The 285,841-nt window shown below is 44.2% G+C and overlaps 13 protein-coding genes and 2 long non-coding RNA genes across 20 annotated transcripts; 9 read left to right on the top strand and 6 right to left on the bottom strand.

The window, feature by feature from the left end:
• Window positions 1-19,906: 19,906 nt before the first annotated feature.
• On the bottom strand, window positions 19,907-24,661 carry LOC125742124 (uncharacterized). The gene is made up of 2 exons (XR_007398022.1): window positions 20,663-24,661; window positions 19,907-20,338 (listed from the first exon to the last, which is right to left on the bottom strand). It is a non-coding gene; the product is annotated as an uncharacterized LOC125742124 (long non-coding RNA).
• A 41,630-nt stretch (window positions 24,662-66,291) lies between these two features.
• On the top strand, window positions 66,292-113,657 carry LOC125742123 (voltage-dependent T-type calcium channel subunit alpha-1H-like). The gene is given in 34 exon segments (XM_049013803.1): window positions 66,292-66,399; window positions 67,354-67,487; window positions 68,126-68,223; window positions 75,694-75,853; window positions 78,623-78,938; window positions 81,191-81,283; window positions 82,164-82,938; window positions 83,785-84,185; window positions 91,308-91,459; window positions 91,895-91,922; window positions 91,924-92,081; window positions 92,539-92,656; window positions 93,555-93,710; window positions 93,824-93,902; window positions 94,399-94,601; window positions 94,682-95,080; window positions 95,821-95,921; window positions 96,017-96,140; window positions 96,289-96,357; window positions 96,921-97,105; window positions 97,199-97,325; window positions 98,393-98,518; window positions 98,634-98,723; window positions 99,269-99,461; window positions 103,819-103,970; window positions 104,649-104,758; window positions 106,385-106,518; window positions 106,761-106,831; window positions 107,454-107,532; window positions 108,383-108,504; window positions 108,584-108,883; window positions 110,828-110,996; window positions 111,202-111,374; window positions 111,461-113,657. Coding segments are annotated over 34 exon segments (6,837 nt in total). The 5' UTR covers window positions 66,292-66,306; the 3' UTR covers window positions 112,610-113,657.
• Window positions 113,658-121,080: 7,423 nt separating this feature from the next.
• znf598 (zinc finger protein 598) lies at window positions 121,081-129,403 on the top strand. Its single transcript, XM_049013801.1, has 12 exons — window positions 121,081-121,390; window positions 122,645-122,757; window positions 122,860-122,989; window positions 123,100-123,311; window positions 123,449-123,666; window positions 124,384-124,498; window positions 124,585-124,763; window positions 125,073-125,178; window positions 126,235-127,019; window positions 127,135-127,285; window positions 127,542-127,686; window positions 128,110-129,403. The coding sequence occupies exons 1-12, from the start codon at window positions 121,217-121,219 to the stop codon at window positions 128,464-128,466; spliced, it is 2,685 nt and encodes an 894-aa protein (XP_048869758.1). The 5' UTR covers window positions 121,081-121,216; the 3' UTR covers window positions 128,467-129,403.
• A 2,651-nt stretch (window positions 129,404-132,054) lies between these two features.
• On the bottom strand, window positions 132,055-140,951 carry LOC125742122 (synaptogyrin-3-like). Its single transcript, XM_049013802.1, has 4 exons — window positions 140,746-140,951; window positions 136,739-136,973; window positions 135,900-136,045; window positions 132,055-133,457 (listed from the first exon to the last, which is right to left on the bottom strand). Exons 1-4 carry the CDS (start codon window positions 140,845-140,847, stop codon window positions 133,254-133,256), a joined length of 687 nt encoding a protein of 228 aa, XP_048869759.1. The 5' UTR covers window positions 140,848-140,951; the 3' UTR covers window positions 132,055-133,253.
• A 2,792-nt stretch (window positions 140,952-143,743) lies between these two features.
• On the top strand, window positions 143,744-185,228 carry LOC125742120 (unconventional myosin-XV-like). The gene is made up of 65 exons (XM_049013800.1): window positions 143,744-144,870; window positions 157,046-157,128; window positions 157,742-157,805; window positions 158,400-158,509; window positions 158,778-158,852; window positions 159,121-159,211; window positions 159,611-159,714; window positions 160,123-160,186; window positions 160,623-160,736; window positions 160,939-161,100; window positions 161,498-161,611; window positions 163,970-164,028; window positions 164,129-164,252; window positions 164,377-164,472; window positions 164,660-164,791; window positions 164,876-165,001; window positions 165,324-165,401; window positions 165,489-165,643; window positions 165,810-165,855; window positions 165,964-166,088; window positions 167,226-167,343; window positions 168,280-168,455; window positions 168,556-168,640; window positions 168,790-168,843; window positions 168,933-169,014; window positions 169,327-169,457; window positions 170,105-170,200; window positions 170,306-170,541; window positions 170,648-170,826; window positions 171,360-171,432; window positions 171,757-171,948; window positions 172,205-172,311; window positions 172,393-172,487; window positions 173,317-173,440; window positions 174,622-174,714; window positions 175,164-175,228; window positions 175,711-175,923; window positions 176,053-176,113; window positions 176,240-176,360; window positions 176,449-176,539; window positions 176,875-177,031; window positions 177,119-177,234; window positions 177,368-177,427; window positions 177,512-177,587; window positions 177,842-177,957; window positions 178,059-178,177; window positions 178,771-178,912; window positions 178,995-179,106; window positions 179,452-179,526; window positions 180,053-180,258; window positions 180,398-180,540; window positions 180,652-180,724; window positions 180,888-180,960; window positions 181,155-181,228; window positions 181,511-181,593; window positions 181,687-181,817; window positions 181,990-182,084; window positions 182,176-182,253; window positions 182,361-182,457; window positions 182,769-182,929; window positions 183,006-183,139; window positions 183,439-183,572; window positions 183,835-183,968; window positions 184,347-184,487; window positions 185,101-185,228. The coding sequence occupies exons 2-65, from the start codon at window positions 157,046-157,048 to the stop codon at window positions 185,200-185,202; spliced, it is 7,146 nt and encodes a 2,381-aa protein (XP_048869757.1). The 5' UTR covers window positions 143,744-144,870; the 3' UTR covers window positions 185,203-185,228.
• On the bottom strand, window positions 183,586-185,290 carry LOC125742125 (uncharacterized). Its single transcript, XR_007398023.1, has 3 exons — window positions 185,193-185,290; window positions 184,253-184,597; window positions 183,586-183,900 (listed from the first exon to the last, which is right to left on the bottom strand). It is a non-coding gene; the product is annotated as an uncharacterized LOC125742125 (long non-coding RNA).
• Window positions 185,291-187,759: 2,469 nt separating this feature from the next.
• Window positions 187,760-193,606, top strand: LOC125742813 (RNA demethylase ALKBH5-like). The gene is made up of 4 exons (XM_049015181.1): window positions 187,760-189,032; window positions 189,693-189,773; window positions 190,075-190,206; window positions 191,391-193,606. Exons 1-4 carry the CDS (start codon window positions 188,347-188,349, stop codon window positions 191,572-191,574), a joined length of 1,083 nt encoding a protein of 360 aa, XP_048871138.1. The 5' UTR covers window positions 187,760-188,346; the 3' UTR covers window positions 191,575-193,606.
• A 1,580-nt stretch (window positions 193,607-195,186) lies between these two features.
• Window positions 195,187-230,810, top strand: LOC125741829 (lethal(2) giant larvae protein homolog 1-like). The gene is made up of 23 exons (XM_049013224.1): window positions 195,187-195,448; window positions 197,204-197,301; window positions 210,767-210,848; window positions 211,709-211,839; window positions 212,633-212,779; window positions 216,489-216,651; window positions 217,867-217,996; window positions 218,190-218,244; window positions 218,636-218,790; window positions 219,069-219,286; window positions 219,961-220,028; window positions 220,151-220,301; window positions 220,696-220,800; window positions 220,912-221,204; window positions 221,311-221,464; window positions 221,971-222,124; window positions 222,809-223,092; window positions 223,597-223,861; window positions 224,379-224,493; window positions 224,584-224,669; window positions 226,731-226,842; window positions 228,156-228,238; window positions 228,908-230,810. Exons 1-22 carry the CDS (start codon window positions 195,368-195,370, stop codon window positions 228,232-228,234), a joined length of 3,126 nt encoding a protein of 1,041 aa, XP_048869181.1. The 5' UTR covers window positions 195,187-195,367; the 3' UTR covers window positions 228,235-228,238; window positions 228,908-230,810.
• A 1,110-nt stretch (window positions 230,811-231,920) lies between these two features.
• Window positions 231,921-245,178, bottom strand: flii (FLII actin remodeling protein). The gene is made up of 30 exons (XM_049013223.1): window positions 245,015-245,178; window positions 244,207-244,317; window positions 243,993-244,064; window positions 243,358-243,438; window positions 242,367-242,452; window positions 242,096-242,257; window positions 241,896-241,999; window positions 241,442-241,617; window positions 241,198-241,355; window positions 241,037-241,121; window positions 240,758-240,905; window positions 240,516-240,649; window positions 240,145-240,357; window positions 239,858-240,037; window positions 239,652-239,734; window positions 239,483-239,557; window positions 239,271-239,354; window positions 238,986-239,157; window positions 238,655-238,759; window positions 238,311-238,502; window positions 238,030-238,218; window positions 237,792-237,931; window positions 236,758-236,962; window positions 236,293-236,447; window positions 235,401-235,461; window positions 234,094-234,222; window positions 233,878-233,984; window positions 233,653-233,758; window positions 233,385-233,450; window positions 231,921-233,306 (listed from the first exon to the last, which is right to left on the bottom strand). The coding sequence occupies exons 1-30, from the start codon at window positions 245,075-245,077 to the stop codon at window positions 233,172-233,174; spliced, it is 3,777 nt and encodes a 1,258-aa protein (XP_048869180.1). The 5' UTR covers window positions 245,078-245,178; the 3' UTR covers window positions 231,921-233,171.
• On the top strand, window positions 245,160-251,427 carry mief2 (mitochondrial elongation factor 2). Of its 3 annotated transcripts, none has more exons than XM_049013226.1 (4): window positions 245,160-245,284; window positions 248,768-248,914; window positions 249,049-249,214; window positions 249,392-251,427. In XM_049013226.1, the coding sequence occupies exons 1-4, from the start codon at window positions 245,216-245,218 to the stop codon at window positions 250,453-250,455; spliced, it is 1,446 nt and encodes a 481-aa protein (XP_048869183.1). In that variant the 5' UTR covers window positions 245,160-245,215; the 3' UTR covers window positions 250,456-251,427. The 3 variants fall into 3 exon arrangements, with proteins under 3 accessions (XP_048869183.1, XP_048869185.1, XP_048869184.1); XM_049013228.1 differs by lacking the exon at window positions 245,160-245,284 and adding an exon at window positions 245,301-245,644; XM_049013227.1 differs by lacking the exon at window positions 245,160-245,284 and adding an exon at window positions 245,700-245,906.
• Window positions 251,428-252,234: 807 nt separating this feature from the next.
• Window positions 252,235-259,126, top strand: LOC125742173 (guanine nucleotide exchange protein smcr8a-like). The gene is made up of 2 exons (XM_049013904.1): window positions 252,235-255,438; window positions 256,372-259,126. Exons 1-2 carry the CDS (start codon window positions 253,100-253,102, stop codon window positions 256,823-256,825), a joined length of 2,793 nt encoding a protein of 930 aa, XP_048869861.1. The 5' UTR covers window positions 252,235-253,099; the 3' UTR covers window positions 256,826-259,126.
• A 607-nt stretch (window positions 259,127-259,733) lies between these two features.
• Window positions 259,734-267,103, bottom strand: ptcd1 (pentatricopeptide repeat domain 1). Its single transcript, XM_049013905.1, has 8 exons — window positions 266,275-267,103; window positions 265,952-266,092; window positions 264,933-265,151; window positions 264,740-264,841; window positions 263,894-264,640; window positions 260,880-260,996; window positions 260,367-260,549; window positions 259,734-260,239 (listed from the first exon to the last, which is right to left on the bottom strand). Exons 1-8 carry the CDS (start codon window positions 266,722-266,724, stop codon window positions 260,069-260,071), a joined length of 2,130 nt encoding a protein of 709 aa, XP_048869862.1. The 5' UTR covers window positions 266,725-267,103; the 3' UTR covers window positions 259,734-260,068.
• A 186-nt stretch (window positions 267,104-267,289) lies between these two features.
• Window positions 267,290-271,165, top strand: cpsf4 (cleavage and polyadenylation specific factor 4). 2 transcript variants are annotated; one of them, XM_049013907.1, is made up of 8 exons: window positions 267,290-267,632; window positions 267,925-267,975; window positions 268,233-268,385; window positions 268,473-268,568; window positions 268,699-268,792; window positions 269,424-269,496; window positions 269,751-269,852; window positions 270,183-271,165. In XM_049013907.1, the coding sequence occupies exons 1-8, from the start codon at window positions 267,530-267,532 to the stop codon at window positions 270,249-270,251; spliced, it is 741 nt and encodes a 246-aa protein (XP_048869864.1). In that variant the 5' UTR covers window positions 267,290-267,529; the 3' UTR covers window positions 270,252-271,165. The 2 variants fall into 2 exon arrangements, with proteins under 2 accessions (XP_048869864.1, XP_048869863.1); XM_049013906.1 differs by having other exon boundaries at window positions 267,292-267,632; window positions 269,667-269,852.
• A 3,379-nt stretch (window positions 271,166-274,544) lies between these two features.
• Window positions 274,545-278,502, bottom strand: LOC125743095 (lipopolysaccharide-induced tumor necrosis factor-alpha factor homolog). Of its 3 annotated transcripts, none has more exons than XM_049015764.1 (4): window positions 278,344-278,502; window positions 276,022-276,217; window positions 275,569-275,719; window positions 274,545-275,129 (listed from the first exon to the last, which is right to left on the bottom strand). In XM_049015764.1, the coding sequence occupies exons 2-4, from the start codon at window positions 276,209-276,211 to the stop codon at window positions 275,021-275,023; spliced, it is 450 nt and encodes a 149-aa protein (XP_048871721.1). In that variant the 5' UTR covers window positions 276,212-276,217; window positions 278,344-278,502; the 3' UTR covers window positions 274,545-275,020. The 3 variants fall into 3 exon arrangements, with proteins under 3 accessions (XP_048871721.1, XP_048871720.1, XP_048871718.1); XM_049015763.1 differs by having other exon boundaries at window positions 278,227-278,490; XM_049015761.1 differs by lacking the exon at window positions 278,344-278,502 and having other exon boundaries at window positions 276,022-276,223.
• Window positions 278,503-282,798: 4,296 nt separating this feature from the next.
• On the top strand, window positions 282,799-285,529 carry LOC125742458 (stannin-like). The gene is made up of 2 exons (XM_049014471.1): window positions 282,799-283,042; window positions 284,289-285,529. Exon 2 carries the CDS (start codon window positions 284,400-284,402, stop codon window positions 284,664-284,666), a length of 267 nt encoding a protein of 88 aa, XP_048870428.1. The 5' UTR covers window positions 282,799-283,042; window positions 284,289-284,399; the 3' UTR covers window positions 284,667-285,529.
• The last annotated feature ends 312 nt before the right edge of the window (window positions 285,530-285,841 follow it).

Genomic DNA, 285,841 nt, shown 5'->3' with positions numbered 1-285,841 from the left:
GGCCTGTGAAAGCTTCTAACTAGCACAGGAAAACAAGTAAATGCCACAAGCGGAGTTATCCGTCAGGACATTTCATTGTGTCCTTGTCAGATTCTTACCCTTTTGCCACTTCTAGGCAGTCGTCTGTGTCCTCCTCACCTCCTGCCATATAGCCGTCCTTTAAACCTCAGGATCATTCTGTCATCGAGCCCCTGGGGTCAGGCGGACCCGTGTCACACCTCAGCGAACAGGCAGTCACCAGCCATCACGCCTCTCAATCAGGCCACAACTGTCAGTGCCCACTTAGCAGGGTATACAGTACGCATCCCAAACTACACTCGTGGGCGAATATACACTAACTCCTCACGTACGAATCCCAATAAACCACCTTGTCATTTGTCACGTTTTGTGCCCTTATGCTTATACCCTTATATAAATGGGTATAAGACCACAGAGGTGTCATCTTCCACGGCATGTTCATTATTATTAAGACTCTTAAAATAGGACTTGCCTTTCCTCCAGGTTTTAATAATAGTACACGCAGTGATTTTCGTAAATCTTAGTTGGAGGAGCCTGGCTGATTTAAATTGTGGATATCCTGAGACATTTCACCCTGGTGTCACCAAGGAGACGCCACAGTACTGAGGTTTACTGGAAATCTATGCGGGGTAAGAATCTGTCAGCATTGGTCTGATCCTCATGCCAGCGCCAGGTGAATGGATCCCTGCCTCTTATGCCCAGTGACATGTTCAGCTTTTCAAAACAACATTCTTACTGAGTGTTTGTACTTTCAAAAGAGTTTCCACCAACCTGTTCTCTGTCTCTGATCCTCAGTTCCACTTCTCTAATGAAGAAGTTCACTGCTCAAGTTCAACTTGGGAATGCTCCCTGGCATCAAATAAAGGATAAAAATACTCATTTCCAGTGAAAGCAAATTTATCATCATCCAGTGTACAGTTCTTCAATAGAAAACACGATAAATTCATTTTGAAATATTGGTGAAGAATTTGACCAGACTGGGTAAAACAGGAGAAGTAACATACCAGGTTAATATGCATAATTCCTAAGCCTTTCTGACTTTTAATCACCATACAAGTTTTGTCCAGTAAATATGTTCTACAGTTGATCTGTATTGTACAGAACACTGGAATCCTAAAATGTGCTGGAAATATAATTGCATGAACCAACACTTAAGCAAATGATCACTGGGACTCCACTTTGATTGGGGGCAGAGGAACATGACCGTATTGCAAGTAGTTAATGTTCTAGTTGTTCTCTTTCATCATTTACTTAATGAGTGTGACCCAGTGGAAAAGTGGCTCTGATTGGGGCAAATCACACAGTATACGGGGTTGGGATATTGCAGCAAATATCTTCTTTATCCCTGATTATCACCTGAATATTCCCCAAACTTTGCTATCTGACCTCCTCGATTTAACTAAAATGCAACCCTTCATGTCACATAGCAAAAGGCTAATTATATGGTCTTATTGCAATAATGGGTGATTGTGGTACTTAAAGTGAGTTTAAGTCTTTCTGTGTGAATTAGCAAGAAAGGCTTTTCTAAACTAAACAATTAAAAGTGAACATACCCCAATACTTTAATAGCTATTCTATGGCAAAATGCTTAGTGATGTTATTATCTGTCCTACTGTAACTATGATTCAATTAACTTCTCGGGCACAACAAAGACTTGGTGGCCTGACTCAGGCAGTCATAGGAAAAGTGTAAAGCCATTTATCTGGGCAGTAAGTGTATGTTTGCTCAGAACAAAAACACTATTTAACATTAAAACATAATCAAATTAAAAGTAACACAATAAAAACGAACAGGAAATTATTCTGTTCTCCCAACAGTCTTGTTGGATGGTTAGAACAACATCGTATCAGTTCCCAAACCACTCATCGGGGGCACCTCAGCCATTCCATGCATTTTGTTAAATTTCACCACCAGCTTGCTTAATAAATTTGTTTAATTAGTTAAAAAATCAGTGAGGTGCTAATTAGCTGAACATGGTATGCTAATGGTCAAGTCATAAGATACATTGATGCATTTGCATGATTCTTGCAAATACTAGGGTGATTTTAGCAGAGGTTTTGAAACTGACACACTTTGACAGACATAAAATCATAGTTTTGCACCAAAATGAATATAATTTAACATAATTTTCCTTGACTGCCTAAGACTTTTGCACAGTACTTAATATTACATAGACTGATGTAACACTATCCTGTCCAGTGCCAGATGCTGGGAGCGACACTGGGCTCCAGTGCAGCTTAACAGTTCCACTGCATTAATGTGATTCACTCAAGCAGCATGAAAATCTGATAATGAAAACTGATCACCTCTCACGAATATTAATATTGTTTCCATGTGTCATCTAAACATCCGGCTGTAGAGTGAATGATTGCATTTATCATCCTGACCACTCAATCAGCATCTCGTCACTGCCAGCCAGATGTTATCCTGACAGGCGCAGAACACAGGCCAAAACCCCACTGCAACAAAGTAGCAAACAACAAAGTATCCAAAGTGCAAATACACACTGAATATTCATATTCAGGAACACCAGCCAACCAGGACCTGATGCTTCTGAATGTTCGATAAACGCACCCTTACCTCACACACTCAGCCCTGATACAGCATCATATCATCTATGCCAGAACATCGACCTTCTCTGATTCTTGGTTGTGTTAGTAGGTCTATAAGACTTACAGCATCTAAGACCACCATTTATAGGTTAAGGGTATTCATTTTCATATACATAATAATAATAATATATATATATATATATATATATATATATATATATATATATATATATATATATATATATATATATTTAAATGCGGCCCTGGAAAAAATTAAGAGACCACTCCATATTATTTTAGAATTTGCATTGTTAAATCCTGGTTTAATGCTGGTTCTGCCGGCAGAAGGCTACACTGAGCAGCACGTTGGTTCCAGGCTCAAAGTTTCTAAGACAGCAGTACACAAGAATAAGGCAAAACAGAAAACATTGGGAATGACCAAAAACCAGCCAGGCAGAGGGCAGAAGCGACTTTCTAATGCCAGAGATGATCGTCATCTTATGGCATACGGTGCCTCGTAAGTTGGAGGATGACATCAAGTGACCTTAATTCACACCCATAAATTGATAGAATGAAACAAAAAATTGTGCTGTGTGTATATATTGCCATCAATCCAAATTCCAACCACTTATTCAGCAGAGGTTCTCAATGAGCCTGGAGCACACCCCAGGAAGCACAGGGCACAAAGTGGGGGTCACCCTGTATGGGATGCCAGCAGATTTCAGGCTGCGTTCTCATACTCTACAAGCAATTAACGGATGCCAATCCATTTAATGATGTCATTTTACTGCAGGAAGAAACTGGAGTACCCTGGGGAGCCCATTCCTGTCCTATATTTATATATATATTCTCACTTTTTGACTGTCTACTTGTATGTAAAATGTAATATAAGATGTAGGAATGACACTGTGCTTGGGTGCTGTATTGAGAGAATGTTTTATGAGTTCTGCATTCACGTGTGCTCCTTTTCACATACAAGCACACATGGTCATGTGCACGCGTTGTCACACGTCGTACAGTTCGGCAAGCCGACCCCATCTGGTTCCTGTCAGTCATTCGCGAGTTCCTGTTGACCTGAGCTCCTTAATACTGCCTTTCATAGCCCAGACTCCACGCTACAAGATTTCCCCAGGTAAAGGCCCAGTGAATGGAAAAATGACCTCTAAAACAGTGTTTCTCAAGCCAGTCTCTCGGGGAATTAGGAGAGAGCAAAAACATGGACTGTCTGGGGGCCCCCGAGGACTGGTTTGAGAAACACTGCTCTATAGTAGGTGAAGGCCCCACCTTGCACTTCAGTGAGGCACCCAGCACATGTGCACTGTGAGGCAGTGTTGGGACTACACTTGCACGTCAGCCTTAGCAGCAAACGTGAAGGCTTCTGTCATTAAACTCCAGCAGAACTTCACAAACAGCAGCTTGGAAGGAGCCACGAGAAATGCACTGCTGTTAGCAGCCCTCTATCCCCTCTCCATCCATCCATCCATCCATCTTCCAAACCGCTTATCCTACTGCGTCGGGGGGGTCCGGAGCCTATCCCGGAAGCAATGGGCATGAGGCAGGGAACAACCCAGGATGGGGGGCCAGCCCATCGCAGGGCGCACTCACACACGATTCACTCACACATGCACACCTACGGGCAATTTAGCAATTCCAATCAGCCTCAGCATGTCTTGTTGATAGGGGGCGGAGACTCAAACCTGGGTCCCAGAGGTGTGAGGCAACAGTGCTAACCACTGCATCCCCATGCCGCCCCCTATCCCCTCTCAAAGCTGCTAAATACCAACATCACAGCACATCACACAAACATAAAATCTGACAGCAGTGATTTTTCATTAAAAGCTTTCATTACCATGGGGACGACATATACATTGTTTGTTTTATCTTGCTGCAGTGATTATCATCTAATCAAACTTAATGATTTTAAAGAGTTTATTTTTTTGTATGGCAACCATTCACGGTAATGTCACAACATTGCCCGCTTACTACTCAACAGCCCAGATTAGGTTCTCTGATCAGATGCTTACAAAGATATGTGTGTTGCTCAGTCTGGTGCAGCGTGTCTGCTAACACAACTTGTGTGTGTGTGCACTGGCAGGTTCATGCTGACGCCAGGCACTCACCAGTCGCACATGCACCAATACCCCCTTGCTAAGGTGCCAGGTTTCTGGGTGGTGAACTGTCTGAGGGGCTCTTAGACCTCCACATGATTAGAACAGCTATCTGGCCTGTTGTTGCCGGACCCTGCCGTCTTACAATCAATCACTGTCCAAAGATTAAGTAGCAGCTTTTCACGTTGCTTCATATTGTACCTCCAGTCCTACCTTACTGAGGCTGACTTGGGTTTCGGGTTGAACATATGACGCGTACGAATCACTGTAGAAACCAGCACAGCAGGAACAGAGCCTGCAGCCACAGTCTAGTTTCACCATTTTGTCTATGTGACTGATTTCACAATAAGTGTCACATTTGATGCTACACCTCATTCTATTACAACGTGGTAAAAGCCTGCTGAGAATGCCACGGAAAACTGTAATTAAATTAGCTCAGGATCGCAAATGCTCTGTGAGACGTGAAATCAGCCCTTGATGCAAGATGCCAACTCTGCTTCAGAAAGCAAAGGTCAGCCCTGGGATGGAGATGAATGGCACATGATATGCTTCTGTAGCAGGTACAACAATCTACTTCATTTTGTGCTGTTACTAAAATAAGTAATGAAAATGTGTTTTTTTAAGGGGACTTAAGGGTTTCTTTTTCAGATTTAGGAAAAAATTATATTGATGGTAAATATGTCTAATTAATGTTTATGGATTTTACAAAATATTATGTGAGCAAATTCCTGGTTTGGCCAAGGGCCATACATTGAGGTGTGTTTACTGCACAGTGGGACAGGCATGAGTCTTTACAGCTGATGGTGTGACTGGACATGATGGCGTCATGGAGAGAGTCGCCACATGGGCGTCATGGGGAGAGTCAACACATGGGCGTTATGGGGAGAGTCACCACATAGGCGTCATGGGGAGAGTCGCCACGTGGGCGTCATGGAGAGAGTCGCCACGTGGGCATCATGGGAACAGTCACCACATGGGTGTCATGGAGAGAGTCACCTCGTGGGTGTCATGGAGAGAGTCACCACATGGGTGTTATGGGGAGAGTCAACACATGGGCGTCATGGGGAGAGTCAACACATAGGCATCATGGGGAGAGTCGCCACGTGGGCGTAATGGGGAGAGTCGCCACGTGGGCGTCATGGAGAGAGTCGCCACGTGGGCATCATGGGAAGAGTCACCACATGGGTGTCATGGAGAGAGTCACCTCGTGGGCATCATGGGGAGAGTCACCACGTGGGCGTCATGGGGAGAGTCACCACATGGGCATCATGGTTGAGAGTCGCCACATGGGCGTCATGGGGAGAATCACCACATGGGTGTCATGGAGAGAGTCACCTCGTGGGCGTCATGGGGAGAGTCGCCACGTGGGCATCATGGGGAGAGTCGCCACATGGGTGTCATGGAGAGAGTCACCTCGTGGGCATCATGGGGAGAGTCGCCACGTGGGTGTCATGGGGAGAGTCACCACATGGGTGTCATGGAGAGAGTCACCTCGTGGGCGTCATGGGGAGAGTCGCCACGTGGGTGTCATGGAGAGAGTCACCTCGTGGGCATCATGGGGAGAGTCACCACGTGGGTGTCATGGGGAGAGTCACCACATGGGTATCATGGGGAGAGTCGCCACATGGGCGTCATGGGGAGAGTCGCCACATGGGTGTCATGGAGAGAGTCACCTCGTGGGCGTCATGGGGAGAGTCGCCACGTGGGCGTCATGGGGAGAGTTGCCACGTGGGCATCATGGGGAGAGTCATGGTGTGTTTGAGTGACATGAAACTGAACAATAACTGCCGTTCATGACTGGGCTGATTAACGCCATCGCTATCAGGTCACAAACAATGCTGTTTGCGGGAAATCAGTTTACAGCCACGTGACTTCTTCAGGAGTAGGGGTAATTGAATTGCAGGTGATGTAAGAAATGACACACACCTTGCCGGAGCCAGCATTTCTGACACACGAAAGGCTCTCGTCACATTCCTTCTGCTACCAAGGTCGTACCACAATGTTGAAGGTCTTCCAGCATCTACATCATTATTCAGATTAGTTTGGCAAAGATTCCAAGAATCAGTTTGCTTGTTTTGGTCGAAGACCTCATAAAATGCCTTCTCAAAGATAATGTACTTTAATTGGTTGCTATGGCAACTTGCTCAGGGCGGCATATAGGGTTTAGAATAATGAGGATAGCCTACTTTTCAATACCCAGGATCCCATACCTTTGAGGTTTTATAGGATATTACTGGACAATGAAATAATTGAGTAAAACCAATCAGCACTGACTGTAAAGAACGGTTTTCATGATGACTTCTCTTTACTGGCTAAAGCCTAGAACAGAGGATGAACCTCTCTGTTCTACAGATCAGTTGTGAATCATATTTTTAAGGATATGTTTTAATTATACAGTATTCTTCGTTGCAAGCACAGGTCCAGATTTATGGTTGATATGTTGATCACTATCCGATGATGCTCTTTTGAATCACGCACCATATTAACATTCTTGGATTTCTCATTGTGTTTGGGTCTGTATATTTGCAAAATCTAATCTGGTCTGGCTGATTCTTGCAATGTAGGAGCCTAATTAAGATTTAACACTAATCTTCTATATTGGCGTACGCAGCAAAGGATCCACACCTGAAATCTGTTAGCTATTCACCTTCTAGAAAAGTTTTGCTTTACTCATTCTCAGCTGATCTCACAGCAGCCATAAAAACTCGTGCTTGTAGGAGAGACGTTTGTCTTTTGCGTAACATGTTTTCCGAAGCTGAGCAGCCTGTTGTTTTGCTACTCTGACTTGGCCTTTTGACGCTATGCAAACCATTCGAGTATAATGGGTATTACTTATTTACAGCTAAGGCTTTGATCATTTACAAGTCAAGCCTGTCCATACCTTTTGTGTGTTCATACATTCATGCTTTGATATTCTGTAGTAAAACAAGACCGCAGGTTTTTGTTTGGAAATGGGACTAGCATAGAGCACACTTAATGTAGTCTTTACTCTATAACTCCCTCTTCAGTGGGGTGACAAAGCTATTTAATTATGACAGTGAGCCCCTGTGTGGTCACACAAAGTGCCCATGCTTTATTTCCTATAGATGGCCTCTGATGTGTGAGGCTGTTTGATGTGTGTCCTCTGTGTTAGTGCCTACATAAACTGTATTCAATAAGATGTTAACATCAGGAGCAGCCCTGGCAATTCTGCCTTATATCAAGCCGCTGAAGATGTGGTGCCTCTTTCTGTCTGGGTGGATCCTCTGACACAGTGTATGTCCAAGGGTGCAGAGTGAAAAGCAGACTTGCAGAGTGGTCCGGGTGCCAGAGGCCAAAGCTGCATATTGATCCGTAATGACGAATCGCAGAAGCATGATCACCTCTTGCCTTTTATATCGGATGATTCTGAAGAAGACATTCGCATTGAAAAGCAGTAAGATAGGGAATAACGTGTTTACATCCTTGGTCCTCATAAACTTTTGGTGAACGGCACGTCACGTTCATTAGAATATGTCTGACTAATGAAGATTATTGGTCCATAGCTTTGGGGCGTGGTCTACTGGACTAATGCTCACGTGGTTAATCTTGGCTCAAAATCATATCATAAATATTCAGGATCAGGGAGAATGACCACTTTTCAAAAGTAAGGTGCAATTTAATACCAAGATATGTCTGTGTATGACTTATGTCATGTTACACGTCTAGTTGTGGAGTCAGAATCTAATTATTTTCAAGTAAAAATCCTTACTGATTACAATAACTCCTCACCTAAGATTGTGGGTTTCTTTATACTGTAATCCTTTTGGGGATCTTTGATCATACTGTATCTAGCTGGGCTGCGCTCCTCACACTGCCTATGATATGGGCCTTGTGTATGCATGAGTTGATGGGAAAAACACTTATGTGAAAGGCAGTTGTGCTACAACCATTTTTATGTGACAGTTCTATTTGCCAAAAACTGTAATCCCCGCCTAGGCAATGTCTGGCATCCCCACAGTTTGAGGAAACACTCAAATCCTTTCAGTTTGTAGCAAAAAGAACAGTAACTATCTTGACGTTTGTTCATTCTGCAGAACTGCCAATTTACAACAACTTTAACAATGCAGGGCTGATTTCCCCTTTCAAACAATGTCAATCTCTTTACATGAGAATTGCTATTAAAGGAGGTTTTGATTAATAATAACCTATAGTCATAAATGCTGGAAGTGTTCCAGAAATGAACAAAATCACTATACAGATATTCTAGTTCTGCAAACTGCATCACAAATATTAATCAATTATTGCATGAACTGCAAAAAACTGTTAAAATGTTATAACTGTCCAGGAAATATGCATCTCTGATTGCAACAGGCTGGGAAGAGGTTACCACATAATATTCATACTGATCTAGGTCATCTTCATGCGCAGAATTTTGATGCATGTTAAGTCAGTAATCATTTGATAAAAACTTATATAAGCAGTGGAAAATGGATGGATGGATGGATGGATGGATGGATGGATAATAAAACATTACAGCACCCTAGCACATTCTAATGAAGTGTATTTTGCGGATGACATATTATGCAATTGTATCACCATTGGAAGAATAAAAGACCTGCACAGAGGAGAGCACAGAGGAGAGATGGATATAGAATGTGAGAAAGACAAAGGTGAGATGCTAATTAGAATGGGATTTATGTCTGGCAAGCAGATTGAGATGCCTTCAGGAATTAGCGTTTTCCTGTTTGGCAAGTAAGTAGTACTTTTGAGAACATGTCACAAAGTGCTTCTCGGGAAATAAAACAAGATATTCAAACATCAATACAAGATTTCTCTGTACAAATAAATTTTCAGGTGTCGTTTAAAAGAGTCCACACTACTGACCAAACTAACATCCATGGGCAGATTGGGGCAAAAACAGAAAAATCTCCCTCTCCAGGTGATGATCAAGTCTGCTTGTGATGATCAAAAGACCTGCCGGTCCAGGGGGGTCCACAAAGAAGGATTTCTCCATTAGCCAGATAACTTGACAGATTTGAGGTAATCTGAGCTAAAAGTAAGTGAACAAAGAAAAAGTCAATTTAGCCCAAACTACCTTAAATCCAACAACTGGCTAAGTAAGAAATCCTGCTCTGTAGAACACCCCCCCCCCCACTTGCTGATTATGAGGTCAAAGATTGTGGATGTAAGTGGGTACATGTTTATTAGAGTCTTATAAATAAAAAACATGACTCCTATATTTTACTGGGAGCCAGTTTAGAGAATCCAACACTGGAGAAATACAGTATGTGCACTGCTAAATAGTCTAGCGGAATCATCTTGAACCAGCTAAAGTTTCTTTATAGTTGAGTTTCAGAGGCAGGTGAAGAAAGGATTGCAATACATTTAATGAGATTAAATGTAAACATGAATTATGGCCTCCGAAATATGGCCGTCACTTGTAAATGTCTCTTAGTTGGAAAAAACAGGAGCGGGAGAATAACATCACATATCCCTCAAGGTAGAAGTGTTTGTCAAGAAAGAGGATGACTTCATAACTGTTACAGTCCATCATATCAAATGCCATACCAAAGTGTAAGAGTATCAAAATAGGGCCCTGAGCAGAATCAGCACTCACAGGGATCTCATCAGCAACGTCTCTTATGGAACTTATCAAAAATGTCTTCATCCCCCCAAAACCGCTAAGAACTGTTCAGCTATAACTTTTTGTAATTTTTTGAATATAAATTGAAGTTTGGATATATGGGCGGGATCAAGTTTAAAGTTTTTAAGGAGACGTTTATACTATAGCTCTTTTGAAATAAGCCAGACGCAGCCCCAGGTAAGGGAACAATTAATAACGTTAAGTAAAAAATGACCAATGGCTCCCAGATTGTCAACAAAAGGTAGTGGAGTGATATGAAACGGGGGTGAAGATATAAGCATCCACAGAACGATAGTCATGAGATCATGGAGGGAAATGGGCGACTATTCATTTTGAGCAGTTTACCTACAAAGGCTATAGTCTGCATTCCATGGATGACAGCCTACATATCTGCTTTAACAATCGGTAAGTGGTCAGCAGCCATATTAACTGCCGTTAAAACTCGGTAATCCATCTGAAGCTAATCCGGATTGGGTCTGGCCATTACTTGGATGGGTAACCAACTAGGTTAGCTGTGTTGCTGCTGGAAGAGGTGCTGGTGTGGCCAACAGATTAACCCATCCTGTGGTCTGTGTGGACCCTGTGGTCTGTGTGGACCCCAGTGCAGTGAGAGAGACACTTTGAATGTGACATAAAACTGAGGTCCGGAAAGATCACTGGGCGTCTTTTGAAAGAGCAGGGTTGGTAGTCTGACGTTCTGGCTAAAAATTGCCCACTGTGGCCCTATCAAACTTGGCCTCCTAGTCATTCCCTATATCTGATTGGTGAATTCGCTCCTGCCCCTTCACCATAAGTTTTGAAAAGTGCTATACAAATGTGACATATGTGCAGTAGATGTCCACCTAAGAGAACCCTCCATTACACTGCAGCATGTTACCCTTGCACTTATTTTAGTTTTGTCAATGTTTCTTGAAAGACCTTCAGATAAACAATGGACAGACCTGGCGGCTACTTACTGTACTAGTGGGGCCCTCAGGTTACATTGTTTCTGGCAGAGTTTATCCTTAAGACATTTATAAGGGTTTCTGAATTTGGTATAAGTGTCTGAGTGTCTTAGAGGGACCAGATGCAGACCTAACACATGCTACCAGGATGTTTGGCTTCCATGTTTGTTGTAAAAGGCAACAAGGGAGGGAGGAGAGAGGGGGGATTTGATATCATACTTCAGCACAACATAGCAAGTGGCTGTAAGACAGCAGCCATGGATAAGGAGTGAATCCAATAAAATTAAAAAATATGTGCTTGGAGTAAGTGTTGGTTAGTTTGTATGGCACTGTGGCCAGGGTTAGAGGTTTGAACCCCTTCTCTCTTTATGTAGTTTGATGCTCTCTGTGTTGTGCGGGTTTCCATTGGATGCTCTGGTTTCCTGCAACAGCCCCAAGTTTTCTTGATTAGCACCACCGAATAGCCATAATATGTCAACTTTAAAACGTATTCCATTATACTGCACTACTCATGTAATTTAGGGTTTTCCTGCGTTTTATCCGTTTGACAATTCAGTGTGCTATGCTTGCGAGTCTTCAGCGTTCAAAGTCACATACAAAACAGACTTGAAAGTTCGTGAAGCCTGAAACTGGATGGTAGCTGATTAAAGGAGGGGGGGGCTCCCTCTTCGGGTCTGCCCATAGCGGGACAGCACGGGGTGGGGGGACGCGCAGCTCAAGCCCGGCGCACTCCAAGTATGCAGCTTGTATTAAATACATGTGACATTATAGGTGCGGCTTTTGAGTGCGGTGCGCTTTCGTCCAAATCACATGTATTTGCGTATTCAGTTCATAGTCGCTCGTCGCGTTATAATCGCATTGCGTTTTGCTGGCAACTTCAACCAAAGCGACCGCTGTTAAAAGAAACGTTTTGTTATGCACGAAAATGTACTGCGGTATCTTTCACAATCAAATTTCTATTATGTACAACTACTTGCAGTTTTATATAGAGCCGTTTACAAATGATCTGGCCATAAAAGTGACATTCATGCTATATGGAAATGGTTATATCACATGTGAATGAAATATATATGGTAAAATAATGTAGTCCTCTCCTGAGACGGTATAAGTGTGTTCTTTGCAAAACTGCCACATTTCATACGGCAATTAAATGGCTTTATAGGCAAAGAGGGAGTGATTATGCGCACTGGGGGGAATGCAGTAAATAAGATATTTCTGGAGCCTAAAAATAATGGATTGTCTTTTTCATGTAAGCGTGCCTAATTTGCTGTTGATGTCAGTGCTGTAAGTACTTTATGTGACTTGGCATTGTTATGAAAACCAGGGGCGTATTAAAAAACCCAGGAGAAAAATGTCCGGCGTGCCTGTAAGTCGCTGAACTCGATCGTATATTCGTGTACAAAACACCAAATGACTTAATATGACAAAATGTGGTGTTCTGATTCAGTTTTGATAAAAACTGACGTCTAGGCTATTATCTGCTTTCGACGTTTATAATTTTCCGCAAGAGAGCTCAGAAACGGAAGACAGTCGGTAATAGTACGGCAATGCAGGATTAAGGCTCAGGGAATTTACGTGAGCGTCCCGTTAATTTCCGCAGGATCGACTGAAACATGCACATTGAGTGACACAGAAACACCATTACAACACAGAAGCTGTAACGCCAAAGTATTATACCCCAACAGACTGTTATCGACTTACATTTTACACAAAAACAGTATTGCCCGTTTGTCTTTAAAACATCCTATAACCGTTTTACACTGCAATCGCATAAAAACCGGTCATACAACTCGTTCAGTCTGAATGCCCTTCTTGGCTGCAATTTGTTGAAAATCGTTTTGAAAACCAACACTATATCAAAAGAGGCGAAGAATCCCGTTTCCATATTGAAAAATGAAACGAATATAACTTAAGAGACAAACAGGGTCAAAAGTTGATCAAACAATAGACCTAATGGTGAGCTATTCAATGTAATAGGTTAGTATTCAATACTCTTCTTGAAAAACATTGGTTATATGCGTAAAGAGCCGTCACCCAGTCAGATCCGTTCTCACACTCCATGGCAGCAAGATTGTTAATAATAATAATAATAATAATAATAATAATAATAATAATAATAATAATAATAATGGTATTTGATCGATCTTAGTGTGAAACGAGGCGTCTTTGCGGGGATGCTGGCTTTTTGCGGAGTGTCGGTGCTGATGCTGGAAACTCCAGGCGCTTCTTCCCTGTCGGAGCGGCGGTCACGTGTCTCGACGCTCCCGGTAAAGCAGAAGTTTGGCGTCTCAGAGCAAGACGAAGCCCCGACGACCACGGACGCTCCGCTGTACCTCTTGGCATTTTTAAAATCTATATTAATCCGTTCCCTTTCTATAAAGACCAACGGTGCACGTACTCTGTCCACGTACTGTTAAGTTTTTTCAATATTTTTTCCCCATCTGATAATTCCTCTTGATTGCGAATGCAGTTGGATTTGACTGAAAGCCAAAAGCGACAATATTGGGAGTACGCAGATGGATTGCGAGAAAACGCTGTTTAATTTCTGGAAGGATTTCTAAACTGAACATTGGAAGTAAAGGAAATGCTTATGGGAACTCATCACACCTCGACTGTAAGGTAAATTAACAACTTATTTATCTGCTTTGCAGATTTTCGAATACTTATTTTAACCGTACACTACATCTTAATTAATTTTTCTGTTATATTACATATCCTGGTTATAAGAGTATGTATAATTTAATGGATATTACTGTAGTAATATTTATAACTTCTTCATATGGCTATAGTATTTTAAAACCACATTGTTATAATTTATTGCCGCAAACCCTCCTGGACACTTTCACCAGTAGGCCTATATATAAAGCAGTATGATTTATTTAATGAATGCGTTACTTGCGGGAGATGACCGTAAACTTAAATATCGATATCAAATAGACACAGTGCGCTGAATTTTAAGGTTGAATGTTGTTTTATTTAGTTGCTGGTGCAACCCAGTATTAATGTACCCCTCGGATATTTCCCGCAGGGTCCCGTTGTCAGCCGCGCTATCATGACTGATGGCGAGGGGAGAGAGCACTTTCATTTCCTGGAGAACGAAGAGGTTAGGGTGCCAATTTCGGGTCAGCGCGGCGACCTAAGAGATGAGGGGGACGGTGGCAGCGTTCCCAACCCGGCTCTGGAGAATGCCTCTTATCGGGAGCCGGGCGGCCGCGGTCCGGCTCCGGACTTGGTGTCCGAGGATGAGGAGGAAGCTCCATACCCAGCCCTGGCACCCGTAGTGTTCTTCTGCCTCAAGCAGACAACTCGTCCCCGCAGCTGGTGTCTAAAACTGGTCTGTAACCCATATCCTTCATGTTATCGCCTCACCTGACCGAACGCGTCCATCAAGAGTTCCACCCCAAGTCCGTGCCGAGACTTCATGTTGTAAAGTTGTTCCTTAAACTGAATGCGCATCCAGGCAATGATATCCCAGAGAACCAGGATTTAGTTCCCATATTAGCTTCTCTTATGCTCTGAAAAGTTTTATTTATAAAATATACAAGCCTTTTCGTCTCGCAAAACCCTTGAAGTTGATGAAAATGCCATATCTAAGTTATAAATAACACATATAGGCTGTGTGTTCGTACTTTTATTTTAGCCTTATCTATATTTACAGGTTTATCTGTGGGAGATAGATGATGAATAACAATATCACGGAGAAAACTGCACCTGAATACCTTATGTCCTAACTTATTAGGGCAGGTCCCTCTGCTTTACTGTTTTATATAATATATTTTGTAACTGGACATTGATTTAATTGAATTTATTTAGTCTACTAGATTAGCTGAATGTTGAACAATTTTCCACAGCATTTTCTTGGACAAGAAGCGATTAGAGTTTGAGATGTGTTTTGACATTTTGCTGCTCAGATTTCTCATGGCGAGCCACTTTTTACACAACTAAGGACGGCCTTGCTGAAATTACACAGTAGCAAGTAGCCGTTTGGGTGTTAATACGCAATTCCACCGTTTGAATGATGTAACCTGCGTTTCATTATTCAAGATATACGTTTGTGATATGCCTGTGAAGATGACACCAGCTGACAGATACGGTGTGCAGTTCTAATGAAATCAGGGAGGAAAAGATCAGGCTTCTGCTCAGCGAGTGCCCGCTCTTTGGACCCCCCCCAGCCAAAAGGCTATACCTAGGCATTTCAGTAATGCTTGGTGCTATTACAATACAACTCCATTGCTTTATAGATCTCCTGCAAGTGTTACTTAGTCCTCGGAGGTGGTCTGAATGCTGTTTGAGTAAATATTTTGATTTTGCATAAATTTAGTGCTGCTGAAAGTAGTTGAACCTTCCTGTATTTACACTTGCATGACGGGAGCAATATTTATGAATTACATACAGTATGTTTTCATAAGATCTCCGTGACAGAAAGAGCACAGCAGATACATTAATTCTTGAAGTGGCGTGCGTGTGCGTTTCGCCGCTCTGTCAAACTCATTGTCTGCCTGTATTTTATTGCGTTAGTGGAGCCATTTTCAAAGCAGCAGAGTTTACAGTTGCCGGCGTTTTTCTGTTCTCTCTCCCAAGATGGCTTTTCCTGTTAGCTGGGGAGACTGATGCTCCCGTAAAGGCACTTTTAGTGTTTTGTTTGTTATATTCTGACAAGTTTATGTATGAAAGAATATCCTGTTAAGAAGTGTATTGCGAGCCTCTGTCACGTACTGTAGGCTCTCACCGTTCGCTTTTGCTGAAGCTCCTGCAAAGTGGGGTTCTCGCTCGGGAATGAGAAAGTGGACCCAACTTTAACCGTCTTGCGTCCGAATGAGACAAACGGCTTAGTGTCTTAACGAGATTCTGGTTATTTAGCAAAGTGACTGGTTTGGGGTTGAGAGCAGATGGTGTCTGCATGGTCTGTGGTGGAAATTGAAGTAAGCAACTAGATGGATAAATAAGCAAAGAACAGATAAATGATTAAAGAACACAGCTTGGGAACTGACTGGGCCACACGGAGGAAGTGTTAAGCAGAGTAACTGCTCACAATGAAGATTATTGGGATTAAGGGGATTTGGTGCTATCTGGGAAGCATTGTTTTCCAGTTCGCTTTGCCTTGATGCTTAAAGCTCAGAACCACGTTTCTGCACTTGACTGAAGCAAAGGGTTCAATGATAAACAGCTGGTCTAAGATGGGAATGTGCCGGTATCCCTGAGAAACCCCTTAGATTTACACACTTTGGTCCACGAGCAAGACTGAGGTATATGTCAGTGTTTCCCAATCCGGTCCTTGGGGACTCACAGACATTCTAGGTTTTTGCTCCCTCCAAGCTCCCTACCGGAGCAAAAATGTGGACCGTCTGTGGGTTTCCAAGGCATTGGGAGACACTGGTCTATATGAACATTCAAGTCGGATTCAGAGTCAGCTGAGCTCAGCCCCTTTGGAGCAAGATGAGCGAAGTGTTATTTTAATGTCATATTTCAACTCGTTTTAAAATTTCTTTCCCAGCTATATCACCGGGGAGACCGGAATTCTCTGTTTCACGCCGTCGGAACATTTATGAGATCCCAATGATTGATAACGTAATCGCACAAATATAGTATTGTGTTTTTCTTTCGTTCTTTTTTTTATCATAAAGGCGCGTGCTGGGCGGCGCTAAAAGGAGCCCGTCAGCTTTGAGGCCCCCGCGTTAGAGGTTTAATTAACATCTTGGCTGCAAATCTTCAGTGAACCTGTACTGATGTTTCCACAGGATGTAATAACAGGACTGCTGAGGTGTCCAAGAGTCATACTTTGGACAGTAATCTTCTGTTCATATCGCTCTCGACAATTAAACGCACTCTCGTTCGTCGTGTTTTCCTTTTTGTCCGTGTACAGTGTACTGTCTGCCTCAGCAGTATGTCACTTTGGACTGAAGCAACTTCTAGATGAATAAACATGAGTTGGGTAAATCTGAATCTTTCGTATTCTCAGCTTCCAGCAGAAACTCCCAGAATCCACCAAGAAGCATCAGTAGGCTGTGTGTGGTCCACTGACACGCATTCCTGCAGATAGCAGCCATTTGTTGCATCGTAAGCTACACCATGCTGTCGATCAGAAGATGGACCAGGTCTCTCTGGGGGCATCCCCAAGAGGCATTGGTGCTGTGGTCAGTAGGGATCTCCATCCTGACCAGTTCCCTTTGCAGACTGACAGAATGAGACCATTATGCCCCCCCCACTATAGAGTTGTCATTATGGTTGTAAAGGACACTCTCTGTGGTTTCTGCCTGGGTTGCCAGCATTGCTATGAGCTTTTTGTTCTTCTCTAAATCGCAGTTGATTGTTACAGTACATTACATTGTGTTCCATGCTAGAATGTCGTGTCTTTTCATTCGTTTAAGAAACAAAGTAGTCGACTATTGATTGTGTATATGGGCAAACAGCAATTTCTGCTAAAGAACACTCATTGATTCAGAGCCTCTCTGATGGCAGTTAAATATATCCATTGAACTTGCTTTCCAGTCCATTACTGGCTGTATTCTGCAGATTCTCCGAAACCCCAACAAGAAAGTCAGAGGTTTGACACACACAAGTTTGATGATGCGTTCAGGTACAGCAGGCTGTGAGGAATGCAGAGTGACTTTGGCTTAGCACTTAGTGATTCTTTTAGTCTGTGTCTCTCATCCATCCAACCATCCATCCATCTTCCAGCTGCTGGTCCAGTACTGGGTCATGGTAAGTTTGTGGCTGCCCCCCCTGCTTTTGGAAATTATAAAGACCGAGTAACATAGCTTATAAAACAGCCACTAACTGTAAAATTATACCACCATTAATTTCATTATTAAAGTAAAATAAAATCAGTGATAAGTATCCACATCAAACTGGTTTGGTGATGGTGAAAAGTCAGCTATGGATGTTTTTCTTGAGAAAGTGTTTTTTTTTTCACTTTGTTATTAGTCATTATGCTTTGTCTCCCATGGACATGTGAACGCATCAAGTACGTTTTTCGTAAGCAAATCGGAAACCTATCAGTTTCAGCGCAGTGGTACAGTGTGCATCTGCCCAGGTAGAAATGGGCTTGAGGCCCGAACAGCTTGGACTAAATCCAAAATGTTTTCCTCGATGAACAAGAAATTGTTCCTCACAGAAGCTTAAGAGTTGTTATCTTTTTACTGAATTCTTCTGGAAAGCTCTTCAGGGGGACTGGATCAGGATTATTAAGAACACAAGGCTGAGAGGTGGGCTAAACTGGGATGAGGTCTAACAGAGAAGTAATTAGTGCTCCGCTGTAACTACCTAGCTAGCGGAATTACACAGTCACGACTACTATAGTTTATGTCCTGCTGGGCATCAGAATGATGCGTCTTTCTGATTCAGAAGCTTTTCGTCAAAAGAAAAATTGGCAGCGCCACAGAAACCATGGAAACTCCGATGTGAAAAGCTAACAGTGATTTTGTGCTGAAGTGTATTGGGATCGGGGGCAGAGAATAATGATGTGAAAGTGGCGAGGCGGCTTGTTTGTCCCTGCCCTCCCTCTGCTGTTTATAAAGTTGCCTGTTGCTGACCTGACGGGTGTAGACAGCATGTGCCTCATTGCCGCACAAATGGGAGCTGAAAGGAATTCAGTCTCTCTCAGATGGACTTGCTGGCGTGCTTGTCATTCCATTACCATATTGTGCAAAAAGAGGGCACCAATGACCATTTCTCTTTCAATTTGGGGTTACATAAGAGGCCTTTGGGGTGTCCTGGATCATCTGCAAGTCGGCAAAATCCATTGTTCGTGAGTGGCGTCTGGGAGAGTCAGCTGTTGTTCTGACACTTTGGGCTTGATTCATTTGAAAGGTCTGCACTGGCTCAGTATAGGGCATAGCAGCCCGTTAGCTAAACAAGCGCTGGGGTTGCGTGGCGACTCGGTGGAGATTAGGGGCGTTTACTGGAAGCTTGGTGTCCGGCTGTACACACGGCAGTCGTGAGATTTATCCAGGGCCTTAGTTTTACTGGAATCACTGTGTCTTAGACTGTAGGTAGGTGAGGAAACCTGACTGTTTGTGGACTTCCCGTTACCCAAAGTGAGTTTTGAACGTTTGCGAATGTTATGTTTTATGTAACTAAATAAATTCAGTCTTGCATTATTTCCACTTGTTTTTCAGCCTTTGCATAAGCCTAATTGAAAACAATTTCTTAAAAACATTAAATCTAGCTAGCCTTTAACAGCAGGACTCATATCACGCTAAAGTTAGAATTTCATCGCGTCTGGATGTCTGCCAGAGAGATAAACTACAAACAAACGTAACTGGATCCTCGCTGGAGTAAGGCTTCTTGGCAGCATTGTTTAAAATATACTCCCAGATTAATGTACAGTTCTTTTAACTGACTAGTAACAGTCAAGTAAAATACAATGGGGAAAATAAAACAGAACAGGACTTAAATATCCTGCTGGCCTTAATACCTTGAGCAGAGATGTACACAAAAATAATATAGTCTGCAGAACTACAAACATGCAATACATGGCCTTTCCTCTAGAGCTGCGTGTCCCTCCCTGGGGAAAGTCGCTTACCGTCCATCTGCAAAACAAAATACCAGAAACACCACGAGTTAAAATGGCTGTCTGGTTGGTTGAGCATATGATGCAGAAAGACTGCAATAAAAATCTCAGTGCTTGGTGCCTGAATCCAGGATTCACTGGCACAGATAACAAGTGAGACAGGGCAGTTAAACTTCAGGCATATTTATTGAAAACTCCTAATTGAAACATTGGCACGCTTAACGTCTTTTCATTCGGATCTTGCCAGAACAAACCATCTAGCTTGCTATGAAGCCCCTCCATGCTACAGCCTTGTGGTCTGAGAGCGTGAGCCTCACTTGCTTCTTAGGCAGCGTGACACGCAGGAATGGTGCTTGACCCGCCACACGTTAGTGAAAGATGGTGTTTGTGTGCGTTACGGTGTTGGGCAGCTTGCAGTGACCCCCGATGCCGCCGTCTTCATATCTCCAGGTTCTCCTTTACCTACATTTTCCAGAGTGTCTCCCTTGTTCTGCAGTTATTGCAGTTGGGGTCCTTCGTTCAGAGACGCTCACCGGGTTTTGATCAGGGATGTGAATACGTGCCCCATCTGTCTTTGCATTTCTGTGTTGTATCCCATACTGGAAAATAAAAATGAGATTAAAAGAGATAAACATTGCTAATCTGTATTTCAGAATATTTCAACATCTGTAATTTTTTCTTTTTGATGAAGTAAAGTGAGTTTTCCGGAAATTCCCGTAGATCAGCAGAAACTGACCTGGTGATGTATTACATGTAATATATAACAAAGTATGACCGTCTTTCTTAAATAAAACGTCTCCGTCAACACTGCTGCAAGCTACTAATAATAAACTAACATTTGCTCAAAAGTAAATCAAAATAAATATACTGCAAGTTAATAAAATAAATATCCATTAAGGTGCATATTTAAAATGTAAAAATACCTGTGCTGTACTTGTATTCCCATGAACGACGTCCCGCTTCACATTATATGGTACATATGGCGCGGCTTCATCCGCCCCTTTCCGAATGTCGCTCGGGGGAAACACACAAACACGCAAAGGTTCCACATTTGCTGCATTCGTTCAATATATATATGCGTACCGAACTGAAAGATCCTTACCGAAAATTTTCGATACGGATACGTGTACCGTTACACTCGTAATACATATGTGCGCACACACACACACACACACACACACACACACACACACACACACACACACACACACACACACGCGCGCGCATTCTTTTGTCATCTTCCTATGTAAACAGCACTTGAGCTAAATAACTCCTTTAATATGGCAACCTACCCTTATTTTCTTTGATAACATGGATCATGGTAGGTAGCAGATATAAATTGCTTTTCCTTAATATATATAGGCCTGGATCTGAAATATTATAGGCAATTTAATTCAAATGAGCTTATGTTGAGATTCAACAATGGTAGCCGCTCCTCCCCTTTAATAGTAGGGGCAGTGCAATGGGATTATTCAGTACGGCAAATTCGAAGGCTCTCTGTAGGGCGGCATGTGGAGCATTATGATCAGGGGGCAGAGTAAAAGGTAATGAGCAAGCAAACATACTGTGACATACCGCTGTCATTGTTATTATTATTATCATTATCAAGTGACCCTTTACATTAACTGCACTTTCATAATGCCTTTACAATGCATTCGTAGAGCATTCACTGCACCATCATAATTCATTCATAGAACATTCATAAGCAGCATGTGAGTATACTTCAGTATCCAAACATACCTGAACGGTTTTAATATATACAGTATTAATAACAAACATTAATAACTACCCCCACAACAAGGAAGAAAAGCACACAGTCTTTATGAAAATGATCATTTCCATAATCTAGATTACACAGAACCTTTCAGAAATTGCTTGTCAGTCACTTTTTCACAACCGTCCTCAGCTTCTAAATATGATTCCAGTCAGAACTTTGAATCGGGGAGCAGGAGAGCGGCTTTAGGCTGAAGGAGAAAATCAGCCAAGAAAAATGAGTAAAATTGCATCAGGCCTGTGCGCAGATTTAGTAAAGACCTCACCAAAAAGCTTCGCGGCTCTGATGACTGCCAAAGACGCTTCAAAGAAATATAGACTTAAGGCCTCGCAGTGTTTATGCAGGGAACATATTTCATTTTCTTGCTGTTTTACAATAAATGTCAACAGATTGCCTTTGAGCATTCAAGTTTCACATTAACTTTTTTGCAATGCGCATGCATTGTAATTATTGTGTACTTGCATAAAATGGAACCTTTTAATATGGATCCTAAAACTTTTTTTCCAGGTACCCTTTATGCATATGCTAGGATTCCAATGTAAATCTCAAAATGATGTTCTGAAGGGTTCTGCTGAAATGCTCAATTGGCACAGGTTCTCCCTGCCAGAATCTGCAGTCTGCGATTAATGGTGCCCACCAGCTCAAACATTACCCTTGTGCACACAGTAACTTTTTTGATTCCCTAATGGTTCCTCCCCTCCCTTAATTTAAAATGTTCCTCGCTGGTGAGGCTCAGTGACTTGTACTTATCTTTTGACTAATGCTAACGACCATATAAGGAAAGTTGTGTATGTTCTGTAAGTTGTGTATACTGTGCTGCTCGGTGGAAGCGATCTGTGTATTACGTTTCCGTGTCATGCAGCTAAGAGTCTGTTAGAGGTGTGTATTTAGAGAAGGATGTTATTTTTGTAAAAAGACAAAAATTGTTCTCTCACAAAACATTATTAGTCAGGCAGCTGTTGGTTAGTTGTGTTCGATCGACATGCTTAACCTGTTGTGATTCGTCAGCCTCAAAATTGACGAGGACCGTTAAAAAGTGGTGAATGTTATTTTTTAAACACTTTTCCTCATTAAGCTTTTGCTTAAATCGTTAAGGCGATGTTTTTTTTTGCAGTGCTGCTGGGTGATTTCTCGAACACACTCTCTTTGAGAACAGTAAGCGAGTTCTTCATTACATCCTTTGGCCTTTATTTGATCCTGTGTTAATTGGGCTAGACCGATCTTCTCCTTTTATGGATATGTTTAGAATCCTGTGCTTAACCTTGAAGTTGCACCTGGCGAACATGAGTTCTGCATCTAACATTTCTTGAAAACATACCCTATCTTCTGACGACCACTTTTATTGCAATATAACGGAGGGGAAAAAAAAAGAAAACAATGATTTTACTGTGGCTGTTTCCATAGATACTGTCTCTAATGAATCTCCAGGGTTATTATTGTTTTTCATCAGTGTTCCAGGCAATATCTCAGGGTACCAGCGGTAGTTTCCCTGGCAACAAGAGTCACTAATACTCAGGCTTCACTAGCTAACCCTTGGTGAAGAACCTCATTAGCTGCTCATCCTGGCTTATTGCAGGGAATGAGGCCCAGTGACTAAATAATACTCCCGTTTATCTCTTCCCATGTTTCCGCTGAGGGTCGTCATGTTTCGTCTTCAGGTTGCCCATAATTGCAATGTAATGTTATTCATTAGACATTAAAGTAAAGGTATCCTTTCTAAATAGCTAAACAAGGCACTTTTGGTCATTTTAAACTGTTATTGCTTTCTACCTGAACATGGCAAGACCAGGGCTGTTGTTTACATCTACTGAGTTTCTTTAACTGTTTTATTTGGTCAATGTGCTTCTTCCCTAGTTAGAGAGGCCTCAGTTTTTTCTGTTCGGTTTTGTTCATTTTTGATTCAGAATCGTTTGAGAGTGATGTCAGAACACTCGAGAGTGACTCCGTTTGTTTATTTCTATAGCAGGTCACAAATGCAGTAGGTACTATCAGCCCTTGGAAGGTGCTTATCAAGGATTTGCTTGGATCACCTGTTGCATTGGCCCCTTCCATTTTTCCCCGTCTCCGTTCGATGCCATACTCGGCCCTCCATCCCAGTTGGATGCTTTATACCTTGAATGGAGATTCTTGCTGTCTCCCCTGTGATGGTCCTGTGTGTTGTTTGGGTGTAGGGACCTTGGCAGCTCCTGTTTCAGGCCCCCCATGCTGAGTTTCTAGGACGAGCCCCAATGTGAACAAATCTCACATGAAGCTGAGCATCAACACGGGATAATATGGCGGCCTTGTGCCCGATACCTCATGTGTCTAAACGATGTGAAACAAACACAGACTCGGCTGATTTTAACATTGCAGGCCAAGAATTATTCATTGCCAGCAGTGATATCTTCCTGAGGCATCTCTCTCTGGGTGTCCCTGACTTATTCACGGTCTGCACATCTGGGCCGGCCTAATGAATTCCCACACTGGCTAAAGAGCGCACAGCGGGGATGTGAAGCATTCTCACTCGCAGCAAGGTTGCATCTTTGCGGTGTGTCCAGCCCTGAAACCTGTACACCGTCCGGAGTTTGTACTCTGATTTAATCCTGGCTTTGATACGAGAGCAGACCTGAGCCATCTTTGCTGTCCCCAGAGTCTATGAACCGCCCAGCTTTCGGATCACGTTTTGTCTCCCCGTGTGCCTGTGAAGTTTCGCAAAGGATGACATTTCCCCACTCAGCGGGAAGGCCTGGGATGGGCTGCCCCCATCTCCGGCAGGGCATCCCGGCATAACCGCAGACCCTGTCAGGAGGAAACATCATGGGAAAGATGTATGCTGAGAGTGCGGAGCTGTCAGGCCTTGCCGTTTGAGCTATGGATGTCACACATGGTTTGTAGCCGTTAAAAATATTGTTTTCAAGACCTGGCTTCAGAGGCGAGATTACGATATTTTACAGTAAACTCTCCTCTTTCTTGGTTGTGCTGTGCAATAAAAGTGCTCAAAGTCTTCATCAGCACCATTTTGCCCCAGTTTTGTGAAAATGGTGTAAACAGTAATCTGGTGCAAACAGTAATCCAGTTTAAACTGCAATCCAGTATAAACAGTAATCCAGTGTAAAAAGAAATCTGGTGTAAACAGTAATCCAGTTTAAACTGCAATCCAGTATACACAGTAATCCAGTGTAAACAGAAATCTGGTGTAAACAGAAATCTGGTATAAACAATAATCCAGTTTAAACTGCAATCCAGTATAAACAGTAATCCAGTGTAAACAGAAATCTGGTGTAAACAATAATCCAGTTTAAACTGCAATCCAGTATAAACAGTAATCCAGTGTAAACAGAAATCTGGTGTAAACAGTAATCTGGTGTAAACAGTAATTTCAATATCCCACCTGAATTACAATACTTATTAAAGAGCAGAAACCTTATCTGAAACAAGTGTCTTCAGAGAGAATGCAGGACTGCTTTTAAATCTGAGCAGATAGTGAGATTATAGCAAATCATTTTCTATTACATTATGATTCAGTTGCTGCCTTTGAGACAGGATGAATATTCTTAAACTTCGCAGTCATCTCATTAATTGTTCAGATAGCGCTGTGTTTGAACTTGGGTAACCTCGCCGGTGCTTTTGGAGGAATAAAGAGAAGGCTGACCTAAATGTATTGTGACACATTATTGTTATTCAAACAGACACATTTTATGTAGCTTCTAGAAGTATCTATGGAGCGGGACAGCCAGGGGGTTAGTGGTTAGCTAACATGTTGTTGGTTTAAGGTGTGGGAGTGACTGTATGTGTGACTATTAGCGGCTTGACATGCTTCAGTTTGTGCTTAAATTTGAGGTTCATTTTAGTGTCCAGAGCAAAAATATGCAATGATATGAGACTGAAACTAGAAACTGGATGGAGTTAAATAACAAAACTGTTGAGGCATAGGAATTTTTTAAAAGCACATCATTACATACCTGTTTCCAGCAACGCTAAATCTAGTAAACTGCCACCAAGATGGTTTACTATAGAAATTAAGAATTCAGGAGGAAAAGGGCTCTGTACCACAAATGCAAAATGACTAATGATGTCAGAATAAAGCGGGAATATCTAAGTCTACAGGAGCGGAATCTCCAAAGGAAGATTGCATTAGGGGCTAAGGATGACATTTTCTTCCAATATTTTAACTTAAAAAGAGCTCTGAAAGCTGAAATCACTAATCTGCAGGATAGTAAGGGTTTTATCATTGCAAAATAGATTAATATAGGTAATGAGTTTAATGATTGTTTTGCACAGGTGTACACTGTAGAGGACACGAATAACACACCGACTAATCCAGCATTGGCTTTGACCAATACAGTATATGTATGACTGCAGCAGGGAGGTGTTCCACGAAGCAGGATTAAGGGAAAGTCTGACTTATTTTGACAAGTCTGGCTCATTTAAGTAGGAGTCCAGTTCCAGGTCTTAAATGAATCTCCGCTGAGCTACCATGTTAACTTAGGTGAGTGAACAAGTCTCCTCCAGACCTGGGGCTGCGTTTCCCAAAACCATAGTTGCTAACTATGTTAGCAACTTGCGTGGTTTGCACTATGTAAGTACGACGCAGGTTTTTCCCAAAACCATAGTTTGAACTACGGAGGTAACGACACTACGAACTTATGCAGTACGATGCATCGTTAAACGATGCAGGTGTTTCCCAAAACCATAGTTCGAACGAACATTTGCAAACACTGTCGTTAAGTTGCGTAGTTCGAACTGTAGCTCTCGAGCTGTAGTTAGACGCTTAATTCCAGGTAAATACATCAGTGATGGTGGAAAATGCAGTCTGAGAAGGGTATAGTCACCATGTAAGTGAGAAATGTAATAATCTTTAATACCTAATAAGGAATAATTTAGCTCTACAATCACATATAATGTGAAGTGGCCTGAAAATGTAGTTTGAAATGTAATTGTCTGCGTCTCCGGTCATAAGTACGGTACTGTAACTGTCCGTAATGAGCAATAGAGACAGTTCTCAGACTTCAAAGTATTGTATTAGCACAGGGGTGGCTAATTTTATCTAAAAAGGGTCGTTAGGCATGCAGCTTTTCACTGCAAGCAACTCCGTACTTATATGGTAGTACGTAGAGGACTGATTGAATGAAGAGTTTGCACACCTGGGTTTGATCAACTGATCGAACGGTTATCCCAAAAAATCCTGCAAACACACCGGCCCTTTCTGGATGACATTGCCCACCCCTGTAGTAGCGTATGCAGTTACAGTAGTGTGTATTGCTCGGTAAAGGATGTTGTACCCAGTGGTCATTGAGCCATATGGTACACTTCGCCACATATAGTACAAAAATGAGAAATAATAAAAAAACATTAATAAAATAAAAAGAAAAAATAAAACCCAATAATAATAATAATAATAAATCATTATCCCTTGTATGTGTAAATGTGTGTATTTGTAGCCCTATGCAGACCATTGGGTGTTGTGCAGTTTCTTCATTACACACATAATTTCAGAGGGACAACAGTCGCCTTAGAAAAGAGTACAGCACTTTGGTGAGGTTCTCCCTCATCACTGACAGGTGTCAGTGCCATAATGGAAGAGCGGAATGACACTACAGCAGTCAGATACGAATCCATGCCTTTGTACTCGGGAAATGACGCCTGTGATGTTTGGATGTTACACGCACCTGTCTATTCCAGTCAGTCACTAACATTCTCTAAGCGACAACGTCGGACCAGGAATTTGTAAGTATTTCGTAGTGTGACTAAAACACAATTAACGGAAATCAGGCTAATTACAGATGGAGCGTCTTTCACAAAATGCAGTGTCATAGCTAAACGTTCTTCTGTTCACCACTCCAAGAAGCGTCGCATTATTTTGCCGATATTTCTGTTTCTGAGTTTTTCATATTATTGATTTTATGTGACTGACACAATAAATGACTTTGAATAAAGTTTGTTAGTTTTTGAGCACGACTCAAAAAAGAGTCAGACCAACCATCGCTGGAACCATTGTAGTTCGAACTACGGTGATCCCAATGAACTATCGTGGTTCAAACTACTGTGCTACGACGGTTTCGGGGAAGTCGTACTTTAAATGTTGGTTAGTTTGAACTACCATACCATGACGCATCATTAATGCTAACTTTCGTCGTTGTTTGGAAAACTCACCCCAGCTTAATTAAGCGTTGTCTCAAAGAACGTCCGACGTGTGGAAACAGATTCCCAAAAGATCGTTCGTTCCGTCAGACTAGATTGCGCGCTCTCACTACCGATGTCATGTAATAAATATAATAAAACCTTTAAAAATCACGTCTCAGCATTCCAATTAATTCCAAATTAATTAAAATAAAAGTGTACCCATATTACAAAGGGTACAAATTGACAGAAATTGAAAATAAAATCTGTTAAAATAATATGAACTAGAAGATATTTTTATATTTTGTTTAGTCACAGTCAACGTTGAAAGTTTATTACTAAAAAGCAAAGACAAGATATTTGTGCAGAACATGCGATTAAAAGTATTTTACGGAGATCAAATAATACAGAATAACATTATACAGTAAGAATGACACGTGAACTCAACCCAGAAGGTTCCACATTGGGTATAGAGATCGATCCAGGAACTTCCACAGTATATGGTGACAGCATAAACCAATGGACCACCGTATTAGGCACTTGTGACATTTACATAACTTATGCATTTAGTCAGTCTGCAATTGTTTGCCAAGCCAACACGCTGGCTTTATTTATGTCCACAGTATTGCCTTTTTTAGCGATTACATCTTTAATTGTATTCTTCATACAGCTCCATCAGAAGCGTTTGTTCTACAGTGGGAATAAAACACCGCTCTCGTTTTACACGCTTTCCAATTCATTTGATCGATCTACCGTTCATCCAGTCATCGGGCATCTTAAATATCTCGGGTGTGCGCACTAAGTGAGACTATGCAAGCCTGTCTTGCATGAGCCTTCATAAGTTAAAACTGAACTGCGTTAGTAGAACGACATGAGGCTTAGAGATGGTGCTAGTTTTAGTAGTTTGACATGAGCAGTCAGTTGACTTTTTTGGGAAAGTCTGGCTTTCTTTAGCTGCTTTTACAGTATGGAATACCCCCCAGATGTGCTACAAAGCCTGGCTAAGTTCAAAATAAACAAATCGCAGGACCCTGATGGCATCTTATAGTTTTAAAAGAGATGAGGGACATTATGTTCCGACCTTTAACTTGGAAGCATGCTAATATAATGCCCATATTCAAAAAAGGGGACAGAAGTAATCCAGCAAACTGTAGGCCAATTAGTTTAACTTACATAACTGGAAAAGTAATGAAAGCTATAATGGTAGATTACCTGGACTCTGAGGGATAGCCAACATGGATTTAGGAGAGATAAATGCTGTTTAACAAATCTATTTGAGTTCTTTGAGGAAGCTACAAGAGAAATTGATCACAAAAAAGCCTACGATATGATCTGCTTAGATTTCCAGAAGGCCTTTGATGTTGTCCCCCACAAACGGCTCTTGCTTAAGCTCAAAGCTGCAGGGATTTTAGGAACTGTAGCAGCTTGGATCGAAAACTGGTTAACAGACAGGAAGCAGCGAGTAGTTATTAGAGGCACAATGTCACAGTGGGCCTGCGTTCATAGTGGGGTACCGCAGGGTTCAATTTTAGGACCACTATTGTTCCTAATTTACATTAATGATAATTAATGTAACAAAACATACAGTAAACTGGTTAAATTTGCAGACGACACCAAGGTGAGTGTTGTTGCAGATACTAATCTAGCAGTAGAGAGGCTACAATGGGATCTGGATTTAATTAGCGACTGGGCTGATACCTGGCAGATGATATTTAACATAGATAAATATAAGGTAATCCAAGCAGGGAGCAGAAATATAAAATACAGATATTTTATGGGTTCCACTGAAATAAGGTACCTGATTATGAGAAAGACCTCGGTGTGTATGTTGATGCTTCTATGTCCCACTCTCACCATTGTGGGGAAGCAATAAAAAGGGCCAATAGGATGCTGGATTACATCTCTAGGTGTGTGGAATTTAAGTCTGTTGGCTGCATAGCTCACCTTGTTGTGCATGTGGTTGTCTGTGAACTCTTCTGTCCTGTGTTTGAATCCCCCCTCCTCTGTTTTGTATTCTTACCCAGCTCTTTTCCTTGTGTATGTGTGTGTGTGTGTACAAAAAAAAAAAATGGTTGCACTTTCTCAACAGAGGATTCAGATAGATGGTATTCATTGCCTGGGTCCTTATTGAGCTAGTATCGGAAAAATTCATTGCAGCGTCTTGAAGCACTTATGTAAGTCGCTCTGGCTAAGGGCGTCTGCCAAATACTGTAAATGTAAATGTAAGTCAAGGGAGGTGATGCTACGATTATACAATTCCTTGGTAAGACCCCACCTAGAATACTGTATGCAGGTTTGGTCACCATACCTTAAAAATGACATTGCTGCCTTGTTCAATGTAGGGCTACAAGAATGATTCCAGGTCTTAGAGGAATGTCTTATGAGGAGAGGTTAGCTGAGCTGAATCTGTTCAGCCTCGTGCAAAGAAGATTAAGGGAGGACTTGATCCAGGTATATAAGATTCTAACAGGTCTGGATGCTGTTCAGCCAACTAGCTACTTCAATATCAGTTTAAATACAAGAACTTGAAGCCATAGGTGGAAAGTAACAGGAGAAAACTGGATTTGAGAAAGCACTTCTTTATACAGCGTGTAGTTAGAGTATGGAATATATATTATAATAATTATATATTTTAATAACTTTAAGCTTTAAGCTTGGCCTCCTCTCATTAATAAATTTCTTATATTCTTAAGTTTAGTATGAAGTAGGCAATTGTATGGATGGGTGAAATGCTAAAATATATGGCTCAAATATAGGCATGTACTGTATATTTAAACTTCGCCTTTTCAGTGGGGGCTAGATTCAGTGACCTAAGGGTGCTAGGCCTATTGAGGAATTAATTTCAGTATCGTAATTGTGTCACCGTACCCTCTGTCCTTTTTAGTCTGTTTCCCTCCTATAATTAAGGTGAACGAGTACCCCCCGTGTAATAATGTATGTTGTTTGATGAGGTCGAAATGGGTCGCGTTCGCAAGTCTGCACTTTTAATGGACCAGATGGGGATTCTTCCATTTAAAGCAGCTCTGAAGAGCATTTCATCGCAGACTGCATGGGAGACTCAAAAAAGTGTCTTATCTTAATAGTCTTTCCCCCTGGAGGCCGTCCCACGACATCAAAAGGACATGAATCTCTATTCATATCATTTGTTGACTGTAAGGCAAATAAGAATACACAAAATTACTTGCGATATAAGTAAACATGATAATATCACTGGTACAAGTGTTTTTTCTCGTTTGCTAAAAAGGCTTTTACTGAAAAAGTAGGTAAGTTCTCCAGTAAAGAGTTCTAGTAAGCCTCAAGGCAGTTCATTTTCCCTGTGAAAAAGGTAGAGAGTGAAGGCCTTACCACAAATTACTCCTCTATGCTCAAACTGTGTCTCCAACGCAACCCAAGTTGTGATCTTGATGCCATATGTGTATGAACCAAGGTACCATTTTCCAGAACTGCAAAAGCTTCCATGTCCTAACTTGTACCATGCAGTATATCAACAGTCAGTCCATCCACATCTACCAACAGTCTGTACCACAAATACTAACAGATACTAACACAACAAGAGAAGGTAGCAAGCCTAAGTTCAGCTCTGAGGAACCAGGGAAAGCTTGTGGGAGTTTTGTTGTTTTGATGGTAGAACGAAAAATGACATCTGATTGGTTGGGCCCACCTGCTCTACAATCTAAATTGGTTATCTCTCTGAACCAATCATTTTTCATTCTTCCCTCAGAACATTTTTGTTTAAGTAAAATCCCCATGAGCCAGGGGAAACAGTAATTTTGACCAAATAAACTTAAATGTACCGCAGCTGGCAAAAGTACTCAAAACCATAAAGACAATTATAATGGTATCGAAGCATGCGTGCTGGTTCCGCCAGACTGCATAACAGCTTTGTACCACAAGCTATCAGAATGCTTAATGCACATTCATGTTAAAATCGCTGCCTCGCCAAATACCATTCTAGTATACTGCTTAGCTGTACGGTTCACAATAATTCCAATATAATCTCTATGGCATCTATAACACTAAACAAAAGCTGGTATAATTTCCATTTGTGCAGTGATTGATGTACAACATGCTGTTCATTATGTTGGTTATATTTAAAATTTGTCTACAGAAAGCCCTGTATCATGTATTGTTGAAATGCTTTGTGTTGTCTTTGACATGCACTCTGTGTTGTGTTTTGTTATATGTTGTATGTTGCATCACGGTCCATGGAGAAACATTGTCTCATCTCGCTATGTACGTGTACACAGCTGCTGATGACAATAATGTACCTTGAACCTTGAACATGGGGGGAGGGGGGCATTACAGAGTAGGTATTGTTCCAGTAACTACTGCTGAAGAGTTTGAAGGCATCTTACCAAAGATCCTTTATACCTGAACAAGATGCTCAGGACGTTCAGGCAGTCTCCCGGTTAAGAATGGCCGACTAACGGGCAACTCATACTGGCGTAAAGCTTATAAAATGAGATATTCTGGTTAATTACAATGGTCCGTAATAACGAATGCGCACACTACTTTGTGAAACATCACATGGCCATTGAGGGGGTCATTGGCTTGAGACACCGTACTGTGCCGTATATAGTTACTTTTATTATTACTGTGTCTGTTATCATTATTATTACTGTATTATATTACCTACAAATTCAACTTAAAGACAGACTAAGGGAATGGATCTCGTTTGTAACTGGGGAACGGGCTGTAATTGTAACTAAGTCCCATTTTATGGATTACAAAATTTATCATGTTTGACTTTTACTTGAGGGCACATTTAGCACCGGCGTGCTTAGAAAACATTCCCTAAAATGAATGTACTTTGTGTTGTGTAAATGCTTTATTCTTAAGTAAACATCACTGTGCTGTCACGTTATATCTCCTACCTTCACTGATAGCTAAAGTATTCCTTGGAGGTCTGGTTACCTCTCTCAAAACCAAACACTGAAGTGTGACGGTTGACAGTTTGAAGAACGTTAGACGGTAGACGCTGCTAAGCTACAAAGCCTCATTGTCGTTGGTACAGACAGATTGTCTGAGGGTATACTAGCATATCTAAGTACATTATACGCAGCAGAAATGACAGAGGGAAAGCATATTTTCTTGTCAACAGTAGGCTTTACAATTACATTTTTTACGGAATAGGAGTGTTTTTAAAAATGGCAGCATCTCATTAGCAAAATGATGTCTGTGAAAAGTGCTAACAGTGACCATACGTTTCTCGGCACATTAATGTGGAAGCTGAGGCCTCGTTATAAGGTGATGATTTCCATCAGAACCCATAACCGCTCAGCAGAATCCTGGCCTCATTGTGCTCATTATAGCCAATCGAAAGGGAGTCATATTCCGGAATTGTTAATGTGTTTTGGTTTTTTTTGATAATACTAGAATTTTCGCTCTGCTTCCTTCCTGGAGGTTAAATTCTAAATGTCAGGGGGAGGTACACCTGTCCCAGTGTTTGCTCAAATGTTTGCTTTAATTAAACAGCAGAGCGGTGCATCGTAGCTCCCATCCTGTTCTGTTGTGCCAGTGTGCAGATCCTTGTGGGTTGCCGTGACAATGCAGAGGACAGGGTAGAGGTGTCCCTCTCCTTCCCAGATCCTCTTCGCTATCCCCAATGGCTATGCATGGCATCACGGCAAGCTTCCGGAAACCTCAGTGAACAAGATGAGGGAGAACTGGATGGATGTTACCGCCAGGCCTGAGATGCTTTGTTTTTCTTTGCTCTTGACCTCCCGTAATGTCTGACCGTGGGGATATTAGGAGGCAATGCTTTAAGCACATGAAGCTTACATTTAGACGGTGTTGTTTAATGCCCCGTGACAGGTGGGGATTACCATTTCTGACGCAGCGCTGTGTGTAATGTAAGGTCAGCGCTACTGTGCGTCACCGACGTCCTCAGACGGCATGCAGATTTTCTGCAGTCTCTTTGTTTACCTGGGCAAGCTGATTCATCTCATGGGCACCCAGTAGATCCAGGCTGGTTCTGGAACTGAAACATGGTTTTGTTACAGAAAAACACTCCCTAACATTACAGAAACTAGATTCCACTCCCGTAATATTCCTTTTTACCAAAGGCATACCATTTATAAAACAATGCAAAGGAAAAATAATTTTTTTTCTAAAATATATCTCATTTATTTGAAAAAATATTGACCATGTTTATTTAACTCTGTTAATATTAGTTGTCTCAAAAAAAGATTTTTATTGGAGCATAAAAAGATTTGAAATTGTATCAGTGAGTCACAAGTGAATAATGCGAGATGGATGATCAATGGTGGTATGAAAAAGCCGTTATTATAATATCTTATTGCAGTAGTTATCTGAGATAACCGCATGAAGATGAAAAGGCTTCTCTAGAAGCCTATGTGGGCTTTTTAGGTCCAATTAATACTTCAGTATGGCCATCAAAGACAACTCGTTTGATTTTTACCTCTTAGAAACAGCATAGAAAAGTAGACGATCTGACTGAAATTTCTTCTGTCTTTTGGGGTTTTTTTTTATTTAAATAATATTAGTACAGCAAACGGGGCATACCTTGAAATTCTGGACCCCCCCCCCCCCCCCCCGACGAAATGTTACCTTGGGCCCCCCTGTCCATGTATTCAAGGGTCCCTGCAAAGTGGTGGGTGCCCTGAATCTCTCTCTTCGTCTACCGGGTGCCGACTTGCAACTTCAGTCGATCGCGGCAGAATGAACACAGGCTTTATTGTTTCGCTTCCGGTGACTGTGGCTCATGACAGAGTGTCGCTTTGAAGGAGGAGCACAGTTTTTGGGGATAGTGCCAATTCGCGGGTCAGAATCAGAGCCGGGCCTGTTTCTTGGTCCACTTTTTACATCGCAAACAAATGAAGAGTCAAGCGAAAAGACACACGGAGCTCACGCTGGAAGCTGGAGTAGTTCCCGGAAGCATTGGCAGGGACACTGCTGTTATACCCTAAGTCCAGATATACCCAGTAAACCGTAAAGAGAGCTGAGCCCTGCGGTTTGTTTTACCTGGTTATACTGTCATAAATCAAGGGCCCTTTAATGAGGAAAAAGGCCAGGCAGCAAACTGGGAGCGAAAAACAGTGGGAATGGAAGGCGTCATTAACGGGCTGAGTGGCACGCCAGCCACAGAGTCCGGCTCCGACTCTTGTACGCCAGGAATCGATGACCGACCCTCTCGGAGACGGCGGGTGAATCCGTCGTCGCGTTACAGTACCGGCACAGTGCCATGGTACGACGCACGGGGGGATTGGAGGTGCAGGAAGGAGCACACTCAGCAGTCTATTAAATATAAATACATAAACTGCTGAATAAATAAGAACCACCTCAGCCTACTACTGTACCGCCACCCAGTCGCGGAGGGGAGGGGGTTGCCATGGCAATACCATCATGGGTCTCCTTTGAAACTGGCAGTTTTATTCCTTGGCTGTCAGTGGTAAACTCTCACATGCTTCGAGACGGTAGCTTTCGGGGAGTACATAGCCCCGTAAGGGGGTGCGGCCGGCCCAAGATGGACGCACGTGGTCAGTGATGGTAGGAGGATGTATTTAGGCATTTTGGGAGGGCATGCAGTTGGAATTGATTGTATCTTCCAAAAAGATGCGGACACGGATAGGGGCTGAAATGGACAGTGCAATAATGAAATTGTAGGGCTGGGAGACGGGGCGTCTTTGGCTAAATTAGAGAATATGAGGGATTCTCCAAGGAAGAGAGGGCACTTACAGTGAACTACCTGGTTGCCAAGCAACTGCCAAGTGTGAACTCTGCAGTTTCCTTCCAGACAGTGCGGACCTGTCATCTCGTGCATCCTGCTACGGGGACCAGGGGGCGTATTATTCTTCAGGGAACCAGGAGAGGCACCACCGAATGGCTACCACAGAAGGTCCTTCACCCCCTCCCCCCCATACAGGGCGATGGCCGAAGTCGTGAGGGCAGGAAAATCCAAAGTAATCCAAAGGATCTGCGTTTCAGTTCATTCGCCGGTTCTGGTGTCTGGGATATGTGATATGGAGGGAAAACCTCGGTCTATGTGCAGGGAGGCCAGAAGCAAAAGAGCAGGTGTCCGATGGACATGGAGGGGCTGCGTGCCTCATATCATGAGGTAACATCTTAGCGACTCCCTGACCAGGGTAAGTTCTTAGAGGATAGTTTGGTCGGACGTCGAGTAGATTGGGTTCTGGACAACTTCAGGGGTTCTTGTGGTCCTGAAGGCAGCAGAGGCTGAGATTAATCATTGTCTGATTGTTATTTCCGGAAACATCTGGATGTGACCTTTAGGGTCACACTGGGAAAAAAATTAATTACCTATGTAAAAAATGGATCAGTTCAGTTATTTTTAGGGCATTTTAATATCGTCTTTCTGCTACACTTCATGATCATATACAGTATATGTATATCCCCAGAGAGAGATTCTAGTCCAGCTTGATGATCATCCCCATTCGCGGCCGTCCAAAGCACCGCTCACTGTCAGATTGTGTCTAATGAAGGCGATATTGACCAATCGAAAGGTGCACTCCAAGGACTCGCTGTTAAGCGTGGAGGTAAATGTCACAGGCTGCCGTTCTGGGCCGCTATCTCTGAGCTTATTTCGTCCGGGTCAGGGGGCTGCAATTACATCAGCGCTGCCCACTCAAAATCTCCACTCCAGAGGTTTGCAGCTAATCATAGTGATAAATGTCAGGGGCGCCCTGCCCTCCTGGGGTGGCGGCTGGCAGGGGAACCCCTTCTGACGTGTGTCCTGATGATCGCGTTATTTCAGACCAGGTCGGTTGGCGGAGCCTTCCGCTGTATTCTGACAGGGCCTGGGCAGCTGTGTGAAGGCATCTGATGATTCTAGGCAGAGGCAAGCGACGCGCTGCTCACAGCCAATCCCCTTCAAGGGAACGGACTCGTCGTCAGCTTCTGCATCATAATATTCTTCCAAAAATTATTAGACAACCGTATCCGTTAGCTGTGCGTTGCAGAAATGCGCAGGACCTGGAATGACCGAAAATAATGGATCTGAAATAGACCTCACGTTTCCTGCCTGACAGAGATACTCGATCCTGCTAATGTCCTTTAGGATCTGCAGAATGAGTAAAGCATATTGTACCATGAAAGGAAAATCATTTAAAGGGTTTGAAAAAACATGAGCAGTTGTAATAAAGGCTTTCTTGCTCTCTCACTCGCTCAGTCACTCTCCCACTCTGGGTTTTCGCAGGAATACACATTGTTCTCCTTTGTCATCCATCGTTTTTATTTTATATGCCCCACACCCCCTCCTCAGTCTCCCCAGACCTAAAAAAGTGCTTATTCTAAAACAAATGGGGGGCGCTATAATTTACGGTCTCTCTCTGCGCCGTGAAAGATCTGGTGTGACGTCTCAGCCCTGCTGTGACACGACTGAATGACAGATGGGGGGACAATAAAGGGGGAGTGATGAATTGTGGGTCTGAGCCCTCTATCTCCACAACACTGGGAGGGTGGGCAGCCTACCTGTACTTTAACCAGACTTCCTTTTGGCACCTGTGCCGAAGTAACAATGACCAATTTTAACAGATGTGCTGTATTTGGGGCGGGGAGCTTTATGATCGTCATGGCGATCATGGGTCTCCCTGAGACAGTCTGTTCCTGGTTCTGGGTTCTGGCCCATTGCTGTGTATCTGTGTTCCTCGGGGCCTTGTATGGTCCTTCTAGTATCCTGATCCAAACTGTGTATGAATAGCGGTCCAAAGGGACGCGGTTTGTGCCTCTGTAAATAGCGCTCAGTGTTAGATGGCCTGTCCAGGATGTTCCCCGCCTCACCATGACCCTGGATACACGCTTATGGATGACGGATGAGTTCAAAACCCACACATGTTCCCGGTGATGAATTCCCCAGACTACGGACGGAAATGGGAGTGTTTTTGTTGATGGTCTCTTCTACTTGAACCCTTCGCACTGCTCCTGGCAGCCTTGCCTCCCCATCGTGTCCCCCGCGGGGCTGCGTGCCACAGCAGGCCCGGTCACATCCTCCGCTTGGCCTCTCCGTCGTAACTCAATAAGTGCCTCTCAGTGCCTGGACGGCCGCCCATCGCCTTATGTCATGCTGTGCAGCTCTCCGCACGTCCTCCACCAACCCTCTCAGAGGAGGATGGTGAGGGCATCTCCGGGACCCGGGATCCCGCCGGAGGGGGCATGGGATGCTCCTGTCGGAGGTAGCATCATACATCTAACACCTCTCTTCTCCTCCTAGGAGGAGGCGACATGTCCGGCCTTCACACGCACTGTGAACAGTCACCACTGAGACACAGCTGTTACGGGGCCGTGAACTGACAGCGCAGCACATACGGACGTGTGGCGGGGTATCCCTGGGGGGGGGCATAAGGTAGAGAGAGGCGGGGGTCACGCCTTGGTCTCTGGGGAGTTTGCATCAGGCTCCCTGCTAATGAAATGCTGTACCTCGTTACACAGAGACATGAGTTATTTAAGAGCCCGGTTAAACATTGATGAGGCTGCGTATGCGGTGAGAGCATCAGACGAGGCCCTGTCTGATCGGGCTGGGAAGGTGCTGTGGGCATCACGCACATGAGAGTGGTGAGTCCCGTGCTTTGGCTGATTCGTCAAGCATCTGCCCAGTCGATAGTTGTACATGTGAGCCCAGCGTGAGCAAAGGGACACCGTTCATATAAATCCCACTCGTGCCTGTTTTATCAAACTGATAACTCACAATCCCATGAGGATCTGTGGAAACAACCAAAGCTAATATTTTGCTTTTATTAAAGAATGGAAATCCCCTCCTGACCACTTACGGCCAATGTGGAGTATTATTCATTTAAGTGATGTCTACGTACATGACATTTCAGTTTCTTTCAGGCTTGTCATGCTACTCCACACAGTTTGAACTACAGCACCGAGAAACAGGACTAGATCACCCTTATTGTCAGCTATCTGTTTAACCCTCAGATATTTATTGCTGCTGTTGATTATAATTCTGCTAAAGATAGCTGCCTTTTGTCAGGCAACATAGCCTGTGACCATTTTCCGGAATGTTCTGTTGCATACTTTACCCATCAGCACTTTTATTTCATCTCTTAAAACCCCAAAAACCGACTGTGCAGAATCCAAATGAGATCTGGACCCCTGCCCAGGGGGGGGGGGTTTAATTGTATGAATTATGAGGATTTCATCTCCAAAGGAATGTCAAACTTCAAAAAGGGAAAAAGGGTCTCGCGGACATCGGGGACGTGGCAAATGGCTGCATTCCTGCGTGTGTCTGCCAGGAGGCCAGGCGCTCCTACTGTATGGGTAACAGGAATGTGGAATCCAGCCTCCAGAATCAGAGACAGTAAGTTATGCCATGCCCTGATCTGTGTGGGGGGGGAGTAAGTCTGCTCTAGTGCCGGAGCCCTCTGCGGACACCCCCAGACTAAGCCGGCCTCCGCCAGGGGTGATGGCTCGCCCATCTCCAAGGAGCCCCCCTCCTCGTGCGGTCATTTATTTTCAGCCTAAGAGAGCTTCGATCAAGCTCGGGGGGATATTTTCACACTTCTGGAACGTATTGGCAGGCTCAGCGACTTAAATTAATCAGAAATTTAATTAGAACTTAAAGGAAATGATGTCAAATTAGAGGAAGCTCCAATCTGCTTTTTTCCCTTAATTGCTAATGGTCTCAAATTGGGCTGTGGATGATGAGCATTTTAATTGAACTCGCGATAGGAGTCACTCAGCATAGAGGCTGAGACCCCCCCCCCCCCTTCTCAGAAAAGCAGCGCTTAGTCGTGATGTCTGCCCGGCGTACATACCGGTGGCCCCCATGGCGGGCGAGAGCCACGCTGCATCACCGTTTTCCGTGCTCTTAATGGAGCCATCAGCGTCTGGTGCCAGGGCCTCACTCAGATGGCGACCTTGACGCGTGACACAGCCAGACCGCCACGCCTCTGACGCAGCTGGGAGACGCAGCTGGGAGCCGCGCCAAGCCGCTTGGCCGAGGACGTCACCGCCGCGGCTCTCTGTAAGGCGAATACGGAAATAATACAGAAAGGGAGACCTTTAAAAATATATTTAGATTTTTTACATAAAATGTGTGTGTGTGTGTGTGTGTGTGTGTGTGTGTGTGTGTGATACATAAAACATATGCGATATATGTATAACCTGCAGGGAATTCTGACTCCCAGTTTCTGCTAGGGGGGAGGGGGGGGGCAATTAACTGTGCAGGGGTGGACTAAAGTGGGTGACAACAGGGGCGGTTTATTATCCAGCAATGAGGTTAGGACGCTGGGGGGTGCGACTGCTTTCCGACATTTCAGATCATTTCCTCTTCTCGGGGAATTTGAGATACGACTTATTGAGGATCCGTCAGATTTCCCAGGGGTCCATGTGCCGCTTCTCCGTCAAACACAAACAGCAGAATGCTTTAAAGCCTTGCACTTATCGCTTTATTGAAAAGGAAAAAATAAAATGACGATTTTAGATCGGAGAAATGCTGGACAGGGTGATAAACGCTAGTCACGCACAAAATCCCGTCCACCTTTGGTACGGGGAGTTGCAGGTTCTGAAATGTCTCATGAACATTTGAACAAGTGAATCCGGATGAAAGTCTGAAAATGTGCTGTAGCAGAGTCACACTGTCTCCCAAGGTCCCGTAGGCAACAGGGTGGGAGTCAAAGGCACGGGGACGAAGGTGGCCTTTGTGGAGATGATGCTCGACCGAGGGCTCGGCTTTCAGGCAGGACGTGTTTGTGAGCGTCCCTGCTGGGGGGTGGGGCGGCTGGGGGGGTGCGCTCCTGTTTGCTCCCAGCCGTCAGCGACGTCAAACCCCAGATCTCTGCCGCTCATAATTGTGACGGGGGGAGTTCTCCACTCCCTGGAAATCCCAGAGGAAGCGATGCTAATTGGACCCCAGGCGGCCGCGATTCGAGTCACGTCACCAGGGCGTATCCACGGCAACGGCCGCGGCAGTGAAAACCCAAGGATAACATGAGGAGGCGCCCACTAGGCACGTGCAGGGGATGGAGATGAACACGGGTACAGGCAGAGTTTCACTTTTATGACCTGTACGTGTTTGGCCGTATGTGTTTGTTGTTTGCTGTCGATCCCGTGTGACTGTCCACTGAGGTTATACTGTACGAGCCAGGGGTCGGTCTAACTGGGAGGCAGTGGCCATCTTCTGAGAAACAAAATTAAGGTTTAATCCCTGATGTTTTTATCCATGATTTCCCTGGTCAGCACACTGCCCTTGTGAAGCACAAAGTGGTATTTTTCCCAAACAGGTTAAGAACTGAGGATGGTTGCAGGCCTGATTGGACAGCTCATGTTACACAAAAATGTTCTGATGGCAAAAGGAAAAATGATTGGTTCACATAGATAACCAATCAGATTGTAGAGGAGGTGGGAGATATTTTAGTCCCACCTCCTATAGTTGATTGGACCCCCCTCCTCTACAGTGTGATTGGCTATATCTTTGAACCAATCCTTCTGCCCACAGTGGACACCACCTGACAGACAAATTACTGATTTTTTGTAAAATGATTACTTATGTACAGACTATCCTGGGCTATAACCAAAGTATCGAGTTGTAGGGGATCCCAGTTTTTTTGTTGTTGTTACAGCATTTTATACTGTCGGTAGAGACAATAACTTTATTGCCCCCCCATAAATACCAGGACTGTCTTACTTCTGACTGAGTGTGTTGACTGGAGTCTTGTGCTTGATCCTTCCTGCTAATTTTAAAAACCATCTCTGAGTACAAGGCCAGTTCCGGTGCTGTAGTTATGTTTGCAGGCACTCGGCAAGGTGCTCCAGATGTTTGCAGATGTTGCTCACCTAAGGGCTTGACGCCAGTAATTTGAGGTTCCTGCCCCCAGCTGAAGTTAGCTGCTACTGCTTTTGCCTGTTCATTTACCTCGTATCGATCTCTGGTTCCGATCTGTGATGAGGTGTTTGGTCTTTGTCCTTGTGCCTTCGGAAATCAGTGCTGCGAGGAAACCGACCTGGAATTTTCCCCACATACGTTACATTGCACTTTAGTCCTTCGATGATGGATGTTTGAGTACCTAAGGGTTCATGCGATTTTCTGTGGACGTACCTTGACATAAATAAACTGTACACTGCAGCCATTTGCCAGTGCATGCAAATAGTAACAGTTTTGCCACCTCTGGGCATTTAGCAAGAACAAACGCTCCCGGAGGTTCATGTACACAGCAATTAATGTTGTTTCATTATTAAATCCAAATAGCAGAGCGGCGGGTGGGTGTGAGTCCCCCTGGGGGGGGGTTAGGTCAGCGGGATTTTGGCAAGTGTAAGGCTGCTTAGTGGTCAACGTGCACCGTTCTTCTTGTTGGGGCTGGTTGCATGGATTCTGGAATGTTCTATGTTCATGTGAATCATGCACAAGACGAGCTAAAGGAATTTCGTTATTCATTAGTCCATGTGTGGGCGGCATGGTGGCCTCACCCCTCCAGGGTCAGGGGTACGATTCCCTCCGTAGCTGCTTGTGCACACGTGTGCAGTTTGCATGTTCTGCTTGTGTTTCCCCCAGGCTCTCTGAAGGCACGCGGTCAGGTGAACTCCTGAGTGTTTGTGGGTGTGAGAGCTGGGTGGTCAGGCCGACTCGCCATGGGCCGGTACTGGGTGGGCCGTGTGGAAGATGCATGGAGTCAGCCATAACTGACAATGCCTGTTTCATTTGTAACAGGTTACGTCAGCTGACACACCTGTCATTACACCTACCCCCTGATACCTAAGTCCACACCCAGCTGGAGCCGATTATCCAATCCAGCCATGGGGGGGTTACAGCTTGGGCAGCCCGAGCTCTGGCCTATGGGCCGCGGGCCTTAGGGGGGGCTGAGCTCTGTCCCCCACCTTGTAAAGGCAGTCCAATGCCATTGATGTATTTTGGACAGCTGTGTATTTGGTGCTTCTTCAGTTACCATTGAGAGTTCAGCTGTCATGGTGTTTTCTTGCCGTTTTGGCTTAATCTGAACAGTCCACGCATGACAGGAGGTGCGATACCACCAGCGGCCGCTCTTCCACCTGAAGCTGAATCATCCTCCTCTTTTTGTCTCCCCCTCCCCAAATAAATCACCAATGCCACTCTCCCACCCCCCCCCCCCACCCCCCCGTCTTCTTCTTCTGTCTCTCCATCCCGACCACAGCGACTCGTAAATGCACACACGCACGTAAAGTTTTAATTGGCCATTAAAGCAGTGGGGTGACGGCTTAACAGTGTGCATTGTGCGGAGCTGCTTCAGTAACCCTTTAGAAGCTGATATAAGCGCTGCGATGGGCCTCCGTAAGCACCTCAGCATTCAGATTCCTCCCCGAATGCCATACAGCCACCAGCTTAAATTCACCGTGACGTCACCCCCGTCTGCCGGCTTTCTGGGGAGTCTGGAGTGTGTCGCTTTCGATTTGGGAGGGTCTTGCTGATTGGCTGCCGATGTTCCTCTCTTCCTTTCATGACATCACACCGGTATGAATCACAGAGCGAGTAAATGACAAGCAGTATAGAAGGACCGTTTCTCTGAAAGGAGTTTGCTTCATGCCTTTGTAATAAACAGCTGCTAAATTATTAATCTAGCAAGTTCCGAGTGTCATGTTTTCTGCTGCTTTCTGTTACAGATGTTGATAGAGTTGTAGGTTCACCGTGAACTGAAACGGCAGGCCACTTTATTTCTGCCCAGTCTGTGTGGTGTCATGGCTAAATTTACCAGCGTTCTGTGTTTTTTTTTTTGGGTCTTCTTGCTCTTATACGAGAATATTTGTTTACAAAATCGTAGGTCCCTGTGTAATGCCAAAGCCCGGGTAACATGGCACCAGGTCAGCCTGACATCAGCAGATCTCCTTAGATACCATAATAAGCTCAGACAATCCCCTACTGTGGAAAGAGTGGGTTGCTTTTGTCCTCGCTGTCATTTTACTTACACCCCAGCCCCCATCCCTCCCCCCCAGCACACGAGGCGATTTCACGTTAATGGAGGGGGGTGGGGGAGAGCGGGATGTAAATAAGATATGAATAACTTCTCTGGTCAAAGGCACAGACTTTTCCACAGAAAGTACCCTTGAGCGGGGTACTTAACCTAAATTGCCCTTGCAAAAAATTCTGCTGAATAAATGGGTAGATGGGAGCAGAGTGGCCCGTGTAGATGAAGCATCAGCTACGTAGCTAAACGTAAATGTTAATCGGAGCTCGCGGCTGGCAGAGAGCCATGCTTAACACCTGCAGGGCCCCCCCCCACCGATGAGGATGGGGTTTACCAGGTACACGATAGAAGCTTCAACTTTTACAACGTTATCTACAGCCACTATTGTGTTAACCCCTTCAGGTGGGGAGATGATAGGTGAGGGGAGATGAAGGAGATCAGTCATGTGGCACGGCCTCACAGCAGCCCTCCTCGTGGTTCATCCAGCAACCTGGATCGCGAGCTGGATCACGGTATTACTGCACGTCTATCCAGCACCTACACCCCTCTCGCGCTGGGAGCAGAATCATTTTGCCATACCATTTCCATCATGATGCCCTTTCCCCAAGTACTACACCTGGCTGTTTGTGGCATATCTGGACTCCAGGCTCCCTTCCTGGGCTATGTGCTGCATATTCCTCCAGGTGGCTACGTCACCAGCCTGGCTCTCAAAGCCCAAAACAATCCAAGCGAACCCCAGAACCTTCGCATCATAACCTCAGAGAGAAAGAATTCAATATAAGGACCCTCGGACAGATTGGATCCCCTGGACACGTATCTCATGATCCTAGCAACCCCTCACCTCTCTGGTATCATGCATTTCCTCCTGCAGTGAGAGCTTGTCCTTCATATGCTGGCTGCGAGTTAAAGTGCATCCTGACCTGGATTAAGCGATGGATGCATGTGCCTCTTTTTACCGCCATCCAAATATAAAAGCACTTTAAAGTGAGACCGCAGCTCCGCCCCCGTATTCTCGGTGTAGTGTTGTTGTTTTGCTGGAAGTATGTGATGATGTTCTGATTGCTGGTGGTAGCCTCTAGCTAGATGGGTATAAAGAAGATGCGACCCCATCATAATGAGACCCCATCGTGCACGTTTAAGGCATTAAATGCTCACAGCGCTCTGAAAAGCATTATGGCTTTGATGTTGAGAATCCCAGTCATAGCAGATATTATACACAGTGTTACATAGCTGTTTGTGCACTTCATCTTTAGCTACATTGTGTCTGTGTTAGTAAAAAATTTGTTAAATGCAAAAGCCTTTTAAAGGAACTTTGTTTTGTTTTATACATATTCTTTGGTTCCAGAACCAATTTTAAATGTGTTCCGCAGGTGTTACGATTTAAAACAAATGTAAAAATCTGCGGTATTTGTTTAGTCTTCAATTTATGTTTTTTTTTGTATTCAGATTCATAGTCTAGAATTGCACTAGTGTTTTTCTGGACTGTGCTACCCAGCTCCGGTAATGGACTCGTCTCGGACTCGCCCCTCTGTCGGACTCGGTCTCGTCTCGGACTCGCCCCTCTGTCGGACTCGGTCTCGTCTCGGACTCGCCCCTCTGTCGGACTCGGTCTCGTCTCGGACTCGCCCCCTTGTGGGACTCGGTCTCGTCTCGGACTCGCCCCCTTGTGGGACTCAGTCTCGTCTCGGACTCGCCCCTCTGTCGGACTCGGTCTCGTCTCGGACTCGCCCCTCTGTCGGACTCGGTCTCGTCTCGGACTCGCCCCCTTGTGGGACTCGGTCTCGTCTCGGACTCGCCCCTCTGTCGGACTCGGTCTCGTCTCGGACTCGCCCCCTTGTGGGACTCGGTCTCGTCTCGGACTCGCCCCTTTGTCGGACTCGGTCTCGTCTCAGACTCGCCCCTCTGTCGGACTCGGTCTCGTCTCGGACTCGCCCCCTTGTGGGACTCGGTCTCGTCTCGGACTCGCCCCCTTGTGGGACTCGGTCTCGTCTCGGACTCGCCCCTTTGTCAGACTCGGTCTCGTCTCAGACTCGCCCCTCTGTCGGACTCGGTCTCGTCTCGGACTCGCCCCTCTGTCGGACTCGGTCTCGTCTCAGACTCGCCCCCTTGTGGGACTCGGTCTCGTCTCGGACTCGCCCCTCTGTCGGACTCGGTCTCGTCTCGGACTCGCCCCCTTGTGGGACTCGGTCTCGTCTCGGACTCGCCCCTTTGTCGGACTCGGTCTCGTCTCAGACTCGCCCCTCTGTCGGACTCGGTCTCGTCTCGGACTCGCCCCCTTGTGGGACTCGGTCTCGTCTCGGACTCGCCCCCTTGTGGGACTCGGTCTCGTCTCGGACTCGCCCCTTTGTCAGACTCGGTCTCGTCTCAGACTCGCCCCTCTGTCGGACTCGGTCTCGTCTCAGACTCGCCCCCCTGTGGGACTCGGTCGCATCTCAGACTCGCCCTTCTGTCAGATTCGGTCTTCACTCGGACTCGGATTTGTTTAAAATATGGTCTCAGACTTGACTAAAGTGGACCCAAACAGATCTCTCTTTCTAAGTATTACTGAAGTGTACCAGGTACAACAGGGTGCAGTGAATGATGTGGCAATCCATCAGTACAGTTCAGGGGCCTGGAGTCTGTCCCAGGCAGCACACGGCCAAAGCCAGAGGGCACTCTGGGTGGGATGCGAGTTCCTAACAGGGCACACTCACCCATGCACAGCCATACACTATGGGCAAATCGAAAGATGCCAGTTAGCCTAAGGTGTGAGGCAGGGCAGTGATGCTCACTGGCACCCTGGCATTATACCTGATGTGGTAAAGTTTTCACCCTGGCATTATACCTGATGTGGTAAAGTTTTCCCATATAAAACTGTGAAAGATACGGTCTGGAGAGGAGGCTCACTTGGCCCACTAACTGTCTATGTGACAGGCTGCTTTAAAGTGGATATTAAAACTAAATTATGCTGTTAGAGGCTCAGTAATGGTTTGTAATAACACTGATGGGGGACTTTGGCTGCATTTTAATGAAACATTCAGTTTTATTGCCTTGAAAGCTTCAGTAGAGGTTAGCCTTGTTGGGTTAGCCTGGCTAACTTATCTTACAGCGGCTAGTTTAGCAACTAGATGAGAAATGTATACTCTATTGCATACCTTGCTCACTATACTCCTTAAAGCCCCATACTCCACTGCATACAACGCTCACTATATTCCTTAAAACCCCATACTCCACTGCATACAACGCTCACTATACTCCTTAAACCCCATACTCCACTGCATACAATGCTCACTATACTCCTCTCGGCCCACTATACTCTCACAAAAGCCCCATACTTCATTACATTCAACACTCACTATAGTCTTTAAGGTCTATACGCTATGTACATCCCTCACTATGTTCCTTGAATAGTTCCCTTGTCGCGCTGGGTGTGGCATCAATCTGTTCAGCCAGATTCCTCTTTCAGGCTTTCAAACCACTGATCTCCGCGTGTGTGTGATGGCCCCCGGGATTCCCCTGTGCGGAGCTGTCAGGATTCCCTGTGGCAGCTTTGCCCGGTGTCTTTCCGCTCCACAGCCTCTTCCAGATCCGGTGTCCGAGTAAACAACTTCCCGTGATGTTCCCATCAATACGGCCACAGACTTTCACATCCAGTAGCTCGTAACAGCTGGGATTTCCATTCGCGTTTTGGCGGCTGAGTGAAAAGCTCATGGTTGTTCCCGGTTCCAGAGGGCACACCATCGTCACAGCATCACCACACTGGGACCTCGAGGGAAAGCCAACCCACACCTGTCAGCGAATTAGACAGAAATATCTAACGAGAAGCTGTAACCAAACTGCCTAAAAGAGACGTGTGGGAATCGCCTGTCCTTGCAATGCGGACTTCAGCACCATGATGAAGAATTGGAGTGAACGGCTCCTGACCCCTCCCTCCCTGCATCCTGCTGCTGCGCCCATCCCAGAACATTTGTCTTTTGCATTGGAGTGTCCGGGTGGCCCCACATTTATCCCGCTCCTGCTTAATGTACGTCCAGCTCATTTGCTTTCATATTCCATGACATTTTGGCAGGTTTTAATTAACTTCTCGATTTCAAAAAGATTTCATAATTAGAATATATCTTCGTTCGCTCCCCCGCATGGATTAAACCATGAACAAAGCAGACGAAAGAAAAATCAAATAGGATTAAATAATAAAAGGTTACTGTATCACATAAGGATAATGGCCATGCTGCTCATTAGCTTAGAAACCGGTGCTCTGAGCTCGCAGATGGCGAGAAGTTCTCTGCGTACATGAGGTTTCAGTCAGGCTACCTGTAGGGGGCGCCTGCACTCCTACACCTAGCGGAAGAGGCTCAATGCTCCAGCTGATGTCTCAAAAGGATGTGGAGTACTTGGCTAGACGTGATGGCTCCGCATGGACAGGAAGCCCCATGGTGCCGGATTGTGACTCGGTAGGGGCGAAGGACCGCAATTGGCAGTTGGGTGGTGGGGGGGACACTTTATCATGCCCAGGTTGTACTCATCCTCCAGTCGCATTGGGGAGCATCTCCACCCTCAAGATCGCCGGTGCCTTCAATTGCCCATCATCCCATTCCTTGACTTTGGTTGCCTCGCTACGTCACATCATGCCTTTGGAAGCTCGACCCCCAGGCAGATGTAGGCCTGCATACCCACGGTGTTTCCCATCACCCTGGATCTGTCCCCTCACTGTGGATACTCATACTGCTTCTCGGTGAGTCATGGACGCCCACACGTCTTCCTCTCTCGGCGTCTCTGTGTTTGTGGGACGCATGGCCGCACGCTAAGCCATCTGCAGGAGTGCCGTGCGAGTGAGGACACGCTGGCAGCGGTAATGCCTTCCAGATGGTTCCGTGAGGAGCATTGGCGAGGGTGCGCGTTCTCGTCCAGCATCTCGTCACGGGGACACCCTGCATGACGTTGCATCTCTGACAGCGTTCCCACAAGGACAAGGGGACTCAGAGAACTTCTCAAAACTGCTGGGCCTCAGGCAAGGCCCTTAACCCCAGCTGCTCCAGGACACTGACTGACCTCTGACCCCAAGCTTTCCTCATCTGCTAAATAAATAAATGCAAGCATATTAGATGGAGATAAGGCTGGTATTTGTTTTGCATAATCTCTATATAGGAACCAGAGGCACCTTTTGATGAAGTTTTTTTTAAGCAAGCATCCTCTGCACAATGTCCAGGCTACGCTCAGGCTCACTTACAGCTGTTTCCGAACCCGATCCTCCAGAACCCCCGGCGCTCCACGTTTTTGCTCTCTCCCATCTGGGGGTCGCTGTGAACCAGGTTGAAAAACACTGATTTAGAGGATGTTCTCGGGGCAGGAGGGAGGATCTGTGCCTCAGCGTTGCAGTGGAGCGCGATCACCTTCCAGCGTGTCGAGCTCACAGGCTGTAGCAGGAAACACGGCTGATGCCGAGACAGCATACCGCATGTCGGGGTGTGATGGAGGACCCCCCTGGGGAGAGGGGGGAGCGGGTGGTGCATCTCCAGGAATCACTGGTGCACGAACATCAGACCTGGGTCGTATCCAGGCGCTGAAAGGGAGACAGTTTGTTTTTTTTTCTCTTGGCCCCTGGACACATGCCGGAAATCCCACACAGGCTCTCTTTACAGGACTTCTGACCTGCTCATCCTGACAGGAGGGTCACTGGCTGAGTCGCAGTCTAGATCCCAAACTGCTCATTTCATGTTGTGGGATTTAGGCGGCAAGATTTTTGATCTCCTCAGAATGACTTTTGCTAGTTAATATAAAGTTCAGCCATTTGCGGAGAAGATTCTTCTATATCTAAGTCTAATGCGGCTGGGTCAGGGGCCAGCACATTACCACGCATGCTTAGTAATAGATGTAACTTAAAGGATCTCGTCTTCCAAAGTGAGGCCAGGAGTTGCTGGAAGAAGTTATTGCCATTAAAGGCCCTAATCCATGTTTCCCAAAGACATTAGCGGCGAGTAATTCTGTTTTATTTCAGATCAGGCGAATGGTGACTCACTTTGTTTATGCCGTTCTGGTGGGATTTGTAAATGAGCCATTTTCAGCGTGGCCAGTAAGAAATCATGCATGGCTTTGGGAAGCCCCCGGGGGCCAAATAGAGTCTGACTGGCTGGGTTTTCCTTCGCTCTCTGTGGTGTGGGCGGGGGCATGCTTGGCTGTCACTCAGAGACGTACGGGTGTAAGCAGAAGCAGTGAGATCGATTATCATGTCAGCAAGTCAGTCAGAGACGATTTGTTTTAAGTGCGTGAACAGTCGTCGTAAGCAGACGGGGGAAGGTGTGGAGGGGCCAGTGAACTGGAGGCTCCCTGCATTTTCTGGAAGAAGGGAGAATCCTTTTTATTGTCCTGAACAGTGTACCACCAGAGTCACGCACTCAGAGCCCGAACCACATCGCCATGGCTACCAGGCACTGCATAACACAGCAGCACCCCTGTCCTCCCCCCAGTATTGATGATGCACCATAATGCTTACACTGCGTATTGTAGGGGCAGGAAGGCCAGGACACCAAGGTGTGACTGCTGATCTTCTGACCTCTTTCAGCCTTTGGCTATGAAATGCGCAGCATTCACTCGCTTCAATTATTATATTACTGTAGGTAACGTATCAATTAATCACACTAGAGTGAGGCTATTCAAATCACGGTCCTCAAGGGCTTTTGCCTGTGAGCCAATCAGTATCAATAATTGTTCAACTCACAACCTGGGAGAAGTGGAAACATGGCCTGGATTTGGAATCGAGGGCCAGATTTGAAGTGGCCTGCGTTAGAGGGAAGGGCTGGTTAGAGGGTGTCTGCTTATGTCTGGAGTGTTTCGGGTGGGGTTCCTATAGCCAAGGTTGGGTCATATGACCCGTTCCTTACTCCTATGGTTATATGGCCCCTCGATGGCTGACCCACACCTAGCTGTAGCCTTACAGCTGCTAGTTGTTTTCTGTCCCTAAAGCAGCTGCTTTCGTATTTTTGTTCCCCATCCCCCCACCCCCACTGCTTCTGCTAAACCTATTGCTGCTCCTGTCCCAGATAAAATTAGCTGCTGACTTCCATCCCCATGCCACTCGGCTCTGTTCCCTCCAGACCTGTAATCCTTCTCCAGCACATCCCACAGCGTTCGCGTACTATTGTCTAATGCATATTCCTCATGCAGTTTGAAAATCCATGGCAACCAAAAACGAAAAAACAATGGACAGCCATAGATGCAGTGACTTGGTGTTTGATCTGTAGAATCAATCCCCCCCCCCTCCAACTCTGCTACATGGTTTCTCCCTCCCTTCACCGCCCCTTGGGGGTCCTTTGCGGAGACCTTGGGCCCTTTAAGATCCGTTGAGTCTGATTGCCGTCATTATTGCATTGTTTTGCTTTCCTGTGTTGCTGGCCTTAAGGCTGTATGTGCCTTCATGTTGATAATGACTACGATCGCCGGTTTAGCTGGAATCTTCCTCCAGTATGATACGACTTTTCATAACATTCCCAGGAACCACCCATGATATGACTGACTGTTCAGACTGATGACTAACTATTCAGAGATGTACAGAAAGATCTTCAGTGATATGGGGAATACTTCTCTGATGTGACCATATATTTCCTTCTGGAGGTTTCCACCAGCCTGAAGTTGGTGTCTCTCCACCGGATTAGTTTGCCGATGGTTTGACGTTGCGCTTGAAGGCACCCTGTCTCCACAGCAGCGGTTTCCCCGGTAATGTGCACTGTGGTCGTGGACTCCCTTTGTTTCCGCACCTCCGTGGTCCCGCCAGTGCCAGGGCGCAGTGCCCGCTTTCACAGAGGCACATCAGACAGCGGAGGATGGAGGAGGGAAGCAAACACGACCCACAGCCCCGTTACTGGAAATGACAGCCTGCGGGGAACACAGCCCAGTTGCCTGCATACGATATAATTTGTGTGTTTAATCTTGTTCTGCATTCAGCTTCATTCTGTCGGAATAATAAACGAGGATTATGGGTATGAAATACCAGCGGGAGTAGATGGTACTTTCCAACCATCAGAGCACGAGGCCTCTTTACACTAATCACACAGACACAAAGTGATGTTTTAGCAATCGAGAGGAATGTAACCGTATCCCTTAATTCGGGTAGATTGACTTAGATTACCTTTAATCAGCTGCCATTCGGCTGCGATGTGCAGTGTTAAGGGCTGTGTGGCTGGGATTGGCCAAGATGGGCAGAAAGGCGGGGTTTTAACCTGAAGTCAGGGGTCAGGGCCCTTTAAAAAAAAACAACACAAAAGAACGCAAAGGCTAAGTCTAAGAATCCTCGAAAGGAGGCTAAATTACTGCCCTAACCAGTCAATTTAAGCAACACCACACTCTGCATCTACCACTGCTGTGCAACCGTTACGAAGTAATTAGTCCAGACAGGGGCGGCTGGATTTGATTACCACGGAGCGATCGATGGCTGTGGAGAGTGAGAGAGCTCACTTGCCACTGTTCTGTGTGCCATTATCTCCAGTTTTTTTAAGGCCAGCTCGCCAGTTTCTCTTATGGATGATGAAAGTTTGATTAATCCTGAAAATGTATGGGGTTTGCATACAGAAAGAAGGTTTTACTTTAGGGACTGTAGTGAGGGTTTGCAACTGATGCCTTAATACTACCGGTGAGTATGACATCATGCTCTCAGTGGCCACTTTGTTGGGTTACCTCTGTGTAGCACTGAGCAGGACCCATTTTTGTCTGCAGAGTCACTAAAAGGGCACATGAGTTGCGCGTTCAGGGAAGCCTTTCTGCATTCAGCTGTTGTACTGAGGTGTCATTTCTGCACTTGCGACCTTCCTGGTAGTTTTAACAAGGTGTTTCCAGCCGCAGAAATGCCCCAGACGTTTTCCTTTTCATCGCGCAATTCTCTGTAAACTCTAGACATTGTAGTGTGTGAAAATCTCAGGAAGGTGGCGCTTTCTAAGATGCGTGGGGCCACCACATCTAGCACTAGCAGTAAGGTCACGTGACAACGTCGTCGCATGGATTGGAGGCCGTAGCCGTTTGAATGCGGAGTCAAACAGGACCTGTTTCCCGCGACCCAGCTTGTGTGCTGGATGTATTGATCTGTACCTATTGGTGTGGCCTCTGAGCATATGTATGCAGTACATCACATGAACCTTAGCACACGCTCTGGATAAACAGCTCACTTTGCTGCACATTTTAGGCTGCCTAATCCTCAAGCTTATCGGGCTTGAGAAGGCTCTCTGCTGAGGTAAATCAGCCTTCCTGAGTCACGTAAATCAATTCCCCTTCTTCCTGCAGTTATGAAGATGGCTTTACAAGGGAACTCATCCCCGCACACAACAGCTGACCGGTTTGTACCATTTCTGTTTTTTTTTGGGGGGGGAGAGTGTAGGCATTGGGGTAAGGAGGCGATCTGAGCAGCGGCCACCCTGACTAGGTGGATCATGCCTAAGGGGATGAAGGACAGAGAAACATGCTTAACTCATACACAAGAATGTTCTTAGGGCAAAATGAAAAATGTCTGGATCAGAGAGATAACCAATCAGATTGTAGAGAAGGTGGGTCCAAACAGCTTGAGGAGGCGGGACTAACCAATCAGATATCTTGGTCCCGCCTTCTCTAGTTGTTTGCACCCACTGCCTCTACAATGTCATTGGTTATCTCTCTGAACCAATCATTTTTCATTCTGCCCTCACTACAATTTTGTGTATGCAAATCTGAGCTCACACTGGCTTTATTGGTCCTTTAGTGGTCGGCTCTTAATGGCACACATGCAGGACTTTAAAGACAGGGCTAAGGCACCAGGGGGCTGCCAACACAATGACACCATTATACCTTTGTGACTTACTCACTCCCATTGTCATCTGCACCCTGAATCAATTCAAGTAAACCCACACAATTAGTAAGAGTGAATTCTCACGCTGAAGCAAACTCAGCCATTACTATAGGAAATCAGTGAGATCTTAAGGCAAATAATGATGATCTCCTTTCGACATTATCTGGGATGAAAATTATGGCTTTGATTGAAACGAAGGGCATGTCAAAATGAGAGGGTCAATCACCAGACTGCATCTTTGATATCTAAGATCATTAATGCTACTATTCCCCAAAAATGGAGATCCATACAAACTTGAAGGTTGTCCTATGAGTTTGGCCACTTTAAGCTGATGGACTTTATTTGACATAAACCAAATTTCTAATAATTCAATATTTGGCTCCAATCATTTTTAACTACTAAATGCCAGAACAACATCATCAATATTTTTGTTGGAATTGGCCTCAACTATCATCATGACATCAAAATGGTATATATTTCATAGATAAATCTTCTTTTAAGCCTTTTTTAATCATCGTTTTTAGAATAAGAGAACTTGGTTATGATTACCTACATTTCTGTCGAATTACATTTCCCTGATCTCTGTATTAGATATCTGAATATGATGTCACATTTCAGCATCATTAATATAATATCTAGCTTACAATACATAAGGGACCTTCTCTGGCAGCAGCTCTGGTGCTGACATTGGACACGCTGGAGGGTCTCCCAGCGTCTCCCAGGGGATTGACCACATCTGGGGATCCCCCAGAACAAGCTACAGTCTGTGGTCTCGCTAAGATGGGTCTGGTCTGGTCTGACCTGCTGCCATTCAACTCTCATCAGAAGCAGTGCGAAGATCACGATGGGCTCTGTATTCCTCAGCAGGTTAGGATATTGTGGTTATCAAAAGGTTGCTGGTTCAAATCCCAGGATTGGCAGAATGGCTTTCCAGTTGAACCCTTGAGCAAGGTTCCTAAACCCCAATTGCTATAGGGACTGACCCTTGTTAAAAAAATGTGCATCACCTTGCGTAAAAAAAATGAGCTAAATAAGTCAAATGAAATGATGATTAAATACTCAGATAGGCTCAATTCTCAATTTTCATGAATTCAAGTCCGTGACGTGGGTATCCTCTTTATTAATTTGATTTACTTTATTAATTTAATTACAAGGCAGCTTGTTCTCAGCCACTTAGCGCACTTCCCGTGTGTGACGCAGTCTGTGGAATCGTTTCGGAGGCCGTAACCCGCCTCAAGCAGCACCGTGAGAGGCGTGGTGCCGTGATGGTCGGCCACGGGTCCTTATCTCCCTCAGCCACATTGCAGGTAGTTATTCAAAGAGCCGATAATTGAGTGTCACTCTGTGTTTTGCCACACTTTAGTCCGCATTAATCATCTTGCTTGCCTGTATCTGAAGACGCTCTATTGGATGCCGCAGTCAGGCTGTCCAGCTGTTACTAAGCGACCAGAAAACTGCGTCGTGATGTCACAGAAGAGTATCATTGCATTTTTTTTGGAGTAAATTTAATGGGAATAAAATGTCAGTTTTGTTTGTTTCCAAAGCAATAGTTAAAATTTAATACATTGTTCAATTAAATTATTTAGACTTTGACTATCCCTTAGTCATTACTGTTATTAAAATTTTAATGAAAATGTAAGGTTTATAAGCACATGGCCTCGGGTTTTGGAGGAATGCCATACCAGTGGATCTGAATAGTTTTCTTTTTGCCAGTGTTTGTAAAGTTGCAGAGTCACTGCCCCATTAATGAAGACATGCCGCTCTTTGGTGTGAAGGCCGGCCTTCTATATTTGCTTGCAGATGTTCCTTCTGTGTTGTCAGTCAGCTCTCGGTGCCGTAATAAGATGGAATGGAAGTGTGTGGCTGCTCCATGGTGTCCAGCGGGCCCATTCTGGCTGTGCCTCCGCTCTGAGGTAAATTCATTAGTCAGGTAGCATGATTTAGTGGCCACTTGTCACCTTTTAATTTATCAGTCACTATTTGATACAGAATGATTGTCAGAGCTCATAAATTAGTTTTTCTGTTATAATTGACAGGGTTATTACCAAAATATTAAGCGTTTCAAATCTTTTCAAGATAGCCTTCTGTTATTTCTCAGCTGTGGTTTTGGAGAAATTCCTGCAGAAGTTTGATGATATTGGGAGAGTATTTTAGTACTTCATTACCACAGTAAGTTTTTTTTTTCTTGCTTGCTATCTCTCCAGCCATCTCCCACAAGCACTTATGCAGTACAGGGTCTCAAAGCCCCTGAAGCCAGTTCCAGGAAGCCCAGGGGATTGATGCAGGGGAATTCCCAGATGGGACGCCAGTCCAGTGCAGGAGCTGCTCTTGGTTATTAATCATTGTGAATGTTTTTCAAGATGGCAAGCTAAAGTAAAAAGAAAATCAAATTACCCTATTTTTTTGTGTTTGGCACACAAGGCTTTCTGTTTAAGAGTCAGGTATGAGTAGATTTTCATATCTGGTCCGCAAATGTAGAGAGGGCCGCTTTGAAGGTCACAGAGGTCGCAGTGAGTCATGTGCTGGAAATGTCAGCTTAAAAACAGCTGTAACAGGACATATTAAATTGGTTTCATGTTATTTGATGTGTAGGTCAATGAAGAAGTGTGTGAATACTGGTCACCTTGGCAGTTTTTTTTAATCCGAAAGCTCAGTATCAGTGAAAAATCCAGACACACATTCTTTTAATGCATTTGTCTGTTTTAGCTGTGTTCTTCCCCTTATAGTAGAAGGGCTTGAGGAAGTGAAGTAATACTGCAATGACCAAGCGAGGTGTTCAACATCTCAAATGACAGCATTGCAGACTCCTGGCATTCCTTCAACCAGCTTCCAGATGTAGCCACCTGGGATGCTTCCCCAACAGGCCTGAAGGAGTATCCACAGGTTCTGGGCACACATTGGCTACCTTACTCTTACTCTTCCATCCAACTCATCCCAAACCAACTCTATAGGGTTTAGGTCGGGGGATTGTGGGGGCCAGGTCATCTGTCACAGCACTCCATCTCCTTCCATAATCACTAGATACATAACTTCAAGGTTTAGAGTCATTGACTTGGAAATGCAAATGATTTTCAGTAGGTGTGTCCAGACTTTTGAGTATTACTATCACATATTGTAGTGGCATAACAATCTGAAAATGTGCTTTGGCACAGTGAGCAAATTCATCATCTGCGTCCCCTTTCTGGTGATGCCATATTATTTAAGATTGTAATGAAGTCACTTTGACTCATCCCTGCAGATCAAGAGGTCAGTTTAATATGTTTCACTGCAATATAAACTTCTCTGTTTGATATTTAGAGTATATGCAGTTTCAGCCCCATCTACTGCTTAAATTTGTTGTCATTACAGCACGTGGCAACACCCACCACTGCAGGGATGAGAACCTGAGTGCAGCCGTGCAGTGTGTGATACTTCAGCACCACACTGGCCCAAATGGACCAGTGTGAGTATTTTTCCAGTGGCTGGAGTGTCAATCCTGCCGCCAAGCCCCATATTTCCCTATAAGTTGGAGGACCTCCTTATAGGGCTGGATGTAGAGTTATGTCATACACCGGAGGAAGCAATCATTGGTTAAAGGCCTATTGGAGTAGGATCACTGTTGGCATTCATAGGATACGAACCAGCAACCTTCCGATTGCTAGCGCAGATCCCTAGCCACCACGGCACTCCTGTATGTTGGCCTCTGGATTGGTTATTGGATAAACCTCATAAGGATGTAGGGGAAAAGGGGGGGCTGGATTTGCTTTAGCAGGTCCTCTGCAAAGAGAGGTTGGTCCCATCAGCCCTATTTAGTGCTAAAATCAACAGCATGCTAATAGCAGTTCTGTATTAAAAACTGAAGCCCATTTGTTACTTTAGATACTGGAGTGATCTGGCACGTCATGAACCAGGTTTGCAGGCAGGGGGTGGCAGGTTTGAGTTTGTGCTCACAAAGCCCATGTAGCCTTCAGCAGGGCAATAAACCTGGAATGTGCATCCAGCTGTGTAAGTGGATACGGTTTAGATTTGGGAAAGAGATAAAATATTTTAGAAATCACCTTAATATAAACATCTACTAAAGCTTGTGTTGCTGTAGTATATAATGCAGTGTGTGTGGCCCTAATGGTTCGGAGGCTGCGGAGGTGATGATGTTCTGTCTTGGTCTTCGCTGGACTCTCATTGTGCTTTTTGCCTTGCCTGAGTTTGACAGAGTTTGTAGGAGTTTAATGAGCCAAATGCAGATTTTCTGACTCTGAGACTCACGACTGTATCTAGTTCATATTCGCCGCTCAGCAGGCCTGTTCTTTTAAACCTTTCCGGAGTAGACTGTTTAAATCCAGCGTTTCCATTTCTAGCATTTAGCAAGTTTTCCTTTTTTTTTTTTACCAGTTGTTGATAACGTGACTATCAATCCAAAAACATTTTCACCTGTTTTGAATATTTCCTTTCCCTGTTGGGGTGGAATATTTTTGTCACAGGTTCTGTCTTATGTCAGTAGCATTAATTTAATAATAACCGATTAACGGTATTGATCCTCATGGGGAAATTCTCTTTATACTTCCCCCAGGTGAGAGTAACCGGCCATGAAGGGCAACCACCCATTCTGGGGCTTAAGGGGCTTGGGGCCTGTGCCCCCCCCCCCCCCCAAAAAAAAAATAAAAAATAAAAAATAAAAAAAATAATAATAATATATATATATACACACACACCCAAATAGGCTAAGGTTAGCCTTTTAACTGACTCAAATGACCAGCTAAGATTAGCTTATTAACCTGGGACATGGCTAAAAGTGGGCAGGATGATCAAAATTGCCCACCTGGGCACCTCCCAAGACCTCTGACATAATTCAGACACTGGTGTACTGCTTGGCTACGGAGATTCAGAAAGGCTGGGAGGTGAAAAAGGTTTTCAGATCTGAAAATGGGGGAATTTCCAGGGAGGAACTTTGAGGAAGATGGAGTAGAGTGGAGCCCTTCAGGGCTGTGCCCTCAATGCCCAGTTTACAGAGTCTCCAGAGGAGGAGAAGGTTGGGCTCCGTGTCACAGGCTGCACTCAGGTTGAGAAGAATGAGGATGGTGAAGGCTCAGGAGTCAGCAGATGTCAGAAGGTCTTTCGTGATTTTCGTTAAGGCAGTTTCAGTGCTGAGGAGAGCACAAGAGGCTGGGTATTGATCTGGAGATGGCTAGGAGATGACTGGCAACGTGTTCAAGGACAGAACAGCAGATGGTAGCTCTAAAAGTTAGTGGAGTCAAGACTGGCTTTTTTAAATGGGTGTGACAGCACCAGTCTTGCGGATGCGGAGGGAACCAGTCCAAGGGAGTGCGGGCAGGAGCCGGAGAGCTGTTAATAGTGAAGATTTTGTCTTCAAAAATCGAAGAAAGGATTTGCAGAGATCAGCAGAGGCGGGAGAGTCAGAAGGTCTTAGCCGTTTATTAGTCCTACAAAAGAGAAGATTTCTGTTTGTTCCATTGACAAGTTGGGCGGTTTTGGCAGCATGAATATTAATCACGATTGTTTGCATTGAATATGAATGTAAGTGTCAGTCTGTGATGATGCAAGTTAAGATGAATTTCCTGTCTATTTATTAAGTCACCCAATGGCCCCTGAATGCCGGCCAAGACTATCCTTGCTGGTGCCAGGCCAGGTCTTTTGTGGTATTATATCCGTCGTGTCTTGCATTGCTTTGGTCAGAGAACTCAGCGGCACAAATGTAATGAGGCATGTCCTGTCTGAAGAAGCTATTAAAGCCACCATGTTGATTTCCCAATAACGAAACAGGCTTTCGGCTCTTAAAGTGAGGAAAAAAGGGAATTGGGGTGATTATGGACCCCAGTCTGTGAGCTAAAAGTTGCTGATTCAGGTCTCCTTAGAATTGTACCTTTGCCAGTCATACTAGCCATAAAGCTCCAGTAATACATTTAGCTTTCTTTGCATAGGAGCATCAGCTATCCAATGAAACGATCATGATTTAGCAATGGCTTCGTTTCAACAATGGGATGGATACTTACAATAGATGCTGTGGTGTAGTTATCACAGCTCTAGCCACCGGAAGTACCTTGGATGCAAGTGTTTATTTTGTATAAGAGTTTTGCTGCAGAAGACACTTTTTAAACTCTCAAGTCTTTCCCCACCATTCTGGGGCTGCTCTCAGTTCAAATGTTAATTCAAAAGGGAGCATTACAAGTTTGAGTTGTGTTGATTTAACCAGATCCACGGTGCTGCTTTAACAAAATAACATACTGTGGTTTCCCTTAGCCTCGGTGCACGGTTAGCTTTGGGTGAGACCTGCTTAATCTACAGAGGAACTTGGGAAGGTAGCTGAGCCATGTTGTCATCAAAGGGGCCAAATGTTCAAGCGTGTTACCCCAGCTGCCGTCTGTACCACAAACCTCCTCCCTGCTGGTGAACCATCAAAACGTCTGATTTTCGGCTGAATTAAAATCTCCTTCACAAACAACTTTCGTCTAAGTGTGTATTATGAATAATTAAATTATATCAGTCCTATTTTTACATGTTTTGAATTAATATAGTGCATGCATACAATATTGTCAGCTTAGTTGCATTATAATAACTACAATAATGGCTGAATTCCTATGTTGCCATAGAAATCCATGCCCACAGGCACCTTGGGTAATGATACTGGGATGACCCTGATAGGATTAATTCCCTTTTCTAGGATGAATAGGGTCAGCTTAGTGAAATCACAGAGGCATGTTTCTGGGGTCCTCTGCTGGATGTGAGCATTTATCTCTCTGATGTAGGTTGGCTTGGTTCTTCTACCTTTTTAGCTTTTCTTAAAGGGGTCTTGACCCCATTTTATTTTTGCTAATTTTACAACTTTAAGCCCATACAACCTGTTCTGTTCTTCCTTCCCAAAAGCTTGTCTACTTGTGTATATGTGTAGAGTCTGAGGCGATTGTGGGGACACTGGGGGGCCCCTAGGGGCCTCCATGGGACCCTCCAACACACCCCACCAGACACAGTAATAACCCCCTGAGGTCCAGCAGTTAATCTCTGTCCCCTGTAGAGGACATTATGTTTTTGCTCATATCTCTCAAACTGCACATTCCGCTCTGTAAATTCCTGTTGTTTCTTAAAGAGGACAGTTAGGGCTTTAAGATGACGTTACGAGTTTGCAGGTGTGCCAACCTCCTCTTCCTGCCAAATCAAAATTTTTAAATCAGTATGATTTTTTTTCTCCGCTCCATCTCAAGAGGATACTTATGGCCAACAATGTGTGTGTGTGTGTGTGTGTGTGTGTATTTGGTGATGCTTTACATTCAGTGCACCTTCATAATGCATTCATAATGCATTCATAGAACATTCAGTGCACCTTCATAATGCATTCATAATGCATTCATAGAACATTCAGTGCACCTTCATAATGCATTCATAATGCATTCATAGAACATTCATACGCAGCATGTAAGTACATCTTAACATCCTAACATCCCTTAATACAGCCTTAATATACATTAATAACAACTGTTACATGATTATATAATTATAATGTTTGTTATTATCATATACTGTAATGTTTGTTATTAATGCATATTACAGCTGTTAAGGGATGTTAGGATGTTACGTTGTACATACATGATGTTTATGAATACTTAATGAATACATTATGAAGGTGTACTGAACGTTTTATGAATGTAATATAAAAGCATTAAGAAGGTGCAGTTAATGTAAAGTGTTACCGTATATTTATATGATATAACCCAGAATCTTTTATTTCTCTATAAGGCTATTATAAAGTCTAATATTCTGTGTCTGTGATCTGTCATTCTTCTTAGAAATACATATTTTGTTGAAGCATCATGCCGGTTTTCATTTTCTCTTAGACTAAATGAAGGTAGAGAAGCAAAACTTTGAGGCATCAAACTATGGTTGGGGGTGCGTGCAGAAAGCTAGAAAAGTTTATTAGCCGCAGGTCTGCAGACGGTCTCCTCATTGTCTCTGTTTACCTTGCCGACCATGCTTCACTCAGAGACATTTATGCTGGCTTGGCTCTTGCCTGTGATGCGTCATTAGATTCACCATATTATTTTTTTCAATGACTGGTGTACTGGGGTTTTCAGTCTCCATGTTTGTGTGTGTCTAGCCCCTCTCAGGGATGCCTGAGCGATTCGGTTGGATAGATTAGGTCAGTGTACACAAACGTGAATATGAGACCAGTCCAGGTAGAAGAATGTGATAGACTTTCTAATGTAATCAATAAGATAGCTTCATTAATCCATTTCTTTGTGGCAAGAACTGCACAATTAATCAATGACGTTGAGATGAGAGGTTGTTCAGGGGAGGGACAAAACAAACATCTCCATTTCCGTTGCTAAAGCAATACTGTTTTTGATTCGACAAAGATAACGTCAGTGGTTTCTCATATGTCAGAATATTGTGATGGCAGTGTGGTATTTGTAGTTAGCCAAATATTTATTTTTCTATTTAAACACAGCTGAGCTACATGTGGATGATGGTGGATGCAGAGGCAGGCAGTGGCAGGCTCCACTGCCCATTGACTCGTTCCTTGACAATCACCGGAGCTCTAGCCCAGCGCAAACAGAGCAGGCAGAGGGCTTCTCAATAAAATGGGCGGAGTCAATGGCTTCCAGCCACTCAGTTGGTATTTTTCAATGTCCAGAAATGTGTCCACGTGCGCTTCTTTACTGAGCGAGCAACATCCTGAATGCTCTGCCAGATAAACGTCGTCTGTTTGATCTAAGCTCATGTTGAAGTTCCCAAATGTTCCTTGAGGCCACGAAAACCATGGTTCAATGGATCATTGTTATGTAAATGTTTTTGCCATTTGGTCTCTGTGAATTTTGACATATTAAGTTTACATCTTTGTAAATGCAAAGCTGTCAATGCTATATAAAGGAAAGAAATGGCTACCTGGAATACCTGCAGTCACGGCCAACCATACCACATGTCATCTGGATTATACACAAACCCATTTCTCATTCCCTGATTAAACTATGATATATTCTCTGTATGAGGCCCTTTTGTGAATTACTGAGCTGTGATCCTTACTGAACTTGCTGTGGTTTCTGATTGTCGTCCATTGTGTTCTCAGCTCCTTCCTGTTTTGCTAACCCTTTCGATTTGCATTTGGTATTTATACATCCATAAACCTTTGTCTTGAGCCTGATTCCTGGCTTACGTTTTGGTGCTGGCTGTTTCTCAGTGCCTACCGATATCACTGCTAGCCCTGCACTTGGATCTCAGATCTTTCATTCCGAATATTTGTGGCTGAAACATGTAAATTGCTGCACTGGAATCTGTATTTTCTTCTTCTTTCATTTCAAAGCTCCATCTGGTGCTGCCATATCAGAATAACCATGTAGGATATTGTATTCTTACCTAGCTGAATTATTTTCCACCTTCCTACTTGTACAGAAATGTGTCCATGCTTCAATTTTGGATTGATTACTTGAGGTCAGCCGTCTCCCGTCTGTCAAGACTACAGGCTGATTCAAACAAACTCAAACTCAGTCGAAACTCAAACGTGACCATGTGATGGTTAAAATGAATCTATCTGACATGCACCTAAGTCTCACTTAGCCAGGTGTGCGTGATTTAATTTTTTTCCCCCGAATAGCACAAATGGTCTCCTCCCAGCAAACAAAACAGACCTTAATGTTTGGTGGTGAGTTCAGAAACACTGTAAGGAAAGCGGATCGTTCCAAGAGAACTGTCCCTGGGGTGAGGCCATGCAAGATTTTTATAGTTCATTCAGTGACCTCCACTTAGTGCCGAGATCCTCTGAATCCGTCGTTTTCCACATTTATCCCCAGCTTACTGTACCAGGTGACAGTTTTCTAAGATACAGCAAACAAAGGCAGCATTAAATAAAAACCACAGTTGTATCCCATAACAAAAAGAAACATAGGATAACCCTTGAATGCAAGGATACTTTGCTGTTTATCTGGGTAAATCCCTTTTCAGAGTGCGATGATGAGGGTCAGATATTAGCAGATGGGTTTTTTATTGTGTCCCGTTGGAACGGCGGGGAGCCACTGCCCAGACAGAGGCTGCCGCTGAGTATTGAACTTCTCTAAATGTCACTGATTGTCCAGCTACTGTTGTTGTGTTCACGAGTGGCAGAAAATGCCCACCATATTTGTTTGCATACTAAACAAAATAGCTACATGTCAGAAAGCAGGATGAATAAAAAAATCACAGAATTCCCTCTTGTTGTCTCTGTAATAATTGGTTTTCAAGTTCATGTGGCCTTAGAGAAAAGAAAGATCAATTTCAAAGATGCATAGTCTGTGCTGGCTACTCTTTTCCCCTTAAAGCTGGTGTATGACTGCGACGGGCCTTTGGGCGCTTGTTACCGCAAAGCTTCATTCCTCTGCAACTGAGAACATTTGAAGTGGTTCTTTCTGGATCTCTTACGGCGTGTCTCCACGCAAAACTAGCCGGCTTCTACCACCTGACTCCGGAATTATGGCAACCAGTCTTTGAACGCTGTGTTTGGAAACATTTTTTTTTTGGCCTTCTAACATTCCTTGATCCGTAACCCCAAAGTTTCCCAAGTTTGACCCACTGTCTTTAACCTTCTGTAGTTCTGAGGACTTGAGCCTTGGATATGTGCACTGATGCGATGTTTGTGAAAGACTGAGATTCCCTGGTTCCTCTATGACCTTAAAACCATATTTACCAAATCCCATAGGTTAGTCCTTATTTTAGACTTGATGAAACATATTTTGATGAGATGGGAGAGTTAAGCATTGTTAAGAAACTTGGAAGTTCAAATCCTGTTTTAAAATGGAGAATACTCTCATAACCTTGGTAAAATTCAATTAAATGGCTTCCATAAATATACTGCTGTGTGAAATTCTGATAAGCTATGAATAAATCATGTCTTTTTTTTCCGCGTGGCTCTTGCAGACGCCGCGTGACCTATAAAGCGTTCGCGATGATCATCTCGATAATCTAATATGGCTGGTAAAACAGGGGGTGAAATGTGAGATCGCTTCTCACCTCATCATCACGCATGAGTTACCGCTGGCTACCACATTCAGCTTTGTTTACGGAAACCGAACCTTCCGGTATCACGGAGCCCGGTTTCCTCTGTTCTTCATTACCAGCTTTTTTATTATGACCCCAAGGAGGTGTATTGCTCTGTTGTCTTTTTGAAGTTAATGTGATCTACTGTGCTCCCATGCTCTTCATTCAAAATAAAAGTCCGTTTCAAAATAAAAGTCTGGAAACTCCTGTTACATTAACTGGAAATTTTCGAGATGGTTGGATGATGTGTCGAATGTGACAGTGTGCTACACGTGTTGTCAACCCCCCCCCCCCCCCACTCTAGTTTAATCTAGAGTAAGGTGATGTCAGGCCCGCCGTGTCACTCTGCGGCCGGATCAAATACATAGCAATAGCGGCGGCCCAATGCTTGGCTTCTGCGTGACTCGGCCGACCACACCAGCTACTCAGGATTAGTGTAAAGCCCCAGTCAGTAACTGGGCTCTCAGTTTTTTCAAATAAGTCAGGTCAGCATCTCTATCACCCATCAGAACGCAGTCCCTCTCACCAGAAGAGTAACGGAGAGTGTAGTGTGTGGATTTCTCCCTCTGCACCTGGTCAGTCATTTCTGACAGCTTGGCTGCTCAGCTGAGATCCTCCTAGCTGCCACTGACATTGAAATCAGCTCCACGGAGGGGTCAGCGAATCTTCTGAGCGCAGGGCAGCCTTGGGACATATTCAGTGCCCCAGACAGTGACCTCGGTGGGATGGGAGGGTCCCCTGTGTTGCATCAAGGCACCAGAAAGCAGATCCGCAACCTATCAGACCTCAGCAGAGACCTACTCTTTATTGTACCATTGACCATTATCTTTAAATAGCACACAGTAAACAACTCCAAATCCTGCAGAATGTAGGAGAAGAAGTGCATTTAAATGTACCTGCGGTCCAGTTCCTTTTGTGATAGCTAGTTCTCTGTTTTTTATCTTTATTTCGTTAAGACGGTTCAATATCTTACTGCATTTTGGGTCTTTCCAATCAGTTTTCTTATAACTAGTTGTTAAGGGGTTAGTGCATAAGGACACTCATGACAAAAACACACACAAAAAGGGACCTTTTAAACACCCCAGGCTTGGCTTTTATTGGGCTAAATATGCACATATACAAAATGAATTTACTGTGCTTAAACTGGGACACTCCACTGCAGAAATGAACTAGCCTTAATCGCCCACAAAAACCATGAGCCTGTTGGAGACTGAGGTTTTGTTTTTCAAGCTCCTCGAAGGAGTATGTGAAGTTCACAGAGCCCCACAGCCGAAAAAGGCTCTCCGTGTCTGAGCTGTGTCATCCGCCAGTAGCTTCAAAGCGAGCAAACAGAATTGGCACTGTTCTGCCAGGGAAAGGTGGACTCCATACTCTGGGTATGAAGGACTATGAAGAAGCACTTCCTGCCGGCACTGTGTCATGTGACCTCCACTCTAACGGAAAACGCTGTGGATTGTGGAGTGCTCGGAAGGCACTGTGGATGTGAAATGTGTCAGCTTAACAAAAACGGGTGGAAAAACAAATGCGTGGTTAATACCAGGTTTCCTTCATACTTTGCTACATCTGAAGACTTCTTTTATTCAAACCCTGGTAATAAGCAAAAGCTGCCAATATCTGTTGACTTTCACGACAGGATTATGAAAAACAAGGTTGAAGCCTGACAGTTATTGGCTTACATTGTTAGAGAAGCCTGATTTATTATTGCTAAGCTTAGATTTTTCAAGTTTATGCTTTCATGTTTTATTTATGCTGGCTCATTTAATAAATTGCTTTTAAAAAATGTATTATTATTATTCTACCAAAATTCACTGTACTAGTTTATAAGCTTCCCAGCTTGTCCATTTTCGGTGACATTAGTCTTTTAGGAGAGGAAACTGTGGATGTAACAGTCTTGTAGACACTTCCCATCCCTCAGGAACAGAAATAGACTCAGCCTCTCTTTCTGAAGGATAGACCCCTTCCCCCAACCCCCCCTCCCCCCCCCCATATCAATATCCACCAGCATGTACTCACCTGTGTGCTATCCTTGACTCTTCTCGCACATGGTTCGAACATGTGAGCATGCTGGTCATCCTTCTGAACTGTGTAACCCTTGGAATGTTCCAGCCTTGTGAGGACGTCAAGTGCCAGTCAGATTGGTGCACCATCCTGCAGGTAAGCTGCTAGAGACGGTGGTTGCATGTGAGTGTGAAGCTTAGCTATCAAACGTTTTCTTAGAACGTTTCCTCGTCTGCTTCGTCATGCTAACCCCAGATACGTGCTGCTTCTTGTAAAGTTAATACCTGACATCATATATGCAGATGTCCTATACTGATGGTTGATATTTATTTCTCAGCTAACGGCCACTAGCAGTCGTTAACGGTGCTGTTCTGACATCACACATGGGACACAGAAGACACGAAGCTCCCAGATGTCTTACCCGGGGTCGGGCAGCCCTTTGTTCTGCCATTTAGGGTCCCTTGCCCCGCACAGCTGTTTCAGGGCTAGTGGCAAAGACTTTGGGAAAAGCTCTGGTTCCGGAAGGCAGTGCCAGTATGATTACGCACATTAAAGGGCAGGGTCGCGGGGGTCAGAGGCAGGAATAGCGGAAAAGGGAGGAATGTGGGCTGACCCCGGGCTGAGATTAGCTCTCATTTATGATCCCTGAGGGCTTATTTGCTCTTTGCTTTGTATGGATTTTGGATCAGCGCAGAGAAACACACGAGTGACTGGGAACGAGCTTTTTGCACATCCAACTCGTAACCAGCCTGGATGTTTTGAGAGCCATGACAGCCCTGAACCATTCCATTTATTGTTGTTTGATTAGGGTCATGGAAACTGAAACTCTTTGGTAAAACTGCATGTAAATTGGGACAATATGTAGCTCAGATAGTCACGGCCCAGAAGGTCATGGGTTCAAAACCTTGAACAGTAATCATATGTCCATTGGGCCCTGCGACATGGCCAGTAATCCCAACTGATGCAGGGTTTCTGAACGCTAGTTGGCCACGTGCTCTGACTGCAAGTTTTCCTTACTTTAGGCAAATGCGGCTAAATAAATAAATGTAAACTGCATGAGGTTAATTTGCCAGAACGCTGGTGACTGTGTATTTCTCTCCATGTCTACAGGCATTTGATGACTTCATTTTTGCCTTTTTTGCTGTGGAGATGGTCATCAAGATGCTGGCTCTTGGGATATTTGGCCAGAAATGTTACCTGGGTGACACTTGGAACCGTCTGGATTTCTTCATCGTCATGGCGGGGTCAGTGCCTCGGCACCCTCACGCTCATTTAGGGGGCTCTCCCACATCCTCAGCTCGAAATAAACACTTAAGCAGGGAAATTCCTGAGAAAAGGACCCCAGCTACCGGCCTTCCAGAAGCCTCCATTTGTAAGCCGTAAATAAACATGTGTAAACTGCGCCCTCGGTATAATCTATGCACACTGCCTCTAATAATGTTTATATAGCTGTCAGGGATGGGAAGAAAGGCATGCTGGGTGCTCGATGATACAAGAGAGTGGCTACAGCACAGGTCAGATTATTGTATGAACTTGTGACCCCTTCAGTGGCCTCCACTGAGCATTTATTTGAGTTCTGTATGGGTGCCGGTAATGGACAATTTAGGAAAGTTGTTTAATGTGCACCAAACTTCAAGTCAGCATCTAAACTCACAGTTAGGGAACATTGCAGCAGATTGGTCTCTTCCCTGGATTAGACATATGCTTTGTTTTCTAGCTTTCCGATTGACTGTAATACTGAGATTAAATCTGGATTTACCAGCTTAAATTCAGAGTTTTACTGGGAATTTCGGGGCTACTTATGAATGCATATGCTCCTCATCATATCCTGAGTATTCATGTGCAGGCCACGCCATGCTAACTGGGTGGCCCCTCTTCCTAGGATGCTGGAGTACTCGCTGGACGGACACAACGTCAGCCTGTCGGCCATCCGTACCGTGCGTGTGCTCAGACCCCTTCGGGCAATCAACAGAGTTCCCAGTAAGTGCCTCCTCCGCATCGATCTTCACATTCCTGCACTGCGGCCGACAGCAGATGTGTCAGATGCTGGATGCCTGCCATTGAAGAAAAGGGACTTTCGCTAATAAATGAGCTCTGGTTCAGCACGCTGGCAGTGATGGTGGCCGTCTTACAGAAAACCTATATTTATATTGCTGGAATGGAGGGACTGTGGGAACGGTGGACAGTTCCATTGTATACAGTGGTGTTTCAAATATAGTCTGTGATGTTTAAAGCTGCCATCACTGATGGATGCTTGTGTCCAGGTTAGGGTGGGCAGGAGTGGTGGGGCTGTTACCCGGTTAGAACAAAAAAAAACTGAAGATCATTTTTGGTTTCTCTGTCCTTGGTGAACAGTCAAAACAAAGTCGGCTTGACCGGGAGCCAAAGGAATTCCGAAGTTTGTGTGGGACGGTGTTCCTCGCTAAGTGCTTTGGGAGGACTGTTTTCACGCCGCAGATTTCTGACCCTAAGTGTTTGAGTAAACAGTGAGCGGCGTTGCCAGCGTAAGAAGAGCGGAGTATGTGAGACTGCCGAACACTCCCTTGTGCTTTAAACCACTTGGCATTTGAGAGTAATAAATGAAATTAATAATAGATTTATGTTTTTGGATACTAATGTGGTAATACAAGGATGGAGAACAGAAGAACTATCAAGTTATGCGGCTTGATACATTACCTCGGATAATTTATGATTTAAAGATTTTATGGCTTAAAGACGTTTCATGTATAGCTCCAGGCCACAATGCTGTGCATTTCCTGAATTGCAGGAGGAGATTCTTGGAGTTGACCTGGTGCTCGCTGTCAGAATACCGGACACTGAGTTTTTACAGAGCTGTAAATTACAGCTCTGGATTGTCACCAGTTTGAATTTTTCTAAGTGTCTCGGCTCAATAACTAGGCCCGAGGCCTTCAGGTTATTCACTGTGACATGTGGCAGTGATGCCTTGGCTGCTGAGAATCACGCTCTTACCGTCTGTTAGCCTACTTTCAGTCCAAACGGTCTCGCTTTGGGGGGGTGGGGCTCACTGAGGCTGGCCTCCGTTTAAGTTACATTTCAGCCATTCCTTTTGTCTCCCCCCCATGCTGCTTGGATGACCTCCGTTCCTCTTACAATTCAAAGCTACTAAAGCGAACTGGTGCCTTTTCTGCTTCAAAATTTCTCTTTGATATTGAGGAACATGCCAGGAGGTTAAGCTTCTGCCTTTATGAGTTGTGCCTAGATAATGGTAACGTTACCGCCACCTTATTATATTAAAGTCGCTCCTCGTATTTGAAATTAAAATACTGGGTCAGCTCATGGTAACTTTGTACGTTTTACTCCTTTCAAGGAGACACCATTTTTTAAGGCGATGATTTCATCATTCTCCCCCCCCCAGTGGCAAAAGTGACATGAACTTTACAGAGCCACCCATTTTACCAACACTTCTAAGTCCATGCTCACCAGTAAAGAAATAGCATTTTAGTGTTTAGCATTTAGCACGCTAAAATGCTACAAGTATTGTAATAAATGAAGTCAGTGTAAGAAATGGATATGTCAAGTTCTGATACCCATGTGCTGCAAAGATATAAGGAAAATGTAAGATAACAGTGACTTATTAGGCTGCTGACCCACAGGTGTAAGTAAACTAGCTGGTCGTCACAATCTTTCACTTAAAAAAAACATTTTTTCAGGCACATCTGAAAATCCAGGAACAGCTCTGATAATGAAGCAGCTTTAATTGAAGGTTTCTCAACAACAATATCTAACTTCTTAAACCACTGTAAACATTTTGGCTGTGGGGTGAGGTGAAAACCACTTTTTGAGACACAATACAGAGTCAATAGCTAAAAGTTTTTTCTCTTACTCGACAAAGAGTATGTGTCAAGTTGTCTTGATGTTGGATCAATACTAATCAACTCGGCAAGTTAAGGCTCCGATTCCTCACAAATTCAGCCACGACTATTTTGGCCTTACAGTTTTAAAGTTATAACATCAGGCTAGAAGGGAGAATTTGAAGTCAGATGGCGTAAAACTTCAGGGTTGTCCACAGGCCTCGCGCCACCAGCTCGCTACGCTAATATGGTTACCAGCTTTTCTTCTGCTTGACGGCCAACGTGTCGCTCTCTCAGTTTGCAGTTCTCTCAGGAAATTGGCTCACGGTTTAATCTCTTTGCCAATAATTTGCCAAGCTTGAGAGAAACTAATGATTTCTCCATTCACACTCTTCCATTTGTTCTCACTTTCTAATCCCATTATTTATCATGTTTATTTACATGCGCTGTGATGATTTAGCAGTATCACTGACAACTAACAATCTTTAATCTCAATTCCCACAACAAATTAAAATAATATTGTTTTAATAGCAGTGTTTAAGGTACAATTTGTTTAGTTTTCTAGCCTGGTATCTTGATGATATCTGGTAGACATGCATTGCCTGAGTGATACATGTAAAGTAGTATTGTATTTCTGATTCAAATTTTTGCACTATTCAGTTTGCTACTTCGAACTGAGGGTGCTGTTTGTGCAGCTAGGCTCCAAGGAAACAAAGAGGGATTTTGTAAGAGAGTCACGTCTACCTTTAAGAAGGCCCGGAAGCGCTAGCCCTTTCCGTAACGGTAATCCACACGCGCCATCTGTCCCATATACCATCAGAAAGAGACACTGTAGCCCATAACCCATCCACTAGCCCTTTCCGTAATGGTCATCCAAAGGGTCATCTTTTCCATATACCATCAGAAAGAGACACTGTAGCCCATAACCCATCCACTAGCCCTTTCCGTAACGGTCATCGAAAGGGTCATCTTTTCCATATACCATCAGAAAGAGACACTGTAGCCCATAACCCATCCACTAGCCCTTTCCGTAACTGTAATCCACATGGGCCATCTGTCCCATATACCATCAGAAAGAGACACTGTAGCCCATAACCCATCCACTAGCCCTTTCCGTAAAGGTCATCCACATGGGCCATCTGTCCCATGTACCATCAGAAAGGGACACTGTAGCCCATAACCCATCCACTAGCCCTTTCTGTAACGGTCATCCACATGGGCCATCTGTCCCATATACCATCAGAAAGAGACACTGTAGCCCATTGCCCATCCACCTCCAATACAGGTGCTCTCTGTGGGATCGGTGGGATGACATTCACTTTAATGTCCTATAGTAACGTACAAACTGTTGTTTCTGTTTACTCTTCATACTGCAGCTTTTTCATCGGTCCATCTTTTAACCAGTTATTCTGGTCATGGTCACCTGGAGCCTCAAGCAGCACAGAGCACAAAGCTGGCTTGTGGGAGTTTAACACAAAAATGTTCTGAGGGCAGAATGAAAAATGATTTCAGTTCAGAGAGATAATCAATCAAATTGTAGACGAGGTGGGTCCAAGCAACTAAAGGAGGTGGGACCAAAATATCTGATTGGTTGGTCCCGCCACCTCCTCTGCAATCTGATTATTTATCTCTCTGAACCAATCATATTCCATTCTGCCCTTAAAACTCCCATGACCAAAAGCTTGAGGTGCACCCTGGATGGGATGCCAGTCCATCAAAGAGCACTACACGCAATCATCCAGACTATAGGGGCCATTTAGAGACAATGCTTAGCCTAACCGTTGGAGGAAGCCCACACAATAGAGAGATCATGCAAACTGAACACACACAAAGCAGAAGTAAGATACAAGGCAGCAGTGCTACTTACTGAATCATTGTGGCACCAAAATTAGTTTTATAATTGAATTTAGCAGATGTAATGTAATAGTGTAACAGACTGGAATTGTTTGATACATGAACTTTCATGCTGGCAGTTTAATGGGGGATTTTATATCTGAATTTTATTAAACGCATAAGATGGAACATGTTTCTCAGATAATTTTATTGCAACTATTCATGACACTGGTAAAGATTATCAGACATTTGGGACACAATTAATGTCGTGTTTCTTTAGAGTCTGAAATTCAGTTTAGCAGTAATGCTTGACTGCACAGATTTTATATTCAACAATTCATGGATGTTCCCATAAAAATGAATAGATGTCTGTGCCTTTTTTTCTGAAGAAATTAAAACAATATCAAGTTTATTCAACACATCAGGAAAGTTACTGCTGCTCGCACATAAAAAAATTAAAGGCTCGAGTTAATTTGAAATGCAGTAATGTCTCAACATGAGCTTTTGCAGAGGACTAAGAGACTTCATGTCTAAACCGTTTGTTGCGTTCCTTACCTTACCGAAATTAATTTTAAGTTAGCTCAGTATTTAAAAACTTAAATACCTGCTCTATTAGGAGAGGCAATTTCTGTCACGTAGTATAAGTTGACATATATTTAAATAATCAGTGTTCAGACTTCTCTTAACAAGCTCTTCACGTTATGTTTTTAGAGACGTCGTTTTTTTAAAATATTACCCCGAATTCCCATGTCTAATGTCGATATTCCACTGGTTTTAAAATATGTCTCTTCGAAGGTGTATTAATCTGTGTATCTGTTTAATAAACACTCACAGCTGAATTTTTAGTTCATGTACACATAGCAGCTGATGTATACACATCGACATACCAAGCAGTACAATGAAATCCTTCAGTTGCACAATGCTTTTTAGCTAGAAGTGTATTGATGTGAACTTCAGAATGATGTATGCGGAGTTTATTTCTGGCTTTCTTCTGTCCATCCATTTTTAATAATAGCGGGTTCACGGTGGTCTAGGACTTCACATGTAATGCCAGTGTGTCGCTGGGCTTTCATGCGGATATGCTTTCGCCCGCAGCGTTACGGACTAAGGGCATTTCAGGGTTACTGGTTTTATGGGTGAGACCACACGGTTCAACAGCGATTAACAGCTTTCGAACATATGGCTTGGGATGGTAGTGCAATCTTGATTTAGTTCATATATCCAAAAACCTTCATGCAAAACTCATAGTAATTCTGAAGACATTATAAGACAGAAACAGTATCTAGAAATATCTAGATCTAGATTAGCAATGCACTACCACCATCCTCAGGAAAAACTAGTACAACAGTGGTCGCTATCCAGTTGGTCGTGATTAACAGGTTAATGGCCAAGACTTCCAGGAGAGAATCAAACCCCTCCTCCCCTTTGGTAAAATGCACCGACAGGGACCCAGCCCTTGTTCAGCAAAAGATAGCGTGGAAGCTCAGTAGCTCCCCAGAGTATCCTTCCATCCATCAATATTCTGAAATCACTTGTCTATCCAAGGTTGCGGGGGAGTTCCGGAGCCTATCCCGAAGATTACGGGCGCAAGGGAGGGAAAACCCAGGATGGGGCAGCAACTCATCACAGGATCAACGGAATATTTTCCTTGGGAAAGTAGTTCGCACTATACAAAAAGTTGGAGACCACTGTTCTACAGGGTCTGTAATGGAGGTGACACTGTCCGTTAGTGTACAGGGCTCAACTGGGTGGATATCCAGCATCTGCGTTGGTTCTGGAGTACAGCAATCGTCATTTTCATGCTCAGCACACCGTCCAGCACCCGCCTTTGGATGAGGGCTTTGTTATTTTGGGAGATTAACGCGTGAACGTGATCACTGTGGTGTCTATTAGTATTCATCTTCCCGTGCGAGGGATTGACTGGGTCTAAAAACGCCGGGGGAATTGCACGTCACACTAGAGCAAAGAGCCCAGAGCCGCTCACAGTGCTAAACAAACACTCCAGGCTGTAGGGTTCATTAGGCACATGCCACACATGTACTCCTGGGTGGCCAAGTGTTGCTCTTTTCGCAGATTTACTGGAAAATGTGCCATCTTTTATAACATTACGATATTTATGCACTCTAACCTGACCATAGTACGGATCTCTCTTTATTTCACAGTGGACTGCACAGTCTGAGTCCTTGCGTCTGACCTTCTCTTGTCTCTCGAACCAGAGCGCAGGCATCACGGCCAAGGAGAATTGGGTGCATTTTCTCCCGCAGCTGTCGATGTCTCACCCTCAGAACTCCATGCCAGCGTCACCTTAGCTGTTCTTCCAGAAACATCAGAAATCCATAATCTCTCAAAGACAAAGAGAGATCTTTTTCTGTAGCTGTGGTAACAAAAATCCTTGGCCTGCCCATCGTTTTGCCCTAAAGCGGGATGCCAGTTGCTTATTTAACTCTGTAACTACACCGTGAGAATATCACATGCTTTCAAAATACTCTTTATCTCTCATTTACAGAAAAATATCTTGTGATACTCATTATTACCTATCCTACGATCAATTAATTAATCACAATTAAATATGTGAAGAAACTAAATGGATTCTTGTATATAATTTGTATGTTTTGGCATTTGTTCGTTTTATCTGAGCCAGATTTTTCATTCAGTTGTTTTTTTTTTATGAACAATATGCTTATGAATAAGGGAAAAGAAATAATTGTTTCTAACGATGTTTACAAATTATATATATATATATATATATACAAGCGTGTTTTTACTGGGCATGTGTTTCAAATGTTAAAATGAATATGTTTGAAAATATGATGTGAAGACAACATTTTCTGGTGGGGGTGGCTGGAAATTGATTTCTTGTTTCGTGAAGATTTCAATAGCTATGCGCAGATTTGGGGACACTGGCATTCAGAGACAGCAAGCATGGTTAAAAACAAAAAAAGGGGGGGGGGGGGGGGGGGCTATATCTATCTGTGATAAGCATCTGCAGTAGCCCCTGATTGGCAAACATGTCAATCTGGTTTAACAGCTATATATATATATATATATATATATATATATATATATATATATATATATAGGTATACTTGTATTTGTTAGCTTGTTAAAGCTGTCAGTTGAGGTAACAATCCAGTGTACCCTCTGGCCTTAGCAAAGCATGATCAGCTTGTCAGAAAGCTCGCCTGGGTGCTATTTTAGGCACCGTAATACCTAGAAGTTTCCATCTCACCCTCTTTTGTGAGAGGTGTAGGACGTTAAATTTGAAAAGACCTTCATTTTGTTTAAATCTCTGCAGCATTTATCGTGTTTAGCATGTCCATTTTCCATTTTATTCATTTAGATGACGCTTTTATCCAAAACTACTTACAGTAGAGGGAAGGGTTACAATTTATCTTCACTCCCCAGTATTTGGACTCACAACATTTGTGTTGTTAGGGCAGTGCTTTGCTTAATGAGTTATAGGAAGTGCTCCTGTCTTGGTTGGTACTTGGCTTGCCTTGTGATTGCAGTGACACAAGTGTGCACCTTCCGCTCCTTGCTCGTGGGAGTTTTACTTACACGAAAATATTCTGAGGGCAGAAGAGAAAAATGAGTGGTTCAGTGTAATAACCAATCAGATTGTAGAGGGGGTGGGTCCAAGCAACTGGAGGAGACTAATTGGTTGACCTCGCCACTTCTAGTTCTTTGGTTCCATCTCCTCCACAATCTGATTGGTTATCTCTGTAAAAAAAAAATCATTTTTTTGTTCTGCCCTCAGAACACTTTTGTGTGTAAAACTCCAATGAACCCGTTCTTCTCTCTGCAGGTATGAGGATACTGGTCACTCTTCTGCTGGACACACTGCCTATGTTAGGCAATGTCCTTCTGCTCTGTTTCTTCGTCTTCTTTATCTTCGGTATCGTCGGAGTGCAGCTATGGGCTGGCCTGCTGAGGAACAGGTGCTTCCTGGAAGACGATTGGAAGATGTAAGTACCGGGTGCCTGGCTGATGCAGAGTGGCGGCCGGGCTCTGCTGACCACGGGGATGAATCTGGGGGCTGACAGCTTTGTCAGGGAAAACAGAGAATCAAGCTTCGCACATGCAGACTGTTGTAAACACCGCCTCCAAACTGCACACACACACACACACACACACACACACACACGGCAAGGTATAGAACTGCCATTATGACATACCCTTCTATGAGGGAGTCAGTAGCAACACCGGAGAAACCTTGAAGGCAATATAGATAGATGTTGATAGAATGATGCTGACGCAGGTGTCCTGCATCTGATTGGCAGTTGTGAATTGCTTGTTGATAAGCTGTGTAGTTCTCTTTGTACAGCGGAATCGTGTTCGGATCTTAAAGTTAGTCATACCGTATGGCTGCTTCAGCTGTTCTGTTAATACCTGGTTTATATAGAGCTACTTTTTCCAAACTGATGAATTTTCACGATTCAGGAAACCTCAGAGTGCTGACCAAAATCACATGTTCCCTTATTGAACTAGAATATATGGAGTGTGCCTCATTAACTTGCCTGATCAAAAATGACAAATGCCAGAGTATTTTATTATATTTATCTATATATACAGTAAATATATTTGTATATAAAAATATAAATTTGATCCATCTGCTAAAACATGAATTAATGGTATATTAAAAGCAACACAGACCTGACCATTAAATGTTTGTTTGTAAAGGCAATTAAATGCAATTAAAATTATTTACAGCATCCAGATCAGTGTCCATAAAAGGAGAGGCATGTTATGTTTAATTCTGAATTATCTAAAATGGGTACAAGGCTGATCTTTGTAGCACAGAACAGACGGTTACCTCAGAGAGCAGCAGTAATATTTAACGGGTCCTAAGCACCAGGTCAGTTTTGTCAGTGTTTTAGCAGGAAGCTTTCAGCCAAACTGTGGGAGACGGTCTGTCACTTTCATGCACCAAGAATGCTGCTAATGTTAAATGTCATACACATTTTATAATTGCTATGTGTTTTGTGGTTTTTAATAATGTTTTGGTGAAATTTATTTGGGAGGGGTATGATGGAAATTGAGCATAAAGATACGCTTTGGTACGGAGGTTCTGCCATGCGGTTTTGATGTTTCGCGTTATCTCTTTACATGAAATGTGACAGCAATCATGTATTTAATCAGCAGTGAAATGTGGCCGGCCCTCTGGCTCGCCGTTTCCGGAGAACATGACGTTCTTCGGTGCAACAAGCATTCATAGGAAATGTGAAAGATGTGCTAGAGGTTCCCCATCATACAATGGGAATGTAGATTTAACAAGCTGAGCACATTAGTGGATAAGGGACAGCTGCTACCGTCGGCAGCAGTGTGCAGTGGCACGGCGCCTCTCTGTGGAAACACGGACGTTCCCGGGCCTGGGTGCCTGATGTCATACGACACAGCTACACAGGAAATCACCCAAAGGTGGATCAAGGAGTTAGCTTCCATTGTTTGCTGCAATTCGGTAACAAATGTTTGAAATGTTTTAAATATCTTCTTTCAGAAAAGTTAACCCCACATTGAACATTTCTTGTGTTTTGGGGAGATAATTGTATTATTCAGTTAAAAAGAAAATGCACCCACCACCCCCCCCCACCCCCCAGTGGAAGGATTATCCCACAACTACATGCCTGGGGCTGAATCGTTCATTTCACTCACTTTTTAAAATGCTACAGTAATTGAACGACAGTGATAGAGACAATGTGCATCCAGGCTTATGCACTGGGTGAAGGGGATTTGACATACGGAAAAACAATAAAGAATTACATAACCATGCTTGAGGGCTGGGGGGGCACCCTGAAGGATATGAGTGCTGGGAGATGGGGGCCCCCTGGGCTGCTTCATATCTGTAAATATTTTAGGAGGTCAGCTGGAGATGCTGCCCAATCACTGACAACTACAGCCGAGTGGCTCTGAGTCACCTGAGGCTACACGACGGCCTGGTCACTGTGGCATTATGGGAAAGTGTGGCTGCGGTACAGGGCCACTGACAGGGACACCAGTCACATGGCAGCTGTGAGCAGACACTGAGTTAGGGCTGTGTAAGCACTCTGTACATGAATGGATTAAGACTCCGCTTACATGATATGACTCTAATTCCGTCCATCTTCCATAACTGCCAGGGAGTCAGAGGGAGTCTGTCCCTGGCAGCACCAAGTCAGGGTGTATAATATGGCAGTTTGGGGTAACCTATTTACCTAACCATGTTTTTGAAATCCTTCCATCCATCCATTTTCCAAACTGCTTATCCTACTGGGTCGCGGGGGGTCCGGAGCCTATCCCGGAAGCAATGGGCACGAGGCAGGGAACAACCCAGGATGGGGGGCCAGCCCATCGCAGGGCTGTTTTTGAAATGTAGGAGGAAATTTACACAGACACAGGGAAAACGAAAAACTCCACACACTCAGAAGTGGAATTTTGAACCCTGAAAGATGAAGAAGCTGTTATTTTATTGTTATGTACTGTAATAAACTAGCATCCTGAAAATGGCTGCTGCTTTCTCTGTCTTAATGGAGCAGATTGCCATACAGGCCAGCATTTCTAGCCAATCACCTTCGAGTTCTCCTCTGCTGGACGGGCCCTCTGGCTAACTGGCTAGCATTTGTAGCCAATCACCTTTGAGCTCTCCACTGCTGGGTGGGCTGTCTGGCGTACTGGCCAGCAATTCTAGCCAATCATTTTTCAGCTCTCTGCTGCCGGGCAGGCTGTCTATCTCACGGGTTTCCTTTCGCTCTTGACAGGATGCACAACTTTTCCTTCCTGAGCTCGTACTACAAGCACGAGGACGCCGAGGACATCCCCTTCATCTGCTCCTCCCACCGGGACAACGGCATGCTGCACTGTCACGACCTACCCCCGCTGAAGGAGGCGGGGCAACAGTGCCAGCTCAGCGCGGACTTCGCCAGCCCCTCCCATGGCACTCTGGAGGGTGCCAGTAAGAACGGCTGCATCAACTGGAACCTGTACTACAACATGTGCAGGGCTGGGGAGGTCAACCCCCACAAAGGGGCTATTAACTTTGATAACATTGGGTACGCCTGGATCGCTATCTTCCAGGTAGGTCTCCCGTAAGCCCGCTTGTGTGATTAAATGTTATTAAAAGAACAGCACTAACCCCATGATCATACGTTCTGGATTATTAGCCTCTTGTGTCCATAACATCCACATGCTGCATTCTGAAGGTGTCAGGGCTTTGGAAGAGGCGTCCTCGTCTAGGACTCCGGGCCACAGTGCGACCTTGATGGCTGGTTTCCATTAATAAATTAATTTCGGTGCCGTGTAAGACAGGGGCCTCGTATATACAGTTCTAATCCCCCGTCAATAAAGGCCTGTCTATTCCGTCAAGCATGTGAGCAGATCCCATCTGAACATGCGTCTTCCTCTACCCAGAGCCTGACAGTAGCGAGGGGAAGTTTGGGAGATTGAAACGAGATGTTCTCATAAGTAGGCATACCTGTACTCAATCCATCCCGCCGGGTCCTTGGGCGCAGCGCCGGCGATGAAGGTTCCGGCTGGAATGTCGCAGGGGGCCTTTAATATGTAGAGGCGCTCCTTGGGATCAGGCCCTGCGCAAAAGGGCAGCAGATTGAATAAGCGATGAGGCTGAATTAGCCTCGCCGTAAATTCCTCCTCGGAGCTCTGTGGAGGTCACCTGTGTCAATGGGGAGGACAGGGGGGGCTGGCCTGCTTTGCAGATCTCTGGCAGGATGGGGATCTCAGGGACGTGAGGGCTGGGGTTGGTTAGACCACAAGTGCCCATTAGCACAGACATGACCGGAGATAAGTACAGAGCCCCCCCTTGGGGTGGGGGCAGCCACTGTCATCACACACAGCTATGTGAGGTGACCCTGTGTTTTCTGTGACCCCCGACCCCCAGAAAGAAATCTCTGAGCGCCTTGCTGATGACCTCACACAACCTGTTTCTTAACCGTCTTAAAAATGAATCCTTAGATTTATTCTTCCACACGTCTGTTTCAAACTTCTCGTGCGTCTTTCCACGTGTGAGAAGGGCGGCCAGCCTCAGCAATGGCACAAACAAGCGATGGCTTTGGGATTTTCATCAAAAACCTGGGGATACAGAGTGGGGATTAATGTCGGTAATTGTGGTCTTCACAGTAATGGCTGTAATGGAGGCATTCTGCCAGTTACTGGGCAGATGACCTTTCGAATGTGAGCATTGGCGCGGGCAGAGCGTAGGCTGACATTGTCTAAAGCAGCACTTCGCTGCGCTGGACACCCTGGCCCGCTTTGGCCTCGAAACGCAGCGTGCGCCATTTAAACGAGAGCGGATTGAGCCATGGTGGAGGGCCCTCCTGGCTGCACGGAAGAGCTCACAGCAACACGATATTGAATTGATTTTGAAACAAAATGCAGGCAAAGTGTGACGCAGCACAGGAACAGGTGTTGAATATTTTCCTGTGAATGGCCCAGCTGAATTATGGGTACACTTTGAGGAAAGTGACCGTATTGGCTCAGAGGATAAATGGCAAGGTCATGCTGTCTGAACACTGTGACTTTATCACGCAAAAACGGACAAAACTCTATGATTGATTCATAATGGAGAGGTGCTCAAGCCCTCTATGGTACGAAAATGGTGTGGTGATATTAAGGGGCTCTTTTATGGTAAGTCAGGTGCTCAATAATGAAACAAGTGTTCGCATGAAGAAAATTGTGAGTCACCATTCATTTAAACTTCCTACTGCTTGGCCTGCTCTGATATGAATGAACCTCAGTGACAAATCACAGGCCTTTCTTTGGTCATGTGATGTTAGTGTCATGTTTCTATTTGACGCATTCAAAGTGCTGCCCATTGGACTTCCTTCAGAATGTTTCAGTGATGTAATTGTTTGCTTTTGAATGTATAAATTTGCTTTAGAATATCTGTTGGTACCATAGAACACTTTGGATGTCACGTACAGCCTGTTGCTATTAGTTGTGCTGTGTCATAATTCAGGGATGTCTAACCCACGGTCGTCGTCAACCTCTATGTTTCTCAAGGGTTTTCCCTGTTAGTCAGAGCGCAGCGGCGAGCTGCAACATGAAAGGCTAACAGGGCATTGTCTCTACACCAAAAAAGTTTCCACAGAGGATCGGAGCCGTGTTACTGTCGCCGGCTGTCTTTTTCTGAAGGATGAGTGTTTATGGAGGGAGAGACTTTGTGTCTGTTTCTGCGGCTCCTCGCCAGCAGAGGATGATAGGACTGCGGCCTGCTTTCGGATCAGTGCGGTTCTCCAAAACCAGGGAAGCCGCAGCAATTATTCTGTGCAGTTTAACATTTTTATTAATTTTTTTTAATTATTTTTTTGCAGGTGATCACTCTGGAAGGATGGGTGGACATCATGTATTATGTTATGGATGCACATTCCTTTTACAATTTTATATATTTTATATTTCTAATAATAGTAAGTATGTTCTATTTTCTGATGTATCACGGCACACTTGCGAGGCTTCGAGTTCATTATCAATAAATCATGAATGGATATTTTGAGGATGTACCACCTAGCACATACAGTTCATTTCTTCACCATTCCTACATTCTACACTGCGGTTCTGCTGAAATGTTCTTGCATGGTGCATTATATCAAACATCTCACACTGCATAACTTGTTACTGAAACCTGACTGAACTGAGGCACATGCACCGGTGTGGCTGTATAATTCTTATGGAAGTGAGAGACCACTGCAGGGGCGAAGAAAGTGAAACATAGAGGGTAAAAAAACATAGGATGTTCCAGAAGGATGTCACTAGGGTAAAAAAGTGAGATGGAATGTTCTAGAGGAGTGTCACTAGGGTAAAAAGGGAGATGGAATGTTTTAGAGGAGTATCACCAGGGTAAAAAAGTGAGTTGGAATGTCCTAGAGGGGTGTCACTAGGGTAATAAAGTGAGATGGAATGTTCTAGAGGGGTGTCACTAGGGTAAAAAAAAGTTAGATGGAATGTCCTTGAGGAGTATCACCAGGGTAATAAAGTGAGATGGAATGTTCTAGAGGGGTGTCACTAGGGTAAAAAAAAGTGAGATGGAATGTTCTAGAGGGGTGTCACTAGGGTAATAAAGTGAGATGGAATGTTCTAGAGGGGTGTCACTAGGGTAAAAAAAAAGTGAGATGGAATGTTCTACAGGAGTGTCACTAGGGTAAAAAAAAAGTGAGATGGAATGTCCTAGAGGAGTATCACCAGGGTAATAAAGTGAGATGGAATGTTCCAAAAGGGTGTCAGGGCAGGATATTTTGGAATTGCTGCAAGACTGTTGAGGTAACGTGATCTGGTTGCTCTGCTTCTCAGGTGGGCTCTTTCTTCATGATTAACCTTTGCCTGGTCGTGATCGCCACCCAGTTCTCAGAGACTAAGCAGCGGGAAAACCAGCTGATGCAGGAGCAGCGCGAACGCTTCCTGTCCAACGACAGCACGCTGGCCAGCTTCTCGGAGCCGGGCAGCTGCTATGAGGAGATGCTGAAGTATATCAGCCACCTGTACCGCAAGGTGAAGCGCAGGGTGTCGCGTGCATACAGGAGCTGGGAGAGCAAGCGCAGGAAGAAGGTGGACCCCAGCAGTGGGGGGACGGGTAGTGGCCCCGCCGGGGGTGCAAACGGCTGTGGCAGGAGACAGAGTGATGAGCGCCGCATGCGCTACATCCAGCACCTGGTCCACCATCACCATCACCACCACCATCACTACCACATCAGTAACGGCGGCCCAGCCGGGGGTGGGACTGAGATCGGCGATATGCTGGAGATGAAGGCCTTAAGGCCCCCGCCCCAGCTTGCGCTGCCCTCCCCCTCGGCCGAGTCGGTGCACAGTGTCTACCACAACGACTGTCACCACCAGAGGGCGCGTCTCCAACAGCCGTCCACCGGAATCATTGGGAACCTGCAGCTACTGAGTGAGCTCAATGGGGGCATGAACTACCCAACCATCATGCCGTCCATCTGCAGCCGGCCAAGCGCCACCACCAGGGCTAAGAAGGCGTCTGGCCACACCCTGACCCTGAGCAAGGCATCTGCACATCTGAACATCCCCGACCCCTACGGCAAGCTGAGCCAGCTGGTGGGGGATCGCGGTAATCTCTGCCGGTCTCTCTTCAGGTTCACCTCTCAAGGTCTGAAAAGCTAAGTCCTGTTCTAAGGCGGCGTGACGGAAGAGCTGCCCTCTGAGCGTGAGGGTCATTAGCATAATCCCTGCGGAAGCGCGGGAGCCTCGATCCCACGTTAATGCATGAAGGATTTCACAGAGACATTCGGAAGCAATAATGGTGCAATTCCCGCAATGAAGCCATCTCAGAAGAATCTGACTTCCACGCGCCTGTTAGCCTTACAAAGGTTAAAATTACAGCTCGTTATAGAGCTGAAATGTCACAGGATGTGTGGCCTTTCAAAGTCATTCCTGAAAGACAATATAATAAGACTTTTTTTTCCCTTGTACATTGAAAGTAAGACCTGATCATAACAGCTGCTCAGCTATTGAAGTGCAGCTGAATTGTGAAACTAGATCATGACGCGTCTCAAGCCAGAGAGATGAAAGATGTGTTCTTAATTTATTTAATTAGCACTTCTCAGCAAATTTATGGGTTCATGAAGTCAGTTTTCATAAGAGATGAGCTCATTTTTTTGCACATTTTATTTTAATAAGTGCAGAAGCGGGATCTTATGTAAAGACTAGCTTTCCTTGACATGCTGGTTAAATTTCTAATTATTCTGCTCATTTAGAGAGGAGCAGTGGCATTAATCTACTTAACAAGTCAAATTTAATAAAATGAGTCATTTAGTGGAGCGTGAGAACCCCATACATATGGCCGCAGGGGTGCTACAGCCAGCGTCCCTGTAGAGACGAGGATTACCGTAAGTTTTGTAAGAGTGATGCCTGAAAATCCTCTCCTTCCTGTGCTTGAAGTGCTGTTCTCCCCTAGCAGGCATGTGCCAGGCCAGAAGCTGCCTCTCAGGCCTCAATCTGCCCTTTCAAACATCGGGCGGCCTGCCGAGCCACCTGTCCTGCGAGTTGATGAGCTGCCCTCGCTGCGCCCGCATCCTGGAAAACCCCGACTTGGACCTGAGTGACTCGGACAGCGCCGGCTCCGACGGCGAGGTGGTGTATGAGTTCACTCGTGACGGCCGGCATGGGCAGGAGAGCAAGCCTGGCCGGCACCACCGCTCCCCACGGAAGCACAGGCAGAAGAATTGTCTGTCGCGGCGCTGCGACCACTTCCAGGAGAAGCTGAAGAGGATCGTGGAAAGCAAGTACTTCAATCGTGGGATAATGATCGCCATTCTCATCAACACCCTGAGCATGGGCATCGAGTATCACGAGCAGGTGAGCCAGATGGCTTCCCCAGGACCCCGTAGTCCATGGAGGATGGCTTTCTGTCATGAGTCCCCTTGGAGATCCGCTGATCTCCAATCAGATAATCCGCAGAAACACAACTAATGTGTTTAACCTGCTACGTTAGCAACCACGGGAGCGTTGAAACATTACTGAACGGCCAAAGTTTGTGTGATGCGCGCCGGGTGGACTTTATTTAAATCCTTGGCACCAGATCGCAGAGTTTTATTTACTTCTGAAAGGCATGTGGCGCACACCTGGACAGCGTCTCGCTAGTATCTGACCACCAAACGATTTGCCTGTCCTCTGATTGCCGTTGCCTGGGAATTCTGTGTGACCTCGGAAATGTCCGTGTGCCCAGGAGTTCCTTACATCTCATTACTCCGCGGCCAGCTCGCTTTGGGAGACATTGCCTTATTAGGGCTAACAGGCCAAGTTGTTATATAACTCCAGCCATGTGTCATTCCTCAGGACAGCACCCCCCCCTGGTGCTTGTGGGCATCGCAGGCTCTGTTTAGAGATCTCATGTTTGTGTCTCCTGCTGGAGAATTTCCCCATCTGATATCGGTGGCGATCTCACAGAAGCGGAGGGCTATTTGCACTTTGGGACATGTGTTATGAAGTTTGCCAGGTCTGGGGGGGGGGGGGGGGGGGGAGTTACAGAATCAAAATGCGGTGCTTTTTTTATTAACTGCTTTTTATAGTATGCAGTTTTGGGAGAACATGTTAGACTATGTGGAGAAAAGCATGATGTGAATGGATTGGTGAAGCACAGGCGCATCGTGGATGGATGAGTTGGGCGGAGGAGCGTCAACTGATAGACAGGGTGTAGGAGCATCACGAATAGATAGGCAGGGTGTAGGAGCATCATGAATAGATAGGTGTGGCGTAGGAGTGTGAAGGACAGATAGGCAGGGTGGAGGATCGACAAGGACAGATAGGCAAGGTGGAGGATCGACAAGGACAGATAGGCAAGGTGGAGGATCAACAAGGACATATAGGCAGGGTGGAGGATCAACAAGGACAGATAGGCAGGGTGTAGGAGCATCATGAATAGATAGGTGTGGTGTTGAAGCGTGAAGGACAGATAGGCGGGGTGGAGGATCGGCAAGGACAGATAGGCAGGGTGGAGGAGTGTCAAGGACAGATAGGCGGGGCATAGGAGCATCGTGGACAGATGGGTGGGCCGTAGGAACATCACGGATGGAGGGGAATGTCGTGAAAGGAAACGACTGAGCAGGTGACTGTGCACCTACAGTACATACGTTGTGCAAAAATTTCACGAACTGTAGGTTTGCCCACAATTGATAGGAAAATATCATCAGCTTCAAAGCTTATTTGCCAGCTGCTTACAAACCTTTTTGTTTCTGCTTACTATAGCTAGCTGACATTTCTTCATCCAAAACACCAGAGGTTGTATAAAAGGCACGCCCAGGAAATTATATAGTTTAGTTTTGGAAATTAAGCAAACCCCTCCCCCAAACTCCCAGCGTTCGCTGGGCCAGTGGAACCCTGCAGATGCTGCTCAGACAGGGCATCCCTGTTACAGACTGCTTTCTTTATGCATGGGAAACACACATGTGCACTGTGGCACTGCTGCATCCAGCCCCCACCACCTCCCTTACATCACCACGGTGATACTCAGCACATAAACACAGAGAGCATAATGTTATGCTAAACCACAGTGCCCTTAAAATAATACTTCCTTATGTACCATGAAAAAAAGTGCTATTTTGTAGGCCAAGTTTATGGATTCTTGTTTTTTTAATCTCCAAGTAAACTGCACATAATCCTGTTATAAAAAAGAAGTAATCCCACAGTGAAATAGCTTGCTCTAATTATATTTATTATTTTTTTGGGACATGTTTATAAAGCATTAGCCAGTCTATCAGTCTGCTTGTTAAGTATATTAAGTATATATAGCACAAATCTGCTGTGGTGCTCCGTCGTTCTGCAGGAAAAAGAATAGAAAACAGGCTCGGGCGAGTTTACAAACTATGGAACCAACAAACTTGTTCTCAGTGTTCTGTTTCTTTGCTAACACTGTGGCGAAGTCCAGCAGGCAGCGCTGTAGCACGGGCCGTGCATGTACACGGGTGCCCAGAACTGCCACTCTGTCCAGGTCACACCAACGCACTCATCTGCTGCTCTCGTTTGCTATTTCCACAGCACGGCCATCGCCTCAGAGTGTGGATACAGATTAATTAAAGTCGCCACTGCGGAGCCCTGGTTAAAGGCGAGGGCTACGCACCGCTGTCTTGCTCTCGGCAGTTTTTAATCAACACCCCGCCGGTAGGAGCAGACGTAATTGTGCCCCATACGGCGGCGTATGTCAGTGGGAGAAAAGAGGTGTCAATGGAAGCGTTTCTGCGCGAGGGACGCAGCCTTGCGAAGTGACGCCGCCAGATAAGCCATAACACTAAAGCCCAGTGCAGACTCCCTGAAGCTGCCGTAAAGATCTCCCTGAAGTTCTTCCTCAGGGAGAATCCCTGTCTGTTGGGTGGGGAAGTTGAAAACGACCAGATTTCTGTGTGGATTTTTTTCTGCTTGTAGCTTTCAGTGGCATCACAGTGCTATTGCAGTGTCTGGGAGCGAATGTGTAACTTCAGGCTGCTTCTCCTGGCTCTCTGTGAACGTGTGGATGAGGGCCAGACTCTTAGTCTTAGTAAGCGCTTCACTTGACGTTCTCCACCCTCACAGAAACACACTGTATCAGATCCTCAAACACCCTTATGCTGTGGGATTACACCATTGAGCCCAGCCTGGCCTGGGCCTCCTTTTTCAATTTCAGTTTCAATTTCAATTGCAAATATTTCAATTTCAATTGCAAATATTTCAATTTCAATTGCAAATATTTCAATTGCAATTGCAATTGAAACTGCAATGAGCATTTGCTGTAAGGAGCTGGATATGCCCCCAGAATTGCCAGATAGTTTAAGAAGACCATATGCCCTGAGCTCTTAAACTTCTTTATGAACCTTTATAATCTCTAAAATTGGTTGTTATTTCATGTCTTTTTGAATTGAGAATCATTAGTTGTTCGGTAAAAGAAGCAGACTGTAGTATCGATGATCACATACAGCAGGTTACCCTGACTGATGTCTTCTCTCTCTCAGACAAAGCCCGGCTTCCCCTTTGTTTTTCTCCGCAATAATTCAAAAGCTACTTTTGTTGTGTTTTCTTTTACCTCCACTGAAAGATTTATGGCCTTGCGTTCATTACAAATGGCCCCTTGTTTGCCTCCAGTTGTTAGCGTGGAGCTCCCAGTTGAATGTTCATTTATCCTGGCTGTGGGGATGGGTCCTTCAGATCGCATCACTCCCGTCTCGATCCGGAGTATCCGGGAAACGATGCTTCCTCTCAGCCAGATCCTTGGCCTGAGGCAGAGGGGGGAATCCTTCCCGGTAGACTTTGCAGTGATGTTGTCAGAAGCATTCTTGGAGAAAAGGTTGAGGAGCACCTACAAGCCTACCTACTTATCACTCCATTTGCTGCAACACTGGAATTAATAATGTACAGCGTGGTCTGTGTGTCGCCCCCTGGAGGTCAGTCCAGAGTAAGGGCACTTGCATCTTCGGTTGGCCGATTCAGTCTTTCGATTCAGGGAAGGGTCTTTAGATAAGCTGGCCCTTAGCTATTATACTATAAATAACATGCCATTGTGTGGACCTCAAACGTAATGTAAGCTACACTCTCTAAACAGCGTCCCTCACCATTGTTGTCTCAAACACGAGGAGCGTAATATCAATATAACTGTCCTTTCTTGGGGCTGGTTCTGTGATCATACTGATTCTGAAATTATTTCCATTAAGTGAGTGTGAGGACCCCTTCATCAAACTGTTGCCTGTTGTAATCTCTCCCAGTTGCTTATTATGTCACATGGGAGTCGATCCGGAGGGAGGGCAAGCCCAAACAGGCCCCACAGAGAGGGGAGGGCGATCTAAACCACCCAAGTCTCTCATGTGAATGTAGGGCTTGCTGAGCCAACAGGATATGGTGCCTGAATGACACGGTGTCTCACAGAGGACCACCCAATCAGATGTCTTGGTCGCACCTCCTCTAGTTGTTTGGACCCACCTCCGCTACAATCTGATTGGTTCTCTCTCTGAACAAATCATTTTTGCTCCTGCCCTCAGAACATTTTTTTGTACGTAAAACTCCCAACAGCCAGAGATTCGGGTAGTGATGCGTGTTATGTCACCGGATCCGTTCCTCATTGCACAGCCAGGTCACCACTGGGAAATATGTGTAGATGAGTGTCGAGGCTTTAAGAACTGCCGATGTTTTACAGCCCACATATGACAGAGAGAGGCAGTTCAAGGGCACGGCAGTCTTATGAAATATCGTCACTGGGAGTTCGTTTGAGCGGAAAACTACCCTAAAGCTGGATGCCACTGTGTTGTGGTGTCATTCAGGCGGGGCGGCTCAACCCATTAGGGGCTAGGTGGCCACCTAGGGGTGCAGCGTCTGACTGTGCCAGATTTCCACTGCATAGAGCGCACAACGGCCAACCACAGTGTCACTGGAGCCCCTAGAGGAACTCACACCCTCTGCAGTGCCGGCTCAGAACAGCGACGTGACACGGGTGTCCTGCTGTTATTTTACATGTATTTTTTATGATTATTCTCATCATTATTAGTATCATTATTATTATTAGTAGTAGTAGTATTTATTTACTTTTTATAATAGAATATTACATTTTTACATCATATATTATAATACAAGCCAGGGCTTATCCGTGGGCTCAAACCAGCCCCACATTCAAGCATAGGTACGAGAAGCACTATGAAATGAGGAGCAGACGAGCACGTCTGAGGCACCCGTCGTGTATCTGCTCTGTGATGCCGGGGTGGTATTATGGCCGTTTAAAATGCTGAGGCATAAACTTCCACGCTTTTGTTAATATTAAATGCAATTACCCAATTTAATAATGATTATTTGCCGAACCAGAACTGCACTTATGCTCTATTATGCCTGCCAGAGATTTCGATTAATTTGCCTTGAAACCCGTTAACAAATTATTTTTGGTCCACTTGGCTGTGTTCTGAATAATGAAGTTATTCTCACGTGTATTCAATTTTAACATGCTGCATATGATCTGAATGGCACAATGCTATATACTACATCTATTCTCACTATGGCAGAATTTTACCTCTAACCACTGCTCCCCCTTGTGGGTATACAGTGAAGCATAAAACTGAGGGTATTGGGTGCTTTTTTACAGCTTTGACTTGTGTGTTCTTTGAAAATGAGTTTCGGATTTGCAGGTTCAGCCGGTGATTGTGTTCGGCGATCCCTCAAAGCTCTCAATCTCTCGTCATGAAAATCGGAAAACAGACACACTTAGCTGGGACCCGGGGGGGGGGGGATCAGCTGGTGGCAAACAAAGGCCCGGCCCTCCAGTGGGGGGCGTGGTGATACCTCAGTGGGAAGCAAAGCACTTAACTGAGTGCACCTGGCGGCAGGATGGGGCCTGGATGGCGAAAGGCCGCGTTTGCTGTCGGCAGGTGATCCATCAAACCCCGGAGGTGCACGCGATTTTTTACGGTCGTTTCATACGGATAAAAAACGTCAGTCGCAGCTCCAGTGTTCTCCGCACGCAGCCTAGTGCCCCCCCCCCCCCCCCCCGCCCTCCCAAGAAGGCATTCCTGCTTCTCATCGTTTTGGACACGGTTCTTATCAGCTAATCTTGTGAGGAGTCCCCCCCCCCCGACCTGGTTAATCCGTGCCTTGGTAATATTGCTGCAGTTTTCCCACCCGCCTGTAACGTGGTTTAATCCCTGGGGGCTCGCAGGTGAGACCTTTTTTTACAGCCCCCGCTTCTGTACTCACTGGACGGGGGACACTAAACTGCCGTCACAATGGCATTTAAAAACAGGTCCTGGGTATCGGACGGAGGACCCCATCTGTCTGGCCCTCTCCATTACGGCACGTCGCCGATTGTTCTTGGGATAAGCCTGTATTCCCCAAAACTGATGTGGGTTTTTTTCTCTTGCTGAATGGTTTTGGAATTCCGGGACGAGTTTAGATCGAGCCCGGCTTTCTCATCCCGAGGAGCCCTGTACAGGTGGCAGGCTGGATTTCATCAGGAGACTGCATCTTTCGATGTTACTGTTCCCATGTCCCTCCACCACCCCGTTCCCACTAATGGCCTGCTAGGTGATGCAGGCTCCTGATCCACAGCAAGCCCCTTTTTCCCAGTTTGTCTGGGCTGGTGTTTATCTCCAGTGTGCGTCGGGATTTCTGGGTCTCTGGCCTCCGTTGTGATCCTGAAAGCATGAAAGTCTCACATTCGCACAGCTGACTGTTGCTCACATTATAGCCTCAACAAATACCAGATTTGTTTTTAAATCATGTCATAAAAACTCAAAACCTGTGTCATTTTCCACATTTTTTACGCTTAATTAAATACACCTTTTCATTAAATACACCTTTTAGGATTTACATTTTTTCTGGTCGTCTGAAAGAAATATATCTAAAAATGTATTATTTGATATTCATTTCCATTACATGATTTAGTTCATTTAAATTTTTAATGATAACCTGCTTGATAATGCATATATCTGTCATTAGAGTTTATATTCAGTTGTTTCCAGTAACCCAGCTGTAATTGAATGTATGTCTGTTATTCATTTACGTGTGTATTTTATTTGATTAGTTTTCTTTTTTTTTCATGAGTGCAGCTGTTCTGAGATGTAGTAATCCTGGATAAGCTTAGCAGTAGCAAGTGTGTGTGTGTGTGTAGTCCAGGTATACCTTACCTTGTGGGGACCAAATGTCCCCACAACGTGATGAATACCTTTTTTTTTTTACCTTATGGGGACCAGTTCCTGGGACATATGGGAAAACTCTATTTTATAAAAATCTGTGACTGCAATGAAAAGACTAAAAATGCAAAAACTTTTGCTTGGTTACTTATGGTTATGGTTAGGGCTGGGTAGGGGTTAAGGTTGTCATGGTTCCTGTAACATTAGCATTTTTCCCATAGAAATGAATGAGCGGTCCCCAAAAAGATATGATTACATGACAGTGTGTGCGTGTGTGTGTGTGCGTGTGTGTGTGTGTCAGGCCTGGGGTAGCTCTCACTCAGGTGTGCCCCCCTTCCCCCGGCAGCCCGACGAGCTCACGGACGTCCTAGAGATCAGCAACATCGTCTTCACCAGCATGTTTGCCCTGGAAATGCTCCTCAAGCTACTCGCCTTTGGGCTCTTCGGCTACATCCGCAATCCCTATAATATCTTCGATGGGATCATCGTCGTCATCAGGTTCGCCCATTCCCTCCTCTGTCCCCCCCCCCAAAATCTTTATGGGACACCAGTTTATGAGTTTCTACCAGAACAGCACAGTTAGATGTGGATATTTGGGGAAATGGTGAAACCCTCTGGTAACGGACACTGACCGTCTCCTCCCTGAATCACCTTCAGGGTGGTTTCACCTTACGGTATCGACTCATCCCGCGGCTTTGTTTCTCCAGCATAAAAACACAGTACACTGGGTCACGGTGACATTTTGTTCGTCTGTTTTTTTTCGTTATTCCCGGTGGTGTCACTGTTTTCAGTTAGTTAATCATTGTAATCGGCTGTAATGGATCCATTAGCTGCCATGCACGTCACGACCGGGAACAGGCTCGGTGAAATCCATTTGTGAGAAAGGGCGTGCGTGGAAGTGTGCAGGCAAACGACCACATCCTCCCCCCACAGCGTCTGGGAGATCATCGGCCAGTCGGACGGGGGGCCTGTCCGTGCTACGCACCTTCCGGCTGCTGCGGGTCCTTAAGCTGGTCCGTTTCCTACCGGCTCTCCGGAGGCAGCTGGTGGTACTGATGAAGACCATGGACAATGTGGCCACCTTCTGCATGTTGCTCATGCTCTTCATCTTCATCTTCAGGTAGCGCCTCCCAGGACAGGCTCACCAGTGGGGTGAAAATGGACCCTGTGGAAGTTTATGGTGGAAGCTTGGTGGCCCCGTGGCCCCAACCCTCGCTGGTCTGTGTGTATGGGGGGGGGGGGGGGGGGGACTCTGCATGTTCTCCCACATTGTGTGGGTCTCCTCCAAGTAATTTGGGTTCCTACTGCGGTGCAAAGACTGATGAACGTGTGTACCTTCAGATTGGCGTCCCATCCACAGTGCCCCGTCCCTCAGAGGGTTTGGCATGGATGTATGGATGGCTGAAATGTTGTTAGCACATTCACCAAGGAGAGAGTTCATCAAGAAATAGCAGAGTTCACTTTCTGTCTTGGAGGAAGTGCCACGACATTGCGAATTAGACACCAGGCTGTCTGGCTAATTACGCCGCGGTTGGGGTGAGCTCCGTCCGGTGACGGCTTCCCGGTGTCGTCCACAGCATTCTGGGGATGCATCTGTTCGGGTGCAAGTTCAGCCTGAAGATGGAAAATGGAGACACCATCCCAGACAGGAAGAACTTTGACTCCTTGCTGTGGGCCATCGTCACCGTCTTTCAGGTTTGACGCTTCCGAGAGGCTGGCTAACGGATAATGGCTCTGCCGGGGGTCCTCTGGGTGACCGCCTTGCTGTCTGCCGGCATGAGACTGTGATTACTGCTTCAGCCGCCCTCTCGGAGCTGATGGAGATGATTGCTTCACTCAGTGTCGTGCTGGTTATTTGACACAACCTATAGGAGCCCGGCTGGACGTCTCCATAGTAACAGTAGGAACTAGTCGTTCTGTGCAGATAAGCTTGTGTCATATAGGTGGCCCCTCGTCTGCCTGTTTCAAAATGAATTATAGCCCTCATTAGTACAGTGATATCAGCATTGAGGTTATATATTCTGTGGTTTAGTACAAGGAGCGATAATAAGATTAGATTAACACATACGGTGATACTAATGGTACAGTTTGGTATAATACAGTTTGATATATTTAGGGCCAATATTTTCACTTACAGTGAAAATATAATATGGCTGCGTAGAAGTTGGGATTTATTATGATTCATAGAATTATGATTTATTATGATTCGTAGAATAATGCATTATTTTAATCTGTCTTGCAAAAACTGATTAATATTTATATTTGTAATGAACTGCAGGCAATGGGCAAATAGTCCAAAAATTAAAAAGCATCAGTTTTACAACCATGTCCATCAAGTCACAGTCAAGTAAGGCCATGGATGTTTGTTCAGTGTACGGTAGAATGGTTTTGTTGAAGACTTTCATCATCATTAATAAATACCTCTGATGGTGCATCTATAACAGTGGTAGCACTACTAGTGATAGTAATAACAATGGCTTTCTGACACAGTCCTGTTAACGTGAAACCAAACACACCGCCTGTTCAGTGACCCGCACGCTATTCCTCACGTTGTCACTTCCTGTCTCTTCCCTGCCTGACCTCCCCGCTGCAGATCCTGACCCAGGAGGACTGGAACATGGTACTGTATAACGGCATGGCATCCACATCCCCCTGGGCGGCCCTCTACTTCGTGGCCCTGATGACGTTCGGCAACTACGTGCTCTTCAACCTGCTGGTGGCCATCCTGGTGGAGGGCTTCCAGGCCGAGGTACTTTCAGGAGACACCTCGGAGTGAGGTTAAGCCTCTCTGCCCAGTGCCCCGGCCCCTATTCCCGCTGCCCCCGGTCGCTCTATCTCACGTACGTCTATTACTCCTCACAGGGAGATGCCAACAGGTCAGAGATGGAGGACGACAAGATGTCGCTGCACTTGGAGGAGGAGGAGAAGCTGCACACTGCAGGTGATCACGCCGGTTGCTGTCCCCGCCCCCCCAGAGAGCCCTCCCGAGTGGCCCAGACCCTGACCTGTGTATATTCCCCGCAGACCATCTGCCGTCAGTTGATGTGCCTCTAATAGACGGCGGCGATGTTGCCTGGGGGAACAGCGGAGCCGGGCCTGGCCACTTTGTGATGATTTTATGACACATAAAAAAAACATTAATGGCTGCCACCCCCGGCTGCACCCTCTTCCTTTTATGTAGCTCTAAATTAGCGAGCGAAGGCTTGACGACCCGCATGCCTCCCTCCTCATAGACGCTGCCATCGCTTCGATCACTTTACACACTCCCATTCCAGAGAGCTAATCTCTTGGCAGCGTGTGCCTAAATATCCCAAGCTGGGCACAGGATTGGCGGGAACCCAAGCCGACTGGATATTGTGGGGGGGGGGGGCTCCCGGGCCGGCTGTGACATCGACAGGTCCTAGACTGACCTTTCTGTTCTTCCCCATGACTCACAGAGCTGAAAATCCACTCGCTGATGGTGACACAGAACGGGCACCTGGACCCGCGGGCCAGCATGCCCCCGCCCGTCATCATGCGCACGGCGGCCACCCCCATGCCCACGCCCAGGCCGTACGCCGACCCTGTCCACGCCTTCTGCGAGTCCCGCCGTGGCAGCAGCTGCTCCATGGAGCCTGGGGCTGCCGACCTGAAGTCGCCGGTAAGCCAAGGGCCAGTGTTTGGTATTAGTGGGCTAAGAAGGTCCACATCTCTAAAGTGAGCCTCTCTGGTTCCCCCCAGTCCAGTCACCGGAGCTCCCCCTGCCCCCCGTGGGGGGCAACAAGCAACTGGGGCAGCCGGCGTTCCAGTTGGGCCAGTCTGGGCCGGGGGCCTAGCCTCAAGCGGAGGGATCCGTCTGGGGAGCGGGAATCTCTACTGTCGGGTGATGGCCATGGCAGCCTGGAGGACGATGACTCAGACGGGGGCGACTCCAGCCGCACAGGCAGCGTGAGTGGGGGGTCGCCGCGCCCCCGCATCGACTCGCTGGACCTGCCCGAGCTGCTGCAGGTCTCTGTGGCCCGACACACAGTCGACCACCACGACTGCAACGGCAAGAGCCTGCGCTCTGCCCCCGACTTTCTGTGCCCTGCTCTGGGGAGGGACGAGCCTGACTATGAGGATGACGGCGATGTGGAGGAGGTGAGAGGAAGAGGACAGATGGGCAGAGAGCCTAGAGGGCGCCATTGCGTCACTGCATGCAAGGCTGGCTAACCCAGGCTATAGGTTTTTACTCTGGTTATTAGGTTGGGTCCCAACAATGAGTTCAGTCCAAGGGTCTCCACCCCCCTAAATTTGGCCCCGACTGTACAAATGACTTCCCAGTGTCACCAAGGTCACCCGTTACTGAGTGAATTATCACTCTGTCTTTATATTGCTCTCTATGTTCCTGTACTGCGGGCGGAGATAACGCTAATCGCCGACGCAGGAGCGATTAAGACCCCATAATCGTCCTCTTTGTGGATGGAAAGTGACCCCCGCACCAGGCAACCGTATCGGGGTGATAGTAGAGGGGGGGCGTGGGGGTTTGGAAGCTGCGGCAATGGATTTAATTTTCGCTGTGCGCAGATAAGACGGGGAGCGTTCTCTCAAAGAATCGACCCTACCCTCCCAGTCTCTGCATGCCTGTGAGCAGAATTGCTATTCTCTGTTTTGTTGGGTGGGGGTGATTAGGGGAACAATACGGACCCTGTCAGGGGTGGAAACTTCCTCTGTAAACGACCCTTTCTTTTAAAGACACGGCGCAGTAATTGCGGCGTCCTGCCAGCCAGAGGTGTTATAGATGCCAGCTAACGGCCTGTGTTTATAGAAGCTTTCCTGGCTGTGATGTGGCATGCGGCCGTGTTCCTATGGCTTCCAGCAGCCTCTGTCATCCCCAATAGAGTTTGTGTTACCGAATCAAGAAGATACTGGACCCCTACAAACCGCAGTGGTGCCGAGATCATGAGGACTGGGCCCTGTACCTGTTCTCCCCCCAGAATGAGTGAGTGACCCTCCTCCCCTCCCCCCCCCCCCACACACACAGAGTGCTCAGGCATTCAGCTGAGCCTAGGATGTCCTTGTCTGCCCCCCTTCCAGGTTTCGCATAACGTGTCAGAAGGTCATTGCCCATAAGATGTTCGACCATATTGTACTGGTGTTCATCTTCCTCAACTGCATCACCATTGCCTTGGAGAGGCCGGACATTCTCCCCAGCAGCACGGTAACCCACTGGGCCCCAGTAAGGACCCCCATGTCTCAGGGCCTGGTGTGGGATTCCCCTGGAGGTTCCAGTGGCTTTCATGCCCCGCCATTGTATGGCCATATCCCAGAACTGCGGCGTGAAACTCTCTGTTCTTTCCATCTTTCAGGAGCGAGTCTTTCTCAGTGTCTCCAATTACATCTTCACCGCCATCTTTGTGGCCGAAATGACCGTAAAGGTATTTAACTCCCTTCTTTTTAACATGGGAAACTGTAGGAGAGGCTTTGGGCCCTGAGTGAATAGCGTAGAGATCCTTTTCCCGAACATCACGTGTTGGCTGCCATGTTTGCATCCTGGTGTTTGTATGATTCGTGTACAGTAGGGTTCCCCAACAGGGAGTCTGCAGGTCCAAACCAACCAATGAGACGCAAATGTTTGTGCCACGTGGATGATCTACCAAATTTCATTAGGGGCAGTAGCCCTTGGCTTTGTGTTGCTGGTGGAATTTGGGCCTTGGGGAAAAATAATTGGGAAACCCTGATGCGCAGTTATATTAGTCATTCTGCCATTGGTGTTATTACAACAGTGTATTGCAATATCTAGGAGATGCAAGGTTGTATTAAGGTGTGACATTTTGTCAATAGATTAAACCTAATAAATTACATCAGGAAGCCTGAATTGCCAGAATTGAGAAGGTGTTGAATTCTTATGTCACACGTAGTAGCCTTCCACTGATAGAGTACAATTATCAGAGTCAGCTGACCATCCTCGTACATGATTGGCTTCTGCTCCCCGATATAGGTGGTGGCCCTGGGCTTCTACATAGGGCAGAACTGTTACCTACAGAGCAGCTGGAACGTGCTGGATGGGATGCTGGTCTTTGTCTCCATCGTGGATATCGTCGTGTCCCTGGCGTCTGCCGGTGGGAACAGGATCCTAGGAATCCTGAGGGTGCTGAGACTGCTAAGGACCCTGCGGCCCCTAAGGTCAGGATAGGTCACCTGGGCGATCCCGTCCCCTACGGAAACTTCTGGAAACTACTGTGACAATGCCGGCTGAACGGGTACGTATGTCCTCAGGGTGATCAGCCGGGCTCCGGGCCTGAAGCTGGTGGTGGAGACCCTCATCACATCCCTGAGACCCATCGGCAACATCGTGCTCATCTGCTGCGCATTCTTCATCGTCTTCGGGATCTTGGGGGTGCAGGTAGGACGCCCTGCTTCGCTGTGTGGGAGGAGGTGGACAAGAGGCACAGACCACCACCGTGGAGGCCGCCCGACTCTCACCGACATCAACAATAAATCTTCAACAGGAAAAATAAAGGACTAATAGACAAAACGCAGGTTATCCTAACGAGACGTTGGTGATGAAAGGGGGAATTTGTCAGGCTAAGAAAAACAGGCGACTATACAGCCGTGTGTAGTGTGTGAGAAAGCTGGCTAGGAAAAGCGATTAACACGATTAAATGTGAGAGGGACGAGGAATTGATTCTTCAGCTCTGGTGGCCTGATTTCTGCTCTGACAATAAGGCCATTTAAAAGTCCATATAAATCCACTCAGACCTTATTTATATTTTTCAATCTTGCCAGAGGCAAAAGAAGCCCAGCCTCCTCAACTCTAGAACATTGTGAGACTTTAACGAGTTGACAGTGTAGGTTCTTAATAGATAATGAGTGGTTAATTGAGGTCAATCTCATCCCTACATCTTCCCATGTTTACTTGCCTAAAAACTTTTCCTTCAAGACAGTGTTTCTCAAACCGGTCCTCAGGTACCTCAGTTTTTGGGACCAAAACCATGGACCGTCCGGGGGTTTGTCTTCCCTTTTTTCAAAGTAGCATCCGGCGCTGTCCACCACATTCACTGTGAATGTCACCCCCCCCCCCACATTAAGAATTATTCGCAACTCCCTGATAATTCTCAGAGCGGTGTCTTCTCATTTAGCCTGGGATGAGAACTTATCGTGTTCTGTTACAGCCGCCTCGAGATGGTGGGGAACAAGGCACGTATATGTTCTCGCATTCCTGTCTCTGTCATTAACGTTCCAGGCCATGAAAAGAGGATTACAATGGAACGATGTACCTTTCACTGTAGCCTTGGCTGGCCGGCAGGCATTCCGGGAATGACTATGTTTACTGTCGTAAAAATGTTGGACCCCAAAGTCTTGGTTTAAACACGGGGGCTGAGATCGATGTTTTCTATCACATAACTATGCAGTACGAAAGCCGTTTGCTTAGATGGTCACGGGGTGTTTCGACCGCTGTCTGAACTACAGCTTTTCAAAGGGAAGTTCTACCACTGCGAGGGATTCGACACCAGGAACATCACCAACAAGTCCGACTGTCTGCAGGCCAACTTCCGCTGGATACGGAGGAAGTACAACTTCGACAACCTGGGACAGGTGGGCAGGAAGTGAGGTCGCCTGCAGTGAGTCATGTGATCGGAAGCTAGCCATGACCGCCAATGTAAGGAGAGGATGATAATCTCTTTGCTTTCTGTCATCACCTGTCTTCCAGGCCCTCATGTCACTGTTTGTCCTGTCCTCCAAGGACGGCTGGGTCAACATCATGTACGATGGCTTGGATGCCGTGGGAGTTGACCAGCAGGTGACACAGAGTAACTGCCCGGCTGAATCATTTGGCCCCGGTAGCCGTAGACAGCTAATAAAAGTGTTGGGCTGTGCCCCGATGCGTGACGGAGGAGTCACACTCCCCAAACAAAAGTGCCCCATTGAGGGTGATCCATTGCACAGCCCCCAGGGGGCATCATTAGTAGGACCAGATTCACAAATTTTTTCAAGACATTCAGCACAGCAGAAATTGTTTTATTGCTGACAGAAAAAAATTATTTAGTCACTAATTTGCAGAAGGTAAAGGATAAGCCTAAGCACAGTGTAGATATAAAAGAGGAGCTCACCTACATTCCCCGGCATGACCGTGTCCTGTTTACCTCTGGAGAAACGCAGGAATTAGGCTGCATGGCACAGGAGGGGTGAACTGGGACACGGATCCTCTGGAGGCCTGCTCGGATGGTCCAATTCTGGGGGAAATGAAGCAGGACTTCACTGCTACAGCTTTAGAGCTTTACTTGGGCCCCAGCCCCCCCATCCTAACCCTGGCTGACTTGTTCTTGTCTTCCCGCCCCGCCCCAGCCGGTGAGGAATCACAACCCCTGGATGCTGCTCTACTTCATCTCCTTCCTGCTCATCGTCAGCTTCTTCGTGCTCAACATGTTCGTGGGCGTGGTGGTGGAGAACTTCCACAAGTGCCGGCAGCACCAGGAGGCGGAAGAGGCCCGGCTGCGCGAGGAGAAGCGGATGAAGCGGATGGAGAAAAGGCGCCGGAGTAAGGAGACACGCGGGTCCGGTCGGTAGCCCAGCCTCTCCGAGCCCTGCCTGAGGGGATACCCCCGGATGCTGCATGAGGGCATGGCAGCTCGGCTGGATTGCAGATCGGCAGCCGCGGTGATGGCGAACGGTCGAGGGAAACCTCAGAGTGCTCAAGGCGCCTTCCATGCTCAGATCAGCTCCCACTGTGCGGGTTGTGCATTTGTTACGTTCACCAGTCATGACCAGCAGCGAAAGGGGAAGGAGGGACTCTTGAAGTCCGACAGGGGCCCTACAGTCATACGTTGCCAGAGCATAGACCCTTCTGTGAGTGCTTAGCTTTTCCCAAGTGGTGCCAGCCGATTTGTGGCATGTAGAGTTGGCAAAATGTGCATTTTACGGCTCCCAGTGGACATTAGGCTGACTACTCAGAGCAAGGAGTTAGCTGGCCGCGACTAAACTGGCTGAAAATTCAGTAAAATAAAAATAGTGCAGCAGGATGATTTGATGGGCAAGCTGGGTGTTCAAAATGCACTTCTTGACTCTTTAATGCAGTTTTCCTCATTGCAGTGAGGCACACTGGCACAGGGAGGATATACAATATCTGCAGTGTAAATGGTTAATGCAAACACACCAAATTTCTGTTGTTCACTTAACTATATATCATCTACTGCTTCTAGTTCATAAATCACCCCAAGGTTAACATTTAAATCTGTCAGCAACACACTTTTTTTTCTTTTTTTTACTGAACCCTGGATGTGATGCTGTTGCATTTTCACAGAAAGACATTGCACCTTGAAAGGTCTCCGCTCTTGACGTATCATCTGTAACTCGTAACTTGACAGCTTTTCTACTGGCAGGATTTACAGTAATCCATTTTTTTTCCTTTTACTGTTCGGGAAGTGATTGAATCATATCAGCGAGTCGACGTTAAGGCTTTCATTGTTGGACAGAGAAGCGAGTTGGAATGTTTTCACATATCTGGGGGGGCTTTTTGGAGGAGAATTTGTGGCACGCTAAGGGTAGAGGGGTTCTGATTGTAGATTAAAAACCTTTGTTTATGAGTGGCGGTTGGGAGGGGGACCCATGGACTGAGGAACTTGGGTGGGGGGGGGGACACCAGGGTCTGTGCCTGGCCACCTTTTGAAAAATCATTAAGAATGCAGTGATAAACAATCACCAAATAATTACCTACAAATAACTGGTAACCCTGTATATGAATTGCACATTCATGATGCCTTTATGATGCATTCATAGAACATTCATAAGCAGCATGTAAGTATACCTTAACACCCTTACATACCTTAACAGCGTTAATATACAGTAATAACAAACATTATATGATTATACGATTATAATGTTTGTTATTAATGTATATTAAAACCGTTATGGTATGTTAGAATGGTAAAGTGTACTTACATGCTGCTTATGAATGAATGCGTTATGAATGCATTATGAAGGTGCAGTTAATGTAGTGTTAGTGCCATCAGGGAGTGAGTCCCAAAAGGGGGGGGGAACCTCACATCAGAGTTGCATTCCCATTACAGGGCTTGGACCCCATCACCTACCTGATTAACTGATGACAGGACAATTTCTTACTCTACATTCACACTGGATACGAGCCACATGGGATAAGACGTGGCCTTGTTTCTCTTAGCACAGATTGGATATAAATGAATGTATGTCCATAATACTCATTAAGAGGGTGGGGTACGTTCCCTAAAAGGTGAAACTACTGTACGCAGAAGCATGGACAGACTGACCTGAATCTTACAGCGATCGTGACCGAGATTTTGCCAGCGGGTAAACAGAAATAAAGTAAAGCAAAGCCAAAAAAAACAAATGGAATTTTGGCCCAAATTGCCTCATCGCCCCACTGTTGGTTCTTAAATATTTGACTGGCAAGTTTGTGGTACACTGGCTCACTTTAATGATGCATTTTTATTTATATATGAACAATACTCCGATGTCACAAAATGTATTACTGATTAGGACTCTTTGTCTTTCTCTGAACCAGTAAGTATTTTTGAAATGACAGACGTGGAAAGAAACTGATTGGAAGAGCTGTATGCGATCGTCTCAGCTCTAACATTTATGTTGACAAATATGGCTTATCATAATTTTCTTTAAAAAACAGTTTGTGGAGATTGTGGGTTCAAGTCCTCAGATGAATCATGCTGGAGTAATTTGGCTATTTAACCTGGATATATACATGTATATTCGGCAATGTACAGTATGTAGAGACTTCCACCCATCCACTTTCCAAACCATTTATCCTACTGGGTCAGGGGGGGTCTGGATCCTATCTTGGAAGCAATGGGCACAAGGCAGGGAACAACCCAGGACGGGGGGCCAGCCCATTGCAGGGCACACTCACACACCATTCACTCTCACATGCATACCTATGGGCAATTTAGCAAGTCAAATTAGCCTCAGTATGTTTTTGGACTGTGGGGGGAAGCTGGAGTACCCGGAGGAAACACCACGACGACATGGGGAGAACGTGCAAACTCCGCACACATGTGACCCGGGCCAAGACTCGAACCCTGGTCCCAGAGGTGTGAGGCAACAGTGCTAACCACTGCACCACCATGCCACCCCAGTAGAAGCTTCTAGGGAGTAAAATTTATTTGCCTTAAAAAATGCGATCTCCCAGCGCCAGTGTTCCCGAATGAATTTTGTCGGTGTACAGTTTCTCTTTAAAAGAGCCTTGTATTTGCGGTTAAACATGGGTTCTGGCTGAGTCTGCTCTCGTCTGAAAGCTCAGCACTATGGAAATCTAAAGGGTGCTTTAGATAATGACAAAGCACTCCCAGGGAATTGAATCAAAGTGCCAAAAGCCAGCTGCAGTCCACATTTCAGGGAACAAAGTCAGAATTCTGTACAAAAACCAAAGGCGTTGAATAATTTTATTATTATCATTAATGTTGTCAGCTTGTTGGGGAAAGGGAATGGATTATAGCAGAACTAGACTTCGGTCCAGGGGTCAGTACCATGGTGAATTCTGATGGATGTTTTGATCAAAATACCACAGACATGGTATATTAAAACTTGGCCTGCATAGTTTTTTTGTCTCAGGCAAAACATTTTGCCACATAGACAAGTGTTGCCATGGAAACATTTGTCCGTGCATGGACAGGTTACCAATCCCTGGTCCATATGCGTGTCCAACATCCACAAGGAGCCTTTAGAACAAGTTCAGTTGTAATGTTTTACCTTATATGTGAGTCTACTATAGTGTTACATTAACTATTTATCCTTAAAATGTTCCAAATGTAAGGTCAGCATGAACACAAGACAGGACACACAAAATCAATAGCAAGGCTAAAATTCGTTCAATTCGGGACTTAATTAAGGGTTTGCAGCAAAATTCTCAATTTCACATATTCATAAATAAAATACATCTCTCAGTCAGGAGGACAGTAGGTGAATTTAGGAGCTACTCTCATCCATTTACATGCAGATTAAATATTTATCCAGCAAACCTTGAAGACTGACCAGCTGCAACCCACACTGATCTGATGATTTTTAAAAACTTTTTTTAAAAAAGTGAACTTTTGCATCAACTTTCAAATTTAAGCCGTTCACCAGGTGCTAGAGACATTCTTCTGATTAAAATCCCACTGTTTACCAGTACATGAGCTTATCACCATTGCAGCTTGTTAACAAGTCTTTAATTTCAAAACGCGTGCCTTGTCTAACTGGATACCTTGCTGTGCTCGCATTGAAACAGCCTATGGGAAAGCTTCACCAGAGACCAGACGTGTGTACCGGTCTACAGGTTCGGTTTCCCAGACATGAAGTGGTCTGTGAACGGCCTGATTTGAAGCCGGTCGCATTTAGTGTCGCATGCTCAGCATGTCGAAGCATGAAACAGGCGCATGAAGAGACAGCTACCAAATGCCTATTTCAAACTAAAATTCTACAGAAATGTAGGACATCTAGTCTGCAGCAAATGTAAATGCCTTTTTGATTCCATTAGTAATTTCCACAAAAGCCTACCAGCCCTCACTCTGGTTAGCCGATTTCCTTTCATCTCCTTATTTACATATTCAGCACTCGAATTTCCTCAGTTCTTAAAGATTTTGAACCATTCCAGTCACTTTTTCTAACCATATTAATTCAGTCTTGACTCTCGGAAACGTCCCAAAAGTAAAATGAAGCCGCCTAAATTTGTCATTTTAACAACGATGGGTTCAGAGTTGATATCTTTTTAATTAAACAAAACATGTTCTAACGAACGTGATCGCTGCCGGATTTTGCTGACGTCAGGCCACGGTGGGGGGGGATGCAGAGGTCCGTGTGCTCGCTGGCAGGGGTTGGAACCAGAGACCCATCTGTCTGCCGCTCACGTGTCCTGTGACTGTGTCCCGCAGAGGCCCAGCAGCGGCCCTACTTCGCCGACTACTCCCCTGCCCGACTCTACATCCACACGCTGTGCACCAACCACTACCTGGACCTCTTCATAACCTGCATCATATGCATCAATGTGGTCACCATGTCCATGGAGCACTACAACCAGCCCAAGGTGATGGAGCCCGTCTGTGTTGCTCCGCTTCGTTTGCTCTCACAGGCTACCCCTAGCTTTCAGTCGGTTAATAAATCATATTAAACTACATCTGAGCAGGGCAGCTGTGTTCTGCTGAAGCTGAAGACGCTTTGGCTAAAGCTGCGGCTGGTGGAAACATCTCTACCAGCAACTTTCCTCCTGTTCCTCCTATTACCCAAATATGTGCCATGTACATAAATGAATGGCATGTGAATGGAGCTGTGTAGGCTGTTTTACTACAAGAGCGAAGATGAATTATTTAATGTTCGACAGGTGAATCTGTCAAGGAGTTGCGGATATTGCCAACTGTGCTTAATTCATGTACTTTTGGACCGGAGGTTGTATAAAGAGTTTGGCGAGATGTTTGAAGAGTGTAGATCCCTGTACACTTCAATCTCAGTTCAGAATTACAGGATGATGTCTGAAAAGTCCGCAGGTCAATGTGTCTGTGGTAGCTCTGTTACCGTCGATGCTTTTAAGCATGTGAAATATCAGCAGTATAAATGTAAATAGATCGGCCGCTCGGCCTGCCAGGCTAACAAGCGTTTTCATGGAACAGCCGTCTGCCTAACACTGTGACATACAGTAAAGTGGCCTGTTCTACACCAGACGTGCTCAGTCACTGAGCCTGCATGTGTGTATGTCTGTGCTCCGCAGTACCTGGAGGAGGTCCTGAAGTACTGCAACTACGTCTTCACCATCGTATTCGTCTTGGAGGCACTGCTCAAGCTCGTGGCCTTCGGCTTCCGCCGCTTCTTCAAAGAGAGGTACCTCGCTTGATGCCGTTCTTCTGGAGCTGTAGGACGATGAGAAACGGTGCCTGGAGTATTACTGCTACTGTCATTATTATTATTATCCATCCATCCATTTTCCGAACCGCTTATCCTACTGGGTCGCGGGGGGGTCCGGAGCCTATCCCGGAAGCAATGGGCGCGAGGCAGGGAACAACCCAGGATGGGGGGCCAGCCCATCACAGGGCACACTCACACACCATTCACACACACATGCACACCTATGGGCAATTTAGTAACTCCAATTAGCCTCAGCATGTTTTTGGACTGTGGGGGGAAACCGGAGTACCCGGAGGAAACCCCACGACGACATGGGGAGAACATGCAAACTCCACACACATGTAACCCAGGTGGAGACTCGAACCCGGGTCCCAGAGGTGTGAGGCAACAGTGCTAACCACTGCACCACCATGCCGCCCCCATTATTATTATTATTATTATTATTATTATTATTATTATTATTATTATTATTATTATTATTATTATTATTATTATAATAGATGTAGATTATCATAATCATAGGTAGCACTCCAGCATCTCCAGGGATGCATGTTCAAACCCCACCTGTGTGTGTCTTGTCCTTCTCAAGTTTGCAAATGTTTCATCCGGCACTTCAGTAGTGTATGTGCCCTGTTATGGGCTGGCATCCCTTCCAGGGATGTCCTGTGCTTCCTGGGATGGGCTCCAGGCTCACTGTGAACCTGTGCTTCCTATTTTTCCTTTTGAGTGGCTTTGCTCAGAGACTCAGATCCATTCAGCGTCCGTGTAAGAATCTGTGCAAATACTCCATAGCTTAACCTTGAGTTGAAATGCAAAAAAAAGCAGTGTATTCACTCCATTGTTCATGCAAATGAAAGAACATTGTATCTGTATGAAACGGCGTCCCTATTATGTAATGGATCCTTCTGGAAATCCTCATTTGATTAATTTATGCCTAAGGTGTTGATTACATTCCCTCTCACCGAATGCCGCAAACAAGTTCTTCAGCTGAGTGCATCATCTTTCCTGTTCAGAGCTGCAGGAATCGTCAGGGTTGTTATTATTAACCTCCCTCAGTTTCTCGCTCATTTCCGCCCGTGTGTGTGTGCAGACGCACGTGTGGGTGGCTGGGTATCCACTCGCCTGCGAACAGCTAATCCCTAGGTTTGTAGGCACTTTTCATCATAGAGGAGACCGATAGTTCTCCTTCAGAGTTCAGAAAGGTTGACGAAATACTTCATTGTTTCAAGTGAAGCTTTAGTCATGTGATGGATATCTGTGACATTTAAATATGACTCCTGTTGGTATAAACGTATGGATTGGAGCGTGCGGATGTTTTGGAGAAGGGACAAGGGCAGGAAACAAGGCCCTCTATTCACCCCTGATTGATTGACTTGAGTATCCATGGCTTTCTGAGTTTGCTTGTTTGAGTTAGTAGTTTTCCGAGCTGCTCATTTGTTCTGTCTGCATCTGGAGGGTGGCGATAAATGAGCCTCCAGTCCTCCAGTCCTCCAGTCTCTGTGGGTCTGCCCGACACTGCACAGAACCGCCTCCGGCACATGCACGTTGCATGGAGCTTGCTGGAAATAAGGACTGTCATCTGTATGAAACCTTGTTTTCCAGATGGAACCAGCTGGACCTGGCCATTGTCCTCCTGTCCATCATGGGAATCACACTGGAGGAGATCGAGATCAACGCGTCCCTCCCGATCAACCCAACCATCATCCGCATCATGCGGGTGCTCAGGATAGCCCGAGGTAGGTGTGGCATGTCTGAGACGCTTTGTCCTTCGTCGTTTAGTCAAAGAGCCTCACAGTACTTGTGAAGTGGTCGTTTTGGAAAAACAATCCGAGATGCTTCATTTCTTCATTTGAAACACGGAATCTTCCCCAGTTGGTGAGCTGGTAGGGCCCTCACCCTAAGTACGATAAACGTTGCACTCTTCCCACGCGTGTAATTGTGGGTAGCAAAGACATGCCATCTTCCTATGTACCTGCAGTGCTGAAGCTACTGAAGATGGCCACGGGGATGCGCGCGCTCCTGGACACAGTGGTACAGGCCTTGCCCCAGGTCGGTTCCAGATATCACTCTTCTGCCTGCAAACCTTCATACCCGCATGTCCTTGTCTTAATAAGTGAGTTGTTCCAAAGTCATACTGTTGTTATTCTGTATATTGAGCATAATCTCATTGTTCAGGGTTCCTGTCAAAGTGGTTTAATTTAGTGAAGTGCTGGCATTTGTTTTGCATCTGTGTCGCTTACGGTCAAATCCTTTAATCTCCCCACGATCGTCTTCCTGCGTGTGCCTCACACAAAGTCCTCTGCAGTGACACACCGAGTCAGGCAGGGACACTAACCCAAGTCTGACAGATGGAGATCTCTGGGCAGTGTGACTGGGGATAGGATCGTCCCAAGAGCTGTATTATCCCCGAGAGGATGGCTGCTACCCTCTGGTCTGTCATCCCTCACCCGTGAAGGGCAGTTCTCTAGCGGCTTGAGACGATTGGCATCATTCTACATATCAGGGGAGGCCTCTGTGTCCCGTGGTATGATGGATGCCCCCCATAGCCATGGCATCTGCCTTTGTGGGTCATCAGCATCCCCCGGTACCGACTTGCCACTCGCCTAGGTATCGGTGTGACATTATGACGTTGATGCTCGGGAATCAAACCTGTGGCTGTCTCCCCCTGCAGGTGGGGAACCTGGGGTTGCTCTTCATGCTTCTGTTCTTCATCTATGCGGCCCTTGGTGTTGAGCTCTTCGGCAAGTTGGGTCAGTGCCCCGCCAACCCTGTCGAACAGATTTTACACTCAAAGCGACTTCGAAAGATGTACTGCTCCGTCCAGAGAAAGATCTCGTCCATTACATTATACCTCTGCCGTGTCTGTGGTATATATTTGACATTCGAAATACTGTGAATCAGAACCATGCCATGCAAACAAGCAGCCAACGAAAGGCTGCATAGAGGCTCAGAAGGCAGGTTTAACTCAACTCTAATCCTAAGCTGTACACATCCAGGACAAGAGTGGGTTCCAACTCTAGTTATTGATGAGGAGTTCATGCATCCTCCTCATATTCCCATTGCTTCCTTTGAGCCTCCCCCTGACTTCAAAGGCGCATGGTGATGGTTACGCTAAATTGCATTCAGTATGTGAACGCCCTGCAATGCATTACTGCAATTCAATAACCTGCCACGGTTATTGGGAATGAACAAACAGACAGCCCAATTTTGAGGTTGCGAGTAAGAGCAGCAGAGTGAGTGCGTGTGTGTGTGCCTCATTTGTGGTTATTCTACTCAGAAATTGCAAGGGGAGACACAGGAAATTGCATCACGACTCGCTCCTGTGAAAACCGCTCTTGCTCCAAGATGCCCTTCAGCTATAAGTGGCATTTTAGGCCTCCCTGTTTCTACACTGGGAAGCTTTCCTCACATGTGACTCCACGGTGCGGAGGAAGGGGGTTGAAGAGGTTCAGGGTCATAGCTGGTCCTGCCAGTGTGGAATTTGCTTATGTGCAGTTGTCAGCAATAAATAACATTTAGAGTAATATAATAAATGCTTGTGATTCATACTTCATTAGGATGCTCACTGCTAGATCTGTGGCATGCATTTATATTACCCAGAATGCAATGATGACAACCCTTGTGAAGGCCTGAGCCGACATGCCACTTTCGAAAACTTCGGCATGGCCTTCTTGACCCTCTTCAGGGTCTCTACAGGTGACAACTGGAACGGCATCATGAAGGTGAGTGAATGGACAGTCCCTGCGATGGGCATCACCCAGCCACGCCCATGCTCTGCCCAACCCGGTGCTCCTCCTGCAGGACACTCTGCGGGAGTGCAGGAGCGAGGACAGGCACTGCCTGAGCTACCTGCCACTCATCTCGCCCCTGTACTTCGTCACCTTCGTGCTGATTGCACAGTTCGTGCTGGTCAACGTGGTGGTGGCCGTGCTAATGAAGCACCTAGAGGAGAGCAACAAGGAGGCCAAGGAGGACGCTGAGATGGATGCTGAGATCGAGCTGGAGATGACCCAGCGCCTCAATGCCAACGCAGCTGCTGCCACCCTGGGGCCTGACAGTCAGGATGGGTACTCTGTGCCGCACCCAGACTCACCGACACAGGTACGCCGGGGCTGCCGGCAGTCCATGGGGGTCAGGAGAGCCCCAGGAAGGGGTTTAAGCCTAGGAGATGTGCTGCAGAGCAGAGTCTCAGTATATTTCAAATGATTTTCTTAGTGTATAAAAATATACTGTTCATTTCCCAAGATCGCTGGAACATTAGAACAAAGCATATTGTCTGTGTGACCTTTTTATTTACCTTCAAAGTATTGGGCATGGGGCAATTTCTGAATAATAAGCCTGAATAGAACACAGCTGAAATAACTGGTCACACAGATACAGCTGCACGAAGCTACTGTACAAGCGTGATACATGTCAGCATTTGGGACAAATAAAATGGAACAGGGTCAGTGATTTGGCCAGAAGATTCAATTTGGGGGGCGGGCTAGGTGAGGGCCCAAGCTAAGCTAATAAACTAGCTTTGGGCTGAAGGTTCACGGCAGGTGGATGAGCGCTTCTGATCAATAAACCCCGAGCATTAAGAGATATGATCTTGAACTGATGAGGTCACCGGTCTGAGACCCACCCCTCCCAAGCAGAGCTAAAGCAAGCCGGCGAGCCATTGGCTGTGGGGAAGGGGAACAATTACTCTGGGGAAGGTACCGTGTCTGAACAGGAAGCGGAGCAGCGGGGAGGCAAGGGGCCATCGACCTGCAGCTAACTGGCAAAGTCACGTCACAGGACTCGGCTGGGAGGAGACCAGGCTCCTCACTTCACTACGACTGTTTTTTACCTTTTCAGGGCAGGAGACAAATTTTTGGGTCTTCCCTGAGACAGGATAATCTCATTAATTCTTTCGGTGCCCCATTAATCGTTACCCCCCCCCCCCCCCCCCCCCCCCCACCATCACACACCGAAAGCGAGAAAACTGTTTTGGGGAACTTAATTAAACCACTGTTGCAGAGAACTGGCCAAACCAAAATCCATTAGGGGATTTTCTTCTGTGATTCACTCGAAAGGTAGACGGTTTTATCTTAATTTCTGTTTGGGTGAGAAGTTCTGCAGAGAGAGCACTCTGTCACTCATGCTGAACCAAGGCGCCGGAGACCGGCACTCCGCTTCTTAATAGCTTATTTAGATAAATCTTTTTGACTGCATTCAATTGGGATGCCATCTATTAATTTACTAATGCATGAAGTCAGTGAATGAAATTTACATCTTAAAGTTTTTCCGTATGTTAGCAGTCTTTGTTGACTTTTTTTTAAGTGGGCTAATAGCAACTTGGCTAATAGCAACTTGGCTAATAGCAACGTTGACTGCCACATGGATGGCACAAATCACCAAACATCACCCAAAATGCCTCCAAGAGTGTTAACAAGCAGTGTCGAGCCTGGCACAGGGCACTCTGTCACTGGCAGACAGGTGCCTGCCTCACTCAACCATCAACACAACCCGCTAGGGACTGTATCACATGATCTTCCCGGAAAGCAGCACTTTCGCCTTAATAGCGACTTCTAAAGATCTTCACATCAACAGAGATATTTGGTGGGATGGCAGCTGGGTTTGTCTCATGCTTAGTCTGATTATATCCAATTATTATGCTCATTGAAAATGCATTAACGTTAGGCCTCCCAAAAGCATTGTGGGCTCTTTTACATTAAACGTTATGCACGCAGACGATTAGTATGCCACAAGACACGAGCCACGAGAGTGCAATCTTAAGGCTTTTGTTGACCCTCGTTTGTGATCGGTAAATATGGTCAATGAGTCTTCGAGTCGGTTAACAGCCTTTAAGTGGATAAGAGCACTTCATCCAAGCCCAACGCTCCCTCCCTTTAATGTGCATGAATAATCCACGCTCTTGTATGTGATGATCACACCCCATTTGAAGGGTACCAACCCTTTTAATGGACCTTTTGACACCAGGTTTGTTGCCAAGGTAACAGGCATGCTTGCAGGCTTGGGTCGGTCATGTGCAAAAGCGGTCTGGTGCCTGTGTGTGTCCAGGATGAGGCTCTGCAGTGTGCGGGGGAGAATCTGCTGTCCGTGCGGAAAGCATGTGTGTCCAGGATGCACTCGCTACCCAACGACAGCTACATGTTCCGTCCGGTGAGGCCGGCCAACGCCCCCTTCCCCCTGTCAGAGGTGGAGTCCTGTGATGGGAGTCTTCACCTAGGTACCGGTCAGCCCATGTTATTGCTTGGAGGACCCGTGCATGTGTCACATGACCTTTTCCTATCATCCGTAGTGATTTTCTCATACTCTGCCAGGGTGTCGCCTTCCTTGACATTTACTTGCTGGATGATGGCGCCTGTTTTCATCTCAGTTAATGGCCACTTTGTCTAAGATTTGTCACCTCAACCCAAAGCATTTCTGTCCAGGTTCTGTCACGTCCGTTAGTTCCCAGCCCTCCAGGGGGAGCTCCCAGCTGTGTGTCCCGGGATCGTCCCCTCACGCCAGCCCTACCTCCCTGTACGACAACAGCAGCCTTCCCAGAATTCCACCTCCACGGCTTACATCCTGCTCCGGCGCAAAGAGACCTCTACGCAGACAGGTACCACTGGCCCCTAAGCCTGCTTCCAACTCAAAATTCTTCCTTGGCATCGGGTACTGTTTTCTATTTACCTCTTTTGATTCTAGGAAGCAATCAATAGTGACTGCATTGAGGTACAGAGCTTCGACTCGAGAGACAACCTGGAGCGGCAGTCCTGCGAGAGCCTGCAGCAGATGGCCCCTATGCTACATGGCACCTCCTACTCGCGGGAGGGAGGCTCAGCCGCAGCGTCCCCTGAATGCTCACCGCCGCCAGCCTCTCGCACCCGTGCGGCAAGCGGGCAGACACGCTGGCAGGTGTACGGTCAGCACAGCGGTGCAGGCAGGCCGGGCAGTGGCCCTGCTGAAGGCGCTGGTCCTGAAGACTCCACGTTAGAGTTGGTTGACCCCGCAGACGAGGAGGTCCGGCACATCAACAGCTCAGCCGCGGGCTGGGCAGGTGGGCCGCTGGATGCCCGCAGTCAGTCCCTGTCTCCTTACAGCTCTCCCAGCAATGAGATTCCCGTCCCACTGAAGAACTGTAGCAGTGCCACAGACCTGCAGTCTGCCAGTGCCAGGGAAAAGGACCTAAAGAAGTTCTACAGTGTGGACACTGAGGGCTTCCTGGCCCGGCCCTCCTGGGCTGATGATGGCCGCCGGCACTCCATCGAGATCTGCCCTTCATTCGATGAGGGCCTGTTCTCTCAGTCAGAGAGGCGGTCCTCCCTGCAAAGCCAGTCGGGCTCCTCCGAGTGCCTCCCCATCCAGAGAAAGAAGAAGATGAGCCCACCCTGCATCTCCGTCGAGCCACCTGTGGAGACGGAGCTCCTCACTCCCGCGGCTTCCCGAAACACGAGCTCCGAAACAAGCATGCTGCTGCGAAGGAGGACGCCCTCCTTCGAGTCGCCCCTGCAACGTGACTCCCTGGACCTGCTGGAGCCCCAAATCGTTGTGGAAGCCCCGCCCAAAGTGGAGAGGCACCTGCCCATCCCACGGATCTCTTTCGACCAATCGGACTTGAGCTCCATGAGCAGCATGTCGGACATCCTGTCGGACAGCGACCAGTCCGTGCACTCGTTTGACGCCAGGCAGGAGGGAGGTGCTCATGTGAGGATGGAACACCTCCAGGTCCCAGGAAGCAGGGGCATGGACAACAGCAGGCAGACCCGGGGTCATATGTCCAAGACCCCCTCTAGTAGGAAGAGGGGGCTAGTCCGCATGGCAAGCACAAGGGACGAGGACGAGCCAGTGGCGTAGCCAAAGCCTTTCAGGGGTGACCTGTGCAACTCCAGTCACTGGGGCTCAAGAGCCGGGTTTACAACATGGGATATGCAATTTCAGTCTTTCTTATGGAACTTGGGATCAGGACTCAATCACATTGATTTGGGTTCAAGTGTCTACTGTGTTTAATACCATGGATTTCTTTGACGTCTACTTTCTAACTGGCACTGTATTGTGCGACCGCACAGTATGCTAAGGTGCATCATTAGATAAGGTATGTACATTTTGTGCTGTAAATAGAGGGAAATAATGTATCTGTGCAGAAAATATGTATTCATATGCACATATTTTTATAGAGCTGAGTAACGTTTTGCACACCTTAATTTGAATTCCAAGTTGGTTAGTGTTCCGTTGTCCTCTTGAATTCGTACAGTTTTCATTTTGACGACGGCTTGTTCAAATGTAGTATGCTTACACAACCTACTGACACTAAAGCTTATTTTTATTATTTTTTCTACTTGGGGTAGAAATATAAATTGTTTATATTAACTGAATCCAACAAGAACCAGACTACTATTGAGGTTTAGCCTTTGTGCAATAATCACGGTTCAAAGTTGGATTTGCTAGGATAAATTTATTGAGAGGATAGCTTAACATTATCGTCTGCTCTGATTTAATGGAATAATGACCAATTTTAAAAGGACTGCTATTGTTGTGATGATTTAAATAATGCATATACTGCGCATTTTTTTTTGTTTTAATTGTGCATTTGACAAGCAATTAGTTGCAGTGATATGAGCTGAACTCCTAACTCCCTGTACAAGCTGGTCGCACCCAATGAGAATCCACGTACTGTCAAATACCGCGGTACATACTGCAATCTGAGATGGAGATATAGGTTTGTGTAAGGACAAAATCTCAAGATTAAAGGGCTGTTTGATTTTAATTAGTATGTTTTAGCAGTAAGAAAAGAGTACAGAAAAATTTAGTATTTTAGCCAACAGCACTCTGTTTAAAATGAAACATGGTTTCTTGGACACCCAACCAAAAATCAATAAATAAATAAAATTGCTTTTACATTTCAGCTTTGACATGGTGCCTTTGCATTTAACTGAATTCCTGATTATGGCAGGATTTTATGGCTGATTTAATTCTGTTTTAATCTGGGTCAGAAACAATATGTCATTAAAGCAGGTTAATCTTTCATAGGAAATGTTTGTATACGTGGTACATGCATCAGATTATGCATCGGGTTGTGTGAAAGTACCCACAGAGCGATCTGTTAATTTAATTGGAAATATTTGCTATGTTTAATGAAGCTTCTGTGTGATTATGGGATGCAAGGTAATGGCCTGCTTTTCTGTATTTGTGTCTTATTGTCACTTTTTTCTCATATCCACTACAAAGAAACCCTTTTTCATTATGTAACTGGGGAAATTCTAAACAAAATGTGGAATTCTGTGATACAATTCGTCTTTCTCTTGGCGAAAAAAAAAAAAAAAACTTTATTGAGCACCTTCTTAAGATGTTTTAAAAGAAAGGCAAGAAAAAATTCTCTTGTAATTAGGCTATCTGCAATAGTCTAACGTTTTGCAGAATGGGAACTGAGTGGTGAAAATCTAAGTATTAAACAGTATTTTGACATTTAAATTATTATTACTGTCTGATGGTCTAAAATTTGCCCCAGGTGATACTCGCTTTGTTTCTAAGATAAAAGACATTATTTAATTTAATATAGAGCAACGGTATCCGTTTGTTCACATACTTCAGGATGAATCATCAAAGGCCCAGGGTACTGGGCAGAAAAAAAGCTGCATGTGAAAAATAAATGTGAAATCTGATTTTGAGTTTCGGATCAGAACGTATGCATGGACAGTATGTTGTACACTATCAGCTCTTATGTTAACACACTTTACGCACATTGTGGGAGAATTCATTATTATTCTTATTATTATTCTTATTATTATTATTCTTTTGGCAAAAGATTATTTGCCTCATATTCAGCTCTAAGGAAGATTTGCCGGTGGAGAGGACCATACATGCTGTGCTTCGCTGCATCCAGCCCACATGATCTGCTTCCTCGATGATTCTACCCTGAGGTCCCCCAGCCGGCTAAAAACCTCGCCTCCCTGCTCTAAACCTCCGTCCACCAACCACCAGAAAATCGGGTGATGCCAAACATATTTCTATTATAAATAAAATTATTTCAAATACTGCTTTCATGTGTACAGAGTCAACATAAATACATTAAAAATTTTAAAAATCTCTGAAACGTCTCACCCTTTCCTTATAGGTTAGCGCACACTGAGCTCAGCCAGTGGATTTTCAATTTGCAGTGGAGTAAGTTAGAATAAGATCTATAATGCCAATTGGAGTAAAGAAATATTTTGTTGTTTAATATAACTGTGTTTAAAGCATATTAAATAACATACTACTATTGCTATTTATAATTATATACTAATTACATACTATTGTATAAATAACATTATTATAAATATATACTGCTGCTAATAATAATAATGAGAATACTGTACCAGTCAAAAGTCTGGACACACCTGCTTCATTGCATTTCTCTTCATTTTAGCTCTGTTAAAATGGCCTCCAGTCAATGAAGTAATACATAAGAAATGCTACTAGGAGAAGTGTTCAACATCACAAAATTTTCTTGAATGTTAGACTCTTCAAATTATCCCTCTTTTGCTTCTATGGCAGCATTGCAGACTCCTGGCATTCCTTCAACCAGCTTCCAGATGTAGCCACCTGGGATGCTTCTCCAACAGTCCTGAAGGAGTTTCCATGAGTTCTGGGCACAAGTTAGCTACCTTGCTCTTACTGTTTAATCCGGTTCATCCCAAACCAGCTTCACAGGGTTTAGGTTGGGGGATTCTACATAGCCTGAAGGTGTGCTTAGGGTCATTATCTTTTCAGCTTTTCATTAGGTGTGTGCAGACTTTTGACTGGGACTGTATATCTTAAATAACAGGTGCTTGGAAGGAAATGCACAATTTAACACATCTTTCATACAACATAACCTAAGATAGATGTACTGTATGACTGTGCGAAAAAAATTAAAGAATTAGGGCTGTTAAAGTTACGGCATTAATGCATAAGGAATAATCTTAGAGTTATGACATGTTATTATTTCTTAATTTCATTAGTTTTACTTGTGTTAATTTTGACGGCCCAGGGGGGGTCTATTATGTCCAAAGATATTTAATAGAATTTAATTTCCATACTGAATATAAAGATTACAACATTTTTTGATGGTATTGCAATGAGTTTATGTGCAACTAATTGTGAAAGTTAGCAGTTAATCATGATTAAAAAATATATCATTTGATGGCCCTATTGACATTTTTTGCTGATGCAAACTGAAATCGCCTGGCTAGTTCCCCCTCAGTAGCTGACATCCTAGCTGACTGCCTGTGTTGCTTAATAGGGTTACTGACCCTGACTAGATATTTCTCAGGATTAGTGCACTGAGAAATAAATTAGTGCTACCCAGGTTTTAGATAGTTTGTAGATTAATGACTTTAGCCAGCGGGTCTAACACTCAGTCCCGAGGGACGGCTGTGTTCATTCTGATTCTGCACAAGCGTAACTCTTCGTTATTTAGATATGGGCTGTTTCTAGTGGACACTGATCTTGGCTTAACTTGAATTTTCTGATTTCTCTCTTTTAATTGATTTATAAAGAAAAATCTAATTCTGTTTATTTCCAGTGGTATTTGTGTAAAATGATTTGGATGGAGGGGGCGGCATGGTGGTGCAGTGGTTAGCACTGTTGCCTCACACTTCTGGGTCCCAGGTTCAAGTCTTCGCCTGGGTCACATGTGTGTGGAGTTTGCATGTTCTCCCCATGTCATCGTGGGGATTCCTCCGGGTACTCCGGTTTTCCCCCACAGTCCAAAAACATGCTGAGGCTAATTGGAGTTGCTAAATTGCCCGTAGGTGTGCATGCATGAGTGAATGGTGTGTGAGTGTGCCCTGTGATGGGCTGGCCCCCCCACCCAGGGTTGTTCCCTGCCTCATGCCCATTGCTTCCAGGATAGGCTCCAGACCCCCCACAACCCAATAGGATAAGCAGTTTGGAAAATGGATGGATGGATGGACATTAAGATAATAAAAGTTTTGTGATTATTCTAATTATATAGAAAGCAGATTTGTTCCACTAGTTCAATCATTGAACCAAATCAGGTTAAAGTAATACAGTATATCTCTTAGGTTGTTTTAATACTGATGTATAGGCCTATCTTATAAATGTCACAAAGAAAATAATTCAATTTTAATATTCAAATCGATCATAACGCAGTAAGTGATCGGTTTGAACAATAACAAGACAAACTGTGGTACCTCGGGACCAGAACTGTGAAACACTGTCAGAGAGAAATACAACATTCCTTAAAAAATTAAAATACATATACAGATTTACATCGCTTAATAATCAGGTTACATTTTGTCTGTTAGACAACCCTATACAACCTACTGGACTTACACTGTACCTGTGCTACTTAAATAGTCAAGAAACTGCACACTAATACAGTGCTGTACTACTGTATACTATATTAAAACACATGTACACCATCTTACCAACCCAAAACTGTAAAAGAGTACACATAAGAACAATTAAAATATAAAGAACAGTTAAGTTAATATACAAATGCTTAACATATACGTTAATAATTGCTATGATGTATTATGGGTATTTTATGTTAGATGAGTACTGTACCCCATTTTGTTTACCCCAGCTACAGGTTGTGCAGTACAGTGCTGCGTCCTGTTTGCTAATCGGGATTTTTCTGCTCTAGGGCTGCAGTCGTTGAAGGACGTGGCCTGTATAGTCTTTGCAGGCTGTGTCCTTCAATGGTTCAGACAATGAATATCTTGTGATCTCAGCAAAAGAATAATACATTTCCAGGCTGCATTTTAAGGAGCCATCAAAATGGAACAGTCTTGCGAATATATTTGGTCTTCAGATGTAGCCTTAGAAGGATACAGCACCTGAATTCGGACACCTAATTTAACGGTTTGGGACCTTCGACGGTCAGACGTTGCGTAGAAGGACGTTAAGTGACGAGTGACTTCCCACCCTAGGCATACTGATTTCAGGGAGGGGGCAATATCCGAGAGGGAGGAAGGGGTGGCTGCCGTGAAAGTTAAAAAAAAGAGAGAGAAGGCAAATTTTATCGGGAAATACCGGGATATCGCACGTACTGCCAAAATACTATATGCCGCGGTATAATGTGTGGATGGACGGAAACATTCATATTAGGATTCTAGGGTTGCACTTCAATATACCTTGTTAATCACTGGATACAAACAAAAACAATACGTTCTATATATTTTCCATTACAAAGCTGTAATGAACAAGCTCATAAAGTGGAATTTGTTCTCTACAGTATATTTCTATGATTTAAATATATTTCTTTGGTCATAATTTAAACGATTTAATATACTTAAAGTAATCTCTCTTCTGTAACCTCGGGTGATGACACTGGTGAATACAACCTAGAGATGTTTTTTCATTTAAATTGTGGCCCTATTAAATGGTACAGTGCAGCAATCATGGAGCCGTTTGCAATATTTATGCAGTAATAGCTGAGAAATGGTACCATTGTACAGTGCATTAATAGCGGCACCTAGTGGTCATTTGATACAACTAATTATACCAAAATTAACTTGGGAGATCTCTGTTGCAGTGGTTCTCAACCAACTTCTGCACCGCGACCCAATTTTTTCCATACCGGTTCAGTCGCTACCCCATATGAGGTATAGATTTAAATTAACGGTATGATCAAGCAGGCAGCGCACTCTGCGTTTTGCGCCAATCAATTCTTATTGCACAAATCTGATTGGATGTTCGAAAAAATATTAAATTAAGCATCTGTGGTTTGGCTTCTTGGATTAGATGAGTATTCACTAGTTTTGCGCTAAACAGTTGTAAACCCAAGACGCGTTTATATAGGTTAATTCTACGACTGGGACTCGGAAATCTGATCCAGACTAGAAGTTTGCTGGTTTTAAAATACTTACATTTCCAACTCTGCCTCGCGACCATTTCAGAACATGCCAAATTTGGGTCGCGACCCACGGGTTGAGGATCGCTGCTCTATTAAAACAAATTGGCGCATTTATTTTTGTGCCAGTTGTTTCTGAATATTAAGGTATTCTTATATTACATATATAATAAATATAATTATAAGTGATCTTATACCGGCAAATATAACGTGTGCTGCATTTTTCACATAAATATTTAGAAATATTTGTAAAATTGGCACATTCAGTTGATCAATAGCGATGACAAACTAGCTATAGTATACGTATTTGCAATTGCAGCACGGTAGTTAGGCATACGTCTTCGATGAATAACTGATAAAAATGCCTGTCACTGTAGCAAGGGAACGTGGCTGATAACAGCCGCCGTGTGGAAGCACCAAGTCCTATCAAACCGCAAGGGGAACCAATCCGCGAGAACCGTATTAACGTTGCTCTGATAATAGTTACAAGGTTCGTATCGCTAATCAGGGCAGTATGTGGTATTCTTCTGCACTGTTCACAGGTTCCCTCCTTCCCAAATTCGAACAAATTGGAACATAATTAGATTTGCCTAAGTTGGGGGGCCAGTAGGATATGCTTTCATCGGGCCAGAAATCTCTAGCTGTGCCCCTGATCCTACAAAGACATTATGTTAAATCTGTAGCATGTCATTCATATAATACTATGCGCGCGAGCTCCTGATCATGCACTTCACATGAAGAAGAAATATCACGTTATATGGTACCGTTCACGTTCAACTGGCATTACGATGATAGAATAATGTAACATTTTATATTATGACTGAAGCATACAAAATACAGCAATTTGCCTTTTTATTCGTTAAAGAGAATAACAATAAATTATACGTATACCATTCACCAACGTATCGCTGCAGTTCAATAAACAAAATGCATACATTTAAATTTTACCAAAGAAAAAATTGCATTCTACACAATAAAAGCCAAAACAATTTGGTACTTATGTATAATCTTATGCAGTTTTTTCTGAGTCCCCTGATACTTATTAAGCGGAAAGTGAAAAAGCAGCATTTAAATACATATTCAGCCTGAAGGTGGAAAGTCCATGATTATAAATCAATCATTAACACACATTTAACGAGTCTTTCTATTACATGCCCACAGAGCAGTGATAAGATTATAAATGTAATTCATGGCGTTTTATGGCCTACGGCTCTGCACGATACCAGTGGAGTTCGAAGCCCATATGCACTGCCGTGAACCCAGCCGTTGGCTAAGTCACTGCCCCATCAGGAGATGGCGCCCCAGGTGGCCACCTATGTCGCTGTAAGGTTGACCGGCTCTGCTCGGCACGATCTATGCAGTTTTGATAGCATTGGCATCAGAAACGGACATTTCAGGTCCAGAAAGTAAAAACCAACCAGGTGAGCATTAGAGAGTCACAGAGTACTCAACTGGTTGGTTAAAACAAAATCCCGGTTTGGATTTTTACTTTCTGGTTCTGAAACGTCCGTGTCTGGTTAACATCAAGCAGAAGAGATATTTGGCGGGCATATGTTCTGTATTAATTTGCATAGGATGCTATTTATTTATTTAATTATATTTAATGGGGGTGACATGGTGGCACAGTGGTCTGGATTCAAGTCTCTGGGAGGGTTCCATGCATATGATGATTGCATGCTCTCACCGTGTTGTCATGCAGTTTCCTTTAGATAATCTGGCTTCCCCCCACAGTACAAAAACATGCTGAGGCTTTTTGGAGTACCCATATTTCCTGTAAGCCTCAATATGTGAGTGAATGGTGTGTGAGTGTGCCCTGCAATGGGTGGTACCCCCTCCTGGGTTATTCCCAGTCTTGGACAGGCCCTGAACCCTGAACAGGACGAGTGGTTCAGAAGATGGATCAATGAATATTTTAATAACATAAAGCATCAAATTAATGATTATGTGCCATTAATTCCATGAAGATCACCTATGCATTATACCAAGGAAATTTTATGGAGTAAAGTTGCAATAGCGACGTATATCTTACCTGGAGCTTGAAAATGTTGCAGTGAGTGTGTAGCACTTCCGATTAGTATTATGAATATTACTGTTTGTTTAGAAAGATTAAATTAATCTTTATCATCACAAGCTACCCAAAATCTGCCTTTCCAGCGGGACTGTTAGCCAACGGAAGTCAAAATTTCACTCGACAGACTCAGTCAATGAATCATTGGCACACAGGATCAAAAACATGCACATTGCAGCCTAAGCATTGCACAGTTTCCGTAACTGCTACTTGCAACATAAATACTTGAATAAATATATTCATTGAAATTATTTACAGATACACACGGCGTCGCGCAAGGCGTGCTGGTCCAATGTGTAATCGGTCTTGCCTTTCCGACTAACACCAGTGCGTGAAGTATGACCGCTCAAGGCTCGGAAGCCGGGGAATTGTGTGAAGGTGTTTTAGCGCCTGAGCGCCGCAAGGGGCGCTGCAGGAGGGGGACTGGTACTCTTGGTGGCGGCTGTTGTTACGTAACGCGAGAGCTTAGCGGCGTGGTGGACTGTCGGCTCTCCTAGCAGCATTAGCCAGCTGCTCCTGCACATACGAACCCGATAGGAGCCTTTACTGCGGTACAGATATGGAAGCAAAGTCCCTCAAGGAGGCCGAAAGGACCTGTGTGCTCTGCTGCCAAGACGTCGACATTTACGCCTTGGGAAAATGTGACCACCCGGTGTGCTACCAGTGCTCCACCAAGATGAGGGTGCTCTGCGAGCAGAAGTACTGCGCCGTCTGCCGGGAGGAGCTTGACAAGGTGCCCTAACTTCCTGCAACTACAGCCCGGAGCTTGCGCGGCCGTGTAGGCCACTAGCCGCTTAGCCAACTAACTAAGTCAGATAGCTAGCTAACTAGCTAGTTTAGTATTGTACTACTTGTCATACATTGGTCACATACTGTTATTGTACTTTATACTTATTTATGTTATTGAAAAATAATGTGACTGGTAGTATTTTGTTTCACTGGTCGGTGTCCCTTTTTTTTTTTTTTTTAAAATAAAACGGTTTGTTTTTTTGTAGTGGCTTGACGTTGGCAAGATTGAAGTTTTCTTAGTTAATGTTCGTCATTAATGTGGTAAACGGTTATTTATAAATGCAGACGCGAGGCGAAGGGCGAGGCGGGCGGCCGGTTGCCGGCCGCTTCATTTTTCTGCGTACGTTTCTAATCACCGTCAGATTTATTGGTGTTCTGTAGTGATTGTAAATCACCATCTTAAACCGCATTTTGTTATTGTTGGTTTCATTATTAACTTTAATTTTAATGTTGGGTTCCTTCCGTAGCGGGAGTAGGTATGACAGATCTGTTGGTAGCCTGTCATCGCTGCCTGTCTTAACAGCTGATCTCGGATATAGGTCGCTGCATGCCTGCAATTCTTACACACATAAAAATTAGGAAGTACGTCTGCCCACTCCTGTCTTATGAGGCAAAGTATCTCCCGTGTGGGCTTTCCTTCATTTTGTGTGTGTGTGTGTGTGTGTGTGTGTGTGTGTGTGTGTGTGTGTGTGTGTGTGTGTGTGTGTGTGTGTGTGTGTGTGTGATTCTGATCGGCACTTTTCTGGCTTGGCCATGCGAGTTGCGTAGCCTTTGACAGGCGTGCAGGGTCGTGCAGTCGTCCTGTATTCAGGAGAAATGCCAAGAGTTAGCACGACCATATGGGGACGGTGCATCAGTGGGCTCGGAATTTGGGGCTAGATTAGGATATTAATCTATAGCTTGAGATGTAAATCTGTATAACTCATTAAACAATCTGACCTGATACACACTAGCAGGCTTTTTAATCAGTTTGTCTCTTTAATAATATATTTATTAGTATTGGCACCTTTAGTTGATATTTTCCAATTTGAAAATACCTCGAAGTAACTCAGGGGAAAGTAATAAATAAATATTGCTTTTCCAAATTGCCTGTTGAGTAGTTGATGAAAATATTTTACTGCTGGCATCACATGCCCATCCTCAAAAGCATCTCTGTTATCCGGTGCGCTGTTAAATGTTGAGACTTCTTTTTTTCTAGGTTGTTTTCATCAAGAAGCTTGAACCTTTTGCTGCCATTGACACCAGGCGATTTTCATGTGAGAGGAAATATGACATTTATTTCTGTGATGGCAAGACGTACTCACAGTTCAGGTAGGTCCAGCCATGTTTCTTTGCACGATTTTAGTGCTACGCAATTATAGCGTGTCCTGTATATTTCCATCATATTTCTCTTATGTAATCCATGACATCTAGGAGGATCTTGCAGTCTGAATGTCCCCAGTGTCCAGAACCGAGGGTGTTCGCTACTTTTGAGGAACTGGAATATCACATGAGGAAACAGCATGAGCTGTTTTGCTGCAAACTGTGTGCGAAACATTTAAAGGTAGCTCATCCCAGCATCTAAATGCTGCTTTTTAAGTCTGTCCTCTGTCATGTGAATGGCCGCTGGCATCCTTCTCAAATCTTACTCCTCTCACATCCTGCTCCTTGCAGATATTCTCCCACGAACGAAAGTGGTACAATCGGAAGGACCTGGCACGACACCGAACGCAGGGCGACCCCGATGACACCTCGCACCGGGGACACCCTCTGTGTAAATTCTGTGATGATCGGTACCTGGACAACGATGAGTTACTGAAGCACCTGCGCAGAGATCACTATTTCTGTCACTTCTGCGACTCTGACGGAGCTCAGGAGTATTACAGGTAATGTGAAATGAATGCCTTAATTGGAGAAGCCTGTTTGTGCGTGAGTTTATTTCAGGCTTTATATTTGGAGGAAAATGTACTGTGTTGTAAATGCCCCAGACAGTGTAAACAGCGTCTGATTGTTGCTCTTGCAGCGATTATCCATACTTGCGCGACCACTTCCGTGAGAGCCACTTCCTGTGCGAGGAGGGCCGCTGCAGCACTGAGCAGTTCACCCACGCCTTCCGCACTGAGATCGACTACAAGGCCCACAAGGCAGCCGCCCACAGCAAGAACCGGGCCGAGGCTCGGCAGAATCGGCAGATTGACCTGCAGTTCAACTACGCACCAAGGCATCCAAGAAGGAATGAAGGTGAAGGAGTTTACTTGTTTTTGGAGCGGATATTTTAGGAAGTTTGTGACTAATACTTAGAGATTGGGTGATGAGAACAGACACCACATATTGCAATTAATTGACCCATTTTTCCTTGTTAATGACATGGAGTAAGTTTTATTGAAATCGTAAGTTTTAAGTAAACAAATGTACAAATAATTACATAATAAAGCAAGAATTAATTTTGTTTGTTACATATTGTTGTGTGTAATGTTCATATTAGCTATGCAGGTAGTGTTTGTAGTTGTACATTTGCATACTGCATGTTCTTTCTGGAGACCTCTTATCTTTCTTAACGTAAAGAAACCGTGTAATCCTGAGATGACATCATTTTGGTCCAGGTTGTTTCCCTTCCTCCCTTTCTCTTTGTTATTTGTGTATCAGTGAGCTGCATTCCGGTTTAAAGGTCATTGTAATTGCGTGTCATACTTTCAAAATGCGGATGCAGATTGAGAATCTGTTGGCCATAGAGTCTGTGCTGGAGTGCTAGTACATGATGTGCATGAGTGTCCAAAAAGGACAAGTGAGGCAAATTTTACATGCTCTGCATCTGTAATATTTGGCTTAAATGTTCTGCCCTACTAGTGCTGAGTTAAAGGTGCTGCAAATATCACAGCAGAATGAGGACTTTGGGTTATACCATGGTGAGAAGCATTAAAACCGCTTGGCTCAGTGTTGTGATGTGTCTCACCTGAGGTATCGGAGGGGAAGATTACGAAGAAGTGGATCGCTTCAACCGGCAGGGGAGATCGGGGCGGGGTGGGGCTCGAGGGGCCCCACAGAACCGGAGAGTGAGCTGGAGATACGACAGGTATGGCTGCCGACAGGCCCCAACCCACGTGACCTTTCCCCTCGCCACCTGGTGACAGCGTGTCACCCCACACCCTGTCATTTCAGGGAAGAGGAAGACCGAGACATCGCTGCTGCCGTGAGAGCCTCCATCGCCGCACGTAAACAGGAGGAGAGGAGACAGGCCTCAGAACGAGAGGCGCCCAAGGCACGGAAAGAGGAGCTGATGGACGTGGAGGAGACCCGAAACAACAAGAGGGCAGCCAGGCCACCTGGGGAATCTCTAAGTAACCCTTTACGCCTGTTTGAAAATGTTTGTTTTCAGAGTGAAAGATAGCGTTTGACATTTTGCAGAAGTGAAGAGCAATTTTCCGAAACTCAGTCCATTTTTCATTATTTTTAGGATGAGACTGCCAATGACCTAAAGTCAGGCTTCCTCGTCAAATGTTTTTTAGCGAACATCTTGTGGACTGAATGAGTTTTAGAAATCTGCTGTTCAGTCAGCACACGTAGACAAATGTATGGTGTCTGTGGTGCAGCCAGTGGGCTTCTGGTATCGGAGGCAAAGTGATCACGCTACACTTTGGCTCATTCAGCCTCCAAGGATGTTGGTCAGCCTGCTGGCCCCAAGGATCTCCAGAAAGGAGAAGACTTCCCGCTTTTAGCAATTCCGGCTGCAAACACACCCCCAGCCGCTACAAGGTAACCCCTCTGCAAAGTGCCTGTCACAGCTCTGTCCTCATCGCAGTGTAGGCTGGGGCCTGTTAAATACAGCGCCTGTGAGTGACGGCTTAGAAATAATGCAATGCTGACTCATTTGCAACCTTCGCGACATTTCACACTGTATAATGTCCCAGTCAAAAATCTGGACACACCTACTGAAAATTGTCTGTTTTTCACAACAAGAAGATGACCCTGAACACACATTAAGGTTGTATAGTAAGTATTATCTTCTTAACATGGACAGAGATGGGGTGCTGTGATGGATGACCTGGCCCACAATCCCCTGACCTGATCCCTATAGAGCTGGTTTGGGATTATTTTGATCAAAGTAGGAAAGTTCTTCAGGACTGAACTATTTTGAAGAATCTAAAATTTGAGAAAAGTTTTGAGATGTCGATTACTTCATTGCCTCAATGCGTTTTACTATAAAGTGAATAACATGGCTAAAATAGAGTGAAAAGCACTCAAATCAGGTGTGTCCAGACTTTGTACTGTTAATAGGCTTGAATTTGCATTTGGTGTCATTCACCATCTTAGCTTACTGGCCGCGAGCACCAATGGTGTATCACTGGATGTCACTCTTTCTAACAACATTTTTATAACTTGGGCTTGTGTTAGTCTCATTTCTGGGAATACAAGGCTGTGTTTGAAATGTACTTGCTTATGTTATTGAAATATGCCATATTTGTACCTGGAAAATGGTATATTTTTTTACATTTTAGCATTAATAAATGATGAATTTGTCATGCGGCTTGTCACTTTTTATAATGGATATGTTCAGATTTCCTGTCCTGAGAATAAACGCCAAATACTTTATTTTTCTGATTGGACGCTGTACTGGACAATTTTTGTTTTAGAGAGAACTTTGTTCGTATATTGAGTTGTTAATGAAGAAGGGAGTTCTGCTGTAAAACCATTTGACACAGATTCTAAATCTGACTGCTGTCAGCCGCGATGGGGCTTTGTAACGAGATCATGTTCAAAGATGTTGAAAGATGTCCCCCGAAACAACCTCTTCTGTTTCTCTGCACCCAGCTTGACAAAGCCAGCCGGCATGAAGCTGCAGGATGCCGATTTCCCCCGTCTGTCTGGCTCATCCCCATCCCCCCTCATGACTCCAGCGTACACTGCGCAGGCCCGGAAACCTTCTGCCTTCCAGGAGGAGGACTTCCCGGCACTAGTCCCCAAAATCAGTCTCCAGAAGCCTGTGGGCAGCGCGACCTCGGCCTGGTCCCAGTGTGGCAACAAGAATGTCGTGCAGCCTTCAAAGCCGACCCCTGTGCTCGGGCCGGCATTCTCCTCCCCTGCCAGCCGCCCCCCACCCTCTTCTGCCACCTCTCAGCTTAGGAAGCCCCAAACAGGTGGGGGTAAAGCTCCAGCCAGAGTCAGGTCCCCATCATCTGAGGAGGATGATGAGCCCGGCAGAAGCGCTCAGGACATCCGCAGCGTGCCCACCATGTTGGACATCTCGTCGCTGCTGACAGGTACCTCTCAGCAGAGCTCCAAGGTGAACAAGAGGAAGAAGCAGCCTGTGCCCCCCCCACCTGGGAGCCGTCCCCCTGGGGACTCCGTTTCCAGCGCAGCCCAGAAGGAGAATGTTCCAGAGGCTAACCAGCCCCCGGCACTTATCCCTCCCAAACCAGCAACAGCCCCAAAAGCCAGCCCTTTCTTTAATGGGCACATAGACAAGCCTTCAGAGAAACCCAATTGTGTTCCGAAAGAACCTCCTGGACTGGAAAAGCATCCTGTATCCGATCCCTGTCTGCTTCCCGGAGAAGAAGACTTCCCTGCTTTGATACCAAAAAAGCTGCCACCTCCAGGTAACTAGTCCGAACCAATGCTCTGGGTCCTTTGGTGGGAAGGCACTTGTACTCGTGATTTTGCTAAATTATGATGGAGCATTCTGTGATAAAAGGTGCGTATTTGTCCTTACAGGGTTCAAAAGTACATTCCCATTGAGTGGCTCCCAGAATGGTGTGCCGCCCCCTCCCCCTGGATTAGCAGCCCCTCCCAGCAAGCCTCCTCCCGGATTCACCGGAATCCCTTTGAACGCCAATGTCGATCCTGCAGTCCCGGCAGCTAATGAGTCAGTGAACATACTTTCGATCTGCTTACAGATTTTTAAAATGACCTTTAGAGTACCCATTCCTACCAAGTTCCTGCCGCGCCCATCATCGAGTCCTAGTAACGAGTCATCTCTAAAGCTAAAGTGACGCATTTTCTTACAGCATGTACTTCTACAGTTCAGTACTACAGAACATTTGTTATACAGAGAACTTTTTGTTATATTGTTTTTGCTCAGGATCTATTGTCTTTTGATTTGTTTTTATCGTATTTTTTAGATCAGCGCAGTCACCAAGGACCTACCTCAGACCAGAGAATTTCCAGGAAAGAAACATGGACCTGATACAATCAATAAAAAATTTTCTCCTGAATGATGCATCTAAGTTCAATGAATTTAAAACGTATTCAATACAGTTCAGACAGGTAATTAACTCAGCGGAGTGTGGGAAACCTTAGCGATCAGCGGTTCTGAAGAGCAGATTGTTTGTGTGTGCAAGAACTATTGTACTTGTAGCTTCTAAAACTTGAAAGTGGATTGACAAAATGATATCCTGAAAAACTAAACTTTGGCTTTTAAAAATCTGGTTTTGAAGTGTTTGTTCATAATGTTTTTGTCATGCACACGATTCGTCTTTATGTATGTATATTCCCATGATACAATACTCCTTTTTTTATTAATTAATTCCTTGATTGTTTTGCTGTTATATGCAGTGTTGGGGAATCAAGGCTTTGTCATACACTAAAGCATCCTTCTTGCTTGCTGCCAGCATCACCTTGTCACATACCTCATTAGAGTGTATTCAAGTGGGTGGCCGGAGTGGGTGACCGCTGTTGTTGGTCTTGCAGGGCGTCATCTCTGCAGCACAGTACCACCAGAGCTGTCGGGATCTCCTGGGGGAGAACTTCAAGAGGATCTTCAATGAGCTCCTGGTGCTCCTCCCAGACACCGAGAAGCAGAGGGAGCTCCTTGCCGCTCACGGGGATTTCAAGGCCCTGGAGAAGCAGTCCAGTAGCAAACATAAGAAAAACAAGAAGAGCGCCTGGCAGACCGGTTCCGGCAACAGCAGTCTGGAGCTCGACTGCCAGGTCTGTCCCACCTGTAGGCAGGTCGTGGCCCAGAAGGACTTTACTGCCCATAAGACTCTGCACATGAACGATGATGACTTCCCATCTCTGCAGGCCATCAGCAAGATCATCAGTTAACCCATGGTAGATGGCTATAATCAGAAGCTAGCCAACATCCCAGAATCTCCGCATTGTAGGAAAACAAGCGGTGTTTTAGTGAATAACCTGGAGATGGTGCACATCCCTGAAATACAGCAGTAAGACATGCTGTCTGGTATGAGGTGATCTGGAAGGAGGAAGCTGATATAAATGAATGGATGCCAATTAAGAACGACTGCAAACCTGTCCGAAAAGGTCACTGCTGATTTTGGATCTACTGAATTGTTTCACAGCTAGGAGTTGTTTCCCAGAAGGCAATTAATATCTGCTTGGAATTGTTAAATTATTACTGGTGGTGTTCTTTGAAGCTTGAACTTTTGCTTATTTCTTATAGAAATGTAAAAATTTAAAATTATTATAATAATCTAATATTTCAAATTTTGGATGGTTTTTTTCTGGGAAGTAGTAATGTAGCAGGCAGTAATTTTTTTTCTCCTTTGTTTTGTAAACGTTTCTAAAGATTCAAAAACAGTGCGGCTGTAGTCTTACTATTTCAATAAAAAAGTACCGGGGGATTAAAAGACAGTCAAAAATGTTTAATAGACTTATTCTAGCACTGAAAAAGCAGGGTTATGTATTGGTTTAATGAATGCTATACAGAGTCATCTGTGTTAAATGACAGGTGAACATACTGCCGGTTAACCAAGAGCAGTGCACTTCAAGGCAGATGAGGCCATCTATTGCCTGTCTGCAGTTTGGGGATGTGTACTGAATTCCCAAGTCATGTGTGCAGGCCTGATCGAAGTCCAAGTTAGGCCTGAGCTGAATTTCACGAATCAGAAAAACTCCCATTCCATGTGTGCAAACTGTTATAGCACGTTCATTTGTTAGCAGATGAACACTAATTTGGTAGCTTTAAAGAGCTGTTTGGAGTAAAGTTTCTAGGAGTAAAAATTTCCTTAAAAATAATCAACAATGTGAATGGAGTCTTTTTTCATTTAAAAAAACACACACCTTCTAATTGCGCTTTCTCTGTTCCAACCTCATATCTTTATACTCTTCTGATCCGGAAGCCACATGGCTGCTGCTTACTTCATTATTATGGCAATATTTGTTATAGGATGATTTTTGGATTTCTGCACATTCTGTATCTTTCTCCTATTGTTTGTGGTTCTATCCTGGAATTGGACTCTTTGTCCTGCATCCTTTGTAATCTGTAAATGTAATGTGGACTGTTATTGTTGGTTGTCTTTGCTCTGTTAATTTAATTGTTCGTTTTTGCCAAACTGCAGAGCTGGCGAAGTGCTCTGTCGATCGCTGCTGGTTCTCCTTGAGGCGACGTTGGCCTCTGGCTGTCCTGCATGTCATGGCGGTTCCTTCATGCTTCTGTCAGTCCACTGACAGTCTGTCCGTTTAATTTAGCCAGACTGGCCTGACCTTGTACATGTGGAAGTTTCTCCGCTGAAACTTGGTTTTCTGTCAGATTCTTCATACTGACTCTTGACGCTGTGACCATCTTCAAACTCAAAGTATTTCACAGTTGATATGCGGGGGTTATTTTCATCCTTGACATCTGTGTTTCAGCTGTGTTCATACTGTCCAAATTTAGCATGAGGTGCTTCAGTAAAAGGAGAAAAAAGGTGGCTTCCAGATATCCTGGAAGGTGGCAATAATAAGTAGACTGTAGTATTAGGCTCAGCACTTTCTATATTCAAGTTCCTGTACTTTATATTTATTAATGCTGTCAATTATGCTGTCCCCTTTAGTAAATGTGGTTCTCTTTCACTGGGAAATGAGTTGCCTAAAACCTCAAGTGTATTTTGTAATTTTTAGGGTGCTTCGAGAATCATGTGATGTTTTTTTTTCCCCCCATTCTTAAAAATATTTATTCTTATCGCCTCAGAAGACAATTGCAGTTCAAACAAATGCAATAAGACGACCAACAATACTGCGTGACTTTTACAGGAAAAAACAAAAACCCAGGGAAAACAAACGAAAAAAGAAACAAAAACCATGCTGTAAAATATCTGTATATAACAATGGTTCATTATTGGTACAGGATACACAAGACCATGAACAGTTAGTTCATTAAGATATATTGAGTAACAATCAATATCACTTGTGTACATTATCCTATTTCACAGCATAGACACGTTAGCAATGTGCTACCATAGATTACACTAAGAACCGTTGATATGAATTTCAGCACCCCCTCACCTACTTGTTACAGGGATTATCTCGAAAGTTGCAAATGCGTTCCATTGTAAACATTTTACTTCATCCTTTGTGAAAAGATTCAGACTCGCGTTGGAAATTATATGTATCTAACCCACTCTGAAGAGATGCTCATTTTTCTAAACCCAATTACTAAGCATTTATTTTATATTATATTCCTCTTTATTCTCACCTAACTGAACAATATGGCCTAAACATTCTTGCATGACAGTTGGTCTTTACTCATGTAATGACCCCTGTCTTCAGATGTTCCTGGCCTTGAATGTTTTTGAACTAAGTCATCTTTTTACATTCTATCCACTATGCATGTATTATCTCGTAAGAATGCCCCAAATTTTGGTCTTGTTCTGCTTGTGGTTTATGTAATGCTGAAATGTGTAAGGCAAAGATCAAGCCCTCGTCAATATAAATGATCACTTCTTTCTTACCCTTTTAAGAAATATGTAACTGGCAGTGTCAGGTTGTTACATTCTTCAGTGCTTTGGTTCACTTAAATCTTTTCCTTTGTGTTAGACGACTAAGCTAATGTAAACTTTTGAGAAGATCCCTTTGAAGTAGTGAAACATGGTGATAGGGTGCAATGTAGGCATTGTGTGCTTACAATCACATTAGTACGGATTTTTTATTTGTAAAGTTACACTGAAATTGATGATCTTGAGCGTACCTGTTCCTCTCATGCGCCTATTTCTAAGTACAGTAAAACCTCGGATTGCGAGTAACTTGGTTTGCGAGTGTTTTGCAAGGCGAGCAAATTTTTTTAAAATAAATTTTAACTTGATAAGCGAGCAAGGTCTTGTAATACGAGTATTACGTATACGGTTTGCCTGCCAAGCGTCACGTGATAACTGAGCCGATGGTTCTTCTCTCTCTCTCTTGCTGTGGGAATGTGGGTAATGTGGGTAATGCTCGGTCCCAGTCGGCGTGCCTCACTCGTATAGTCAAAATTTAGTAGAAAAGCACCACCTGAATAACAGTGTAGCAGTGTTTGCGATGAATCTGTTTAACGGCAATGCAATGTCCACATTTCCGCGAAATCGAAAAGGAGGGAAAAGCAGCTGTCATTTGATAGGTTCCTTGTTAAAGTTGCACAAATAGAAAAAGATTCCAGTGAGCCAACAGATAGCAGAGATTCCATTAGTTGTAGTGAAAGTTGTCCTACAAAATAACCCTCCTCCTCTCTCTCATCTCCCTCACACCATCCACGATTCATTTCAAAGGTAAAGTGCAGGTTATTTTGTTTATGTATTTTAGCTTTATATTTTGTATGAATCATTTTTATATGAATATTTTTGGGTTGGGAACGAATCATCTGAGTTTCCATTATTTCTAATGAGAAAATTCACTTTGATATACAAGTGCTTTGGATTACAAGCACGTTTTCATAATGAATAAATGCTCGCAATCTGAGGTTTTACTGTACTATAGTAAGGGAAACTTTTTTTTTTTGCTTTTATACAGAACTAGAATACTGTAATTACATATACTTTTACACACTGGACATGTCATTGGCTTTGATCACGAGGAGTATATAAATTGTCATAAAACACACAACAGCTATATCTTCAAAGGAGTGTCTTGATGCAGTAGTTTGCTAGCGCCCCCCACTGGAGCGAGACGTGTACATGTGCAAAATGGCTCATTGAAAACGAGGCATTTCACGAATCATAAACAGTCACACGACGAAGGTTGATGACTTAATGACGATGCGAGTGAATATTTCACTGGAATGCTTCACAAGTACTGTTATTTTGGTAACAGACTTTTGTTATTGTTCCTAATGAACTCAGTTTCGTATTTGATATAACTGTGAAAGACTTGAATTTACAGAACACAGAAGTTTAGTACTTCAGTATCTTTATGTATGTCACTGTACTGATTTTAAATAGTCTTGGCTGTTAGCAGAGCCTTAAGTTATATACAGGCACCGTTTTTTACGACACAAGGGTTTCGTTCATTTTTGCTTGGTTTTTCAAAACTGTGACTTCATGTTTGATTGCCCTATTTGGAAAATTAAAGTGACGTGCTCATTGGCACTTGTCTAATCTGTTCATATGCAATGCAGTCAGGGTATAAAAAATAATCATATTTAGATCCCTCATCTTCAGATAGAAATGGGATTTAACTTAATCAGATTTAGCAATTTCCTGGTTTGGAAAAGGAAACATACTAGGGGGGGCGCCTAATTGAAGGAGCCCTCCATGTCTGACTTCCACAGAACAATGTCACCCTTTCTTTGACTTTTCTGATATCTAAATCACTGGTTATTAAACCTCCTGCTAATGGTAGTCAGAGGGAACCTGTAGTGTTACACTCATCTCTTGATCCAAGCTGTAGCAGTCTCTGGAATAGTAAGGTCCTATTTAGCATCCGTTCTACCGGGACGAAGATGAAGTTACAACCGACATACTGCTTCCTGTTCACAGAAGGTCACGGCACAACTACCTACGAACACCATCACGCTACCCAGCGTCAGCAGAAGGGCAGATACATAAAGAAACAAACCTTATGGATCACCAACACCGCAACACACACAGATAAGATGCATGTTTCCTCTGATGTTCTCCTAGCAGCTTGGACACGTTGGCGGCTGTCTAGTAAGTCGGCACCTGATAGCCCTTCGTGCTGGACTCGAGGTGCTCGGTGAACGGCGGACTCTGGTAGGTGTCGGTGGCATCCACGCCGGTCCCAGTGGGGTACGGCTGTATGGTCGGGTTGCCGTCAAAGTGATCCGTGGCGAAAAGGGTCATGTCTGTGCCTAGCATGTACTTCTGCACGGCCCTTACTGTCAGCCCGGCCTGCAACACATTTCGTAAAATTAGTGTCAAAGATGAGTTTTCCAAGTAGCCATAATAATAACCCGCATCGACTCAAGCCTGCCTCCAAAGACCGTAATCTCCTGTACAGAACAAACTTATTGATTAGAATTCTTAGCAGGGAGAAGGCTGCTATAAATATGAATTTCATGTTCTCATTGAGACCTCATCAGTTATGGCCTCATTGCATGTGTAAATTAAAATGACCCTCAAAGTGCATTGGGCACAAATACTTAGTAGTAACTCAGTTACTACTGAAGTACAAATCTTGAACAAATATAGTTGCTATAAATAAGATGCATCATGATTCATTAATGATGAACAAACATGAGATCAGTATTTCACTTGTATTACTCATCACTTGTTCCTTCAGTAGTTCATAAAGGTTTACAGAATTAAGAGATAAATGTAAAATGTGTGACAATTCATTAATGATAGTGAAACATGAGATTCGTATTTCACTTATGTTATTCGTTACCTCTTCCTTCAGTACTTCCTTCAGTATTTCACAAAGGTTTACAGAATTAACAGATATCGTAACAAATATAGTAACCTGAGATAAAAAATGTGTCAGGATTCATTAATGACAAACGAACATGAGATCAGTACATAACCAAGATTTAGTTTGTGGTTAATTAATACATAAGTAATAGCATAATATAATATATTATTTGTGCCCCCTCAAGTGAAGTGTTACCATGCATTTTTAAGATACATTAGGCTGAAGGGAAAACTAACACTACTGAATCGACTACAGCAGAGATTCCCAACCCTGTGGACTGGTACCAGTCTGTGACTAATATTCCACCAGGCCGCAGAACACTGAGGGTTTCATGGAGGGGTTTGTAAATTTCCAAGAATGAAATATACATTTTCAATTTTTTTCTGACCTCTCACGTGCACATTCTGTTCCTGTCTGAAATAAATTGATGCAGCACCTCTGCTGTTCAATTAAGGCTATAAACAGCATAGAAAACAGGACCAGCTAATTGATAGCACACTCTGGCAGTGTCATGATTAGGCTGCAGTCAGTAATGACACTGGAGGTTAACCGTAATACCCAAACCTGTTTTCCAAGACCTCCAAGACTTTGGATTATTAGATTATTATGGCTGGGAGTTTGAATCGCACCTAGGGCTCTGTGTGTGGAGATGGTATGTTCTCCACAAGTAGGTGGTGTTGGGGAAGCTACTTTTAAACCGTAGCTTTTCCAGCTAGAAGCTACTTATGATTAAAAGTAGCTAAGCTACAGCCAAGCTATTTTAATGTAGTAGTTAGCTATAGTATAAGTTATAGAGGACAAGTAGCTAGCTACATCGGAGCTATTTCATCCGGTAATACTATAATTTTTGCGCTGTACTCTCTTAAAGCAAATGAATAATAAACAATGTGAAATATGATGTTAAAAGTTGAAATGAAAATATTTTTTTAACAATGTAATGTCAAATCACAGTAAGGTTTCAAAAAAAGTTGCATATGGTGTAAACCAGGAGTACTTCACAATTCCTGTGTGAATATTACAAAGGTTACAACAAAAAAAGAGATTTTGATCATTTGTCCAGGAACTACAGTGCTCCTATGCATTTAAATGAGATTGTCTAAAATATTATTTGTCATGAAGTATTTTTCAACCCTTTAACATCCATTCCCAGGAGTATTCAAGCAAAAAACACCAATCAGAAACACCTGGTCGCTGAAAATACGCGTTTTTGTAAAGAGAGAAATAAAATACAGGTCGTCCACAACTTACTTACGACCGCGATCAGTTCCGGTCGTAAGTCAGCCCTTTATTTGATATCAAAAATTGTCATATGTATAGTATACTGTATAATAAAATGATATCATCAGTCATATTGTTTGGTGTTTTAACCTTTTCATCAGCGTTTTCTTAGTTTGTTATTATTATAACCTATTTATCACTATTTAAGCAGCTGAGACACAAACGGATATGAATGTATACTGTACTGTGGCAGTAGCCTGAGCATGAGATGAATGAATGGGCGTCTCGCAGGGAAGCTCATGTTGGTGGCAGTAGGGTGGAAACTGTCATACACTCACGTTTTACCAGGCTACAAAAATATAAAAAAATATATATAGTTACTGGAAAAGCTGCAGCATTTTAAAAATATCTGTGTTGCTGGTAAGCTACTGAAGAAAGTAAAGTCAGTAGCGTTGTTATTTTTAGTTAGCTACTCCCCAACCCTGCATGTAGGTATGGGCATCTCCCAGGGATGCCAGGTTCCTCCCATATTTTAAAGATGCCCGTTTCTCAGTTGCCCCATAGTGTACAATCTCCCCTCCCCAGTGTGCCCTGGACTGGGCTCCAGGCTTGCCCTCTACTGAGTGACCTAAAACCTCAAGCTTGACCACGTTTGATTCTATTGTTTCTCCAGCATCCCTTTTCTGAGTATCAGGATTACCAACCCAAGTGATGATGGAGAAGAAGGAGAAGGCGATGGCAGCCCGGGCCGCATCTGCCCCTTGGTTCAGGGGCAGTTCTTTGGGGGAGGTGCGCTGCCACTGATTGGCCAAGAAGCAGAACCCTACAAACCACATGAATGTCCAAAAACCTGCAATGGAAGGAAGGCAGGAAGCAGAAAGCAGCATTACTGGTAAATCTGATTAAACTGATAAATCATAGCAATGCAGAGCAATGACTATAACCTACCATCTCATTCCATCAGCAAATATTCCATGTAGCATTCACCTCAAATGCAAATAAGTAGCCCACAGAGTAATATATTCATCTATCTGCCATAAATTCTGTAAGGAAGTGCCGTTTTTCATGTGTATTACTTTCCAATTTGCCTTTCATTTTAAAAAAATGAATCTGCCCTTCTTTTCTGACTTGTCTTCTGATGAAAGTTGGATTTAAACCGCTAATTATTTCAGAAGTATGTCCTATATCTTCCCTGATGGAACCCAGTTGTGGTGGAGGTGATCTTCTCGTATCGCATCTATATCTTTCATATCTGTACTTCCTGGATGAGCTTCCTAGAAAACACTCCTGTTCATCTGTGCTCAGTTACAGGAATGTGCCTGATTCGTGGAAGCAACACACATTTACACCTTAAACCACATTTTCACTGTCTTAGGCTAAACACAGAAATATGTGACAAATGTGTCTTCATTGTCAGAGCGCGAATGAGAAATTTATCAGCTCTTATTTATTTCAGAACTATGGGAATCCACAATGAAAACCATTCTACAGAATCTGTCCACACATCCAAAGCATACAGTACAGCAATGTCTGTCGGCATTACCCGAGAAGACTATCTCCACGAGGACCGCCTTCTTCCTGTCTTTCACGCTGCTGATTTGTGGGAAGTGAATGTCCAAGATCAAGAACAACGAGCTCGCCAAAAATGCGACGACTCCAATGGTAATCCCATAGTTGCACGCGTCATTGTTCTTGTTGAAAATGCAGTGCAGCCTTTCGCTTCCGATGTTAATGTAGCCTTCGTTCACTATGGACCCAAACACTACAATGGAGAATATCTGCAGAGGACACAGGGGAAACTGCATTCAGCATTTATGCAGCCTCATACATAATTCGTTCGATTATTTGTACTATGCAAAATAATAAAGCAAATATTTGAAGTGTAGGAATACCCTCAAAATATGGAGCAATATTACTAATAATGCACTCAGGTAATTTTCAAACTTATCTTGCTGCTGATCTACGTATATTATTCCCACTGCATTATTTTCTGAAACTACTTGTCCTATTCAGGCTTACAGAACGTCCAAAGTCAATCCCAGAGACTATGGGGCAGGGAAAAAGGCAGGGAACAAACCAGGATGGGGCACCAACCCATCACAGGGCACTCACACACCTCTGTGTAATTTACTAACACCAATTAACTTCAGCATGTTTTTAGACTGGGGAGGGGGGGCACCCAAATACCTGGGGGGTATCCCACAACAACACAGGGAGAACATGAACCCTGTTCTCAGAAGTGAGAGGCAGCACTGGTAACCACTGCACCACTGCACCTCCCCACCACATTTTCAATAATATAAATTCTACAGTTATAGAGAGTTCTTCAGTGCTACTTGAAGTAATATTCTAATAACTGCTGTGAAGTGGGCTGCAAAGTGTGTTTGTATTTCATATAGTATTGAACAATTCTTGCGTCTGTAATACAAGCCATCTACAAAGACGACAAATAAGGTCAGCCCGTTATACCCGAACCGACCAGGCTATCTGAGCATGACATTTGTGAGGCGCTGTTTTTAGCCTTGGAACTCCGTTAAATGACGCAAGTGAGATTTCTCTGTAGCCATGGGAACAACAGCCATCACAATGATTTGCTGCCCAGAGGGGGGCTTGCGGGGTTCAGTGATGCTCCCAATCAGCAGAAACAGAGAATACTAAGCAAGTCCGCTTTATTTTCACATAACGCCTATTCATAAGCATTCGGTCCTACCGAAAAAAAAGTGAAACCACACTAGCAAAAATATGTCTGCCATTTACCCTAAAAAAATGGGGTTAATTACTGTAAGTGAGAGATGCTAAACTCCTTTATACTCTTCTACTCTACTAGGTAACATGACTTTGGCATTATGAATGAAATAATCATTCATATCGTATCTCTTATGTCAGGAACATGGGTGACAGAATTGCAGCTGAAGTTTCCAAAAACTTTACTTTGTTTTTACTTTACTTTATTACTCTGTACTTTGTAAAAGATCTTTGCCAGGTATTTAAATGCCTTTTGAGTTCTCGAAAATAGCAAAGCGAGTAGTATGTGTCAGTCAAATTTAGAAGTTTAGACCCCAAAAGCATTACATATTCCAGTCCTTTTCAGATTGTAAATGACAGGATCCACCAGACATCTTCCCATGGGAGACCTAGTTCCTATGGTGCTCTAAACCACATCAAGAATTTATAACACAGTGAATCACTATCTCTGACAAAGTTACACATCTAAAAATAATAATGTCCATATGCCACTTTTTCTTACTGCATTGTGGGGGAATTACATTTCTCTGGTGGCTAAAAAAGATTTTTGCACAATATGTCACAGTTGCTAATTACTTTCAGAGTTTAGGAAATATTTGTTGCTGAGGTCTTACTGTACTGAGATATTATTTTTATATAGCTACATATTCAGCTAATTGTATTCTACCAGCTTCAGTTCCATTTATATTTAAGATGATTTACACATCACTGTTATTTTACCCAAGGCAAAAGACCTCATATTGCCCTGAAAAGATAAGGTATATAATGCATCATTTCTGGATACACAGAGTGGAGGGGTGGCTTTGATTACATCACACTGCTTGTGACGTGTATAGGTTCAAGATTAATGGGCACACGTCATATCGTGTCATGTGACTTCTGTCAGTTTCCTCCTATCTGCACGTAAGAATTATATGGTCGAAATTCCCTTTGGACTTAAAAAATATGGGAAAGGCATATATAGTTAGTTTCATAGGCTCTCAGCAGTTCTGAGACTTAACAGTTTGAGCTCTGACCTCAGTATTAAGATTATTTGTTGTAATTTGTAGTTGCTTTTAATTTACAGATTCACGTAAAGGTATTTTAAACCCGATATCTGCTGCAGTCCAACATATGCAGTTCCTGATAGTAGAAGGAGGGATAAAAACAAAAATAATTTGATTTTCAGCAGTCATAATTTAGCACGTTCGTCGTTGGAGTCTTGTCCAGCGGGTCATGGCTGTATTTGTGATCCGCAAATCCATACAGTTCACGCGAGGCATTTCACCAGTATCTTAATTACTTAGTGCCTCTCAGCCTTGACACAGATTCATAGGAAATTGAGACGGCTTGCGTAATTTGGAGCATATTTTTTGCCGTAATCAGTCAAATGTGATAGATGCTGTAATATTACGTGTAAATTACTGTGAATTAGTGAGTGTCAGTGGACATTTAGCAGTAGCATGCTGAGCAAGAGCTTCCCTTAAAAATGTAGCATATGTAGTAAAGTACAATATCCGGCAGGAACAGGCCGGAAACACTGGGAAACTGCCCCTATAGTTTAGGGCTGTATACTAAAGGACAGCTTGTTAATGAATTAATGAATTTCTGAATGTCGTTTGCTATCATTTTCCTATATGTATATATATATATATATATATTTTAATAACCTATTAAATTTATTAGTCGTAACTATGAAAGCAAAATTGACTGTTTTATAACTGCTATTCTTATCAATACCTTAAATTTTAATAATTTATTAAATCTGTGTAATACACATCAAGGCTTGTTGTAAAATGCTAAAAACTGGCTTTTTTTCATGTCACAGCGGACGCCTCGGAAATCTCACCGGAAAATGCCGTCCTCAGTTGTAACGCCCACCACACTCACACGCTATTGATGGTCACACAGTAGCGATTGTTTCACTCAGACATATGCCGAAATATGTAATCTGATCAAGATTACAAGAGTTATTGGACTCCAAGATTATGGAGGCGAATTAAAATGTGAGAGAATTTACTATCGATAAGCAATATCACGAGACCACGTTAATAAACAGATATTCACCCGCCGATGATGACCGTAGGGAAGCCGGAAAGGTGATGTATAATAAGCTTTTGGTTTTCATATCCCCCTGACTTTTATACATGAACTGGTTTAACGACATGATATTATAACCATAAATGTGAACACTAACATGTACAAATTAATGGTGGCGATTTAAAAAAAATGAATAATCATAATATATTTTTTTCAGGAGAAATATTCGCATAAATCCTTTTTAAAAAAACCTGTAACTCGCAGCGTTCATTGAGAGGTAACTGCTGATGGAAAATGCAATACGCGAAAGAGCCAAATATCATAACAGATGATGCAAAAATAGGTAAAAATAAGACGGAGCACCACATGATCTATGCTTACTATATTTTCATATAGGAAAATTTGCCATTGAAGCGTAAACATGTTAGATTCGAGTTATAATAATAATAATAATAATAATAATAAACACTACAATAAATCATTAGTCAGATAATACATACTGTTGTAAAATTGATTTGTGGTATATAAAGACAAGATACATATGGCACGATTTTTACCTCTGATGATATACACAAAGGCGCAAATAAATAATTTACCTTTCATTAAACTTAAGTGGATATGTACATTCTCAATGTACGTAAAATATATAAATACGAAACCTATCGCAAATGTTGCTGCTAGCTATTTTAGTCACGGATGTGTTCCCCCATTATTACCCACTGTAATTAATTCGGCACGTTTGATAATTAAAATCGCGCATCCAGCAAAGAGTTAAAAAGCGCTTACCCAAGACAATATTCTAAGGATAGTCTGCGGCTGTTTGACAAAAGACACCGGGTCGAAAGCAGCCCCGGCTCTCCCAGCTCCGAAGGACCGCGCTCCTTCCATCTCTGTTGTCGCCGATCAGAGGAGATGCTGCTGAATCTCCGGGCTCCGGTAGGTATGGGCGGCCGTGTCCACACCCACCGCCTGGCAGCCGCCCGTAACATACCGTACGAGCGTGGCGTGCTGCTCCAGCGTGCGCGGACTCGCAGCACCTCGATTTCACCGACAAATGGAGCAATTGTATGTAGGAGGAAAAAATATTATTGATTATTATTATAATATATTACGAAAAATGAAGAAATAAACGAATCAAACTAGGAAATTGCCAATATACCCTCAATGGCCACTTTATTAGGTGTACTTAGCTAGTACCGGTAGCACCAACGTTCGCTTCCACAAGCCCTTCGGGGTTTAAGGAGAATCCATTCAGTACACCACTGTTAAAGCGAGGTGCTCTTTTTGCACTTATGTCCTTCCTGGTTTCTTTAGCCAGTCTGGCCACTCACCTCTGACCTCTTCACTCTATGTTTTCAGTTACATAAATGCCCCTAACAGGATGTTTTTAGTCTATCACGCTATTGTCTGTAAACTCTAGACACTGTAGTACATGAAAATCTCAGGACGGTGGCTGTTTCTGAGGTGCTGGAACCTCCATGCCTGACACCAGCAATTATATCATGTTTAATATCAGTTACAATGCGCGTCTTAGCCGTTCTCATGAATATCCAGAAGAAAAGGCTCAAGCTGGCGGATGAAGGCACTTCACACTCTGTGCTGCAGAATCTCCCATGCATAAAAATGCAATCGTTTTCCAAACTAGTCTTTGGGGAGACCATGGAAGGGGTTTGGCTGGATCCTGACGCTCACGAATACACTCCTGCTAGCAGTTAAGCAGTTTGTATTTTGTGCCACAAACTCTGTTATTCCAAATCTCATTTTTCAGCACTGTAATGTTTGTGCTGTCCCGAATGTTGCAGTGTGGGTCCATTGCAGTGTGTGCTGCACTGGGCTGAGATGACAGTAAAGCCTGACTTGACCTGTATCATGAGGAACTGTGTTTGCGCCACAGAGTGAACCTGGTCCTGTAAAATGGCCCCATATAATATCTATCGCAGGGGTTTCCAACTCCGGTCCTGGAGAACTACCGTCCAGTAGGTTTTCTATCCTACCCGGCTTCTGATGAGCCACACCTGCTCTCAGGGAAGTACCAGGAACAGGTTTGGCTCATCAGAAGCCAAGTGGCACAGAAAACCTACTGGATAGTAGCTCTCCAGGACCGGAGTTGGAGACCCCTGATCTATTGGTTGAATGACTATGAAGAGCAATCATTAGAGCCCATGACTCCCACCAAATGTCCTTCCATACCATAATAGATCCTGTTCCATGCTTCATAGGCACCAGGCATCCTGAAAGCAGCATTCTTCAAATATAAAGGGTAAAAGATGGACTCATCAGGCCATATTACCTTTTCCATTACTCAGGGCTCCAGGATTTGTCCTCAATTTAGCAGGGTATATATGTCTCTGCACATTGACCTTGGATACAAGTGATTTCTGAATAGCAGCCTGGCCATAAATTGCAGCGTTGAGAAGACACGTACAGTTTTTGTTAGGATTGGGTTATAGAGACGCAAGTTGAGTTTTGTGGTCATTTTTGGGGCTGTACTTGTGTGGTGTTTAGAGACCATCCTGTTAAGTGTCCCACTGTCCCTGTCTAGTAGCTATGACTTGTGATCTCTGTTCCTCCTTTCCAGCGCAGTCTGTCCGGTATTCGCCATGTGCTGACATGATGTTTAAGACCCTTTTCCCTTCACACTTCAAATTGTTTTGCAGCATTTGTAACTAACACACCTGCATTTTGGGAATTCTGGTGGTGTTTCCCTTATTTTGTCCACCCCTGTATGTGTGCATGGTTGAGCCCGCATGACTAGAAGAGGAGATCTTAGATCTGAGCATGTTCTTTGGGCACCTAGGCTGTGAATGTGTGGAAACTGACGTTTGTGCATGAAGGGGATTTTAGGCATAACAAAAGAGATGCAGCAGTCGCTTGATAATCTGAAAACATTATAGAGCAGTGTTTCTCAATCCGATCCTTAGGGACCCACGGTTGGACCAGGTATTTGCTCCCTCTGAGCTCTCTGCCAGACAGTCCTTCCAGATAGCTCCCTACTGGGAGCTGGGAGAGAGCAAAAACGCAGACTGCCTGTGGGTCCCCAAGGACCGGATTGAGAAACACTGTTCTAGAGAAATTCACAGACTGGATTATCTGTGGAACAGAAAAAAACCAAACTGGCAAAATTTTGTCAGCCAACAAGCTAATAGTGGCCTTCATCTTAAAGCCCATGATTGATGGTGCCTAAGTATCAAAGCATTTGCTGTGTGTCTTACTGTCTTTTTTTCTTTGTGATACAGACCACTGTCTCTTGCTCTTGCCCTCTTTATCTTTCTAAACTCTAATTTTGTTTAGTTTAGTTAATGATTTGGATTTGATTCGTTCTGACCTTTCGTTCATTCTCTTGTTTCTGCTCTGTATCTTGGTGACTGTTAGGTGACCTTCCAACCTTAGTTATGAAACCTCGTAATTTTCCCGATCTATTCCTGCTCGCCAGTCAGCAGTCCTAGTTCTATCAGTTCTTGGACCACGGAGGCTTACCTGCCAAAGAAGAAAGGACTGACAGGCAGAAGAGCTGGCGGCGCTGATGTGTGTGGTCTGGGCCATGCGCATTCGCCTGTGTACAGGGGGGAATTCCACAAAGCAGCGTTTCTTGCTTAGTTGGATAACTTGTTGGATTTAAGGTAGCCTGGACTACAGTAAATGGACTCTATCTTGGAATTAACTTAGACTACCTTAAATCTGACAACTAAGCAAGAAACGCTGTTTGGCGGGACACCCCCTGTTCTTCGGGCATTATTAATAAAGTCTAGTTTTAATTAAGTAGGTCTTGTGATGGGTCTTGTACCCCATGTTCAGGGCTGGACTGGCCATCCGACATGGAGGCCATTCTCCTGGTGGACTGACTGGTACAGTATGTTGCTCAGCAAAATCTATAGTGGAACAATCTTGCTGTTCAACAAACGTTATTGCAGGGGCCCCACATGGCAAACTCTTCCAGGAGATCCCAAAATTCAGAGCTGATTTTTAATCCCACTCCAGCCCTGCTCGTGTTTCACATTCTTATTTTGGATTACTTTAGCGTAATTTAATACCATAACCAGAAACTCAACCACTGAAGCTTTGATGTATAACCATGTCATTTGTTTGTTTTTACAGCTGCGAATTTCACTGATGCCACTGGCACAGGCAGAAGTGTGCCACCTGGTGGCAGTAGAGGGTCCTAACTGCTAACTGCGATCTTTTATATCTTGCGTTTACAGGAAGGAATATTATGCAACAGAATTCTATCAAAATTGGAGTCTGTTGAATAATTTTATTAGTATTCTTGCAGTCCAATAACTATGATCCCCAACTCATGTCTTGTATTAGATGGATAACTGCTAAAAAGTCAGGTATTTCAAATTTGAGCTTTGTGAGGAGTGCTTGTTGACTGACAAACTTGCTCACAAAATAAGCTGACAAAATAAGAAAAAGTGAAAAGTTTTAAAATAAGGCGTCCATAAGAAGCTATCCTACCCTGACATGCTCTCATTATGCATCAGCTGTATCCCACCAGTACAGTTTTCTGAGATCTTACTTCCCCAAAATCCTACAATTTCTCCATCCACGAGCCCCCAAACAGAGGCAGATGCCGTCCTTGTAACCAATAATATCAAACTCTCAACTGCCACTGGGAAGCTTGCAGTCTGTATCTCCGTTCAGGAGTGAACTCTCGCATAATAGGTATCATCAATTATGCATTTGCTGGCTCTGCCACCGCTGAGAGAGAAAGGACAGATGTGGATCCAGGACGGTTTTCCAGGTGCAGCTTTTTCTCGATATTCTATGGACTTTGGGAGCAGCGCTTTCACTGACCGATTCTAAGGTGAACCTGAGCTGGCAAACAGCATGGCGAGGCTGCACCTTCGGACACCGGTAACACGAGAGATCTTTCCAAGATGGTGGACTTCAGTGAGGGACGGTCAATGAAAGGTAAGAAAGGGAGGCTGGATCAGAGATGTACGATACCAGGAAGGGCACCCAGTCTAAATTATATTCTCTCCACATGGCTGAGGAAATGGGCTGTGTTTCGTGATGATATTCTTTCAGAAACATCGACAGCACTCCAGTCCTGAGGCATATAACCCTACAACAGTCATTATCTTTTGCTGTGTGTTCTCAGTACAGTCTTTTACAATGTCAAAGTCTGTACTTTTTTCTTTAAGTGAAATATAACCAGCATTTTGTATAATTGAAACTTAGGTTCAAATTCAAAAGTAAAATGGGTTAAGAGGTGTGTGAAATGTCCCAGTCTTTATGTCTTTCATTTGTTTAATTTGTTGTCATAATCATTTTTAACGTAATGAATACATTATTGTTTCTTTAGGCCTCATTCAGAGGCAGGTGCCACTCTAGTTTATTTTACAGTTTATTTTAGTTTATTTTACTCTAGTTTATTTCCTAGGTTATTGTACAGATGAGTAATTTTTAATATTTGGTTTGTTCTAGTATATTTGCATACTGGCTTCTGGTTTTGGTTACTGCTAACATTACAATTTGAAGATTTTGGTCATATAACTAGTTAATTCTAACATTTTATTCCTCTCATCTGCTATTGTGTTATGCTACTTTCATATTATGTTGAACAACACAGGATAGATGAATAGACATCAAATCATTGCTAACAGCTCAGTCGCTTCATAAAATATATTTAGTAATTCTATGAAATGCACGTCAGAGATAATGCTATGCGGTTTATGAACACTAGGTCAGGAGGTCTAAGAGGCAGTGAAGCCACATGCTGTCTTAAGGAAAATGCTATTTTCCAACCAGGAGATAACCTTGGGAAGTAGGAATCACCTACCATGCCCAAGTAAACCCCACACTGGTTACCTTTGTGTGAGTCCACGTCCCACTGGGTCATGTTTAATTAACACTGTGCTCTAACAGTCATATAAGAAAGCTGCTAAATGTGTGTTAGCCATCTGCTGTGTAAGGCTGGTATCCCCAGGCACGGTAATGGGGTTTCGGGGGGGGGGGGGGGGGGGGGTGTCAGGCCGATCCCAACTGCCCCCGAGTGACAGGGGGCTCTAAAAAATTTTAGAGCATGATTAGATTGGTCTGGTTTGGTGACCAAATGTTATATACTTTCATGGGGCTCGAAATCTCTAACTGGGCCCTTGGGTACCCACCACCCATTAATAAAAGGAGCTGAAAAGTATTTGCTTGGCTTTTCAGCAGATGCTTCTTTCGAAAGCAACATGCAAGTGGGGAAAGCTGTTTGTGGCATGAGAGATAGGGGGCACACTGCATCCATGGAGTATTTGTAGTTAAGGGCCTTGCTCAAGCTGTGACGTGATGTGATTACTCTGGTACCAGGGCAGGGTGAGCAGCTTAAGTCACACCAGGGTGCAAAAATATCACAGATTCCCCACCTCTGTTTCCATTCCTTTGCGTTGTGTCATCACAGTCATCACTTTTAATTACACGTTTACCCATCATCTAGGATACAGAGACCAAAATGACAGCGTGAAGTAATTAGTACGACAGACTGATCCGATAATGACATATTGTGCGTGTTTTATTCATGTCCTGACTTAAGCTGTTCGGTAGCAGTGTGAAGCTCGTGGGCCGACCTCAGCAATGCCGTTTATTAGCTGACTTTTTATGTTGCATAAATGTGTACGACATTTTATCTATAAAAATATTCCATTTTGACTCATTTACTGTACGATTTTTAGTGTCTGCTAGATGATTGCCTACAGCATTTGAAAGATGTGTGTGAAATGTCCTAGTCCTTTGGTTTGTTTAATGCGTTGCCATAGTATTTTTTAAATAACCGAATAAACATTTTTTTCTTTAGTCCAGTCCAATTCCTTATTAAAACTGTTCAAAGATCATCCAGCTTTGTACCAGAATTGTATTTATCCAAATAACCAACCACACCAAAGTTGGTCTCTGTCGGTTGGCAAGATATAGAGACATCCAGAAATGATTTTCTAAACTTCAGCAGAGGGTCCTGGTGGTTGTCAGCATTATCTGTGGAAAAACCTGCTGTCTCTGGATGAAAAAAAGATCATAAATGTTTTTGGCTTGTAACTTAAGAATTTATTCAAATATTTTTCAATATGCCATTACCGCAATGTGCAATTCTTAGGTTACCCATAAAGACTACCTGACATTTTACATTTACAAATATTTATGTAATAGATACTTTTCTTCAAAGTGACGTACAAGTGAATATAACAGGATTCATTTTCATGTATGACTTCCTTTTGGAAGTATTTGCATGACAATGAGCCTGCGAGAAGCTATTCACATTATAAATACACTGCTTGTTGAATGTTCCTTCAATCTAAAGGATAGATTGAATTACTCATTATTGGTATGCAATTAGAAAACAGTTTTAAGACTTAAATTGATGTACAAGATGATTTTGTTAAATTTTTTCACAACGTATAGCTGTATAATTCCTATCTTAGGCAATAACTCATTTGAGTCACTAGATGGCGTAGCAACAAAATAGTCCTTTTGTACTGACTGAATATATTAGTCACCACTCACGCAAGTGATTCTGCTCAATACCCAGACCAGATTCCCTTCCATGATATCACTGTAGATAAGGCCTGATCACAATTAGCCTGCGTGTAACATAAAACAGAAAGAGATATGGCCGATGCATATTTAGTGGACCTTACCAAACCCAATATGAGTTGGCTTTCACAATTATCTGTTATAACGAATGCAAGGTATCTATCTCCTGTCTGTCATTCTTAGATGTAGCAATAGCAAGTGCTGGTTAGCGCTATTCTGGTCATATATAGGACTTTAGTACTTAATATGTAACACAAGCAGGAAAGTGTAAATAAATCCTACCAGATTTAGGTATATGTTATTTGGCAAAGTTGTGCCAAGAAAATCATTTTAATTTCATGCAGGCCTGAACCTAGAGAAAAAAAATACTGGGTCAGTTCAATTTCAACATAATGGGGACACACACTTTCACGTGTGAAGAGTATATGTCCATGGAAGACACACTTCAAGTGTAAAGTCAGCATTAACACACAGCCATCTCTTGACGGTCTCACCTTCAACAGAATCCACTTACACGTCACTGAGATGCTTGGATATGTTCATTAAGTCGATGTCACCTTTCGGTGGCCTTCAGTGATCGGGAGAGCTGCTGTCAGTGTGGGGACGTGGTCTTCACATAATTATGAGCAGATGTAACTCCAGCCATTCATACAGTAAGAGCCCATATCTGCCATATCTTTGACTGGTGCTCATGCATTGTGAATAGGCTTACACGACAGTGTATTAAGACCTGCCCGGCAACTGGATACCACACCATTGGATTCAAACGTGTATCACTCACTCCATCGGGGGAATTAGGACGCCCCCATTTAGGGACACTAATTTAATTAAGAACAGGGAATTGTTCACTTACCAGGCCTGCTTTCTTGTTTTATGTAGACAAGCAGTTCAGATATAAATCGTGATTATTTCTGTTTTTATTTGATTCTGTGGTTATTACTCATTTCTTTATTTGAAAGTGGTCATAATAATAAAAGAGCAATGATTTTCTTTTATTCAAAGTAGTTCTTCCATCTATCCATCCACTTTCTGAAAGTACTTGTCCTGGTCAGGGTTGCAGGGGGTCCAGAGCCGACCCCGGAGGCTACAGGCACAAGGCTAAAGCAGCTCTAATTGGATCCAATGATAATGATAATGATAATGATAATGATAATGATAATAACTACAACAATAATAATAACAATAATGACAACAACAAAACTAATAATAATAACAATAATGACAACAAAAATAATAATGATAATAATAACAATTATAATAATAACAACAACAATAATAATAATAATAATAGCAGTAGTAGTAGTTGTGCAATGTATTGCATTATTCAAGAATTCAGAGCTTATTTTTAAACAGGATAAATACTATACATTTAACTATAAACAATACAAAATTTAAAAATTTGTTTAAAATACACATCTGGTACAGTTCATTTGTAGTCTACATTGTAATTTTATATGTAATCCTTTCAGACTAACAACAATAGCCAACAAATATAACGCCTTTCTCATTCTGCTGTCAGACAAAGTTAGACTACAGTATAACTCAGTAAATTATATATTGCAAAAAGCAATCATTATAAAAAAGAAAATGTTAGTTTTTCAGATTATTTTCCAAACCGTGAAACTTACAGCATCTTTGAGGTTGACAGAATACGGTTAGTTTTGCTTCTGAAGTTCACTCTCTGGGTAGGGTTTGATCTGCTTTGGAGATCTTTCTCAAACACTCTGTAGTAACAGCTCAGCCCACCTGCATAATTCATACAGGAATGAGCCGGGAAGGTAATGTTACACTAAAGCAATATATCTGACAAATTAAGACTCCTTCGACAACCACAAGAGAAAGCTCTCCTGTGCACCACACGAGCACAATCTAGACACGACTTGAGACACCTGGAACGTCTCCGACCGCAGTGAAAAACTGGGACAACTTTCTCGGTGGAATATTCAACAAAATTTCAACCAAAACTAATATACATCTAACGTTAAGAAAGAACTTTAAATGGACTTTATATGGACTTGGTGGGAAAAGTGTCTCTGGAAAAATGGGAATAAGGCAGACTGTGAGGTAAAGAACATAAGCTGTAGACGTGTTTTAATGCCATTGCTCAAGAAGTGATTCATCATGTACTGCCATTGAGAACTTTAGTTTTTATTTACATGTTTACATGCATATATTTTGTTTTCCAAAAGCCCAGATTGATTTTCTGGTCTAAGCATCACTTAAAGGTTTTTGGCCGTTCCGAGGTTCTCGTGCAGAGATGGTGGCGTGTCGGGTGTCCTAGGTTGCTCTTTGGTGAGTCTTGGAAAAATTAGTATGGTCGTCGGAGCAGAAAAATATGCCCACCAAGAAAACTGACTCCAAGGCTGCTGCCAAAAAGGGGGGGAAGGCGGAACCAGAGAAGAGCAAGGGAAAGGCAGAAGATGGAAAGAAACAAAAGGATGACAAGAAGGATGCAAAGGATGACAAGAAGACTGCAAAAGAAGACAAGAAGCAGGGGAAAGATGACAAGAAGGGAGGTAAAAAAGAAGCAGCCCCATCAGGGAAGGGCAAGGATGATGGGAAGAAGGGGAAAGACGATGGGAAGAAGGGGAAGGACGATGGGAAGAAGGGCAAGGATGATGGGAAGAAGGGCAAGGATGATGGGAAGAAGGGGAAGGACAAAGGAAAAGGTAAGAAAGCCATTGCAAGTGACGAGGACGAGGACTCTGAAGTAGAGCTACTGAAAAGCGAGGAGGATGAGGAGCTGAGTGAAGGCGAAGATGAGGAAAGAGACGACGGAAGTGGATCCGATGAAGAGGATGACCGAGGTAAGCGAGGGAAAGGCAAAGCGGCCGCCAAAGGAGCCGACAAAGGGAGGAAGGGCAAATCGAAATATGCTTCGGAGGATGAGGATGAATACGACGAGGAGAAATCAGAAGAAGATGAGGAGGACGAGCAAGATTCCGAAGATGAAGAGGATGACAGGAAAAGAAAGAAAAAAGGAAAGGAGCAGCAGAAAAAGGCTAAAGGAAAGACTGAAGCTGAAGGAAAGGGGAAAAAAGGAAAGAAGGATGGCAAAGCTTCCAAACGACCAACAGAGTCGATAAGAAGTAAAAGAGGCTTAAAGAGCACGTCCAGGCTCTTCATGAAGTTCTCGGGCTTCAGAAAGAAGAGGAATTCGAGGCACCTGAACAGCGCGTCTCGGCTGTTTTTGGGACTTGGAAAACGTAAGCAGCGTTTGGCCAGGAAAAAGAAGCAAAGGTCGATCCTGAAGAATACGTCCAAGTTCATGATGCGCTTTAAGGCCAGCAAAAAGAAAAAAAATGCAGAAAAGGCCAAGACAGCAGAAAACGAACCCGGGAGAAAAACATCCTATATGCTAATCCGACTGGGAGGTGGAAAGTCACAATCGTCGGGCAAAAAAGGTGGGTTTTTTAAAGGTCTTTTTGGTAAAAATCCACCTGGAACATTTTTTCAAAGCTACAGCCGAATTTTGGGAAAAATAGCTGGAGCAAGTAACTGGCTGACTAAAAGATTTCTTTCTACTAAGGGCAAACAAAGCTCTGCTAGAGGAAACAGCAACTGGACATCAAGGAGATCCAAGAAATATCCTCACCATTCTGATGAGGATTTTTACGAACACCAAGCAGATGTGAGGTCTCATGGATATTACAATGACGGATTTGAGCATGACGAGGATGAATATGACTATGATGAAGAATATTATGATCCAGAGAGGTACAGCGCACAATATTCCCAAAGACGGGCATTTAAAAATAATCATAGCATATATGAAGAAGATTACGATCCCTCCCAAAGAAGATCAGGGAGACAAGAACTACTGTATAGTCCTTATGGGGATAATACGGAATGTTATGAAGATCCATCATACGATGACGACTACTATGACCAAGAAGATTATGTTTATGAATATGATTATCCAATGCAATATGAAAATGGCTATGAAGACTATGGTGATGGTATGGATTATGATTATGAACAATTTGAGGCACAGGATCAATATGGCTATGTGGATGAAATGGATTATTACACTTATGGACAGCAGGCTCCTAATGCATATTCATACTATGATTATGATGTGGATGAAGCACAATACACAGAAGGAGATGGGTATGGATTCAGCGGGAATGAAATGGAATTTTATGAAGAGGGGTATCCCACCAATCCATATGATTATCCTGAAGTTCAACAAGCTTACATGACACCCTATGGAGACATAGATCCTTACATGAATTATACTGAAGATTTATATTACCAAGATCACCAATTTAATTACAGTGAAAATGAAAGCTCACCTTATCTAGAATCCGCATATGACATTTGTCAACCTTATCCTTACTTTCTGGAGGGTACAATGGAACAAGACGAGGCTCAGGGTGTATACAGTGATGAATTTGGAAACTACTCAATCGATGACATAAGAGTCCAGAATTCAATGCAGTTCAGACTCCCAAGACCACAGGTTAAATTGTTTGGAAAAGAAAAACTTGATGTTCCTCTTCCACCATTACCACTACAGGAACAGGAACAGTACGAAGAGGAACAGTACGAAGGTACGCCGATGTTTCCTCCACCTCATACTACAGACATAATTCCGAATGTTCACCAGTATGTGCAGAGACCACTCTCGCCCACACCAACAGCTAGGATTATCCAGCAAGCAAATTGTCCAACTCCAAGCAGAAGAAGCCCTGTTCCAAGCAGATCGCCTCAAGTAACTTCTTCACCCATACCACAAGTCAGGTCATTTTCCACACAACAGTCAGCTTCGCCATCTCCCAGCAGACGGTCTGTTAAAATCATGGGCTCACCACAGTTGTCAAGACCACTCTCTCCTCTAGCACCTACTATACAGTTTGGAAATCAAAGTGGTGTTATGTCAAGATTGGACCAGCCCGTTGAAATGCCTTTGCGAAATGCTTCCCCGTTACCTTTAAGACGAAGCCCCCTTGCATCTCCACAGCTTTCCATGAGGCAGACACCTATGTTTCCAAGAAAGACCTTATCAGCCCAGCCATCAGTAGATACATTACAGCCAATTGAAATGCCTTTCCGAAATGCCTCCCCGTTACCTTTAAGACAAAGTCCTCTTCCGTCTCCACAGTTTTCAATGAGGCAAGCAAACCTGCCTCCAAGAAGAAGAATCTTATCAGGCCAGCCAGCAATAGACACATTACAAGCCTATCCTGATGAAATGGAAGTCCAGTTCCCTCAAAGGCCAAATAGAGGAACGTTTAGTCAGCCATCTCTTAATAATAATGCTCAAATGCCAACATCTCCACTGTCAATGAGAAAATTTGGTCCTCCACCATCTCCACAGGTTTCAAGAAATGGTTTTATCAGTCAGCCTTCATTAGGACAAAGATCTCCATCTCCTCAACACCAAAGGCAAATGTTTGGATTTAATAGGCAGCAGACTAGTCAAATATCTAGAAAGCACATCGCTCTCTCCCAAAGTCCTCCACCCTCCCCACAGGGACTAATCAGAAGTCCTCTCTCTTCCCCTCAGCTTTCCATTAGACAAGACACTCACAGGGCCATTCCAAATAATGGTCCATTCAGCAAGGCTGGTGGAAGAATGCCAACGCACCACAGTTCTATCAGACAAAGTCCTTCCCCCCCCACACAGGCATCCATCAGAAGAAGGTCCCCCTCTTCTCCTCAGCCTTCCATTAGACAAGATGCTAGCCGAGGCATTCCACATAAAGGTCCTTTTGATAGGTTTGATGAAAGAAGACCTGTACACCACCCTTCAATGAGGCAAAATCCTCCACCTTCCCCACAAGCTTCGGTTAGGAGAAGTCCTCCACCTTCCCCACGAGCTTCAGTTAGGAGAAGTCCTCCACCTTCCCCACGAGCTTCAGTTAGGCGAAGTCCTCCACCTTCCCCTCAGCCTTCCATTAGACAAAATACAGTAAGAACCGTGACATATAATGGTCCTATTGGTCAGTTTAGTGAAAGAACATCATCACACCGTCCGTCAGTCAGACGAAGTCCACCACCTTCCCCACAGGGATTAGTCCAAAGAAGTCCTCTTCATTTTGAACAGCTTTCTGTTATCCAAAACATGCAAGGAACCCTTCCACACAATGGTCCCATCAGGCACTTTGGAGGAAGAACACCATCAGGCCGTCCTACTTCTCCACCACCATTAAACCAGATGTGCTCACCGCCATCTCCACAGCAGACCATGAGACGTACTGGCAGTTTTCGAACTACAGAAACTGAGAGAACACCATCCCCTATTACATTTCAGAGGGCGCCCCCATCTCCAACTCACCAGAGTAACAGGGCACCAATGTCACCTCATTTACCAGTAAAACAAAGACCTCCATCACCATCAGGAAGAAACTTAAGCGATGTTCAGAATGTGCCCACTAGCAAACCTGCCATGGGAATAAAAGGATCTAGACGCACCAAAATACCTATGGGAACTGTGAAGCCATCAACAGTATATCCTTATATGCAAAAAATGAATGCTCCTATTATACAAAATGTCCCTCCTTTTAGATCATTAGAAAGATCAACAATATCTGCTGGCCATGGTGCTATAGATTCACCATCATCTCCACGACCACTTTCAAGAAAAGGACCTTATCCAGCAGGAATTAAAGTTCTCCCTCAAGAAATCCCTGTTCCTCTAAAAAACATTCATGAACATCCTCTTGCTCGGAGTCCTCAAAACCTGTCTCCAAGACATTCAATAAGGAAAAGCTATTCAGAAGGCTGTAATAATCAAATGCCACCTTCACCACAACTACCCTTAAAACGGAAGGGACCACTCTCCCCCCAACCTTCAGTGAGGCATCTCTCAAGTAGGCCATCATCACCTCATCCCTCACTAAAGCACACTACACCATTGCCCGCAAGATCACCCTCACCAAAACGCATCCCTTCCCCAGTTTTGACAAATGCCCTTCAGAATCCTCACCTTCGTAATGCATCCTATACATCACCATTTCCTGGACGCAATGATGTCTACTCTCCAGTGATGACAGAGTTTCAACAGACAACGGAACAAGGACCCCCACCACTTCTGAAAAATGCTTTGCAAAATCCTCATGTCCGTAATGCTTCGTATGTAACACCTTTTCTGCCAGGCATGTCTTATCCTCCAGCAATACCCTTCAATCAGACACGAACCTCCCCTCTGCTATCAAATGCTTTGCAGAACCCTCATCTTCACAATGCAAATTACAGAATGCCTTTATGGAGAAATGCTTCTCCCTATGCTCCACAGGTGCAAGAGTATGTCCACCAGAGAGAGCAAATGCCTTCACCTCTGCTGTCAAGTGCTTTGCAGAATCCTCAGTTTCAAAATAATTCCTTCCAATCCTCGCTACAACACAATATGTGTCATTACTCTCCAGAAATTACAATGTACAGCCAGACACAACACTATCCTCCTTCTCTTCTAAACAATGCTCTACAAAATGCTCATCTTCACAATGTGTCTTATGCATCGGTTTTGCAGGGATTTCCCTCACCGTATTCCACAGCTGGAGCACCAGTTGAACACTTGTCTTCACCACTTTTGGCAAATGCTCTGCAGAACCCTCAAGTTCGCAGCGCATCTTATAAATCTCCTTTAATGAGAAGTCAGCATGGCACCCATACAGACCAAACTGCTTCCCCCCTTCTATCAGCGGCTTTGCAGAATCCTCACCTTCAGAAACTTTCCTATAGACTACCAGAGGACTCAGTCCTATCTCAACATTTCCAGAAATCAAGACAACAGGCACGATCCCCACTATTGTCAAGCGCATTGCAAAAGCCTGAACTCCGAGAGGCTTCCTACAAGCTACCCGAAAGATCAATTCTATCCAAAAATCTTAGAAAACGATACATTTCCTCTCCATGTTTGGCAGAGGCTCTTCAAAACCCTCATTTACGTAATGCATCTTATAGACTCCCTGATGGGTCAGTATTGAGCACTAAGCATAAAATTCCCACCCCACTCTTGTCAACTGCCTTAAGGAACTCAAACATTCAGGGTGCTACTTTTAAATTACCCCCATCAATCCAGAGCATGAAACGACCTCCCACGAGCAGTCAAGCCTCCCTTCCTTTTCTATCAGAAGCTTTGCAGAACCCTGGCCTGCGCAACGCATTTTCATCAGGAACAGTACAGTACCTCTCGCCTTTCGCGATGGTGATGCCTCAAAGACAAGGCGCAGAGTCATCATCATTTCAACATGAGCACTGGGCTCAGGGCCACACAAGAACGGTCCAGGAAGGAGAAGACGTGTGGTCATCGGAGAGAGTCCTTCCTCATCACACAGTACAGAACCTTCAAAAATGGTCAATGTACAGGGATGGATGTCTAATGGACAGTCTAATTCCTGTCACGACTGGTCAAAAGGTGTCGCCTGTTAAACCTGAATGGGCACCAGACAGGGAAGGTGAACCAAGAGGCCAATGGTATGATAAGGTAATGGTTTATTTATATCTAACGCAGAGGTCCACAGAGGTGTATGATGCATTGGCCAAATATATTGTACTCATTCCTGGAATGAATTGTAATTTTGTAGGAACCAGTTAGTATAGGTGTATTAGAGTTGCCTGCTTATTAAGAATTTAATCATCCAAAGCAAAGCTGAAGCACGTTGTAGGGCTGCTTATATGCGTTTGTGTTCTTTGGACGTGTTACTCTTAGTTATTACTTCTACCTACAATGGCCATTGTTCTTCCATTTCTGGTTTTAATATAAAATCTGCCTGCCTCACACCTCTGACACCAGAGTTCAAGTCTCCAGCATGGCTTCATGTGTGTGAAGTTTGCATGTTCTCCTCGTGTCATCGTGGGGTTTCCTCCAGGTACTTAGGAACCCCCCCACAGTTCAAAAACAGATAAGGTCTGGCTGCAGTACGCTGGGCGATCTCTACTGTGGGGTCTGAAATCACATGACCTTCACGTCAGGATCAAACATGATGATACTGGAGAAAACGTCATTTCCAGCATATTGTGGAGGTCATGTGATTTTAAAACTTCTAGTGGTGGTACCACCTCTGTTCCTGACATTAGCATAACATCATATCTGGGCGATGTGTGGAGGTCATGTGATTTCTGGCCACACAGTGCTGGTCCCCCTAGTGGAGTCGCTCAGTGTTGTGCAGTCAAATCCTCTTGCATAAAAAGGCTGGGTTTAATTGGAGTTACCAAATCTGCCCATAGGTGAGCATGTATAAGCCTTGTGATGGGTTGGTACCCCATCCTGGGTTGTTCCCTGCCTTGTACCCATAGCTTCTAGAATAGGGTCTGGACCCTACACAACCCTGAATAGGACAAGCAGGCATAGGAGGTGGATGGATTGAGGAAGATATGACAAAAAAACTACAAACGTTTTCCACAATAATTTATAGAGTTTAATTTATATTTAAAGGTGTTTAGATATATCCACATGATTTTTTTATATTTCAGAATATTGGGAATCTCACATATTAGTAACATCATGTACGAAAAGACCTATTTAATTAACAAAAACCCTAACACTAGGAGAAAGTTTCCTGAGACGTTTGTATTTCTATCATTTTCAAAAATGAATGCCTCAAAATGATGTTCTTTTTTCATACAGATGTTTACCATCAGAAGTTTGCCAACGATGAGATACAGAGAAGTGGGTGAGGAAGATGGTGTGGAGGACATGACCCAGCTGGAGTGAGTCACTCACGATATGGTGTCCCCATATATTCATATTAAAATACTAATGAATGCTACTGATTTTATAAGTGTAAACCTCAAATCTTTTAGATAATGCTTTAGAACTGGTGAAGAAACTGTTCCACCCAGTGCAAGTGATAAACTTAATTCCACACAAGAATATTATCTGGCAAAAGCTTAATAAAGATAATACCCCTGCTATATGTATTCCTCATAACCTGCACAGTGTCTTCAAGGAAGAGGAAGTCAGTAACCAGGAAGAGGAAGGTGTTATTGAGACCGGAACAAGCTTGGCGTTCTGCCACATTTTCAGCTCTGTCTAATCTAATCTAATCTAATCTATTCTAATCTAATCTAATCTAATCTAATCTAATCTAATCTAATCTAATACAGTGATTTTGGTGTTTAATTGGTTAGGAGAAGATAAATCCTGCTCAGATTCAGTTTGACCTACCAACTTCCACACTTTGCCAAGCCGATCCAGACACAGTAATTTTCCAGCCTTCACAAGTATTTATAATAACTATACTACATCATCGAGTCAGATAAAATAAATGTACAGTTCTTTTAATATTTTGCCTTGATAGATATAATACTTTTATCCTTTTAGGGATCTCAGTGAAGGTGCGGTCCTGATGAATTTAAAGAAGCGATTTGATCAGCAACTAATCTACGTAAGTGAGCCGATATGGATACAGAGTAGCAATGCATGCATGTGACGCAAAGGAGATGCAGAACGACTGCTCAAAACCACAGTCACTCATCTAGATCTTTAAGAGGGTTATTCAGGCACAAATCATGTGGAATTGTCCTGTAATATATCCATCCATTTTCCAAACCGCTTATCCTACTGGGTCGCGGGGGGTCCGGAGCCTATCCCAGAAGCAATAGGCACAAGGCAGGGAAGAACCCAGGATGGGGGGCCAGCCCATCACAGGGCACATTTACACACCATTCACACCTAGGGGCAATTTAGCATGTTTTTGAACTGTGGGGGGAAACCGGAGTACCCCGGAGGAAACCCCACGACGACATGGGGAGAACATGCAAACTCCACACACATGCGACCCAGGCGGAGACTCGAACCCGGGTCCCAGAGGTGTGAGGCAACAGTGCTAACCACTGCACCACCATGCTGCCTTTGTCTTGTAATATATGCAGTCTTTATATAAAGCTACAAAACACCCAAAATAGTGCAGCTTCAATGCTATAGGTTTTTATGCTTTATGAACTTTGCAAGATCTCAACATGCCTTTCTCCGTCTCTAGACCTATATTGGAAGCATCCTGGTGTCAGTAAATCCATACAAGATGTTGAATATCTACGGCACAGATCAGGCACTGCAATACGAGGGACATACACTGGGAGAGAATCCCCCGTGAGTAATTCTACTGCTCTGCAGAAAAGATAAACTGATTTCCTTTCTTTAGAAAATGGTAAAACCTGATACACGCTGTATTGGGCAGCAAGGTTTGTCAAATGCTGGTTGATATGATTTTTTTGGGACCGATTCCGCTATGACTACGGTCATTGACAGCCAGGTCGCATTTTTTCCACATACTGTCGTACCATGTGAAAATGTTGAACTTGTGCTTCAGGGTCTAAGTATAATCTGTCTTCTGAGTTTCACTGTTTTCCCCAAACAGCCATTTGTTTGCAATTGCAAATGTGTGTTACACGACGATGATGGATGCCAAACAGAACCAGTGCATTATTATCAGGTGAGAGAGCTATGGTCAAGTCCTTCACTTAAAGTCTAGATGTATGCTTTCAATATTTAATTCTAGGTTTATAAGAAAAATTAAATATCCATATAATACTGAACTGTTACAGTGCATACCTATTACACACTTAAAGCCCGGTTATATTTAACGTGATACCCGAAGCAAGTTAACCGTTAGTCAAGTTAACGATAAAGAATTGTTACAGTGCGTTAAATTAGAGCACTGGATTGCCGGCGGTTTAATAACTGGAGATTAATCCTATCAGTGGTGAAAGCGGCTCGGGCAAGACGGAAGCTACCAAGCTCGTGCTGCGATACTTGGCAGCGGTACATTACAAGCGAAACATCACGCAGCAGGTACGCTAAAAACCAAGCAAGAAAACACACGAAACTTAACTTACTGTTGGTACAAGCCACAGTAGCAGATTTACAAGATACTAATAAGACCCTCTCTTGTTTTCCTTCTGTCCACATGCGCTCTGATGTAGATTGAGGTACGGTAACCTGCCATATACGCCGCGCAACGCAACATCTCGTAACGTGACTCTTTCTAGTCGTGTCCTGTTGGATGCCTTGTTTTATTTTCGAGACATCATGAAGCAGGCTAAAATATTTCGCAACTGAAACAGGCTGGATCGATGTACGGATATTTCAGGCTGTTCGCTGGTTCTCTGGATGCTGTATTAAGGCATATTCTGCACAGCCTGCCTGTTTCTTCCTTTCATTCAAAGTGATCCCTTGTAACTTCTGTTTCAGATTCTTGAGGCCACTCCCTTGTTAGAGTCTTTTGGAAACGCCAAAACTGTCAAAAACGATAATTCAAGTCGGTTTGGAAAATATGTGGAAATCTTTATGGAGGAGTAAGCATCCCGTGTACATCATTTTGTATTCTAACCAAGTGATGCTATGTTATTCAAGGGCGTAGATTTGAGTATGGAGGGTAGGGACATGTTTTTACTAATATTGTGAGAGTACCATGCATGTTTGGGGGGGGGGGGTTGAAACCAAACCCATGCCCTTGAAGTTATGATATTAAGAGGTTTGATGGGAGGTGTTGGCATGATTGACATGGTGATATTAATTGATGGCACCGTTTTTGTCTAAAGCGAATATATATGTACATAGACTATAGCTGTAACCCTGACACTATGTGTGCGTTAATAAGAAGAGTCATTAGCTCTTACTTACCTCACTGTGATTGAACAGTAGCGATGTTGGGATACTTACGTGCTTGGTGTGAATACAGCAACCTGCATTATTTAACACAGGGGTGTGATCAGCGGTGCCATAACCTCGCAGTACCTCCTTGAGAAGTCCAGGATTGTGTTTCAGGTGAGCACATACAAAGGAGGCCCAGCCTTGATACCTAAATGTGCCTCAGTTTTGGAAGTGCTCTCTCATTAAACTGCATTTGTGCAGCTTTGAGATGTATCTGGTGCAATATTAATGGATTTGACTGAAATCCCGAATTGAGGCAACCATTGTAAATTGTAAAAACTGTTTTGTTGTAAACGATAATATGTCAAATATTCATGCGCTCAATGATATACAGCATGAAATCAAATAATAAAAAAATCCATAACACCTACTTCCAGTGAAAGTATTAATATTAATAAAAGCAACATTCTTTTCTTTTTTACCAAGACCACAGATAAAAAAAAAATCACATTCTAAATAAAACAATTTACAACCACGTCTATTCTGTAAAATTAGTATAGAAATTAATAATCATTAGTATAAGTGCATCGCGCATCCTTTTCTTCTCAAGGCCAAAAATGAAAGAAACTACCACATTTTCTACGAGATGTTGGCTGGCCTCCCTTCCCAGCAGAGGAGGTTGTTCTACCTTCAGGAGGCAGAGACTTACTATTACCTCAACCAGGTATGGAAACTTACTTGTGCTGGTTTATTGTTGGCTGTGATGTGATATTGTGTGTTTCAGGGACAATGGCTCTTGTAAACTAGCTAGCTGACTCATCATCTAGGCTTTCTCTTATTCTTTTTGTTTGTAGAAAACATCCAACTTTCAGAAGCCTGTCATTCAGCCTCCTTGACCATCCCCCGCTCTTTGTCTGGTTCTATAGGGAGGTAATTGTGAGATCCCTGGTAAAAGCGATGAAGACGATTTCCACAGGGTCCTTGGCGCCATGGAGATCCTCAGCTTCAGCGCTGAAGACCAGAACAGCATCTTTAGAGTCCTGTCTTCTATCCTCCACCTGGGAAATGTGTTCTTTGAGCGCTATGAGGTGTAGTGGAGATGAGTTTCTTGGTTATTCTTGCCGGTTATTGCCCCAATGCTAGGTCGATGTTTCTCATGTAATGTGAATGGAAAGTTTACAAAAAAGAATACTCAAGCGCTGGTTGGTGATAGTTTTCCTCCACAAATAACTATAAAGAAGTTTTTTAATGCTCTTTTTTTAATTCATTTAGTGTTTTATCAGTTCAGTCTTCTTTGCTAATTTCACCATTATAGACATCGTGGCAGGAGGAACTAATAGTTGTTAATCACGCCCACGATTTTCCTGGTTCATGTCCTGCTGTTTTACCAGCTTGTAACTGGTTTAATTACAATTTTTTTAATGTCTAGGCAAAAACTTTACAGAATGAAAATCACACATTGATGCATTTATTGACCTCCTGCAGGCCGATTCCCAGGAGATGGCATCAGTGGTGAGTGCGAAAGAGATCCGTGTGGTGGCTGAACTGCTGCAGATCTCACCAGAAGGGCTTCAGAAATCCATCACTTTCAAAGTGACGGTGAGGCTGTGGGCAGTGCGGGGGCGAAGGTGGCTTTGGGGCTCATTTGGTGAAAAGGCACCAAATGGAAATTACATTTGTTTATGAAGCTAAGGCCTTTATTGTCATTGTAGAGGTAGTTAGTATAAAGAAATTCAATATTCACATATCCCATCTTGCTCTCCTTGAGCATACAGGTGAGACGGACGCTTGAGGTCACAGCCCAGGGCTAACCAGTATTCTTGTGACTTAGAGGGGGTTAGGGTGTTGGTCAAGACCACCAGTAATATGATTATAGGGTTTGAACTCACTACCTTCTGGACAGATAGCAGATGCCTTTTGCAATATTGCATAATTTTATAGACCTTTTACATTTTGACAAAAAGTTAATGTTTATTGAACATGAATTGTGTTTGAGAGCCCTGATTGGTAATCTCCGGACCTCAGGCAAAATAGCAGAAAATGCCCTTAGCTTGGCCCAGACGTCAACCATTGGTGTTCCATCTCTGAACTGTAGCCCTGAAACATAAAACAGCCAATAAGTTTCAATTTGCGCGCCTAACAACTGGTACAATGAACCCAGACAAAACCTCAAATGATGCATATAAGGTCCAAGGCCCTTGGGCTGAATGGCAATCAAAGTTAATTATAGCGGGTGACACTGCTATGGAAACAGCGGGAACCCGATCGGGGGTTACCCTGAGCCCCAGCTAAATCAGCACTCGAATCGCATTGGCTGCCGCCACTCCTTAATGTTACATTTCACTGATACAATGAGTGGAGCCGGTACCGCACAGAGCCTGAGAAGCTCCATATCTGACGTGACTTTTGAGAAAGCAGGGTCCAGACAGCAGCAGGAGAACCCTTTGGCTGTAGAGAGTAGTGTTTTGGGGCACCATTCATTATCTTATATTTAGTGGTTCTTTGGTTGACGTTAGGATAGGTGATATCAATGGGAGATTCAAATGCATCCTTCATGCAACTGCAAAAAACCTTTTTTAACCTTTGAATATGTGTTTGACCCCTGTACCGGATAAGCTGTTGTGTAAGATTTATGAATTAGATGGATTTTATGGATTATATGGATGGATGGATGGAGGGCTGTCTTGACAATAGCTCTTTGTTCTTTTGTAAAGCACCTTGTTCATTTAATAAATAAACAAGCATGATCACTGGAGTTACAGGTTGCATTTACCCATACAAATGGAGGCGTTGTGTGTCAGCTGTCACGTGCAGTGTTGGCCATATCAGTTGTCCCTCTGTGACGATAACGTATGTCGACAATAGCTTAAGTATGATAGCTAGATTTTACTTTCAATATTGGGGCTTGCTGTGCATCACATGCATCAAACTCAAAGTCTTCGTGCCACATTCGGCCCGCAGCACAATTCTTTACAGCTCACAAAATTATTCATATACTCTGTTAAAAATGGCCCGGAAGTAGGGGTGTAACGGTACACAAAATTCACGGTTCCTGCAGACCTCAGTTTTGGGTTCACAAATTGGTGCAATTTTGGTTCAGCTGGGAAAACTGAATTAGTTTTGAAATTATTACTAAAATTACAAACACAATTAGGAACAAGTATAGACCAAAGGCAATGCTGATGAGTCTGAATAACAAAAGCTAATTCTTATTTGTGAAAAATAAATACGTAAAATAAAAATTCAAAAATAAGACTGCACCATGACAATCATAATGACCAAATTCCCATTTTCTCTACTGCCGAGTATCATTGCTTTGCAAATGTCTGTAGGGTTTGCAAACCACCCCAATCTTTTTGATATAAGTAATTTTACGTTTATAATGGAATAATATAGATTTGCTACAAGATGTCTTGCGTGAGGGTGAGTCTGAAAGAGCGAGTGCCACGGCAGATGCATGACAGATGGCAGCCCTGACATTTACTTGTGAATTTAGGTTCCATCCAGGTCATGAAAGGTGTTCCTGTGTTACATAGTGTCCCCCCCCCCTCCCCCCACCCACAATGACAAACTCTGCAGTAGCGAGTCAGCGTAAAATTCAGCAAGACGTTCTAGTTGTAATCTTTGCTTTCCTGGGTCTATTACTCAATCAAAAGGTGGACCCAGTGGATAATGTCTAATAAGAGCAGTTAGTTCATCAGCCCAGTGGATGCATTTTATTTAACTCTATATCTTCAGAGAGATTTTTCTATATCATTGTTGATTTAAAAACAGAATTTTCATGAGTAATGTTTAATTCAAAGTTCGCATTTGTAAATGTTATTTGCATATAGTAAAGATTGTGTCATGCAAACTAAATAAGCCTTGGTCATCCCACAAATTCATCGGTGGTTTTTAACATGGAACTTTCAGTCTGACACCCCTTTGTAGGCATTCATGCTTGTTCTTTGCTTACAGGAGACAATGAGAGAGAAGATATATACCCCTCTAACAGTGGAGAGTGCGGTTGATGCCAGGTCACTAAGTATTTATTTTAAATAATTAAGCTTTATTGCATTAATATTCAATTGTTTTTAAATTAATTAAGAAGTTCCCGTGTTGCTTTTTGAAATCCAGAGATGCAGTTGCCAAGATCCTGTACTCCCTTCTGTTCAACTGGCTCACAGACAGAATAAATGGTCTAGTTTATCCAAGAAATGAGTCCTTTTCCATCTCTATACTTGATATTTATGGATTTGAGGTAAGAGTCTCTTTCTAACTAATAACTATTTTTTTTGACATTGGCTTTTTTTCTGTAGACGATGCCATGTCTAGGTGTGAACCTGTATTAAAGCTCAGGCACTTTATTTTATCTCTGTTTACAGGATCTCGCATTTAACAGCTTTGAACAGCTGTGCATCAACTATGCAAATGAGTATCTACAATTCTTTTTCAATAAGATAATATTCAGGGAGGAGCAGGCAAGTCTTAAAGTCTGGTTTAGGTTCATTGAGTTCTCATTCCTGTGTGCAAAGAATCGTAAAAGGATGAATATGTAACGTTTTCAATAAGATAATACTCTGGGAGGAGTAAGTAAGTCTCTGATTTAGGTTCATTGAGTTCTCATTTGGTTGTGCACTGAATTGTGGGCATCAATTATTTTCGAAGGATGAATATATGAGAGAGCAGATCAGTTGGAATGAAGTGCCTTTCAGCAACAATCAGGACTGTATTGACCTCATTGCCTCAAAGCCTTATGGGATACTTCGAATTCTCGATGACCAGAGTTGCTTCCCTCAGGTAAGGATTTCAAGTGCCGAGAAATTGGTCATATGTCCAGCTTTTGATTTTCTCACTGTCTTAATGTAACGTCTCCGATCCCAGGCCACAGACCACACTTTCCTCCAGAAGTGTCACTACCACCATGGAAACAACCCACTTTATGCGAAGCCAAAGATGCCCCAGCCTGAATTCGCCATTAAACATTACGCTGGAAAAGTCACTTACCAGGCATGCTGCGTTACGTTGTGTCTGCAACCAGCTAACAGTTCAAACTTGCGTGTTCTGCAAATTAGAACAGTAATCAATACTTAAATTAAAGCCTGAGAGTAATTCAAGTCCTTGAGTGTAATGCAAGTGAAGCTCTGAGATGCGGAAGATGCACCAGAGGCTTAGCTTGCTGTTTAACGTTTCCAATCCATATATTATAGCTAAGAAAAGAAATCCTAGTTAAATAATCCTAGCTAGATTGTGGAAAAGTAGATTGCATTCACCTGGCATTAATGCTTAAGTAACACCAGACTGACTAAATACTTTAATGCCTCCATTTCAGGCACACAAGTTCCTGGATAAAAACTACGATAACGTGCGGCAGGATGTCCTGGATCTCTTCACTCAGAGCAAAAACCGGGTAAGAGTTTAGGCGTTTTCACGAAGTGAGCTCGCATGTCCTGCGGAAGCGGACCGGGTGTCACGAGCGGCCTGCCACTGTGTACAGATGGTGGCAAACCTCTTCCTGAAACACACCGGCATCCTGGCCAGACAGAGGTCCCTCTCGGGGAAGAGCAGCATCGTCTCACGCCGCATTCCGCCCTCCACGGTGGCGGCCAAGTTCCAGCAGTCCCTCCTGGAGCTCGTGGATAAGATGGAGAGGTACCGGGCGACCTGGAGCTCTTAGTGGATCTTCACTCAGTGGGCATTGCCCCACGTATCTGCTCCACTTATGGAGATTTTAGGCCATGTCATTTTTTAACCTGTAATACTTTTTGCAGAGTTTATTTTCTTATACGTGTCACTATTTGGTCTGTCGCACATGTAGGTGCAACCCTTTTTTTGTACGCTGCATAAAACCCAACAATAAAAAGGTATGTATAATTATTCCCCTTCATTTTGAGGCTAACTGCTTTATTTATAAAGTAAATCAACTCATCTTGGATTTAGTTGATACTCATTAATGATACCTGTTGCTGCAGGAACCTGGTGTATTTGACACCGAGCTGGTCAGCACCCAGCTTCGGTATTCTGGAATCCTGCAGACGATTAGGATCCGGAAGGAAGGGTACCCGATCAGAGTGCTTTTCCGTGATTTTCTCAATAGGTACGTCTGCATTCACTGTGATCTCTGACAGTACAAAAGGATAGATACCATCCATAGCAAATTTAGTAATTTAATTTTAAACCTAAAACTAATATCTCCAAAAAAGCCCCATCACTGACCAGAAACAAGCTGAATTTTCAGAAGTCCCACTTGCCTTTTTCAGTAAAATATTTTCACTCTTCTTTGAATGCTGGAATTTATAGAAAACTGGTGCAGTTGTCAGCACTGTTACCTCACACCTCTGGGACCGAGGTTCAGCACTAGTTCTGTGTGTGTTGAGTTTGGATGTTCCCCCCATGTCGTTATGGTTTCCACTGGGTACTCTGGTTTCCTCCCACAGTCCAAAGCAAATGCTGGTGTAGTGAAGTTACCAAATTGTCCATAGATGTGCCTGTGCGAGTGAATGGTGTGCAAGTGAATAGTGTGCGAGTGAATGGTGTGCGAGTGAATGATGTGCGAGTGAATGATGTGCGAGTGAATGGTGTGCAAGTGAATAGTGTGCGAGTGAATGGTGTGCGAGTGAATGGTGTGCAAGTGAATAGTGTGCGAGTGAATAGTGTGCGAGTGAATGGTGTGTGAGTGAATGGTGTGCAAGTGAATGGTGTGCGAGTGAATGGTGTGTGAGTGAATGGTATGCCAGTGAACGGTTTGTGAGCGATTGCTGTGCAAGTGAATGGTGTGTGAATGAAGGGTGTGCAAGTGAATGGTGTGCGAGTGAATGTTGTGCGATTGATTGCTGTGCGAGTTCTTGCTGTGTGAGTGAATGGTGTGCGAGTGAATGGTGTGTGAGTGAATGTGTGCGAGTGAATGGTGTGCGAGTGAACGGTGTGCGATTGAACGGTGTGCGATTGAATGGTGTGTGAGTGAATGGTGTGCAAGTGAATGGTGTGCGAGTGAATGTTGTTAGAGTGAATGTTGTGCGATTGATTGCTGTGCGTGTTCTTGCTGTGTGAGTGAATGGTGTGCGATTGAATGATGTGTGAGTGAATGATGTGCGAGTGACTGCGGCCAACCTTGAATATGTGACCCATCACCACGAAATGAGTCTTATGGGTGCAGTTCTACCAGTGCGACTTAAGAATCATTTCGTGGCGACGGGTCCCATATGACAAGCAGAGGTTCTGATGTATTTGTCAGGTACAAAGCCCTGCTGGGATTGCGATGTCCTCCACCCATGGACGGAGAGAATTGTGTCGCCATGTTGAAAAAGCTCTGCCTGGTCAAGAAAGCGGACTATCAAGTTGGGGTCACCAAGGTGAGAAAAAAGATACATCAATATTAACTCCTCCTAACTGGAGCATTTTATGTGTGACATAAATTTCATATGTGTAGCCACTGGAAAAAAATAAATGACATTTGAAGAGCAAATTTCGAAAATTCATTCAGCCTATACTTTGGATTTATTGAGTTGAGGCCCCCACGGACCCCCCACGGACCTAAAGCCAGTCCTCTTCATATGGTACAGTACTGAGAACCAAAAGTCACTCACTTTCATTAAATTTCCAAAACTCAGTAAGTTCACAGAAATTTTCTCATGAATGTATCCCATGGACTGAGTGAGTTTTGGAAATTTGCTCTTCATTTATTATTTAAAGTGTGAGAGAGCAGAGCCAACAAAAAGCATTCCAGACAAAACAGCGTTAGGCTAAGGTCAAATCGTTTACCTTAATTGTTACTATGATATGATATCATTTATTCAGTTAGCTTCCTATCAAGTTTCACCTGTTTAGTTTGTGTAGTTCTGTGTCTCTCAGCCCAGACCTCGAGGACCCCCAGACAATCCTGTCCCTCGTAGGGATCTAGGAGTGAGGAAAATTTGTGGACTATCTGGCAGGGAGCTGGGTGGGAGCAGAAATGTGGACCATCTGGGGGTGACCAGGTTGAGGAACACTGGTGTAGTTGATATCAAGCATCAAGCCATCCAGATAACGCTAACCAGTCCTTTCAGGCAAGAATAAAACAGCCTGTTGTATTGATTGATTATAAGCCGATCAATATTAAATGTGTAATTTTAGAGAGTATGAACATTGATAAGCTTGTTTATGCTTTATAATGGTAGCCGTAGGGACCTGGCAAACATTCCCGCAAGTAGGACCATTTTAGCCTGAACTATGCCTTGAATGCACCTCACTTCCTGTTTGTTTTAACATTGTGAATTTGTGTTTGGACGCCTGCCTGCCTTTCTCTCTAGATCTTCATGAAGGAGGACCTGTACCAGCTGCTGGAGAGCAAGCGGGACCGTGTGATGCACGTAGCGGCCCTCACGCTGCAGCGCTATTACCGCGTGTACCTCCTCCACAAACAGTTCACGTCTCTGCGCGTCACGGTCATCAGACTCCAGGCCCAGTGCCGCGGCTTTCTCGTCCGGTAGGGTCCCGTCGGCGCCGCTCTCAGAGCGCTCCCCGCTGCCCTCACCTCACTCGCCCACTGGCTCCCTCTTTTCTTTACTTTGTCTGAATGCGGTCAGGATGCGTATCGTGAAGATGAGACGAAGCCTGATCAGGTTCCGAGCTTTGGTCAACGTCTATGTGAACCAAAAGAGAAACATTGAGGTACAAATCAGCTCCCACATATACTGGAAACCTTAAAGACTGCAAATCTTGTAGAGTATTTTTGATAACATTATTATTAATCATTTCTTGTTGGTGTTGAACCTGAATTCTCCTGCTCATGGATTTTTAAAAATCTTCTGTTTCCTCAGGTAAAGCTGGCATCTGTGAGGCAAGCAGAGGCCGAAAGGATGCAAATCGAAATGGTAAACATCATCCCGTCAAGAATGTTTATGGCCTAAAAACTTGGAGCCCTTCCAGGCGGGCTCACGTTCCGACGCGTCCCATCATGCAGGAGCTGATGAGGCGGAGAGTGGTCGATGTCACCCACCTACCCATCCCAGCGGAGCTCGGCGGACTCCTACAGGCCTTGGCAGGTCTCTGACAGATTCAGCTCATCTATGCCGATTCGGCTTGACTCCCTCGATGTCTCCTGCTCGACTTACTAACGTGACCAATGCATATTAAAGATTTATTAGTTTCAGCTAGTCTTAGACGGACTGGCCGGTGATGAGGTTAGATATGAGCCTGGCTGTTGTATGTTTGCCCATTTGTGCGTGTGACATGGCCAACACGGTTATTATCTGACTCGCTGCAAAGGAGAGTTTAGCGATCTGACGTCATGCCCACTTTCAGCCCTGTTGCACGTTACTGTGATCCCTGATTGGCACCTTGTTTGTTGACCTCAGCTGGCAAAGAGCTGCATTCGGATTGCCTTGCTCTGGTCCAGGCCCCAAAGATACAGGTGGAGTCTCAGCTTACGCTACCACTTGACATTAACAACTACCTCATCTCCAGATATATCCAGACTCACTTTAGGGTAAGACTGAAATGAGACTGCAATGGCTCATTTGTTCTGTCTTCTGCTTCAGTTATCCATCCAATTCTTGTTCACCATGTCCATTTATCAGATTAGGGTTTCCCGGAATATAAAATGAAAATTAAAATTACAGACGGTCCCCGGGTTACAATGGTCCGTGTGATGATATTTAGACTTTACGATGGGTAAATGTTTTTTTTGCTTTCAGTCCATTATTCAATACATTAAATGGGATATTCAACATTTTATTATAAAATAGGCTTTGTGTTAATGATTTTGCCCGACTGTAGGCTAATGTAAGTGTCCTAAGCTTGTTTTTAAGGTAGGCTAGGCTATGATGTTTGTCAGGTTAGGTGTACTGTATTAAAATGCATTTTCACCTTACGATATTCGATTTATCAGAATGTGACTCCATTCTGTATATCAGAATTCCTTTATAGATCCCCAGTTCATTGGAACAGGGAATTTCCATTCACCTTTCCTTCTAACCACTTATCTAGAAGGTGAAAGGTTAAATTCAAAAGTTTGAATTTGATTTTTATTTATATTTCATGTACAAAGTTGTATGTCACTTAACAAGTAATATATTTAACAGGGACGATGGTAGTTGCCATTAAACGTCTTACAGATCCATTCCTGAAATATAGGAACCAAAGTTTGGAATGTTGACTGAACCACTTGAAGCCCCTTTGACGCATTTGGATGAGGAGTTGAAACAAGAAGCTCTGGACATCTTCTTAATGGTAGGATCCTGAATTCACTCAGTAGCGCTTACAGACAGCAGCCCTGCTCTGCTAGGTGCTTCGGCAAACATTACACTCCATGATTGTCTTTTTTCACTTGTTGAGATTTTAAGGTTTATGGGAGACCCACATCTCAATGGAGCTCAGGAGAACCTGTTTGGGAACTACATCATCCAGAGGGGCTTGTCTATCCAGGGGCTGAGGGATGAAATCCTATTTCAAATTGCCAACCAAGTCTGGAGAAACGACAACTCTGCCAACTCGGAGAGGGGCTGGCTGCTCCTCTCTGCCTGCTTGAGCGCATTTGCACCGTCTAAAAAAATGGACAAATATCTTCTAAAGTAAGATGCTGCTCCTTGTCGCTTTGGAAGTCCACTACTGCAAAAGTGTCTTTTCCCTAACCTTAACTGCCTAACCCATTATTTAAGATCCTGGTTTGATTTGCAGGTATGTTTCAGACTATGCCTACAATGGCTTCAAAGCTGTTTGCCAACACAGACTTATACAAGCTATGCAGAAGTCCAAGCATGACCCAGGGACTGCCAGAACCTACCCACCATCTCTGCTGGAGTGGACAGCCAATAGGAAAAGAGCAAACATGGTTTTGCAGGTTCATTGTTTTGATGGTGAGCCACACTGCATCGATACTTTATAAGGGTTTATACCTATATTTAAATTTACATAAGCATCGGCTCCAATTTCACAATCATTCTAAGGAGAATTGCGTATAGTTATATTTTACATATATTTAATTTGCTCCTGTCTTGAGTAAATCATGTGGCCATGATAGGAAAAGCGTAGGAAATTCCAAGGACAAAATCTTGATAATCTACTGCTATTTATTTTCATAAATTTGCATGTAAAAATACTGCTGTGAATATTGTAGTTGTTACTTCATCCATCCATCCTATCATTCATCATCTGCCCACTTATATGAAAGTTAAGCAGTGAGGCCAAGATATTACCTACTGCTGTTATGCCGTTATACGTTTTGTAGCCAGGAACGTTTCTCCTATTTTGTCCCAAGTCACCCATCTGCTTTTGTGCCTTCGAAGTCCATTAGAAAGCACCTAATCTACACCTCTATGTGTCATGTTCTAGATATGCCGGTGTTGCCTTTCGGCCTAATTATTTTACCAGTCTTCCATTTCTTCCTCAGGGGCCTCCTTCCTGTGTCCTCTTCATTCCTGGACCAATGGAGAGGAGTTGGCAGGAGACGTACTCCGGCACAGGTGAAACAACCACCGGACACTTTCCTAATTAAGTAAATTGCCCTGATTAGAGCTAGCTTAGGTAATGGCAAAGTTTCAGCTAATCTCAGGCTCAGTTTTCGCAAGTTTGATGACCTTCCTTTAAAAAGGGCGACAAAATGGTGGGTAAAGATTTACACTTCCTGAAAAGAAGGAGGTCTGTAATGTTACAGTGTTGGTCATGTTTCCAACAAATGTTACCTACATCACCAGTTGTCATCGATTAGCATTGCTAATGGATAGCGCTGTTTCTGTGGTGTCTGTGCTCCTGATTTGGGTACCTGCTATGTGTTCGTCTCCCTGCAGGGGAGTACTGGATGGCCGCAGAGGCTGGTCAGTCCTCCTGAAGGAGCACAGAAACCGTGTAGAACTACAGGGGCATGACTACGTCATGGACCTCATATGTGACCTAGAACTAATGGCCGACTTCCCAAGGCAGAAGTCCTACTTCATCTCCTCTTCAGAAGATCCATCCCAGACCAAGTTCGATGGCCGCATGTAAGTCGACCGTGTATTGGGACGAAATGTGCCAGTGGCTGTAAAACAATGACCTGTTGTGTTGTAAGATCAGCACCAAGTTTATCTGCTCACAGTCTTATTATGGTGGTATTCATCCAAATCACTAGACAACGATATTGTAAACCTCTTACTATACATGGTCTATTGCTAAAACATGTAACCTTATATAGTGTAGAGTAAAAATTTACAGACCCATAAACTACCTGTGTTACCCTATGCCTTCGGAACACCCCAGCAGCCTGTTTGGGAGTGGTTTTGAATCTGATGAAGAAGGACCACTCTCCCACACAAGATATCCAGCTATGCACAGCCTGCCTGACTCAGAGGGGTACCACAGCCATGGTAAGCCCCCGTCTGGGTGAGCTGAGAAGTCATTTCATTACGAAGATCTCTGAAACTACCCATGCCTTCCGCTCCTTTCAGCGGAAAATGACATGATGGCGGACGTCCCCACGCAGAGAGGTTTGGACCGGTACCTTGACAGCCTGTTTGACCCGGTCCTCTCGTATGGCAATGGGGTAAAGTGATACTTCCTCTATTCCACGATCAGTTTTAAAGTATGAAGTTACTCTCAGCACTGATAAGACAACTAGTTAACTAGTATTTAAATTAAATTTGACCATTTACTTGGAATGGGACATGGAAAGACATCTTCCGTTTTCTGATGAAAGTACATTTGTGTTTATTGTATGCATTTGAAACAAACATTACAGTTTTTCTGTGGATGTCTTTACCATGGTCATGGATGCCTCCTTTACATTCTGCTACATAAATAATACAATTTCTACCAGAGTAGAACTGGTAACGTGGTCAGGTAAATGAAGTGAGTGGTCACACCATGCATTGTGTGAAGGATATCTGATCTTGTGTGTGTATGAGAATTTGCATGTATCAGATGTGTACTGACAGAAACTGATCCTCTCCAACAAAATAGTGATTAAATTACCAAATTACCGTAATTCTCAGAGCACTGAGGCTCCCCCAGTTAATTTTTTTTTTTAAGGATCACTTACACTGCCTGAGGATATGACACTTAGGAAATGAATAGGTTATTTTTTAATGAACCCTGCCCTAGATTCTCAGAGAGCTCCTAGATTACAGGCATTACGTTAGCCCTGACGGCCAGTGGAGGATTTTTAAGAAATGCAAGTGGGGCATTTCTATGGAAAAGGATCTGTACTTTGCGTAAATCATGTGACTGTCGGGGACCATCATGCCTTTGACCTAGTCGAGTACAGCGTGGGGTCAGACATGCCCCATAATAGAGCGGACAGGGTATCTGTAACAGGCAGATGCAGTTTTCTGCTTGGGGGGTCTCACCGTCACACCTCCCTGTCTCCTCAAAAGGACCTGGACAAGCCGACCAGCATCTCCAGCCGGATGAAGGGTGGCGGTGGAGTCGGTGGGGGCGAGAGGGGGGGCGCGCCGTCTGCCGCAGGCACGTCTTACCGGCCCAACTGGCAGTCTGGCGGTGAGTCCAGTCCCAAGGCTGCCCCCCCCCCAATCCCCTCTTCCTGCCTAATGCAGAATTCCAGCAAATAGATTCACTGCTGGTTTCCTGTAGCTGGTTTGCATATCTCCCAGTACTGGGTAGAGGCAGTACAAGGGGTGAAGTACAGTCAATAGTCTGTTTACTCCAGTAAATATTCTCACTAGTAGAGGCTCATGCGAAGGCCTCCATTGTGACCAAGAAATATTATTGTAGCAAAGCATCAAACTAAGTCATCTGTCTAATATGACTCTGTGCTTTCCCTCCTCTTCCTTCTCCATTTAATTTTTAATTAGTCTGCGTAACTTCAACTGAGAACCTTTGTTTTAAAGCAATAGATTTAATCAGCACACCATTCCTGAGTTTACCATAAAAATATATTTATGCTCATTCAGTCTTCTAAATGGTTTAATTTGAAGGTGTTTTGTTGTGCTAAATATTTCATGACGGGTTTAATTGTTTTTTTCAGCAGGCTTGGCTTCACATGTTTTGCCAGTTTCCTATTAGTGCTGTATAAACAACCCTAAACAAGCCAGTGTCTCTGTCAGTAAAAATAAGCAAATAAATGAAAACAATTTTACCAAAATTGTCTTTGAGAAATGAATAACCCGGGGGCGGTATGGTGGTGCAGTGATTAGCACTGTTGCCTCACACCTCTGGGACCCGGGTTCGAGTCTCCACCTGGGTTACATGTGTGTGGAGTTTGCATGTTCTCCCCATGTCGTCGTGGGGTTTCCTCCGGGTACTCCGGTTTCCCCCCAGAATCCAAAAAACATGCTGAGGCTAACTGGAGTTGCTAAATTGCCCGTAGGTGTGCCTGTGTGTGTGAATGGTGTGTGAGTGTGCCCTGCGATGGGCTGGCCCCCCATCCTGGGTTGTTCCCTGCCTCATGCCCATTGCTTCCGGGATAGGCTCCGGACCCCCCACGACCCAGTAGGATAAGCGGTTTGGAAAATGGGTGGATGGATGGAAATTAATAACCCAAACAACTGATAATTCTACACACTACATTTTATTTTGATAGAAAAAAGAACAGCTTATTTTAACTTCAGTCTAATTAGGTCAGATGAAAATCTAGATTTTTGTTTTTGTATTGTGTTGGCTGGCATTCCTGAAAGCGTGCATGTGTGCCAACATCAGTGACACATGTCTCGTGTTTTTAGCCGTGCAAGTGCTGCCCAGGGTAGGCGGGGCTGTACCAGGCGTGCCAGGCATGTCCACTGTACCACCGACGCCCAATGTGCCAACACTGCCAGGTAAACATGATGGAGCAATACAACCAACTTCTGAATGTGATTCATAATATTCTAACTTAATTTAGTGTCACATCACCACAGCAAAACATTTATATACAGCGTTAGTCAAAAGTTTGGACACAGACCGGGGAAACAGGAGCAGGGAGACGGCGAATTGGGGAACGAGGGATTTATTATACAAAACATCAGGAACACGTGAGGCGAAGCACAAGACAGACGTCAGATGTAAATGACCGGACTGGGGAAAACATACCTAACGCAGACTTAAATACATTGGACTAATGACAGCAACAAGAAAAAGCTGATCGCACGGGGATTCCACGCGAGGTTAACAAAGGGGCGTGGCACACGGTAGGAGCGGACGATCGGGGCAGGACAACAATGCTGATATAATAATATGCTGTGCGTTTGTCCATTTTATTAATGCTGATATATTCCATCTGTTAAAGGTGCTGAACAGACTGTTCTGACCCCACAGCAGCAAGCCGTCATTAACCAGCAGGCCATCATCATTGTCAGTATCCTCATTACTGTTAAGCCATTTCCAGGTCAACGATAACTTACGTGATTCAAGATTTTCTATTGACATTTGAAATTTACTTCTGTCCTAGTTTTCTGATGCCTCACCCTTGTATGCTTGAATTATAACGTATAACGTAGCTTCTGGACAAGAGAAACTGTGTCGGGGGTGGGGGGGGGGGGGGGGACACTTCATTGTGCTCCAGTGTAATTGCATATTTCCCCAAACCAGTGTTTCCCAATCCAGTCCTTGGGGGCCCACTGACAGTCCACAAAGACATGGACTGTCTGGCAGGGAGCTCAGGGGGAGCAAAAAAGTAGATCTGTGGGTCCCCGTGGATTGTATTGGGAAACACTGGTTTAAATGGTTCCTGCACGCATTGTCAATGCAGAGATCCAGACCCAGGGCTCATGACAGACTGCCGCTGCTGGTTGTCCCACGTCCCAGTCTGAGTGCTGCGTCTCTGTCCACGGCAGGCCCAGCAGATGACCATGCAGGCCATGGCCATAGTCTCCAGCCCCATGACCAGCCCTCCAGGCAGCCCACCAACCAACCCCTACGCCAGGCCCCCCGTCAATCCCTACACTAACCTTACTAACCCCTATGCCAGCTGTCTCGCTGACTCGGCCGGCCGGGACCGCTCTGCCAAGAGTGTGTCCCCCCTCCCCCGCGCTGCCGTGGCCGCTCCGGTGAGTCTGTCCTGGCACTGACCTGCGGGAGGTTTGCCTTTCTACTATTGCAGTCCTCCATTCCATGTGTGATGTCTTGTGATCTCTACGATCAAAACGCTTAACGTTTATACGCCAAACATTCTGCAGGCAAAAGGGACGACACAAGCCCCCGGTCCCCCCAGTGACAAGGAAAAGCCTCAGCGCTCCGGTACGTCTCGTTGTTACTCCCCGAACATGAAGGTCAGGGTGCGGTCTGGTGCTGAGGTGCTGCACACCTGGAAAACAGGAAGTGATTTGTGTCTTAGTGTGTGGACATGTGTCTCACCTGGCCCAGGTCAGGATGTGGTGAGATCCTCCGCCACCAACTCGGAGCACACAGAGCCAACACACAGCATCAAGGACATCATCAAACAGTACCAGCCGACCCCAGCCACCAAACCCGCCGAGATTAAAAGGTATGTCACATGTACCGTTCTGGGTCCACCGTGCCGTATGTATCGACGGTGTTCGTGGTTACTGAGACAGGTGATTTTCATGTTGCAGGAAAGAAGGCAAAGTGTTTGTGAAGAAGATGAACCCCCATGATGAAGCCATGATGATCCTGAAAGGACAGATGAACACTCAGCCACCTGAGGTACAAACCAAATCTACTGTAAAATACGCTGTACAAATATATGTTTATTTAACTGCTGCTAATACTCCTCATAGTATTAATCTCAATATGTTTTAAAATGGAGGGCATACGGGGGACCATAATTCATACAGTGGGATCAGCCTTATTATTAGCCAATGAAATGTTTTGATTCAGTGAGTGACAGGGGTGGAGGCACTACAGGAGCCGATCATTTTTCAGTTTGGGCCAGTGCCCCACCCCTTTGTACAGCCCATGCAAACCATACAGCCACATACACATACTGTTCATGATTATGGCTTCACATTGCTGCCCTCTCTCTCCAACTTATCACACAGCTCAGAAAGCCAATAGCCTCCATTACTGCAGTATCTTCATTAAAGGAACAGAACATGGATGAGGAAAGAGTTCTGAGGCGTCCCAGAAGCATCAGGACGATACGGGCCCAGACGCTGGTTCCGCTGAGCTTTCAGGGAGCCTGTGCGCCTCCTACAGGTCATTGCAGCGTTGCAGAGAGATGCTCGGCGGACCTGCAGCATATGGAAAAGGGGGTGGTGACACTCTGTCCTATTTATGATCCAGTGTCCCGAGAGCTGCCAGTGGAGGGAGAGGACATCCAGACCCAGCTGCACAGGAGGATCAACGAGGACCACTACACCTACACCAACGTGCCCTGGAAGGTCTACCTCCGGAAGGAGGTCAGTCCTACAAATACAATTCCCACATAGCTAAACACACGATCATCCACAGATCCACACTAAATCTCCACACTATGTTCATTTGATTACCTATGGCATTCATTGGGTCTGATTTTCCTTCATTCTACTGCAGGTTTTCTACCCAAAGGAGAGCTTTAACAGTCCGCTAGTACTGGATCTTATATTCAGACAGGTAGGCTAAGTGCTTGACACACATTGTTAGCAATCACCATTGTGCTCCACCTGACTCACCGTTACTGCATACCCTCCCATCTAGATCATCAGTGATACCTTCTCAGAGGCCTGTATCCGCATCAGCAAGGAGGAGAGACTCAAAATGAAATCTCTCTTCGGTAAATCTAACATTATGCCTGTAATCGGAAGATCGCTGGTTCGAATCCCATGGTCAGCAAAGTGATTTCACCTTTGGGTTTTTGAGTGAGGCCTTTACCCCCTGTTGCTCTGTGGGCTGGCTCACCCAGCTTTCTCATTTGCACATCGCTTTGGATTCAATCGTCTGCTTTATAAATAAAAAACGTAAAGATGCAAATGAAGACCTGCTGCACCTGGCTCTAAACTATGACACTCTTGGCCGCTTGTGTTGCAGCCGAGCACCGGATCGATTCAGGGACTCTCAGCCAGGATGATGGTGTGAAGAAAAAGGTGGTCACGACCGCGCGCGATTCCTGGGACATTTACTTCTCACGCCTGTTCCCGGCCTCCGTGAGTGCCGTCGCAAGTGCCGTGACACTCAGTGCGTGACACAGGGTCTCACATGTATACGTGGCTGTGCATGAGTGTGTATACGTGTGCGTGCTCCTCAGGGCAGTGTGGGCACTGGCGTGCAGGTCCTCGCCGTCTCCCACAGTGGGATCAAACTCCTCAGGATGGTAAAGAGCAGCGCAGCCGATCTGGACTACTTCAGGGTCCTACGGCCCTACAGGTACATGAGGAAGGAGGTCACTGCGCCCCCCACTGGTCATACCAGTTATATTCATGGAAAAGTGTGCTACCTTTTTATTCTTTGTATGCTTAGTTTATTTGCATATTAACAGAATTTCATTTTATTCTATGACAGATAGCTATGAACATTCTCAAGTTATGAATTGCAAAATGTGTGTAATGCTAGTGTTTTATATATTTGATGTGAGTATTAAATCTACATTTAAAAGAGCTCATTGTCAGATTCTTTTAAAATCTGTATTTATGTACAATCTGTTCATTACGGCATGAATTCCTTTCTTGTGAGGCCAGTATTACTGTATTGGACACCCGTTTCTCCATCTTCCATACGCTGATCCGGTACTGGGTCACTATTGAATGGTATTCTTTAACCTCATATGATGAATTTTGTGTCTTTTCATACATTTTTTAATAAACAGAATATGACCTTAATATCTCTGGTCTTTTTACAAATGAACAAAAAGTCATTGTCAACTTGAAAACTAGCATCTTACTATCTATTACAGTCATTTCCAGTGGGTGTTTCTAGAAAATAAATAAATAAATAAATAAAATTCTTCTCTTAATTTTTAGCTATACGGACATCATGTTCCTCACCATCCCCTCAAGGAACATGCTGGAGATCAACCTGACCAATGAGAAGCTGATACTGTTCTCCCCTAAAGCCTCTCAGGTCAAAGCTATGGTGGACTTCTTCATCACCGAGCTCAAGAAAGTGAGCCTCCAATGGAAAGCCTTTTTGTCGCAGCACTGGCAACCAGTGTGCAGTTATAAAGCTCTTCCACACCTATCTGCAGGATTCAGACTGTGTGGTGGCCGTACAGAATTACATCACAGATGAGAGGACACTTCTGAGCTTCCATAAGGGGGACATCATCCGACTGCAGGCCCTGGATGGATTGCAGGAAGGTCAGATGCAGCGACAGGGAAATCCCTTCACCTGTGATTCAGAATGTGCCTGTCAGACATACTCGTGGGAGTTTTTCCTACATAAAAATGTTCTCAGGGCAGAAGGAAAAATGATTGGTTCAAACATATAACCAATCAGATTGTAGAGAAGGTGGGTCTAAACAACTAGAAGAGGCGGGACCATGACATCTTCCTCTAGATGCTTGGACCCACCTCATCTACAATCTGATTGGTTATCTGTTTGAACCAATCATTTTTTCCTTCTGCCCTCAGAACATTTTTGTGTAAGTAAAACTCCTATGAGCATCAAACACACATGTTCATCAGTTTTCGAACCCTGTGCAGGTCAGTACTACGGATGTGTCGTGAGGAAGAAGGTGATGTATTTAGAAGGATTGAAGAAAGACACCCCTGACTTTGGTGGGTTTGTATGGCCCGTTAAAATGCACTGCATCATTTCACCATCATCTTTGATAGCTATTCTGAAGCTTAATACGTCACAGACTTGGTGTGCCATGGAAACAGGAAACCATCAGTATAGCGAGATTCGTTATAGCGTTGTGACCTTAAACAGAGTGTATGTTATGTAGGTATGGTCACATGTACAGAATTAGCCATAACGGGTATTCAAACATAAACATATAGATATTGAGGCTAATTGTGTTTTCTTTTCATTTATTTTTATTCATTATTGTCAGTATCCATTCATTGATGAACTGAACGTGAAACAGTAACAGTAGTATATTTGACTCATGTTCTTGCAGTAAATAATTGTTTTTATGCTTATAATAATACTCACTGCCGTTAGACTTTTTCATTCACCAATTTGCGCATTATATTTGGGATGCTTTGCGGTGGCAGTCTTGCATCCAACTTATGTTGTATTGGGTCACATTATACCATAAACAATTTGTGACATTAAATCCTTCTCTCTGCCTTCATCAAGGCTGGAGGTTTGGCGCGATCCATGGCCGTTCAGGGATATTCCCTGCAGAACTCGTCCAGCCTGTGGCAGCACCGGACTTCATCAATCTGCCCGTGGACAGGAAGGAGAAGCCAAAGAACAGGCAAGGTCAGGTGGCGGCATCTGCTGCAGTTGTTGTGGCTGTGGCCTCATCTGTAGCTGCCCACGAACTGGATCATTCCATTGAGGTACACCTCCCTCCCCCCACACTTAGAACTGTCTGCCTTTTTCATTGGCTGTTCAGTAGAAGACACTTCCAATTGCTTTTGTCTAATTAAACAGATTTTCACTGGTAACCCATTGACATGATACAGTACCTTCCTCTAGGTGGCGCTCAATGTCAGTGATTACCACGAGGATTGCGGTGACAACAATAATTCCGATCTGGATGAGTCTGTGCTGCAGGACAGCCAATACAACCTAGTGGAGTTTGCCAAGAAGTACTTCAGAGGAGCCCAGGCGAGAAATAGGTCAGTCATTTCATTCCAAGCGTTACGTTTTGTTGAACGTTACTGTATATCTGTGAAATAGCGAAAAAGAAACCATACACAAAAACAGTAAAAAGTTCTGTTTATTGTCAGTGATTCATACAGAAAGAAGTCCAAGAAGAGCAAAGATTTGAGAGAACCTTCTGACATGGTGAAATACTCCAAGGTAACAGTTGTGCTCTATTCTAACAATCCCCCATAGCACATGTTTTTATCGGTACGATTTTTTACGCGTAGTGCTGTTCATTAAGTGTGTATTTCTTTTCTGTGTTTAATTGATGAATTCCGTTCTTTGGCTTGCGATGCATCCTGAGTCTTTCTTTCTGCAGTTCCCGATCCAGGAGTCTTTAATAGACTTCACAGATGTTAACATAAACAGAGTCGCTGTGGACATTTTCCTGGGTGAGTAGGGAGCCTGTATATAATTACTTACATAATGTGAACCATCCACAACATCTGCTATGTGGATTCATGTGTAGATAGTCAACACTATTCAATTCTTGCCCTTTGCTTGAAACGTAAGTGTAATCCTACTTTCTCTAGTGTGGGCTGCGTTTGTCATTTTCTAAGCAATTTTCATTCCGTATTATCAACAGCTATTATGAAGTTTATGGGCGACCAGCCCCCAAGAGGTCAGACAGAACAAGATGTGGTCTGTCAGTTTCTGAAGGTACAAGGTTTCCTGACTCACGTATCGATTCGTATAACAATAGGTCTGCAAACATAATTGTAATCAGTGTGCCCAGGGCTGAATTTAGGGGGGTGGGAGATAAAGTTACTGATCGAGCTCTGGCTACTGCTTAAAATGCTGCTGTAACAACCACACAAAAAATTTGGGGCCCGCTACAACTTGGGGCCCTTGGCTACAGCTCAGGTTAGCCCGTGTGTAAATCCGACCTTGAATGTATCCACGTTACATATCAACTAATGGGCACTTAAACATGATTTACAGCTAACTGGGGAGTATGGACCATTGAAGGATGAAGCTTACTGCCAGCTCCTCAAGCAGATCACTGCAAACACGAGTTCGAAACTGTGAGTGTGCTTCCACGCTATGTGTTGAACTCTTTGTTGACGTTCTGTGGGGCTGCAGTGACTTTTTTGGCTGGTCTTGCCGACACTGTACAGGGACAGCTCTCAGAAGGGTTGGAGGCTGCTCTACATCCTCTCAGCCTACTACCGCTGCTCAGAGGTGATGAAGCCCTACCTCCTGAGGTTTCTGCAGGACACCTCTAAAGGGCCCGGCGTTCTCTTCCAAGGTCTTTAATTTTCATATCAGCGCAAATGTACATAAAATAAGTATGCATTTACACTGTTATCACAATCGATTGTCGCAGGTATCATGTTTAAAGGTGAATGTGTACTTGCATACCAGTTATGTCCATCCCTGTATATATGTATACATAAGGCTACCTAATGTTTCCATGCTAGGAATCGCTAAAGCTTGTGAGCAAAATCTCAGAAAGACGTTCCAGTGTGGTGGACGCCGAGTGTTCCCCGGAAACATGGAACTGAAGGCCATGGTGGTCAGTACATCGAGACTCTGCCTTTTAGTTTGTGACCCTGTTTTGCTGGAACATCCCTTAGAGACGTTGCGCTGCCCATCTCCCTATTCAGGCGGGACGAAGCTCCAAGCGGCAGTTGATTCTCATTCCTGGAGGAATCGAGCGCCATCTCAAAATCAAAACGTGCACCGTAAGTTGCTCAAGGGTGAGCTTCATGCCTGCAAGATACCTCATGCAGATGTCTTGACATGTTTTGAATATTCGGCTAATATCCTGCGCGTTTCGTTTGCATCTCAGGTTGCATTGGATGTTATAGAAGAAATTTGTTATGAGATGGGACTACAAAAAGCAGAGGCAATGCAGGAGTATGCCATTTTTGTGGTCACCAACAAAGGTGAGGATATGGAGTCCATATTTCGTATTGTATGATTATGGATTCATGTATAGCTTTCGAAGCAAGTGAGCAAGAAAGAAATGAATACATAATTTTTGCCATCATCCATCTTCTATCCATTTACCCAATTCGGGCATCATAGAGCATTAGGCAAGAGAACACTCTGGATAGGATCTCAGATTACAAACACACATACAACTTAGAGATACCAATTCACGACAAGCCTTCGAACTGCAGGACAAAAACGGAGTGCCTGGAGGACACCGTTAACCATTTCCAAATCATGTTCCTGAATCAGAGTGTTCTTGTAGGCCAGCATGTACGCCCACTGAACAAGAAAGAGTACATTCTGGACATCGCTACGGAGGCTGAGCAGACTGACAGCAGCTACAGCTTCTGGTTTAGGAGGGTGATCTGGTCCCAACCACTGAAGTTTGACAACGAGCTTTGTGTCACTATGCACTTCAACCAGGTACACTCCATTCTGGTCACTTGTGTCTGTCTGCTGCTTGGGCAGGTGCTCTGAATGATGGCCCATGTTCCTCCAGGTGCTTCCTGACTACCTAAAGGGCCTGCTCAGCGTCCTGCCCCAGGGGAAGCTCAGCGAGCAGCAATGTCAGCAAATATGCAAGCTAGGTGCACTGCAACACCGTGCAAAGGACAGCATCTACCTGCCCACCATGTAGGTCTAAGGTGGCATATTACTCTTTGATGACATGTAAACCTTCTTAATCCACAGTCTACAAAGTGTCACCTAAAGTCATTTTACAAAATAACTTTTAAAAAAAACTACATTTCCCATAATTAACTACTTCCATGGCTCCATCCATATTTCATTTATTGGCCTTGATATCTTACATTACAAATTACATTATACCAACATACTATAAACTCTTATAAACTGGAGTAATTCTGGATAAAAGTCTGTCATGAGATCTAACTTTGGATCTGTATTTTTTCGACATTGTCCAACCTTCGCAGCCGTGAGGTTCAGGACTGCGTTCCAGCTAAGTTCTTTGGGTTACAGCGCCCTCAACAGTGGTTAAACATGGTGATTCAACACATGCAGCAGGTCCAAGCCCTGAGCCCTCACCAGGCCAGAGCACAATTCCTAGGTAGGAGCAATATTTATTTTTTTAAGTGCAATACGTTTAAATGCAGTTCCAGCAGCCCCCCCCCTGCCAGAAAGCTAAGTCGCTGAGAGTATAAATGTATATTCTTGGGAGTCCACTGATAAACTCTCTTCTCCTCCCATTTCTCTCTTTTTTGATCTCTTTTTTTAGACCCTGTTTTGCATATAGGACACTTCCAATGCTGGTAAACGTATTTCACATGTCTTCTCTTTTCTCCTCCGCTTGACTTTGCCTGTATGTCCAGGGCTGGTGAGCGCCTTCTCCATGTTCGGCTCATCCTTCTTCTTCATCCAGAGCAGCAGCGACAGTTCTATTGTAACACCATGCATACTGGCTGTCAATCAAAATGGCCTGAACTTCCTGAACAAGGACTCGCTGGTAAGACTGACCTCTGACCTCTGACCTCTCACTAGCCTGTGAAGCAATGTTAGTACATGGAAAACCATCACTATACGGGTCATTGCTAAGGCTTGGTGTCAGGTTACATGTTTGTCATTAACACATTAATGCTAGAGTCATGTTAAAAGTTAAAATAATCTTCAACTAATGCATAAAACTTTAAATGTGAGCAGCGATGACCTGATGCGTAATAACTACCTAGTTCAGATGTGTGGGACCCGCAGTATGCAAAAACACGAGCTGTCAGACCGCATTTATCTTACCTGAGTGTGGCGCAGTTGCCCAAGTCTAATGCGAAGTCTTACACGGCTTAAACCGGATTTAGAGGGAAAAAATTATTTGTCTCTCCCTTTGCAGGAGCTGATGGTGAAATTCCCCCTGAAGGAGGTGCAGTCCACACGCACGCAGAGACCCACAGCTGGCTCCAGCTTCCCCTACGTGGAGGTCATGCTGGGAGACCTGATTTCCCAGCACATCACGCAGCTTCAGCTGGAGCAGGTAGCCCTGGGAACACTGGCACGACTCCACCGTCCCATTTCTCTCCCATTATCCAGCTGCCCTGGCTCAGAGGTGCACAGCGCCTCTGCTTCGCAAGCAGTTCTTTTTACCTACAATGACACAAATGTGCCTAATTTCTACAATCTGAACCAGCATAAAGCAGTAATATAGTTATCCCTGCTGGTTATTCTAGTTTAGCTATATTGATAGTACATTTTCCATTGTGTGAATTTTTAAAAAAGCAAGTGTGCATTTCCGGCATTACCTGTGGATTCATTTTGTCTTATGCTAAAGACATTGTAATGATATTGGAACATGGAACACAGAAATTAAAATGAAAATAGAGGAGACCGAAGGCAAATCAATACAGGGAAAGTGGACCTTAAGAGTCAGGTGTGTTGGCTCAGTGGCTCAGGAGTCTGTCCTCCTGATCAGAAGGTCACTGGTTCAAATCCTGTAGTCAGTCGAGTGTTTTCACTTCTGGGCCCATAACCCTGTTACTCCACCAACCTGCACTCTAAATTGAACCTCACTTCGGACAAATATTTTTGCTAATAAATGTATATTAGTTTGCGACAGTGTCTGAGAGAAATGTGCCCGTGTGTGACGGCAGGGCCTGGAACTCTGTCGCGTCATTGCTGTGCACGTGGAGACGATGCTTTCCGCACGTGAGAGGCGGCTGACCCTCCCCCCCAGCGAAATCACCTTGCTCTGATGGGGCTTTATCCGCATAGGCTGCAGCATGACTGAGAAAACACTGCGACCTGCAAGGTACAGAGAAACACTCACATACAGATACTCACAGTTACTCTACCTACCTCTTTGGGAATAGATTTTACCTTAAACCTTCTTAATGGAGAGCTAAGGCAAGTTAAACGTAAATCTACTGAAATATGTGTACGTTATACATGGATGTAATTAAAATCATTCAGGCCTACTGTTTATTCTGTAAAATACTGATTAGGTCTTTGAAACGTATTTGTTGCTTCTACGCTTCTAGATAGATATGGAAATGTTTTTTGTTGATTTCAGAATATTTGTTGTATAAAAAGTGTACATATATTTTATGGCTGTATTTATAGTTTTTTTCTGCTCTGAAGATCTCCACAACCATTGAAATAAATGTTTTATATGACATTAAATATTTATACACAAAACTGCTTTGTCTAGTTAATCTATGTTGTGTATAGGATGCAGTTGGTCAATACTAATGAAAAACAATTCAACAAAATCACCAAGCACAGTGTCACGTACACGCTTATGAACTGAATAATATCAAAGCCGGAATTTAAATGTCCCCTGACCAAAATATCTCATGACCACCTTCTCCGTATCTCCTGTCTGCCAAAGAACTTGCACAACCTATATTTAATCTAGGATCTGCAAGTAGCCTGCAAATTACCCTCAATTATCTGCTAGATGTAATCTTGGAATTGTAAACACTCAATTACTTTAGCAGATGACCAGCAGAAACCTAGTTTGGGTGCAAATAAGGAGCTCAGACATGGAGAGTTGGAAGGGCTTGGTACTGTAGGTGAACCTTAGAAATCACATAGAGAGTGACTGAAAAGTGAGGAATTCTCCCCTGAAAACACTGTACCCTCATATAAGTTGATAAAACTGGTGCATGTGTCCTGAAGTGCTAAGCAGGGATATCTAGGTCACCATGAAGAGTGGCTCCCAATGACTCAGCAGAGTGAAGGTCTAAAACTGGAGCTTGGCGTTCATCTACGACAGCTGTGTTGATACTCACTCAGATCAATGAGGCTGCCATTGACAGGGGCTCGGAAGGATAAACAGCAAGAAAGGAAACTGCCTTCATCTGCCTTTCTAACATCATCAAGATAATAGTGCTTAAGCTTGTTTAAAATGCACCACGCTAAGGAAACTGCTAAGGTTTGCAGTTCAGTTTTCAAATGTGAATTCATAGAAAAAAGAAACCCCCCCCCAGGTCATTTTCATCATACGTGTAATGTTTCAGCAAGCACTCTCAGAAAAAAGTGTAAAAACGTGTACCTTTGCTTGTCACTGGGGCTGTACGCACAAGAGTCAGCCATTTGTACCTTTTAAGGTACAGAAATTGACTATGAGGAATATTTCTGCACCATTGATGGTACTCAAATGCTGTTTGAACCTTGGGCATGTTCCTCAGAGCCCATTTCTGTACCTTACAAGGGTACAGCCCCAGTGACAAGCCAAGGTACACATTTGTACCCTTTTTCTTAAGATTGTGTAAGTACTGTGGTTATCTATAAAATTATCAGTTCCTTTTCACTGGATGGGTACCCGGGTGATTCTTGTTAACTCATCAACTTCTCTGCCTCATTTGAATTGAATAGCTCTGATTTTTTTTTCATATGGGCAATTGCGCAGATATATGTCAAATAAAATACAATACACAAAGCACCACAAAAATGCCTTAAAGATACGGCGCTGTACGTGATCAAAGGACGTGTGCCATTTGGATATAATAAATGACAGATGAGGGTAATAATTGCACTAGAGAGCGGCTAATCGGGACCACCTTTAGCAGAAAATCATTATCTCGCACAAAGCAATTCACGTTAACCACGTGTCTTTGGACTGTGGGAGGAAACCCATGCAAACACAGGAAGAACATGCAAATCGGCGTACGAGTCCAACCCACATTCAGGTTTAACCGTCCGTGAATCATGGCGTCTGTAACCTCATATTCCAAGAAAACTAAATGATGACGGATATATTTTTATTACTATGAAAAGTGAGAATTAACCGTGCTTATCCTTACGAATGGCATGTTAATGTGACAACTTGTCGAAACAATTATTTTGCATCGGCAAGAAAAAGCAAATACAAAATGGTACGAAAATCAAATCGTAGCTCATAATATTTAATAACCTTCAACAAATATTTGTTCCTATGAAAAGGCAACAGGTACATTACGCGAGGGGATCAGCCGTTCCTAAATGGTAAAAATAAAAATGGTAGAGTTTGACGTAGGCACATCAGAAGACCCTGTAACTTTCGGAAAATGGAATAAATAAGGTTACTGAAATATCAAAGTTATATTTTCATGCCAGCGGTTTTTTTCTGTAGATTTTCCAATCGCAGTCATCTGCAGGTGGGCTGAAATTGCACGGTTAGTCTGCGCCGTCCTGTAAGGCTGCCGGGTCATTTATAAAGCAGATTACTGTTTCACGGATGGGTGGCAGGTGGACGTCACTTGTACGTGTGGCGCGTTTAGTTAACTAGGGCGCTTTATCAATGGGGGGAGGCGCGTGATGTTCTTTTCCTCTCCCTGGGATGTAGAGTACACGTTCAGCACGCGCGAAGGACGGCGCATGCGCTCTCCCCAGTCTGAGCGAGAGGGGGGAGTTATCAGTCAGATTCGGCCCCCAGTTGCCTCCTTCTTTGCTCCCGCTGAGGGGCAGCAACTCGCATTTCTGCCCCCCCCCCGGCGGATCCCGGAGCGCCTTTGTCTCTTTTTTTTCCGGAAAAAAAGTTAGGCCGAGTCGCCGCGCAGCCTCGCTGGGTCACCGAGCTTGCATACGAGGGGCACCCATGCGTTCGGTGCCGCTAGCATTAGCCACGTAGGCTGCCGGTCGCGGTTTGGCTCAGTACCGCCACCGAGTGACCGCCCCCTTCTCCGGGTCGGGGAGCTCGCAGGATTTGGGCTTCTTATCCACGCGAATCTCTCTTCTTTATGCATAAGCAGACTAGGTTAGCTCAGAGGCTAAGTGGCGGCTAATAGCTTTCCGGTGACGGACACTTTGACACCGCAGGCGGACGCGGCGGCGCGCTTCACTGGGTTTGAGACATGGGGGCAGTCCGTCATCTTGAGGGCAGCGCCTGACGAGTAAGCCGGTGGGCGGGAGGAGACATGGCGGCGAGCGGCTTCACTGACCTCAGGGAGAAGCTGAGGTCCATGACCCCGCACGGTGACAATCACAAGAAGCCGCAGCGCGGCGGCGCGCAAAAGCGCAGGTACCACGACTCGGAGGAGGATCTGAGCGACCCGGAGGAGCGCCGGGAGGCGGAGGCCCGCAGGGTGAAGAGCAGCATCGAGCAGCTGAGCATCTTCAGCCCAGAGGAGTGCGAGCTTATAGAGGCCAAGATAGACGAAGTGGTGTCCAGTGGTGAGAAGGGTCTCTACCGGGAGCACACGGTGGACAGGGCGCCTCTCCGGAATAAATATTTCTTCGGGGAGGGCTACACGTACGGCTCCCAGCTGGAGAAGCGGGGCCCGGGTCAGGAGCGTTTGTACTCCAAGGGGGAGGTGGACGAAATCCCCGACTGGGTCCATGAGCTGGTTATAAAGAAGCTGGTGGCCAGCGGTGTGATCCCGGCCGATTTCGTCAACAGCGCCGTGATCAACGACTACCAGCCGGGCGGCTGTATCGTGTCCCACGTGGACCCCATCCACATCTTCGAGCGGCCCATCGTGTCCGTGTCTTTCTTCAGCGACTCAGCCCTGTGCTTCGGTTGCAAGTTCCAGTTCAAGCCCATACGGGTGTCGGAGCCGGTGCTGTTTCTGCCCGTCAAGCGCGGCAGTGTCACCGTACTCAGGTGCGGGGCCGTGGGGCATGCTGGAGGGCGGACTATGACAGGGAGACGTTTTCTCAGGATCTGATTTTAAAAATGGAGGCATTTTGCGTTCATCTAATCCTCACCAGTTGCATTATAGCATTGTTAATGACTTCTTCGGAAATTGCGTACTTTTCTTACAAGTCACCAAGTTACTGCAGACTAAGATTATGATTCACACACGAAAGTTCGTTTTGAGTGAGTCCTGCTCCCCTATATTTGAGTGGGCGGTGATCGCTCCCCTCCTGTCTTGCATGCAAGGTTCAGTCCTTGCATGGCTAGAAATGTAAACTCGGTTTTCTAGTATACCTTTTTGCAAATCTGGCTTTCTAAGAGTATTCTTCATATCGGATTCAAACACAGATTTACTTAAGGCTGTACTATTTGAATGCCAGTAATATTGGAATGAGTGCATCCTTTATAATTTATAGGTAATCTTGTAATTGTCTGTATTTTTATGTTTTATTTTATTTGCAAATTTTTATACGTAGCCTAGGCTTCGGCATAAATGTACCCCTAACTCAATCAACATAACATCCGTGTCCGTCAATACGGCCCCAGCGACTGTGGCGCTTCTGTGAGTAACTTTCCTGATGCCAGTGTATGTGTGTGTTAAGACCCGGCTCTGGACTTTCCTTGCAGTGGTTATGCAGCTGATGAAATCACCCATTGTATACGACCACAAGATATCAAGGAGAGAAGAGCTGTAGTCATCCTCAGAAAGTGAGTGTAACTGAAGGCAAAGGCTGAACGCGATGCAGTTTGTCTGGGCTTGAAAAGCTGATGTTTTAGGTTGGCCCTGAGGTATTTTCTGTTTTTCTTGTTGGATTAAAAGGAAATCCGCGCAAAATGTAAATTGCCACACGGCTGTTGTTAATGGCACATCAACAATTGTGTTCTATTAGTTTTATCTGTTGAACGTTAGTTTTTCACCATATTTGCATGAAGAACTTTTATCAGAAGTGATAGGAAGATTGATAGACTCACATGTCTGAGTTTTTTTTAACGTTTTTTTTTTTTTAAGGACAAGGCCCGATGCCCCACGTCTGGAGACAAATCTGCGAAGTAATGCAGTCGCTCCCTTCTCTTTGGGAAGACCGCAGATCCTGAAACCAAAGAGGTCTCACCGGAAGGCTGATCCTGACGCAGCCCACAGGTAAGACCCCCTGAATGCTGCTTCACAGTCCTGCAGATGCCACATGCGGACCCTGCAGGCCATCGTGTGAAAGAGGGGCTTTGTCCGGATAGGCCGCTGTGCTGTCTGTGTGCTGGTGGTGCCCCCTGTGTGGAGCACGGACTACGGTCCTTGAGGGATTAATCCATTGTCAAAGTGCAGAGTAACTTTGCAGAGGTGTCTCAGTTGGTTCCACTTTACTCCCAGTCTTAATATTGACTTGCTTGCTTAATAACAGCTGACTTAGCCATCTGGTCACTCAGTGTTTGGAATGAGTAGTTGATGTAAAATGTGGATTTTCAAAATGGTTTAAATAAAAGTTGATGAACCAAACTTTGTCAAGTAATTGGATCTTTTTCCCCACTTTCACTTTCATTTCAGTTTACTCAGAATGATCCCTGAAGTTCTTATATTCTCAGGCTATAGATTTTTATTTTACCATTCAGCTCTACAGATATCAGTAAAATAATGCCCAGTGTCTTGGTCTTAATAATACAAGTTCTCATATAAAACGGGGAGGTGAATGGCTCAGTGGCTAAGTCTGCCCGTGATCAGAAGACCTGGCTTGAGCTGGTTCGAGCCCCAGCCTCAGCAGAATAGTCACATGTCCATGGGCCCTTCAGCAAGGCCCTTACCCCCCAGCTCCAGAGGTACTGCATGTTGGCTGACTCTGTGCTGTGACCCCCCCCCCCCCAAACTATGGAGAGCAAGATGGGGTAGACGAAGAGACAAATTCCAGTGTAACTGTACTCGTTAAAATGGCCCGTGAGGGACTTAACATTTACTGGTCGCACTGGTTCAGTGGGGTGGTTTCTTTGGAGCATATTTCAGATTGAATCTAGGGCCCGTCATTCTGTGACTGCGCAGAACGTGCCAGCAGTGGAATTAATTGGCTTAGTTCCCCTGAGGGACAGAATAGGATGAGCCAGGATGTACCCTGTGCATTCTGTGAGCCACTAGCCGCCATTGGGGGAGGGTGTGTCACTGCTATTGGCGTTTAGCCCTCCTGCACAGTGCCAGGTGATTTGATATCGGGAGGGGGGGGGGGGGGACTGTGTGTGGATGACAATGACAGGAGAATGAAAAGGGAGCTGAATGATTAGTAATCATGAGAAGAAATTAATGGCTGGTGACAATCTTGTTTTATTTTTTTTCCCTCCCTGCAGGCCGCGTATATTAGAAATGGACAAAGAAGAAAACCGAGGCTCTGTGATTCTTCCTAGGTGGAGGCAGAGGAGTAGCTCAAGCTCGGAGAACTTCCGGAGACGCTCCCACGAGTCTGCGGCTGGCAACAGCGGACCCGACGACAGCATGGATTCGCCCCGAAGGGTTAAAATGAGGCGACACTGACAGCTTTCGTGTCAGTGCGACGTTGCTGTCCTCCCGGAGACTCCTTAGACATCATTCATTTGCATGCAGGTTTAAAAATAGTCAGTGCAGACGTCACTTGCCAAGCAGAGCTCGTTTTTGGGTTTGCAACACCAGCAGGATTTGTGGGTGGGTTGGGATTGAGGCAGAGCCCGTTCTCAAAGTGACTTGGAGATTCAGTTGGCCTAGAATTATTTTTGTTTTGTTTGTTGTTATTTTGCCGCCCCTGTAGAGCAGCCTGTGAAACCCCTCTGGGTTTTCCCAACAGAAGGCATACATTTTATATACAGTTAGTTCCTGCATGTTTTTTTTTTTTGTTCTGAACTGTGCAAGTGGGAAAAATCTTGACCATGAGTAAGATTACAGATTGTTGAACGCTTTTGCTTTTTCGTTTTCTTCCCCCTTAGTTTACAGAGCTTTTGGTTAGTAAATGCAGTATTTTCAAATAAGAATGAAATATACTTTGGAAATTATTGGAAAATATCATCAGTGCTTAGGCTGTTTATTGTACATAGTAGCATCTTTTTGATGCACATGCTGTTAAATCTGTTGAAATACATCAGATAAGACTGCACAAAATGGAGCTTTATAGGTCACAGACATGCTGTTTTAGCGGATGCACCCCTGTCAAGGTTTTCTTTTGGTTTTTAGGTTAAAAATGTTTTCCGTTTCATTTTTGTTTAAGTCCCAGTTGTTCTGATACATGTCAGAATTCAATCATAAGGATGTTAATTCTCAAACGAGGATATTTTCCAGGTATGATGCTCTCTGGATCAGCTGCTTTCTTGTATTTACTAGGAATGGATTGTGGTTCTGTTTCACCGGTTCAAGGACCCGCGCGGTTCAGGCCATGCTGTATTGGGAGTAGTGCCTTGAAAGCCTCTCGGTTTCTTGTGTACGTTGAAGCCATCACTTTTAATCTCTTTTTGATATTGCTTGTTTTTGGAAGAGTATATTTAATGGTGATAATGAGGGAAGCTTGCGATCTTGTGTACAAAATCCTAAGAAATATTACTTGCAGTCATTTAAATGTGTGTGTGTATATATAGCGAGAGCTGTTTGCCTTAATGTTCATTATCCATTGGATTTTACGTCATCCCTAAGGCGTCCGTCTGATGCCACTGCTGAGTGAACGGCCCCCCTCTCACAAGGAACTCTTGTGAACAGATTTGTCATGGTCCTCGCGCACTGCCTTAAGTAGTTGTTTATAATTCAAGGCTTATAGTTCAGCACTTTCCCATGATTTGAAATTGAGATGGTTGCATAATGAGATATATGATTAGTTCTTTGCAGGTGGGATTCAAAACTGTGTTCTTAGGAAATATGCATGTAAGAAGTGCAGGCCTGAACAGAGTGCGAGGACTATTACAAGATGAAATGTTTTTTTTTTTTTCTCCATTCAAAACCTTGTTTGTAACCGAATTTTATTGTAAGGGCATGAGCCAGATTCGTTTAATCTGGATGATTGTTTTAAAAAGCCCACAGCTGTGTCAGTACTGAGCAGAAAGAAGTGGTATGTTTATGTGTTTTCAAAAGAAATTTAAAAGGGTTCGTTTCATTTTGTGTGAAGACCCCTGCCAAAACTTATCTTCCTCTCCTTATGTTTTTAGTAATGAAAATGCAACTTTATGAAATGCGTTTTTTAAATTATGCTAAAATATTTGTGGTAAACCCATATTCAATGTTGCCCTGAAGGTCTGTTTGATCATAATTTTTCATTTTGTAGCTGTTCGTGACAGCTCAGTCTGTAGCAATGAATACAGATTTACTTCCCTTTCATTTTAGTGTTTTTGACTAATTATAAATTGCCCATTTCTACAGCTTTTCCCCTGTTTATATTCTCAGATAGTAACCATTTTCATATTTTATTTTCCTTGTACTGTAATATGTTGCATTTGATTAAATAAAGCAAAAAAAAAGAGGTCACATATTTGTTTATAAAACATTTTGGAACCCAATGCCATGTTTCTGTTGCGAAAAATATTAAGGTAATAAATACTAATATTTAGTAAAATTCGAATAGAGCTTTATTTTTAAATGTGCATTGAATACTGTATTCTCAGGAGGAAGATGCGTGGTAATGCCTAGACAATATGCAGCTATTGACCACAAGGGGGCGTCAGATGCTTGTAAATTGCTGTCAACCACATTTCCTGGATAGCATTCTTCACACTCAGCTTTGTTTTCGTTTGCACCTGCAGCGGTCTCCTGTCACGACGTTGTAGTCGTGCATGTTTAAAAACCGGAACAGATGTCGCCGTTTATTTTAAAATACCGGATTATGAATAATTGAACTATTTGTTACTGTTTTTACATTTTAAAAGCCTAATGCAAATAGCCGGAAACAGCAGATGAATAAATTACATATCTAAGCTTTGCACGCATTGCTGCGAAAGTGTTTCCTCTGTTTACAATACAGCACTAGCAAGACTGTTGACTGCTCAACCTATAGAAAATGTAACACAATTTTTCTGAGTAATTTTACTTTTTGAAACTAGGTATTAAATTTACCGTCGCTGTTAGTGGTAAATCTCCACAAATGTATCCCTTATCGAAAGAGCTAGTGTGCCACCACTAGTACGTGCATCCAGTCATAATTAGCTTTCCATTTACGGCAAATACAATGGCATTTGGCTTGATTTGGAATTGCATGTATTAATTATATCTCTGTCTGCTCTCTTTATTACTAATTTACCATCAGTTTTTGGGTTTGACGCAATCTTAAACAATTAGCTATTACGTAAACGTACTCCTATCCCCAAACTCTTACCTGGTATATAATTTTGTGATGTTCTGATTTGAGTAAATTTGTTTCTAAATATTTGATTATTCCATGCATTATTCCAACTCCTTAAGAAGTACTGGCTTGCAGTGATTTGTTTGTGTATTTAAAAAAATCAAACGACAGTAATAAAAACGAAGACGTGTTAGCGATTTGAAAATACACCTTTCTGAATATTGGGACCAGAATTATATTTACCATGTCTGTTAAGATACCATTGAGATACCTACTAAAATAAGCAAAAATGATTTAGCCTGACATGTTTTTGTCTCAGGTTCCCGTAATTACGTAAATGCATCTCAACATTTTTCTTCGTGTTATGTTATTTGTATTATTATTTTTAGTACACTGAGTTAGGTGTGATGTAAAGACTAACGGGGTTGTGAGCAGGTATGGCATCAGCTCAGCCATATATTATGCAGCACCATTTATTACAGCATTGTGGAGTACTGGATCATAGCGCGTGTACGCGCCACAGCCAAACCGCATACTACAACTGCATTATAGGGCGAGATTTTTTATTTATTTATTTATTTAATCTTTGGTGCATTGCAAATCAACAGACTTTTGCACATGGTGTCTGGCTGCAATAGGCTAACTAAGATTTACGCATCGGCAACCATCAGTTGAAGATATACCAACCAAAACGCAAACTAATCAAAGGAAAACTACAATTCCCGCAAGTCAGATTTGGCTTGAAACACTTCTTTGACTGTAATCACATTTATGACCTGCCCAATTCCACGCTCCTATTTGATTGGATAAAGGAAATTGCTACCATAGCTTGATAGGCTGCGTAGCATGTCAATCACAGCCAAAACGTATTCAGCTTTCTGGCATGTAGTTGCAGCCTTTGAGAACTGGGTACAAAGAATCGAGAGCGTGTATGGGGAACTTATTGTTTACCATCAATATAAACCTAAAGGAATTTATAACTTTTGCAGTTTGCAGCAACTCTTTTTCTTTTGTCGATACTCTTTGACCGGCATCAGGATGATGAAGTTTAGGTTCAGGAGGCAGGGCAATGATCCCCAGAGAGAGAAAATCAAGCAGGACCTTTTTGCATTTAATAAGGTACGGTACATTGTGAGACAATTGTAGCAATGCCCGTTTATATCGGAATCTTGCGTTGTGTATCTTCAGTACAGTTGTTAACATAACCATGTGCATTTTCTGGCGGGTTTTTAAGAATATTTCTGTGTATTTCTCCCGTGCAACAAGATTTGCATCAATCTAACCGTGGGCTGCGATTAAATGCATCGGCTGGTCAGTAGCACAAGTGCAGCTGGGAACTTGCAAAATTAACTAATCGATTCTTTATCGCACATTACGAAAAGAAGGGAGGGGGGAGAGAAAGGGAAAATAGTTGCTTTGGCGAGGGGGATCTTTTTCTTCGCTTTCATTTTAGAATGTCTTGCAAAGAATGTACCATCAATCAATATTTAAACAATTTTTATATATTCGTATAACACGACAGTTTTATTTACTGTGTTAGTTGTGGGGATTTTTCTTTAAAGTGCCGGCGCTGAGATCCGGGCTCCGGGAAGCGGACAGAAGTTCAGTAAAACCCCCGGCATTAAACCCAAACACGGCAGTTCTCTCCCTCCCCAGCACCTTTCATTTCGCGATCACCATAACTAAGTTTAGCTATTTTTACCGTCGAAGGGGACTGGTCAGTGTGTCGTTTTTTTAAGTAACTGGGTTATTTATATTTACGTATTTCCTTCTGTTTGTATTTTTTAGTTTCCATCACCGTGCTTGATGCGGTGGTCACAGATCTGACCCCAATGAAATGGAGGGGGGGGGGATTAGTCATTAATCATCATTGCTGCCCCTTTATTTCGTAAGAAGCCTAGATAGTGACTTTTCAAGTGGAAATCCAATTTGTAATTTATAATGTGGCCTGTACTTTCATAGCAGCATGTAAGTCACTCGTGTTAAGGGTACATTTTCTATTGAGCGTATTTGTTTTCCACATCCATCACGTCTCCCTATAGCTGCACACAGCGTGGTGTTGTTCTGTGCTGTCGTAAATTGGGGGTTGGTCCTCATTCAAAGTATTACTGCTCCATTGTCTTTCTGTTTGAGATCTGTTGTGAAGGGATTCTTTTGGGAGAAATGACCCATTGTGAACCCCAGCGATGCCTCACTGGTCACACTATGGCATGGTCATGCATTTCTGACCAGTGCCCCTCGGCAGGTGTCCTCCTCCATAAGTGTTTGTGCACGTGTGTGTTGTTGGTGCATGTTTTTTTTTTTTTTTTTGGGGGGGGGGGGGGTTCAGGTATATATTGTTTTGTGGGGACCATATTTCCTCTATAAAACTTATAAAAATCTGTGACTGCAATCAAAAAACTAAAAATGCCAAAAGGCTTGTATTTTGTTTGGTTACTTATGGTTAAGGTTAGGGCTGGGTAGGGTTAAAGTTGTCATTATTGGGACTAGGGTTTTTTTTACATAGAAATGAATGGAGAGTCCCCACAAAGATATGTGTGTGTATGGGTAGCTGTAAGTGGTGTGGCCTTTTTCCCAATGCACTGTCATTTGTGGTACGGAGGGGTCTGTTGGCATCCCCGCATGCTCAACTTGCTAATGACTGATGACGTTAATATTTCATGGTGTCATTTGAGGATGTCCGACCTCTCTGCCTTTATGAGACGTGACAGAGTGTATGAATGGTTTCACCTCCTATTCCACATGAAGTGATGGGCTTTATCTACCAGCCCCAATATAGATTCTTAAATTTGTCATCTGAAAAAGAGCGAGCCTTTGATAGTTTGCTGTAATATAGCACTGATTGCAGAATGTACCACGTTTGTCCTGTTACAGACGGTCGAGCACGGGTTCCCCAATCAGCCCAGCGCCCTGGCCTACGACCCCAAGCTGCAACTCATGGCCATCGGGACGAAATCTGGAGCAGTGAAAGTGTATCCTTTCTCAGAGTGTACGCCTGATTCTGCCCTGTCCCACTGCCAGGAAGGTAAATCTTACCTAAACCCGTTCTTGGATTACCGCATCGGGATCGATTTCTCATCGGTGCCAGATTACCTGTATGATCATTTGTGTCCAGTGTTTGGGTTTTTTGTCAGCTACAGCCCACCTTCATATAATCAATTCCTAGCAATACGTCTCTGGATGTAGCCTGAAAGATATAATCAAATATCAACCTTGATATTTGTTATAGCGTTTAATGTCATGGTTTATCAATCATGCTCATGCTGTTGATGCACTTGTCAGTGACCCAGCTTGCAGGATTGGTGTTATCATGATACTGTCTAAACTGGATAAGTGCTCTGAGAATGCAATAAACTTCAATCTAAAGTTTTAAATTACCCTCTTACCCCTCGTTCCTAATGTAAAGTACCCCAGTGAGAGTTCAAGATCATTATGGGAATAATGTAAAACCCCATAGAAATGGGGGGGGGGGGGGGGGGGGGCAACAGCGATTGTATGTGTGTGTCCCTCTAGGCCAGACCCTTCTGCTGTAATGGACCAAATCTTCCACAGTTCCACTGAAGATATTGTGGCGTCACTTCAGATGAGTGTCTGAAAGAGCAGAGTTGCTGAAACCCCTGTACTCTGTTTGCTATTTTAGTGGTTGATGTTTTCCAGAATGTAGCATCTCTGGTAAAGGAGGTTCTTCTACAAAGCTAGTGTCTAACGTGTATGTAGGCTGCCACCTCCGTCGACATGAGGAAGGAGCACAGCTCTGTGTTTGTGAGTGCAGAAAGGCTGGATATCTCAATAGTGTGAACAGTTAGACTTGCCGTAAGGAGGCTGGTACAGTGAGGATCTTGGCTCCATGCCAAACTGAGTGGGCGTGCGTTGGCTGTTTTTAGGTTTGTCGTATGTAGCGGAGATGTTCTGTTAACTGTGTTCTGGCATATTATGCACTGATGTCTCTGATCTGCATGCATTCCTCTTCACATAGGTTGGAGGAATTGGTTCCTAGACTTTTATAGCTTATGGTGGACTTGCTGTTTTCCTTGGTTTATGTGAATGCTTGTTAGACATGTTGGGCTATGTGGAAAAGGCCTTGAGTTTTCATATTTTCTGTGTTGACTTCCTGCCAGCTTTGCCTCTGGCTGTCCTGCTGGGACGCAAGTTTGTCAGCCGGAGAGCTTACAGTGATGTAGTGCGTGGTGCCTCTCGTTTCCGTGCCCCGTGAGAAACACAAACTGTTAATTAGTACATGAAAAATGTAAACGGGGTCTACGTTCGAGTGTTTTTTGGAAAAAATTAGGACCGATGAAGCTTGTTTGAAAAACCTGAATTTGTTTTCTGCTTGCTGTCTTGTGTGGTTTACTTTCCAGTGAGGTTGTGGAGGAAGTCTGGGCAGGTGATCTTTTCTGGGTCAGTAAGTTAGACGGTAGGAAAAAAGCAAACACATTTTCTGCCGGTCTAAATAAGCTGTATCTTTAACTGTTTTACAGCTTTGTAAAAGTATGCAAACACCACCAAGTTTAAATAATGAGGGAAAGACAAATCAGTCAGTGTTTCAGTTCAGCTTTGCACTAATTCTCAGAAACTGCTTTTTGTTCAGTTTTGTTTGCTAACAAGTTGTTAATTTGGAAATGATCTAACTTGGGTTTCGTTGTGGTTAAAGTCAGGCAGGGTTGTTTCAGACGTCCCCAATATGAGGACAAGCTATGGTCCTGTAAACTGGAATTTTGATGAGCAATTTTCTGCTCTTGTCCATGATGAAAATTCAGGCTTGGACCTTGAGTACTGTCACTCCAGCAGTGATTGAATGAGCTGCTGTCCCATCATTGAATTTAACAGGTGCTGTTTCTTAACCGGTGATGATGGTCCGCCCCCTGTATGTCTGTTTTAAGGAATCGTAACCATTTGACATTTTTTCCCAAAAGCCAGTCATTTTATGTAGTTTTATAAGGGCTAACGAGATTTATGAGGGGAGCTGGTTGGGTGAACCCAGGATGTCATTGCTGGAGGTGTGATCTGTGTCTGCTAAAGCAGTTTGAAACGTTTCCCTGTCTTTTTTTCTGACTTGTTCCAGAATAAACCGGTAGGCTTGTAACAGAATATAGTGGGATGCTTGGGTTTGTGCAAGGCTTTGCATTCTCTAAAATGAGCAGTGGTTCCTTACATTGTTCCTTGTTGTCTGCACCTTTCATTCACCGTCTCGATGCCTTGTGTGGTCAGTCCGAGGTGAACCTGGTTCTGCAGCTGTTTTTAAGAATATCTCCTCTTCCCATCCAGCATTAAAACTGAGGAACGATTTTGATTTTTCTTTTCTCAAAACGGAGCATGTTGGCATGATGTGTGTTATAGCGACCACCATGTGCACTTCTATGTCATTGCTTGGTGTGTAGACCATGAGTCCTCCTCCTATTTCCCATCCCCCAAAGTTCTGGGATTAGGCAGGGTTGGGTATTACTTGCAATTGGCTGGACGTGAAGTGCACAAGCAAGTTTGAGCTTTGCATCACGAAGGCCAGGTCAAAAAAATGACCTTATGTATCAGGCTGTGTTTAAGTTAGGATGCTATGTAATAAATAAAATAATTTTTGAGATGGTGGTTGAGTTGAGCCAGACTTGCTGCTCGCCCCATGTCTAGGAATGTCCCCCTTCCACACATTCACTCAGGTTTAAAGTTGGGAATGTTGGCTTGATAAGGGCCTCAGTCTTGACGTTGCCCACTGACCTGTGGTATTTGGGAAATTTGGGCGAGGATAAGACCCAGGTGGTTTTAAGTTCAGTTTCAGCTGTGTACATTTATTTTGGTGGCTTTGTTGGATGCGTAGTATGATTTCTATATGCATTTCATCATATTTCTAATTGGGGATATTTGTAAGCTTGTTTGCGTCTGGGTGATCAGAAATCCATCTATCACAGGCGGTTGTAAAATTTCTCTCTAACTTGCGGTAGATGTGATGAGAGAATTTGTGGTGTCCAGTAAATCTGAATAATTCTGTCACGTGCCTGCTGTAAATATCATGGCTTGTTTAAAATGTCTATATTTTCTCACTTGATCCGGGAGGAAGAGTCTTTAGCTAGAAAGCACAATGGAAGCAGAAGATGAACAAGAGAAGCAACCATTATGAAACAGTGGAAGAGGCTATTGGGCTTAGCAGGGGGAGATGTAAAAGTACAATTGCAGTGGAGTGTTGTCATTGAGATGGTATGCCCCAAAAGCAGTGTGCTCCCCCAAGGAATGTATATTGTTGTTCTGTGAAGGGGCCCCCCCTCTCCTCCCTTTCGTAATGAGAGGAAATTCCTGGGAAGCTTTCTGGTTGCGTCTGTTCTCAGACATCTTTCAAATGGTTTCCAAGGCAACTGCAGTAGCAGCTAGATAACTAGGACATGCTTAGTTGAGGGAGACACTAAAATGCATGATGTTGTCAATTGGCTGCTAAATGTGCAGCTGGCATTGGATGCTGATATTTGTAATTTTGTGCAACTTTGTTCATGGGGATTTCACGGGTATGAAACGGGAGGGTTTTTTTTTTTTTTTTTTTTTCCTGTTTTTCGAATGGCTTTTCCAAAATGTTGTGAACCCATAGCCTTGCGCGAAATGTGTAGTGAGGCTAAGTTCTGCCATGTAGTACCAATTTTGGTGCAAGGTTGATCAGCTGAATCATGGAACAGTACTGTGTTTCGATTCTGTCCCTGGCACGTGTGTCTGCACTTAAAACACTCTGTGCGTAAACACACACATTTGTGGAAGAAATTTGTCACCAGTGCCTTTGTGCATTACAGTTCTGTGACGTTAGACCTACTGAGTATGAGAATGCAGACCTTTTTACTCCAGTTAAAAGTATGGTTTTCTGTCCATTTTGTCTTCCTTTATCTGACGTTTCCTTGCAGTTGTTTAAGCACCTCCAGCTCTGTGGTGTAGCCCACCAAACATCTAGAAAAATCCTGCTCTGTCAGCCAGCTCCACAAACCTGGTGTGCTCAGCCCTGGTTAGTAAGCCTGAGAATGTGACTCGATAGTTACCAGCATAAAATCGACAAAACTTAACACAGAGAGAGACTTTAGGTTTGGGGGAAACTTATTACGTAATATATAATTAACATTCTTCAGTTTGTTTGTGTTCCGGTTATTCACAATGTACGGGTTGTGCAAGACTATCCAAAAATTTTGGTATTATTGCATCAGAGTTCATGAACTATTTGCACGTTCGTCACCGATTGTGAATCTGGATATTCTTCTGTTTATCAGAAGCTTTTGTTTTGACGGTGATGTTGAAGTGGCTTAAGTGAAGTGCCTTTAGATTTTGACTGGGTTGTTGACTTCCGTGTTGAATGATGGTCTCGCTATGAAAGGTCTAACGGATTCGCTAATTTGACATTGGCGGATTTGGTTGTTTGGGAATTGGCTGTGAGCAGTTAAATGGGGAATATTTTGGCGCTTGCCGGAAAACTCGGCTGACGCACAAGCCAAAAATGAATAGACATTGCTGAAAACGATCTCGCAAAATTGTATAAAACCAAATATTAAATATTTAAGTGCATACTATACAATTTATTTTATTTTTTTTAAAAAAAGCAGGATCTATGCATCTTGACTTGGGTACGCTGGGTGTCTTTGTCTTGGCTACCAGCTTGGCTCTCACACTAGCCGCCCCTGCGTCTCCGCAGTGACTTCTAAACTTTTCAGTGGCAATTATTTAGCTTTTTAAATAATGGGTCCAAACCGTTGGGCTCCCAGTCCTCTGAAAGTCTTCCTAAGCAGAAGAAGCTAATTTTTTTTTAAGTTTGTTTAGAAACTGGTAATAAATAACACAAAAAGTCTATCAGTCAGCCTGGCAGTCTTATGGATTGAGGTTGGGGGGGGGGGGGGGGGCGCCAAGTATTATTTACAAACGTTAAGGGTGACTATATATGTGTAGGGTTTCATGGAAAAACGTTTGTTGGTATTTAATTTTGGCAAGAAGCTGATTATTTTAAGGCATTTGCAAGTGTATTTACTCTTGGCAGGTACCGTTTACAGACCAAGGGCAGCGTTTTTGCTTGGTCAGCATCGCACTGATCAGAGTTGCATGTTACGTGCTGCCAAGAATCAATGCTGGTATTTTTGATCACTTCACTGCATCTCAGTGTTTCAAATGCAGTGGGTTGAGTGAAGACATGGAGACGTGGTGCGTTCATTTCAAAAGACCCAGTGTTCTCAAGGGGAGATGTAAAATGCTTTAAGGGAATAATGTCTCTACAATTGATATCCAGCCTTAGTCATTTGTAGAAGATTATGAACAGTAGGGGAAATATTCATGTTCTGCAGTTGGTCTCTTACAGAAATTGAGGTTTAAAGAACAAAGAGCACCTTTTTAAACTGTGTGGCACTGAGGCAGTTATTCTGGGTGGGTGTTTTACATACAGTGGATTCACAACATGTTTGCAGCTTGTCCTGCTTGCAGCAGAGTTAGATCATGCCTCCACCCTAAGTGCAGGGTCCTGGGGAGTTGGGGGCGGATGCTCTGGCGGGGTCTTGAAGGCTCATGCAATGTTTGAACTGAGTAGGTGTTGGAAGCCTGGGGTTAAACCTGCACTGAGACGGGCTACAGCAGGGGTGGCCAGTCTTACCCAGAAAGGGCCGCTGTGCGTGCAGGTTTTCGCTGCGACTCCCTAATTAGATTACTAATTAGAGGACTGGTTGGCTGAAGAGTCCTCACACCTGGGTGTGAACAGCTGACCTACAGGTTATCCCAAAAACCTGCATACACACCAGCCCTTTGCGGATAAGGTTGCCCACCCCTGGGCTACAGGGACGCTATGGGCTCTCGGCCACCACCTGCACATATGAACTTTACGTAACTGTGTGTATGGCCTTCCCAGTGCCCGGGTTACAGCAAAGGGCAACTCGAATCTGGAAAATCAGTGCTTGTGTTCTCTGTGGGCCAACTGTGCTCCCCCCCCCCCCCCCCCCCCCCACCCCATCAGTCTCAGCCTGGTTTTTCTCCTCCTGGAAGATCTGTGTGGTCCCATTGCGGGGGTGGGGGGTGCCGCATGAACAGCTCTGTGCCGCTCGGTTTGGCAGCGGAGCGCTTAGCGGCAGGCTAAGTGGGGTCGCCCCAGACCTCTGGGGGTGTGAATGATGGCGCTGACACGCCGGGGCTCCCGATCCTGCGCCGGGTCGCTCACCGGGGGCACTGCCAGCATGAGGGGACCCCCAGCGTTTTGTTCAGTTTAATTTTGCTAGTGTTACAGTGTGTTTAATTGCTGGAATAGGAATGCAAATTCTGGAAGTTTTCAGACAAGGAAACCTTCTTTGGGGAATTTTGGGGAATTTATTTTGTATAATTGTCAAATATAAAAAAAATCGTATACTGATTAAAGAGAGAAATGTAACTAAAGAATACGAACACATTTTGCTAACATTGTAGATCAGAAACGCGTGACACGAGGCTTGATCAGAGTCTGCTCGGTCTGGGAACCTGCTGTACGTCACGATTGTGTGCATATTGTCAAAGAACGATACCAGTTGCGCAGCTGATGTTGGGACGATTTGTCAAATTATAGCTGCTGGGACTCTAACAGGGGAACTTTACTGACAGATTGCTAGCTAGCTAAATCATCTCGGCTCATCCGTTACTTCAGGGTTAGCTTATTTAGTTTTCTGAACGTTTTTTAAATTATAAGCTGAAAAGTGGATGTACACAACCAAAATAGATTCATGCAGATTCAAACACATGTAAGTGCTAAAAATTAGAAACTAAATACCTATCCACGAAATTCTGTTCTGCGAATGACCGGCTTTTGGCGTTGCATTGTAAATTCCTTTATTAAAATTTCCATGGAATATTTCTGGAAACTTTACAGAAATTTACTGGAAATTTTCCGCTCCTTTGCAACACTATGTTGAAATAATAAGAGAGAAACAAACTAGTTACTGGGGGGGGCACCAATGTTTTTTGTCTCAAATAACATTCACTTTTAGATCTTAATGCTTCTGGTGGCTTTATATGGTTAAAATAATCTGTTTTAATTTTGTATATTTTATGATTTTCATTAAAAAATGCTGTTAAGTTATTGGAATTTTGTTCCTAGGATATTAAGTGACCATCTGTAATTACTGCTTAGAAAGTCTTGTCTACAAAACAGACCTTGAAATGATTCTCTTATGAAAAATGTTCTGGTTGTTGCTATGGTTTGGGCCTCTTGTGGTCTAACTCTGGAATTTTATACATTTGGTTAATTGATTTTTTTCCGAGTAGGACAGAGATTCCCTCGTTAATTTTTGTTTACAGCGTACGTGATGTGAAGTGTGTGGAAAGTGAGCTAATTGTGGGCATTTCTCATTCTGACTGAATCCGTCTGCAGTTCTTCCCTTCTTAGATGTGTCCTCGGGGTCCAAAGTTTGAAGCTCACCCTGCGGGTTGCACACATGAACACCTCTGACCCGCTGACAGCGTGACCCGACACTGGGAGGCGATAACCTTGGGCCCTAACCGCCTTCCTATGAAGCCGAGCCGCCATGTTTAGCCCATCCCTGGTTTTCCGTTAAGCCCATGTCGTTTTCTTACATTCCTTGCCATCCTCAGAGGTCTTTGCTCGGATGGGGGGGGGAGAAGGTCCGATGAGGGCTCACTTTCTGTCCCGCGCATTCAGACGCCGTCTTGTTCAGAAATTGGTGCAAGTCTGTACACACCCCTCAGCGACCTGCCAGAAGAGGGTCTGTGTTTCCAACTCGAGCTGCTTGGAGAATCTCCCTCTCCCCCCAGTCTCAGATGTATACGGTTTGAGATTAATCACTAGCATTTTAAGCTAGCTCGAGATGTGCTTGTTGCTTTAGGAACAGATTTTATTATGAGCAGTGGTGTGAATGTGAATTCATCCGGATCGTACTTTTTCGTAGAACTTGGGCTTTGAGGCTGGGCTAAGGGGTAAGTTTTTTTTTTTTTTTTTTTTTTTTTTTTTTTTTTTTTTCTTCCTCAATAAGCTATAACTCCCACGCTGTTTGAAAGGAATCTGCCTCTCCCAGTGTCCGGAAGCAGGGGGCTTATATGGGAGTGCCGTTGTCCCTCCTGCTTGGATTTAAACTTTTTTTTTTTTTTTTTGCCTGTGTTTTATTGGTAGCTGGTACCCGCTGCTTGTTCCATGTTCCCCTCGAACCCGAGTCCTGCTCCTCTAGCCCGACGTGCAGCCAATCTCGGTGCAGCTGCTTTTATCGGCCGGTGTTTATACGCTCTCCTGTCGGTGCGCTGACCATCTGCTTTGTATCAGTGGTTCAGCCATTGGCCCCGCGCCCCCCTGCTCCGTGCGGACTCCACAGCGTTCCTCCCAGGACCAGCCCCATGTCCACAATGCACCCGGTGCAGTTTTTATTGCGGCTGAATGCAGAGCAGCTCTGAAATACAAGCATGCCTTTCGTTGAGTTGGCGTGCTGCCCGCTTCTGGTCACGCAGATCAGAGGGACTCGGGTGATACTGGGCGATTCCATGGCAAGTCTGAGACACAAATGTGGCAAAAGGCATCAGTCATGTTGCTGTGCAAAAACATTAAATGCTCTCCGTCTGGGATTTCCATGCTGCATCGTAGCTTTCGCTCCTAGAAACCTGTCAGGTCTTGGTGTGGCTGATATACGCTCAAACTTCTCTGGATAGATGATCAGATGTCGTATCCTGTCCTGGAGGACAGCAATAAGGAAGTTTCCTTGGTGCTCTATGGTGGAAAAGGGTTAGGTGTGTGTGTGTGTGTGTGTGTGTGTGAGTGAGAGAGAGAGAGAGAGCCTATTTTGGAATTGGGGGGGGGAGCAGGGATATTTTAACATGGCATTCCTCTTTCTCCCCCCCCCCCAGATGTGGCAGTCATGAGAATTGAATTTGGGCCAAAATGGAAAAAGTATTAAAGCCAGACAACAGAAGTAAAAGCTGACTGTCCAGAAGACCCCACCCCCCGACAGCTCCAGAGTGTTTTAATTTTTTTTTTTGCTCGTCCTACAAAATGTTTGGACAAGTGTTCAAACGATTTATGCCTCCTAAACTAATCACACTCATAACTTGTGGTTTTGCAGAGAAGTCTGTTATTGTTTTACATGCCATGTACATGTTCCTGTTGTTGCAGGAATGTGATTAATAATGTCAGGTATTTTATCCAGCATCAGGTGGACGTTCTGTTATCTTCCTACTTGAAGGTTTGCATTTACACACTGTGGGGCGTTACAGGAAGGCGATGGATGGATGGACTGGTGTGAAGATGTGTGTTATGATACTGGGTAGATGAGTGTATTGGAGGAGGGCCAGTCAGCGAGGGGTTAACAGACAGACCTTGTTTAGGTGTTAAATTCTGACATGTGGGTGGATGGCCTGGTCTGCTGTGATCAGAACTTCATATTCTCTCTCTTTGCTGCTCATTGCGTCTTTGTGCCTCTTTGCCTGTAATACAAGGGTCGAGGGTTCCTCTCCACAGCAGCCCTGCAAAGCGATCATTTCCTGGTGAACGTTCCTTAGCGTTCTAGAGGTATAATGCCATGGTACCGAACAGGTTAAATGGAGTTTCTCGGTCCGATCTTTATGCCTCCACTAGACAGCTGGAAATTCTTGCATGATGCCAAGACTTGTGGAGGAGATTTGACATCCCCCCCCCATGTATTGAGGGAGTGTTGGAGGGCTGCTTTCCAAATGGCAAACCCTATTGTTTCAATGTGTAATGACCTGTGGAAGAACCAGGGTGGCTGTGTGAGATGTTTGCATGATCTGGCTGCCTTCCACTGCACACTATAGCTAACGTAACCAGCACAATCCAGCAGAGAATATCTGGTTCTCTGCGTTTGTTATGGATTCAAGATGTGTGCCTGTTTTTCTCCCCTCCCCCTCTCCTTTGAGTAACCTTAACGTCGAGAGGACAGAAAGGGGTGGTGTTTCATATTAAGCATAACAAAATGTCATGCGGACCCTTAAGAATTTTAAACTGCATCTTGTTTAATGAATGCAGTGGTTCAGATTTCTGGTCTTTTGTATGCTCATGTCCGTCTGTTCTCTGGAGCTGTGATGTTTAAGTGGATGTGCGATGTTTGCTTTCACTTGCAGACTCACAGTGTGATCAGATGAGATGCATTTCCCTAACTTGCATTGCAGTTTGATTGTAGCATTTTTTTTTTCCCCCAAGGCTTTTGGGTTTTCTGCATCCCAATTGGCTATATTAATTTTAGTAATCCTGGCCGTGTTTAGTGGTTTGTGTACAATCTACTGCCATTTAATATGACCCTCCTGGTAAGTCAAACCCCATGCCATGAGGCTGATTCTTCGCCTCTAATAAATACCCTGGTCATATTGCTGAAAGCTTGGGCAGAAATGAGAATTTGTATGGTTTCCCGGCTGGGTATTTGTTTGGGTGACGTCTCGAGGGCAGAGTTTGCCGTGCTGGATGTGTGCCGCTGGTTAAAAGCTGTGCTTTTAATATTTGACTCTTAAAACACTAACTTGGCAGCATCTATGTCTTACTGCATTTTGCACATGTGAATTTTGAGCTTGGCCTGTTTAGTAATTTAGTGTCATTTAGTTAACTAGTAATGTTTCTTTTGACGAGTTACTACAGCTTGTCAGTTGAGGGCTGATTGTTTCCATTCGTACACTCTGCTTTTTAAAAGAATCTCTCGTTTTATTGGTGTAAGTGAAGTCGGGCTGCGTCAGCCGTGAGACTCTGAACCCCCTGCATACGTACCAGCGAGTGGTTTTGTGCCGAGCTCCTCCACCTGGACTCATCCAAACCCCATCTTAGTGGGGCAGCTTGGCCCCCAGATGGGTCAGGTGCTCCTGATCGGGGGGTAACGGCTGGCTCTCGGCCTCCACGTCTGCTTGCTGGGAAAAGCGTCCGCAGCTTAAGGGCCTGGTGTGATACTTGGCTTCCCTTTCGGTAAGAAAAACACACCGTGTCCCTTGGAAATCCCACAAACTGGCCTCTGAGCTGTTTTTGTGCGGTAGGGCCGATGCGGTAGGCTTGTTGGATTTCAGTGAATTGGGAGCGATGCAGAGGCACACGAACGCCGCCGCTGCCTTGGCCGAGCCGTACGGGCGGTAAAAGCATGTCGTAGCAGCCGAGAGCATGACGGGGACCTGAGGTTGGAAACGATGGGAGATGGAGAGCGGGATAAAGAATGTGAGAGGGAGCTTCAAAAGCCCCAGCAGCCCTCTTTTGACCCCCCTCACCCCCATTTCCAGCTGTGGCAGGATGGGATCCATGGGAAAGTTGGGGCTTTGGAACAGACACACACACACACGGCATAACTGCTGGCTGCCTTGTTTGTATCCCTAAGAGCTGAACCAGTCAGCATAAAAATCCATGGGCTAAGGGACTGTCCTCTGAAAAAGGCCCTGCTGCCCCCCCCACTCTAGTCACCATGCACCCACCATTCGACAGATTGTCTTGCTTTCTTCTGTCCATGGTTTACCCCCAAAAAATTCATAAAGAAAGCATGAGTGGTGTAGAAACTTCCAGTGGATGACTTCGCAGGCCTTGTCGGTTGTTTTAATACAGGCCAATTGAGAGTCTGTTTCATTCTCACTTGGCAGTAATGCTGAAGTGATTGCATTTATGAAACCCACATTATGGTTTGCAAGCACTTGGATGTCGCTCCTAGCCACGTCCGTGCCCTTGATCATACATAGATGACTCGGGAATGGGCTCATCGCAGGGGTGGTTCTGGGGGGGGGGCAGTGTATCCCCCATGACCTCCCTAAATACATATGCTACTTGTGTCTGAAATAGGAATAATATATAATTTTTTTGCATTTATATATGTGGGCTAAAATTTTGTGTGCTGGGAACAGGCACGACACAAATGTAAGCGCGTTTTCTTGATGGACTCTTAACGCGGGTGTGCAGGGTGGTCGAGTCACATTGCTGGTGAAAAACAAAGTTATTTTTTATTTGAAATCAAACTTGTGGAAGCAAGACAGTATAAACAAGAAATCAGTGGGTTACGTATTTGTGTGAAATGTAGCTGCAAAGCATCGCTTGACTAATTTATCAATAATTTTATTCTCAAACTTCGTTTGCTTTTTAATACATCCCCCCCCTCCATTTGATGGTTTAGAACCTCCCACTGCTCTTCCGAACCTTCCCTTGCCATGTTAAGATCCCAGTTCTGTCGTCTTCCCTGAGCATTCTGCTCTCTGTTTATATACCGAGTGCTTTGATTTTCTTCTCCTTTCTCTTGGGGAATTTCTCTGCAGACAAAAGGAAGCCTGTAGGAAACCTTGGCACTAGAGTAGTTATCAAGTGTTTTCGAAGTACCTTTTGTCTGTTTGTAGCAATAACGTTGAAGCATCACAGGAAATATAGTCTGCAATCCTGAGTCTAATTTGGTGCTGAAGAGAGGCCTGTGGGCTACATTTCAGTCTCTTTTGATGTTTATTGCTTTAAGTGCATTTATTGCCTTTTTTGGTAAGTGGATTTTATAAACCGTTTTTATGCAGATGAGTTTAGCGGCGTTTATATGGTTACTTTTTTTTTAATTAAATTTTTTTAAAAAGGAGTTTCAATGTCTGCAGTCCAGTCAAAGTGAATGACACGCCAGGATAACATCTTAATGTGCTTTGCTTTGCCAAACGGCTTAGCTAACAAACAGCCCTGTGGAGGGGGTGGAAATACTATATTCACCGTGGTTTTGCTCATTATGTCTCTCATCATCACTTTGAGATTTGCTTCAAATGAGAAGTGTGTTACAAATAATACATTTATATGATGATGACGATGATTAAAAACCTGCTTACTGCATGGACCTTAGTCTTGGAAATTCCCTTCTGTTGGATGTTGAGAGGGGCAGCATGGGGGTGCAGTGGTTAGCACTGTTGCCTCACACCTCTGGGACCTGGGTTCGAGTCTCCGCCTGGGTCACATGTGTGTGGAGTTTGCATGTTCTCCCCATGTCGTCGTGGGGTTTCCTCCGGGTACTCCGGTTTCCCCCCACAGTCCAAAAACATGCTGAGGCTAATTGGAGTTACCAAATTGCATGTGTGAGTTAATGGTGTGTGAGTGTGCCCTGCGATGGGTCGGTGCCCCATCCTGTGTTGTTCCCTGCCCTGCGCCTGTAGCCTCCGGGACAGGCTTTGGATCCCCCGTGACCCTGAATAGGACAGGCGCTTACAGAAGATGGGTGGGTGGGTGTTGAGAGGCCTTCTGTCGGTCATCTCGGCCACTGCAGACGTACTCTGTTCGGCAGAAGCCTCATTTACTCTTCTGAACAGCAGAGGGGAGGCTTTCTGTGCCACTGATTGTGGCTCCAGGCATCTTCCGGCCTGTTTTCTGGGAGACTGAAACACCCAAGAGCCAAACAAAATGGCTGCCACCACCTGCTGGGCAGTTGCTACCATAATGCACTCTCTCTCATTTCTCTTCTACAGTTTGGTCATAAACCCACAGGTGAAGAAGCTAGCATGTAGCATTTGCATGCCCTGCGTGTTTTGTGTCCTTGACCAACTGTTCCCCAGCTATGGAGCTCCTGGCGTGGAATTCACGAGTTTCCACAAGGAACCAGCCACAGTCATGCAGCTGCACTTCCTGCATGGACAGGTAGGGGGCGCCACCTGTAACTGGTGTGAGAGCTTGCAGCTCAGGAACCTGGCTTCTGTGTCGGAGTGTCTGTCTCGGCTGGGAATGTCGGCAAGTGAAACAGCCGATCTTGTCATGACATTCAGACATGTTTTAATGTTACTGTTAAGCGTGTTTGTGTGAATATTAAGCTGAAACCTTTACCTGAGACGAATTAGCATTAACTCTCCCTGCTTTTTGAACTCGAGGTTTGGCTGTACAGTAACCTTTGTTTTACTGGAAGACATGTTTGCCTATTAGAGACAGCTACATGAGGCTTAGATAATTGCTCAACCAATTAGAGCTGGTCTTCGAAGTAGCATGCCTAGCAGGACTAGGACTGAGGGAGGGGGAAAAAAATCATTACTCTTGAATTTATGTTGTGGTCTTATTGGTATCTGCCAAAAGCTGAGCATTGTCGTCAGTCGCCAGTGGTGATGTCCTGCATGTCCATCTGTTCAGTGTTCTCCACAGTCCAGGAACAGCTGCCGCAAATAAGCCAAACAAACTGAATGAGGCTTTCCCGTGTGTTTATTTCCTTTCTAATTCTTAGTTTCCAGTTTAACAGCCGAAACCAGCGTGGAATCGCATTCCTTGTCCTGCAGTGTTTTGGATGCCGCCAGTTAAGGACGGCGGGATAGAAATAGACTTGCCTTCGTTACCTTTTGAGTTACACAGAATAAGTTGATTTGCACTGCAGTTGGTGCTTGGTTGAGTCCGAGTCTGTTTCACTTTAGCCTTTTAGATGAGGGAGAAATCTAAGCAAGACGTTGCTAATTCTTGGGACCTTCCTGTTGGCTGAACCGCTGGAATATGGTGGACTGACTGTGTGTTGGTTGTAGGGCCGCCTCGTGTCTCTGCTGGATGACAACACTCTGCACCTCTGGGAGATAAGCCCACGCGAGAGCAGCTCGAGCCTGGAGGAATTCTGCAGCTTCACCCTGCCTGGGCGCCCAGGCTTGGAGAGCACAAGGTGAATGTGGAGTGTCAGGCCAGTCAGATTATGGGGGGGGGAGTGCTTTTATACATTTATTTACTTGTTTCATTTTATTTACTGAAATATGCTGCCTGGCCAAAGTAAAAGGTCGCTGTTTGAATTTAAATCAGCAAGTACTTAAAGGCCAATGACTATCATTATTACAGCTCAGTAATGTTATGCAGCAATAAAATTGTCCGCTGAGCACCAGAATCTCCTGAATTGCCAGGTTATCCGATCAATGGATTTCTCTTCCTGAATGCTATGGGCATATTCCAGGACGATAATGCCAAGATTCTTCGGGCTCGAATTGTCAGACTGGTTCAGGGAGCAGGAGGAATCATTTTCACACGTGAATTGGCCACCACTTGTCTTGACTGTAACCCCATGAAAAGTCTTTGAGATGTGCTGAAGAAGACTACGGAGTGGTTCAACTCGCCTGTCATCAATACAGAATGTCAATGAGAAATAATGCAAATCTAGATGGAAAAAAAAATGTATGTTGCATCGTTTGTTGCATAAGCACATGGAAACAATGCATTCATGAATGTAATCAAAGTTTAAAAGTGGTCCAGCGAAATGAAGTGTTTGGCCAGCCAGTGTATTTGTGATTTTGACTGGAGAGGTTGTGAATTTAATGACAGATATTCAAGCCATTATTACAGAAAATTCCACAGACACGAAAGTTGAGGCTGACATGTTGGTGCTGCGTAGAAGCTGAAGTCCCCCTGCTGGTGGGGGCTGGCCGGGCGCCTCAGCCCCCACCATGACCATCACCCCCTGCTTACAGTGCCACCCGTGTGACCGTGATCCTGCTGAAGCGAACCTGCCATCAGCTGTGCCTGGGCACCGAGGGAGGGGGCGTGCACTTCCTGGAGCTGCCAAGCCTCACCCTGCTAGACTCGCAGTCCCTGTTCCCAGATGAGATTTTCCGGAGGTGGGTGATAATGTTGACGGTACTTGGTGCAAGGGAGTCCCAGGGCTTATTCCCTCCCAACGCAGCCCACGTAAGCTTCTGCTAAACCTAAGCTTGCAACTTGGAATCTCCATATTAGGACTTTCCATCTGTTGGTCTCTCTGATGTACTTTAACCACTGACCTTTAAATGCGAAAGCAAAGAGGATGGGGATGAGAAGTAAAAACCAAGAACTAAACTGAGCACCTTCGATGAAAAGGTGAGCTTTGTTATCTGAAATGAAAATGTTTCCATTAAGGCTAAAGGACACTTTCCCCCTCCGTGCTGCATGACCTAGAGACTGAGATTTTGGAGGCTTTGAAGATGATCCTTTCCTGGGCGTTGGAGGGGTTAGGTTTGATTCTAAATTACAAATTCTTTGTGTGGGCAGACTGGTATGAGGGGTGTGTTTTCTGGAGTTTTTGCAAAACCACAGTTTCTCTGTCTGACTCATCAGACTGAGGGCGTTTGGGTCAGAAGTGATGTTCTGGCCTGGAAGCTGTCCTTAGTGTGCTAGTCCGAACCAAAAGGTTTTCTGTGATTTGACATGTTGGTCATTCCCAGTGTCCTGCGTGGGTTAGAGAGGGAGCCTTTGCTCCTCAAACAGTGACATTTTAATGTTGACCTGTATGATGCACGCCTACAAGCTTCTTCTCACTGTCTGGCTGAGCTCTGCACAGACCCTTAACAGCACAGCTTTCCAGTAGACTGAAGTCCACGCTCATTTCCTGCTAATACGCATCGCAGCTTTTGGCAAACATGTTTGGTCCTCTGTCACAGAGCCTCACCATGAAAGGCTCACTGAACTGTTTTGTCACTGAGAGCCAAATCAGGCCATCTCCAAACTGCCTATCCTGATCAGGGTCTGTGGAGGAGTGGGTCTGGAGCTTATCCAAGGCAGTACAAGGCTGGGGGAACCCTGGATGGAGTCCATAGGGCAGACAAACACTCCCACGCTATGGGCAATTTAGAGATGCCAGTTAGCCTAACTATACGTCGTTAAACCACGGGAGGTAACTGGAGCTTCTAGAGGTCATTTGTAGAGCCGAGTCGTACATATTCATATGTGGGTTGGTTGGACGGCTCATCTTGAGCAGAGTTCCTTGTTATAACAAGTGAAGATCATCGGCTTAAGTTGCTGGCATGCCAACTCTGATTTGAGCAGATGTACAACAGACTGACAAAGGTAGGTCTGCGCTAAGGGACGGCTAGTCTGTGGCTCAAATGGTTGAGGACCGTTCTTGCGTGAGGAATGCCACAGTGCTCACAGAATGAGGAAGTAAGACCTGAAGTCTAAATGTGGAAAGAGACTGTGTCTTGCCGTCGGGCAGAGCATCAGATACTGACCATGGGAGGATTCTGTAAAAGTTGTTTGGTTGGGGCAATGTACCATGTAAAATGATGCTAAATTATGGTGGTCTTTGCTAGACCTTCCCGGAGATGATGCTGATTTAAATGGGCAATCAGTCCACTGCGATTTTTTTTTTTTTTTTTTTTTTTTTTTTTTTTTTTTTTTTTTTTTCCCTTTCACCTCCCCCCTAATCTCCGTCAGAGAGCACAGCCGCCATGAAGCCTTCTCTCGTGTTCATTTGGGCTGATCCTGTGTAGGTGAGAATAGCCCATGTCTTGATAGCCCTCAGTGTGCTGCTGTGGCTTGTTTGTTTGTATGTCACACCTCTGGGCTTCCTAGCGGGCAGGACGGAGGAGTGCGATGCCAGCGTGAGAAAGACGGGCTCTACAGCCCAGCTTCCCTACAGGAGCTTGAGCTTCTCACTCTCATGCTAATGAATCCCCCTCCCCTCCGGTCCCCCCATACCATTTTCCCTGGCCTTGTTACGCTCCACAGTTAGTGGAGTCCATTTCATGCTGGCCATAGATACTTTGAACTCAGGGGAGCATTAGAAGTCGACACATGGTGGTCGTTGGGCCTCCTGCTGTGTTTGACCCCCCACCCCACGTCTTCCTGCCTCCAGAAGAGTCGGAGTTCACTTTGACTAAATGGAGGGGATACTGCTAAGTGATGTAGCTTTTTTGTTGTTGTTTTGGCCTGTTTTCATTTAAAGCAATTCTCATTGTTATCTCAACATAGTCATGGTGGCAATAAAATGAACCATTTAGCATTTAAGCTCTGGTCTGTGTGGTGGGGTGTTGCGCTCTACTACGCGGTGATTCCAGCATGACCGGGCTGGCTCCTCCAGGTTTATTCAGTGCTGAGCCGCTCCTTAACAGAGCAGTGGGCCTGTGTGTAACGGGGGCATGTTTCTGTGGTGGGGGGGGCTCCCATTGAACAAAAAGTCAGCAATCAAGCCCTGCACTTCTTTCATCGTGCTTTAAACTCGTGTTAAAATGTCTCATGACCTGGTCATTGAACATCATAGACCAGGGTGTTACCTAAATGTACTCTGTAGTGAGTGGAGCTTCTGGCTGGGGAGCATAACCATCCATGTAGTACCCCGTGGTGCCCTACTGGGGTTTTCAGGCCGGTTGATATTTTCTTTCGGCACATGTGAAGTGTCATGTTACTCCTCGTCTGTCCACGTCCTCGTGCCATATGACACGCACGGCTCCGAGCAGAACAAAATCTGTTTCTTGTTAAGCATCTTGACCGCCAGCGGATTTGACTTGGCTAACCCTAACCCTAACCCTGGAGGGTCAGTCTGCAAGACGGCTTTGCAGATTTCCTTGGTCAAACACGCCTTATTCAGCTCCCTAGCCAATTGCAAGGTTTAGTAGGTGTGTTTCGAGCAGGGGTATTGGCAAACTCCTGTAGACTGGCCCTCCAGGACCGAATTTGGACAACCCCGGTCTAATGGCTGTGCGACGGTTGCTGGGAAACGCACTGAAAGGCGTCTATGTGAAATGTCCTGCTTCATTTGAAGACTAGCCCCCAAAAACTTTGCTATATCCTAGGTCTTATTGAAACCACGGGCTACTCTCATGGGTGTTCTATATCCTAGATAGTGAATTCTACAATTCCCATTCCACTGCTCAAGACTGAAGTAGTACTCTGCTGGATTGTAGGCCCCCTGTGGTGGTTCCTGTCATGATGGTCTTAGTCATACGCACACACCCTCTTACTTTCCATATGCACATTTTCTCCATTTTCCAGTGCCACTAACAAGGTTACAGGGTCACGTTTCTCACTGTATTAATTTCGGATCATTTTCCATCGAATAGCCTGGAATCTGCCTGCTGACACAGACGTCAGGTTGGACCTGGGCCCCTGGGCTGATTGTATGCCTTCCTTAATGCCGACCTGTGCCCATAAGTGTGGGTGGTGGTTGTAATTTACATTCTGCCACGCTGTGTCAAACAGCTGAGCATGTATTCTGGTGCTCGCATCTGGCCAGGAAGCCGTCTCAAAGCCTCCCTCCATTGTCTGTTCCTGGAACCTTCAGCATCTGCAACTAAGGTGCATTGAAAGAGTGCTGTGGAGTGATGTATAATTGATAGGACTTTAATTGATGGTGTTTGTGTTATGCTGTAAGACATGGTGCTTTTTCTATATGGATGATGCCAATATTTTCTTGGGACTTAAATAGGAATGTGTTGTGTTTCGTTACCAGCTGCCTCGTGGGTTTATTGGGCATCGTTGGGAGCTGATTCCTGTATCTTATGCCTTAATGCCAACTGTCAGTGGCTGATCTTCTCAAGGACACTCAATGTCGTTCCCCTTCCCTCACGTTTGCAGTATCCCAGAGGACTACAAATTTGGGAAGTCTTTGGGGCCGGTGGAATCTCTACAAGAGCATCCTCAATGTGCCGGCAAAATCCTCATCGGGTACAGCCGGGGACTGGTGGTGCTGTGGGACCACGGCTCCCGCAAGGTCGAGAACGTTTTCCTGGGTATCCAGGTGGGTGTCTGTCCTGCTCTTTCGCCATTGTGCTGCGTTTCTGTGTTAAAAGGGGAAGCACTCACTGACTGCTTGGAAAGTGCAGAGAGTTGTCGGTTGCCCACTCACTTATTCTCAGACATTATTTTCCTAATACTCTGGCTGTTCTGAGTCTTGTATAGGGTGTCACTAAGCATCCACTCTGTTTAGGAACTTTGTTTTTTGAAACCTCCTGCAGAGAATGTCGATTTTGTTTGGTTGTACTTTGCCGTCTTGTACTGAAACACTTGAGAAAAGTCTTATTTTCTCCTTTAAAACCCTTATAAAAAGCTCCATGTTTAAATTTAATCTTCCTTGACTGATGTCTAGACAAAGCAGAGCTTTATATTTCACTGAACCTGGAATGGCGACCTTTATAGAGCGACAGTCCAAATTGCGTATTAGAGTTGTATACTACATTGTGTGTAATAAATAATGATTCAGAATGGAAAGTTAGCTTTAGTTTCATGGTACTGGCCAAGTGCCAAACGTTAAGGTTTCACAATAACTCTCTGTGAAGAGGACACAGGCGACCAACCACTGAGCTGATATAAAATTTTTGTGTGTCAGTCTGGCTTAAACCAGAATGGCTTCAGCTTGTTTAACCTAGTTGCTAATGGCTTGTTACTTGGCAACAGTAACAGAAATAACATAGCTGTCTAGATCTAGACTGGGTGGGCAACCTCTGCAATCCCGAATTCCTCTCTGGGAGTCGACTCCCCCTATCCCCTTCCTACTTGACACTTTAAATGACCCGTATTAACTGCCATTGACGGTGTCTTGTGGTGGGATGGGTATGAAGTGGTAAGCTTACTGCTCGTCTAAACATTACAATTGAAATGTAGAGACTGATTTTGTTTGGTCTGTAATTGTAGATAAGTATAATTTATTGGTCCCTGGGGGGGGGTTTGTTTTACTGGAGCAGATCTGGGTACAATGACTTATTCAATAGTATGCAATTATACCATTACAGAAATGTTTCAGTAATGTTCCTTGTAAATCTCCTCATCCCCCAAGGACAATAATGGCTAATTGTTTTATGGAGTAGACGCTTGGTGGCAGTCTGTTTATGGTGTGGTCAGTCCGCTGCCCGTCAGTCCCCTGTTGTGCCGTTGGTGGATTTTAGGGGAGTGGTGTTGGACCCATCGGGCCTGGTTGACCCCATTAACCCACCTTTTTGTATCTGGGCCCCCACAGCAGCTGGAGAGTCTCTGTTGGGAGAGAAGCGGCAGGACCTTAGTCAGCTCTCATAGCGATGGCGGCTACATGGTGTGGTCCGTCGGCAGTTTCTGTACGCAGCAGCCCACAGCCTCCTCCAATCCGTACGGTGAGCGACCTCGTTAGCACGGCACCTCCTCAGGCGTATCTCGCAGCAAATGGTCAGCTCAAGACGTGCGTGAAGCCCTAAACGCCGGCGTTCGGCCGTGAGAGGTTTGCCGTTGCCACGAGCACATCTTAGGATTTTGGTTTGGTTTGGTCCTGTTGCCGCACATAACGTCTGTTCTGTCGTCTCCTTCTAGGCCCGTTCCCATGCAAAGCCATCAATAAGATCCTGTGGAGGACCACGGAAGCAGGGTGGGTATCGTGCTTCGGCGCTGCCTGGACAGTGGGCGGCTGGGCTTGTGACCAGAAACTACATCCCAGCAATACAGAGTGACCTTTTATAGGGGAGATGTGCTCGTCTTCACTCAGCAGGATGAAGCAGACCGCTCTGTGATCGTTTCATTTGGATGGTTGGAAGGTCATCTGGAAATGAGCAGATGAGAGAGTGAGGAGATGAGCGCAATGTTTTTAGAGGGATTAATTTTGCGAGCCGGTAGACCTCAGCTTCTGGCTGTAGTTTGCAGAGCAAGCCAGCGTAGACGCATCTGCTGGAGATTGACAGTGTCATGTCGGTTCTGTGCGACAGTGCCCATATGTGCACTAGGCAGTGAGCACTGGAGTGAACCTGCTCCGTCTCCTTCAGCCCCCCTCTGGTGGTGTTCAGCGGGGGCATGCCCAGGGCCAGCTACGGGGACAGGCACTGTGTCACAGTGCTGCAGGACAAGACCCAAGTCACACTGGATTTCACCTCCAGGGTCATTGACTTCTTCACTGTTCACTGCGTGGATGGTGATGCAGGTGAGAAGGTCACAAACAAGACAGTTACATTTTGTAAGGATTGACGACATTGTGTTTCGCTTGCAGGGTTTTGTATATTGGGTTTGGAAAGTTGTTAATGCTTTGCTTGGACTGTGAAATTGAAGTGCCATTTTAATTTAGCCGTCTCATAGATTTAGAGGGAAATATTTCTGGTTTGGTCTGACCCTAGTGAGACCTATACTGCCAGCCTTTTGTATGAAACCGTAGACGTTGACTTTGGTCTTAAGGTCACTGAATCCCCACTCCTCCCCATTCAGAGTTTGATGACCCCTCCGCCTTGGTAGTTCTGTTAGAAGAGGAGCTGGTCGCCATTGACCTCCAAACGCCCAGTTGGCCTGCCATCCCCTCCCCATACCTCGCACCCCTGCACTCTTCTGCCATCACCTGCTCCTACCATGTCTCCAACGTGCCTGTCAAGTTGTGGGAGCGTGTGGTCACTGCTGGGAGGCGCCAGAACACGCCGTCAACGTGCATGGTGGGAGTTGAGGCCACGGACTTTGAGCCTACGGTGTCATGGGGTCGTCTTGTGTTGGATCTGCTTGATTGAGCAATCTCTCGTTCTTTCATATCTCAGAGCTGACGCCACTCTGTCCTGCTGTTTACTACACATACTGTATTATCTTGGACAGAGCTACTGGCAAGCTACTGAATTGTGACATCATAATTTGACAACTGGGGGTGGTTCTCCTTGGTATATTTTGCCAATCATTGGGGAGGATTCTGTCACGATTTGATTAGACGTCTTGCTGATTTTGACCTGTCAGCTGGCAACCGCTGATCTAGTTGACTACCCCTAACCATCCCCTATCCATGCTTGATGCGAGCATTAGCCTCTTGGTGGCTAAACTGTACAGTTATGTCCCTGTTAAATGACATTTAATTAAGATTATCAAGTTTCACGGCTGCCGCAGCAGCCTCCAGCTTTAATGTGACACTGCTAATCAAATCCGTCTGCTTTCTGGGTACCACGGTGGCCTGGAAGATCATTTCAGAGACTGATGCTCTGTGTTCCCTGCTAATACAGCCTTGAGTGGGCGGTTCTCCATAGTGAGAGGAAGGAGCTCTTAAAGGCTGAATTACCAGGTGTATTGGTGTAAACAACCCTGCTGCGACTACTTAGGAGTTGTGTGTTTCCTCCTCCGTGTTTAGAAGTGGCCTGTTGACGGGGGGAAGGACCTGGCCCCTGAACCAAAGCACAATGGTCTGCTCCTGACGGGGTAAGGCCGTCAATGCCACCTGGCCAAGGCTACTTAAACACCGAAGTAGTGCTTACATCCACTTTCTGGCTTGTCATTGGTGTACTCGAGTTTTTGGATCATAAAATCTCTGCTCCGCTCAGCCACGAGGACGGCACCGTGCGCTTCTGGGATGCCTCTGGGGTGTCTCTCAAACCGCTCTACAAACTGAGCACGGCCAACATCTTCCAGACAGACTGCGACCACGGCGACAGCCTGACGCAGCCTGAGGAGGAGTGGCCTCCCTTCAGGAAGGTGGGGGCTTTACCTGCCGTACAAAGGGCTGCTTCACCGTTACCAAGCAGACCATCCAGATTTTGGCTCGAATCCTCGTGTGTCCTTCACAGACGTGCGTCCGTCTTCATGTTTTGAACACGAGAGCCCTCGCCCTTCTCGTTACACAAATAACTTGCATCATCTTTACGTGCCATGTCTTCAGACATATGGGGTTTGTAATATTTAGTCTTTTTCTCCATAATTAAAACCACACCATCTTTGGAGAATTTTTATGTGCCCGTCTTCTCAAGGTTCCTTCTCTGGAATTTATTACATGAACTCCTGTTTATTTGAAAGGCTATGATGGACTCTGAGGGTGTTTATGAATATTTTTTTTCTGTAATGGTTGAGTGATGCGACTTCCTCCCTGTAGGTGGGGTGCTTTGACCCATACAGTGACGACCCACGCCTGGGAATCCAGAAGATCTGTTTGTGCAAATACAGTGGGAAGCTGGTGGTTGCCGGGACGGCAGGACAGGTGAGGTTTGACACGCCCCCCACCCCCCCCCCCCATGTCGACACACACACAGCCCCGGCTTTCCTATGCCATCGGTCAGTGAACAGCTCGTCCTGTTTCCTGACCCCTAAGGTTCTCGTGATGGATTTAAGTGAAGATGAGTCGGATCACATGATCAACATAGCCACAGTGGACCTCCTCCAGGACCGCGAGGGCTTCACCTGGAAGGGTCACGACAGGCTCACCCCCAAGACCGGACCTGTCAGCTTCCCGGCCGGCTTTCAGCCAGTCCTGCTGGTGCAGTGTGTGCCCCCCGCCGCCGTCACCGCGGTAACACTCCATGCCGAGTGGAGCCTCATCGCCTTTGGGACGAGCCACGGCTTCAGCCTGTTTGACTACCAGCGCCGCAGTCCGGTCCTCGCCAGGTGACCCCCCCCAGCCCCCCTCATCTAACCCTTCACCACCTCCAGCACGGTATTCTCATTGCCTGGAGGTGCAATTACTGTAAACTCTTCACCCAATTCATTCCAGATGCACCCTCCATCCCAACGATTCCCTGGCCATGGAGGGGCCTCTTTCTCGCGTGAAGTCGCTAAAGAAGTCCCTGCGCCAGTCCTTCAGAAGAATCCGGAAAAGCAGGGTCTCCGGAAAGAAGCGCATGGTAGCCAGCAGCCCAACCAGCAAGGTAGAGTAGGGTAGCAGTACTTTATGCAGAGTTCACACATCCCATCTCTCTCGCTGAGAGACACGGACACACAAGTATGTTACCAAGTGCGGTTGGTGTTAAGGGTCCTGCTCAGGGGCCCAATAGTGACGTGATTACCAGCTATGGGATTCAATCCCATGACCTGAACACAATTTGAGCTTCACTATGCTGTAGAGGTGGGTATCATGGCAAAGGACATGCTTCCAAAAGGTTGCCCTTCTGGAAGATTCCCTGTAGTCATATACTTCACAGTACATAAAATATTTCGGTTAAATTTCTGCTTGTGTTAAAGGGTAGAAGGTTACTTCAGTGGGTGTGGTACCTCCTTATCCTGATGTTCTCCAAGGGCTGAAACATCAATCACAATGGCAGGGATGAGAACCTGAACTCGGTTTACGAGCTCTGGCCTTTCATACCATGCAAGCTGTGTGCAGAGTGCTTCAGCCCAGCCATGATGACGTGATGGATTCCTTTGCCCCCCCCAGGTCCAGGAGGCCAACGCCCAGCTGGCGGAGCAGGCCGGCCCTCACGACGTGGAAGTGACGCCGGTTCAGAGGCGGATCGAGCCCCGCTCCGCTGACGACTCCCTCTCCGGTGTGGTCCGCTGCCTGTGCTTTGCAGACACCTACCTGAGGGATGGTAAGATAGGCCTCCAACCACGTGCACGGTTAATCAGGCCACCTTGGGTGGCATCACGTGATGGTAGAGGGCCATCCAGGGTACGGCCGCCCTGTGTCAGAATTGGAGGCATCTGTATTTGTCTGGTTTTTGTGGTTTCCATAGCGCCAGTGTGGTATGTTTTCATTATGTGTGACTGTTTAGCTTTTGGAGAGTAGAGTACACACTCCATAGTGTCATTACAGAGGGCTGAATGTACCCGCTGCTCCAGAATACATGGCCCCTGCTCATTTGTGGCAATGTGGTAGCGATTATATTCCCGGCTCAGCTCTTAAACTCTTCATCGTGTCGTAGCCAGCTGAGTGGGACAGATCTGAGCGATCTGATCTTCAGCCTCCTGCTGTCTGCAGGGGCGGTCGTGTGACCCAGGGCAGCAAATGGGATTCATTCAGCATTAAAATAGGCGGCTCTGGAGGTCACCTGCACGTCCGGGTGTGACTCTGTGAGGACGTTCATGGGAAAATAATTCATCTCCATGTGCTTTCCACTCGAGGTTTTTCTGTCGTGGCTGAAATATTTTTAAAACCACCGTGAGGATTCGTTTACGCTATTTTTTTTCCTAAATGGTGTGAAAGCCGCTGCCAGACCAACCCCATTGTTCCCGGGGTGGTGGGCAACGCTGACAGCCGCTCTCCCCCGCTGCAGCCGGGCACCACGGGCCCACCATGTGGGCGGGCACCAACTCGGGCTCGGTGTATGCCTACGCACTGGAGGTACCCTCGCAGGAGAAGTTCTCGGAGCAGAGCGTGGAAGCCGTGCTGGGGAAGGAGATCCAGCTGATGCACCGGGCCCCCGTGGTGGCGATCGCGGTCCTGGATGGCCGGGGGAACCCGCTTCCGGAGCCGTATGAGGTGTCCCGCGACCTGGCCAAGGCTCCCGACATGCAGGGCAGCCACTCCGTCCTCATCGCATCAGAGGAGCAGTTCAAGGTGAGGCTGTGCTTGGCTCCTCAGAAGGAGCTCTGCCACGCTTTCGGACACGAGGGACTCCTCGTCACCTAGCTTGAAGACCCCTCACCTTCTGGGTTTAGTTTTGACCAGAGTTATTCTTGCACCAGAAGACTGCTCCAGTGGCCATTAAAATAGAGGTTACTGTGGTCTGCTTCACCTCGATCAGGGTTAGGGTGCTGAGGAACATTTTAAACACTATCACAAGTGTGTGTAATGGAGTCTTCTGCAATTTTAGAGCTCTGTTTGCTGTGTGTGTTTTTTCTTATCTGTAATATTTTGTATAAAGGGATTGTTTACTCTTCTGGGGATTCCTGAATTGTGATTCTGAAATGGTCAGGTGTGATGATCTTTTACGGCAGTCCACGGGGACCCCCAGACGGTCCACATTTTTGCTCCGTCCCAGCTCCAGCTTGAGAAGCACTTCTTTATGGCAATCTAGGCTGACAGGTGCTCCATCACTGACATCCCCCCCCCACCCCCCAGGTCTTCACGTTACCCAAGGTCAGCGCCAAGACCAAGTTCAAACTGACGGCACACGAGGGTTGCCGCGTCCGCAAGGTGGCGCTGGCGAGCTTCGTCAGCGCCTCAACGGAGGAGTACAGCGAGAACGGCCTGGTCTGCCTCACCAACCTGGGCGATATCCACGTGTTCAGCGTGCCCCTGCTGCGGCCGCAGGTGCGATACGACTGCATCCGCAAGGAGGACATCAGCGGCATCGCCTCCTGCGTGTTCACCAAGACCGGACAGGGTTAGGCTCTAATCCCGCTCATCCGCCGTTACGCTTGTTCTCTTTGATGCTTCTGCCTCTGTTTCTGCCTCTCTCTCGTACTGTAAGCGCCTCTCTGCCTCTCTCTCGTACTGTAAGCGCCTCTCTGCCTCTCTCTCGTACTGTAAGCGCCTCTCTGCCTCTCTCTCGTACTGTAAGCGCCTCTCTGCCTCTCTCTCGTACTGTAAGCGCCTCTCTGTCGTACTGTAAGCGCCTCTCTGCCTCTCTGTCGTACTGTAAGCGTCTCTCTGTCGTACTGTAAGCGTCTCTCTGTCGTACTGTAAGCGCCTCTCTGTCGTACTGTAAGCGCCTCTCTGTCGTACTGTAAGCGTCTCTCTGCCTCTCTCTCGTACCGTAAGCATTTCATTTCCTTTTGTGTACATATCAGCTTGAAATGAAATGAGCAAGTTTCCGGCTCGTTAACCCGCCCTCCCTCATCCTGGACCCCCCCCCCCCCCCCCCCCCCCGCTCATGGCGGGCTCATCTCCGCACCCTGCAGGTTTCTACCTTATCTCCCCCTCGGAGTTCGCCCGCTTCTCCCTGTCGGCCCGGGTCATCACAGAGCCCCGGTGCACTGTGGAGGTGGAGCGGGCGTGTGACACCCCCGCCCTCAGGTAGGACCCCCCCCCCCCCCCAAGGGGTACCTGCAGTGTTCTGTGAACTCGCCATGCTTTTTCTGAGATCTGACTGCCCCTCCCCCGCAGAACCTGCACGACCGTGTCCCTCCAGTCCAATGGGACACACAAGGGGCAGCCCTGTGGGGATGGCCATTCTCTAGGAGAGCTGGAAGGTATGGCATCCCCAGCGGTCCTCTGTACCGTCCCCCTGTGGTCCATACCTCAGCAACTAGTCAGAACCAGATTATCCCTCTAAGTTGCATGCTGGCTCTCCTTCCTATTTTCATTTTGCCATTACATCCATTTTCCTTGTGCGTATTGAAGATTGGCAGGCGGCCCACAGGTAAAGGGACATTCTGCTGAAATGGTGTCCAGTAAAGGGTCCGTTCTGCACTGCTGATTGGGATCTTTTAATTCCCCCTGGTTCTTTTCAAAGCAAAGCTTGTTCAGTCACCCTGGCACCGCTCTGAGCTCTCACCGGTACAGGCCCGCCTTGCTGCATGACCTCCGGTTTCTATAGCGATAACCGTAGCTGAAGCTGGCTAAGTTTTAACCCCCCACCACACCCCGTCTTACGGTTCCAGTGGCTGTTGATTGTGTTTTTCCAGACCTTTGTTTCCGTCCGGTTTAATAACTCTGGGCGGCTTCAGCGCACCCACTTTTAATCAGGCGGGGTAAGTCACCAGGGGTTGTCATGGCTGTAACCATGGCAACTCCGCGGAGACGTCCACTCCAGTCAACCCCAATAATAAAGGCACTATTAAGAATTCATGAGGGGAAATTCCTCGCCGGGAGTGGATTCCTGTGAGGAAGTTTGAAAGGATGGCTGCCGTTTTTAGCGGAATGTCATGCTTTGTAAAGATGCAAGGAAACTTTCCACGTTTTATGTGATGATAGAAATGTCCGTATCAGAACTTTTATTATATAATTGCTAAAGCTACCCCCCCCCACCCAGGCCAGCATTAAATCAGCTGTCGGTGTCATTTTGTATGAGTCATTGAGATGCAGACTTGCGTCACTGAGACCAGCAGCATGTGTGGATGCAGCTGACCGGCACCCAGGAGAGCGACTGATCCGTCTTTGGAGTTTGCTTGGAAGCAGCATAATGAAGTGACATCTGGACCGACCCCGTATGGGGAATGTGCTGATTGGTGTGGGTGCCCGGGGTGGGGGGGATGTGCTGATTGATGTGGGTGCCCGGGGTGGGGGGGATGTGCTGATTGGTGTGGGTGCCCGGGGGCCCACGGCACGCTTAGCATGAGTGACGTTCTTCCTTTGGCTTGTGCGATGCTCATACTGATGGATCCCCAGAGATGGCCATCTTTGACGGCTTAAATTTGCCCCCATCCTTATCACCATCTGTTTTGCACTTAGCACAATCTACCTTAAATACATACCTACAAAAATATTCTATTTATATTCTTTTTATGTGACTTTTTTTGGAGAGGGGTGTCATTTCACAATTTTGATTGTATCCAAAGTATTTCTTCTGTACTAGCCATGTCGGAACAATTGTATAATTGCTGTGTTTTTGGTTTTTCCGATCGTCTTGCATGAAATTTCATGCTTAATGTGCTCGGTCACGCTGAGAAGTGTGTTCAGCACTCCCCCTAGTAAGGGTAGTGATTCTTTTGTGGGACAGATGGATGGCGGAGAAGAGCAGCTCTTTGCATTAACCTTTCAGGCGGGGCATGGATATGTCTGTGTGTGTGATATAGGTGCCCCAGTTAATTTGGGTTGGCTGTGATCAGATGTCTGCATGTCTGGTACTGCTGACTGAATATCCATGTGCTTGAATTTTAGTTCTGTCTTACACCAGCCTATTGGAGGCGCTGCTGTCCTCGTCCTGGCATCTCATTCACGTTCCGTATGCTAGGTTCCTACATCTTAAAAGTAATATCCTGCAGCCATGTGAGAAATGATATTTTGCTGGGTTCTTTCGGAGGTTTGGTCGCCAGAGTAAAAGTAATACATCAACAATGTGAAAAATTCCAGCAGTTGAGGGAAAAGCAGTATAATTTCCATTTTGCTCACCAACGGCAATTATGCCACAAAGTGCAAGGGCTCGTCAGTTGACAGGTGATTTAATGCCGTATTTTAAGAGTGTGTGGGTTTTTTTATGCTGCTGGTAAATGCGCTCGCTAACTCGTTAGCTCTTGCTCTCCGTGTTCCCATCTCCTTGTGTAATCGCACGTCGCGTCTCCGCTGCTCATGCCTCCCGGTGTCGTTTTCAGACGAAGGCCAGGCTGGACGGTCACCTGGCCTGGACTCCCCCAACAGCAGTGGTGACGTCACACTGGACACCACCGGGGACATCACAGTGGAGGATGTCAAAGACTTCTTAATGTGAGTCTGCAGATGGGGGCTTCGCTTTCATTTAAACTTTGATTATAACTGTTGATTTTAATTCTTATCCCTCCTCATTCTTGTGTGGGTGCCTGTAATTTTTTATTTTTTTTTGGCAAAACCATTGACTTCGCAGTATATGGCTGTCTTCTGGCTAATCAACACATAATGAAGACGTGTGATTTTTGACAGTATCTTGTTTCGTTTTGTCTCTGTGGAATGGATCCTTCTGCTTGTTGTTGTTTAAATAGGACTCTCAGTAAGCTGGGCATAAATCAGAATGCTGGGTCACTTCTTACCGTCCCTTGAGCATTCTGTCATGCTCTCCAGTAACATGCCACAGAATCATTATTTGCTGCTCTGGTGAAATGCACATTGAACTGGAATAGGGGATGTCAAGGCCCCCCCTCTGACTCTGGCAAACAATTCGGGGGAAAAAAAATTTATGCATGCATTTGTCAAGGATCGGTTTTTAAAAAGGAGATATTACCAATTAGTCTAACTGTGCAGAACCCTTAAGACTTAATAGAAACTAATGGTTTGTCAAGTGGCCATATTGCTAATAACCGCGGCTTGTAATTTTTGTGCGGAATTGGTGGTGAAGGACTTGTTTTACACCACTTCCTACATGAGTGAGTCTGGGTCGTACCATTTATAATCCTGGCGGGTAGAGTCTTCCTATGCATCAGGCCCTTGGTGTAATGTCCCAGATGTTGTTCGGGTGCACGAGCTGCAAAGCCAGCCGCACTCGGCCGCTAGATAAAGCCTGCACTCTGCGGCAGTGTGATCTAGGTCACCACGGCTTCGAAAGGGGAAAGAGGAACTCGTTCAAGACAATGCAAAACACAGGCATGCTTCCAGGGGATTGCGGGCGCACATGGAGACAGTTTGAGAGACAGGCAGCTTTTACCCCCGATTTTGTGTATGGTAATGAATTCCACAGGCTGTGTTAGATGCAACATGAATGCTGTTTTTGTGGATTGCTGTTCTGCTGTAACCGAGCTCTCTCTACTTGGAAGGCTGGCTTTTAAATTCACGCCGAGCACAAATGTGCTTTGCAGATATGCTGTGAAAATGCCCACGGGCTGTTATGATGGCACCTAATATTTCACGTCTCGCTTTTTGATGCCTTATTTTTTTTTGCCATTGTGTAGTGAAGAGCTGGGTGTGCTTAAGGAGGATGATGCGATGAGGTTGTTTTTGGGGGTGGGCTTAGGTGGAGGCCTTTAGCAAAAAGGCAGAGCGAGTGGTGCTGGGTGGGGGGCAGCTGTTGGGCTACATGGAAGGTCCACCCTGACTCTTTTCTTTTGTAGGTCTGTAGATGAAGCAGAAAATAACCTGAGGAATATCTCTGAGGAAGATGGACGCTCACCGGGAATTCTGATCAGCTGAAGAGGTCAGTGAACTGTACTTCCATGCTGGATGCAGGCCAGTCTTGCCCCAACCTACACTAAAAAAGTACCAATATGTACCTTTGAGGGTACAATTACTTGTCACTGAAGCTACACCTTCAAGGGTCTGCCACTCGTACCCTAGATGTGGATAAATATACCTTTTAAGGTACACAAATGGTACATTAATGTTTGTACCTTGAGGAACGAAATCGTACCAGGGCCCTACCCTTTTTTCTGACAGTGTACAGCTTCTATTTATGTATATTAATCGTGTTACAGAATAGGAGATACCTGTATGTCTCTGGAGGGGTTGTGGAACATTTTGATTATGCTGAAGCCTCAAGCCAGGGAAGTTTGAGGGCGGCGGGGCCTTCCGTAACCATGGAGGCGATTTTTAAATCCGCAGCTAGCAGAAGATGCTAATGGACCAGAGGCGATGGTTTGCAGGCGGCTACGTTGGGATTCGTTGTTCTGGAAGATGGATGAATGGATCCTGCCAGGCAGAATAGGCCTAAAAGGCTTGATGACTCTACCCATTTTCTCATGTTTTACTATTTACCCCAATACATCTGTTTACAGATACAGAAGCAATAACAAACATCAGTGGCTGATTTGTAGCTGATATAAATAATGCAATAAAATTGAAGTGATTTTGTGCGTTTATTCTTCAGGCCCGTCTGACTGGTACTTTGGGAAGAAGCTTGGTGTTTGTGAAGATGGCTGCCGCGCCTAATGAAACTGGACTGTAAAACTAATAATAGAACTGAAGTAGGACCCGCACTGCCTTCTGTGGGATCTTGACAAACAATGCAAGGACACAAACGCATCATCTGTGCCGAAAGGCAATAAACACCAGCCCCCCCCCCCCCCCCTTCCCCCACCTGCTCACTGCCCCTGTCTGCCCTCCTGTCCCTCCGTCTGATCTCACAAAATGTGGATTCTTCCCGTTTTAACTAGAAATGCCTTTGCCTGTCAGTCAGATGCCATGTCAGTCCAGTCCTGTGAGCAGACTGCAGCTGGACCAAATAACAAGGATTTTCTGTCATGCTTACTCACGACATCACGGTTGGTGCATAAGCCGATGCTATACGGTCACGTCCACAAGCTAAGGTCATTCGTGCAGTTAGACTGGACGTCATCTGGAGTGATGCTACCCCTGAAGTGTTTAAGTGCCCTACCCAGTCCTTTATTCTCGACTCTGGCTATGTTGTCGCCAAAGTCTCAACGGTAGCTGCCAGTAAAAATGAAGGAGGGGATTTATATAATGTATAAATTGCTTTTTTGCAGTTTGATATATACTGTGATGTATGAAGAATTTGAAAGGTGTTGAAGTTGGACCCTGTGGGTTATCAGCTGGTCATTTCTCATGTCGTTTCTGTTGTATTGGAAGGACCATGAATTCGCCCTTATCGTTTTCCCCTGTGATTTGGTTGATAGTTGCCATGGGTACATTAACTGAGAGTTTCCCCCCCCCTCTCTCCATGCACTGATATGAAAAAGAAAAACCCACATGACTTGTCACAAAAACACCTGCAGATGGACTGTTTTTATACCGCATCTGGGCATTGGTCAAAGACTTCGATAACCAGCCTTTTTGTGGTTCGTTTAAATTTTCTTCATGATATCAATTCACACTTACTGGGGATTACATCTTGGGCATGATGAATTAACATATTACCACTTTTCAGGCTCTTAAGTTGAGGTGGTGTAGCTGTGTGCATCATTAAATGACACAATGTCCTGTTTTTAGATAACGTGCCTCCTCATTAGTCCGTTCACAGTATTAACACTATAGATACGTTTTTGTTTTTAATTGAAACTGATTCTATAGTGCCAGGGTGTGAAACCTCTAATTGTTGTTGTAAATGTTTTTGCCAGGTATTACCAAGCTAAACGGTACTGTAATAAGAACCAGAGCAGGTGGAGAGCAACAGATTAAACTATCTGGAAGTATTTGACTCCAAGAAGAACAGCAAGTATAAACAATTGGTAAAATGTAGATTCAAAGGAAACATGCTTGAATGGTGACACATGAATGGTGGATACATTTCTGTTCAGTGTTTTACAATTTACAATAGGGGTACAATTTGGTCAGTGCAGACAGTGACCAGTGTCAGATCTTTACATCCAGAGGGTCTCTCTCTGTTCCTGGGTCTGTAGGGGTGAAATGTAATCAAACGTTTTAAATATTTTTACTGTGTAAAAAGTCTACTTCCATTGAACTGATGTCAAACTTTGTCAAACCCCTTCCCTCTCATCAGACCTTGGGTTGATCACACTTGAGTAAATGGCACTTTCACTTATGCTTAGTGTTTTTCAGAACCACTTTGAAAGGGACCGTAAACTTAGTCTAATTTATACGTCGTATTTTTTTTTTTCCCTTAAATGACAAATGGACTTTTTAAAATACTTTGCTGGCAATTATCCTGTGAAACTTTTAAAAGTAGTTTACATTTAATTTGTGTGTTTTTTTGTGTTCTCTCGCTTACAGATTGTACCTGAATTACTGATAGAGCATTAAGAAATTGTTTGATTTAATGTCAATAAAGCATTTACTGCCTAGCTTCCAAACAATGCAGATTCAGTTTCGTGCATCTTAATGGTGGTGGTGGGGGGGGAGTTATGGGTATGTTGTCTAGGCTCCAAAAATTAGTTAAATGGTCATGAAGTTTGCCACATGGTGGCTCAGTGGGTAACAATGCATGCTCATCATTTCTGTTGCTACCTCCAATCTGTGCTGGAGTGCATGATCTCCCTCCTGATAGTTTACTTTTAGTCCCTCAGTCCGAAGATATTCAACTGGACAGCAAGTCTCCTAAATAAGCCGTCCTGTTTGTGTGAGCCCAAGGGAGAGCTCCCTGCAGTTTTATGACTAACATATGGTGGTTTGGGATTGCATGATCATGCTTGTGATCTACAGCACTACCGGAAGCTCTTAACATTTTACTTATAGCCCCAAACATTCCTACAGTTATGGGGTCTCTCAGCTGCCATCATAAAAAGCTTTACGGCATAATTTCACCTAGAAGATGGTGAATCTCATTAGCCCCTACTTAACTCTTCTCACTTGTCATACCAATCCAAACTACTGAAATAGCTACTGCCTTAGTGCTGTCAAGATGCAATGTATTCTGTATAGAACACTTGGATGTGGTTTTCCCATTTTATTTATTTGTCTTTCCCATCACCTATGCCTTTTTCTCCACGTTTGAATACTTCACTGGAAATATACAGCAAGCAGAAGTCTTTCCTTCATTTGTCCTTCCCAGTGAGTGGAGACAAAGCCTCATTTGGGGCTAACTTATGCTACAGCTTCTGCTTACTGCTGCCCTCCTGGCAAGAGCTTAATTACAACCCTTTAGGTTTTTTTTTTTTTTTTTTTTTTTTTTTTTAATTCAGCAAATGCACCTCATCATACCGTATGTGAGGAACCACTGGAGGACTGTAGATAAAGGCACACTCCAGGCATCCATCACTGCTAGTGCAGTACCAGCCAAAGAATGAGTACGGAACATGGATGATTCTGGGAGGCAGCTACCCAGGAACAGCACATGCTTTACTGACATTTGGTTCAAAACTACACCTTTCAATGTCATCCCATGAAAAAATTTGGGACTTTAGTGACGTTCAGAACTGGGTCTTAATTCATTTGTATGTCAGAAAGTACAGTGAAACAGAACTGATTGACATTTTATTTTGGTACAAAATAAATACAATTTCTCTCAATAACCAGATCCCATACGGTAACCATCTCTCAGGGATACTGAGTAATGATCAGGTGCAAAATCAGCTTTGGTAGGCTACCAAAGGAAAAAATGTAAGAATATGGTTAAAACTGATGAAAAGCAAAGACTTATAAAAGGATGGGGGGAGCAGAACAACATTCAGTGTTTATAAGAATACTGTACTAAACACACACAAATGAAATCTAACAGTGAGAGTCAACAGGGAACTCAGACGTGCATAATGTATACATACGAACAACCTTATGTCGCGTGCTAATAGCGTGATAATGTGTGCTAAAGTAAAATCCCATCACTGGTAAACAAAAAATAAAGGGTTCCACCTGATTTTAGTCTCCTGCTATGCACCGTTTACCAGGCGGTTCGCCGGACAGAATACTGGTCACACACTAAAACTACTCAATGGCAAAGATCTGCTTTAAAAAAATCCAACAGGACTATCTCTTGGTAGAACATTCATGAAAGAAAGAGTTGCAGTTTACCCATCAGGGCTGCATTGGCACTGTTTCATTAAGCATCACCCATACAGGATACTGTCATCCAAAAGCTGATATACTCTGAGACCTACAAATCGGACCGACTTCACACAAGTAGAATCTCTGGAAAACTATGAGGGCTATTAGATTACTGCATATTGTGCTCTCAGGATATTTATCTTAAACTCTGCTATAGATTATATAGGGTAACTATGATTCCAGCACTTTTGACAGAATGTACACTTTCGTCTTGGGATGTAATTTAATTAAGCCCAACATTTAATCTAGATACAGCAGTAAAATATCTATTGTATATCTATGTAAATTGGCACAAATTTCCAGCCATGTGGAATTATGAGACCAGCAAATGGAGGTGAAGTCATGTGCATAAACATTGATTCTAAGTAAAATTTTAGCTATCAGCGATACTGTCATTATTTAGCCCAAACAAGACAGACTTTCACCCTGAACTGTTTATGCAGATCTGCTTTTGAAAAAAAAAAACTAATTGAAATATAGCTCTTTAAAAAGATCTAAATGTTTACAGCCTCAGAACCTCATATACAGTCATTACAATTCGCAAAATGCTAACCAAAGAAAATCGTTTAAATGACCTCCATTAAAAGTAAATAGAGCGGGCAGAACGCGGATAAAAGCAGTGTGAGACTGTACGGCCTCTGACCTACGCGGCGGGCGGGAGGTTGGTCGCTGCCCGCTTAGGCGGGCGGCTTCTTGAACGCGCTCCAGGCATGGAAGCAGCGGGTGAAGCAGTGAGGTTCGTTGCCCTTTCGCACCAGGCGCAGCTTCCTGGGGTGCTCAGAATCCTTGGTCCTCATATGCTGGATGTAGACCTGAGGCAGGCAGGGTCAGAGGTCAGATATAAGGTAAAACGGCACAGACGGCTTTTAAGTCTTAGCCTTAGGTCTCACCTGGCAAGCCTTCAGGCTCAGTTTAATTTCCACCTGACTGGTTTGAGTACCAACCCACATATACACCTGCATATCAGACAGGGAGAATATCAAATTAGAACTTATGTATCGTTAAAACACAACATCTAGAGCACAAATACTAACAGAAACCACATTCACATGCTTATCTTTCATATATAAAAAAGACACAGGCTGCTTGTGACCCACCAGCTTATTTTTAGCCAAAAAGGCAGAATCTCATTGAATTTTCAAAGCGGCAGCTACTGACCTCTCGTCCATTGTCCAGAAGCATGATGTCATCATCGGCGAGGTCATCCTGACAGAAGTCTGAACATTTCTCAGACACGGCGAAGAATCCTTTCTCGTTTGAGCACCTGGCACAGAACCCACAGTCACGGAGTGTCATGCCGTTCAAAGTGCAGCTAGCCTTTTCTGTGATCACTCTATGAGGAAAGCTACGTCATTTAACCACTGACAGCTGTTTGACAGGTACCTGAACAGCCTGGCGTATTTCATGTAGTCGGCGTCTTCGTCATAAGGCTTCTGGGAGCCGATCCCCACCCAGAAGAAGTTCTCTGGCTCCTCGCCCTCGTTGATCACCTACAGGCGTGACCCCAGTCACGTTAATCCCTCATCGGTCCAGCAGACGCCGCAGCCACGTCGCATGGAATCCAGCTTTCAGGAGCTTCGTCACACATTCCTACGTTACCTGTTTGCTGTAGCTGTCGTCAAACATGCAGTTCATGATGTCCTCCGCCAGTTTGGCCTCGTCCGGATCCGCAGCTCGGCCCACCCATGTGTACACTATACCCTGGTTATCTGTGCTCTCGAATGGCACCTAAATCAAGGGCATATTTCAATTCAGCATGAACACAGAGCACCAAGTTAAAATAAATGCGGGAATGCAAACTTTAGAAAAGGCGGGCAGGTCTCTGTGAATGTAAAGACTGAAAAGCACTTCATTTCCTGTTGCTGTCACTAACCAGGAATCGTCCTTCCCAGCGACGGCACATGGATGCGCTGTGATGTTAGTGTGTGGCCTGCGGGGCACGGCTCAGAAAGAGGCCTTTGCATGCCTTGGCCCTTAACCAGAGGCAGCCAGGAAATAAGAACCACCTGCCACATTCTTCAGGTTTACTTTAGAGACGACCCCATGAATTAAATAATGATTAGCATCGAGCTCTGCGGGGAGAAAACTGCACCTCCTCCACACAAATAAAACAATCTGGGAGTCATGATTCAATTTTTGAAAACATACAGTGTCTCTCCCACATATTTCCTAGACAGAAGTTCAAATTCAATTCGATAAGTTTGCATTGCTGGTGTCACAAGTGCAATTTATCTTATTTTCTCCCGCTCTCATGAGAGCGGAAATTAAATCACTGCAGAATAACATCACACTGTTGGATTCCTAGTTATGGGATCCTGGCATTTGTCGAAATACTTAAAAACGGTTGTGCAGCAGGATTATCCCCGTTTATGAAATAACCCCAGGTCATATTAAACAACAGGGGAGCAAAACTTATGTCCTTATACTAAACTGTACAATACAAGGTCAACTAGCTAACAATTATTTTATTTGACATTATTTCAAGGAAACTCATTCATGTCAGTAAACACTTCAGATAATCGCCTTGCCAAACTCCTTAAGTGGTCTATCGTGCTGTTGTAAAATCCAGCCATGACATGCAAACATGTAACAAGGACGTTGTTAGTCCAGCTTGCTAATTGTCCTGAACCTTTTTGCCATCAGGGGTCTAAAAGGGGCAGAGAGCTTCCCTCGCCTCCAAATGACCGACTGCTGGAACACGACGTGGCAAAATGTCCATCTCTAACCCAGCGACTCGCTTCACAGTCACTGCTTGCCGGCTCTGCTAGAGCTTTGGCACAGCAGCATACATTTTATCCAGGCATGCTGCCAGGGGATCAAAATTCCATATTGTGTTGAAAACTGAGGGATAGTGAAATAACAAGAAAAAAAAAACACTGTTGTCCTTAGAACACAGGGAGCCTCACCTTTAATATGAAGCAGAATTCTGAGTTGAGGTTGCTGGAGTCTGTGGCAATCTGGATTGTCCTTAGGACATAAAATCAAAGAGGATCAATAAATGTTATACCAAGGAGTCAGGTTTTCCCACTTATTTAAATTATACATTTTACTACAATAGGAGGCATGGGTAATCACATTCCACTTGTATACTTTCAATTTCCACAATACAAATGCACCAGGCATCTCTCCAAAGGCTCGTGTTACTGCGAGAAGGAACCATGGCCACTGCCTGCCTTAGGAGGAAGGATGTGGGGGCTAAAGTCATTCATCCCCTCCCTCCCTATATTGGTATGGCCCAACGTTTCAGCCCCTAGCAGAGCACAGTCAATGCCAGTCAAAACCGCTAGTCTTATCTTGACTTCACAGCAGAAATCGGCCACTTTATTTTTAGGGCAGCTTTTGTTTTGCATTTCAGTTTGCACCACTGAAGAGAGTAAGTAAAAAGCAATTATAAACTTGTCAGTTTCTGTATTTCTACAAGTATATAATTGCTTTTTACGTACTCTTTTCGGCATTTTGCTAGATTTCGTGCTAAATCAAAACAAGCTGATTAAACCACACAAAAAATGCTTCAGAGTGGGCTGTGAATCTATGGCTTAAAATCCGACATCCAGATGCTCTCTGAAAAAGTTATATAACCTTCTTGCTTTCTCAAATGTTTTGTATTTGCGTTGATCTCATGGGTCAAACTTTTCTCTGTATAAAGAAGTTACCGCTTTGCCTGTTTGCGAGCATTTCTTATATTTTACAAGACATGCCAACACACTTATAGCTGTATAACCGTAACCCTCTTTGGCTGAGGAGATCCTTGCTTCGTGCAGACAGGTACTCCAGCAGGTAGATGGCGCTGTTGCGTACCTAGTGCAGAGGGCGCTGCCGTTAGTCCTGATGTGGTACAAGCTGGGCTGGATGTTGTCATCCTTCAGCTTTCTCTTTCCTCTGTGGATGATGAACTTCCTCTTGAAGTGAGACAGAAACTTGAGGTTCTCCTGCTGTTGAGTCATCCGCACGACCTGGGTGTAAAGACAGATGAGTGGGTCTATGGCAGCATGAAACACGTCCCTTAGGGGTGGACTGAAGCGTACACTGACTTGTGTTCGAGTTTCAGCTGAGGCTTCTTTAAGGTTTCTTAGCAGAACGCTACAGGGAGAAAAACTGCAGCAAAATCTGACAAGGAAATTTGGTGCGTCATCGCCCCCTGCTGAGCAAACGCAATACTGCAGCTTGATTGCATCATCTGGTCAGCATTATTTGCACATATGCAAATATGCTGCAACATAAAGGAAAGGCTTCACACAGAGCTATTAGAAGACACGTGCTGACCTCCAGTTTACCGGGGAAGAGGCTCTCAAACTTCTTTTGCAGGCTGAAGGTGAACGTGAGCCAGCCCATGTTTGAGGCCTCACGGCCCTGCCAGAAATAGACCACACACTGGAAGTCCTCCTCCGGCTGTTTGTCTTCATCCTCATCATCCCCTTTCTCTCCATTCTTCCCCTGGTCATCCTCGTACTCTACGGGCACCCAGTACCTGCAGAGAAAACAGCATGTTAACCAGGCCCGTCCCACTCCACTAGCTTCAGCATTGATGGGTATGTTCCCTACTTCATATAAAGAACTCTCAACAGTGGCAAATGCATTAGTGAAAACTGGCTCAGGTACAAGGTGTGGTACTAAAATATGAGACATGCAGGTTGGGAAAGGATGAAAAGCACAGGCAGAGGGTTGTGGGTGCGACAGGACACCAACCCTAATGATTAGGGAAGTGCACTTATAATTGAAAGATTGCTGGTTCGAATCCCCAAACAACAAAGTACCACTGAGGATCCCAAGCACTGCTCCCCGGGCGCTGAATTAGCTGCCCCCTACTATGTCACATTGTCACATATGGGTGAAATGCAGAGAACACACTTCGTTGCTGTGTACTGTGTGCTGTGGTGTGAGAACAATGACAACTAATCACTTTCACTATCATACAAATCCACAGCAAATAGTTCATCTGTGAAACTGAGCAGCCAAAAACAGGGGAGTACATGCTAACTACAAACGTCCAATCAGAGTGTTAAGCTAATTCTACTAGTGAAAGAATCAGGAACATTTGACCCTTTAAAAGGACAGTGCCTTTGCATCTGGATCCTCTCTCAGCTGCAAGATAAGCTAAATTACATGACGCACGCCATGGGCCATTATGATATGAAACCTTCAGTAGCTGGGGTTGCAGAATTGTAAAACCACTCCCATTCCTAATAGTGACAGAACCGTTTATCATTATAGACCCATAACGTCATAGCAGTTAAACACATTTAACATTCAACAGGAGCAATCAAGCAGCGTGCAACTCCTTCCGCGCCTTCATTTACCTGCAGAGGAATACATAACAATCCTGAGTGTAGAAGTGCCCAAATTCCTCCTCTGGTAGACGTGCAAACTTCTTTCCCTCCAAAACAAAGCCCTCCATTCCATCCAGGTCCGTATTCCACTCCTCCATCATCTGCTCCGCCTGCAAACAAACAAACCTCTAAACACTGCAGTTTTCTGCAGCACCGTGTGCTAAGGAAGCACACCAGCACTCCATGGAGGACGGGGCTGCACTCCCACCTCTGTGAGGGGCATGGGGGGCTGTCGTGGCAGGAACAGGGCCGTCAGGTCGGCCTTCATCTGGTTCTTCTGATCCACGTCCTTCTTCACCTTTCCAGTCAGACCCTCATTCTTCAGCACCATGTCTGCGTTCCTCGTGTAGTCGACCTTCAGCACGTCGTCCCAGTTCTTGAACTTGGACTTGAAAACCTTAAATTGTTTTAAATTATTTAAAATGATCCATACAAACCTACTCAGTGGAACCGACTGAATGTTCACCAGGTTGTTGGGTACCGTCCTACCTGGCACTCCGTTCCCTCCAGGTTCCGGATCACCATGGCGTGCTTGGGCCGGTGTAACATGCTGCATACCTCCTGGCCCAGTTTCAGGGCAGCTGCCCTCACCAACCGCGGAGACTTGCGCCCGATCCATATGAAGACGTCCGACCAGCAATCGAGAATGTACACTCCCTTTGTGTCCAAGAGACTCTGGAGCTGTGGTCACCAAGGGGACACACATCATAGGATTCCCAACATCACCCGCATCAGAGTGTCCCATTTTACTGATGTCTAAGCGGTTATGGGAAAAAAAAACATTACACAACTAGATATTCCTAGAACGCTTAAAGGCAAGAGCTGGATCGTACCAATCTCCGTTCAGGGAGGACATCCAACTTCAGCTTCTGTTTGTGTTCCACCGACAGCTTGTAGTTAATCTGAGGAAGCTCCAGATAACCCAAGCCAAGACCAACCTACAAGCAGAAATGGTCTCTACATCAGTATAAAACTGGTAGGCGGTCTATAGTGGTTTAATTGTAATAAATTTCTATTTTTAAATAATTAAAGCAATCTTGACACAAAGGTCTTCAATAACCTCGTTCATGCGGCACTTCTATCCATTACTTAACATCCATTTGAGACAGAATTATGTGACAAGTCAATTCACCACGGTATCCAACTGACAGCAGATTAAAATACCTTATAGAGTTTAGAACGAAAAGGTGTGAAGTCATCGGGAACATGCTTCTTGATTTCTTCAGGCTGTCCCCCAAGTACCTCCCAGAACTCTGGAGTCTCCTGATTCTGGACCAGCAACGTGATCTCTGCCTTGCCTTTCCGTTCATTCTTGTTAATCTTCTCTGCAAACAGTCTGAAACGGTCACGAGGAAAATCAGGGCTTACGTTTCTTCATGTTATTTACACATGACAAATCATAAAATGAAAGTACCATCGGGACACCCCAGAGGAGTGCATTTTTCATACCTGGCCTTCGTGGTACCGCTCAAAGTGGCATTCAGTCCTCTCCATATGAATATCTCCAAACCAGCGTCCAGCAAGAAAACAAAACTAGACACACATCGCAATAAGTTGAGATCAAACAGGCTTTGTACATGGCTTTGCCTGAAGAAAAAGCACTTAGGATAAATCATCCCACCCCCACACAGACACAATGATGGGTCACATCTGCGGCTTACCGTGGGTCCAGGGAAGCGCCCTTCAAGGGGACGGACTCCAGCTTGATGTTCTTCTTGCCATACACACGGTGGAGTCTGTTGGCAACACAAAGCTCTACTTAAAAAAAATCCCTGCTGTGGTACAGCGGCCGTCTCAAGTCCCATCAAAGTTGCTCCACCCCATTTTTACCTCGTAACATACTGCGTATCCTCAACTGTGAAGAATCCACTGGCAGTGCCCCCTTCGATGTAGGAAATCTCATTGTCAAACACCTACACATGGAGTGAATGGCACAGTGACTTAATACAGCTAAAAATCGGTTAGCTTGTAGATGGCTGGCAGTGGTAATGCATCAAAGTAATATGAAGACAAGCTGTTCTATCAATACGACTAACCGCAGTAAACTCTTCGCTCTCATCACCCATCTCCTCCCGTACGGTTCTGCATTCGGCACCCAAGTAGTTGCGCAAGTTGACCGCATGGATGGCCGAACACGCCTTCTTGTCAAGTGTGGCTTCCTGGCCGATCCAGTAGAAGATCTGCCAGTTCAATGCACCATTATCATCCAGGTAGGTCTGAAAGAGACACAAAATAAAAAGGGCACCTATCAGTTACCACCCTGGGAAGCGAAGTGTGTGGGCATGTGTGAGCACAGGAAACATCTAACGCTGGTTATCCTTGCCTTCAGCACAATGTAGCAGTCAGCCTCATAGAACTTCCCGATAAAAGTCTCATCGACCTGAATGGGCACAAAGTTCTCAATCTGCCACACGGTGATGCTGGGAATCTGGCCCACGTCCTCCAAGAAAAACTCGGAATAGTCCAGCTGGGGTTTTTCCAGATTCTTATCCCAGCGTCGCCCCTTTGAGTCTGAATATTTTGCACTGCCGTCCTCCTGACAGAACACAAGAACATTGAGGGTTCCGTGTAGCTCAGACTGAATAATGTGAAATGCTCTCAAAGCCAAACCGTAAGACCAAAATATATACACCCTAACCCAATTAAAATCCTTTAATAAGTAATCAGATGGCCAGCGTGACTGAGCCGCGATACCTCCATGGATTTGTTCTTCTCTTGGGCCACGTCCGACATGCCCTTCAGCACCTGCTTCGCCTTGTCATCCTGGACAGAATCCTTCCGTATTCTCAGCCTCATCTTCCTGGCTAGCGGGTCTCTGGGGCTGTTCCCTGCAAGACCAGTTGGGTTTGACATCTCCCTTCGCCTCTTCCGGCAGAAATAACCTCCGACCTCAAACGGGATGAGGCCCAGTGAAACGACGACGCTCAAACTCTTACCTCCGCCAGCCGCAGCCACCGTAGCCGGAGACGCACCAGCCAGTCGGAGCTGGTTTTGCAGGGAGAAGTCGATGTTGTACCACTCGGCTGTCCTGTCTACCGGTTTTGGTGGCATCACCAGATTTGGATTCTCTCTGACATCAAGGACCTAGGCCAAACCACATTTATGCAAGTACAATAAACTGAAGGATATATATATATATATATATATATGCTGGAATTTATTTCTACATATATTTAAAAATAATCTGAAATTTCACCATGATGATCAGACCTTACCTCAATCTCTGTGAGGAAATGGATGGCTTCTGGTAATGTGACGAGACGATTTTTATTAATCACCAGTTTCTTCAGCTTCCCACATCTAAACATTCAAGCACATTGTTGATTAAAAAGCTTAATTTACCACACAAATAATTTAACATGTTCCAGGCACACACCTGCACAGTCCTTCTGGAATCAGCTCCAGATTATTATTGGCTGCCATGAATTCCACCAGACTGGAGAGCTTCCCGATCCCTGATGGGATTCCATCAAAATCAAGCTTGTTTGAATTCAAATACAATTTCTTCAGCTTGGCCAGCTTGCAGATAGCGGACTGAAAGAGAGCGAAGAGATTAAGAAAAAGTTCTTATGGATCCTATAATTTTTCAGGCAATTCCGACATTACACAACTGTCCTTACAGGGAGAGATGTAAGCTGGTTCCTGGAGAGGTTAAGGGTCTCCATCTGTGTCCACTGGTCAATGCACAGGGACAGCTCAGAAATCTGATTGCTGCTTAAATTGAGGCGCTTGAGGTTGGACAGCGTGTAAAGGCACTCTGGTACTCTGTTTAGATCATTGCCGGACAGGTCCACATCTGAAAAGAGTGAGAAAGTGAGTGTGAGGGACTAAGTGAATAATTCAACGGGTCGTTGGTTCGTATCCTACAAAAGTTATTTCACAGTTGGAGAAAAAAAGACGAATATTGAGGGCTCACACCATACAAGCAGTATACATTATCCCTCAATATATAGGATTTCTAAATCCCTAATTCAGAACTCACATCTTTTTTTTCACCTAACAAGCACACAAGGCTCAAACGCTGCAGTGAAGGTTGTCAGGGAAACATATATAGTTGCATTAGTCTCACATTACCAGCGAGATTGGTGAGGCCCTCCAGACTCGTTGGCATATTGCTTTGGGTGCGCTGGGTATTTCTCAGATGAAGGGTTTGTAGCGCTACCATGGCTTGAAGTTGTCTATTCGAAAACAGGGAGAACAAATGCTAAAGAAACATTCAGGCCCAGTGCATTTTCTAAGGCTACACGCCCATGTACAGAACACAGCTGCCTTACCTCAGCTGGGCGTGCATCAGTGGGTTATTGTTGAGTATTAAAGTCTGCAAGTGGACCAGCCGTCTCATTTGGGGCGGCAGGCTCTCCAGCTTGTTGTCGCTCAAATCCAAAAACAGCAAATCCGTGAGGTTGATGAATAGCTGATTTGGTATGTTGTCAATGCTTGGGAAACAAAAAGACAGAGCGTCATTGGAGATTAAGAAATAATCATGTTCTAGGCTGCTAGACAATGGAGGATTTCATTTTACTGGCACTTAAACAGTATAGGCACCTGTTGTGACTAAGGTTGAGAACCAGCATGTTCTTGGAGTGCTCAAGGTCTCGGGGAACCTCCGTAAGTTGGTTATAACTCAAGTCCTGGCAGGAAAGGAACATAAAAAAATTAGAATGACAGAAGCATTTCCCACTATTAACTGAACCCCCTGGAAAGTTCAAGCGCTCACTGCTCTGTCAAGAGAGATGAACTGTATACTGTTTTCCCTTAAAGGCATCAGACATTCATTCATTTCTTGTTCTTATAATTCAATTATCTCTTTTTAATGAGCTCATGCAGCAGCTGCTGTACTTTAGATGCAGAATTAATTGCCTAGCAATAGTAAACTGGACTATACAAGAACTAGTCAACTTCCATGCCAGGGATAAAGCATACATTTACTTAAACATATAATTTAACATTTAATGTTCCATGACAATGACTCATAACTAGACGATAAACTGAACCTGACTCAGCCCTCCTACACATGTAGTATCACCTGGCTGTCCTAGAGCAAATTAGATCTCCTGTTCATATTAACAACACACACTACTAGATGAGTTACAATCCCAAAGGGACAAGACAGGCACCTGGTCTTGGATCCCCATGGCGTTTCTCTCCTACACCTATCACCGGAGTCATTTTTGACACCAGCCCCTAATATTACTCTGTGCTATTTAGATGTATCAGTTCCATTTGCAGCTCTTCCACTATACCAATTGTACTCTTTTTCAGATGCATTTGTATACTGTTACTGAATTATTGTTAGGCACTTTAGGGCAACAACTCTAGGAAAAGCAGAACAGAAAAATAAACCCAACGGAATAATTTACATTAGCAATTTTGATTCAGTTCAGGGGCAAAATAAATTGTGATACACAGAGGACAAGGCAAGAAAAGGAAACTTTTAATATGGGTCAATATATTTTGGTTTTTAGAGCTGTGTAGTGTTGGGTTCATGGATGTCTGGACTCCTTGAAGGGGGAAAAAAAATTATAACTTTGCATACCAGCACAGAGAGGTCATCCAGCTGAAATATGTCATCAGGAACCCCAGAGTTCTTCAGGTTGTTTGCACGAGCGACAATTGCCTTAGGTTAAAATAAGAAATACCAATTTTAAACAAAAGCAGTCCTAAGAACATTTTTAGTTGGGTACTGACTTTCCAGAATGGGAAAGTTTAAGTCCTATGATAATTCTAGATATAGGATCTACATATTTCAGGCAGTCCCCGGGTTAAGAACATCTGACTTACGAACAATTCATACTTACGCACGAATTGCCATAAAACTTACTATATTAAAAATCTGAGATAAATATAATGATTTGTAATAATGAACAGAAACGCTACTTTGTGATGCTCATGAAAAGATTGTGCAGCTTCAGCAGTTCATCAGCTCAAGGTACAGTACAGAACAGTAAATATAATATAAACTAAAACAAACATCAGACTGACTGACTGACACTAAATAAGAACCATATGAACCTGTTCTGTCTTACCTACAAATTAGACTTAAGGACAGACTGTGGGAAGAGATCTGGTTTATAATCAGGGGGTTGCCTGTATAACTGGTTCACAATTATTTAACTTTATCCAGCATACATGAACCACAAATACTGCTCCATAAATGTTTAAAGACTTTACCCTGAGACATGGTAGGCTAGAAAGTTCTCCATGTAATGTTGTCAGGCTGTTGTGACTCACTGACAAATGTTCCTTCATTCAGAAAAAAAAGGATAGATTGATTAAAACAATGACAGATTTGTGCAATAATACTAAGCAATGATTCTTCAATAAACAATTATTAAAATACAGTGAATAGTCATACAATCAGAATAAATGAATTTGCAGACATTACCAATTTCTGGAGGGATGCCAATTCCTCTGGGAGATAGCAGAGGCCAGTTTTATTGAGCTTCAGCCATCGTAAGCTCGTCATGGACCGCACGTGTTCAGGAAAATAACCTCCCTAGAATCAAAACAAAGTAGAAAAATTGGAAAGTGCAAAACCAGCGACATTTTATTCAATGCATATCCAAATTATGACGCACAGCTTTTAAAACTCCAAGGATTATACCCCAAAGTGATATAACACGATAACCAAACATTTAATATAGTCTGGCCACACCGTCAGGATTATATTTTGACTGAATTTGATGCAACATTAAAGACTGACACTGAGAGACTGAGCCAGCAACATTCGACTGCAAAGGCATTAACTAGATGAACAGCTCGTATTGCAAAGACTGCAATGGCTGGTCATCTAACACGTTATTATTAAACATGAAAAATAGTTATTTACCAACCAAATACTACTAATGGGATATATATGTGCGGTGACTAAACAGGAAATGAGGAATTACAAGAAACAGAAATAGAACCCAACGGCAGCTTCTCGAACATAGGAACTTTCTCTACCTACTTAGTTAGTTAACTCCTTGGGTAAATTACCAACAGAAATGTTACATAACAATATAAACCCTATTTAGATACAGGTTAGGTACATGTTTCCCTTTACAAAGCACCCTTTCCGTACAATTAGCGAACTACGCTAGCTCAACCGCTAGCAGGGCAGCGACAACCGGCATCGGGCCGACCGCTGGGTCACTTTACCCGCCACAATATCGCATCTTTAACAAGGCGACAAGTTGATTTAATTCGCTTACTTTGAAGTCATTTCCACTGAGGTCTACCCCCCTGATGAAGGGAAGAACTCCGGTAGCCGCCATGGCAATCCGCTGCTCGACGTCAACCTGTTTCTATTCCTGGGCGTGTTCCTGAGTTCGTACGGTCGGCTACATGGGGATCGAGGAGAGACAGCTGCACCGCGAAAAGAGAGACAGGCACCCCCTCCCACCGGGCACAGAATGGTACAATCCGCAACACGTGACCGGTTTCATTTACACCCTGTGCTTCGCCGTGGTGGGAGGGCAGAGGTAACGCAACCCAGCTGTTTGTTTGGTTTCCAATAGAAATTCCAGAAAATTATTAGACCTCTGATAGACGTAAGAACATGATAGTTTTACATCACTAACATGATATACTTATTTCATAGTTTCACCTTGGTGAAAATCAAGACAAGTATTTACTTGCATTTATGTGCCACCAATTTCTTTGTTGACACGTGTGCATTTTAGCATTTTATATTGATTGACCTAGATGTTTTAATCACCCTCTCATTGTTATCTTCATATGGATTTTTTAATTTAAATTCCGTATTTTGAACTCTGATTTATTGCTGCAAAGTCAAGCTGGTCGCCGTACTGCGCATGTAGGACCGGGGGATCGTGAGAGCCGTGAGTGTTTTTTTTTAGACGTTGGTACACGCCTTCGGTCCCGCCCATCACCCCGATGTCCGTCCATTTAGGGAGGTGCGAACAGCAGCATCCCTTGCTCTGATTGGTCCATTCGGTTGTCGGTAAAATTCGGCCTCTGGCCTACGGTCACTGCGTCGAGAAGCCGGAGTTGGGAGGGTATCGCAACTCTGGAAGAAGATTAGTCAGACATAAAAACTTGGTGTCAGATATAAGATGTCACCCTTTCCCTAAAACAAAGAAGGTATGTTATAGATTTATCAGACATTGACGCAAATCGTTCTTGTTCCCATGGAAAAGATTATGTAAGCTTAATTAACTAGCAAGCTAGTCGTTTTAGTGTTATTTTAAACGCCGAGTCTAACCAGCTGGCCGCCCTACTGCTTAAACATTTACCAGCTGTACTGGTGTTATTTTAGAAAACAGCGGCCGGTTAACCTATGTCGCTAATAATGCGCATAACCTGGTTGGCACGTAGGTCGGGAGCAAACCAGCTAGTTAGGGCTCGTTGTCACGGCAGCTGGTATACTAAATACATGTCTTGCAGTGTTTTGGATCTATTAAGCATGTTGTAATTTACTGACTTATTTACCAACGTAGGTATCTAGTTAACTCGCTAACCACATAACATTGTAGCATGCTGTCATATATGCCAATATTTCGTTTTAAAGGAGTGCTGTCTAGTTCAGGTGGTCGTAATTATAACTACGATCTGTTGCTAGTTCCTAGGAACCAAATAACCAATGACCTTATGTCAGCTGCCATGGGATAAAATATACCCAATAACCTTAATGGTAAAACTAATGTTATCTATATCCTGGAAGCCAAATGATAACCGTTAGGGTAGAGGGTAAAGGTTGACAAGTGGAGTTGCTAGGAAAATGTTATTAATGACTCGGAAATGTTATTTCAAGCCAGGATATCCCAGTCCTGAAAATAGGAACCTGGTTTGTTCTCTTCTAAAATTTTTTAAAAAGTTCACAATTGTGAAAAAAGTGATTTCTTAGACTTTTTACAAACTGCTCATATAGACATTACATGTTTTAAAGGCTCCTTCAAAATTTTGATGTGGTAGATTGGACCAAACCTTGATCTTTTTATATCCCTTTATATGGGGGAGGGGGTCATGATTTATTCAGACAAATCAAGTTCAATGTTTACTACTAATCACCTCATCCAGATTGGTCGCTTTAATAGTTTGGTACTGTCAGTATTTTAAATGAGGGGTGAAAAGTTTGAAAATCATTTAGTATCATACTTGGACAAGCCTTACCTGATAACTATGCAGCAGAGTCTGTAAGGGTAATTGCGGCTGCCTCTGAACTCAGAAGCTGTTTCTGAAGGTGGGGCAGAAAAGTGTTGGATGTGCATAGTGTCAGATGACAGCACCATAGATTCTCATGGTGGATAGCACTGGGTCAGAGTTAATGCCAAGGGACCAGTCAAGCTAGATTGTGGGGGACCTGAAAACCTCAAGGGCAAATAAGCTAGTTTAAACTACAAATGGGAATATTGTTTGACAATCACATCTAAATATCTTGTTATACATTTGTTTTGTTTTACATTCGTTTGTTTTTGTTTAGTTTTGTTTTGCACTAGTATGTGTAATACTTTATTAATTTCAGTAATTATTGCCTATGTGCAGGTAACAATGACTCAGAAACCCCGATTAGAGTATCATGCACCAACCAAAAAAATATTGGGTGGGGGGGATAGAGGGACACAGAGCCTGCATGTAGGAAAAGACTTTTATTGATTTTCACTTGCCTGTTATATTGTCATTAGGCACAAGTGTATTTCTGTCCTGGGTGGCTTGGATAGGGATTCCATCTTCAGTAATCTTAGTGGCAGTAACACAGCAAATTGAAGAACCTCCCAATCTGAGGTTAACCCAAAATTAACACTCTTTCTGATTGGCTATAAGTGTTTTATCATTGTCTATTACATGTTTGCCACTCTGGCTCTACAAATAAGAGTAGTTCTTGAGTGAATTTAATGTAAAAGCAGGTTATGTTTAAACATGGGATAATTGCCTGAATGTTGTCTACGTCGCAGAACATGTTTGATCTTGGTGAGGGTTAACTAGTTGTGGATGATATGGTTCATATCAGAATTAAATGCTGGAATATAAATAAGCATCTGGTCTTTCTGTCTACAGATTGTACTGCATAACTAAAGAATATACTGCTGTTTGATTTACACATGATAAATGATTTTAAAATGTTACCATGATCCATTTTGATTCACAAAAATAGTTACAGGTCGCCTCTTTAAAGAGGTTTATTGTTAACCTTCAAGCAGCACAAGCCTGGTAAACTGATATCAATGGATGAAATTCTACTTGAGTTTCCAGAAAGATATATTTTTGTTCTTCCCAAAGTTTTAAGTTACTGTTATATAAATTTCCTTTATAAATAAGGAGGTAAACTTAAATTAGTTCACATTAGCGTGGCTTGTCATTTTTCTCTTTGGTGACCTTTGAAACTCTGGAGTGTTGATGCTTAATTTGCATTACAAGGTAAACTTATCTCTGGGTGAGCTGTATTAAATGGAAGAAGAGATTAACACCTATGGTCATGCCCAGCCAGGCATCCTCCGACTAAGACCCATGAAAGTCTATTTCAGTGAATTTCTAAATGCAAGCAGCTTGTCATAGGTGGAGAAAGTGAAGCCATAGGGTGGCATTATGATTCATCCCACAGGGCGTGTTTATGTTCAGTGTATATCGCTTTGGAACGTTTCACTATTTGTTGAGCTTCTGGTTATATAATATTGTGGTAATGTAAACTACAGTTTTTCTGGTATGAAATTCGAGGAGGTGGTTCATTGTAAAAACATCTGTTGCTTGACTGTCATCCGTACAGGAGATTGTTTTGTAATGCCAATTATCGTAATTGACGTGACTTGCAAACATGACCTTTCAAAGTCTACATGCTTATTTTCTTGGTTGCCTGACTAAGCTTTCAAAAAGTTTGCCAGCAGGTCTACCATTAATACTAGTAAGCTAAGGCAATTAATGAAAGAAGTCTACAGTTGAAATGCTTCTGCCAGTGGGCACTGTCAGCTGTTCCATGATACAGGATATTCATGTGTGCATGCACTCAGTCTGCAGGGAAGATGAACCATCAAGGAAAGAGGAGGGGCGAGGACGGCTTTGCCACTGTGATTGACTTCTTACTGGCCAATGCCCGGCTGGTGCTGGGGGTAGGCGGAGCAGCAGTGCTGGGAATAGCCACCCTGGCTGTCAAGCGGGTAAGTAAACCTGAATAGGCATATCGGGCAGCTATAAAGAACCTAAGAAGGGTCACCGAGAGAGCTTGCATTGGGTGGTTTGTGTGCTGGTATTGAGGAGACCCCCTGAAAGACCATGAATTCTGATGTCGCAGCTGATCGAACGTGCCGGCAGACCCCCGGAAGACGAGAAGGCGGATCAGAAGGCGATGGACAGCTGGGAGGAGCTGAGCCTGGTCAGTGCCTCTCCGAAACTGCTGAAGAAGGGTATCGAGGGGGTGGTCATGAAGCAGATCTTGGCCGCAACTAAGGCCCAGAAAGGTATGTCTCAAGTTCAGAACACATCTCTTACACAGGAATAACACTCCAGTCGGGTTTTTTTTTTATTATATGGTAGGAGCACTGCAGGATAAGAGTCTAATTATCAGATCATATTTGCTTCTGTGTCGGGAATAATGAAAGGAAACATTGTTCTCTGACCTCTTTTCTGCTCTCCAGCGGAGTTAAACAGGCCTGTTAGTGTGGCAGAGAAGCCCAAGGCTCCAGAAAAGAAGGAGCTCCTGTGCTTCACTCTTCAGGAGAAGTTACAGCGCTACTATCAGACCCAGGTGATTCTCCCCGTGGAGGATGTGAGCCGAGCCCAGCAGCAAGCTTTGGACATCTGCACCGAAATCCAGGGCTTCCTCCACTCCAAGCACCCTGACATGCCCCTGGGAGAGATGCATTTGGGCGGCTCCTTGTTGGACGATTTACAGGTCATGGCTGCGGACCATGCCTGCCTCCTGGTGCCCTTGCAGGTCGAGGACTCTCTCTGGGCTCTGATTCCAGGAGAGGAGACGATCCTCGGAAACCCCCAATTCTGGATGGTGCGTCGAAAGAACCTGGAGTACTTTCCACGTGGGCGAAGTTTCTGGGACAGGTTCTTAGTGGGAGGCTACCTTTCCTCGAAGCTGATCACCGAAGTCCTTAGCAAGACTGTGATGGAGACCATGAACTGGTCATCAATCAGCAGCACCGTGGAGTGCCTGGTAAGGCCAGTTATGGGGTCCCAGGAGCTGAAGCTGGAGGTTTTGGACCAGAACAGCAAGCTGTACATCAGCATCCTGCCCACTGTGTGTCTGAATAACACCATCCTAACTGCTCAGCTGGAAGTCACCGGCAATTTTGACAACTTATGGTACCAAAGCTTTTACACCTCCGAGACTGCTAAGCTCACCGAACTGGATGACAAGGACTGTGGTCTTCGTAAGAAGTGTGTGAAAACCCTGAAGGCGGTGTGCAAAAACAACCCCGCATTGCAGAAGCTGTCCGGACGACACCTGATAAATCTCATTTTACATCTCAGTGAAAAGGAATCCGATTGGACAGAAGCTGCTTTTGCTGATAGGTTTCAACAGGCAGTCAGAGAGATGATTGGCTACCTTGAAATATGGTGCCTTCCCACCTACTTTAACGAGAATGTGAACTTGCTGTCTGAGTTTTCTGAGGAAGAAATTGATGAAATGGGTTTTATGTTGTACTGTGCCGTCTCTGAACCAGAGGTTCTGCTCCATGCACTCTAGCTCTTTGCATATGTATTCATTTTACCTATAAAACTGTGTCCCCTAACAAATGTTCACATAAATAAAATTAAAGTCTATATTTTTTTAATTTCGCCAAGTTGAAGTATAAATTTAAGTTCTTTTGTTAACTGAATTATTTTTCTTCGATTGAATTGTGCTTTTTCTTTTAGGTCAAGTGTCTTGTAGATGATACTGTGGAAATTATTGAAAACAAAATTCTTTTACGATATACTGAAATAATGTTGCATATGAATTTTGTTGACTTTTCTTGCTAAATTGATTTGACAGTTGATTTTCATTTAAATGCCGCACAAAATCACCTCTCTGTGCACTTTATTGTTCTTAAACCTCCTTGATTTGAATTCGGGGAATGTATCCTTTTCATTCTTGTCCTTCAGGCAAACAGATTTACGTAACATATATGAAATGTTAGACTTGAACATACATTTGTAAAATTAAAAATCTAAAATTCTTGTTTTCATGTACCACAGAAGTAAGTTTATAAAAAAAAAATAGCAGAACCAATATGCACCAGTCCATATTATTATTCAATGTTTTAATTTTCAGTTAATAATTAGTAGTAATCGTCTGGATTATTATTTCTGTAGGGAATATGTTCACAAGTGAAACACCTCTGCTAAACTGCAGTTATGGTAATATAGTAACACCATTCATGCACTATTAAAATGTACTATTGTATTGCATTTGGCTGGGAGTGTGTCGTTCCCTTTCCAGCATCAGGATAGCCTACTATTTCTTGGAAACCAACAATGTTGTTTTTTGTAAGGTGTTACATTAAATCTGAAGGGGTCATATACAGCATTTTAAGCAGATTTCCAACAAACACAGTTTAAGACTCTTTTTCGGTTTTCAATTTCTTCAGAAGAATAGACATTGAGTAAAGAAATTTATCACATACCAGGAAGGTAATTAAAGGGAGTAACACTATTGAATAAAGCAGATGAATAGTAATAGTTTGATTTCAACTCTTTTGTCGCAAAACGTTGTCAGACATTGACTTCGGCCATGATGAAAGCGAAATGAATAACTTTCTTCACTGTGTTAAGGAAATGTTAATAGAATCCTTGTTGATTTTGTATAAGAATTGTATTTTCTTCCATTTAATACAGCTCACCCAGAGATAAGTTTACCATGTAATGCAAATAATGTGCTTTTTTGTAGTCGCACAAATGTGGCCCACAATGAGGGGTTAGTGTTTATTAGTAAACTATTTAAAGCAATGAAAGCAGCAAAATAGAAGAACAACGTTGACGTTTTTGGACTATAGTCCTACGTGTTCCGAGGAATACAGTGAAATTCTTGCACTGTAGTTGTAGGGTTGGGGTGGGAGGGGCAGATGCGTGGAGCTACAGTAGGACAACAGTGCAAATAAAGGATAAAACAGGAGCGGAGTAAAAGAAACAAAAGTAAAACCCGCTATATAATAAGTATTATTTCACCGGTCAGTAGGATGCATGTCAGCTTCTTTTCGTGGCGTGCTGTCAACCAGCGATGAAATTTATCTAAACATAAAGTCTGAAATAATTTTAAATTTTTTACTATTTAATCCAGAGTCCCTGTCAGCGCCCCGCATGCCCGCTGATTTTTTTCAAAGTCAGGGTGCGGAGTAGTAAAAAATCGGCCGTATGTTTTGCTAGATTTCACAGATAGACAGTGACTGGCTAAGATCAGGGACCCAGCCCCTTCGCTGTGTCTTTAAGACATGACGTCAGTCCGCCAAAAATTAATTATTAATTATTAACCCTTTCCCGTCCTGTCAAAATAAACCACAGGCGTAGATCGGGTAAGATAGGCGGTTTGCTATCCGATCTCGGATCAGTGGGATGAATTTAAATCACACTTTAAGAGTTAAAATTGAAGAAGGGGAAATTGATTCTGCATCAGCTGTCAGGGGCAAGGAAGTAACTAAAGATACCATATACTATGATCGGTTATCTAAATAAATATTACAGAAAAAAATGATCACAGATAATTAAAACATATATGTTTAATATTTTTAAGGTTACTAGTATTAGCTTGTGGTGCGGTATTTTGCCTGGACCTTAGCACTGCAGCATAAATAAGAGAGGAGTGCGCTTGGTACTTCCTTGTTGCAAGGTTGTCACATGGCTAAATATGGCTGATGATCCCCACCGCTGGCGTCAGATGTGCTGTGCTCCATTTTCGCCGTCGTCTCACCGTCACTTACGCTTTCTGCATTAAATTTGATTTGGAGAGGGTGGGACGCAGAGGAGGAGATATCGCTAACCTAGTTTCCCGGCGCCATACCTTCGGCAAGTCAGTAACACGGCACATCTCTTATTTTCTTGTTCGCGTTGCTGTAAGACGACAGTGTTGCTGATCGTTTTGGCTAGGCAATAGCGTTTATTAATAGCGTTGAAAGGAGAAACACAGATCACCTCACAGATGGCGTAAACGTATAAGCGCTTGTTGAAAAGTCCGAGTGTGTTGTATACAATTTTTAAATTCTGTATTATGCTCTACTCGTTACAGTGGACGTTGAACATAGCGAATATGTATGGAAGTGTAGCTGTCTCTTGACAGTGTTGAAAGCATGACTGGTGACTGCAAAAAGACAGCAGGATAACTCTTTATCCATGCCATCGACACGGAAATAGAAAATATGATTAGCTCCCCAGATTTGGTGGCATTTACCAAAGAAAATGATTTTGGAGATGCCAATGTAGACAATTCTCTGCTGCCAGAGGAGTTCAACGTGCCTCCGTTCCCTTATTCTGAAAATGAAAATCCGTGGTCAAAGACTTCTTATGCAAAATTTACCAAGGATTTCATTCTCATCTCAGAGTTTTCCGAGCAGGTCGGCCCACAGCCTTTACTTACCATTCCAGATGGACCTAAGGTTTGTGGCACATTTGATCTCAATTACTTCTCCCTGCGTATCATGTCCGTAGATTACCAAGCCTCCTTTATGGGACACCCCCCTGGATGTAACTATCCAAAACTTAACTTTGTGGAGGACTCCAAAGTTGTGCTCGGGGATTCAAAGGAAGGTGCCTTTGCCTACGTGCACCATCTCACCCTTTATGACTTAGAAGCTCGGGGCTTCGTCAGGCCGTTCTGCGTGGCGTACATTTCAGCCGATGAGAGGAAGATAATGCAGCAGTTTCTAGAGCTGTCCGCCGAATTCTCCAAAGCGTCCGAGTGTTTGAAAACTGGAAACCGGAAAGCTTTCGCAAATGAGATTGAAAAGAAACTCAAGGACCTGGAATACACCCGAGCCATCCTACATAAGGAAACCGAACTGCAGAAAGAGAGCAATGGCTGCTTTTCCACTCAAGCAATAGAAAAAGCAAATGAGTTAGCAAACGTCGAAAAGTCTATATATGAGCATAAAGACCTGTTGAGGCAAATTACTTCCTACCCAAACAGAAAAATGAAAGATCCCGACTTTCTTCCCTATGATTCAGAAAATATAGTTGAGTCACCTGACTTAGGTCAGGACCCTGTGAATGACTCCAAACCTCAAGGTCAGTCAGACAGCCCCGATATTAAACGCAGTCCCTCGTACACCCCTCAGCTCATAAAGGCGAAATCAGCGAAATGCTTTGATAAGCGCTTGAAGACACTCGAGGAGCTCTGTGACTTGTATTTCTACCACCAAACTATGGATCAGTTGAAGCAAATTGAGAAGACCTTCAGAGGAGATCTTTGCCATATCTACACAAATCAGATAGGTCAAGCTCTGCTGAAGAACCAGAAAGTGACGAACTTCCTTTTTGAAGATTACAGCAGCTGGGAGGAGGAAGAGACCGACAAGGACACTTATAACGAAAAGGATAATTTGCTTAATAATCTACCTCCTCCTGCTATCATCCAGGCAGGTGAACCTGTGAGTCTTGAATCCTACACTTCCTGTGTAGAAACCCTTCATATAAAAATGGACCCAGGCGATAAAGTAAAAGAATTTCAGGAAGAAGACTCGACAGAAACCTGTGCTTATGACATCGCACAGGGTCTTTCCGATGAATGTATTGATGCTATGATGAAAGGGAGCCTAAGCAGTGGTGAGAGCATTGAAGTTCTTGGCACGGAGAAGTCTTTTAAAGTTCAGGGACCTCAGCTGAATGAACCCGTCACGCATCTTTCCCCACATTATCCTGTTATAGGTAGGAAAAGAGTTGTCACCAAGAGGGCCAATAGTGAAGATAGCATTGAAGTGTTGAGCACTACGGATTCCATCATACCTGAGGATTTGAGAGCATCCTATCCTATTTATGAGGAAGACTGTAGCGATACAGGAGAGGACTGCACAAGCAATATGCACGAGCCAATATTCTCCATAAATTCAGACACCGTCGCCCATAACGAATGTGTTTACGGTACGGCGGATTTGGTCCAAATGGATGTGACCTGCTGCATGGGACAGGAGGGCCTTAATTATAAGGTGCCCTCTCCGGAGTTGGGGCAGGAGTGCTCTGCCAATGGAGTGGTCAAACAAGAGCCGCAGTCTTGCCCCCAGGGGGATTTGGCACTGCAGGTGGATTTCACGTTCGATGACGCGAGCATATCTGATGGTCCTGCATCAGCTACTACCCCTTACGAGCTGAACCCCAACTGTCTGTCAGACGGGACCTCCAGGATGACCCTGGATGATTGCTCTGACAGCACCAGCTTTATGAGCACCTCTACATGCTCTGATAGGACACACCCGCCTTTTCTTTATGGCAGTCCCATCACCGTGAAGCAGAAGAGGAAGGCTGGGCAGTGTGCCCTCCGATTTATCCGACAGTATCCCTTTGCTCAGCAAGCCATACATTGCCTTCTGAGCGGGAGACCCCTGGTCGTTTTGGGAAGTGATGAAAGAACTGTGAGAAAGCTGGTTAGCGCTTTGTCCATTTATGTACCTAATCTGGGCAAGTATGGCGAATCTGTGAAAGCATGGCTATCTTCTCCCTTCCAACTGACAGACCTGCAGATCTGGAAGCTGATTGGTATCCACAAGTAAGTGTCTTATCATTTGGCAATGCTAAGCATACACACTGTTTAAAGGTTTAATACTGCAGTCTGTTGTAGTTATTACTAGTACACTAGCTTTACTACTAGTCAGTTCTGTCCGTAATGTTTTGTATAATTGACAGATGTGTACTTCAGCATATAAGTATTGTGTCCACTTCCTCATAGGTGTTCTTGTTTGAAGAATTGTTACGTCTGAGTCTTGATGGTGTGTTAATCCAAAAATAGAAATAAATCGAATTTCCAAGACTTACTCAGTTCATGGATTTCTGAGAGAATTTCTATGGGCCGAGTGAGTTTTGGAAATTTAACGAAAGTTTCTCTTCGGATTACATGAGGACTGAGTGAGATTTGGTTCCCAATACTGCAACATATGATGAGGAAAGCTGACTTGAGGTCATTGGCTGTCAAAGAACAAAACAAAAAACAATCCACTGGGTGTGTTTTGGAAATTTGCTCTTCAATTCCACATTCTTAAACGTTTCCACAGATTAAAGACACAAACTTCGTTAAAATGTCTCAATCTGACCGTAGATTGGGGTGTATTGATCTGCAAAACAGAGTTGTTCTAGCGAAAATGTGATATAATTATTATCGAGTTATAACGGGGAACTGTAGAGCCTGTTTGTGTCTTGCGCCATACTGGCTTCTGCACTAACTGACACATGACACAGCAGTCAGTGCATGAAAGCGGAAAACCCTGGTGTTTCCCTGTTGGCAACAAATCTACCAGGCAGCTGATTGTTAGTGCGAAAATGCATTCACCCCATAACACACCTCGCATTGTCTGCCAAATTAAGGTCCTAGTCCTGTTGTTTAATTCATATTTGGAGTACAGAAAGCCATGAGGCACGAGTGAGTTATAGTACAGTGTACTGTACAATGCATTAAGGCCTCCCACCATCTCGTCTGCTTTTTCAGGGTTGCCTCTCCAGCGGGATTTAGCATTCTCCACTCCCTGAAGCGCTATGGCCGTTACATCAGCATCCTGGATGCCGATCAGAAGACCCTGCGCTGCCCCCCGTACAGAGGAACGCTGGTGGAGCGCTTGGCCGACCACCGGACGCAGATCAAGCATGGCAGCACCTACTTCCTGCACGCGCAGAGCTCGCTGACGCGGCTCTGTGCCAAGGCCTTCCTCTACACTTTCTGCCACCACCTGCATCTCTCCGTGAACCCCAGCGAGGAGCAGGAGGTCGTGGCCGCTCGCAGGACGCAATTCCTGCGGCACTTCAGCTGCGACCCGGAGGACGGCAAGGTCTTGCAGTTCCTGTCTGAGCTCATCAAATGCCATTACCTGCGGGGGCCCGGGAAGGGGGTCAGCCCCCCCATCTTTGGCTTTAATTACGTCACCAGCGTCGTGTATAAAATATAGATGTGAGTATGTCATGTGCCGGGTTGCATTACTGACCTATTTGTTCTAAGGTTTTATTTTCCATTCATGCTGTGGTAAGAATGTCTAGAGAACTAATGAATTTTATATATTTTTTTTGTTTTGTTTTTCCCAAATGCCTGTGAATGTGAAGTCCGATGAACGCATTTGCTGTGATTTCTCCTCTTGTACTTTGTAAGCTGTTAGTACTTAATCTGTATGTGTTATTTGAGAGCCATATGAATGTGAGAATAGCAACTAATATACTGTATTATGAGCAAAAATCATCACCCCAACAGAGGGGTATTTTGACTAAGAGAATTTAATCTCGAAAACATGTTGTATGATGTTAAAGTGCATATATATTTTATCAAAGAAGGATTTTCAGGTTACGTGTTGTTTTTGTGCCACAATTGTACATGCGGTGTAGAAATGACGTACCGAACGCTCAAGGGATGCCGCTGTCTTTTGTCCGCCAAAACAGGTATTTTCATCTCGTTGGCATTTTATCACCGGAAAATGTTCTGAGGGCTTAGGGCCAGTGAGACCTTTGGAATCAGTGACATTTCCTGATGTTTTGTGAATGATGGTGCAAAAAAAAAACAGAATCCTTGAGAATCTTAACTATGAACATGAAATGGGAGTGTGGGAAGGATGGATGGGGAATCGATGGGAGTGGAATTGGGATGTGCTTTAGCATGGGTGACTTGGAAATGCTCAGAGTTGGCACAAGTCTGGCATGGGTCTGCAGGAGTGCAGTGGCTTGCATGAAACGACTACTTCCTCTTCTGTGGTGTGATGAACACTGTTGCCTTTCGACCACTTACTACGATGCAAAGAGAGAGTGCAGGAGAGATGCGTGCAGAGGCCGTGGTACCACGGCTGAGTGCTCCCTTTACGCTGCGGACATCTCCTCACATGGCACCTGTTCGTGTTCGTTTCAGATTTTTTCCATCCACTAAGAGTAAATCACTGTGCCTATAGAGAAACACTAATAATCAGTTTATTGTTTCCAAAGTGTCCGACGTTTAGGCTGAGTGATGACTAACTACCGAAATATCTGAACATGGAAACCATTTTAGCTGCTGATCTTTGATGCCGGGGCAGACAGATGAATTAACCTATAAGAAAAAAATATGGTGTTCTAGGTTAAGTTTTATGTGTATAATCGTAGATGGAAATCAATATTCAATCAGGGTCCTGGGTTCTGTGCATGGTGTAATATAAAAATGTCATTGCATGCTAAAAACATACTACGACATATGTATGTATATGTGTGTGTCTGGGATCAGCTATTATTAATTCCACGTTATTAGTTCTTTATTTAAATCAATGCTAGTAATAATGTCTTTACCCTGTTGTTGAACATAATCCGATTAATCATCATAACTTAATATCCTTAACATTTAGCTGATCCCATTGTTTCTGAAAATCAACACGGTTCCTTTTGGTAAATTCTCACGTCTCTCATATACATAGTGGCCTCTTAATTTATTGAGAGTGTTGTACAAAGCCATGAGGTCCTTAAGCAACCACAGTGTTACATATTTACGCCAAATAATGTGATTTCCGCCGGCTTCGATTGGTGCCAGTGATTAGGGATGCATGTAGGTCCACGTCCCAAAGGTGTAACAACAGATCTTGTTTAAAATTATTGAAGCCACCATAGTGTTTATTGCTTTTTCAAGCTGTGGTTTTTAACATTATTCTTTAATAAGCCATAATGCAGTGAACCTTCGGAGGAATCGGTAGGTTTGTGCTCTGGATTTTTTAAATGTGCCCTTTTCAGATTCATTACCATCAAACACTGATACTGGATTGACAGCCCTGAAGTTGTTGAAGGCCAACCGATCCAGTAATCAGCTATATATACTGTACACTGACTTTATTTTGCATACCTCACAAAATATTTTTCCAGATTGTCTGAGGTACTTTTCAAAAACTCAGATCATATGTTTTCAGAGTTAAACGTTACAGGATTTGTAGCTAAAAATGAGGCAGACTGATCTAATGCCTCGTGATCTGATCTGTGTACGCACGGTTTATCCATACTGCCTTTGTGTGTTAGTGCATGTTGATGTGAGTGTGAGGTACAGCGATTGAGAGTCTGTGTGGTTAAAGTTCTTATCGTTTGCTAATTATTTAGAGCATTAATATGACAAACTGTAACAGTCTGTATTTTCGGTATTGATTTTGCACAAAAATGAAATTCACAGATTATTTATTATTTTTCTTTTTATCTATGTACTGTTAATTGTACACAGAAAATTATATCTAATAAAGAAAATGGCATTGATACTGACAGCAGTGTTTAGGGTCATTGTGGATTCATTTTTGCAACATGCAAAGAAAAAATGTTTGGGAGTAATAAGCATGCAAGTTGTTGCGAAAGTATGATTACATCCAGAAAAATGTAATGATGCAAAAGAGCCATACTTAGCAATAACATTTTTTGCTGTAATATGATGCTATATATGAACATGCTCCTGTAAATTAATGTTATACATCAGTCTTTTTCAGTCATCAATTTTGTCCCATTTCATACTTCAGCAGCCGTTTCCACACTTAAACAGTTGGTATAAACCGTTTCTCTCAGTTTGTTGAGCTACGAAATAGCCAAGCTATTACAGGATAACAAGGGCTTTTCAATTAAGCTTCACAACAAAGACTTAGCAGGGAGGTTCTCAGGCACCCTCTGCACAGTGGAATAAACCAGTTGGAGCTGGTTTGCAGCAGAAGTGTGCAAGCCCCAGTTATCCCCGTGACGACTGTTCTTGCGTCCTTAGTCGAACCTCTATCTTCTGTTAGCTGAATAAAGCCGACTGAATACTGGAAGTCATCTTTCCACGTTCCTCCTTTCATACATTCATGTCTGATGCATAAATTGCAAAAAAAGCAAAACCTCAGCAGATGTGATTATTTTCATTTATTAATTGGGAATGGGCGCACTGGGCCTGAACTCTGAAGAACATCGTGGCACAAATAAACGACATACATCTATACAAATTTCCCCCAAAAATGTTTTAACAGTAAAAATGTGTTAACAGTACACAGGACTATTAACAGCATCTGATTTATGAACTCACTTCCTTCCCTCACACATTTCACACGGAAAAAGTACGAGTTCATTTATACTCCCTATAGTACAATAAACACTATTCAAGAGATTTGGTGACTTCCTGAATATAACCAACATTCGTTTTTCCATCACATAGGCATTGCTTGTAGATGTCCTACTTTCTAACGTTACTCTTTGGCCTGATTCTTCTCTTCACGGACATCTTCAGGCTCTCCTGTTGGCACTTTAAACCTTTCCCAAGGATGCGGAGTCTCCTGGCCGGGCATCGACTTGAGCCAGTGAGCATAGTAACCTCGGAAACCATCGATTTTATCCAGGTACGTATTTCTTGATTTGTACTGGAAAAAAGGATGAAAACAAAACTGTTTACTTCAGCAATTTGTGTGTGTGATTCTCCACATGCCTGATTCTGGGTAAAGGCAGCCATATGCATTCAGTGAGACTTAAAGACAGTTGATAACTTACCCTGTCGTACTTCTGCGGATACTGAGCTACAAACTCGAGCTGCCGTATGACAACTTCCGTCGGGGCGACCTTGTTGTGCTTCATGCTTTTGAGAATCTCCTTCAAATATATGTAGTCCAGCCTTTTAGAAGCACTACTGATGAGGGCGCTGTACACATGGGCATTAGGAACGATCCCAGAAGCCTACGGTCAAAAGCATTTTTAGAAAAGTAGACTGTGGCCCATCTTTCAGAGTCCTGTTCTGTGACACTCTTGATTTTCTCAAAGATTTATTAAGGAGGACACATCACACGTCCACCATCGTCTCATGGCCTTGATGTAACCTCTGCCCATCCACAAGGAAGTCATTGAAGCACACTGACCTTCTTAATCTTAATCCACTCCATTACTGATTTGATCCCATTCTACATTATGCCTAAATAACACGCACAATGGCTGTACATTCAGCTTCGGCGATCTGGCAAAATGCAGGTGTCACCCCTGACCCAGGCACCCGAAATACACTCATCTCACCTGCATTTCAGAAAGCAGCTGCAGTCCATCTTCCTTTCTGCTGCAACCAACAGCCAGGCTACAGTAAGTCTGAAGATCGGCCGTCAAACCCTTGTCAGCCAGCCTGGGAATAAGGGCCTGAAAGGGATCGTGTACAAGGTGAGCTTCTTATAAACAAATGATGATCATCACATGTAACAATAATAATAATAATAATAATCCATCCATTTTCCAAATTGCTTATCCTTCTGGGTAGCGGGGGGTCCGGAGTCTATCTCAGAAGCTACGGGCACGAGGTGGGGAGCACATTGACCTCCTGTACATGTACATACATATACATCCTGTACATTCCTCCTGTACACGTAACCCAGGGTGAGATTCGAACCCGGGTCCCAGAGGTGTGAGGCAACAGTGCTAACAACTGCACCACCATGCCGCCCCTAATAATAATAATAATAATAATAATAATAATAAAGAATAAAAAATAATAACATAAAAAATACTACTATTACTACTACATTTAATCTGTATAGTGCTTATGTTAGATATAGGATGAACAGAACACACAGAATACCTAGGTTTACAATATGAGAACAATGCATAAAATAAATTTATAGAAGTTGGAAATATAAAATATTTCAGGTGTGTGTTCAGGTCTGCATTAAAATAAAGACAAGGGCTGCAACAGTACACAAATTCCTCCTGTACAGTTTCATTTACTATATGGAAGACACGGTAAAGCGAATAAATACATATATTTATATGGGTGAAACCTAAATTTACAAGTAGATGTTCAACAAGAAAAACATTATGCTAATTGTGATAAGGACTGGGTGATAAACTGATGAAATATTGTGATTATGATAGTGATGTAGTCAAGACCACTTACACTAAGACCACGTCATTACCAAGACCAGAGTGTATTGAGACCGAGACAAGACCAAGACCAAAGCAGGGGGAGACTGAGACAAGGCCAAGGCAGAGCTAGACCAAATCTAGATCAGAAACAGACTAATGTTTGAGTCTACATAACACAACACACTATACAATGTGGAGCATAGGCACCATCTAGGCAGTATCAGCTGAAACTAGACAGTAGCAGCTAAAATTTGTCACCGTACGATTTGAATCATGGACATTTTTTCTTAAAATTTCAATATAAATGCTTCTGTACAAATGTAACATTTTTTCAAATAAGACAGACCTTATTGATTGCTTTTGAACTTTCAAACAGGATGTTTTACACTCAATCACAATACAGAAAAATCCAGTTATAACAGACTTCAAGGGACCTGGCAAAACAGTCCGTTATATACAGAGTTTCTGTATGCCCAGAACACAACTACAGCACACCATTTACTCATGCCACACCCCAGCAGACACACTTGTGGTATAGATTATTATATTGTACATAGTAATCCAACCTTACCTGACCAGATGCGTGACTATTAATAATCCCGACTAATTATCTGCGTTGGATATTACCGGCAGGCCGCACGCCTTGTGGGTGGAGCCTGCATGTTTGTTATAGCTGAACAAAACTACAGCTAAAAGCGGCCCTGGGGACCAAATTGCTCGAAATTCCATTATATGCAAATCCGCTATATCCGATGCTTTTTCTGCATGTCCTTAAAGGCGCACGACCGGGACCAGCAGACCTCGTCCGTTATTGACGATATTCCGTTATAAGCGAGCCCACTATAACGGGATTTTACTGAACTGTACTTATCCCTTTGAACCCTATCTAGTTTTAAGTGTTTTTCTATCCTTTTGATTTTAGGCTTATTACACTGTATGTACATGAATTAGCCACATATGCTTTATGATTGTTTTCCGGACATTCTGGGCTAATCAGATGTCTCATAATTTAATGTATAAATGCTGACAGTCCCGATATTCTTATGAGGAAACATTACTTGCGCCTATTGAAATTTCTCAGTTTTTAGTTTAATCTAATATAATAATTTGCAGGCACTACAAAATATAATCTTATAAATGTTGAGATTAGAGTGTCTATGATGTGGAATGCAGGGGTTTCATTAGGGACTTTTCTATGGCTTAGTATCGTGAAAGAATATATGGTTAGTGCCAGGCGGAAATGAATATCTTTGATTTTATATGCACTTTGTTTTCAGTCTAATGTGAATAATATTAATGTTTTATCGGTGTTAGGCGTGCTTTTTAGTGAAAAATGTATTAAAATATATGCCTCCTTGAGCACAGGATTACTCTGGAATACTTTACACACAATGTTGCAATTTGGAGGACTGGATCGAGTTAGTTCTCTTGATCGCAAACATATGTAATTCATGTCTGTGCGTTATAACTATCCAAAGTTATGAGCCCGGGGTTAATGGGGGCAAAAATCACATAGTTTGCATTTGTCGGGTTCAAATGTTAAACAGATAAACATTAAGCTGTTGTGATAAACATTGGGGCGTTTTGATGAGTGGTCTTAACTGGCCTTGAAATACAACCTTAAGTCCTCTATGTCCAAGACCGCAAAAAAGTGGTCAAGAGCCAAGACTGGTCTCGAGAACTGCAACACTGGACAATGAACATTCATATCATCATCAATCTGAATATCATATCGTGATGCAGTTGTTGCAAAACTGAGTTATAATGCACGTTTTATTTACACATTATTTTTGCACTTTTTTTGTTGGCATAATTTTCACATGCTCCATAAACTATTAGAAAAACAATTTAGTCATTATTATCGGAAAACCTCAAAACCAGACATGCACATATCAGTTCCTTAACAACGTGTGCGCAACTGAGTAAATGTACTAGAAGTAACAAATGTGACCAACATAATGACAGTAACCTGCGTTTAAATCGATATTTAAAACTCGAGTGCCGATATAAAAATCACCATGTAGTGATTTAATAAGCGTATATTATAGTATTGCTGTACTCTATTATATCCAATAGGTTAATTGAATTAATGATAAATTGTTAAATAAAATGATGTTGCCATTACATTCAGTGATACTGTGGCATCTCTGGGGTAATTAAAGGGAATTATTCCTGACCTTTGCTCCGTTTAAGTCTCCTGCTCGGGCTCTTTTCCTCACTAGCGTGTTGAAGAAGGCAACGTCCAGCTTCAGGCGGTACTGCTCAGAAACGGCCAGCAGGCTCGCCTCCGCCACATCTCCCGACTCCGTCACCTCGCCCAGCAGCGTCAGCGTCTTGATGTCGGGCGTCTGGCTGTCAGAGAGCATCCTCTTCAGGAAGCCCTCCATGCCCCCCATGAGCGCCAGCCTGTCGCAGGGGTGGGCCATACTCCCCAGGGAGACCACGTTGGAATGGACACCTCCAACGTTGAGAAGGTTGGGCAAATTCTCACCAAGACACTGGATGGGAGCGGGCTGGTTGTGACAAACTCGGCTCAGTGCTGGGGAGGGGAGCTGGCCGGGGTTATCGTGCTGTCGAGACCCAGTCTGTTCACTCGGGGATGTCCCATCTAGACCCCCCCTGTCGGAGACCGCACCACCACCATGCCCCGTCGTATCACAGCCTCCTGGGTCCTCTTCCACGAAGACCTGCCTTTCGAAAGCATCCACGTCGAAATCCATCACGTGCGGTTCCAGAACTCTTTCACGCTCCCTCGACCCCCGTCCTCGCCTCGTCGCCTTGGGGTGCGACGCCCCATCATCCCTCAGCAGCAGACGGGAGGCCACATCCGGGTCGCCGATGCCACAGTCCCGGGCGGCGCGGAGGAGCAGGTTATAACTGTGCAAATTGGGTTTTATTCCACATTTCAGCATCTGGCGCCAAACCTATAAAACAAAAAATTATAAATCATGGGCTAAGAAACTGCATTCGGACATTCCGTATGCTTAAATAACACATGGAGAGGTTCAAAATGCAACCCTGACCTGTAAGGAGAGCCTGAAACCATCTTTTTTGTCTTTAATGCATCCCATCAGCAAAAAGTTGAATGTCTCATGTGTGATGATGTGGCCACCCTGCAGCATCTCCTGCAATGGTGAGTTTATAATTACAGGACATCTGGGGGACATACAAGAGACCATATTTGGGGAAATATACCAGGAGCAATGCTTCCCTCACCCGCAGTACGTGGAAACAGCCCCGGAGGTCGGAGCAGAGCGCGTGGGTCTTGAGCAGAGCGTGGTACGTGACGGTGCTCAGCCGCATGTTCTTCCTCCTGAGCTCTTGCTGAAGGCTGAGGGCCTGCTGAAGGCCGGACTCCTTCCAAGGAGACTCGGCACAGGCGTTGAACAGAGCGGTGTAGGTCGCGTCGGTGGGGACAAGACCCCGCTTCTTCATCTGTCATTATGTAGAATCATTTGTTTAGCAGATGCTTAAGTCCTACAAAGGCGAAACACACACCAACTACAGACTGAAACTGAGAAAAGGCTGTTTTTCCCTTGGTTTTAGTGTGAATTTCATAGTCTGTAATTTTCATGTTGTCTTCAAAAGCGAGGACAGTCAAACTAAGATATATTGTCACAAGATAACACAGAGCCCAAGAGACCTGATTTTGGTTCTAACTCACTTATGATAAACTGTGTTAACTGTGTTTTGCCTTTGCGGGACATTATATCACAAGCATAAAGTTGTGAAGGAACCAACTTAGGTACTAGCTCAGCTAGGCTGACCTTCCAGTGAGTGACCAGAAACAAATTAGCAAAAGATACACAAAACATTACATAACATTGTAAGGGCCTGACATTTGAAGAAGCTAGTCAGATCAAAACAACATGATTCCTGCTAAACAACTGCAAAATACAACAGTGTCCAGTGTTGCCAGGAGACCATAATGACCAAGGTTTGGTCAATCAAGATGGAAAGCAGATGAGCTAGTTTTCATGTAAAAATACTATGAACACATGCCTGGTTTCTCTTTATGGTTCTATTCATAATACTTGCTGAGGATCTTTATATTAAATATTGTCAGTTAAACTTTAAGCAGCATTATTTAGATTAGCTAGACACCTTATACTTCTCCCATGCCAAAAATTAGTTCTGTACAAAAACAACCTGGCTTTAACCCTTGATGAACAGCGGCTCAGTAACTTGAGCAGCAATATGTAGGTGTTATTTTACCAGCAGAGACTTCCACTCACATCACTGTAAAGCCTGAAAGCCTTTTTGACATAGCCGACACGACCGCAGCCCCCTATCAACACAGTGTAATTGAATTCCTCTGGATGCAGCCGCTCAACCTTCAGCATCTGCGTCTCAAACATGTCCAGTGCCTCAGCCAGCTAAATCATAGAGGGAAACAGGGGAAAAAATACACTTCAAACACTTTCATGTTCTCTCCAGTACTTCAAATTACTGAAACACAACTAATTCATACAGACCTATAATTATTATGCGATTAATTCATGGGTTTTCTGTCATCACCAGCCTGATATTGGCTATATAGGTAAAGTGAAGGTATTACCTTGTTTTTCTTTATCAGCTTCTTACACTGAAGGAAATACCAGTACTGGGTGTTTCTTCTGACTGGTCTGGGTCGCACTTCAGCTTCATCCTCTGCATTTTCACTGCTGTGCGCATAATCTTGGACTTCGGGTGACGTCTTGCGAAAAAACTTTCGGGATGAAAACTTCGAAGAGAGGGACCCAAAGCCATGTCCGGTTCCAATATTCGTGTCCTTGTCACAGACATCTGAAGGTGATAGACCCCTCTGATCCACCTTGTGATTATGGGAATTATTTTGTGAAGTGACGGATGAACTAAATCTTCTATTGTGTCCAAATACAATATTCTCCGACGTCACGGATTTAAATACTGACAAATTTCCCCCATGATTTTCCCAAGATGACCCAGTATAGTATTTGAGACTATGGTTGAGAATAGCTCTTCCGCGTATAATAAACCTTAGAGACATTCTCTTCACAGACGTAACACCTCAAAAAACACTTTGTTTTGTGTTAAAGGAAATAGTTGGTTATACAGTCTTCCTAGCATGAAAGCAATCCAGGTATCAAGAAGCAGTCAGAACTACCAGTCATCAATTGATCAGACATCAATGTTGAAATATTTATGTGGAATTTAAGCTTGCATCTTAATATGAAATCAGGCAATACACTCGCATCCAGTGCCATTCATTAAGCTGTAGAGAATTCAAGGAAATTTCAGAATAAGAAGTCCTATTCGCAATCTTGAGAAATATCCTTCGCGAAATAAGTGTCTCAAATACAGCATGGCCTTGCGCAGCAGCCATATGGGAAACACTCACGTGGTTTCCTCCGTTCTCGTGAAGGTCTGTTCTGCCCAGGCCTATTAGTAGATGCAATTTTTCAAGATTCATTAAGTTTTTCACAAACAAAGGCGGCAACAAGGAAAGTCATTCTACATTCATATTGTTCATATAATTCGAATTAAATATTGTGAATTAATTCCAAACTAATTACGTTAATTCACGAAGCGCGGCAGCATTTACTCTGGGTTCGATTAGTCTGTCCTGGAAGGTCGGAGTTCGGAGTTCAGGTCGTCGGGTCTTCGGCAGGAGGGAGAGGGATTTTCTTGTTGAAGAAAAGTGATCAGTCTCTGAAAGTAATTTATCTCATATTTGTACGAATAGCGTACGTTTCCATGTGCCTCGAGTTCAGCGGAAGCATTTTGAACGATCGCGTGTTTTTGCTCGATTAGATCCTGGTTTGTGCATAGCTGGTCTCTCACAGGTGGGAAACATGCAGGACTTAATAGCTACAGTGGATCATATCAAATTTGATCTGGAACTTGCTGTTGAGCAGCAACTGGGCGCTCAGCCTTTACCCTTCCCAGGAATGGACAGTAAGTGCAAATATTTCATCAGCTAGCCCTCCAGTCCCATAAAATTATTAGATCGCACGAAAGTGCTGGTCGCTATAGTAAGTTAACATAGAAGTGGCGCTTCTTCCGTGACATCATGCACACCGCCGCCAAGTCATGTAAACATTGATCGATTGACTCATTTTCAAATACAAAATTAGCGTATTAATAAGACCTGATTTTTGTACATCGCTTTTTGTGTAGAATATTGTTATTTAAAATGATAATGTCCTTTACTGTACTTTATCTGTACTTTCACAATACTTTCTTCCAGAATCAGGAGCGGCTGTGTGTGAATTTTTCATGAAAGCAGCCTGTTTAAAGGGTAGGTATAAAATCTCGTTTCAGTTTCGTTTCCGTTTACCGTTAATCCGGGGAGACATCAACGTAAATTTAAATCCCTACTGATTTTAACATGGTAGTTATTTGAGTGTTCTGAATTATTTATTAAAATATATATTTAATTATATCTAATGACTGTTTACTTTCTTTAATTCTGCTGTGGTGTTTGCGTCCGTTTTCTTAACATTTTCATCCCCCACTGCCTCTTGTATTTCTTGTATGTGTTCCGCTGTTTTGAAGGCGGCATGTGTCCATTCCGCCATATCAGCGGGGAGAAAACAGTGGTTTGTAAGCACTGGCTACGGGGTCTCTGTAAAAAAGGCGACCAGTGCGAGTTCCTCCATGAGTACGACATGACCAAGATGCCCGAGTGTTATTTCTACTCCAAGTTCGGTGAGTGCGCCTGCCACACATCGACAGAGCAGATCGATGCCTTTCCGGTCATCCCACAGGCTGACTGATTCTCAAACATCTTTGCAGGTGAGTGCAGTAATAAGGAATGTCCATTCTTGCACATTGACCCTGAGTCAAAGATTAAGGACTGTCCCTGGTATGACAGAGGATTCTGCAAACATGGTGAGCTGTGTACATGTTGATCTGTACTATGAATTGTAAATTACAAATGTATGTGGGGCCCTGTTCCGCATGCATAAAGGCCACCTGTTTTAAGTATATGTATTTATACTTGTTCTGACTGCTCTTACAGGTCCTGACTGCAGACACCGACACACCAGGAGAGTTATCTGTGTCAACTACCTGGTGGGCTTTTGTCCAGAAGGCCGGTCTTGCAAATTTATGCAGTGAGTGCTGTTTTTTTTTTTTTAACCCTTTCATCCAATGTTTACTTTTGCCACACCTGCATAGCTCCTGGGTTGGGGGATAGAATCCCATTTGTATGTGTGTGTTTCTGTGTGTGTGGTCCATGTATACCTTATGTTGTGGGGACATTTGGTTCCCACAATGTAATAAACATCTGTTATTTTTGACATTGTGGGGATTTTCCAGGTCTAAAGGTGATGGCATGTGATGGCCGGGATCTGCTTTGGATGCAGGAAAGTAGTGATAGATTAAGAATAACCTCAATTTTTTTAAAATCTGTGTATGCAATCAAAAAAGTAAAAATGCCATAAGTCCTGTATGTTGTTTGGTTACTTATGGTTAAGGTTGGGGCTGGGTTCAAGTTGTTATCGCTGGCATTAGAGTTTTGCCCATAGAAATGAATTGACGCTCCCCACAAAGATATGAGTACAGGTCTGTGTGTGTCTGAGAGAGACATTCATATGTTCTCTCTGTATCACATGGGTGTCTTCTGGGTTCGCTGGTTTTCTCTTGTACAGTGCGATTGTGTGCATGACACACTGGCATTTCTACTCCTTACCTAAGCAGCTTTTGATGAATAGAGAACCTAACTGTGTCAGTTATGTCCTACAGCCCACGGTTTGAGTTACCCATGGGGACCGCTGAACAGCAACCGCTACCACAGCAAGCCCAGAACCAGCAAAAGGTACGTGGTGCTCAGGTGTTACTCTGCTGATGTAGGGTGTGTAGGTGTGCATCCCTGGAGTTCCCTGCATGTACGTTCTGTGTGTTTGACGTACAAACTTTAAGATCACTTAGCGTAGAATTAGCGCAGCTCAGCTGGGGATAGATGTAGTTTCTTCTTCTTTCTCTTAGCTAAATATTCAGCCCATGAATATGAGGTCGTCCTCGTCATTGATCCAGTTAACCAATTCTAAAGTCAACACCAACCACCAACAGCAATACCAGAGGACGCCACAAGTCATTGGGGCCGTGCACTCAAACAACAACACGACTGGGCACAGAGGACCACGCCCACTGGAACAGGTCACATGTTACAAGGTAATTAGCCTCACTGGGCACGTCAGGGAGGGTCCATGCACAGCCTATTGTCTGGATTGTGAAAATATATTATGCTAAGAAGATCGTTTGATGTTCATTTCATCTACTATGCATGTGAATTAATTATATATGTACCATCTGTAATGTTATCGTTTGCTGTAAGATTCTTTTGTACAATGACACAAATTGTTTTTTTATTGCTGTATTTCATAAATGGGATTGTATTTCCAGTCTTTTCTGAGTATTTGATATCTCTATACAGCTGGATCTAAGGATTCTTTTCTTGCATATGCTGTATGTCAGGCCTGATAATTGTTTTCTTTTTCTCAGTGTGGAGAGAAGGGGCACTATGCCAACAAATGCACAAAAGGACATCTGGCCTTCCTGAGCGGACAGTGACCGTCGTGCGGATGTGCTGTCGACCCGGGATGAAGCTACAGCTCGGCCCTGGAGCGGATTTCTGGAGCGATCCTGGCCGGTTTTCACTTGCCAGCACCAGCTCTTCCCTTTTTTTAAATTTAAAAATGAGTTCAGGCTCTAATGTGTCTCAAAAGTCTCACACTGCAGGGCAACCAGCTGCCACAGCCCCTTCCTCTGCAGAGGGATGCAGAAACACAGCCTGCAGCAGACAGGCTGAATTCAACCCCGTCCTCCTTCCTTGATTTTTACGGGGAGAATTCTGTACCCGACGGTAAACCGTCAAAAACATGCGCCGGTCTCACCAGGACAAAGAAACCCTTACAGCTCCCAAAGCGTCGAAAGCAGTCTTCCGTGTCTCTGAAATGTCACCCGACTGCGAATGGCTGCAGGAATTTCTCTACCAAGATGCCAATTTCCTGGGAAGGACTGTTCAACAATAAAGGCAATCTTCAAATGAAAAGAACTTTGATTTGTGGTTTGCCGTGAAATCACCCTGTTTTTTTTATTGTCGCGGTATGTCAAGCTGTGTGGATATTACAGGTTTTTGGCTTGATTGTGTAAAGGCTAAATCAGCCTTCATGGTTTTTTGCCACCTTTGCTGCGACATTTAAAGTAGCCATCTCTTCACAGGCAGTTTGAAAGCTCTGCTCTGGTTCATTCCGTAATGACATGCTAGGTTTTATTTAAGGTTTTTCATGAAGTGTATTGAGTATCCTTTTAGGTATAAAGCTTACCTGGTGTGCAGCTGCATTTTAACTGGTGAGCAGGTTAAAAACGGATGGAAACAGTTACTACAGATGTTGGATGGCGGGACTTAAAAACAACACTTGGTTACCTGAGATTTTTTTTGCCGACATGCATTTTTGTACTCTGATTAAAACTTTATTTGCAGATGTCTGGGGTGGCTTGTTATCCATCCCAATGCGAAGGGGGATTTGAATCCATGGGATTTGTGCCCCTCCCCCCCCCCCCCCCCCCCCAGACTCAAGGTGCTCGCTAACTACATGATCACCATCTCCCCATGTTTCATTATCGATGATGGCATGTGATGGCTGAGATGCAGAAAAGTAGTTATGGCTAAATGAAGCTTCGTGAACCATTTGCTGTTTTTTTTAATCCCACTAGATGGCGCTCTTGGTTTGCCTTTGGGCATACTCGAAGCCCTTTTTTAATCGGAAAGCACCATCTCGTTGGGTCAGAAAATACAACAAATGGTTCATGAAGCCTCGTTTGGCCATCACTACACGAAATCACATAATCTATAAATGCTGGTAACGGATGGCAAGGTTCACTAATGATGGTACCAGCAGATGACGGGGACTTGGAGAAGTGTGCTCAGCTCTAGTGCGTGGTGATTGAGCAGCTACCTGCTGTTTGAGTAACCGGACAGCTTGATGCTGGTGGCAGCAGATTATCAGTCCTTATTTTCATAAAAACACCCTTCATCTCCATACTGACAAGACCAACCATCCCCCTCCACTGTGGTCATGTACTAGCATGTTAATGATCACACTATGATCTGAATATAAACAAATCCATAAATCACAAAATCACTTAATAACCTGCAGGTCAAGCACACTACCATGACCAATGAGTTCATTCTCATCATGATAGACTCAGTCATCTCAAAACAGAGCTAAATATTAACTGAATGACTCGGCGATCACCATACATAAAACGTTTAGGAAAAAATTAAGAGACCGCCCTATATTAAAAAAAAAAAGAATCAGCACTTTTTAATCCTGGTTCTACTGGCTACACTGTCAGGCTACTTCTAGGCTGAAAGTTTCTAGGACAGCAGTGCACAGGACAAGGTGAAGCAGGAGACACTGCGAATGACCAAAAATCAGCTAAGTATAGAGCAGAAGCGACTTTCTCATGCTGGAGATCATCAACTCATCTGGCAGTGCCTCGTGAATCTGATGATAACATCAAGCGACCTTCAAAAACAATGGGCGCCATTAAGTGGTGTGAAGTGCCCAGCATGGACAGTATGCATCAGGCTCCTAGAAGCAGGACTGAAATCCCATAAAGAAGCCCTCAGTTAATGAGAAACAGGGATGAGCTAGGCTACAGTTTGCAAAAAATATATATTATTCATGGATGGACACCCATCAATTGACAAATAAGTGAAACAAAAAAATTTGCTGTGGTCTATTTTTTCCAAAGCTCTATATATGTGAACTCATAACTGCAACTTGCATTTCTGTATACTTAACACACTGTTTTATTATCCTACCCCAAGAGAAGTGCCTTAATTCTCATACGGTCTGAGCCCTGTCAGGAAGCAGCCAAAAACCTTATACTGACAATTTCCCAAATTATATAAATAATTAAAAACATGCCTACTGCTTGACAGGTGATGCAGAAAACAAGTTTTGTTACTATGGTAACAGCCTGATTAGGATTCAAAGAAACATGAGAAGAATATTGTGTCGCGATGATGTACAGTTTTATCATATTTTCAGGGACACACATTTTTAACGACATTCCTGGTCAGCAAAATCGAATTAAAGTAACAGCAAACTGGTCTTGTGATCCAGGCTGTTTCCAAGGAATGCTAACTGGAACAATTCAGCCCTGTACACGGAGGCATCTGGGGTACAGGGGCACTGAAACCTATCTAAGAGTTACAGAGGAATGACTGTAATCAGAGGCGCTTATAGACACCGAGAACAGATTTGCAGTTTGGGCAGATGTGAGTGGCATTTCTCAGGCGGTTCACACAGAAAGGGATAAGGCAGCAGCCCAGTACACACCTGAAAATCAAGTAAAAAATATAAACAGACGTTTCAGTCACAGACAAACATATCACAAACAGTCACAGACAAACATATCACAAACAGTCACAGACAAACATATCACAAACAGTCACAGACAAACATATCACAAACAGTCACAAACAAACATATCACAAACAGTCACAAACAAACATATCACAAACAGTCACAGACAAACATATCACAAACAGTCACAGACAAACATATCACAGTCACAAACAAACATATCACAAACAGTCACAGACAAACATATCACAAACAGTCACAGACAAACATATCACAAACAGTCACAGACAAACATATCACAAACAGTCACAGACAAACATATCACAAACAGTCACAGACAAACATATCATCATCACATTCTTCTTACAGGCAAAAAACATGTAATGTGTCTGCATCCCGATGCTTCAGTCACATAAGACTGATCTCTAATGATTATGCCTGGTTTTTACGTGCCATGTTTTGTAACGCGACGCATTATAATATTATATATTCTGCTACATACCCACAGAATAACAGGCCCCCGCAGAAGAGGTAAGTGAGCAGCCCGGAGGAGAATTTCACTTTGGTCACAACGGTCTGATGGCAAACAGGGCAAATCACTTGGACCGGGCTGTCTGTGAAATTCACAGGTCTCCCTTAGGGGGGGGGGGGGGGGGGGGGGGTCAAGGAAGACACACGGTTATGAAGAAATACTACAATCATATAACATCATTATTTTATAAAAAGCACATTTCAAATGCTAACATACCAACAAGTGCCTGAGGGTAAGCTGGTACATTTGCCATTTTCCCTTTTAAAAGAAAAACACATATTTCATCTTTCATATTAAATACTATGTATTTAATATTGTGGGTATATAAATATGAAAATGACCAATATCAACAGGTTTTCCGGCTTTACAATGTAAAACATAACTTAATCTAGACAAATCAACAGACAAAAAAACTTGTACTTACACTCACTTGCTCGATTGTCACCGGTGTCACGAAAAATAAGGATGACTGACTCAAGCTGAGATTTAGAAATGGGCACTTGTTGTGGCCACACCCCCTAAGACCGAGGCCCAATCAGTTTTTGAAGGCATTTCCACAGAGGTTGCTCAGCATGGAAAACTTAGCAAACTCATTTTTTCTTCAGCAATCTTCCAACCCTTATTCTGGTTGGGGTTGCAGGGAGTCTTGGAGCTTATCTCAGGAAGCACAGGGGTCAAGACTGGGGTAACACCCTGGGTGAGATGCCGGTCCGTCCCAGGACTCATAGATACACTGTCATATGCGATGGGCAATTTCCCGTAACACCAATCAGGCATGAGGAGAAAATACGCTTCACATAAGGAGCACATGCAAACTCTACACACACAGAGCAGAGGTATAGGTGTTAGGTAACAGTGCTACCCACCCGTACTTCGTGACTATTGATGTTAGTTCCTTTATATGTTCCCAAATATTAAGCTGTATGATGAAATAACTCTAAAAAGAAACAGCCATTCAAAACAGCCACATTTTAATGCCCTTATAACCACAGATTAAGCACCAAAGAATGTCCCTTCATATAAACAGAATTCCAGTCACTAAAAACAGTTTGAATCCAAACCAGTCATTTGCCATTAGCAACCACCCACAGCAAAATACATCTGCTTCATTCCGCCGAGGAGATAATTCCTTATTGACTGCTAAGTTGAACAGAATTCGAGGTAATAATTTCACATTCATTCAGATTGACGATAAATACAAGATTCGATTCAGTTCAATGTTCATCAGGCTTTGATTTGTTACAATTCTCAAGACTTCCTAAGTCTGAAAACGAGCTGGTAATAATTCTGAGAAAGTTTTTTATATGCATGAAAGTGTCCAAGTGTTACTAGTGTTTCTTAATTGCCACGATCCCTAATTACACTTACTCAGGACAGTCATAGTGAGCCTAGAGCCCATCCCTAGAAGCAGGCTTTGCTGCTCTCTGACATCACAAGCGCCTGAAGACTCCCAGGACGTAGTTGCAGCTGGGACAGTAATGTGTCACGTCCTTCAGTCCGTCCCAACAGAACGGAATCAGGCAGCACCCATAGGAACAGCTGGAAGGGAGAAGGTCCACAGGGACAGTGAGAGTAAGTCTGGCTGCTTGGGACAACAACTGCCAGAAAGACGACCAAATGATCGGTGACCTTCTGTATGGTGTGAAGGTGATAAAATTGCACCCCCCTGATAAAATCACTCCTCCTGCTAGTTTCTACTTTCAATAAAAAAGAGTAATATTTGCTGAGTGGATGCAAAAATACAAAATATGTGTATGAAGACACTGGATTTGCAATCATGGATGATCCTGCAACATGCAGGATAATTTTACATAGTTAGGAGCCCCTGTAAAGAGCTGGGCCCCCTGAATCTGCACCCCAACTTCACCGAGATCATCTCTGGCAGATTGAGGTTCATGTTTTGGTTTCATCTTCCTTGTCTGGACTTCAAACCTAAATGAGCGTTCTGGTTGTTTTCAAGGTTGTGTGGCTCACCTACCCCACGATAAAGAGGCTAGCACAGAGGACCCAGGTGAGGATGCCGGAGCTGTGCTCCAGCCGGGTCACCACCACCTGCAGGCACGCTGGACACTGGATCTGCACTGGACCCTCCCCCAGAGCCTGCTCCCAGACCACGTTCTGCACAGTCACTGAGAAAAGCAACGCAACATGCGGTGTGCATGACACAGTAACAATTAAGTCAAGATAACTTGGTCAGGAATGGGGATGTATTTCATACATAACTGAGAGGTAGCAAATTCATGGCACACTGCGACAATGAATCAGGATATACAAGATTCAGAGCTCAAGATACAACACCAAAGTCTTAAACCTCCACTACACGAGATCTCAGTCTTCTAACATAGCCTATCTTCAAACACCTTTTCACAAATCACAGGTACAAGCTATAATGCAAACTAAAATAAGCTGAGTATGAGAAGAAAGCACTTACCTTGTGGTGGACTAATTACTGGGGGTGGACTGTTCACCTGTGGTGGATACGACTCTTGCATGGTCTTGGCATAGTCTGGTGGAGGTGGCACTGGGTTCGGGATGTTTGGGAGCCTCACAGCTTCTTCATATGAAGGTAGTGGAGGCAGGCCTGAAGGAAGCTCTTCTACCGGTGGTGAAGCTGTTGCCATAATGTTCTGCATGAAAAACCAATAAAAATGATTATCCATCCACTAAGTGTATGGTTACGGATGGATCTAGAACCTATCACAGGTAGCATAGGACACATGGGATGGGCAAACCCTGGACTGGATTCCAGCCCTCAACCCTTGTGAGACCCCCATCCATTTCCCATAAATGCTTATCCAGTAGAGCAGTGTTTCCCAACCCAGTCCTCAGGGAACCTCAACAAACGTGGACTGTCTGAGCATCCTCGAGAACTGTGTCGAAAAACACTGCAGTAGAGGGTTTCACTGAGTCTGGGTGGTTTTTGAAAGTAAGCTGAATATTTAGACAGAAATGGACCTGAGCACAGTCAGAGCATGAAACCTCCACACACAGAGTGGACCTGGAAGCAAACTCACTACCCTGAAGGTGGGAAGCCACACTGAGACCCCATGGCTCCTGTATGCAGATGTCAGTACGTCAAATGATCTTTTTTGAGAAAAGCTTTCAATCTGTATAAATGGCAGTTTCTGAAAATTCAGACCCAACAGCTTGTAGACCTTGTGGTGCGATGGTAGTGAGTCGGACTCTAAATCAGAAGGTTGTGTGTTTGAATCACATTGGGGTTCTACTTTTTCGGGGGGGGGCGGGCACCAGCATAGTCACATCTCTGATGGGCCCTGGAGCAAGGCCTTACACCCCCCCCCCCCCCCCCCAAAAAAAAAAAAATGCTCTACGTGTGTCAGATAAATGACTGAGCCCAAATTTTGCTCTCCCCTGTATGTGATTATGTCTGAAGGGAGAGTGAGATGGGATATGTGACAACGACAGCATTCCAATGTACCTCTACCGTCACTCCATTCATTCCACAATTTCATGGCCTTAAATACGATTTTATCGTGTACCAAGAATTTATAAAAATGTACAGCTGCATTATCATGAGTGACATTCTACTATCCCATGTTGCTGGATATGAGAACTTTTACTGTAATCAAATTTCTGATATCAGGAATTTAAGTGTAGCTAGTTATAATTGAACTGGAACTACAATTGATTTCCTAATATCAGAAATTGACATTTAACTACTTCGAATTCCAACTCCCATTGAAACGAAGAAAAACGGTTTTAATCTCACTGGTTACAGGTAAACAAAATTTCCGATATCAAGAATTGCCATTATAATTAGTTACAACTGAATTGCTGATATCTATGACATTCTAACTGAATTTGTGATATTATTTAAAGTTAAAATGGCTTGCTATAACATAGAGGTGACATAAAACCAAGAAGAGGTTAGAAGACAAACAGCCGAGACGGTGCCGCTGAGAAGAAAACAATGCGGTTTCACAAAACAAAAACGACCTCTAGCCAGAGGGCAAAGGTATTACAGGTCAATTTCACTTTCTGAAGTCGGCTAAGGTCCGCAGAGGGGCAATCGGTCTTTGTCAGACAGTGCAGACACGACAAAGACCGATTAGCAGTGGCCGTAATGAAGCTGCAAATTCATGACAGAAAAAACAGCACTGCTAAATAAAGCGACTGCATGTAGCCGAGTACATGATGACGCTCATGGAAATAGCTGCATTACGCTCATGCAGCCTAATCGTCCGGCCAAGCGGCATTTCAGGACTGGTCGAGCCGCATTGCTCAAGGAGGCGCTGGCGTGACGCAGCCGTCTTTCTGCTTTTGAAAATTAATTCAGATTAGCTACTACATACACATTAATCATACTGCTACTACAGCAAAATGACCCAAGTCAACTGTTTAGTAAAGTGGAGAAATATAGATAAATATCTGATATGTTTGGGTTCTACGTGCTATAACGCAAGTGCTATAATCTATGGCTGTAATGCAAGTTATTGGAAACATATACTTTCATCACCAGTAATATTTTAAAATATAATCTGGATCACTTAAACCTTTCACAACTTTATACGAATTTACTATGCCCTATTTGTTATCCTTGCAAAGTAAAACACATGCTTGGAATTATAATTTCTGCAGTCGATTATTACAAAGAAGCGCTGAAATTATATTTTACCTTTAGAAGTTCTCCAGGTAATTCGAGCACTTAAATTATTCAATGGTCCTTAACGCTTAAACTGATAAAAAAAAAACTAAAATTAAGTTATACAGTTTATGTAGCTTCCCATATTACCTGTTGTTAGACAAAACGACCATGTACTTCTACAGACTTCCGTTTTCTATCTCTCACATATATCATGTGATGAGACAGACCATCCCAGGTAGACACAACGAGTCGAATCAAATAATTCAGCCGATTTTTTGACAGTACTTCATCAACAGGAATTATCAACCACTGTTTACCGGGCATGAGTTAGACTTAACATAGTGGTGGATCATTAACTGAATTTCAATGCAAATATTTATGCTGTACCGTTGTTCTTAAACTTTAGGTCTGTATGTCGAATTCATTTTAGCTGAAATTATTCAATGTACGTATATCCAATATATTTTGAGTCTGGAGTGTATGAAAGTCTAGGATAAATGTTGCCCGACACAGACTATTCAAGCGGAGTACGGTACAAATGCAGCATTCTTTTTATTTCTAAAATGAAAATCACATGTTGGAGCAATGCACGTTTCCTCAGCAGTTAAAATCCTACACGTCTCCGATTATTCGGGGGTCACAACAAATGCTGTTTGTATATGAGGGGCGAAATTATTAAATAATTAAATTAAAACTAAATAATTAAAATATATAGGCCTATACTTGATTTAATATATCGATTAAAAATAATGTATATCTTTGAGAGGTAAGGAACACAGTGCATTACCGCACCCACCACACACCTCAGGGATGAGAACCCGAGTGTAGCCTTGCAATGGGTGATACTTCAGCACCACACTATGAATGGAGTGTGAGATCTTTCCAGTGGCTGGAGTGTCAATGCTGCCACCAACCCCCCAAATTTTTCCTGCTTGCAGGGCTGCACGAAGATGACCGTTTTTCAAAAATCCTTTTAAAAAACGGCAATAAAATAAATTACAAATCAGACATAATCTGTTTCAGATTAAATAACTCGAATTTATTTTTTTAACTTTAGGAGTCAAAACCCATCACTTATTTAATATAAGACCTATGAATTCAATGATGACACGGCATATGACGTTGGCACAACAATATCTGGTTTTCTTTAAAACTTAAAAGTTTGAGTTGCCTTCAAAACTCGAAAATCTAGTGCAGTATATTGCTTTGAAATTTTAAATTGTCAATTATTTTTTTTACTTTTTTACAGCGATAACAGACGGGGCTGGGGTTCGTCTCATTAAATTAACCAAAGAATGAATATTCTGAAAGAAAAACAACGGAGAGACTAAAGGAGCAATGAAAATAAACAGCAACAGGTAACGGCACATTCTGATAATTGCAATGAAATTTAGCCTTAATAAACGTCTACTCCGATAACAACGATGCTAATTTGTGCCACTAGAGGTCACTTGATTCAAAATCATGCAGGTAATTTACCTCCTTTAGTGCAGGGGTGGCAAATCTTGTCCGCAAAGGGCCGGTGTGTATGCAGGTTTTCGGGATAACCTTTAGGTCAGCTGTTCAAACCCAGGTGAGAGGAGTCTTCAGCCAATCAGTCCTCTAATTAGTGACCTAATTAGAGAGTTGCAGTGAAAACCTGCACACACACTGTCCCTTTGCGGATAAGATTGGCCACCCCTGCGTTAGTGGGTTGAGTGTTTAGACTGTCACATAAATCAACAAAACGCAACCTAAACTGGAGGTATTTTGATCTTTAACTGCAAAACTACAAGACCAGAAGATTCAGATTCATATGCTTTATTGTCATTGTTGTTTCCACAGCAACGAAATTTAAAGGTGCATCCTCTCCAGTGTCACAACATCAAAACAATAGACAAAATAATAACAATAAAACAAAATAAATCCGATAAATAAACAAACAAACAAACAGACCAGCATCATAAACCAGCATCGTACCCCATAGTTTCAAGATATTGCACGTTTCACCTATTGCACTTGAAAATAGCAGCATTAAAATTAAGCAATGATCCAACTTAGTTGTAAACACGAGACTATTGTAAACATGAAGATGCCCTAGATCAGACTGTCAGCTTAGCAACATTTAGCATGGTGATGACTGTAGGATATAAAGCTGTTTTTTAGTCTGTTAATTTTGGTTTTTATGGATCTGAAACGTCTCCCTGAAAGCAAGCGTTAAAACAGTACATGTCCAGGGTGTGATGGGTTCTGAAGCATTTTCTTAATGTTCCTGAGACAACAGGAACTGTGCAATTCTTCAAGTGAGGGGAGAGGACAGCCGACTATCTGCTGGGTGACCTGAATGACCCTGTGGAGCTACTTCCTCTGTCTTACTGTGTAGCTGGGGAATCATGCACAGTAGGCCAGGATGCTCTCTACTGTGCAGCGGTAGAAGGACACCAGCAGCTTCTCAGGGATGTTGATCGTGCTGAGAACTCTCAGGAAGTAGAGTCTCTTTTGGGTCTTCTTCACCAGTTCAGTAGTGCATGTTCCCCAGGTCAGGTCTTCCCTGATGGTGGCTCTCAAGAAGTGGAAATCTGAGACCTTCTCCACACAGTCCCCATTGATGATGAGAGACTGAATGTTGTCTACCATCTTCCTAAAGTCCACAATGAGCTCCTTGGTCTTGGTGTTGAGGAGCAAGTTGTTGTTCCTACACCACACTGTCAGCCACTCCACCTCATCCCTGTAGGTGGACCCATCCCCCCCAGAGATGAGTCTGAAGTTTATTACATTCTATACATAGGACACAAAAATATCTAACTTTGAGATGGTATTTTTGAGGTACAAATGAAGGTAAAATAGTAATGACTCATTAGTCAAATAGACCCTTATTAGACACTACAAAATCATACTCACTTCAACATAAGACTGAAAAATGTATACATTAAAAATGCAATTTTTTACTAAAGGAGTGTTTTTTTACTTTAAATTCTCAATTACAGGAAAAGCAAGCAAGTGGCAAAGCATACATTTATTGCCATAACATAAACATGGAGGTAAATTTAGAGGTAAATGAAGTGTAGTGCAAAAGTAGAGTATCCATCCATCCATCCATCCATCCATCATCTTCCGCTTACCCGAGGTCATGTCGCGGGGGCAGCAATCTCAGCAGGGAAACCCAGACTTCCCTCTCCTCAGCCACTTCATCCAGCAACTCCGGGGGAATAGCCCCTCCAGCGTGTCCTGGGTCTTCCCCGGGCCTCCTCCCAGTGGGACTTGTCCAGAACACCTCATTGGGTGTCCAGGAGGCATCCTAAGTAGATGCCCGAGCCACGTCATCTGGCTCCTCTCAATGTGGAGGAGCAGCGGCTCTACTCTGAGTCCCTCCCGAATGACCAAGCACCTCACCCTATCTTTAAAGGAGAGCCCAGCCACCCTGCGGAGGAAACTCATTTCGGCCGCTTGTACTTTCGGTAGTTCTTTCGGTCACTACCCATACCTCATGACCATATGTGAGGGCAGGAATGTAGATCGACTAGTAAAATCAAGAGCTTTGCCTTTTGGCTCAGCTCCTTCACTATGACAGACCGATGCAGCTTACTGCTGATGCCGCACTGATCCACCTGTCGACCTCCCACTCCATCCTTCCCTCACTGACCCATGTCTGCACAAAGGAAAATGTGAATCCATGTTTCTATTCATCATAAGGGGTCTTTTGAGCCACACTTCGTCTGGTTCCTCACCCAGGACCTGTTTGCCTTGGGTGACCCTACCAGGGGCATAAAGCCCCAGGCAACTAGGCACCTGGGATCAGTGGAACACGCAAACCCCTCCACCACGATAAGTGCCGGCTCCAGGAGAGGAAAAATAGAGTATCCCGTCATAAACATAACATTTTATATTCCTGAACTCACAAAATACTGTAAAGTCTTTTTAAGTTCACAAAATTATTGGAAAATCATCATATTTATATTTAGTACAATTATGTTTTTAAGTAATCTTCTTAAATTATGACATTTAATCTATTTATTTGAGTAACATTTCTATTACTCAACTTTTTCTGCCAAATATAAACTGGAAATTGAGCAATATCTCTAATATGCAAAGGGAACAGTTACTACTGTCCCCCTGACCCTGAACTGGGAGAGCATCTGCAAAATGGATATATGAACAGATGGATGCAGGGCTGGACCTAGAAATTCAAAATGTCACCTTTCCACAAAGCAGTTTCACAGAAATTACTATTCATTGTGCAATATGCAAATATGTATGCACCTATGTATGATAAATTGTCACCTGTCACTTCTGTACTTTATGTTATTGTTTACAAGTCTCTTTATAATTTATTTCTTTAATTGTATGATAACCTCGACGTATTGTTTAATGTTATATACTATTTACTTCTTTTTTATATTGTTTACATCTTGTATATATTGTTTTCTTCATCGCATCAGCTTTCGAAGTCAGTAACGTAACCTCTGTAACAAAATGACAAGTTTCGAATCTTTGAATCTACTAGAGGCATAATCATATACGAATGCTGTGCAGTACAGTAAAGCACTACGTAAGTGGTCGTGGTTGGGCAGCGGCTAATTTAAATTTCATTGGTTGTAGTCTGACGACGCCCCGTGACGCAATTTCCTGCGACATGAAAGGAGGCCCTACCCAGCACGACGACGCGGGCCGCTATTTAAGCTTTATGCGTATCTGCAACAACAACTAGCGGGGACGTCGACTTGGACAAAAGGCGTGTTGATTAGAGGCATCGTGCAATCTTGTCATATGTCGGGGAAAGTATTGCGTGGATTGTAGTCATGCGGGCGGCTGTACGTGTTAGGAGATCTGTATTTTTCCCGATGAGGAAACCATGATCGCCTCCCAGGTAGGTTGCCTGAGCCCGAAAAAGCCTCTGGGCAGGTGGTGTCCATTTGGCCGCCTCACTCTGTATCGGATTTACACTTTATTGTGTATTTGTTACGAGGAATCGGCTCTCTATTGTGTATTAATACTCATAAATTGTAGGTGCTGCGTGCTGTAGTCCAGTGCTGTGACGTTTAGTATTATAAATACGTGTATAACTGCTGCGTACTTGATTCTTTCGTATTTGGGTTATCCTCCCAAATGCTTATAAAGTCAGTGTTGCACTCTAGCCACTGAATATTTTCTTGGGGCCAAAAAAATCGGTTTGTGGATAAGGTTCTGTCTGAATGTCAACGTCAGAATATACATCTGTTATTAAATTAAATCCATTTTATCACTACTTTAAAATATGAATTATTGGATGTGAATAGCAATACAAAATCTTTTTGTGAACATTTTTGTAACGTCGAGTGATTGATATGTTTGAGGAAATATGCGTTTTAGCCACGGCGTATGTAGTATTTTGCAGATGAATCAGTACTGAAATAGACCTTTTAACCGAGACCTGTTATACTTTGTACATCATCAGTGACGCTGTTGTGGGACAGCATTTTAGGTCCCAGCTAATTATGTGGTGAAATGTTTCAGTGATGCCAATAAGGGCATGACATTGAACTGCACAAGGATTAGTTACAATAGTGTCTTAAACTTAAAAATTCTTTTCTCCGTACCTCTGGAATAATGTCATGGATTTAGAACATGAGAAGGTTGCCTTGATTTGTAAAGTGAGGATAGCTGCCCCCCCCCCCTCCAACCCTAACCCCCCCCCCATGCTGTACCAGAGACCAATTTCCCATAGTTCCCAGTGGTATGTTTCACTTAATCACCACTGCCAAGGAGGGGTGCTGTTGCGGGTGTATAAACAGTAGTCCTTAGTCCCAGTCTGTGTGACCTCGTGCTGGTCACAGTCCCTCAGACAGCTGAATCCACTTACAGTTGGGTTCTTAACACCTACAGCAAGGATTTCAATGTACATTCAGGATAAAAGCCTGAATACATGTAGATTCTTAATTGTCGTCCATTCTTAGGGTAAATGTTTTCTCTTGTATGGAATTTATTCTAAAGGTGGAGACAAGTCTACATGTAGAGTCTTTGTAGATGTGTTTGATGGGCAGTTTATAGCAGTGTTCACAGTGACGTTTGCAGGCTGATTTAATGAGCTGACTGGCGATCTCTCCCCCTCTCTCTCTCTTACACTGGCATTGCAGGAGATGTTAATGAATGAGCTATAAAAAATAACCCAGAAGGCCGGTGAGATCTCAGGGGGGGTCCCACACAAACGTCCCGCCCGCCCCAGCTCCCTGGATCACGGCGTCAGCATGTCCACGGCCATGGACCACAGCCCCACCACCGGGGTGGTGACGGTCATCGTCACCCTCATCGCCATCGCTGCCCTGGGCGCCCTGATCCTGGGCTGCTGGTGTTACTTGCACCTGCAACGCATTGGGCAGCCTGAGGACGAGGAGAGCATCGTGGGCGAGGGCGAGTCTAAGGAGCCCTTCCTGCTGGTGCAGTACTCCGCCAAAGGCCCGCGGGTGGAGCACAAGACCAAGCTGACCCCAAACGGCACTGAAACCCACAGTTAGCACGTGTGCACGAACCCCCGCGTACCACCTCCCAATCTGCAGTCCTTTCCTACTCTACATCTCCAATAAAACTGCAGTATTGATGCAAATCGAATCAATCTAAATGGCCTTCGCTCCAGAAGGAAGCAGCAAGCTTCCAAAGTAGAGGAAGCACTTAAACACTGGATCAACTCTGCCTTGAGTAATCAACACCTTTGCCGTTTTCTGTTTATAGCAATCATTTGTGTTTGGCATAGTCTGTGAAAATATGTTTAAACTATTGATACTATTGTTACCCTTTGACCGTTCTGAATATTGTACATCTCAGTAAACGTGATGGACCATCAGAAGTTTTATTCCAGTGACGAGCAGTCAGACTCCTGCCCCAGGATCTTCTTCCGAGGAGTGCCAACTAATCGTGGATGTTGTACATTTGCCTTGTATGTTGATATGATGACGATGTTGCTGTTACTGCCCTGTGTAACCTGTGCTGGCATGCAGATCATCAGGGCCCACCCCACCCCCTTCCGCACGAACGTACTGGTTTGGTTTATTAGAATGGCTGCCTTTATGAGGAAAAGTGGGAGGAGTCTCACTGGAGGAGGGAGCCTATGACTGATGTCCAGGACGATGTCGCCCTGGAGCATCCCGAAGGTCTTCAGTCCTCAGTTTGTCTGTGACCTCACCCTTGCCTGTTTAATCTCTACAGTCCTTTAAGATTCTGCACTTTTTTCCCTTTACAATTTGTAAGCTTGATTTATGAGATGAGAACTTCCTTTATTTGATTTTGTGAAGTATGTTGATTTTTTTTGATGGCTGTTTAAGGAACTGTGAAATATGCATATTCATTAATTAAATTAGTTGGGGAAAACCCTGGAATGAAAGCTGTCATGATTATCTAAACCATAAATTGGCACAGATGCACAAGTCTGTCTGGGAAATGTGATCAGCTGCACGCAGCATAACCGACGCCTCTCCAAAGAGAATTATACCCATTTTACAGAAGGAGCAATTTGATGGGTAAACCAACAAAGTCCCTGCTGACAAATGAACCTACAACTTCGGGGGTGAGGCGTCGAAGTCATTACCCACTGTGCTACATGCCGTCCTAGCAGTGTGTGACTCAGTAGGTTGGGGATCCGTGCCCACGTCCTGAAGGTTGTGAGTTCAAGTCTCATAGCCAGCAGCATAACTAT

Source organism: Brienomyrus brachyistius, chromosome 5, assembly GCF_023856365.1.
Source record: "Brienomyrus brachyistius isolate T26 chromosome 5, BBRACH_0.4, whole genome shotgun sequence".
In the NCBI taxonomy this organism is placed as follows: Eukaryota; Metazoa; Chordata; class Actinopteri; order Osteoglossiformes; family Mormyridae; genus Brienomyrus; species Brienomyrus brachyistius.
Note: the sequence above shows the minus strand (reverse complement) of the source record. Positions and strands in the feature narration are given on the sequence as shown.

What these genes read in the sequence shown, in the direction of transcription:
- znf598 (XM_049013801.1), top strand. Translation starts at nt 121,217, where the DNA reads ATGGAAGCAAAGTCCCTCAAGGAGGCCGAAAGGACCTGTGTGCTCTGC. An exon ending in AAGACGTACTCACAGTTCAG is followed by an intron (nt 122,758 to 122,859) that starts GTAGGTCCAGCC and finishes CATGACATCTAG; the next exon opens with GAGGATCTTGCAGTCTGAAT. An exon ending in ACACCCCCAGCCGCTACAAG is followed by an intron (nt 125,179 to 126,234) that starts GTAACCCCTCTG and finishes CTCTGCACCCAG; the next exon opens with CTTGACAAAGCCAGCCGGCA.
- LOC125742122 (XM_049013802.1), bottom strand. Translation starts at nt 140,847, where the DNA reads ATGGAAGGAGCGCGGTCCTTCGGAGCTGGGAGAGCCGGGGCTGCTTTC. An exon ending in TCCTTAGAATATTGTCTTGG is followed by an intron (nt 136,974 to 140,745) that starts GTAAGCGCTTTT and finishes TGTCCTCTGCAG; the next exon opens with ATATTCTCCATTGTAGTGTT. An exon ending in CGTGGAGATAGTCTTCTCGG is followed by an intron (nt 136,046 to 136,738) that starts GTAATGCCGACA and finishes CTTCCATTGCAG; the next exon opens with GTTTTTGGACATTCATGTGG.
- LOC125742120 (XM_049013800.1), top strand. Translation starts at nt 157,046, where the DNA reads ATGTTTACCATCAGAAGTTTGCCAACGATGAGATACAGAGAAGTGGGT. An exon ending in TCACTCAGAGCAAAAACCGG is followed by an intron (nt 165,402 to 165,488) that starts GTAAGAGTTTAG and finishes CACTGTGTACAG; the next exon opens with ATGGTGGCAAACCTCTTCCT. An exon ending in AGCATCTACCTGCCCACCAT is followed by an intron (nt 183,140 to 183,438) that starts GTAGGTCTAAGG and finishes CAACCTTCGCAG; the next exon opens with CCGTGAGGTTCAGGACTGCG.
- LOC125742813 (XM_049015181.1), top strand. Translation starts at nt 188,347, where the DNA reads ATGGCGGCGAGCGGCTTCACTGACCTCAGGGAGAAGCTGAGGTCCATG. An exon ending in GGCAGTGTCACCGTACTCAG is followed by an intron (nt 189,033 to 189,692) that starts GTGCGGGGCCGT and finishes CTTTCCTTGCAG; the next exon opens with TGGTTATGCAGCTGATGAAA. An exon ending in GATCCTGACGCAGCCCACAG is followed by an intron (nt 190,207 to 191,390) that starts GTAAGACCCCCT and finishes CCCTCCCTGCAG; the next exon opens with GCCGCGTATATTAGAAATGG.
- LOC125741829 (XM_049013224.1), top strand. Translation starts at nt 195,368, where the DNA reads ATGATGAAGTTTAGGTTCAGGAGGCAGGGCAATGATCCCCAGAGAGAG. An exon ending in CCAGATGAGATTTTCCGGAG is followed by an intron (nt 212,780 to 216,488) that starts GTGGGTGATAAT and finishes TCACGTTTGCAG; the next exon opens with TATCCCAGAGGACTACAAAT. An exon ending in CGCAGTCCGGTCCTCGCCAG is followed by an intron (nt 221,205 to 221,310) that starts GTGACCCCCCCC and finishes AATTCATTCCAG; the next exon opens with ATGCACCCTCCATCCCAACG.
- flii (XM_049013223.1), bottom strand. Translation starts at nt 245,077, where the DNA reads ATGGCGGCTACCGGAGTTCTTCCCTTCATCAGGGGGGTAGACCTCAGT. An exon ending in CTAGCCTACCATGTCTCAGG is followed by an intron (nt 243,439 to 243,992) that starts GTAAAGTCTTTA and finishes TTTTAACCTAAG; the next exon opens with GCAATTGTCGCTCGTGCAAA. An exon ending in GGTGGCTGCGGCTGGCGGAG is followed by an intron (nt 240,650 to 240,757) that starts GTAAGAGTTTGA and finishes CTGGTCTTGCAG; the next exon opens with GGAACAGCCCCAGAGACCCG.
- mief2 (XM_049013226.1), top strand. Translation starts at nt 245,216, where the DNA reads ATGGTACAATCCGCAACACGTGACCGGTTTCATTTACACCCTGTGCTT. An exon ending in GCCGTGGTGGGAGGGCAGAG is followed by an intron (nt 245,285 to 248,767) that starts GTAACGCAACCC and finishes GCATGCACTCAG; the next exon opens with TCTGCAGGGAAGATGAACCA. An exon ending in CCACCCTGGCTGTCAAGCGG is followed by an intron (nt 248,915 to 249,048) that starts GTAAGTAAACCT and finishes CTGATGTCGCAG; the next exon opens with CTGATCGAACGTGCCGGCAG.
- LOC125742173 (XM_049013904.1), top strand. Translation starts at nt 253,100, where the DNA reads ATGATTAGCTCCCCAGATTTGGTGGCATTTACCAAAGAAAATGATTTT. An exon ending in AAGCTGATTGGTATCCACAA is followed by an intron (nt 255,439 to 256,371) that starts GTAAGTGTCTTA and finishes CTGCTTTTTCAG; the next exon opens with GGTTGCCTCTCCAGCGGGAT.
- ptcd1 (XM_049013905.1), bottom strand. Translation starts at nt 266,724, where the DNA reads ATGTCTCTAAGGTTTATTATACGCGGAAGAGCTATTCTCAACCATAGT. An exon ending in AGCTGATAAAGAAAAACAAG is followed by an intron (nt 266,093 to 266,274) that starts GTAATACCTTCA and finishes TCTATGATTTAG; the next exon opens with CTGGCTGAGGCACTGGACAT. An exon ending in AGCTGCTTTCTGAAATGCAG is followed by an intron (nt 260,550 to 260,879) that starts GTGAGATGAGTG and finishes TTTTGACCGTAG; the next exon opens with GCTTCTGGGATCGTTCCTAA.
- cpsf4 (XM_049013906.1), top strand. Translation starts at nt 267,530, where the DNA reads ATGCAGGACTTAATAGCTACAGTGGATCATATCAAATTTGATCTGGAA. An exon ending in ACCCTTCCCAGGAATGGACA is followed by an intron (nt 267,633 to 267,924) that starts GTAAGTGCAAAT and finishes ACTTTCTTCCAG; the next exon opens with AATCAGGAGCGGCTGTGTGT. An exon ending in GAAAGCAGCCTGTTTAAAGG is followed by an intron (nt 267,976 to 268,232) that starts GTAGGTATAAAA and finishes GCTGTTTTGAAG; the next exon opens with GCGGCATGTGTCCATTCCGC.
- LOC125743095 (XM_049015761.1), bottom strand. Translation starts at nt 276,223, where the DNA reads ATGCAGAACATTATGGCAACAGCTTCACCACCGGTAGAAGAGCTTCCT. An exon ending in AGTAATTAGTCCACCACAAG is followed by an intron (nt 275,720 to 276,021) that starts GTAAGTGCTTTC and finishes TGCTTTTCTCAG; the next exon opens with TGACTGTGCAGAACGTGGTC. An exon ending in GCTAGCCTCTTTATCGTGGG is followed by an intron (nt 275,130 to 275,568) that starts GTAGGTGAGCCA and finishes TCTCCCTTCCAG; the next exon opens with CTGTTCCTATGGGTGCTGCC.
- LOC125742458 (XM_049014471.1), top strand. Translation starts at nt 284,400, where the DNA reads ATGTCCACGGCCATGGACCACAGCCCCACCACCGGGGTGGTGACGGTC.